The sequence below is a fragment of the Osmerus eperlanus genome, chromosome 22 (genome assembly GCF_963692335.1).
Source record: "Osmerus eperlanus chromosome 22, fOsmEpe2.1, whole genome shotgun sequence".
In the NCBI taxonomy this organism is placed as follows: Eukaryota; Metazoa; Chordata; class Actinopteri; order Osmeriformes; family Osmeridae; genus Osmerus; species Osmerus eperlanus.
The window spans coordinates 866,034-1,154,391 of record NC_085039.1 but is presented as its reverse complement, the minus strand read 5'-3'; the positions used below and the strand labels follow the sequence as shown (position 1 = coordinate 1,154,391).

General features: G+C 41.3%; 15 protein-coding genes across 16 annotated transcripts; 7 read left to right on the top strand and 8 right to left on the bottom strand.

Annotated features, from left to right (window-relative positions):
* Nucleotides 1–24,955: 24,955 nt before the first annotated feature.
* On the bottom strand, nt 24,956–38,705 carry aars2 (alanyl-tRNA synthetase 2, mitochondrial (putative)). Its single transcript, XM_062447899.1, has 22 exons — nt 38,438–38,705; nt 37,886–38,074; nt 37,498–37,643; nt 36,870–37,061; nt 36,478–36,622; nt 36,169–36,314; nt 35,476–35,584; nt 35,260–35,298; nt 34,798–34,912; nt 33,508–33,635; nt 33,152–33,290; nt 32,757–32,926; nt 32,556–32,669; nt 31,019–31,159; nt 30,621–30,758; nt 29,305–29,408; nt 28,331–28,439; nt 27,586–27,711; nt 27,350–27,460; nt 27,079–27,162; nt 25,406–25,519; nt 24,956–25,232 (listed from the first exon to the last, which is right to left on the bottom strand). Exons 1-22 carry the CDS (start codon nt 38,690–38,692, stop codon nt 25,059–25,061), a joined length of 2,988 nt encoding a protein of 995 aa, XP_062303883.1. The 5' UTR covers nt 38,693–38,705; the 3' UTR covers nt 24,956–25,058.
* Nucleotides 38,706–51,138: 12,433 nt separating this feature from the next.
* On the bottom strand, nt 51,139–70,398 carry rrbp1b (ribosome binding protein 1b). Of its 2 annotated transcripts, XM_062447895.1 has the most exons (30): nt 70,289–70,398; nt 67,035–67,727; nt 66,624–66,781; nt 65,912–66,034; nt 65,220–65,372; nt 64,468–64,586; nt 64,053–64,206; nt 63,376–63,514; nt 62,921–63,120; nt 62,714–62,751; nt 62,489–62,602; nt 62,294–62,336; nt 62,086–62,123; nt 61,666–61,753; nt 61,316–61,444; nt 61,014–61,054; nt 60,807–60,894; nt 60,235–60,327; nt 59,879–59,971; nt 56,381–56,479; nt 56,177–56,266; nt 55,798–55,890; nt 55,645–55,716; nt 55,280–55,372; nt 54,970–55,053; nt 54,310–54,381; nt 53,141–53,224; nt 52,156–52,236; nt 51,735–51,878; nt 51,139–51,632 (listed from the first exon to the last, which is right to left on the bottom strand). In XM_062447895.1, exons 2-30 carry the CDS (start codon nt 67,696–67,698, stop codon nt 51,594–51,596), a joined length of 3,426 nt encoding a protein of 1,141 aa, XP_062303879.1. In that variant the 5' UTR covers nt 67,699–67,727; nt 70,289–70,398; the 3' UTR covers nt 51,139–51,593. The 2 variants fall into 2 exon arrangements, with proteins under 2 accessions (XP_062303879.1, XP_062303880.1); XM_062447896.1 differs by lacking the exon at nt 54,310–54,381.
* A 4,541-nt stretch (nt 70,399–74,939) lies between these two features.
* On the top strand, nt 74,940–75,839 carry LOC134008521 (protein PET117 homolog, mitochondrial). Its single transcript, XM_062447937.1, has 2 exons — nt 74,940–75,171; nt 75,681–75,839. The coding sequence occupies exons 1-2, from the start codon at nt 75,076–75,078 to the stop codon at nt 75,837–75,839; spliced, it is 255 nt and encodes an 84-aa protein (XP_062303921.1). The 5' UTR covers nt 74,940–75,075.
* Nucleotides 75,840–76,389: 550 nt separating this feature from the next.
* kat14 (lysine acetyltransferase 14) lies at nt 76,390–81,892 on the top strand. Its single transcript, XM_062447904.1, has 10 exons — nt 76,390–76,648; nt 77,015–77,136; nt 77,360–77,481; nt 77,684–77,856; nt 78,265–78,696; nt 79,579–80,165; nt 80,376–80,509; nt 80,756–80,931; nt 81,321–81,511; nt 81,710–81,892. The coding sequence occupies exons 1-10, from the start codon at nt 76,390–76,392 to the stop codon at nt 81,881–81,883; spliced, it is 2,370 nt and encodes a 789-aa protein (XP_062303888.1). The 3' UTR covers nt 81,884–81,892.
* A 342-nt stretch (nt 81,893–82,234) lies between these two features.
* Nucleotides 82,235–93,577, bottom strand: dzank1 (double zinc ribbon and ankyrin repeat domains 1). The gene is made up of 22 exons (XM_062448854.1): nt 93,487–93,577; nt 92,967–93,086; nt 92,552–92,705; nt 92,080–92,206; nt 91,867–91,948; nt 91,425–91,534; nt 90,916–90,998; nt 90,631–90,748; nt 89,709–89,822; nt 88,847–88,939; nt 88,521–88,643; nt 87,968–88,132; nt 87,613–87,844; nt 87,172–87,275; nt 86,780–86,863; nt 85,752–85,857; nt 85,524–85,606; nt 85,139–85,222; nt 84,868–84,995; nt 84,674–84,748; nt 84,161–84,346; nt 82,235–82,368 (listed from the first exon to the last, which is right to left on the bottom strand). Exons 2-21 carry the CDS (start codon nt 93,073–93,075, stop codon nt 84,178–84,180), a joined length of 2,343 nt encoding a protein of 780 aa, XP_062304838.1. The 5' UTR covers nt 93,076–93,086; nt 93,487–93,577; the 3' UTR covers nt 82,235–82,368; nt 84,161–84,177.
* A 394-nt stretch (nt 93,578–93,971) lies between these two features.
* Nucleotides 93,972–101,907, top strand: polr3f (polymerase (RNA) III (DNA directed) polypeptide F). Its single transcript, XM_062447926.1, has 9 exons — nt 93,972–94,174; nt 94,340–94,457; nt 94,786–94,853; nt 94,939–95,006; nt 95,186–95,298; nt 95,973–96,116; nt 96,337–96,444; nt 96,557–96,748; nt 101,274–101,907. The coding sequence occupies exons 1-9, from the start codon at nt 94,107–94,109 to the stop codon at nt 101,349–101,351; spliced, it is 957 nt and encodes a 318-aa protein (XP_062303910.1). The 5' UTR covers nt 93,972–94,106; the 3' UTR covers nt 101,352–101,907.
* Nucleotides 101,908–102,655: 748 nt separating this feature from the next.
* On the bottom strand, nt 102,656–103,889 carry rbbp9 (retinoblastoma binding protein 9). Its single transcript, XM_062447932.1, has 5 exons — nt 103,648–103,889; nt 103,514–103,556; nt 103,326–103,431; nt 103,115–103,200; nt 102,656–102,977 (listed from the first exon to the last, which is right to left on the bottom strand). Exons 1-5 carry the CDS (start codon nt 103,741–103,743, stop codon nt 102,754–102,756), a joined length of 555 nt encoding a protein of 184 aa, XP_062303916.1. The 5' UTR covers nt 103,744–103,889; the 3' UTR covers nt 102,656–102,753.
* An 11,438-nt stretch (nt 103,890–115,327) lies between these two features.
* On the top strand, nt 115,328–118,552 carry zgc:194981 (uncharacterized protein LOC561073 homolog). Its single transcript, XM_062447936.1, has 4 exons — nt 115,328–115,532; nt 117,327–117,529; nt 117,817–117,936; nt 118,193–118,552. Exons 2-4 carry the CDS (start codon nt 117,344–117,346, stop codon nt 118,271–118,273), a joined length of 387 nt encoding a protein of 128 aa, XP_062303920.1. The 5' UTR covers nt 115,328–115,532; nt 117,327–117,343; the 3' UTR covers nt 118,274–118,552.
* Nucleotides 118,553–119,448: 896 nt separating this feature from the next.
* LOC134009131 (epoxide hydrolase 1-like) lies at nt 119,449–124,006 on the top strand. The gene is made up of 12 exons (XM_062448853.1): nt 119,449–119,537; nt 119,884–120,079; nt 120,236–120,416; nt 120,668–120,880; nt 121,047–121,176; nt 121,464–121,675; nt 121,913–122,021; nt 122,167–122,292; nt 122,517–122,721; nt 123,417–123,498; nt 123,690–123,786; nt 123,937–124,006. Exons 1-12 carry the CDS (start codon nt 119,515–119,517, stop codon nt 124,004–124,006), a joined length of 1,644 nt encoding a protein of 547 aa, XP_062304837.1. The 5' UTR covers nt 119,449–119,514.
* Nucleotides 124,007–126,869: 2,863 nt separating this feature from the next.
* On the top strand, nt 126,870–149,724 carry tp53bp2b (tumor protein p53 binding protein, 2b). Its single transcript, XM_062447898.1, has 18 exons — nt 126,870–127,422; nt 133,349–133,496; nt 134,194–134,307; nt 136,211–136,287; nt 136,888–136,986; nt 137,423–137,612; nt 138,476–138,657; nt 138,944–139,108; nt 139,434–139,647; nt 140,394–140,516; nt 140,713–140,807; nt 141,434–141,824; nt 141,967–142,739; nt 143,106–143,243; nt 145,317–145,450; nt 146,737–146,903; nt 148,154–148,353; nt 148,805–149,724. The coding sequence occupies exons 1-18, from the start codon at nt 127,414–127,416 to the stop codon at nt 148,844–148,846; spliced, it is 3,261 nt and encodes a 1,086-aa protein (XP_062303882.1). The 5' UTR covers nt 126,870–127,413; the 3' UTR covers nt 148,847–149,724.
* An 80-nt stretch (nt 149,725–149,804) lies between these two features.
* On the bottom strand, nt 149,805–170,852 carry gtpbp2b (GTP binding protein 2b). Its single transcript, XM_062447915.1, has 12 exons — nt 170,492–170,852; nt 169,891–169,917; nt 169,589–169,773; nt 169,185–169,296; nt 168,817–169,014; nt 168,444–168,618; nt 168,095–168,314; nt 166,497–166,632; nt 166,209–166,267; nt 164,061–164,232; nt 155,156–155,320; nt 149,805–152,766 (listed from the first exon to the last, which is right to left on the bottom strand). Exons 1-12 carry the CDS (start codon nt 170,684–170,686, stop codon nt 152,578–152,580), a joined length of 1,833 nt encoding a protein of 610 aa, XP_062303899.1. The 5' UTR covers nt 170,687–170,852; the 3' UTR covers nt 149,805–152,577.
* Nucleotides 170,853–176,488: 5,636 nt separating this feature from the next.
* On the bottom strand, nt 176,489–180,293 carry LOC134009130 (uncharacterized protein K02A2.6-like). The gene is given in 3 exon segments (XM_062448852.1): nt 176,489–179,207; nt 179,209–179,629; nt 179,762–180,293. Coding segments are annotated over 3 exon segments (3,672 nt in total).
* A 7,175-nt stretch (nt 180,294–187,468) lies between these two features.
* On the bottom strand, nt 187,469–191,275 carry LOC134009128 (uncharacterized protein K02A2.6-like). The gene is given in 3 exon segments (XM_062448851.1): nt 187,469–190,187; nt 190,189–190,609; nt 190,744–191,275. Coding segments are annotated over 3 exon segments (3,672 nt in total).
* Nucleotides 191,276–196,531: 5,256 nt separating this feature from the next.
* On the top strand, nt 196,532–263,651 carry LOC134008503 (zinc finger protein 260-like). The gene is given in 8 exon segments (XM_062447913.1): nt 196,532–196,663; nt 215,577–215,975; nt 216,585–216,643; nt 216,879–216,995; nt 223,276–223,339; nt 223,450–223,678; nt 262,207–263,471; nt 263,474–263,651. Coding segments are annotated over 7 exon segments (2,061 nt in total). The 5' UTR covers nt 196,532–196,663; nt 215,577–215,684; the 3' UTR covers nt 263,510–263,651.
* On the bottom strand, nt 198,687–202,462 carry LOC134009127 (uncharacterized protein K02A2.6-like). Its single transcript, XM_062448850.1, is given in 5 exon segments — nt 198,687–200,244; nt 200,246–200,932; nt 200,934–201,374; nt 201,376–201,796; nt 201,931–202,462. Coding segments are annotated over 5 exon segments (3,639 nt in total).
* Nucleotides 263,652–288,358: the final 24,707 nt, after the last annotated feature.

The following is a 288,358-nucleotide window of genomic DNA, read 5'->3' as shown; positions in this document are numbered from 1 at the left end:
AAATAGTACTAATGGTTGATAGACTTGTAAAGAAAATCCAGGCTGTGACTGTTGGTTAATGGCTAATGGGGAAAACGTGGAGGAAGTGCATTTTGTTTTGTCCTGAGACAAAGGAGAGTCCAGGAAGTTGAATTTGCAACTATGGCAACGACATTGGCTAACAAACTAACAGACCGACAGGCGGGTACAGGCTAGTAAAGGAATTGCAGCTTGACATTTGAGATCCAGGAGTAACCGCATGACGCATGCGCAGACGGAAGTTGAGAAATTTACAAAGACGAAAATTTAGAGAAATAGATAAATTTGGAGCGAATTTTACATATTAATTTGGTTATTTTTGAAATATGTTGGGTGATGAGTATTTTGAGACATTTGCTAACAAGGTTTTGTTTGTTTGAGGACATTTTAACTGAGTTTCAGAAATTCCGAGGAAAGGTGGGGGCTACAAAAAAAAAGTCCCTTTACGTTGAGTTTTACAAAGGTGATCCCAGAGGGTATAATTCTGCATAATTATGTGAGTATTAATGGTGAAAGATGTGTCCGTTTAGATGAATTCGAAGTTTGGTGGTTTACGAATGTATGATTTAACATTTGTTCTAAATTCCTAGCCAAACTGGGAGGTAGAAGCCTTTCAGACCAGAACTTGTATTTACGAGCGGAAAATCTGTGATGTGTGATGGTACTCAGTAAAATGCAGAAATGTGACCCTGGTTCATAAATTAGTTCTAATTGGATTGGAAAAGTTATACTTTAGCAAAAGTAAGTGAATAGATGGTAAACGCCAACCATCTGTGTTGTTTAAAAGAAAAAAATAGAAAAAAGGTTGAGAGTTTTTGCTTTGTTCCAGAGGGCGCTGTTTGTTTGATTTGAGTTTTGAAATGCGCGATGGTTTATTTGAGTTGATTCACTAACAAAGAGTAATTGAGATAGCTGGTAAATATAGGAATATTCAAAGGTGTATACATTACATGCTTTGATAAAACTTTTGAGGAGTTAAAGAATAAGGTTTTGTTTTACGGGTTTATGTTAAATTGTGAATTTAAAGGTTTAAAAGAAAAAGGGAGAGTTTATATTTTCTTTTGTCTTAAGGGCATGGTACAATGTTTTGGGATAAACAGTTAGGCTGTGATGAGGTTGTTTTATTATGCTAGTGGTTCATAAAGAGGGTTATGATAATTTGGTTTTGAAATAATTTGGGAAGACTCATTAAGTCTGATAAATTGTGGTTATGATGGTTTGTGCTAAGTAGCTTGTTCTGGACTGCAGCCAAAGCAAGTTATGAAGTTCTACCTATCTAACCTATATAGAAATATAGATGGGGTATAAGTTTGGCTAATGGTTACATTAAGAATATTTTATGGTCTATGTTTCATTTTGGAATCATACAGATTAAATGCTGGTTTAGGGTAGTGATGCTAGTTCTCTACATATCTTGGAAAAAGAGAGATTTTATTTAATGAATTTAAATACAAAAAAATTAAAAGGGAATCTGAAATTTTAAGGTATTCATTTGAACTGTTCCTAAAGGTGTTTATAAGAAAAGATAATATGAGACTAAAAGATGGGGTAATTTGGTTGTTTTCTAAAATAGTTTTATTTTATACAAATTGGTTCAAAAGTTGTTTGCTTCAGTGTAAGCTTGTTAATTCATAAAAGGGAAAAGAGTTAAAATATTTACTGATAGTTAAATACATCATTGGTGTTACATATGATTTTGGGAAAGGTATGGAAACAGGAAGTTTCTTAGTTTGATCTGGGACACAACTTGCTGTATGAAAATGTGGAATTCACTCTAACAATTATGATTATTCCACAGGGAAAATGCTAGTGCTGATACTAGCTGGAGCAGTTTCTAGATTGTCTGAATGCATTGATGAACTAACTAGAATATGTTTTTGATGTTGATACGTATGTTTACAGGAAGTGATGAGATGATGTTGCTATGTCCGGATGAGCCTAACTTGACAAATTTGGGCTTACAGGACTCTTTTGAGGAAAATTGTTGTGTGACCTTGATACAACATTTGTTACAGATTCTTTAAGGGAAGCGCAGGCTTCTTAGAGAGGAAGAGATGACGTTTAGGAATTTATGACTGACTGATGACTGACTGATCCAAACAGAGAGTGACTATGGGGGTTTTATGGTTTTATGAATTTAGCTTCAGTAGTTTGGATTTGTGATAGGATTGTGAGGGTTTGATATGTTATTGCTGAGTTGAAAATATTGGACTGTATTTAACCCAGAGTGAGAATTTTTTTTTTGTTTGAGTATATTTGATAAGAATTACAGAATACAGCGGACAGATGGAGAAAGGAATGGTGGAATGGAGATTCGAACTTGGACAAATCCACAAGAAAATGCGTTTTGGAAAAAGGAAGGATATGAGAATAAAAATGGAGGTTGTATGGTCTGCATAAAACATTTATCTTGAGATTTTGCTAAGTTAACACATGGAAAGATCATGCCTCTACAGTTTGTGTGATATCAAGAATGCATTATTTTAGCATACAAGAGGATTTGTAATGGATGCATAGTCATTTTGTTAATACTTCATATGTGGGACAAGTATTATGAGAAAAGGAATTTAAACACGATAAGCTTCACAGTTAAGGTTAGAGAAACTATTTGGGTATTGATAGATGGATTTTGTAGAGTTCAATTTTTGGAGAAGTGATACTGTTTAATGATTGTTGATGGGAAGAAGTTTTAGACTTCTCAGTGGTCAAGTTTTGTTAATTTAGATTATTCTTCGATGGGATTTTTCTTTGAGGTTATGTAATGATAATGGGTCACACTTGTTTAAGGAAGTTATTTTGGTGTTGATAGGATTCAACATCGTGTTAATCACTTCGGTTGAATGAGAGAACAGAACTTTGAAGACTAAGTCAGACGACAAGAAGTCAGTTACCTTTAACTGACCTCTGTGAGAATGTGCTTGTTTATCACTGTGCAACCTTTTTGGAGTCTATTTTGTGTGAGATTCACAGGCAGGTGAAGGAGGCTATTCCTATGACTGGACCGCTGCATGATTTGATACCAGATGACTGGATCGTGGTGAAGGACCTGAAACGCCTGGTAAAACCCAAGGTGGACGGGGCCATACCAGATTCTCCTGACGACTAATCCGGCGGTTAAGATCGGAGGGGAGAGCAACGTGGATACACGCTAACCATTGCAAGCGTGCACCTTGTCTGGAGACGGAAGCAGAGGATACGCGTTCTGCGTAGTACCAAGGAAATTTCCGAGCTGTACGCGAAGTGCAGTGTCGTTGAAAGTTGCCCTGAGCAATTTGATCGTCGTTTGAAATTGGTTGGACTCGACTACACTGACTGAAAGAAGTTTGTCTACAAGCCAACTGAAGATGGCATCCGTTCCGACAACCTGGACTTTGTGGTGTACGGGGTACAATGGGTTTTGTCTTGAGACTAGCATTTCTTATGTTAATGTTTGAATTATTTTTCTTAATTAACTGTTTGGGTTTATGGTATTGTAAAAAAATAAATAAAAATATTTTGGAATTGTCATGGAAATTTTGGAATACAGTTATAATATGTGTGTTTTATAATGTGTTTTAAGGGAAGTCTAAAAGTTTGTTAAGAAGCTTAATACAATGAATGTTGATTCAACTCCATTTGGTAGAGATGCCATTTGCAGTTTTATAACTAGGAGACGTGAAGTCTAAGAGACGGGAAGTCTGGGTGGCCTGAGAGAGTTCTTGTCACCTGGGGAGGATGAGACAGCTGGTCTGGAGACAATGTGGATTCAACTGTATTGTTATTGTGATCTGCTGCTCTGACCCTTCCTGTAGACTTGTTTAAAGTGGCCCACACAAAGGACAGTTGACCATTTGACTGGTGAACTCCTGTGGTTTTACTATCTACTGGTTTGGGGAGAGAGGCCACATTAAAGAACCGTGGGAACTTGATATGAAGTCAAACTGTCACCAGAGATGTATTGTTTCAAACTGTCACTGAGCAGTGCTGACCAATCAACAGAGTTCAGAGGAATCATTTGATCTAAAGTTTATATAAGGCAGGGTTTTAGGGTTGTTCTGTATCACTCTGGCGAACGACCTGTGGCTAGCACCTCCTTCGTTAGACTGATCACAAAGTACTTTGTTAAATCTTGATTTGTACAAGCAAAATAAATGTATTGTAACCGCCATCTCTTGACTATTCAAATTTACACAGTACCACTAGAATTTTGCCACCTCAGGCCTCCATGAATTGGGTCCACAAACCACCTGCTATGATTCACAGTGTAGTAAGTGTAGCCAAGTGTGGTCAAAGCCCTCCTGTAGGCTCTCCATTCGTCACTCAAAATGGTTGATCCCTGGCAAACATGTCTTGTTATAACTGGAATCAGGTGATCTCTTGAGCACCGTTCAATTAACCTCAAAATTGGTCGTCTTTTATCACCCTTAACAGCTAATATCACTTTTGCTAAAGCAAAACTCACTGATCAAAGACTTAAGAGTTTGTTTTTTTTGAGCAAAATGTTTATGTCAAAGCATATTGCTCCAATCATGATGCTCCTTGCTTTGTTTTACCTTCTCAACATGCAGTTATTTTTTTATTTGATTTGAACGTTAAGTTGCACAAGAGCCATGATATATTATAGCCTTAGAAATAAATGTAGATATTTTACCTTTCTTTTGTGACGAAAATTGCTTTCATCTATGACCACAAACTCTGTCCTTCCCCCAACAAGCTGTCCTGTCTTTCTTTTGTACTTTCTCAACGCTTTTCTACAGACCATTCTTAGCTTCTTTGTCATTTTGGTCAGTGTTGCTGAGCTTCCAGCTATCCGGTCCTGGATCATATCCACCTGTAGTAATCTCAGTCCTTGAAAATATCTGTTAACCAGAGTAAAAATAGATTGTGTGTAAAAGATTCACGTTGGTCATCTACAGTATCCCTATGATGTTTGCTTTATCTTTGCAAAAGCATATTTGCCCCAAATTAAATGATTCAATCTTCCACTATGACAGGGTTTTAGTCTATGATTATGAGAATAAAGTTGTAGCAATATGATGACTATTATTTGGAGGATAATGTCAAAATGATGTGAATAAGGTCATATTACAACAATAAAGTTGTAGCAATACATGAATTATGTCATAATATTTTGAGAAATAAGTAATATTTTGCGAATATTTAATCCCTTAACTGTTACCCCCCTTTTTGGAATACACGTGAAAATGCACAATCCAAACGGTTGCCATTTTTAAACTTAAAGTAGGCTACCATTTCTATGCTAACGCAACGTCCAATTTCAAAATGGTTTTCACAGGATAAATTTGGAGTTTGTAAGATTTCAAATAATACCTAATTTATGATGAATACTAAAATAAGTGATAAGTAAAAAGGTGAAATTAGGGTTAGGGTTAGCCGGTATGTAGGCCTACATACCGGTAAACAAAAGTCATCCAGTTTTGTAAACTGATCCTGCTGTTTTCGAATATCGATCCAGCTCTGCAGGACTTTGTGGATTTTCTAGTATGTGATCTTCTGCGACATACCCTAAAATCACCACATTCAACTTTAGTGTAGGAGTTTTTTAAATTATGTTAATAAATTGTGTTTATTTATTTTTTACCATTGATATCCATCGTGTGTATGTGTCTTTTGTAGTTTCATCGATTTCTTACAGATGCTACATCTCATTTTTGACTTCATTAGATTATGTTTTTGTAAAAAAATATCAAATTTCTTGTCCCTTTTCTATCCCTGCGACTACAGAGAGAGAGGATTTTCTTCGAAAGTCCCATAACTGCAGGAAACAGTAAGCCTACCATCTATTACCAACTCTAAACCGAAGGGTGTGATGATGTCGTTAGCAATGGGTATAGAAGTTATTTGGCGTTAAGGCCGAATTATACTTCTCCGACTCCGTTACAGACGGACGGACGGAGTCGGACGGATTGGTTGAATTTATAGTACTCCGAAGGCTGTGGGTGCTGAAAACAATTCACCGCCAGAAGAGTAGGTGGCGCAACGGTTTTTTGTAAGTCGTCGTCGAGTGTTTATTTACCTAGGTTATCGAGAAGTCGGAGCAAATGTACAAATTAGCTGTTTCATCAATAAAATACGCACATTTTCAGCAACTAGCCCATTTCTCGTCACATTTTAATTCAGATGCTGATTTACATGTACTGTTTAGATGAAATATGAATTGTAAAAACTTACAGCAATGGCGGTCAAAGGATTCCGTTCGTCCTGTTTATCACGGCAACCCCTGACGCAAGCGGTTCTGTACGGACCAATCACAGCCAAGGGGTATCCGTAAAATGACGGACGGATTGTCAGGAAAATCAGGAGGTGCACGTAGAGCTCTCCGAGGGGCTCGGAGAGGGCACGGAGAGGGAATTCCTCGTCAGAGAGGGCGTTCCCTGTGTCCGTCTCCGTAAAAACGGAGAAGTATAAATTGGCCTTTTGGGATAGCGTGTATGACTCCGGAAGAGTAACGTAGGCTACCATAGACATATACAATTAATAATTTATTTGTGAAAATGTATTAAATTGCACCAAAACACTTAAAAACCAAATATATCATAATTAAGTAATAATTTGTTTATTTGTAAAAATGTACATTCTTGCAACTATTTACAAGTCAGATCAAGAGGTCACAGACTGACAGGATGCCAATGATACAATTTAAAGGAGAAAATGTTAAAACTAAAAACATAATACATTTTTTGGGAGGCTTAAAATTGAGTGGATTGATGCCTACAGTCAACTACGTATCGTATTTTGACAGTACACTCGAAGAATCGTGTCCATCAGTCGAATTCACGTGCAGAGACGGTGGCCTATGCCATGTTGCATTGACGCATTGCCATTGGAATTAGTGAATCAGATAGTTCACAATCAGAACACAGCAGCATGGCGACGGAGCGAGTGCGCAGAAGTTTGCGCAAGAGAATTGTGCCTCATCCTCTAATTGAGGATGACATGGAACAAACCGGTAATGTATTGTGTAATTTATATTTATTTCATGTTGATATTGTGTAGTCCATGGGTTTTCGACTGTGGCCCTCGAGATCCACTTTCCTGCAGTTCAAACTCAGGTCAGTCTCACCATCTTTCTACTATCCTGAGGATCTTGATTAGCTTGTTCAGCTGTGTTTGATTATGGTTGAACGTGGATCTCGAGGGCCAGAGTTGAGAACCCTGCTGTAATCAAATCTTAAACTAATCTTAACATTTATGGTTAAAATTAAACAGCCGTTGACAATTTGCTAGCAAGCTAGCTAGGTTGTTTGGTAGCTAGCTTGCTAGAAAATTATCAACGGCTAAACTGCAGGATTGATTATGGTTGAACGTGGATCTCGAGGGCAGGTATGGGTAACGTAAGTTAAGTTCAAGACCAACAATTATTGTTATCATTAATGATATTACAAGCATAATTGAACATTCAGTTCCCCAAGAACACATTTATCAGAAATGTTTATTACATAAAAAACTGGATGCTACTTTCTCGCCTGGTGTCCTAACTAGATATCGGTGAGATAAAAAAAAAAAACTTATTTCTATAGCGATGCATCAAGGTCATCTTACACTTCGCATCATGGCAAGCATTAATGTTAATGACTAATTGTAATTATTTGTTTGTTTTATATTCCAGCACAAGCACCAACCCAACAGGTGACCATCAATAAATTAAGAGAAGAAAACTTGGTTTTGAAATCCAAAGTTATTTTCCTTGAAGAAAAATACAAAGATGTGGCAAATGAGAGGGATTTTCTGCGGAGCAGTTTGATCAATGGTGAGAACTGTTTGAGTGTTAGCAATTGTATTTGTCTATTATTATCATACGTTTTTGGCAAACATTTGCTTAAAACACGATATGTTAGTGTGAAAGAAAAAAAAGTGTACTCTGTAAACTGTAATTCCCTTATCATTTCCTTATTTCAATTTTTTTTTAACAAACTTTTGTGATTTCTGTCTGTGGAAAGCTGGTTTGAAATAATGCCTATTGTAAAAAGCACTAAACAGTGAGTCTTCACACTGTTATTGAAGCCTCCCCAGAAAGTTTAGGAGGTCTCCCTTATTTAACATAGCTAAATTAACTCATCTGCTGATTAGTACACTACTCCATGACCTGAGCTGGGTGTGTCCAATAAGGGTGAAATTCAAAATGTGCAGGAGGCTTCAGGAATGGTTTGCCTGCTCTGCAGGAATACAAATGACTCTAAACGACTCTTCTTCTTTTTTTTACAGTCCTTTCAACTAAAGAAACAAAAGAGTCAGAGAGGTCTACTGTGATCACAGATTCTTCTGATGAGGACCATGTGCAAGCAGGAAAGAAAAAGAACAGAAAGGGAAGCAAGAAGACCAAAAGAGACGACTCTACTTCGAGTTCCTCCCAGTCCTCATCTTCCTCCGACTCTTGTTCAGCACCTCACAAGAAGAAGTACAAGAAGGGAAAGAAAACACAGAAAAGTCCAAAAAGCAGAAAAGGTATGTTCAATGGCCTTTCAACATTCTTTTTAATTAATATACACCCTGCGCTTGCTTCACTTCCATTCCAAAAATTCAAGTTTGGTTATCTCTTGTACCGTAAATGTTGATAATGTCTAGGTTACGACTGTAACCTTTGTTCCCTTTCATGAAGATAGAACATTGGCTCAATACAAAACATTTTATACTGTAGCGCAAATGTAAATTAACAGTATTTTTAAATATTTTGTATAGTATTTTATTATACTGTTATGTATTATTTATTATACTCAGAAGCCCTCAAATATGCATGGGTGGCTGTGGCTTTACACTCAGTCACTTCAGAATTCAGGAGGTCTGCCTTTACTGACAAACACATTCCTATATTTACAAATATATTGATTAATGCCATATCTTCTGTAATGTATGAAGTGCTACTCCCATGTACAGTCTGCCTATACTGTATGCTTTGAGAATACCTACAAATTTATTATATTTGGAGGAAATTATTAAGATGAATGGATTTTTGTGTTATAACCAGGCATTGAGTGACATTGTTTTTATTAAGGATGTGCTATAATCTAATAATTTTGTTATTTGTCAGTATTTTTACCAGAGCAAGTCATAGGAAGATACAAAAAGGTCCTGAAGTACCTGTCAAAAGGAGCAACCAAAACGAAAACATACCAAAAGTGCGGTGTGGATAGGAAAACGATTGTCGATACGTCTGCCATTGCTGAGTTGGAAGCCTGTGACATCACAGCGTACAGTAAATTACGTGCTGAGTTTCAAAAAGGGCATAAGCTGTCCGACTTTGCACACCGTTTCCAGCAATAAATAGTATGATGCCAGTAGCTGTATGTACATTCGTATGTACATTCTGTTTATCCTCACAATCTTATTGTGTTTAATGTTTTTTTTGTTTCATTTAGCCATTATGTTTGACAGTTTGTTGAACGTGAACAATGTTTCAGTCCAAAATATAGAATTTTAGCATGCCAAGATGTGCATTTTTTAATTACATAGGATTTTATTTTACAATTTCATGAAAATCTTCCAGTAGGGCCTACATATAATGTTAGTCTCAATCACTGCAGTTGTTTGATGTTGTATATAATTATTGCGGGGTGAAATGTTAGTGAGGTGTTGACATGTTTTTCACTTTTAAATAATGGTCCACATCACAAGTAGTTCCTGCAGGGTGACAAGGTAACGCTTGAGTAATTAATGAGGAGTTAACATGTTTGTCACTTTAAAATAATGGTCCACATCACAAGTAATTCCTGCAGGATGACAAGGTAACGCTTGAGTAATTAATGAGGAGTTAACATGTTTGTCACTTTAAAATAATGGTCCACATCACAAGTAGTTCATGCAGGATGACAAGGTCACGCTTGAGTAATTAGTAAGGAGTTAACATGTTTGTCACTTTAAAATAATGGTCCACATCACAAGTAGTTCCTGCAGGATGACAATAACGGTTTGAATAAAATTCCAATTAATCGCTAATCTATGAAAATAGCATGAAATCCTTGCTAATCTCAATATCTTTTTCAAATTTGTGTAAAAAAATCTCAAATATACACCAGATTATTCTAATAATGTCTGTCCTACTTCCACACCCTTTACTTTTTCAATAAAACTTTTTAAAAAATGATAGAAAATCGCTAATCTCTGAAAATAGCATGAAATCTTTGCTAATCTCAATATCTTTTTCAAATTTGTGTCAAAAAATCTCAAATATACACCAGATTATTTTAATAATGTCTGTCGTATTTCCACACCCTTTACTTTTCCAATAACGTTTTGAATAAAATTCCAATTAATTGCTAATCTATGAAAATAGCATGAAATCCTCGCTAATCTCAATATATTTTTCAAATTTGTTAAAAAAAATCTCAAATATACACCGGATTATTCTAATAATGTCTGGCCTACTTCCACACCCTTTACTTTTCCAATAAAGTTTTGAATACAATTCCAATTAATCACTAATCTCTGAAAATAGCATGAAATCCTTGCTAATCTCAATATCTTTTACAAATTTGTGTAAAAAAATCTCAAATATACACCGGATTATTCTAATAATGTCTGGCCTACTTCCACACCCTTTACTTTTTCAATAAAACTTTTTTTTTAAATGATAGAAAATCGCTAATCTCTGAAAATAGTATGAAATCCTTGCTAATCTCAACATCTTTTTCAAATTTGTGTCATAAAATCTCAAATATACACCAGATTATTCTAATAATGCCTGGCCTACTTCCACACCCTTTACCTTTTCAATAATAAAATAATAAAATTCCAATTAATCGCTAATCTATGAAAATAGCATGAAATCCTCGCTACTTTTATAGAAGACGAGCAATCATTTCATACAAGAAGACAGGATCACATCCACCACAACGGTTCCATTGACAGTCTCAGCTGTCAAGTCTTAGGTAAGAGAGAGAGAGAGAGAGAGGTATGTGTAAGATTACTCTGATGTAACCCTTCGACACACCCCATCACATGGAGTGTCTGCCTGTCAGAAAAATTGAAGATGTAACTTTTTTATTCTGTATAAAATGATACTGTGTTCAGCATTCCTTGTGTGCAAAGAGAGGCCTACCCCCAAATCTGAACTCTGGGTACACACACAAGACCCTTATCTTGGGGCTGAGGACTAAGGGGGGGTTTGTTTGTTTTAAAGAGATACTGTTTGACAAGGGCTAGATAGAGACGCAAACTCTGGTGACCATTTGCTTGACACCTATATGGTTGAGTTTTTACGACACCTGAACCAGAGATTCAACTAGGGTTGATGACGCAAACACACACACGCGCGCGCCAGGTCTATGCAAGGGAGCCAATGAAAGAAGAGTGTGGAAGAAATTGTCAAGGGAGTCAAGTGGCTGAGCGGTTAGGGAATCGGGCTAGTAATCGGAATGTTGCTGGTTCGATTCCCGGCTGTGCAAAATGATGTTGTGTCCTTGGGCAAGGCACTTCACCCTACTTGCCTCGGGGGACTGTCCCTGTACTCACTGTAAGTCGCTCTGGATAAGAGTGTCTGCTAAATGACTAAATGTATGTCTCCACTGGAACTGCATGACTATCAGTTTAGTCTAGAAATGTGTAACTACAAAGCAACCAGATGATTGGAGTTTCTCTACATACTTTAAAAACAATAAAGACCGGGCTAAACATACAGTGATAATGGCAACATATCTCCCTCTGGCATGAAGGTCAGACTACAGTATTACAAATTGCATAGTCCCTTGCATAGCTTGTAATGACAAAGTATAAGTAGTCTTTTGAAATTGGATGATGTTAATCCCATAGTAATGAACAGTTTTGCTATATCTTAAACACAGTTTTTATTCAGTGAATAGTGTTTGGGATAATCCTTTGACGTCTGAATGAACAACAATTGCTATTCTCATTAATACTCTTCTACTTGACATTATATAGATTGCATGCTCTGAATGCATGAGGTGGTATCATGCAGAGTGCTTGGACATGAACCACAGAGAGTTCAACGCCGCAAGAAAGGAAACAGACTGGAAATGCCTTGCTTGCAACAGACGGAGTGTCTGAAATTGTCCTGCACTAAAAATAATGTATTTGTTTTAATAAATGACTAATAACACAGTAATAAAAACTTGAGTTATGATGTTTAGCCTGGATTTCATGCTATTTTCAGAGATTAGCGATTTTCTATCATTCTTTTAAAAACATAATTGAAAAAGTAAAGGGTGTGGAAGTAGGCCAGACATTATTAGAATAATCTGGTGTATATTTGATATTTGTAGACACAAATTTGAAAAAGATATTGAGATTAGCAAGGATTTCATGCTATTTTCAGAGATTAGCGATTTTCTATCATTCTTTTAAAAACATTATTGAAAATGTAAAGGGTGTGGAAGTAGGCCAGACATTATTAGAATAATCTGGTGTGTATTTGAGATTTTTAGACACAAATTTGAAAAAGATATTGAGATTAGCAAGGATTTCATGCTATTTTCAGAGATTATCGATTTTCTATCATTTTTTAAAAACATTATTGAACAAGTAAAGGGTGTGGAAGTAGGTCAGACATTATTAGAATAATCTGGTGTGTATTTGAGATTTTTTAAACAAGTTCGAAAAAGATATTGAGATTAGCGAGGATTTCATGCTATTTTCATAGATTAGCGATTAATTGGAATTTTATTCAAAACTTTATTGGAAAAGTAAAGGGGGTGGAAGTAGGCCAGACATGATTAGAATAATCTGGTGTGTATTTGAGATTTTTAGACACAAGTTTGAAAAAGATATTGAGATTAGCAAGGATTTCATGCTATTTTCAGAGATGAGCAATTTTCTATCATTTTTAAAAACATAATTGAAAAAGTAAAGGGTGTGGAAGTAGGCCAGACATTATTAGAATAATCTGGTGTATATTTGATATTTTTTGACACAAATTTGAAAAAGATATTGAGATTAGCAAGGATTTCATGCTATTTTCAGAGATTAGCGATTTTCTATCATTTAAAAAAAGTTTTATTGAAAAAGTAAAGGGTGTGGAAGTAGGCCAGACATTATTAGAATAATCTGGTGTATATTTGAGATTTATTGACACAAATTTGAAAAAGATATTGAGATTACTGAAGATTTCATGCTATTTTCAGAGATTAGCGATTTTCTATCATTCTTTTAAAAACATTATTGAAAAATTAAAGGCTGTGGAAGTATGCCAGACATTGTTGGAATACTCTGCTGTTTGTTTGATGTTTTATAGTCATAAAATCATTATAACAGTCATTTTTCAAAATTGTATGGGTAGTTTTCACCCGGTCCCTAACTCGACGCTGCAAAGTTGCGTCTTCTGAATGTGAGACGAATGTCGAATATGAAACTAACTTCACCTCGGTGGCTGGTCAGGGATTTTTTTCGAAAATTGTCGGTGCCTGTGTAAAAATATACACTTTTGTCTGCTTTAGACGGGAACATACGACAGACGACACAGTGCATCTTCGTTCCACAAAAAAAAGTTGCTCCCGTTTGAGCTCGTAGCCCTACTTTGCTGCCATCTTCACTTTATTGTCTTGCGCCAGTCTCGCGCCAGTTGTAAAAAATGTATCGAGATTAGAGAATTACAATTTGACAACCACTCGTCACTCACTACTCAACTCTTGATTTGCCAACTGTGCGCCCCACGAGCTGCAAAGTTATTTATGCATTTAGCAGATAGCAAAACATGAAGGGTGTTAACTTTTACAATGCAAATTTTTTTTCAATCAATAATTTGCAGTGGCCCGATCGGGCCAGTGAGTTGCTAGTTTAACTGTCCCGATGTTACTTTTTATTGGCCCCGGGCCATCGGGCCATCGTTATTGTTGAGCCCTTTTACACAATGTTCATTTTTTGTGCGACGTTTATTTCAGGGCGGCGATTATTTAAGGGCGGCGTTTAATCACGAACACTAACAGGCAAAAGCAGTGGTGCCCCAGATATGTTTTATAGTAGTGGCAAAACAGACAAGCACAAATGTACAACACTCTTCCACTACCATTATCTCTAATTCACTTTCCTGAGTTTCATCTGTGTGGTATGTAACTGCTATAGAATGGGCCTACATTAAGTTTCAAAGAAATTGTGTACTAGTGCAGAATAGAGGAACTGGGAAAATTGTGCTGGTGTGGAAAGTCCCCAAAAACTGTGCAGAATGGGCAACAAATATTGGATTATAGATTAGATTGTATCAAGGTCTAATTGCAGAAGAGGCCAAATGATGTTTACAATTGCAGTAGGCCATTGATATGTTTTAAAAGTTCAGGGATGTAATTTGTTGGATAAGAAGCCCCCACCCTAGCCTGGCTCTGCCCTCCTACGTACTTCCGCTCAATTAAATTTTTGCTTCTGTACATAGTAGGCCATAAGGTGAACCCTGTTATCGTTTCAACCCGCTCCACAGTCTGGCATCTACACAATCTTTAGCTCATAAAAAAGAACGAGTCCTGCTAAGCTACCAAAAAAAAGTTTGTCGCTGAAATTCCAGTCGATTGTCGATGCGTCTATGTTTTATGCAGAACTAGTTTCTTCAGAGCGTAATAGGATTTTGGTGGCACGGTTCGACACGTGATCCTTCTACACCAATAAGGTAGCTGCTTTTTGTCAAAATGGATGGATATGGTTGTCAAATAGAGGATGGGACCTTGCACGTTATTTCCTATGTTTATTTTGCCGTGGCGGCCCGCCACGACTACATTTCTGCCACCATGGTATCAGAAATAAGGCTGTACAAAATTTTAGGACGTCTATGTGATTGTTAGAGTGCATGTCAGAGAATAGCATGGATACGCGCTTCACACCGCAGTTGAGATTGTGCATCTTTGAGAAGTCGTATAGCTAACTTGTCAGTTAATTTAAGCCTGTTATTGTATTAGTCTATATTCTTGCTAATTTAAATTAAGTTAACTGGTGATCTGTATTATTCCCCTGCTAGCTAAATTGCACGTCTGTTGATTCGATAGCGATTGCTGCCTTTGCTTATGTTTGTATTTTCGGTGCATTACTTTGCAGAAGTAGTTTTAATTAATAAATAGTGGGTTTATTGTTATTATTTGCTACAGAATGCTTAGCCTATCAAGCTCAAATGAAGCAGACAGTGTACATGCTTTCGAGTACCTTAATCGATAGGCTACTGACCAACGTCAATTATCAATACGTCAATTAATAATTGGCAGCATTTATGCCATTTAGAACATACTTTATGAGTGGAAGGTCTCCAAGTAGCCTAACCTTATTGCTTTGGGGGAAATAGTACGAAAATATGTGCAATATTACATTAGTTATTAAACTAGGCTATTACATTAACCTGGGGGGGGGGGGAGACAGACTTATGTCGTTGTTGTAACATTCATTCATTCTTCCACAATTGAAAACACTGATCAACCATAAAAACAATTGTAATGAAAAATATGAAATATGATATATAAAACTGTACAAAACAGAATAAGGAATAACAGATTAAGGACACTCAGTCCTCACTGTCAGTGTCAGGACAGTTATCTCCCAGTTCCTCAGTTTCTTTTGTGTTGGCACAATTACAACAACGACATAAGTCTGTGCAACACAGTCCTGCAGAAAAACATGAACATCTGCCTGTCTCACACGCACTTTTGCAGCCGCAGTGTATCACATGCAAAACACTGTCAGAGGCCGAATTTTTGTTACGTTCAAGGTCCCATCCACTATTTGCCAAACATATCCATCCATGTTGACAAAAAGCAGCTACCTTATTGGTGTCGAACGATCACGTGTCGAACCGTGCCACCAAAATCCTATTACGCTCTGAAGAAACTAGTTCTGCATAAAACATAGACGCAACGATAATCGACTGGAATTTCAGCGACAAACTATTTTTTGGTAGCTCAGCATGAATCGTTCTTTTTTATGAGCTAAAGATTGTGTAGATGCCAGACTGTGGAACGGGAATCATTTTCTAAAAGACTTTTCGTGGTTCACCTTGCAGCCTATAGGTCTGGCCATGAGGTACATAAGTCAGATTTTTCAGGTTGATTTTCTACCAGCGAATCAGCGAACAGAGGGAGTGGCTGAGAACGATGACGTTGATGTCGTGCATTAGTTTGTGTTGTAGTTCCGTAATGGCGGCGGAGAAAGATGCGAGCAAAGCCATTCGGTCCGCTGTGGCAACGCTGCCGAATATCCAACAGCTAAAGCCGGAGCAAGAACAAGTTTTGCTGAGTTTTGTTGGTGGCCATGATGTTGTGGCCCTCCTCCCCACGGGGTTCGGGAACAGTTTGATTTTCCAACTACGGCAGCTAGCTCTGTTACAGTAGTGGTGAAGGAATTGGCTAAGGCGAACGCTAGCGATTGGTTATGGCAGATCAGAGTGGCTCTGGGCAGATCCAATAGTTTTAAACTTCAACAGAGTACCCGCCTACCAGGAAGTCAACGCTTGTCAATGGAGCGAGGCCAGACTCTCTGTACAAATGCAATGTACGAGAGTCTGGTTAGGACCAGGCTACCCCCACCCCCCACTCCAGAGACAATTGATGACAGAGAGGTGCTAGTGTCACACATATGTGATTCTGAACATTCCAACCGACTATTTTCCGATAGACAAAAACTATATGACAAACGCTATAGTATGGCTTCAAAATTTACAATTAGGAGGCTAACAAGTAACACTAGCAGGTAGTAGCATTGCTACGAGTATTATGCTAGGTTGCTAGGTAACGGAAGATAACTAAAACTAGCTAGCTTCCGTTTTGGAAAAATAACTCACTCCTTAAAAGGTTAAAGTCATGCGTAGTCATGCGTTAAGAGTACAGTAAAAAAAAAAAAAAAAAACTCTAGGTTTAATTCTCTCTTTTATACATTTAAAGTTGGATTTGACATTAAACATACGGGTGATTCTTGGAAAATGTGTACTTTTAGAGTCTCAGGTCATATTTTTAAAAATAATTGCAGTTTTGGACAAATACCTCTTTCTGTGTGAAAATGGTGATAAAAAACTCTTATAAAAAATTAAAAAATTATTATTATTATAAAAGTATTCTTGCCAACCCACCAGTTTTGGGGTTATTTACAGCATGTACTGTTACAGTTCTGTGAGAGTTTGAAGATTTTGCCAAAAAGCCAGAAATTAGATGTTGGCTTATAGCAACACCAAAGTGAGTGGATGGTTTTCACTGTTTTTTTTCTAATAAATATATCTATGTTTTCTCTAAGTGTTTAGCTTTTGTAATTTCCACAACACCTTGTCATTTCCACCACAGCTCGTCATTTCCATCACAGCACATATTTTTCACAAAATTTCCCAAAATTAGTCAGCTCATATTAAAATCATATTTACATTTATTGATGGCTTGCATTACTTTATGTAAAAAAAACAGATTATTAATTATTTACAAGGACCTACCCAAAGTAATATTGAATTTCACACTGTGAAAAGTGTACAGTTCAGCATTTGATCCTTAGGACAGTTAAAATAAGGTAATTAAAAAATGAATTATTGTTATAAATAGTAGTTACTGGTACAACTAGTTAAGCTAATGGTCCTAGAAAATTCTAGGATGTTTAAATTATTACACTGTTTATTTATAGGTGTTAAATGAAATGTGGTGGAAATGACATTTGTTTACTCGGGGTCAGATAAAATGTGAAAAATAACCATTAGTCTTGTAAATTTAGTTTGAAGTCTAATGGATATCCATACTACACTAGTTATTTAAACATATGGCGCTGTGTGAGTTGAATTTGTATAATGTTTTTTTCACTCCACTTCACAAGGCCAAAAGTACACATAATCTAAGAATCGCCCATACATTTAATCATTTAGCAAGTTGTTTGACTCAAAAACCATAACAGTACATGGTGTAAAAAAGCAGGATGATGAAATACACCATATTAGTTGATATATTTGAATAAAAAAACATGTTAAGATTTTACTCCATTAATTGTTGACTACGGTGAACATTTGTAAAGTTGTAGACTTTATAATTACACAATGTTGGTAACGAACGTCCTTTATATGTGGTTACCCTGATGAAAACGAATGAAAATAAACTGATTGATCCATTGAGCTAGCATGCCCGTAGTTGTTTTGTTTGTTTGAGAGAAAAGAGTTGTCACGCGTTGCACACAACACACACGCGTGCAGACATAGCCTACCGAGAGAGAACCCCCAAGTCTATTTCTAAAATCAGCATCAAATGAATTCTCGAAGTTGAAAAGCACAGGGAGTTGTTGTATGACCACCAGCAACAATTTTACAATGACAATGTAGATAAGGATCAATGCTGGGATATAGCCAATGCCATGTTTATGTACCATGTCAGCGTAAAGGAAAGCTCAGAGTAGCTGAAAGGCTTGGTGACCGGTGCGGAGAAATGCGCGTCTGGTGTGAACAGCTTTTGCTCAGTCGTAGCCGATCGTGGCGCTGCGCAGCGCGTCCAGGCGCTTCGCAGCCAGTGCGTCCCAGGCGTAACAGGGTCCTCACGTTTAATCAAAAGCTTGTAGTGAGATCACATGCATGACCCCCCCGAGACAAGCTTTCATGTTTGCATCGCTAGCATCTGGTCATATTACGCAGTCGGAAGACAGCTAGATAAATATTGTATCTAGCTATATTCTATCAGTGCACACCAAAAACCCAAATAGTTGTGGAAAATAGTTTGGTTACAACAGCTGTGCAGGGATTTCAGTTAGTTACAACAGCTGTGCATGGATTTCAGTTCAGAATCAGAATGGGATTTATTCGCCATGAAAGTTTGCACAGACAAGGAATTTGCTTTGGCAGGAAGGTGCATACAATAAACATATAGGGACCTAAAATTTAAATATGTGGACTATCTATACTAAGGGTACATAAACTAGCAGTACTAAGTGGAATTAGAATTAAATAAAATATACAATAAAATCAAATATAAATTGCCGTAATTTCCAATATAAAAATACAAATGTACAAGATACAATTTTGTAATGCAGTGCAAAAAGCAGTGTGTTTTAAGCCAAAAGTCATTAGAGTCAGTGTGGACCCATGGCCTTGTTGAAGAGGCCAACAGCGGAAGGGAAGAAACTGTTTTTGTGGCGTGAGGTATTGGTCCTGATGGACCGCAGCCTTCTGCCGGAGGGGAGTGACTGAAACAGGGAGTGTCCAGGGTTGGAGGAGTCGGCCACAATCTTCCTTGCTCGCCTCAGGGTCCTCGAGGTGTGCAGGTCCTCGAGGGTAGGCAGATTGCAGCCAATCACCTTCTCAGCAGTGCGGATGATACGCTGCAGCCTGCTCTTGTCCTTGGCAGTGGCAGCAGCGTACCAGACGGTGATGGAGGAGGTGAGGATGGACTCAATGATGGCTGAGTAGAAGTGCACCATCATTGGGCCTCATTCTCGAACGCAGTTGAGAAGAATTTAATAAGGAATTTCTTCTGAATTGGATTTAGGAAAACATTTGGCATTCATGAAAGTTTTCTCATCTGGGATTTGTTCTGAACTTCAGAAGACTTTCCGAACTCGAAATACGGTAGCAGTCGTAAATCGGCCAGAGTTGTCTCAAATGCGATTCCTTTAAAAACCACAAGGGGAATCGGATTTAACCATTGTGCTGCCTTCGGGTCACATGACCCAAAGGTTCATAACGAACCATCGTTGTGTTTACCCAATTTTACCCAATACAAAAACAAATAAAAATAATTTTCTTTTAACCATCGCAATGTGGGGGGCTGCGACAGCCCAACGGTTAAAAGAAAATGCTTCACTTTGTTTTTGTATGCGGTAAAGTTGTCGCAATACAACGGTGGGTCACAATGACTGATGGGTCAGAATGACCCGAAGATAACACAAGGGTTAAGAAAACTCTCTGTGTTAGAAGTGTTAATGAATTTGTGATAAATCGTTGGTGATTACGTTCACATCAACTCTACAGACATCCTCAGATTAAAATAATTATAATAATTTACCTTGCTTAGTGTGCACACTGTTAGATACAGTGTAGAACAATTCCACTGCTCATCTTACTGGTGTGATGTATGTGACAAATAAAACCTTTAAATTGCACTTTAACATCATATAAATTTAACCAGGCCATCCATTTATCACTGATCACGCGACCTATTTAAAGGGACGAGTGTGCACCCTAGGCATACAATGTGGCACAATTGCTTTTCGCTTGGACATAACGTGCGTTCCTGTTGCTTTCCTAATTGTGTCGATTCTGACTGCACACGTCACTGCTGTTGCGTGCCCTTATAAGGAGCTGTCGGGGCGTGTATGTATGCAAATTCAGGAGCACGAGGACGCGCTTTCAACTTAAGAAAACTCTTTCGGGGGAGCACAGCTCAGAAAACTTCTGCTGTGTAGGAACACATTTTCAAGCGTTCATGAATTTGGCGGATGTCTTTTTCTTACGTTGTTTTTCCGAAGCCCGTAAGAAACATTTCAGAAGAAACTTCAGAAAATGTTCGAGAATGAGGCCCATTGTCATCTTCATCATGATCCTGACATTGCTCGGGACTGTTTTGTTCTACCTCTGATACTTTTCTCCTAACTGTTTGTTATCCTCGTGGTTTGTGTGTCGTTTGCTTCTCTGTCACCACCAAAAAGCCACAAGGTAACAGTAGATCTCTGTGAAGTGTTCTTAACGGTCCATCTCTACCTTCGGGTTTTACTGTATACACCGGTAGTTCACCAGCACGGTTTACTACAATATATACAACACTATCCCACTTATCAGCTAATTTGTGCTTTCCTCTCAGACGCACCTTTCTGACAAGAACTCTATCACCTAGGTCAATGGGAGATTCAGTAACTGTTGTCATACCGTGTCTTGTTTCTTTCTGCAACCTTTGCTGCATTCTTCCTAGCAAGGTCATAACTCTCTTGAAGATTAGTTTTTAAAGTCTGCACATATTGTGAATGTGTCTTCTTGTTATTGTTATTTACAGGGAATTTGAACGCCAGGTCAATTGGCAATCTGGGCTGCCTACCAAACATTAACACGTAAGGCGTAAATCCGGTGGTCTCGTAAGCATGTACAATTGGCTTCACAAAGTCTTTCCAGTGAGTCTTGTCTTGATTATTAAGGTTTCATGCCCAATAATGTACGATTAAAACGCTCGACTGGGTTTCCCCTGGGATGATACGGTGTAGTTCTGACTTTTTGAATGCCTGCAATCTCACAAAGCTCTTTGATATTTTTAGTCTCAAAATCAGGTCCTTGAAAATTCTCCCAAAGGCATTTTGCAACTGTTCTGGCTTTTTGATTTGGAGTTGGAATTGCAATGGCATATTTCTTGAAATTAGCCGTTATTACCAAGATATCTTTTACATTGCTACGATCTGGCTCCAGGGACAGGTAATCCATACATACCAGTTCTAGTGGACGAGATACTTGAATATTCACTAAAGGTGCCGTCCGCTGGGGTGGAGTCTTTCGGCAAACACATTGGCTGCAAGTCTTGATTTTGACCTCAACATCTATAGCCATTTTGGGCCAATAAAATCGAGCCCTAAGCAGATCAATGGTTTGCTCTATACCTAAATGGCCCATGTTATCATGTAATTGTTCTAACACCATTTGTGTCAAGTCGATTGGAAGAAAAAGCTGGTAACTTGTATTATCACCAATAACTCTCTTCTGATAGAGAATTCCATCTCTCAACTCCAACTTTTTTAACTCTCGCAGGAGAAATGGAAGTTCTGGTATCTCTGTCCTCAATACTGGCAAAGAAGGTTGCCCTGTTTCTATCTGCAAAATGATTGCCTGTATTGCAGGATCAGCTCTTTGTTTATCTTTCAACTCTTGCTCCGTTATACAAGGAACGACTGAAAGTCCATCATCACACTCATAACTAGCAGGAACTGCCTCTGCACTCACAGCAAGAGATTCAATAAGTGGAATACACTAATCCTCAGCTAAGCGCACTAGATGTTTGTCACTGATGGCTTGGACTACGTCAGTAGGGACCAAGATGGACTCAGCATTCTCAGGTAAGTGATGCAAAGTAAACTGATTTATGCGTTCCTGTTCCTTCTGTGACACTAAATCATTAGTAAGTGCTCCATGAGGACGTCTTGATAAACCATCTGCATCTAAGTTGCTTTTTCCTGGACAATACTGCAACGTAAAAGAAAAAGTAGACAAATCAGATAGCCATCTGTAACTTCTTACGTCCAATTTTGCAGAGGTTAGCACATAAGTTAATGGATTGCTATCGGTAACTACTTTAAAGTTACTTCCGTAGAGATAATCAGAAAACTTTTCTGTGACTGCCCATTTTAAAGCTAAAAACTCGAGCTTATGATCAGGGCACCGAGCCTCACTCTTTGAAAGGCCACGGCTAGCAAAAGCAATTGCATGTAGTTCTCCTCCCTGCTCTTGGTAAAGTGCAGCACCTAGCCTGGTGGTACTGGCATCAGTGTGCAACACGTATGGCAGTTTAGGGTCAGCGAACCCTAACACAGGTGCTGATGTTAGTTTTTCTATTAGCATGTCAAAAGCCTGTTGACAACTCTCTGTCCATCTACCTCCAAAAGGCACTTTGGGACTTAGATATGACTCACTTTTAGTGTTCCCCTTACAGGACTTACGAAGAGGTGGATACCCTACAGTCAAATCGTTAAGTGGCCTTGCGATCTTGGCGTAATTTTTTATAAATCGGCGGTAGTAGTCTGAAAACCCTAAGAAAGAATGTAGTTCCTTGAGAGACTTAGGACTTGGCCAGATTTTGATAGTTTCTATTTTCTGTGGATAAGTTTCTACGCCATTCTGAGACACAATATGTCCCAAATATCTAACGGATGTCTGAAAAAATGTACATTTCTCTACTGAAAGCTTTAGTCCATACTCACGCAGGCGGTTTAGAACATGCATAAGACGAGTTTCATGCTCTTCCAGTGTGTCAGAAAAAACTATCAGATCGTCCAAAAAGACCAAAACTTCAGTAAGATTAATGTCGCCCATACACTTCTCCATTAAACGCTGGAATGTACTAGGAGCGTTCGTTATCCCCTGGGGCATCCGATTAAACTCCCAAAATCCCATAGGACATACAAATTCAGTTTTGGGCTTATCTCTTTCCTCAACTTCTATCTGGTAATATCCAGATTTTAGATCAAGCACCGAGAACCACTTAGAGCCACGGAGTGCTGAAAATGTTTCTTCTAGATTTGGTAGTGCATATGCATCTTCTATGGTTTGTGTGTTTAATTTACGGTAATCAATACACAACCTCACGTTGCCGTTTTTCTTTTTAACAACCACAATGGGTGATGAAAAAGTAGATTCAGACTCTCGGATAATACCGGCCTCAAGCAATTCTTCTAGGTGTCGTCGGACCGCTTCAAAATCATCAGGGTGAATGGGTCTAGCCCTGTGCTTGAAAGGTGTTTCGTCATGTTGTTAGATGTTATGCTTTACCTTGTCGGTTCGTCCTACATCAAAGTCATGGAAAGCAAAAACCTCTGGCATGTCACGTAGTTTGTTAGAAATTCTCTCCCTCCACTCTTCAGGTAATGGAGAATCACCAAACTCAAAGGAGAGTTCTTTGGTAGGATTCTCTTTTGTATTTGATAACCTTTGACTTTCAACTTCCTTCTGAGCACTTCTACATGAAAGTACCTTCCCTATAGCATGAAGGTTTGCAATCACACTTTTACCAGGAATAGTGATATCGTGCTCTGTCTCATTTTTAAGCACAATTGGTACTTTTTGGAAAGGATGCTTAGGTAAGTTTAGTAAGCAGCTGGATACCAGCAGTCCCCCAGGGACAGAAGAATGCAAAGGAGCTTCCATTACTGCCCACTTGTCTGTCACTTGGCCATTAAAACTCACAATCCCTTCAAGTACAAGATTATGCCCTGCAGGTACAACAGTAGCTGAAGCACTGGGAAGCATGACAACCCCTATGTTACTGTTTACTCTCTGTTTCCGTCTGTACTCAATTGTTCTTATGAATGCTTTATAACCGAAGGGAACGGATTTGCAGCTAGTCATTGTCTTCTAGATGTTTTTCATATGCCAAGTCTAAAGTATTTGTTCCTATGAGCACTTTTGGTTGGATACTGCCCCTGGCATCTGGAATAAACAAAGTAAGGGTTGACAACTCCACAGCAGACCCTAAGAACTCTTTAGGAAACATGACCGTTGCTTCTACATAGCCCAAATATGGTACAGCCTGACCATTTGCTGCTTCTATTTTCAGTAGATTCTCCAAGGGGATTATCTTTATCTGAGGCAGATTTTGCTCATGATATGATTGGGAGATTGTTGTCACTTGCGACCCCGTGTCTAGCAGGCAGGAACAACGCTTGCCTTCTATGTACACCAGAGCTGTACAGTTGGCCCCTATCAACCCTTTTGGAAAACTGTCGAAGCTACCTCTGCTATGGGTTAACTCTGAGCCATCACTTTTTCCCGTTTGCTTTTTGAGAATATTTCTACATATCCTAGCCCTTGTATGCGTCACTACAGGGGCCAGTTCTAGTTTAAAGACTCTGAAGACCCTTCAATCTGTAAATTGAGCATAACTTGCTAAATTTTGACCATAACTTGCTCAATTTTTCCGATTTTTAAACGGTTTGTTATCGACGTCAGAGATGTTGTTATGCCACTGACGTTGATAACAAACCAAACCGTTTAAAAATCGGAAAATTGAGCAAGTTATGGTCAAAATTGAGCAAGTTATGGTCATTTAAAAAGTACATGTAGCACCAACACAATGTTATGGGTGAGCGAGTTGACTGTAGCAAGATGGCTGCCATGTGCGGACATTCAACCCCGTTGTCCGGCAACGCGGACGAGAGATCTACCCTCAAATGCATATATCTATGCATTTGACTGCCAAAACGCCATGGGACTTCACTTGGTGAAATATCACAAAGGAGAAAACTCTTTTCAAACAATGGCTTATCAATGGCTTGAAGAAGACCTTGATGAACTCCAGGAGGGGTCATTTGTAGTGCTGTTTTCGTTTGGACAAAAGATATAATAAATATTATTCAAAAATATTCTTCTAATACCATTGGTACATTGTCCATGTTTCTTGTTACAACAGAAAACAAACACCAGGTATAGTACTCTTAAATAAATGAATAATGTGCGTTCCCAAGCCAATAGAAGTCTCTCAAGTTCAGGGTCCATTGCAGCCTTTGCCCCGTGCGTACTGCTCTGCCCACCGGCAAGCCTCTGTGATGTCCCTGGTACTCCCGGTGCCTTTAGCCACTGTGACAGAGCCACCAGCGTTCCCTCCTAGATGAGCACACACAGCCAGGGCCCAGTCATCCGCAGACAGTGCACTATAGCCCTGTGGGAAGTGATCGCAACAACCAATGGAGAGTTATACAGTTAAATGTCTGTGTGGTAGATCTTAACAGAATACAATAGAAAAGGTAGAGGGGTTTGACGGACCATTTGGATTGATTAAACTGTCTCCATATAGGCGACATGCTTTACATGTGTATAATTCTAAAAGTTTACCTTTGGCACTTGGCAGGCACACAGCACTTTCCCAGATGGTGTTTGGTGAGAAAGTAGCATGACCAGACTATCAGGGGCTTTGTCACTGTACTGGTTGACTGTTTTCATCACCACCTACACAGAGAGCAGTGTGTCAAATGCAATAACCAAGTGAAAGATATCCATGAAGGACACCATTTAAATCAATATTAAAAAGAAAAAGTTAGCTCTCGATACAGTTTAAAAGCCTTTTCCAATTATAAGAACATAAAAGCATTGCAAACGTTGTATTGACAGCCTGGCAGCTCATCTGAAATACGGTAAAACTAGCTTGGAATTTCAGTTATACTCCCAGTACATGCCAAAGTGTCGGATACAGAAAAGTCAGTCAGGGAGATGACTGACTAGGGGGGTCAGTGCCAAATGACGTGTCCTTGGGCAAGGCACTTCACCCTACTTGCCTTGGGGGAATGTCCCTGTACTTACTGTAAGTCGCTCTGGATAAGAGCATCTGCTAAATGCAAATGTCAGATCTCAGAACTGAATTGAGTACGGAGGACTAAATGTGCCATAATTAAATACATAAATAAATACATAAGTCTTTCATAAAAGACTTACGTATGTATATTTGTCATATTAAGTGATTTAAATGTAACTGAAGACAAAGATCTTCCCAAAAAATGACTTTTTAAATAGAAAAGAAACATTTCCCAGAACCCCGCCAATATTTATTTATGCTAATATGCCCCACATTTGCGTCAATATTTGAGGAGTTGGGATGAGACTGGGTTGGTTTTATTCGAAGAACGTGACCGAGAACAGGCCAAATGTTAACAATAGATAAATTGGCCCATTTGTGTTTCAATAAGACTGAATATGTCTACTACTTGATTGACAGCTCAGTTCTGAAAGGTTGGTCTCAAGTGTCCAATCACAGTGCTCCAAGAGTAAAAAAATTGCAGTCCAATAAGACAGCTCTGTGCAACTGGTTATATTCATTTTAAATGCAAAAGGGCGGGACTTTGATAAAACTGGTTATGTCCATAAAAGCATAAAACACTGCAGTTCCATGAGGACAGCTCTATCAAATGGCTTATGTCCCGCCCCTTTGGAAAGGAAAAGAAATGTGCATTTCATTTATGCTTTATAAAACATTGTATTTTCCTGAACATTTTTAAATGGCCATGAAACGTAACCTGTAAAGATTTATGCCTGGTATTGAGCTGTAGAACGGTGCTGGCAGCCTGGCACAACCAAGACACACACACTTCTCTGACCCTCTACCTGATCATGCGCTTGCTTCAATGAACGTGACTGAGAACAGGCCACATGTTAACAATAACATATCTGGTTAAATAGTTTTCAAAGTGGCCCAATTGTGTTTCAATAAGACTGAAACTTGTATGTCTGCTTCTTGATTGACAGCTGAGGTCTGACAGTTTGCTCTCAAGTGTCCAATCACAATGCTCCAAGCACATGAGGACAGCTCCATGTAATGGGTTATGTCCCGCCCCTTTGCATTTAAATTGAAATGTGTCTGTCATCATTTAAATGAAATGTGTATTCCTTTTGAAACACATGCAACTTCACATCACTTAAGAGATGTCTATTTATTTATATATGTATTTATATATTTATTTACTTATGGCACATTTAGTCCTCCATATCAGAGTAGATCCTGAAGTAGGCCTTACCGATATGCAGTCCGTGTCTATGATATCCACAACCAGGCGCTTGGTGCTGTTCCTCTGGAGTAGAATCTGTGCTTTAACTGCAGCCTGCAGCTCAGGCAAACACATGGCAAGTATTAGGGACAAAACAGTGCATTGTCTTTACTTATGCAATGATGCATTCTAACTGAAAAAAGTCTCAGCAAAAATACAAACTAGATTTTGATATAAGATACATTGTTGAAAACCTGTTCAAAGTTTGAATATTATTTAAATATTTAGTTTGTTAAGTTACCTCTTTGGTCTCTAGTTTCCTTATGGTTGTCTTAGTGGACCTTTGTAAACTTTTAAGTTGACTTTGGAGCTCTCTCCTCTGCCACTGGGGAATAGGAGTGGAATCCACTGCCTGGATCAAAGAACAGAAGGCAATTCAAATGTAACGCTGGACCTATGATAGGCATAGTTAAATATTGTTGGCCTGAATATATATTCAAGAGACATTGAACTCAGTAAAGAAAACAAAACACGTACATCTGTCAGCAAGCCCACTTCCTTAGAGAGACGGTGGGCTTCTGGGAGTGAGGGGGCAGTGGCTGCAGCCAGCCGTGCGGCCAGAGAGCCCACCTCCTGGGCTAGGGCCTGGCCAGCTTCTCTAGCCTGTAGAAGGGAAAACACTGTCAAGACCAGCAGGCCAGTACAGTCATGTCATTTAATCTATATGTCACAATGGATATTTAAACAAAGAATCCTGCCTCAAATATCCTGGACTCTGCCTCTAGTTGTCTGGTTCAGGCTAAGCCTTTTGTTGTTCCATCTCCTGTTGTTCTTTGTGTAGAATGTAAAATGCACTTAATCCACTATAAAATATCCAAAATTAAGTCCAACAGTCAATCAGATCCCAGATATTTTGCTTTTTACTGTCCCTGTTCCAGGCTTTCAACACTCTCCTTGTTTTATATTTGGTTGTATGTCTACAGTCTGTTTTGAGAAATACTATTTCAATAAGGGAGTGTTTAGAATGCGTTAAAGCTTCCCTCCCTGACATTTTTATTATATCATACCATTATAATTACTTATGAGTTTTGTAAAATACTTTTGTTAGATAGTATATCAGACAGTTAGTATACTATATGTCAGACACGTGTGGGTCAAACACAAAATGCTAAAACTAAAATATCAAGTCAAGATTACTTCATTTAGTTTTGCCATTTAAAAGAACATGTTTGTATTCTTGATTCTATAAATTCCAGTCAGGTTTATGCTTGTACACTGCTACCTGTTTGGCTTCATCTCCGGTCAAGGCCACAATGCGGCTGATCCCCTTCACCGTCTGCTTCTCAGACACGATGACCAAGTCACGGATTTCCCCTGTGCTCAGCAGGTGCCTGGAGGAACAGTGGAGACCACTGGCTCAAATACTGTCAAACTCTGGCCTTCAAAGTTTACATCCCATTGCTTTACCACATGAAAATGACTAAAAAATTACTTGCATCTAAAAAAGTATGTTTAAAGAATTATATTTTTCGTATCTCATGACCGGGACAAAATAAGGATAATTTAGTATCAGTCTGATCACATTTTCATTTAACTATTTTTTGAACAATGGAAATAGAACCACTTAGCCTAAGTCAGGGAGGAGGGAGACTCCCTGCTTTGGAGCAGCTAGTTTTGCATATGTATACAGAAACAAGGCAGGTAGCACACAGATGTCAAAGTACCAGTATGACTCCCTCTGCTGTACGGAGGAGCTGGGTATGGTGGAGGGACGCAGCACATACAGATTTATCCAACATACCATTGTGTGAGTGAGCGTATGTGTTTTATTGCCACCATAAGGCCCTATGACTTGAAATATGGTCACATAGCAGAACCATATATCGTTTGTGTCTCAAACTATGTTCTGACAGGACTGACATTTAAGCCTTCTGTTCCTGGACTATTACACTGCTCATGACATCACACAGTGGAACCACTTCATCCTATCATCGTTTGATCATCTGACAGACAAGTCTCCAAATCAAATCGTATTTATATAAACCTTTTTACAAGCAACATCACAGAGGGAAAGACTCCCAAGAAAACAGAGAGGTAAAAAGGAAGACTCTTTGGGAGGAGCGATTTGGTGAGATCCCCCTCCTCCAGAGACGGTTGGTGACAGAGTGGTACACACCACAGGCTAAACATAGTCATACATCAAGAGTAGAGATAAAAATACAAATGTGTAAATGGATGTTGAACCACAAGGCTTACGTTCCACAGCACAGCTCCACTGAGGTTGGCGTGTGTGTCTGGGAGTTGAGCAGGCTGGACACAGGCATGGCCACGGACACCACTCTCACCGGGTCAGGATACACCTAGGAACAGGTGTTGCATATGTTTCAACACCACACAGGGTGATACAACACTAGAGCCCGACCGATAAAGGATTTTTAAGGCCGACACCGATACAAATATTTGGTGATTTAAAAATCCGATATTCCGATATCGGACAATATAAAAAAATATTTTCAAAATCCATAAACGCGTAACAAAACAAACTGATTGCCCTAACAGTAGGGTTAAGTGCCTTCCCAAGGACACAACGTCATTTGACATGGCCAGGAATCGAACCAGCAACCTTCTGATTAATAGCCTGATTCCCTAACTGCTCAGCCATCTGACTCATATTATTATATCACTAAAATAATATGTTAATGCAGTTTCTGATAAATAAAATGTATAAAAATACAAACTTAAGATATGAAACCTAATGTCATAAAAAAAAAAAAAACATTCATATTCATCTATCGGCCATTATAAATGCCGATACCGATAGTTTGGAAAATGCCCAATATTGGACGATAATATCGGCCCGCCAATATATCGGTCTTGCTCTATACAACACCTATTTACTCCTTCTGAAATTCAACTGAAACCCTTATTTCAGTGGGGGGATGCTGTTAAGGTGAAGTTATTTGTGGGTGAAAATCCCAATAAAAGGCATTGTGACTGTGTTTTGTGTTTGACGCCAGTCATGTTATACGAAGATGTCATTTGAGGTTACATATCAGGGTTTTTCCTGCATAGAGAAAATGTTGGCACGCGCCAAAGCCTTTTTCCAGAGCGCCAATGACAAAGCGCCAAAGGCAAAAAAAGTCTGCGATGAAGAAAAAAAAAAAAAAAAAAAACCTGTGTTCATCACACGTGCAATGCATGTCAGCGAATATGTTCTCAATAGTATGTTTCATGTAGGCTACAGCTGAACCCTCGTTCTGTTTTGATCAATAGTAATCGAGTTGATAAGCGTGTCTTCTTGTCTGATCAATACGCAACTGTGAGGTGCAGGAATGGACAGAGCGGCCGGTAAACTGTCGTTTCGCTGCGAGGGCCAGCCCGACGTGCACGAATACACCTGTACAAATGCAAATTAAATTTCCACTCAAAATTCTGACATAAGTTTGATTTACGATTTCCAACGCAGCCTCCATTGGTATTCTTAACCTGGAATGATAATATATAGTGCAGTGTTTCCTCTATGGCTAAATTTCTGCCGCCACGGTATCAGAAATGTTCCTTGATCCAGTTACCTCATCAACTTTCCTCAGTCCTGGGATCTGGTTGGCCTTGGCCAGGGGGATCTCCTCCATGTACACACACTCATTCTCAGTGATGACGTCTTTGATGCTTCTTTCAATTTCCTGAAGCTGGGGAATACTCAAGGAACCCTAGAGAGACGTCACAATCAAACATTAAACGATGCAACACGACACCAGTGTCATTCATAAAAAATAAAATGACATTATATTGCCCCCAAAAATATCTTATATTTTAGGAAATTGATGCACATTTTACAAATCCAGTCAAGCCAGATGTTCATTTTAGAGGATCAAATAATAAAAAAGACCATGAAGACCCTAGTCTTGACACTGAGTGAGCTGATCACTTAGTGTACCTTGACACTGAGTGAGCTGATCACATGGTGTACCTTGACACTGAAGTCGAAGCGCAGCCGCTCAGCTGACACGTGAGAGCCCCTCTGCTCCACCGCTGGGCCCATAAGCTGCCGCAGGGCAAAGTTCAGCACGTGGGTGGCTGTGTGCTTGACCATACAGGCCAGTCTCTGGGCCTGGACCACAACACACATCCAACATGGCTGCTTACTATATGCTTCCAAATGTATACAGTTTACATCCATCCATATACAGTCATAGACAAACGTATTAGCAGTGACAAACTTTGAGTTTTGTAAAAGCTTGCTGGTTCAGTATTTGTAGATAATTCCTTCACACGTTTCTATGGTATACTGGAAAACAATACTTTTATTGGCAAAAACATTAAATATAAACAAAGACTCCCTCTTTTATACCAATTGTGATAGAATTTTAGGACATAGTTATAATGTATGTGTTTTATAAGTGGTAATCTGTAAGCTCCTTTGTTCATCGATAAAGGACAGACAGTGAAGGTAAGAAACTGAGGCTCTGTAGGATACTTTCCTCTGGAGAATGGGTGTAGAATCTTGTATGACTTTCTATCTCGTAAATCAGATTATCTTAAAGGTCCCATGACATGAAATGTTCACTTTAGGAGGTTATTTAACATTAATGAGTTCCCCTAGCCTGCCTTTGGTCCCCCAGTGGCTAGAAATTTTGATAGGTGTAAACCAAGCCCTGGGTGTTCTTCTCCACCTTTGAGAAAATGAGAGCTGAAACACTCGGTTTTTGAAAATCCTCTCCTTATGTCGTCATAAGGAGGAAGGTTACCTCCCCTTTCTCTGCTTTGCCCGCACAGAGAATTTGGCCCACCAATGAGAAAATTAGCTACGACCGTGCGAGCGCGATATTGGTTTTTCCTCGAGACATCATGGCTTGCAAACGACTGAAGCATGGCAGTTAGCCCCGCCTCTTTCTTCCTCATAGCATTTAAAGCAGGGGAGGGTTTGAAGTTATCTTTACTATCTCCTCATTTAGAAAGGGAGCTGCAACCTCAAAGAACTTTGGGACTCTTGGCCTGGAGTTATATGTCTCAAACTGTCACTAAATAGAGTTAGCCAATCACAGAGACCGCTACATTGACTGATTGACCATACAGAATGACAATTTGTTACAAGTTTATATAAGGCAGTGTGTATGGATGTTCTTTACCACTCTTCCGAACGACCTGTAGCTTATAGCCTACTTGTCGTTCGTTATGACGGGTCACAGAGTACTCTGTTTTGTACAGAGTACTTATGTTTTGTACAAACTAAATAAATTGTATTTGAACCACCATCTGACTATTCAAACTATACAGCACCGTCAGAATTTTCCTTCACACAATCAATCTGCTCTTATAATTCAATCAGAATGATAATGATCATATATATATATATATATATATATATATATATATATATATATATATTTGTTTGTTTCTATACCTTTTTTTCGTAACATATATACACAAATTTGAACAACGTGATTAAAACACATATGAAGCATATCTAGTTATAACAACATGTATTTACAATATATACACTGTACCTCATCAACATACAGCTGAACTTGGTCTCCTTTCCTGAGGACTTCTGCAGTGGTGACTTGATGGACTACATACCCCCCAGCGAGCTGCACCGACTCCACAGGGTACAAGACGTCCTGGACAGGGAAGGAACACAGACTGTTAGTTCTACCCACTAGCTTAAGCATTCACAATTCTGCCACAGTTTGTTGTGTAGAACTGACCTGCAGTCCTTCCCTGATGAAGTAGCCATGGTCATGTGACTGGCCTCCCTGCTCAGAATAGAAACAGGTGCGGTCCAGCACCACACCGCAGCGCTGCCCCCCCCACACCTGAGACACCAGAGCCTGCCCACAGTACAGTGCCTGCACGGTGGCTGAGCATGGATGAAAGACTGTGGGACAGGGAAAAGAGGACCCTTAGCACTGCAGTGCAGGTAATCATTTATTACTTATATAAAGTATTTTTGCGGGTGTTGGAAAAATATACTTGTAAAATGCAGCAATAATATAAGCTATACATTTTTTTAACAGATACATAAGACTATGTTGCATGTTAATTATAGGGAGAACCTAATGACGGGTAATTAAACCCTGGCAGGACATGCCCAGTTTCCTACCATATTTGCCGTGGTGGCCAAGGCTGTAGTTGTATTTGGGTGAGTCGTCTGTGTGAGGGACTGCTTGGCTCTGCAGTTCAGCCAGACTGTGGACGTCCAGGGGGGCCTGCCCATCAGAGGCCTGGGTCTGACATGTCAGCTGCACAGGGAAGATAATAAACAGTTACTAATAATAATAATGTTATTTCTAATGTGTCTTTCTTGTACTCATAACGCTAAAAAGGATGATCAGAGGGTTGGAACACACATTCCTATTTTGTGGTCAGCGTTCTCAATAGAAAGCCGGACTAGAGAGAAAGATGGGTAAAATGTTAAGGATCCTAATTCTTTATCTTTAAAGCAGTATCCATGTATACCTTTTTGTTGTCGGTCGCCAACTCGTCCAGCTGTTTCTCGTCAACAGTCACACCCCTCTCCTCCAGCATTAGCTTGATGAGATCGATGGGAAAGCCAAGGTTACGGTGTAGTGACCAGGCCACATGCGCTGGGGAATATAAATCATATTTTACATGCAATGTATTGTTACTGTTTCTAGTGATGGGGAAACCAAAACCTTCTGACGCACTGAAGAAGGTACTATTTTTGCTGATTTTATCAACACAGTGTCCCACTGGTGGCACCTGCAGGTCAAAATCATTTAGAGCAGCCAAAGGATGACATCCACATGTCATAATGCAACAGCACTGTAGTAGTCGGAGTATGAAATCATTTGTCGGTGGGGGAGGGGGGGTATTTATACTAGTACTGTACTAGTGACTTTATATTCCACTGGCACACCCTGAAATGAGGGAGGCTTGCGCACCCCCTTACTTTCAATTCACACCAACGAAACAAAGCTTTGGAAGTGAAAGTCAAGACCTTCTGACAAAGCAAGATAAGCATCGGTCCCCCATGTTCACTCAAAAGCTCCCGAATCTTTTAAGTCTTTCAGAATACCTTCAACGTTGTGTCATCAGCCCCCCTCAGTGTCTCTGGCTGGACCCCAGTTTCCATTACTGGTGAAATATCACCACTAAAGGTCAACCCTAACACTGGCATGGGGGTTGGGTTGATGTGTGTCCTACTTATTCAATGGCATTAAAGTTGAATCAAATCTAGATACAAAATAGGATGTAGGCTCTACAGGATGGTTTTTTTCCTTGGAAACTATCATGTTTCCCCCCAAATTAACTACAAATTTTAAGAAGTTCGATAATCAATTTAGCCTTTTTTATTCTCCAAACCTATTTTTGGTTCTTCTGATTTGCGTGTCCTTTCTAAACTGTGTGCAGCTCACTCCGGTTATGTTCAGTGGTTGTCACACTCACAGCATACATTCGTAAGGATTTGTAAAGCAAGAACATTTATTTTTTTCTAAATACAACTGCATCATGGAAGATTCAATGGCCTAGCTTCCCCTCAGGACATGTATTAAGAGTAGTGTTTAATCTATCTGGCTAACATCTTATTGCCCACAACAATATTGTTGATGATCTAGATGACCGAGCAGAACTAGTATGGAATCTTGGTTAAGCTTTGACTCTTTTAGTCTGCCACGGTCAGTATATGACTTCTACTGTCATCGTTTTTTTGTTAGACACCCTTATTGGTAAAGCTATTGTTACAGTACATATGGTGAGGATGAGAGGACTTGAAGACAAACTGACCTGGAAACAGGTTGTCGCTTGAATCTTTCCTCTGAAGGGTCCTGTCAATCACCCTGCGCCCTTGCTTCAGAGATGACAGGAACTGGGCCTCATTCTCGTTAATTATATCCATAATCTGTTCAAACGGATCAATGAATAACCTCATGCAGGTGACTTCTAAATTATGAGCAAAAATTTTTTTTTATAAAAACAATTAATTTACTTTATTTTTATATCCCACTTATAGTGCATTCTTATATATGCACTGTGTGTGTGTGTGTATATATATAATGTATATACATTCGGTATATACAAAAACACATTAACACTGAAACTTACATGTTAGTGTACAAACATTTTCGTTGGTGTCTTATTGTTATTAACAAACTGTATTTAAACCAGTAAACAATGAAAGCTATGGCTTTGGTGTCTTAAAAATCCCTCTGGTCCAAATGCTACTGGTCTGCCATGACATCAACTTACTCGGCTAGTCTCTTTATGAAGCTCAGGATAAGCATCACCCTGTGAAGGAGAGGAAGATAATCCACTATAATGGAACCAGGTGGGGCAAGAGGTAAAGACTAATTATCGACTAAAACGTAAATTTGAAGGTTGTCAAGAAAAAAATCAAAGTATTTTCAAATGTTCAAATCTTTGATGGTTAGTTTGATGTGATGGTGAGCAGGTTTGTGTTCTCACCAGGACGAGGGCCACAGTGGGGACCAGGCCTGCCAGCGACCCCTCCGGAGCCTGCAGGATCTCTGCACTGTACCTCACAGCTCGCCTGAGGATGCGGCGCAGCACCAACCTGCAGTCAACACGCACACACCACTCAAATCAGCAAGATGAGATTTTCAGTGGATTATATTGTACAGTGTATGCGTATTGTGTGTATCCAGTTGAAAAAAAACAGCAATTTAATCCATGTAGAATTTAGGGTCTAAGTCAACAACAACAAAATCTGTAAGTATACTTTTTATTGACGCTGTTAATTATAACGCTTTAAATAGCCACCATCGGAGGTTGCAGCATTTTCTACTAGAGCCATGGAGATGGGTTTAAATACAAGCTCTCAGTAGGCTACAACCTACAAACTTGAGTTTCTTGCCCGAACTACCATGTTGTGCTACAATGTGAGACCAGAATGTGCTAGAACGTGAGGCCAAAACGTGCTAGAGCATGTGACCAGAATGTGCTAGAACGTGAGACCAGAATGTGCTAGAATGTGAGACCAGAATGTGCTAGAACGTGAGACCAGAATGTGCTGGAACATGAGACCAGAATGTGCTAGAACGTGAGACCAGAATGTGCTAGAACGTGAGACCAGAATGTGCTAGAACGTGAGGCCAGAATGTGCTAGAACGTGAGGCCAGAATCAGCAGTGACACTCACTCCGCCCCAGACATGCCTGGGTAGACGCCATCGGCAATGCAGACTGAAAGGGTTCGAATGTGATCTGCGACCACACGGTAAGCCATGTCCACTTTCCCCTCATCTGCCACGCCAACTCTTCCCCTGTACTCAGGGCATTTAGAGCACTGAGCAGATCACACACAGAAACGGCAGTCAGAAACACAGCACTAAGAGATGGTAGACCACACTGACCTTATATACAACAATATTTCATATTTCAAGTGAAGGAAATTATGAATGACAATAAAATGTCCAAGAGGAGAAAGGTTTGAAAACCATTGACACAACCTGGTGGATGGCAGAGAGCAGGGGGCTGAAGAGATCAGTGTCATAGTTGGAGCGCTTCCCCTGGAGAACAGCCAGCAGTCTCTCGAGTCCCATCCCCGTGTCCACACTGAACTGAGGGAGCGGCCGCAGGCTGTGGTCTGCCTCTCTGGAACATGTCAGGGCCCAGAGTTACATTTAGGCTGGTATAGCCCACGCAATACACACATACCATGTCCATATACAACATTGGAATTAAATGGTTCATAAGTTTTTTTTATTAATGGGTTCAGTCTGGGAACTGCTTATTAACTGTGTTAATTTTATTCATCCATTTATATCAGGCTAATACTAATACACGTTGGCAGTGGCCTAACTTTGTTAGCATCGAGGAGTTTATGGGTATCTGGCATCACCTGTTGTACTGCATGAAGACCAAGTTCCAGATTTCCACCACGTCAGGACTGTCAGTGTTGACCAGTGAGGCAGCATTACGGCCACCAACATGGTCATAGTGAATTTCGGTGCAGGGACCACAGGGGCCCGTCTCTCCCATTTCCCAAAAGTTGTCCTTCATCCCAAAAGGCAAGAGGTGATCCTGAGGCACCCTGTTACACAAAAACAACAGGGTTTGGAACCACAAAGTATAACCTGTGTATTTTAGACAACTGAAAACACAACAAAAGCCTGAGGTTACATCTGTTTCCCAGCAGAGACAGGGTTTTACCCTGTATGTTATAAGTGGGTTTAAGCAGTGTCAGTTCCATTTACTTAACCCTACAACAACGCTACCTTGTCGTGTCTGTTCATACAAGACACTTTCAGCACACAACTAGCCTGTGTGGTTTCAAAGTATGCTCAGAAGCCATGCAGTGTCTAACATGGGTTAAATCCACTTCCGTAAATCAAATCAACAGTTCACCCCGATTTACCTCTACCATTCCATGAGTATAAAGTGTTACTAGAGAAACAAATACTTATTTCCAAATTGTTGTGGAGCTGGGCCATAGAAACCAGTTGTGGGACAAGATCTACGACACATACCCGATGCTCAGCCAGATCTGCCGTGTTTCCTCATCTGCAGGTAACCCCGAGGTGGCATCGCCAGCAAAGTACGAGATGTAGAGAAGCTCCGGAGGTATCCCATACTCCTCTGTGAGCAGACGCCAGGCCATGGCACAAGTTTCCTCCTTCATGGTGACAGGAATGTTTATTACCTGAGCTGAAGTTTGTTACTCTGAATTATAAATTTTTACAAAAATGCTAACTCGCTCACTACTATGGGTATTTAGGGTTATGGGTAAGTATTTAGACTGCATGTTACACACTGAAACCTATTGTGTGAAACCCTGAAGCTTCTTTCAGTTTGCAGATAAGTATCCAACTGTCCAAGGAAAGCTAAAAACAGGTTAAGGTAACCACACTTTCACACCTTGAAGTAATCCCCAAAGGACCAGTTTCCAAGCATTTCAAAAAATGTGTGATGGTAGACATCTCGGCCGACATCCTCCAGGTCATTGTGTTTCCCCCCAGCGCGGACACACTTCTGACTGTTTACCACACGACGGTAGGTAGCCATTTCACTACGAGGGTCCACTGCTCCCAAGAATATGGGTTTAAACTAAGTGAGGGTGGGAAACAATACAAACGTAGTCATCTTCCAAGAAAGTGTCTATAATTAAATAATTAAAGGGCTTGCCCCTGACCAAGGTTATCAACATACATATGTCATGTCATTACATTGGGTGTTTTGCAGAATCAATTAAAATCACATTTCGATTGGCAAAATGACTGGGCAGAGAAAGGAAAGAGAAACAATGACTTGACTGATCTTTACTGATCTCTCCACAAGTCAGATGCTACTAGGCTTCAAAATGTATTTCAACTTTGGCATGTATGTCCTATGGTTGCAAAATATATATATATATGTATACTATTTCTGGCTGAATCAAAATTATTGTTTCAATAGTTAGTTAAAGAGTACCTGGTTCATGCCTGCGTTAACGAAAAGAAGACTTGGGTCGCCCCTTGGACGAACTGGTGAGGATGGCACACATTTGTGCTGGTGATGTACCTCGAAAAAATCTATAAATGTCCGGCGCACTCTTTTGGATGTGAAATATCTTGTATTCGGAGAGTATGACCTTGGTATGCATTCTCTTAAGCCTAATATATGGGTTAAACTGACGTTTATGAAAGTATTACTCCGGCACTTTAGAATTCTCATGTGCGCCGCCATCTTGGCAACTGGTTCAGGTCAAAGGGTAAAGTCTAGCGGTAACAAATCACTCCTTTTACCATTAACAAACTAAAAATGTATTTTAATATAATCCCTTTAATATACACACAGTACAATACATTGCAAAAAGGATAAGAAGAGGTAAAGATAATTTGCGTTCGCTGGTTTACTTTAAGGTCTACGGAAGCCCATTGGGGCCATACTGAGCCGTAGGTCGTCCAAATGCGATAATCTCGTCCGAACGACTTTAATTTGTTGATAATAACCAAAGTAACTTTCAAATACTGTGTGCTATAATTCGTGTATCTTAATTTACACCTTTAATTCTAATTTAAATCATTCATCTGATAAACAGACGTAGTTACTTGTCCCACTTCAATATTATTAGAACAAGATGGCCAGTGTAATATAAACTTTCACAGAAAACGAACTATTTCAGAAATAAAACTAAAGACCATGGCTACAAAAATACAACTGCCATTCTGGCCACTAGGCAGCGGTACATAGCCTACAATGCACTGCAATGTAGGCAGGGCTTGACGTTAACATGTTTGCTCACCAGCCACTGTGGCTAGTGATTTTCCAAAGTTACTAGCCACTCAGCAATTTCATTAGCCACAATTTTCGTTGAACAGTCTTTTCTTTTTCTTTGTCTCCTCTTCATTTTCGGTTTCATCACCAGTTTTTCTCTTTTGTGTTGGTGTCTGCCCTCCGGGTTTTCCTACATCTGCCGCCTCATCCTTGCCTTGCAATGAGTTTATTATTTTAGACAGGGTCCTCAAGTTTGATCAGAAGCGAGAGTGAGAGTGTCAGAGTGAGATTTAATGTAGGCCTATGTTTTGACAGGATCTGAAACATTACAGAAATAATATCCAGAGCACTCTGGATATTACTAACTAGAAAGACTATTAATACAGTATATAATTTGAAATAAAATGAAGAAATACATCTTCAGTCCTTCCCATACTCTCTAACATTTCCCTTAGTTTCAGATAATGTAGGCCTAAGCCAGCCAAACTAAGCCAAAGCTTCTGGTTGCAAGTTTTAGACTGCATCGATAATAATTGAGCCAAAAATGGGCTATATTACCAAATGTTCTAGTCTCTCTGGAGTAGATATAAAAAATGTTAGACAAGCTTTCTTCCAACTTACCTTCTCCATCATGTGTGTTCGTGCTTCTATAGGTGCGTTGAAGAAGCCAATGGCACTCTCAGCTTCAAGGCAGCTGGCTGCAGCTGGCTGTCAGCGCCGCCGGCGCTGCATGAAGTCGAACGCACCTTAAGTTGCTTACCTAGTAACGAACGTACGGTGACCAAGACTGTTCCGTGTGTTCGCGCATCGATGTTTCCTAGTAACGAATGCACGGTGGACGAGACTGTTTAACACAGGCAAAGAACTCTATACTCTTTGACACAGGGGAAAACGATAGGCTTCGTGCTGGTGGCAGGAAACTTCATTCTGTGTGCCTGCGCCTAGTCCATTAATGTATACAACGTTAGCAGGACAACTTGGTTGGCGTTGCCTTCTCAGCGTGAGAAATACAAGGTGTGGCGTGTGAACTGGTTGAAATGTGTGTGTCTCATGGTCAATGCGCGTGAGGCTTGAGAACCCTGTTTTAGATGTGTTTTGAGAAGACTTAAATAAAAAAAATATAGAAAGAGATATATAGAATCCCACCCGCCAAAGTGGCTAGTAAGAGTGACTGCTTTACCCGCCACAGCCAAATTCTACCCGCATTTGGCGGGTGGGCGGGTGCTAATGTCATGTCCTGAATGTAGGCTACATCACTTTAGACTTTTTAAAAGGCTAAACAAATAGGCAGCACAGTAATTTCATTTGATCGACCTCGTAATCAGTTTCCATAAAGTAGAAATGCCTTTGACTTCCGTGGCATCTGTACCGTGAAATCGTGGTACGAATACATATACACCATGATGGTGGTCACACCAGCCCCATCTGTCAGGCTTCAATGAGTGGTGCGAGCCGTACGATGCAATTTCAGTCCGAAGCTCTGGTTGATCCCACTCCAGAGCTCTGACATGAACTGCGAGCCTCAGTCTGTCAGAAGCAAAACGGGCAACCCAGGTGTCAATGAAGGCCCGAGACACGTCTGCAGTCGTTGTGGCCACCAGAGGACCACCTGGCCGTACCATCCAGTCTGGTAAGGGAGGGTGACCAGATTTGAGTTTGTGAAAAAGAAGAGAATGCAGGTACGTTGGTTTGCGTCTTGTGCTGTTGATGGGGGCGTGGCCCAACATGTTGCGAATATGGGGCTGGTAGCGACAAATAAAAAAAATACGAATGCATTTTTTCAGCTTTATACCATTTCTGTTCAGGAGTGTTTGAAAAAAAAGGTGAAGTGGGGGGGGGCCTGCAGGGTGGCCATTCTCTGACCAATGGTGGCCGTGGCTCCCCCCTGGCCACCACGTGGCTACGCCCCTGCGTCTGGTCACCCTAGGTAAGGAGGTGTGTGAAACCATGGGACAGGGAAGGTGTCCTACCAGGTCAACGATGACGTGAACAAAGTGCCTCTCCGGCACCTCGAATTGCGCCAATAGTGCTTTGATTTGGCAGTGAACTTTGGCCTGCTGACACTCGATGCAGAATTGAATTATGTCATATCCCATACATATATAATTATGTGTGGCTGGTCACCACACCAGTCTATTTTATAATTCTTGACGTTTGTTCTTGTTTTGATTAATGAGTTTGTTGAACAGAGACAGTTAAACCAGAGACAGATATTGATTTGCTCGAATAGTGGCTGCCCTCTCTCTCTCCTCTTCCCTCACTGCCTGCTCTCTCATGGAGCTCAGAAGATTGTCCCTGGGCCTCTTCCTCTGCGGCTGGCCAGCCCTGGCTTCTTCAGCTGAAGGGGCAGATGCCGGTGTGCTGATGTCACCTTTAGTGGCAGTTAGGTTCGCTGCAACAACCAGGGGCAGACTGAGTGCTGTCCTTGGAGTGCAGCATCCATAATACTGTCTGCATCCGCGGAATTAGAAAATTTGGGATGTGCATGGACAGGCGATATCCCGCCGCACGTACCCTCGCGAAAGAGAGTGTCTGCTGTTGTGACCTCACTTTTGCCACGCGGACCCTCACAACTATCACGGATGCATTAAAGGCCATATGGCAGGTTTATTTTTCCAACGAATTTGAGCTATTTGCTTGTTGCAAATAAACATTTAAACTGTTATCCATTGTATTTGATGTTGTTGGGTGTCACAAAACGGAATATAATACGAAAAAGTAGCTACTTTTTGCAATGATTCTTCTTTCCCCCACAATGCATTGCATGACGTCACGTTGGGGAGACGACCGACCAAAGCCCACTTAGAGACCATTGAAATCGATTAGAAATAAACACTAGGCTAGTACCAGAGAATGTCTAATATGGTCTCTGCTATACCATCAAAGCATGGGACATCTAATCGGAAATGTGTTTACAAGGTCGGGGAAAATATTTAATTAGGGATGACCTTGGGGGGATTTCTAGGTGGGACTGGCAAGTTAGCCCATAGCTAGCCCATAGCTAGCATGATGTCTCTTTCTAGATCTAGATAAGTTTACCGGTAGTACTAGTCTACTTATCTGAACTACAGCTAACGACATGATTGTCCGTGACAAGTGGATTTTTTTGTAGGGCAGAGAAATGTACCTGCCCCACTGGACAAGTTTAAACTCAAACTAAATCAAATGCATGTTACTGTACTTGCACTGGCCAGCTTGCAAATACTGAGGATAGCTGACCGAAGTTGAGTTAGCCAATGTCGTTAGCGATGCTAGCTAACGTTAGTTTGCTAGCTGTACAGGGCCGGTCCTTCCTACAGGCGACATAGGCAACCGCCTAGGGCGGCATGAAGAGGGGGGCGGCATTTTCCCAAGTGCATCCATTAATTAACCCTCCCACACAAACAGCAGAGGGCGCCAACCGCGCCACGTCATATCTCCGTGTTGCGTTTGGGTGGGCGGCCCGGGGGGGGGGGGGGCAGCACTACGATTTGCGCTCCCGGGGGGGGGGGGGGGGGGGGGGGGTATTGGGACGAAGCTGCAATACAGTACATAACAGAAAGTGTTTCATTCTGCAGAAATTGTGTTTAATTAATTAATGTTTAATGTAACAAACTGAAAAATTTTATAACACCTCAATTGTTATCATTTGTATAATATTACAGCTCATCTTCGTTGGTCAAAGGCACAATCTTTACCCCGACGTGACTTTTGTGCATGAAAAAGTGAAACGTAAATGTAGGGCTACTTGTCCAAAGGACAAATGCCTCAAACATTTAATGTCAGGCCCTGAATGATCACTGTCACTAGATATAAAGAAAATGTTGACTTTCACTCTGTGCTTTTCACTGACAGTAAAACATTTTTTTATATCAGAATCAGCATCAGAATGGGATTTATTCGCCATGAAAGTTTGCACAGACAAGGAATTTGCTTTGGCAGGAAGGTGCATACAAGGAACATATAGGGACCTAAAATTTAAATATGTGGACTATCTATACTAAGGGTACATAAACTAGCAGTACTAAGTGGAATTAGAATTAAATAAAATATACAATAAAATAAAATATAAGTTGTGCACTGCTGTTTGTAGACTAGCTCCAGAGATCGTGCTGTTCGTAGACTAGCTCCAGAGATCGTTGCTGCGTTGCTAAATGATAGCAACTCACCAGGACACTTCACCAACTCCCCACTCATTCTCCTCGGACCATCCATTTAATTGGCTTTGACGGCCATCAGGTCTCGGCAATTCCTCATTTGCCTTCTCATGTCTACTTGGTTCGAAATTATACGGCTGCGGGCCATCATACACATGATGGCTCTTCTTCATCCCAGTCAGTCACCATAGTTCTAGTACTAGGCTGAGGCTTCTCTCCTCCAAGACTCCCCAACGTGACGTCATTGCCAATTTGCGCTAATATGCTAATGCTAACACCAAAAACAGGTCTTTAACACCATTTGGAGACACCATTTGGAGATATTTTAAATGATAATACATATCTTGAGTGCTTCATGTACCCATTAATGAACAGTAGTGTTTAACCTGCCATATGGCCTTTAAGCATAAACCAGGCTTTAGTGTAAGTCAGAACGAGTTGGCCAAGGCTGGGTTCACAGAAACGCAATAACAAATAATAACCAAAGTTAAATAGATGCCTACTGTTGATGATGCATCTTTGTATTACAAAGGTTCTGCTCAAAATGGTAGAATCGTGGGCTGGTTCGCTAGATAGCAGCAAGGTTTCAAGAATCCTGAATGGAACTGGTTCAAGAACCAGAGCTAATTTGGTGGAAAAGAAGAGTGAACAGGGACTTCTTGGAGCACATCAAGAACAAAGTCAAAGTACCATAAACAAAAGTACAATTAAATAAGTATTATCCTAAATACTGTATAACAAGTATACCATACATACAAATATACTGTACAATACAATAAATATGCAGTACATATGGTTCTGACAATTCCAAAGCACCCACATCTCAGCTTCCAGGCACGGCAGAAAAGTACAAATAATAATACACAAGGCATCTCTGATTGTACTTTGAGTAAACACATTTTTACGATCTTGTTTGCATGTTCCTGTTAACCCTTGTGCTGTCTTCGGGTCACATGACCCAAAGGTTCATAACGAACCATCGTTGTGTTTACCCAATTTTACCCAATACAAAAACAAATAAAAATAATTTTATTTTAACCTTCGCAATGTGGGGGGTCTGAGACAGCCCACCGGTTAAAAGAAAATGCTTCACTTTGTTTTTGTATGCGGTAAAGTTGTCGCAATACAACGGTGGGTCACAATGACTGATGGGTCAGAATGACCCGAAGATAACACAAGGGTTAAAAGAGGAGCAGCAGCATTCTGAATCAACTGCGAGAGAGAGAGCTATGGCTAACATCAACGTAAAGGGCATTGCAGTACTCAAGTCTGGTTAAGAAAAAACATTTATGACCCTTTCAAATATTAGAAAATGTTAAACATTAGATAAAGGCATCAGTTGAAAAAGTCTCGATTTGATCACGGAGTTGATCTGTTTACCCAGTTTAAAATCACTGTCCATTATCACACCCAATTTATTTACTAATGACTTTACATATGGTTCCAGGGAACACATGTCCATATGAGGGGCAGCACAGGCACCACTGGTCTGGTCATTAAAATGTTGAAAATGTAAGGCCATCCATGTTATGATGTCCTTGAGACAGTCCAACAATGGTTTTAATGAGTTTGTATCTGTGGGTTTCAATGGCAGTTAAATGTGTGTCATCCACATGGCCGTGGAATGAAATACCATATTTTCTAAAAATGGATGCTCTGCAGGACATGGGAAAAAAAACAGGGAAAGTGGTTCGCAAGGAGCACCACTTCGAAGCTGAGTTAGTGTGGGAACCAAGTAAGAACCGCTTGGAGCGGGGTTACCGTGACCAACAAGACAAACAGAATCCTTTGACCGCCATTGCTCTAAGTTTTTACAATTCATATTTCAGCTAAATGGTACTTGTAAATTAGCATCTGAATTAAAATGTGACAAGAAATGGGCAGTGTAGTTGCTGAAAATGTGCTTATTTTATTGAAACGGCTAATTTGTAAATTTTCTCAGACTTCTCGATAACCTAGCTAGCATCTCAGTGCAGCGCCACCTACTCTTCTGGCGGTGAATTGTTTTCAGCACCCACAGCCTTCGGAGTACTATAAATTCAACAAATCCGTCTGACTCCGTCTGTCCGTCCGTAACGGAGTCGGAGTAGTATAATTCGGCCTTTAGACAGGCTCTGCTTTGTGTTTGGCGCTTCCGCGCTAGCGTTGCTGGGACAGATGCGGCGTATACAGTGACGTAATGACGTGGCTCTGTGGTGGCTCTCTAGCCCGTGGAAAAGCAAACCGGTTCTTAGAAGGCTCGCAAATTGAACCAGCTCCGAACCGGCTCTAGCACCAGCTCCGAACTAGCTCCCGGTTCACTTTGGTGGAAAGGGGGTAAAGGCCATCCCATAGACCAGGGATTCCCAAAGTGTGGTGCTGCCTCTAGGGGGTGCGCGAGAGGAAAAATTTAATGGTGGTTTAATGGTGTAATAATTAATAGAAATTATTATATGGCAACGACAGTACGAGCGTTCTGATTGGCTAATGGGTAGTCATGCCAGCCGCGTATTGCCCTCCTCGCTGGTCTGATGCCCACAATTCTTGTCTGATCTTCCTCGAACTTCCTAGTTTCACAAAATAAATCAAGGAGAAAAGCCCGCCTCCCCAAATGTGATTGGCTGGAACAGGATTGCTTGAACAAAATGAAATTGGCTGGAAAGTAGTGGACCACTCCATCCATCTATCCATTTTGTAGACTGCTTGTTCTTACTAGTAACCATCATGGGGGTCTTTAAGTGGATCTATATTTGTCTGAATCCTTGCCTCAGACCTCTTTGCCAAGATAAATATTTCCAGAAGACCTAGCCTCCAGGCAACATAGGTCCAAGGTTCACAGGATCACGCAAGCCCTTCGACCACAACAAGGTTACGATCCTCAGAAGGGCTCGATCCTCAGACTGCTCAAAGATTATAAGTTGACATTCCACTGGCACTGTTCAGCGATGCTAAACAACTTTCAGAGGGCCGCATTAGCTTACACAACATGTTTTTAGGGGACATAACATTAATTGTTTTACTGATCCCTGCACTCCTGTCTGTTCCAATCACTCATGTCTACTGTGATCACCTTGCCCTTTGACTGTCGTCAATGTAATAATTTTATCAGAGCTGCCAACTCTCACGGTTTCGCCGTGTGACACACGCATTTCAGCCATTTCTCACCCTGTCACGCCACACATTGTATATCTCACGCTGAAAAGGCAACGCCAAACAAGTAGCCAAGCTAACGTTGTACAGTAACGGACGAGGCGCAGGTTAACGGAGTGAAGCATCATTGACGTGCAAACAGCCGTGTAAACTCGCCTTAAACTCGCCTAAGGGGGGGACTACCAAATCTCACGCCAAGGTTTTTGGAAAAGTTGGCAGCCCTGATTTTATATTGTCGTGTTTTGGTCATTCCTATATGTGTGAGTCGTTCCCTGTGTTCCTGGGTTGATATTAAATACTATGTTCGCCTCAGTCTCCGTGCATTTGTGTCAACCCGCTTACCTCTCAGTGAGACAGTAGTGACTCAGCTATGGAACTCAGCGAACCATGACCACAATCAGGGGCCCGTTCTCCGTACGTCGCTTATTACATCCGAGATCAAATGACACATCCAAGATGACATCATCTTGCTAATCATGATCTGGCTAATTTGGTTCTTCGAACACACTTGTTGTTTATGATTAGTATAGCTGGATTGAGTTATGCGTTGGTCTAAAAGGGGGTATGTATCGATAGTAGAAACCTTGATCATCGACGTACCGAGAACGGCCCCCAGGGCTGAAGTTACATTTCCCTGCAATGCAATCGGTTACAGTCAGTCGCTATAGTTACAAAAACAAACACAAAGGAAATAATGGTATGCCATTGTTACATCTTTCTATTGAGATGTATTCTCAGTATCCATTATCTTAGATTACTGACAATATTTGTACCTTCCAATCCATACAGCTCTGTGGCATACAACTCAGTTAGCTGGATTTGATTGTTGACGATTTGTCATTATCTTGGATTGTTCGGTTCTTCGAAGCTCATTCTGGACTTGCTGTCATAGCAACAAGTCCTTTAGCTTAAACCTGCTCTGGAGCAAGATTTGATTGCGACTATATAAGCAGAGGTGATACAGGAAGTCTGTCACAGACATGTCTTGTCCGTTTTAACGACAACAATCTGTTGCGGACGGTGCAAGAATAATTAGCAGAATTTAACATGAAACAGAATTAATTGCTCATTGCGTGATAGATAGATCCAAGCACAGCGCGATATGCTAATAGCCTATACTTTTTGAGAGATATAGCCTATCGTTTTTTTTGTGAGGGTGTCATTTACATCATAAATTTGTTGAAACCACATTATGACATTAAAGATGATAAACAAGAACAAAAAAACATAGGCCTAGCTTACTGTAATAAGCGATGACACATCTAACGTGGTCACTACTATACATTTAATTTGGTCTGCTACTTTTTGCCAGCCCTCTTTCTTGAATTTTGCAGACTGAGGTGTTCCCTGGCGTTCTGAATAAATCTTCAAATTCTGAGCATTTGCATATTACAATTCATTTTCAAAGAAACTTGTAATACAAAAAATGTTACTTTACATGGGTAGTTTAATTGTGTAAAGTTCCATTTTGATAGGAGTAAAGGAAAAAAATAGCTCCATTGGGGTGTAATGTTGCCTGGCCTTATTGGCACACATCTCGGATTGATGAGAATTAAACATATTTCCACAAATAGGAATTCTTAGGACTTTTAGTATGTTGTTCTGGAGACCTCATAGAATTATTTTTTTTTACAATTAGTCTGTCGTAAAACGCTACTTTGCCTGGACTACTTTGAACACACTAACCTCCTTGACAACATTTAGAAAGCAGGCAGGCAAATAATAATGGGAAAAGCATGGTGGATGGAAAAAGAAACAATTGACTGACAAACAAATCTAATGATTGGGTTCATAGTCAATCTTTGGTCTAATTAGGGGCGTGTCCAGGGAGTGGCCAGGGGTGGCACTGGCCACCACTGAAAAGTGATTGGCCACCACCCCTACCATGCGATCGGCTATTTGCTGACCGTCTTGTCCATATGCATGAATACTGACCAATGAAAAAAATCTACAATATGAGGGGCGGGAGTTCAGGCTGAGCGGCATGTTCAACAACTACACTGGAGAAGCATGAGAGAAGACGCTGATGATAGTAACGTCGATTTTTCCATGTGTGCTGGGAGATATTCGTAAGGAAACATTCAGAAACTAAACATGAGCTAGAAATTTGTATGACGTTATTCAACACCATGCAGCCCCTTTACCTTCGGTGTATGGAATACAGTTCGTATTACAAAAATAGCCTGATGTAAGTCTCTACAGACTGTAGCTTGCTTTGCTAAATAGCATGCTAGTTAGCAAGCATTCACGATATGTGAGACATTTTATTTATAAGATGTTAAATACCCATGCCATTTGTCTGTAAGTGTTTCACATGATGATTGGTTTGTAGAGTAGTTAACATAAGTAACGCAATGCATTACTTGAACTTACTATATTAAGTGGAAATCATGATCTTGGCTTACTTCAGTCGTAAGATGACCGAGGTGAAGTTAGTTTCATATTTGACATTCGTCTCACATTCGGAAGACGCTACTTTGCTCCGTCGCGTTAGGGACCGGGTAAAAACTACCCATACAATTTTGAAAAATGATTTTGAATAATGAATTCAATGAAATAACTTCACTGCATGTTTAGTGTGCCTCGTCGTTAAGTCGAAAAGTATGGTTAAGCCAAGAAGGTACAAAGAACCATTTGAAGTGTATAGCAGTGATATTTAGGTAAGTTACATAAACCAAGATGCTGACTGACAACTTCTTAATCCTAAAGAAGGCTTGTGTTCTTTCTTTAAAATCTCACAGAGCTTGATAAAACCAGTTACTCATACTAATATAAATAACTTGTCGTCGTCATCTGCCGCTTGTCCGGGGGTCGGGTCGCGGGGGCAGCAACCTAAGCAGGGAAGCCCAGACTTCCCTCTCCCCAGCCACTTCCACCAGCTCTTCCTGGGGGACCCCGAGGCGTTCCCAGGCCAGCCGAGAGACATAGTCCCTCCAGCGTGTCCTGGGTCTTCCCCGGGGCCTCTTCCCAGTGGGACGTGCCCAGAACACCTCACCAGGGAGGCGTCCAGGAGGCATCCTGATCAAATGCCCGAGCCACCTCAACTGGCTCCTCTCGACATGGAGGAGCAGCGGTTCTACTCTGAGCCCCTCCTGGATGACCGAGCTTCTCACCCTATCTCTAAGGGAGAGCCCGGACACCCTGCGGAGAAAACTCATTTCGGCCGCTTGTATTCGCGATCTCGTTCTTTTGGTCACTACCCACAGTTTGTGACCATAGGTGAGGGTAAGAACATAGATCGACTGGTACATAGAGAGCTTCGCCTTTTGACTCAGCTCCTTCACCATGACACCATAGATGCAACAGATGCAGAGCCCGCATCACTACGGACACGGCACCGATCCGCCTGTCGATCTCGCGCTCCAATCTTCCCTCACTCGTGAACAAGACCCCGAGATACTTGAACTCCTCCGCTTGGGTCAAGATCTCCTCCCTGACCCGGAGATTGCACTCCACCCTTTTCCGGTCGATAACCATGGCCTCAGATTTGGAGGTGCTGATTCCCATCCCAGCCGCTTCGCATTCGGTTGCGAACCGCTCCAGTGAGAGCTGAAGGTCACGGCCCAATGAAGCCATCAGGACCACATCAGCCGCAAAACGCAGTGACCCGATCCTGAGGTCACCAAACCGGACCCCCTCAACGCCCTGGCTGCGCCTAGAAATTCTGTCCATATAAGTTGTGAACAGAATCGTTGACAAAGGGCAGCCCTGGCGGAGTCCAATCCTCACCGGGAACAAGTTCGACTTACTGCCGGCAATGTGGACCAAACTCTGGCACCGGTCGTACAGGGACCGGACAGCCCCGATCAGGGAATCCGGTACCCCGTACTCCCGGAGCAACCCCCACATGAGCCCCCGAGGGACACGGTCGAACATCTTTTCCAAATCCACAAAACATGTGTAGACTGGTTGGGCGAACTCCCATGCACCCTCCAGGACCCTGCCGAGGGTGTAGAGCTGGTCCACAGTTCCACGGCCAGGACGAAAACCACACTCCTCCTGAACCCGAGGTTCGACAATCTGACGGACCCTCCTCTCCAGAACCCCTGAATAGACTTTCCCAGGGAGGCTGAGGAGTGTGATCCCCCTAAAGTTGGAGCACACCCTCCGGTCCCCCTTTTTAAAGAGGGGAACTCCCACCTCTGGGAGAACTTCGATCATGTCTCGGGGGGGCCGGGGACATTGAGTCCGAATGGGCCATGTTCCGGGCCTCCATTGTTGAGGCGGCTGACCGGAGCTGCGGCCGCAAGGTGGTCGGTGCATGTCGCGGCGGCAACCCTCGAACCCGGTGGTGGACGCTGGAGGTGAGGGATGCCATCAAGCTGAAGGAGGCCTATTGGACTTTATTGGCTGGTAGGACTCCAGAGGCAGCTGATGTGTACCGGCAGGCCAAGCGGAATGCGGCTTTAGCGTTCGGAGGCAAAAACCCGGGCGATCCTTTACAGACTAGATACTTGATGCAGTCTTTGAAGGAAAATGAAAGTAACATACTCAGTGTTTAGGTAGCCATCTGAGGACACACCCAGTCAACTTGTTTTCGAAAATAAACGGTTGCATTCCTTTCCAAAGTATGTAAACAGGACATTTTGACAGGACCGAAACATGTTTCTCTTGGGCTACCAGAACATTATATTGAATGAACACAACCAATACTTGTCTACATATTTTATTTAGTTACAAATTCTCACATTTGGTAGCAATCCACTACAAAGAGTAAAATGCACGAATGTTGAATTGCCTCTGTACCATGAATAACCTTACTTTTCATACAAAAGGTCAGACAAGAGAACAAAGTGATTGCACCAGTCGCTGCACGTGTAACATGCAAGCATTTTCCCTTTTGAATAACACTGGACAATTTAAGTGTTCTTAGGAATGTAAAGGTAAAAACACAGGAGCTTTCTGACATAGCCAGACAGATCCTCAATTGATTGTTGGTTTCAACATAATAAAAATGCATACACAAAACTGCTATACTCCCTGTACCTTAACACAATTGATACTGTTCAACTAAATAAACTACGATACAGAGTAGAAGACAATAAAACAATGAGTATAAAGTTTTAAGGCATGTTGGCAAGTTGTGTCATGTCTGTTCTGTCTTCTCAGACGGACGTCCCTTCCTTTGGCTCTTCAGATTCATTCTGGAAACAAACAGCAGGAAATAAACCAACAGATACTTCTGAACACGTTTACAGTCAGTAACCAATTGTAACTTTGCTATTGACTGAATGAACTCAGGCTACCTGTCCCAGAAGCTGGTCCTGAAGGGTTTTGACGGTGTCCTTCTCTTTGGCGAGCTGCTCCTGGGTGGCCTTGAGAAGCTGCTGCAGCTTGGTGGCTGCTTGGCCCAAGTCTTTGGTCAACCGTTTCTCCTTCTCTAATCTCTCCTGTACAAGTAGAACACAGCGGAAAGGAACAATAAGGTTGAAGAAAATGTTTCTGTTTAGAGTCCCATTAAAATTGGTGTTCATTTGATGTTAATCTTTGACTCTTCCCCTGATGTGAAGTTTGGCAATAACTGGTTGAAAATATTATTTAACATACACTATTTTGACATAATAGTTGACAGAGAAATAAGTGCTGAGGAAATTACTGAAGTTACTGCTAACTGATGCATAAACAGACAGTGTAAAGGATTTTGTGAAACTGAACAGAGACAATGACCTTTAGTTCTGCAGAGGAACACTCCTCTGCTGCCTTCATTTGGTCCATCTGGGTCTGCAGCGCAGCAACACACTTCTGAGTCTGTAGGAAAGAGTAAAACTTGGTTTCATATCATTCTAGCAAACCTATATGTCATTGCTTAATGTTAGAATTATTCCTCAAGAAATGCAGAGCCGCTGGAGTCAAAGTAGATCGACGGTTTATTCTTGCAGCAAGGAGACAAGTCTATGGCTGTCACGCCCTCCACTTCCTGATTCCAGGCTCCGGTATTCAAGACCATCTTATCAAGCTTACCTGTCAAACCTACACACCTGCCATCCCTCACTTCATCAACCCAACAGTACTTCAATCCTGGTGTTCCTTCCACTCACCACCAGATCGTCTGCTCTGTTTACGCAGTCAGTCCTGTTGGTTACTGACAGTCTAATTCAGCTGTTGACTAGATCCTTACTTGCCTTTTTTGTTTGCAGATCCACCAGCTCCATCTACCATACCTTGCCTGCCCTGCCCCGTCTGCCCTTCATTGTTCCTCCGGTCTGTCTCTTGTTTCAATAACCCCCCCAATAACCCCCCCCCCCTGAACCTCTACGCCTTGTGTCGTGCGCTTGGGTCCACAAGCAAGCCCTAACAATGGCGGTACAGAGTTGTATAAAGTCTAGTCTTCATGCATGATTATTTATACAACATAAACATGTTTCATATCTATTTTGCACGCCAGATCAGTTTTCATAACACATTATTAGGTAGGAAATATTTCCACACTGTTATTTTCATGCAGTATAAAGGTTACATCCTTAATTTCTCTAACACTTAAACACAATGAAACGATTAAGTTGACAGTGACATGTCTTAAAAAGGTGCAGTCTGTAATTTGTGTCAATAAGCTAAGCATACCAGGTCAAGCAATTTTACTTACAAACCACACTTCATTAGTAAAACACTGGGATTGACTAGATCGGGCCTGTCTGACTGTTCGTTGTGTTACCTCTTCATAGTCACTGGCCAGCTGCTGTCTCATCTCCTCCTCGGTTTGCAGCTTATTTGTGGACTGTTCAAGTTGGGTTTGGATCTGTGGGACGCAAACAGACAATGACACATACTGTTAGACTAGTGACAACACCAGAGCTGGGCCCAGTTCTAAAACATCCCCCTCCTACAAACCAGCTCCCTGCTGCATTACCTATACATCTCATATAGCTTCTCGAGGGCAAAAACATAAAAAAAAAAACATCAATAAATTCAATAGTTTATAAATGCACTTTCTAATTATTAGATTATGTTTTTTTCTCCTCCTTTTCAGGAAAAGGGCCTGGAAATAGCATGATAGCTTTGCTCTTTCAAAGCTGACATTTCAAGTTTCACAGCTTTTCAAAGGAAATACTAGATCATTGATCTAGTAGCCCAAAGGAGCTGAAAAGAAGTTGGAGATACTCATGATTGGTCATATCATTGTTTGGGGAAAGCTAGGTAAGTAAGTAAGACTTTATTTATATAGCACATTTCATACAAGAATTGTAGCTCAAGGTGCTTTTGGTGATTAGTGGTGCTCTTAAAAAAGCTTTTGGACAACGTAGAGACCACCTTGCTCCCTTACCACTGAGCTCTGGGTCCTACAAAGTATGCAGTGTTAAACTGTGTTATTTGGTAATGGCATGTCTGCATTTCTCCACACAAATATGTTCAATACAGAAGTCTTTATGGTGATAGTTTTAGTTGTTTAGTTGCCTTGCTCGCCTCATGCAGAATATAAGCAATGGTTAGCTCCTCATATTACAAGCTGCAGCCTTTGAGAACTATCAGACTGGATAATAGAACCTTCCAAACACTGTTCCTTTTTCAACCCAACTGTTCCATCTGGGGTGAAATGGGACATATCTTCAGTATGTGACAATGTTCAAGCCCGAAAAAATTCACAAAGAAGACTAACGACCACAATTCAATTCCATGGACGTTTCTAGATCAGTCATCAATACATAGTGTTAGTGGTAAAAGATAAAGTACCAAACTTAGAGCTTGGTTTACGGTAGTTTAACTGGTACAAAGAGCAACGTTTTTAGTAGTGTGGCGATGCTGTTAGCTTGGTTGGAAAGCTCCATGGTCTGATAGTTCTCTGAGGCCAGTACAGGGTGAACCCAGCTGGCCTGGCACCCTGACCTGAGAGGGGGTCTCGGAGGGCGTCTCCTCGCTTTGCGCGCACTCCACCGCCTCGCTCAGCTGCCCCCTGACCTGGAACAGGAAGCGGGGACTCAAACATACAGTCGACCATTGAAAGAGGCCCCTATGAAGTGGATCTATGAAGTGTACAGTACATGTTGCCCTGAACCGCTGATAATGGCTCAGATGTTTTCAACATCCCTCAGTGGTTCAGGTTAGTACTGGGGATGGAGTCATCTAATGAGAGATCTGCAGTTGACAGGACACTTTGAGTGGGAAGCAAAAGCAGATAGGATCCTAATGATTGGCATAGCTGATGCTGTCATTAAGTTGACAGCATCTCATGGCAATGTCATTAAGACAGTTGGTGCATTTGTTACAGATGCAGTTAAATGTCGTGGAAGTGGGTCTGTGAAACAATTGCAGTCTGTTTGTCTTTTTGATGGGAATGTCTCAGATAATGAAAACTGCCCTTCTGGACTTTGGACCTCTCTTCTTTAAAAAGATTCACAGTTATAGAGCTCTAGTTCCATCAGACAAGCACCCCGAATGAGAGATAGCATTATCAGGGTATTCAAACATGGCTATTGTAAACCAGTAGACCACACAGCCCAGAGAGCTTGATAAAAACACGTCCACGAGAACAGAGGTTAAACATACCAGAGACAGTTCCATTGCCTGGTTCTGTGCTTCTGACTTAGCCACCTCCAGCTGGCTCTGTGTCTCTGATAACAAACCCTTCAGCTGCGAGAACAAAGAACATTCATAGTCAATGTACAGCAATACTATGCTAGACAGCGGCAGAAGCAGTCTCGCATGTAGCTTTCAGAAATACATATACTATATTTTATATATAAGGAGGAGGTTAAAATCGTATTGGCTGAAACGCAATATTTTTTGTCTTCTGTAAAGTAGTTGATAGTTTATCAAAATGAAAACAGATTCCTCCTCACAATCCAGACTGTCTTACCTGGGCCACCTCCTCAGCGTAGGTCTGGCTGAAGCTAATAGATTCCAACTGTTTCTCCAGCTGGGCTTCTAGAAGCATCACCTGTTCTTTCAGCTGCAGAGAATAGGGTACAAATATTTTTCAACAATGTTTTCCACATCTATACAAGGAAATATTATTTTTGAACTGGTAAAACTAATGGGTGACGCAAAACTAGTTGGCACTATAGAACTATAACTTCATTCAACCAACTTCATTCAATATTGTCATGGAAAAAAAAAAATATATATATATATAATAATAATTGCAACACCCCCTTGTATTCTAAGGCATGGACTAAAGTTTAGGCACTGTGTGTCTATGGACAAAATAGGTGAGTCCTCTACCTGGTCTGTGTTTTCACCCTCTGTTGTCATGGCCTCGTGGGCTTCTTCCAACACCTTCACCTGATCTAGAGCCTGGAGGACAAAAGGCACAATGGATCTTGTTAAAATATATTGAGGTAAGACACAGAACAAACTTCAGAAAAAAACACATACTGCTTGCCGTTGCTCCTCAGCCTCCGCTATCTTGGCCTTCCAGACTAGTTCCTCTTCCTCCACACTCTTCTGAAGGTCCTTCAGCATGCCCTCCTGGAAGGAGATGGAAAAAAGGAGAGAAAGCGAGAGAATGCAGTCAGACTGTGTTTCATGCTGCAGTGTGACATTCCCTATTTGACAATTATTCATGACTTTCCTCAGCAAAGCCATCTCTAGTCTCGTCCTTCCTGCATTCTCATACATGTGCCCCACCTCAATATATCCTGTCCTGTGTGAAATTACTGATTACTGAAAACACAGAAATCCCCTCACAAATCAAATTAAATGAGGTTGGGAGTAAAGCTAGAGTAAATACTCTAGAAGTAGTATGTTTCCTTACAGTTTCAGCTAGGACTGTTCTGTACTGCTCACATTCCACCTGTAGTGTTTTCTGTGATTCCTCTGCCTCTTGAAGTTTTGACAAGAGTTCCTGAAGTGATGACAGAAGCCATGTTGGTGACTTTGTTCAATGTTTTTAGATACAAGCTCAAACGTTCATCACAGTCATAAAGTAAACAGACCATAAAGGACCTGCAGTCCTTACCCCAGAGTCTGTTGTTTGAATGTTCTCCTGCTGAGCTTCCTGATGCTGTAGATGTTTACTCTCCTGTGCTTGCTGGATAAATAAGTCCAGCCAGTTGTTCTGGTGAGCAGAAACATACATTTATTAGGTCAAACTCCATCATGCCATATAATGAATGAGTTAAAACTCTCATAACCCTTATTGGGTGTGCTTTGCCTTCGGCAAGGGCACAACCTTTGTTCTCTCACATACAGTTAGGTCCATAAATATTTGGACATTGACACAATTTATCATTTTGGCTCTGTATACCACCACAATGGATTTGAAATGAAACAATCAAGATGTGCTTTAAGTGCAGACTTTCAGCTTTAATTTCAGGGTATTTACATCCAAATCAGGTGAACGGTGTAGCAATTACAATACATTTTATATGTGGCCCCCCCCTTTTTAAGGGACCAAAAGTAATTGGACAATTGGCTGCTCAGCTGTTCCATGGCCAGGTGTATGTTATTCCCTCATGGGAGTTTGTTATTTCATTGACAAGGAGCAGATAAAAGGTCTAGAGTTCATTTCAAGTATGGTATTTGTGTTTGGAATCTGTTGCTGTCAACTCTCAATATGAAGTCCAAAGAGCTGTCACCATCAGTGAAGCAAGCCATCGTTAGGTTTGTTTTGATTTTTCAGCCTATCAGAGAGATAGCAAAAACATTAGGTGTGGCTCAATCAACTGTTTGGTACATTCTTAAAAAGAAAGAACGCACTGGTGAGCTCAGCAACACCAAAAGACCCGGAAGACCACGGAAAACAACTGTGGTGGATGACAGAAGAATTATTTCCCTGGTGAAGAAAAACCCCTTCACAACAGTTGGCCAGATCAAGAACACTCTCCAGGAGGTTGGCGTATCTGTGTTAAAGTCAAAAATTAAGAGAAGACTTCACCAGAGTAAATACAGAGGGTTCACCACAAGATGTAAACCATTGGTGAGTCTCAAAAACAGGAAGACCAGATTAGAGTTTGCCAAAAAACATCTAAAAGACCCTGTACAGTTCTGGAACAACATCCTATGGACAGATGAGACCAAGATCAACTTGTACCTGAATGATGGGAAGAGAAGAGTATGGAGAAGGGAAGGAACTGCTCATGATCCAAAGCATACCACCTCATCAGTGAAGCATGGTGGAGGTAGTGTTATGGCGTGGGCATGTATGGCTGCCAATGGAACTGGTTCCCTTGTATTTATTGATGATGTGACTGCTGACAAAAGCAGTAGGATGAATTCGGAAGTGTTTCTGGCAATATTATTTGCTCAGATTCAGCCAAATGCTTCAGAACTCATAGGACGGCGCTTCACAGTGCAGATGGACAATGACCCGAAGCATACTGCGAAAGCAACCAAAGAGTTTTTTAAGGCAAAGAAGTGGAATGTTCTGCAATGGCCAAGTCAATCACCTGACCTAAATCCAATTGAGCATGCATTTCACTTGCTAAAGACAAAACTGAAGGGAAAATGCCCCAAGAACAAGCAGGAACTGAAGACAGTTGCAGTAGAGGCCTGGCAGAGCATCACCAGGGACGAAACCCAGCGTCTGGTGATGTCTATGGGTTCCAGACTTCAGGCTGTCATTGACTGCAAAGGATTTGCAACCAAGTATTAAAAGTGACAATTAGATTTATTATTATGTTAGTTTGTCCAATTATTTTTGGTCCCTTAAAAAGGCACATATAAAATGTGTTGTAATTCCTACACCGTTCACCTGATTTGGATGTAAATACCCTGAAATTAAAGCTGAAAGTCTGCACTTAAAGCACATCTTGATTGTTTCATTTCAAATCCATTGTGGTGGTATACAGAGCCAAAATGATGAAAATTGTGTCAATGTCCAAATATTTATGGACCTAACTGTATATTATTATTTTTATTTCTTTTTGCCCCCCTAAATCTTCGTCAATATTTGTCCTACATAGACAACCTAGGTGTCAAACGTTTCGTCTTGGTAGCGATTGAGTTGCTTGTATTTTTATTTACGTTCCGTTGCATGGTTTAGGCTCAAGTTAAGTTTTTGTGGCTAAAAGTGAAGCTAACGGTGGCTAATTTGCTAGCCACAGTCACTGACTTTACTAACGTCACTAACGTCACGAAAACACGCGTGCAGACATTCGTTTCGCATCTGTTAACTTGGGGGATAGCTAGGCTAACTATAGCTTTACTGCAAGGCAGCTGCAGAAACGCCACAAGCAAAGAGGCCAGGGTGATAACTATTTACTCATTTTACTTTGTGATGTGAAACACAATTGTGAAATGTAATGTACAATATTAGCTGATATTATTAAGGAAGTAGGCCCACATCTACTTTCGGAAACGGCAGTCTACTATTTCACTGAAGCATTAGCATGACATTAGCCTCTGTTGCCCGGGCAACACATACTAGTGGTCTATGATGCATCTGTTTTCAATCGTTAAAATAAACATTCCTCACAAATACATTTTCGTTGTAGGATTTATTATGACATTACATTACAAGTAAACGATTTGTTGGTGAAATTATCATTACCTATGGTTTCAAACCAGTGTTGCTCACTGCAACGCTGTAGCTTACGCGAGACACACTACAAAAACATCTACAGTACACAGCTGTTTAGGAAGTCAAACGGCGACAGAACATGTTCGGCACTCCCCTTACTTAAATCAAAAGTCTTTCAATAGGTGAAACTATCTGACTACTAACCTGAACTTCATTGCCACAGCCTAAACTTTGTCAATCTGTTCATGAAAATAATTAATTTCAGCCTAAACCGTACAACGGAACGTTAAATAGAATTCAACCAACGCAATCGCTACCAAGACGAACACAGCAGTAGTCTAGTACTGTACTGTAGTAGAATTTACCGGGGCTTCTCCACACAGGGCTATATCGCATTTTGCGTTGTTACTGACAATGACCGCTACCAGTGAGCTTTTTATGAATGAGCGATTTTCCACTAAATAAATGTCAAGCTTATTTACGTTTTTGGGGGCATTTTTCAGTTAGCAGATGGTAATGTTTGAATCGCGATTCCATCTTCTACTGCCGGTAACGTCGTAGAATAATCTTCAAAGGTGGTTCTTTATTAATGAATGAATGCAATATGAGTAGGCTAAATGCCTGAAAATATCACGAGAAGGGAAAACTTAAAAGGACGTTTAAATCACAGAGATTAGGTCAATTTTTACACCGGTCTGCCAAATTTATTCGTTGATTCAGCTATGAGGCTGCCTCTTGCAGGGGAAATTAGAAGACATCATATTTCATTCTACACTTAACTCGTATTTTGAGTTGTAAATGAGCAGCAAAAAAAAGATGCTTTTAAATCTATGTAATCTTTATAAATAATAAGTAGGCCCTATGCATTTTTATATAAAATATACAGAAATATCAGTTGTAAAAATGCAACCGAAGCAAGCAAGCACACCCTACAATTTCCCCAGAAATTGTACCCTCTCTAGTGTTTACATATGAAATAGTTAAAAATGAACACACCTGCTCAGTTTCTAAGGGGATGTCGGGGAAGAGGATCTGAAGAGTCTTAATGGATTCTGTCTGGAAGGATGTCAGTGCATCTTCAGCTTGGCTCTACAAACAAAAATATCAGCACACGTTATTCATTTTTCTAGATGAACAAGACTAATATTTGAAATTATTGTATATAGTATACAATATTTGAATATTGTATCTACCACTAGGGCTATAAAAGACAGTCAGATGCAAAAACTACCACCACTACTGTACTCTTCAAAATAAGCACTTAAAGAAGTATATTAACAATTGAAATGGTTTAGCTGTGAGTAAATTGTGGCTTTCTATGAGGTCAATCAGGATGGTGTGCTGCTACTGACCAGTGCCCCCTTAGCCTCGGCCAGTCTCTCCACATTCATCTTCTCAGCTGCAGACAAGGCCTCCATGGCTGCCCAGTTCTTCTCACGGAGGTCCTACAAGCAGAAGATTAGTTTGAATTAGTTGGACCCTGAGGATATAATGTTGAACGCCGGCAACTTTCCCCGCCTGGGTTTTAATAAAGTGTTATCTTGTCTCAACTTTTAAATTAAATATTAAAATCACGCCTTATATGAAGACATAAACATATTACTAGTAATATACATTTCAACTCGCGACTAAAATTCGAAGAACTGCCTGAGGCTTTTGTTCAGTTTACCGTTATCTCTGTATCCTTCAATACAGGATCATATCTACGAAAGAGGGACTCCAAATGATACCTCTGTTTTTCAGACTTTATTCAATAACCAACACAAGTCATGCAGGCTGCGCATGAGCATAAACCTTTTTGACTATCAAGATATGAACCCTTTGTTAAGTCCCAAGGGGGAACTGGCCTAAACTTCCCTTATCATCCCAGATTGACTTGAAAACGACACAAAAGAGCGAGTCCGCCCACATGGCATCAACTTACGTTACTTTTGTTCTTGACTTGCTCCATTTCCTCTTTCAGCTGCTGGAGCTCCTCCTCCATAGACAACATCTGTGAATCCTTCTCTAGACTAAAGGCACAACATACCCATCAGTCAATCACCTTCTTTGCACTCAAAAGGACATTTTGGAGTTGAACCAAATGGGAACGGCTATGGGCCCGTCTATAGCACTGGGGACAGACACATACCTTTCAAATGGTTGTTCTGCTTCAGTTTCACTCCCAGACCCCTGGATTGAAGAGACATTAAAGACAGTTTATCACCACACTTACAAACAGAGCCTTTTCCTATAGCAGGCAGCAACAACATCTTACTGAAATTGCAAGCCTCTTGCTCGAGCCTAAAGACTTAATTAGATAATTGTTTTTAGTCCTAAATTTGATTCATGGACGTCTACTCTACATAGAGAACTTTAGGAGTCTTTTAAGAGACTATTTCATGCATGGGCTGCATTTGAAGCCATTACATTTACAAGTGCATTTGTACTTACAGCCTGGGTGCTCTTTCCCAGTTCTATGTCGTCCCTCAGTTGTTTGAGTTCGTCCTCCAATGCTGCCACCTGGCTCTCTCTGTCTTTCAGACTGATCTGGAGCTGGTCTGTGTCCACATCCCTCTCCGGCTGATAAATAAATGAAAGCCGTCATTAGGAACTATCTAGGAGCAGGGTTAGGGTTAGTACAGTATTTTACATTTTTGGCACTGTTCCAGTGGTTTGTTTGTGATGGTACTAGTTAAACAGCTTATTTGTTAAGTTTATGACCCTGGTCTGATTAGTAACAATGTGCCCAGGTAACCATCTAAGATCAGGACATGGATAAATAAAGTTAACAGACAACTTACAGTTTTGGTGCTCTTTGCCTCCAGCTCTGCTCTCACTGTCTGTAGTTGTTCCTCGAGGGATGTTATCGTGCTTTCTTTTTCTTGCAAACTATTAAAAAAAAGAAAATCTGCTGGTTTTCGATTGCACCACTTACAATGTCCTATTTTTGTCAAATGATGTAGACAAATGTCATCCTGAACCTAATTACATGACATTTGAATGTGTTCTTATTAAAGCTATTAATGTTAATTTTATCTGAATTCTATTAACAACTAGATATCTACAACATTTGAATGAAAGGAAGGACTGAATCCAAACTTAAGATACACATGTGCAATACAGCTCTCCAACTGGGGCAAAATCTGAGTGTACATGTGCTTCCCATATACAAAACGAAATCAAATTCAAACTTGTTTGTTTATCAAGCATCCTGGGCATACCTGTTCTGTAAAAGTTCAATTTCAACCATGTTTGCAGCCTAAAAAAAAGAAACAAATATGAAAAACAGATAAGGGCATGCCTTGAAAGGTAGGTAGTAGTGACAGCAGACACTGAATGGTTCAAGATTAAAACAATATGAACCAACCCAGACCACTAGAGGACATACACTGAGTAACCGAGTATAGCCATAATTTATCCGAAACTTACAGAACTATCTATCTGCACAATCTGGTCTTCCTCTTCTTTCACCCTGAAGAGCCGGAAAACAAACACATATATTTAAGGTTTGCAAGGTCTTTATGGAAAGACTAAAAGCACAAATACATTATGCAGAATGTATTTACAGTATAGTATAGACTCAAAGCAGGCTGTACTGTAGCGTGCCCCAGTCTGCCAACATACCCATTCTGTTGTGGTTCTTGGATGGTCTGTGCTGTTTTTACAAGCTCCAGTTCGTCTCTTAACTGCTTCAGCTCTTCTTCCAAAGTGGTTACCTGGCTTTCCTTTTCCTTCAGACTAAAAATAGAAGAAAAAATCATTTGTTAAGGAGGAAGGCTGGTTCAAAGATTGAAGAAATCGATAAACTGATTAAATTTGACTTATTTTGAATATAACCTGTTCTAGTACCTGTTCTTTAGCATCTCTATCTCATCTGGAACATCATCCTGAGAAGAAATAACAATATGCTGAGATTCAATGGCAAAGATACAGCAGTTGTATGTTAATCGGACGCAATAACATGGATTTTAGCGGAACTGAGTTCAACCTATGAAAAAATTAGAAAAGGGTTGTAGGCTTGAATACCTGCTACAGTATCTAAGGAATTGAGCTTACCTGTGGTTCTGAGGGGGTGGCAGCTTCTGTAACAGTCTCAATCACCTGCTCCTCAGCTTGGCTCTCTACTGGCTCATCCTTTAGGAGGACCTCCTCCTCCTTCTCCTTCTCTGCCTGCTCCTTCTGGGCCCTAAGGGCCTCCAGCTCCTCACAGCGCTCCTTCAGCTCTGCCTCGGTGGCTGTGACACGCTCCTGCAGCTCTGTGGAGGATCATCATCCTCATCATCTTCATCACCCCATAATCGTCATCATTATCAATAGACCCCAATGAAAATATCTGCAAGCACATTCTTCCCTTTTGTATATAACTTAACAATATCCTTGGTCTTGTGCATAGCCAACAAATCAAGAATCTGTAAATTGCCCATGAAGGCAGAACGCCCTTCCGGAAGGATGCAAGTGAAGCAGTCTTAGAATGGGGGGTGTTGTGTGTGAGAAGTGTCGTGCCCACTGACCAGCCATAGTGACGGCTTCTTGATGGGCCTGTTCCAGCTGGGTCTGCATGGTGCTGCTGGTCTCCTGGGCCACTCTCAGCTCCTGGCTCACCCCCTCCAGCTTCTCAAGCAGCGCCTGCTCCCCCTCCGCATGGATGGCCTGCAGCAGCCAATGAGATGTGTTATAAGGCATCGCATGGTATGATTATAATCGATTATAGGCAGGGCAAGTCTCCTCAATGAGGATGACCTGCGTTAAAGAGTTTAAAGAAAGAAATGTAAGAAGAGTGGAAAGATGACAGGCCCTTAGCATACTTCAGGTTCATTACGCAAATTAAGATACAGGCAGGTGGAAAGAACACACCTTGCTCTCTAATCAGCTTTAAAGAAACGTCCATATGGATAATACTTATATAATCTACTATACAACTATATCAGTGCACAAGGTTGGAAGTCTAGGATATGGAATTGGGCAAAGGGCTGCTACAGGGAAGGTCCTGATTAGGTCTATGGCTCTGAGTTGTGGTTGGAGGATCAATAGAGAGGTCAGGAGCCACAAATGGTTGGCTCATCTCCACTATCCAATCCTGTAGGATTTTGCTTAGCGAGGACATTGTCTGTATTAATGTGGTACTGTCCCTTACAAATGCATGTACTACAGCGTGCGTAGTGGAATCTCTGGGTAGGAATGCGCTCACCTGGATCTGGGAAAGTTGCTCGTCTGCGGCCGCCACCTTCGCCTCCAGGGCTTTCCTGCGCTCCTCGTCCACTTGCAGCGCCTCGGTCCTCTCTCCCAGCTCCCTGCCCAGACGCACACAGTCCTGCCTCAACTTGGCCAGCTCCGCGTTCTGCCTGGGAGCCAGAAAGACAAAAAATAGATGGAGGGAGAAATAAAGAGAAAGATAGAGGGAGAGAGAGATAAAGTGAGACAATGTGTCGCATTACAAACGTGTTAAACTTGATTTTTTTCCAAGAAGAAGACAATCCCACTCTGCACACCCTAAACCACCTAGGAGCATGTAGTGGGACCGGTTCCATCTTGATTTTCTGTCACCGGGGGCCAAGTAGGAGAGTCTGCACACAAAATGCTGACTGCTGGTGGAAACGCCCTACCTGCTCTCAGCCTGGCTGGTGGCTTTGTTGAGGGCGTCCCTCAGGATTGAGTTCTCCTGCTGCAGACGAGCCAGCTGTGCGTTGGGACCATTGTCAAGCTGCTCCTGCAGGCTCTGGATCTGTGTGGAGAAAAAGGGCCAAGCAAAACATCTGTACTGGCTGTGCTTTGTACCAGCAGGCAGCAGTATGTCTCATGCCCATGGGGTCGAATGTTTAGAAAATAATCTAATTTAAAGGCAGGGTAGGTAATGTTGTTGAGACACACTTTTCGTCATATTTGCTGAAATAAACTTCACATCCTGATAGCAACCAATAAATCTAAAGGTTTGACAGCCAAATTTAAATAAATCAGATATCTGTGGGCGTCGCAGGAGTGTAATAAACACGTACAATTATTTAGTTCGGACCAAACTTAATGATTGGATGGCATTCGGACTGAATGCAATGATTGTACAGGATACTTGTCTGTCTACCTACCTACATCGGAGCAGTAGTCAGGCAGCACCTTCATGTGTTTTGGGGGAGTGGCTATTTTGGTGGTGGGATATTTTGGTTTGAATCCTTTCAAATTCAAGCCAAAATTGCTAGGATCGCAAAACTTACCGATCCAGCCTTTAATAATATTTGAATATTTATATAAAATATTGAATATCAACTAATATTATTGCTTATGTAAAAGAGACAATACACATAAAAAAATATCTTAGGCATCTTGTCAATTTCCAGATCCATCATCCGTCATGACCTCTGACCTTGAGGTTGAGTTGCTGAGTCTCGGCCACGTGATCCTGGTAGGAGGCCTGCATGCGGGTCTGCAGGGCCTTCACCTCCTGGGAGCTGGCTTTCAGCTCGGAGCTCAGACGGGTCTCCAACGACGCCATCTTGGACTTCTCTGCGTTGAGCTCCTGTGTTAACAAGAATGTCCTGACATTACATACCTGATGATTCTAACTAACTTTTGTTTTAACAAATACTTTGCTCGGATGAGGAAATGCAAAACACTCCACTGCAGGGCGGAAACCTTGTATCTTCATAATTGTATTTTCATTAATCAATGCTATTGGTCACCCTTTATGTCTGTTTGATGGCATTGGCAAAACATTTAGCCAATTTAAAATATTAAAAAGAGAGTTTGTGACAAAATCTTGTAACTCAGTTGGATACTTCAACTGTCAACAAAACATCGCAGCTCCCCCCGCATCCATCTTGCAAGTATCTGACCATATGTAAAGACACAATACCAACTTTGATGATGCGGTGTTCAATTATTTAAATATATATATGTATAAATAAATAGAGAGAGATTTAGAAAATATATATATTTTACCTCCTTAAAAGTAACGGTTTTGGACAAACAAGCTTTCAACCCGTCAGCGACATATTAGCTCTCAGTAAAAAGGCTCTGCTGTCTCGTCACTTTGCAGAGGGTCGGTCTGATGTTTACCTTGGTCAGCTCCTTCACAAGGTTCTTGGCAGTTGTGGTATCATGCTGCTCAGCTGTCAGCTGCTTCTCCTTCTCTTCCAGATGCTTCTTCAGGACAGCCAGGGGATCACCCTTTTGAGAAGCCTATGACAAGATCAAAACATTACATACATTGGATATATATATATATTAGAATATCTTTATGGAACAGCGAGAAAACACATTTATGTCATGACACATCTTCATACTCAAAAATGCTTTATGTCAAAAATATTAATCATGACCAAGACATAATTGTGCCAACAACAACGCAGTCTAGGTCTCAATATTCGTAAAATGTTCCTCAAACGTTTGAAAGTCCTCTGAGTGTTCTATCATTAAGGTGTTGCTAGGCTTCATTAATTTGCAACCTTTGGCTGTTTGGAAGTGAGCTGGCGGGAAATGTTGACACATAGTGAGTGTTCAACCCAGACAAAGATATTTATCATGCACCATCATGTCTAGGTCAGATTAACCGTAACCACGGTTTCCACAGGACAGTTTTTGTTTCCAGAAAGTTTGTCCCCTCCTCTCTGTTGTTAACTCTGAATCATCTGTGACACCTAAATATGTGTAAGCTCAGCTATTGTGTTGTAGTGTCTTGTACTTGATTGTATTGTTGGTCTGACTTTTGAAACTAGGTCTATTAACTGCACATACAATGAAGGTATGTGTGGTAAGAAGAATAGCATACCAGTTGCCAGGTATCCTGAGCCAGACCGGGCTTGTCACTGAGGATCTCAATGAGCTTCTGGGTTTCTCCTTCGCTGAACGTCATGCTGCTGACTGTGGACAGCAGGGTCTTGAAGGGTAGAAGCAGGGGAGCATCAACAGGGTCCACCACAGCAGACACTACGAAGAGAGAAGAGAATAACATGATCTCATCCACGTCATTCGTTTGACTTCCTGGTGCACTGTGACAACAGTCGGTATATCAAATAGATATCCTTCAAGTGAGCTGAGCCATCAAGCTACTTTACTGATTAAACGTTTTCCAAACATACTCTAAATTAAAAAGGGCTAGGTAGGAAAGGCTTTTTCTAGACCAGGCCAGTCTTACTTTATGGCATTAAAAAAATAAAACCTTTTCAGCAACAGTACCAACCTGGCTCTGCCTTCGCCTTGGACTTCTTCTTCTTAGAGGGGGCTGCTGTCTTGGTCTCTTCAGCCTTGGTAACAGCTGGTGACTCACTGGTGACCGGAACAGGAGCAGCGGCAATCACCGGGGCAACCTCTGCTACAGGCGGCACAGCCATGACAGGCACTTCCTTGACAGTCTCCAGTACAGGGGCAGGCTCCACTTTGGCAACCTTCTTCTTCTTCTTCTCCTTCGGGGATGGGGCAGGAGGGGCCTCCACGTCTACAGGGGCGGGAGCGGGAGCGGCAGCAACAACAGCAGGCTCGGGGGCCGTAGGTTCGGGCTCGGGGGCTGCGGTGGGCTCTGGTGCAGGTTCGGGTTCAAGCTCAGGCTCAGGTTCACTAATCAGCTCCACGGGCTCAGCAACTGATTCCGAGTCAGGAAGTTTACCGTTGGGCCGATCGTCCTTCTTCCTGGCCTTGCCTTTCTTCTCGGACGCCTTCTCTTTTTTCTTTTTTTCGGAGCGCTGGGGTTGGGTCTTGCTAAGCTCACGCCGTTGCTTGGCCAGGGCCTCCTCATAAGAGGTCTCCTTCATGGAGAGGGTGGAGACCAGGGCAATCCCGATGGCCGACACCACCATGAATCCACCAAAGACCATGAAGCCGAGAGTCTGGGGGTCGTAGACGTCCATGTCTGTTTAATCGTGTCCCTCCGCTAAGCCTGGGCCAGACAGAAACACACACAGACAGGCCAGAAAAATTACGGGTCACCGTTACTCATCAAACAGAGAATGCCATGAAACATGACTCCACTTTCTGAAATGAACAAAACGATTCTGTTGCCCATTATTCTTTTCATTATTAGGACATGAAATAGTGACACTGTGACCAGATATTAAAGAAATTGCAAATGGGACCCTGGTGAGTTCATTGCAACTGCTTCAGACCACAACACAGTAATACAGTCACCTATATTTGACTTGTTGGCATTAAGGTGTTTTATTCCTTAGTCAGTTACTAGTGTTGTACAATTACCATTTTAGAATTTGAAGATATTTGCAACTATTAAATACAAACTGTTCCTTGATTCTGAACATCAACATACTGTAGAACTGTCTACTTCTGATCCGTGATCTACTGTACTTTCTATATGCACGATTTGTATGTTGCTTTGGATAAAAGGTCAGCTAAATAAATACAAATGCAAATGTAGACATTTGAAGAAACTACTTAAATACATTTTTTACTGATCTGTTTCCATTACAAATAGTAACACAAAAAATGTGTGTCAAACCCTAAACTTCCCTACCAATGCCTATTTAGAAGGCATGAGCCTTAGCACATATTTTGTATATTAACTCCAAGCTATAAGCACACAACAGAAAATGTTAACACTAAATATACACATATTTTTATATAGACACATTTTAAAGATGGTCAAATGTAGGGCTCACTTCTGACAGCCTGAAATGTCACTGGACTGTGATAAATGTTTGTTATTTTGATACCTTGTTTTGCTTTGGCTGATTGTACAGCACTGTGGCTAAAACTGCTTGTTTTAATATGTGCTACGTAGAAATTTGTGGACTTGGACAAAACAACGATGAGTTCTGTCTCAACCTCTAGACCACAGGAGAATGCATGTGATGCAACACCTTTGATTGACACACACACTTGGCTTCCCTCAGCCACACGTTCAAAGACAACATTCTGTCATCAGTTTACAAAAGGTAAATTATTAAAAAGGGGCTGCCCACATTGATTCCTTAAGATAATTTTAAAAAAATACCCAGTCCATAGGTTATAGTGATGACACAAGCTGTGCTATGCGTCTTTTACATAGTGATCCCTAATTAACATAAACTGTGCAGATTGGTTTGACTGCTTAATCATATGGATGTGTTCAACACTTTTCCATAACAATCGAATAACTGACTATCTAAGTTGATTGTGCAGTAAAGGTAAGTGTTTTGCCCAAACACTCAAGGCTTAATGTGACAAAAGTGCTGATGAGTGCCCACTGCATCAAACAAGGACACACCCCCTCTCTTTATATTATAATGGTACACTTATGTTGTAAGCAGTGTTATTAAAATAGGAATTCATATCAGTTCTGGAAGAAGACTTAATGACATAATTAATTGTAAAACCTAAGAGTAATAAATAATTATTGCATAAATTATTAAATATATATATATATAAATATATATATATCAAATGAACCCTAATCGGAATTGTATGACTGACACTGTAAAATGTAGCCCACCTACCAACATTGACTATGCTGACATAGGAGTCTCTAAAGAGTCATGGAGTTGAAGGGGGCTACGTGTCTTTACAGACAATTAACCCCTTGTGCTGGACCTTATGTAACAAAGTACAGCACTTGCCTTACGTTTCAGTTGGCTTTACGACTTATTTGCTACAAAATAACTTAACAAACTAAATAATAACATAATAATTAAATAATCGTCAACAACTGAACAATTTACCACCTAGTCGAACAGTATTTGGTTATCTAAATGTTAACGTCACACTCAAACATCCTATTCTCGCTGGTAACAGTTCAGGAACATAAATGTGTAATTTCACTGTAAATATTTTACTGGGTTCTCGAGTCAGACAAGTCTAAAAGGATTCCTAATGTCGAGATGCAATTTTCCATATGTTCCACCACCTCCTCCTCTTCCAGTCGAAGATTCATTGCAGTCGCTTATTTTATTAGAGGATGTTGATTGATCAGTCCTGACTGCCTTCTGCACGTCTGCATCTTTCGTTTCTTTTATAATCAGTAATACACGAGGGCTGAAAGTACACCCATGGTTAATGCACAATCAATTATAAAACTAAACTTTTAACTTTATAAAAATCTTTCATTCGACAAACAATTATAAAACACACTTTGATATGATTGAAGATCAACAATCGCCGGTCGTAAGTTGCCCAAAACGTCTGAGTTATTGTTTACACAGAAACCCGTTGCAAAGTAAAGAAAAACTTTTGGTTACAGGTTAGTGAATCGAATTTCAAGCTCACACTGAATTGTCAAATAAAAAATATCCAGCAACACTGTAACTGTGAAAAAATGTCCCACTTCGAGGGGGCATTTTTTCCTGATGTGAGAAAATTAATTCATTTTCAAACTACACTCATTCGTCCTTTTGCACCTCCTACAAAATTGGCATTGGGACGTAAAAGCAGTTCCTAACACCGAATTGAATTGAAAAATACTTTAAAATATTTTGCCACGTTACAAATGATGTAGAAATGTAACTTTCTTACCCCAACGACTTGAGTTCTCTCTTTCAGAATAGCCGATGAGTGTGGAGTCGTGGCACTTTCTCTGAGCTGGTAATATGCCTGCCTACTGCCCAAAAACTTATTTCAAAAAGACATTTCATTGGGTGCAGAAATGGTCAATCACAGGAATTTAAACCAATCACGTCATTCTAAGGCTGCACATGAACGAAGAGGCGAGACCAACGAACGTCTTACTCCTTCTGGGATTTGTAGTTTTACATTTCTGCTTCAATAGCTCTGTGATCCACGTGTTACTTTCACACATTTAAATGCACGTAGGCACACCCACATTGCACACATACTCCTCAATTTGTTTCATAGTACTCACACACACTGAAATAAGCATGCACTACCACATGCATGCAGAAAGGCTTGCAAACACCTCATAACATATATCTCAGTATCAGTTCGGCAAACTAACTAAATCAATCAACTAAAGTTGATATTGCCTGTGGTCACCGATAATACTGTCATTTCAGTACAGTTTCTAAAATATTAAGGAGTCATATTGAAATAACTAAATTACTGAAATAAAACAACACTAAAATAGGATTTAAACACAAGAGCCTCTCTTTTATCACCAGGATGCCCAGACTGAGCTGATCTAAGAAACATGAAGACAACTCTGCCCAGAAGTTCTTAACTTCCTGTCTCTATCTTAACTTCCTGTCTCTAGAAGCTCACTGAATACAAACAGCTGTTTGGAGACTCTGGGCTTGCTTGTCTACTCTGTTTCATCTCACAGTGGACCAACTGAATTTTCCTAAGGGCCCTGCATTTTTCTGTGGAAGGTGAGGGGATACAGTTCAGTGTTTATGGGAGTAGTCTTGTTTTAATCCAAAGGACACATATATTTTTGAGGGTATATTGTATGGGTCTTTTTTTTAAGAATGAAAGAAGTTAATGGTCAAAGAAAGGTTAGTGGATGACTAAGAGATGGTTTGGGTTTGCAGCTTTGTGTCAGCTGTGAACCTACAATTGAGCACCTGCACTTGTTAACACATTTGTGAGAGCCAGTTTCATTAACGCTTCATGTGTTATACTTTGAGACTAAAGGACACTTTTCATTTAATGTATTCACATTATGAACTCTCAACAAGACTTGATGTCTCACCTTCAATTAAAAGCACATAGAGAAACCTTAGGACTTCTAAATAATTGTGCATTGGAGAATCTCACAATACAGGACAGTCTTTGGAACCCTAATCAGATACTTAGTCCCCCCCAAAAATTATATTGGAAAACGTTGGCCTACTTTGATTGGGTGCTACCTTACCTTGCAAGTCCAAATTGGACAGAAATAAATGATAGAGATGGCTTATATTTCCAGCAAAAAGTATCACATATCACAACACCTATAGTTTCATGGGAATGTACCAACACACAAAGCTTCCATGAGTATCCAGGAAGTAGCTAGTGGAAGAATTATAGTGTTGCAAAGGTTCAAGTTACAGTTACCTGGATTACATAACCTACGGGTCACAATCTCACCACTGAAAGGGGGTTACATCATCCTTTTTATTTTCAAGTTCCCCTAAAGATTACATTATTGATAATAGCTGTGATTAGTCAATCTAGGCTTCCATTCAATGGTAGTTGGCTTTTCATCAGTAGATTTGATTTGAGTCAACCAATCAAGTGTTTAGTAACATGAATACAAGAAGCTCAACTTGCTGTAAAGTGTCAAACATTTGTATCACCACATCATATCATGTTGCCATATCAAGTGTTGTTATACTGTATACAAGATATAGTATAGGTTTCCCTCTGTGATAGTGGGATGTTGAAAGAGGGACACAGGTAACATAGCATGGGAGAAACTAGATAAATAGTGGCATGTCTGACTTTGTTAGCTTTTCTGTACCCTCTCAGAGGCAGGGAAATGTAACCAAACATAGTCATGTGTACATGTGTTATATCATAGAGTTAAATATTACACCTAAAGGCTTGTTGTGACAGTACTCCTACTGTAAAAGTCACTTGAATTTCACATCGGCAAAACTGATGTAGTGGTCTTCCTAGGCACGTGAAGTACCAAGTCTATCAGCAAAAATACCTCAGAGTACATGAGCTCTATTTGTTAAACAATGAGTATAGCAGACTACTGTACTAAATGAACTGATGTTCCCACCCACTCAGGAAAAAGTTCTCTTGAGATCATTTGTGGACTGCAACCCAATCAAACCCACAAAGACTCAACATAGTTATGGTTCATCCGATCATCTAATGCTTCAACTGGAAGTTCTATATAGAAAAATATATTCCAAATACAATGTAGTGTTAAGTAGCTAGATGCTTGAAGTGTGCTTGCTTACTATTGCATCCAGCCACACAGACATACCTTTGTGCTTAGTGCGTTGACACAGCTTACTTTGCTCCCTGGCCTTACACCCAGTATGTTGACGTGCCAGTCCCCTACTGGAGGAGATGGGTCGTTCAGAGAGGTGAAAAAACAAACGAAGTTGTGGAAACTCCCCCTTCCCGGCTATCCTCTTTCTCTTTTCTAGCTCCCCCCCCACACCAGTTGACCAGTGTTTGTCAACTTATGCATTTGAAATGCCAAGTCTTGTTGGGAAATAAGCGTATTTGAGGTAAATGGTCAACGGAATCCGAATTTGAGAGAAAAGGAATGCCAGAGAAAAATGTTTATCATTTTTGGTAGTGTGTAAAAATGTATGCATGCAGGATGTGTGCTGAAATGCTTGAATGCGTATTGGAATGGAAAACCGTATTTGAAGTAACATTTAGGCTGCACCCTAGGAAGTGTTTGCTCAGCACATTTGCAGAAAGAAAAAAATTGCAGAAATCTTTTTAGTTGTATAAAGAAACTGTGTGTCAAATATTCTTCTAATCCACTTAACCTGAGAATTTGAACAAAACACAGATTTGCCAAGCACAATGTGGGACAATAAACACACAACTTCTGCTAAATGAATGGAAACTTCTGCCAAAAACAAAGTGAAGCATTTTCTTTTAACTGTCGGGCTGTCTCAGACCCCCCACATTGGAATGGTTAAAAGAAAATTATTTGTATTTGTTTTTGTATTGGGTAAAATTGGGTAAACACAATGATGGTTCGTTATGAACCTTTGGGTCATGTGACCCGAAGGCAGCACGAGGGTTAAAAATGTAATACAAAGTCTTGTGGTTCATGGGAAATGTGACATCGGTCTAATTGTGGTCTTAGTTCAACAGATGGAAGTCTTGGGTGTATGGAGGCACAGTTAGGGTTGGTATGAAATATTTCTGAAGTCTCACTGTTTGCCTTAGCTTTCACAGATGTGTATCCAAAAAAAGACGCCCACACTCCACACATACACACACATGTGTGCGTACTCACAAGTCACACTCTGATACACAATCCATATGCCATCAGCCAGAAACTGAACTAATGAAGGCAAAGGTGAGCAAGCCTCTAATTATTATGTGACCCCAACATGCCAAAGGCTTGTCAAGACAAGTCAAATTTCAAAGTCCGAAGTTGAAAGGGTCCAATTTTGTCATAAACGATAAGAGAAGCTAGTTTTTTTTGTCTCTGTTTAAAATGGTCAATGTTGCACTTAGTGAAAGCATGGCTATTGCACTAAAGTTCAAAATGTACTCACAATGGCAAAAATATTAGGTGCTATGGATGTTAGCTAAAAAACACACTAAAAAACCTTCTTAACAAATGTCAATGTTTGCCAGAAGAAAAGTGTAGTCAGTCAGGAAAATTAGGAGTTCTTGTTGCTGTAGTGTGATTTGGAACATTGTGTACTGTGCTGAAAAGTCCACTTTGGTTTTAGTTCAAGACGGTGAGGGGAGGGTTTAGACTGGGGGATACATTACAGTCATGTTCACATGGAGGCACACTTTTATTTGAGGAGAACGATTGCAAACTAAACTGTCCCTGCAACTTCTATTTTCTGGATTCAACTAGAATAGCAGTTACAAAGGTTATCCTACTTATTTTTCACTTTTCAGATAAGGAGGCCATTATACCCTCGGTGTGCGTTTATATTCATTATTATGCAATGGAATGTTACATAAATGTGCAGAAAGGGGCAGCTTTTGAGATTACCTTGTATTAACCCAGACACTCGTGATGATTTTTCAGCACTTTTTTCGTACCAGTTTTACACAAATACATTTGGGGAACTTTGTGTGCGCTATATGCAGACTTGCAATTCACCTGGTTGATATTGACTTGACACAACGATATCGACAAAGACCGTATGGTGCAAGCTTTGCTATCCAGGCTAAACATCATCGTGTCACCTAAATGTATTCAATGCCTCATCTAGCCTACTGTAGAGATATGAAGGGAAATTGCCAAACACAGGTCAACATGAATGGCACAGTTGCACCCACGTATTGCTTGCCTATTTTGTTCATCATTAGGCTGTCAAACTTAGAAATGGAGCAGGGTGGGTATCAAAAGCGCTATTTCAATCATGGGACCATAAACTGAGATTTAGAGAAAAAGTGCAATGTGTACCGAACCAAACATCACGTTTGACATCGATTATGAATAGTTAGTTAATCTAAATAGCAGAATGATATTTTGATTCATTAATTAGTAGTAATGATGACGATGATTGATAATGACGTCCTAGTGCTCGATGCACTCTACCATCAATTGTACGAACTGAATCATTCATGATCTACTGCACAGCCTGTGGAGGACAGCGGGGCACACACTGTCTAGCTAGCTAAAGCTACCGTTGAAAACGTCGACCTGAGTGGGAATATTATGGTAGAATCGACCATATTCCCCATAGCTTCCAGCTATGTCTAAAACCTCAAAACTTGTACTTGGCGTGTCTGTTGTGCTTACACTGAGTACCGTAGCGGGAGTACATTTAAAGCAAACCTGGGATCGAGAGGTAAACAATTAGCATAGTCAGCTGCCCTTGATGTTAGCTAACACTGGCTAACCTCCTACTTTTTAAAATGTAGCACAAACGATAGCTAGAGCTAGCTATATTAAAGATATTCCCCAAATGTATCTGTTTAGCTTTCTACCTCGTCGTTTTAGCTCTGCACCACCTAGTGAAATTGCTAGTAACTAACATGCCTTGCAGTATTATATTTCTTCGTGAACAGGTTAAGAGAGAATTAGCTCTATTAAAACAGATAAACTACCTACAATAGCTGCTCAGTCTCCTTCTACAACGGTACAGCCTGCCAGAAGAAATGTGATTCTCACAAGGTTTAGTAACAAGTTAATGGTTATCATGCGAGTATAACTTATATCTATGGCATTTATATTCACAGCTTGACTTATGTATCATAAAGCAGACATTCCTGTATTGGTATACAATCTTATACACATGATCACATAACGCACACTAAAATCAACTAGCTAGCACTGCTTCTGTATTGTTTTCCACAGAGACTTCATGAGGGTGTACTCCGAGATCTTGAACGTATGGAAAGAAAAAAAGAGAATCTGAGAGTACTTGAAGAACAAAGAACTTTAACCAAGGAGCTTGAGGCGGAGCGTGACAGAAGGGCGGCAGCTCTTCAGAGCCCCGATCAGCCACACGCCTAACAAGAAGTAGACAAGTACCGCTTCCTCTACTGTAAGTGCCGAACTCCAGCGCTAGTTTCTCTACCTCCCGCAGTTAATTGAAAAGACAAACAGATCTGTCATTTGACTAAAATAAGTCTTGAGCAATCAGACCAAAAACATGATAGTAACCACTAACTCTGAGTTGCAGTTTAAATAGATGTAACCATAAATGTGACCCTCTGTCCCTAAGACTTTTAAATAAGGGCAGATAAGAAAAGGATGTGGCCAGGACACACTCTGGAGGATCTCTGCTCGTATTAAAGGGTGCTGATTTTTTGCCAATTACTGATGTTTGCTTTTCATGTCTGTGTACACTGTGTGCTTGCAGAAACCTCGCTGTATGTTTCACTCACATTTGTATTTTTAATGTTTGTCGTGTCTGGCTGCAGCATGGGTGTAAGTACATTTTCTACTTTGTGGGACGACAAAGATCTTAATCTTACTGATCTGAATGCATTGGTCGTTGATGCCACATTGGCCTCTCCCAGGTTCTGATCGATCCAGCTGCGTCCACTCTCCTTCGGTGACCATGGACTGTGGCGAAGAACAGAGGGGAAAGGTGGACAACGAGGCGGTGTGCACCTCGGCGTCGGAGGGTCTGGAGGAGGGCGAGGTGGAGGGCGAGACGCTGCTGATCGTGGAGTCTGAGGACCAGGCCTCGGTGGATTTATCGCACGACCACAGCGGCGACTCGCTCAACAGCGACGTCGGAGAGGAAGGGGAGAGCGGCTGGGCGTGCGATGACATGGCTTTTTACTGCGACAAGTGCCACAAGTGGATCCCCACCGGTGAGAGGGTTAGCTGCACAAGCTGGAGAGGAAGAGGCCTTCCCCTTTGGGGCACCCACCATATTTAACCAGATAGAATTCAGCACTTTAAAAGATGTTTCTTGTGAATATAGGTGTTTGCTTTGAACCACGTATGCTTTATAATTGTTGTACAGGATTGCAGCTGGTTTAGCCTTATTAGTCTTCAGAAGTTAGAAAAAATCAAAAAACAAAGGAAGTGGGTTGTGGGATCACAGTATGCTTGATACTGCAGCGTTTACTGAAATGCTGTCTTCTGTTTCACCTCGCTGCTCTAATAAAGAACGACAATGATTGCGCTCGGTCTCTGAGCAGTTTTTGGTATTTTTCTCCAATCCCGGAATCTAGCCCAGCTACACGACGAGCAGCCTAGCTACCTTAAAGGAGACAACTTTTTCAAGTTCACCTGCTACGCTTGTTCGGAGGACGGCAAGGAGACGTTTGAGAGAATGAGACTCACCTGGCAACAGGTACGGAGGCTAAACATTCCACAGGCAAGGGGGTTCTGTGGGCGTTTGACAAATGATGCATATTGCTTATATTGGCAGGGCACAAAGTTCTTCATATAGGCTTGGAATCCAAAATATTTGGAAACATTTTAACACATAAAAAAGAAATCCTCTTATGTTACTTGCCCTTTCCATTTAAACATCAGGAGTTGGACTGAGTTATACTATCTTTTTTCACTTCTAGGTGGTGATGCTGGCCATGTATAACCTGTCACTAGAGGGCACTGGCCGGCAAGGCTACTTCAGATGGAAGGAGGACATCTGTGCGTTTATTGGAAGACACTGGACATTCCTACTGGGAACTAGGTGAAAGACTGTCCATTGATGAGCTGTACAGTGAATTGGTTGAACGTACCGTTTTCAGAACAAATTTGACCTGAAATGTGAAACATCCTGCAGAGGAAGGCTTGTATTTTAGACGTGAACTCGTGTGTCGGTTCTATCTTTTTGAGTACCTCTGGAAAGCTACACACAACACCCTAAAGCTGACCTGATGCTCCTTTAACAGGAAGAAGACCTCCACCTGGTGGAGCACCGTGGCAGGCTGTCTGTCGGTGGGGAGCCCCACGTTCTTCCGCTCAGGGGCCCAAGAGTTTGGAGAGCCCGGCTGGTGGAAGCTGGTACAGAACCGCCCTCCCACTCTCCGCCCCGATGGAGACAAGTCCTCTGTGAAGGCCAGAGGTTGGTAACTGTGTTTGGTGCTTCCCCTTACCAGGGTCCGGAATTCATGAAACCATCTTCAAAAATGATTCAGTTAAATAGAACAATTCATTAAAAAAAAGGATGAATTCATGTTGGATTAGCCTTGCAACCCAGATATATGGGCCTGGAGACCCATTTTATTTAGCAGCACCCTGTTCCTAGAACAGCAATCCTGGAAGTGGCGTTATACTAATTAAATAATGCAGCACTTGAATACAAAGGGTTTTGCTTTACAGTTACACTTGTTTTTATTTAGTTGCACAATTGTTACAATGTCACCTGTGTCTTTATGTTGCTGTGTCTCCCTGTCTCTCCATGTGTCTCTCCATGTCTCTCCATGTGTCTCTCCGTGTCTCCATGTGTCTGTGTGCTTGCTGTGCTCTGCAGCCTGTAAGCCGTCGGTGGAGCCCATCATCACGGTGGAGGGCCTCAGGAAGCGTGGTGTGAGGAACCCGGTAGAGAACGCCATGCAGCTGAAGGAGAAGCGCTGCCGCACCCAGGAGGCCAAGGACATCCGCAGGGCCCAGAAGGAGGCGGCGGGGGGCGGCTACACGGAGCGCAGCGCCTCCTCCACGCCCGTCAAGATGGGGGGGGGGCGAGGGGGTGGGCGCAGGCCCGACCAGGTGCTAGAGAAGGGCGAGGTCATCGACTTCTCCTCGCTCAGCTCCTCCGACCGCACGCCCCTCACCAGCCCCTCGCCCTCGCCCTCCCCGGACTTCTCCGCCCCTGGCACGCCGGCATCCCACTCTGCCACGCCCAGCCTGCTGTCAGAGGCTGACCTCATCCCGGACGTCATGCCGCCACAGGCGCTGTTTCATGGTGAGCCAGTCACACCGCAGTCTCATTATGGTGTAACAGGGGGAGTCGCGTTGCTCGTCAGAGTCCCTTCTTCCCCGATCTGCAGTTAGAACTCGAGTCCTCCACAACTCGACCGCCACCTTTACAAACACCGCTTTAACCCACGCCACCTAAAAGCTCGCTCTTCGATGGCGCTGGTGGGCGGTATTGATACTGAGGAGTGAGTTTAACCAGTTTAACTTGGTTACAGTGGCACTCCTATGAGAACAAAGAATCCAGAAAGAAGTGATGCTCAGTTCTTGTCAGTCAAGGGAAGTTCCAGAGACGTTATTCTGTAGTCCAATGGTTTCAGTGTCTGCAGGCATTAGATGACAACAAACATAAATTGAATATTTAATTAATTGAAAAGTAGGGACCTGGAGGGACAAATTCAATATGTGAGTTGGAACATTGCGTTATAATTCTTCATCAAGCCATTAATGTTCATTCTTTGTCCTCATGTGTCTTTATTTTTCATTATTCTTTATTGTAAATGCGCCCATACTTCAAATATAATCAGGCCTTATACATAGAGTATAAGGCAAGCCTACGGCTAGACATAATGAAAAACCTGTAAGTATTATGATACTTAATATCATAACGGATATTGCAATATAAACCTGGAGCAGGTACAACGATCTAATCTTTCTTTGTATAAAAACATAAGGTTACCTTGACCAGAAACACGATAATTAAATCAATCTCAGTCCCACAATTTTTATCCTACAAAGGACATTCTTGTTTATGTGCAACACTACCAAAAGCAGATACTACACAAGGATTGTATTTCTAAGAATCTTCATGTGATGTAAACAAGAGAACTGTTTTGGAAGCGTGTCAACCCCCTGTGTCTCTGGGCCACAGATGATGAGGAGCTGGACGGAGAGGGGGTCATTGACCCCGGCATGGAGTACCTCCCCCCTCCCAGCGCCGCCCTGGCGGTGCGCAAGAAGCTCCGCCCCTCCGCCGCTCACATCAAGCAAGAGGCGGAGAGTGAGGACGAGGAGATCCGCGGCGTCCGAGACGACATCGATGACGACTGCGAGCCCCCGGGCGGCCGGGACGACGGCAGAGGGCGGCCAGGAGGGGCCGGAGACAGGAGGAGGGGCCTGCAGGAGAAAGGGGAGGGGCCCTGTGCGGAGGCTAGCGCCGGCCCCCGCTACGTTCCCCTCAGCCTGTACGAGGAGCGGATCCTTCTGCGGCGCCTGGAGGCGTGTCCTCTGGCCCTCGCCGTCACCCCTCAGGCCAAGAGGCTCCACAGGAAGCTGCTGGTGCGCCAGGCCAAGCGCCAGAGAGGGCTCCCCCTGCTGGATGTGGACCAGGCGCTCAGCGCCACGCTCAGCCTGGTGGGGGGGCTGTACGGAGCCCAGGGGGGCGGACGACACTCTGCCTCTGGAGGGGGGAGGTTCCGGACAACCAGCCACGACCTCCGAGTCCTCGACCGCTTCCAGGTGCTGCTCTCTGCTGGAGGCCAGTTTGGATGGCATTTAGGATCAGTGAATGCATGACTTTACAAGCTTTTTATGAACAGCACATCGTTTTCGAAATATGTTAACTATGGATACTTTATCTTTAAATGTTTGATAAATTTCAAACATTTGCAATGGTCATAAAGAAAAAAAACATTTCTATATTTTGACCTGTGTGTTTGATCTCTTTAGACGACCATGTCCAGTAGGAGGGGCTATCACCTGCCCTCTGTGTCGTTCTGGCACAGGCTCATGGGGTCTGACGCTGGCGTGGACCAGGGCATTAAAAGCCCTTACACCTCCCGAATCCTCAAACCCTACATAAGGTACAATAATACTGTGCAGATAATACTGCCCAATGGAAAAGCAAGCAAAACTAAAAAGATGAGTCACATGAGTGATGGACGGACCGACAGATTTATTTTCAGTGTTACTTCTCAAGCTTACGTTCACAGACACATCTGTTCACTCTGTCATGAGTCATGGCTGCTAACCCACTTCAACATCATTATTCAACACACAAACACAGCTAGACCATAAGAACAAACTTGCTTGTGTTCTGCCTTCTCCAGGAGAGACTACGAGAACAAGCCCCTGAAGCTGCGGCTCCTGGCTGAGATCCGGGCCCACCCCCACAGGACGGAGCCTGGCTGGGCCCCGGAGCCCGAGGCCCCCATCGACTACTGCTACGTCCGGCCCAACCACATCCCCTCCGTCAACTCCATGTGCCACGACAGCTTCTGGCCAGGTAGAGCATCAGTAGAGCATCAGTAGAGCAGGCTGAGGTCCCGATACTAGCCACACCCTCACCGGTGTCACTCCTTCTGGGCCTGTGGACTCCTCTGATAGTCACACCTCAACTGGGATGGTTAAGTGACTCTTTTAACCACTTAAAGACAACAGTTTAGAACTTTGCTAAGGAGATGTGTGCCTCTTTCTAATGTATCACCACTACCATTGGGTTTGTATACCTCTAAGACAATACCACTTATGTTCTTTGACGCATGTCACCTCATCCACAGTTGAGCCAGTTTACGTTTTTGTGGCTAGGTATGACTGTTTTGTGACAAGGGTAAACACAACGGAAACAGGGTGTGGGCTCTATGAATGACTTCTATCCTCCTGTGGTTCTGTCAGGAGTGGATCTCTCCGAGTGTCTCCAGTACCCAGACTTCAGTGTGGTGGTGCTGTACAAGAAGGTGGTGATCGGTTTTGGCTTCATGGTGCCGGACGTGAAGTATAACGAGGCGTACATTTCCTTCCTGCTGGTGCACCCCGAGTGGAGGAGGGCTGGGATTGCCACCTTCATGATCTACCATCTCATCCAGGTTTGGAGCTCCACTCTCTATCAACAATACCGTTACACATACACACTGTATATCAATAAAATATCTTGTTGTGAACATGAATAAATAGAATATTTAACATTTTACAGTCTGTGGGAGGTATTTGATGATGTTTTTGGGGGGATATTGTGGGATTGAGATGTTGTTCTGTATCTTGTGTACTTGGTGTATGTTGTGCAGACCTGCATGGGAAAGGATGTCACGCTGCACGTGTCAGCCAGTAACCCGGCCATGCTGCTCTACCAGAAGTTTGGCTTCAAGACGGAGGAATACATCTTGGACTTCTATGACAAGTACTACCCGGTGGACAGTAAGGAGTGCCGCCACGCCTTCTTCCTGCGTTTACGTCGTTGACCCAGGAAACGAGAGGTCGCCAGCATCTGGGCGTGACTTGAAGGGATTCCGAGGTCTTTCACGGAAGAAGGCATAAGTAGTTGGGACGTTTAATACGAGAGCCAACTGATGTTCTCTTCAACCATATCAGTGTCCGGAATGTATGTTTGTATTTGGTTGTGTGTCTTCGTTGTATATTGTCATGGTAAAGTTGTTGCCATTGTTGTGTTCAGTGAAATACATGTATATTGGTCTGTTGTTTACACACATGTAAGCCCTCTGGCTCTAGGTTGCTAAACTAAGAATTAGATTTTGTATCTAAAGGACATGCTTTATTATGGTTTTGTAATACAACTCACACTTATGCACACTTCTACAGCTCACTTTTTGCATAAAGATGAAGTCACATTCACACCAACTCCTCTCATCGTCTCATCTTTGGCCCTCAGCTGAGAGTTCGGAAACAACTCTCCCTTGTAATTTATGAAATACCTTCATTCACATTGCTGAAAATACAAATTAACTAGAAAACAGTGATGTTGTCTAACAAAGTAAACTAGAGAGGGTACAATTTCTGGGGAAATTGTAGGGTGTGCTTGCTTGCGTCGGTTGCACAGGGGTCCGTTTTTGAATGACATTTTTACAACTGACATTTCTGTATATTTTATATAAAAATGCATACAATTATTTATAAAGATTACATAGATTTGAAAGCATTTTTTTTTTGCTGCTCATTTACAACTGAAAATACGAGTGAAGTGTAGAATGAAATAGATGTCTTCTCATTTCCCCTGCAAGAGGAAGCCTCATCGTTGAATCAAAACGAATAAATTTGGCAGACCGGTGTAAAAATTGACCTAATCTCTATGACTTAAACGTCCTTATAAGTTTTTCCCTTCTCGTGATATTTTAAGGAATTTAGCCTACTCATATTGCATTCATTCATGAATAAAGAACCCCCTTTGAAGATTATTCTACGACGTTACCCGGCAGTAGAAGATGGAATCGCGATTCAAACAGTACCAACGGAAATAAGCTTGACATTTATTTAGTGGAAAATCGCTTTCATAAAAAGCTCACTGGTAGCGATCATTGTCAGTAACAACGCCAAGTGCGATATAGCCCTGTGTGGAGAAGCTGCCCCGGTAAATTGTACTACTACGGTACAGTACTAGACTACTGCTGTGTTCGTCTTGGTAGCGATTGCGTTGGTTGAATTTGATTTAACGTTCCGTTGTACGGTTTAGGCTGAAATTAATTATTTTCATGAACAGATTGACAAAGTTTAGGCTGTGGCAATGAAGTTAAGGTTAGTAGTTAGATAGATTTTTGATTTAAGTAAGGGGAGTGCCAAACATGTTCTGTCGCCGTTTGACTTCCTACAGCTGTGTAGATGTTTTTGTAGTGTCTCGCGTAGGCTACAGCGTTTCAGTGAGCAACACTGGTTTGAAACCACAGGTAATGATAATTTCACCCACAAATTGTTTACTTGTAATGTAATGTCATAATAAATCCTACAACGAAAATGTATTTGTGAGGAATGTTTATTTTAACGATTGAAAACAGATGCATCATAGACCACTGTAGTATGTGTTGCCCGGGCAACAGAGGCTAATGTCATGAGGCTAATACTTCAGTGACATAGTAGACTACTGTTTCCGAAAGTAGATGTACTTCCTTCATAAAATCAGCTTATATTGTACATTACATGTCACAATTGTGTGTCATATCACAAAGTAAAATTAGTAAATAGTTATCACCCTGGCTTCTTTGCTTGTGGCGTTTCTGCAGCTGCCTTGCAGTAAAGCAGTTAGCTTAGCTATCTCCCAGAAGTTAACGAGCTGCTAAACTAATGTTCTGCTAGAGGTAGTCACGCGAGTTTTCGTGACGTTAGTGACGTAAGTAGCGTCATTGACTGTGGCTAGCAAGTTAGCCACCGTTAGCTTCACATTTCGCCACAAAAACTTAATTTCCACTTAAACCATGCAACGGAACGTAAATCCCAATAGAAGCAACTCAATCGCTACCAAGACGAAGCTTTTGACACCTAGGTTGTCTATGTAGGCCAAATATTGACTGAGTTTTAGGGGGGCAAAAAGAATAATAAAAACAATAATATATATGTGAGAGAACAAAGGTTGTGCCCTTGCCGAAGGCAAAGCACACCCAATAATTTCAAGAAAATTGCTGGAAAGATTTCTGGAAACTGGATTTAACAACAAGGTCACCAACAAATGCCCCTATTTGCATCATGGCACATGGGTCGGACTTTAACACAACATGACAACGACAAGCAACCATGAGCAGTGATCTCATCAGAACACGTCTAGTCCCGGGTTACTTCTAGGTCTGACCATCCTGTCCAGCATCCCCTGGCCCATCCTAGCGGCTAGGAGAGACACTAACGGGCTGCACTTGGTGATGACGGCCAGGTCGTATGCAGTCAGACCTCTGTCGTTCTTCCTCCTGATGCTGGCGTTGCACCTAAACCCCAGATGAAGAGACGGCTGTTCTCAGTGTACATGTAGACATTAGAGCAATAATACGATAGAGACATAGGAGGAAGTGATGGATGACTCCTTCATGATAGTCAAGTTGTTACCGTTTATGCAAAAGTCTAAAAACACCATGGCCTGTCTTTATCTGAGGTAGAAACAGCATAAAATGACCTATTCCAGCCTTTGTCTTTTAGAAGGAATACATGTTACAATAGGCACACATGGTTTCACTATACATTTCTCAAAATAAATTTACTTCAATTGAAGGGTGCCAATAATTCTGTAGTTGACTGTATGGTCACGTATCTCTTACCCCAGTAGTGTCTCAGCACACAGCAACCCTTTGATCCCCATGGAAGCCGCTTCATGGAGGGCTGTGTTGTTCGACCTATGAGAGAGAAGGAGATTTTTCTTTATCCTGGTTGTTTTTTGTAGAGCCCTCTCGTTTGAGCTGAAAGCACTCTAGAACGACGGTAAGAAGGAAGGTCTCCGGACCGAAGCCCTTACGGTCCAGACTGCTGGTTGATGTCAGCACCCCTTTGCACCAGGACTGGGATGACGTCTGCGTGCCCGTTGACCACGGCAACAACCAGGGCAGGATGCCCATCGGCCCCCTGGCACACTGGATCCGCCCCCTGGCATGACATTACCGTGTTAACAAGGCACCTGGCCACTTCCAAATTTAGCAAATGTGATGTTGAGGAAATGGTTTGTTTGCGGAATAAAAATGGCATCTTGAAAAGGTATCAAGATGGATGTTGAATCAGTGATACTGTACCTCGTCAAGCAGTTGTTGGACTACAGAGATCTGCCCTTTCCCTTCATGGCCCACTTCCTTTAGAAGCTGGCTGTCTTTGGTTTGCTGAGAAAAATAAATATCAATCATTTGCACAGGAATCACCAGAATTGGTAATGGAACCCCAGTTAGGGACATGACATAAGAATTTGCAAGCCACCAAATATAACCATACTGCGTTTGTACACAAATCCAGTAGAAATAAGGAATTATGACTATATTTGTCTGTAATTTATTAGTTTCAATTATTAAACATGGTTAATGACTGGTGGACTAGCTCCAAGAGAGAAACACTTGAATACGCATTCACTCAGAAACAAGTCAGACGTTTGTTTTGGAAGAGCCCTTGACAGACAGGGTCACATACCGGTGCCTGCTTTATGACATCTGAGGACAAGCTTTTATTTGTTTTTTTTGATGTCCTTCCATTGGCTCCAGACCTCTCATTACCTACCATAAAGATAACAATAAACACATGCATTTGGTTAAAAATGTAAATACCACGGTTGAGAAATGTATTGTCAAATGTGTGCCAAAATCAATTTGATTGTGTGTAAGATCACAGAGTGGCGTGTGAGAGAGTCACTGTGCTTACCCAGGCTGGTCTGGCTGAACAACACACTCCTGCCCTCTGTCACACTGCTGAGGTTCTGGCTTTCTGATAGGGCGATGCTCCTCTCAGGCCCGCCCCCCTGGCATAACTGACCACATGCATTGTGAGAAGAGGATGGAAAGTGTGGACTCAAATGTGTGACAAGAACACAATTACATGTTCCATTCTAATCCTATCCCTACATTAGCTGTTAAATAATATATTTTGAATTTACCTTATTATTGCACTGTAGTATTTTCTTTCATTCACCATACATTCATTAGCTAGCTGCTGTAATTGAGATGTTATTGTTGCACTGTACAGCCATTGCCAAAGTATTGGCAGTGACCAATTTAGTCTTTTGCAAAGTTTGCTGGTTCAGTATTTGTAGATTATTTTTGTAAATTGCCATGTTACACTGGAGAAAAATCTAACACATTTCATGTTTTAATAGGCTGTTTATAGCAATCAATCTGCTCTTATAATCCAGTTATAATGATAGAGTGATTTTACCTGACTCTTCGTATGTGCTGATCATGTGATTTAGTGAAATTATGTTAGCTGGTCATTTTATGCAAGGGCCCAAAAACTGTGAAATTAGTTTTTAGTCCGATGTAGCTTTATTTAAAATGCATGTGATCACTCTGCACAATAATTGAGTAACAAAGAGAATCAACGCCACAACAACTGAAGCAGAACATTTTGCAAACACAAAATGTATGTCACCTGCCAATACTTTTGGCCATGACTGTAATCAAGTCATTGAGATGTTATTGATGAATTGTAATATTTTTGGTTGAACCGTGCCTGATGGCCGAGATGTGGTTACTTTACTATGCGGCCAGTAACTTGACTCTGATCACTGTAGAATGATGCACTTCTGATCCTTGATCTTCTACTGTACTTATCTTATCTGACTTATCTATATGCACAATTTGTACTATACTTTGGATAAAATCGTATGCTAAACGAATGAAATATAAAATGTAAGGATATCTAGTGTAAAAGAGTGGAGAAACATAACAACCAACCTTGTTTTGTTCATGTTCAGCTGAGACAAAGTTTATTCTCAGACTGACTTCATAATTGTCTTCCTCAATCACAGCTGAAACCATCTATAGGAAAGTAAACAAACTATTCAATTTCTTATACTGACAGTTCCTTCCCAAATGTTCTTTGTTCTACAACCAGGTGAGGTAATAATATTATCGCTTTACAACCTACTTTGGTAAGCTGACTGCAGACAAGAATTCAGTTTAACAAGACTGTGGTTATACACTAGTGTAATAGGTCAACATTTCCATCTGTATAATCAGTATACATAGTCTATACATAACCCTGCAGTCCCATTATTTGAGTATATACACTGACATCTGAAGATGACTCATTCAGTAGTGGAGGCCTCATGGTGCCCTGATCTTACCCGGCCCATTCGAGGTTCCCCAACTATAGCTCTGAACTCTGTGTTGTTCTGGGTGTAGCTTCGTAGGTGTGCACACACATGGTCCAACTGTTTCCTCCAGTAGCCTGCGACCGAGAGAGACCAAGAGAGAAAGGGAAAAAGAGGTTCAGAGATTAGACTGGTAATCCTCAGACACAGCGAAGCACATCTACTCAGATTCATCCAAATCCCACTGAACCCATGATGGGACTCTATCCCAAATAAAAAAATGTAACTCAAATTTATGATACCAATATTTAAAAAGCTTATCACATCTGCCACTCATTGACTTCACATACAAGTAAAGACCAGAAGAGGCGTTAAGTTTTCTCTCTTCATCTCACTCATTGTTCTCCTCTGATACTGCGAGAAGAGTAGAGAGCAGAGGAACCAGGGAACTCGTTTGTGCCCACGGCTCTGTACCTCTCCCTGGACTTATAGCAGTGAGCAGCGGCCTTCGGTCCCTCATCTGATCCTGTCTGCTGAACTCTAGCGCCGCCTGCTGGCCCTTCCTGTGGAGCTCCGTGCTGGACGGGTAGAAGAGGCCTGTCGTCTGGGTGTGCTGCTCCACGTGGCCTGGTGCCGGGGCCATGACGGGAGATCCAGAGGGAGGCACGGGCTGCCATGTGGTAGCGTCTGAGCGCTGGGTGGACGGCTGTAGATGTTGCATGACAGTGATGGAGAAGAGGGAGTCGGAAGAGGGAGCGGAAGAGACCGTCCTTACAGTTGGAGACAAACACGTTCAGCATGGATTTCCTCCGGCTCTACAGCCTCATACCTGTTCCTGCTCGACAGCGGCCCCGGTGGAACAGGCCATGCTGGCGCGGGATTCACCCCTGGAAGGTCCCTCCATAAACACCCCGCAAGAGCCACAGAAGCTGGCATAGGGGTGGCTGCTGGCCCCGCATCGGGAGCAAATCAGACAGCTGGCTGCATGGCCGGGCTGGGAAGAGATGGGTTCGAACAAAGAGTAGATATGGATGAAACGTAAGGAGCGACGGAAACAAGTTACAGTATAGATAGTAATTGCCAGAGATGGATGTAGGTAGGTTGCGTTGTCTGATGGGGTGATGGATGGATAAAAAGGTTGGTGGGTTTGGAATTATGATAGATTTCAATAGATTTCAAATGATTTTTGACTGAGCATGCTTTGGGAATTATTTGAGTGTACGTAAGGTATGTCAAAAATAGAAGGAATGTTAGTGTGTGAGGTTATCTGTTTATTTTTGTAGCCACTAAATAAACTTTCGTTGCAATTCCATCTTTTTAAAACTCCAGATTGCTATTCATCAGTGGTGCAGTGTACATGATCGAAGCAAGGCCTCTCTTACCTTGGCGCCGCACCAATCGCAGAAACGTGCGTCAGAGTGGTTGACCCGACTGCACTTAGAACAAGACACCATCTTGTTTTCTCCTGAAGGAAGAGGTGGAGCACTCTGACCACTCAGAACAGCCTAGTAAGGAAATACAAAGCTTTCAAGCTAATTGTGATATACGTTCTTGTGTGTTTATTGGCTAAATGTATAAGAAACAAATACTGTAAGTGTACTGAAAGTTTTACATAAAAGTAGTCAAATGAAAAAACTAAAACTACATTTTCAGCATACAGAATGAGGCCAACAGAGATGGAGTCTCTCTCCATCTTCTATAATCTTACAGTAGCGGGCTGTGGTAGCCTGGTCTCACAGGTGACACAGAAGGAGATATGTGCTGGGTTTCCAGTTCCACAAGACTGACAAATCAGCTTGTCCTTAACCAAACAACAGGACATTATCATGTGCATTATCACATATTGTAAAACTCATATATCAATCTAGATAAGTGTGTTGTGAAATGTGCTCAAGTGGCTGTTGTTCACTTTTTATACAGTTCTACACCTAAATTTAACATGGATAGAATAAAATGTGTAACTTTTTCAATAATATAGGACAAATGGTCCTATGCCTATTTATATACTCCACAAGACAATCCACACCATAATATTACAGTGATGGACAGATTCATTTAGTTCAATATTGAAAAAGGAAAAAACCCTGATGGCTCTCTCACATGTAAAAAGGCGCTGAAGTCAAGTGTGAACACGGCCTAACGGTGCAACATTTGTTTAGGGTTAGGGTTAAGTCGCTCTGGATAAGAGCGTCTGCTAAAATGATTAAATGTTTACATCGTGAGTCAAAAACGTTTTCAGAAAGGTTCACAAAATTCTGAGTATGTTGTGTGGCATGTTGCTGTGTATGTGTGGCATTTTGCTGTGTATGTGTGGTAGGTTGTGGCAGTGGGGGTCAGATGGCTGAGCGGTTAGGGAATTGGGCTATTAATCAGAAGGTTGCCGGTTCGATTCCTGGCTGTGAAAAATGACGTTGTGTCCTTGGGAAAGGCACTTCACCCTACTTACCTCAGGGGGAATGTCCCTGTACTTACTGTAAGTCGCTCTGGATAAGAGCGTCTGCTAAATGTAAATGTAATGTTGCTGTGTGTGTGTGTAAGAGTGTGTTTTCGCCAGCTTCCTTTGTGCTTACCTGCAGTCGTAGGCTGGCTTGAGGCTGCAGCTGTGGGCCAATAGGGGCTTCACATACCACACATGCCACAGTGTTCATGGGCACTATGGTTTTACAGTGAATGCACAAACCCAACTAAAAAAAAATATGAATCAGAATCAGCTTTATTTGCCAAATAAGTTTGCACAAACAAGGAATTTACTAAGGCAGGAAGGTGCATACGGTAAACATATAAGAATTGTAAATATAAAATGTAGAAAATGTACAACAGTATCTAAATAATTCTAACCAATACTATATAATGTATTTTTTTTAATATAAAATAAGATATAAAGAAGAAGAGTGCAATGTGATTGGTGCATTGTGCAATAAAGTGACAGATGGACTTTATGACAGTGTTAGTGACAGTTGGGAGTTCTGGACCTTGTTGATTAGGCCAGCTGCAGATGGAAAGAAACTGTTCTTGTGGCGTGAGGTTTTGGAACAGTGTGTGTCCAGGGTGAACAAAACATTAGTAGTTCAGTCAAGACACTAGTATAGAGCATGGAAATAGGTTTGACTTTGGCGGAGTGGATGTATGTAGGGAAAGCACTCCCTGCCTCTAAGCATTAGCGAGCAACATACATGGAATATGACTCAGGGAGCAAATAGAGGAATAATCCCCCCTGATGACAGTACATACAGACAACACAGGGAGATGTAGAGGGTTCTACTACCGCCTTATCGACATGGACCTATGGGCTTGAAGTAACACAGGTGTAGTTGATAACATGACGTGATTTGACCATTTGACAATGACCAGCCTGGGCTCCTTAGCTGCAGTAAGGTAACCCATTCGAACTAAACTAATAGTTTGGAGCCAAACTATGGAAATTGATCAAATGTGTGGAAACGTGTATTCATACAGTGTAAATGATAATAGTACATGAGGTGAGCAGCGTACCTGTCCCCCCTCTGTGGGCGGCAGCCTCTGCCCCGGCACCAGTGGTACAGCAGTACCACACTGCAAACAGAAGCGGGCAAACGGGTCTGACGGACGAAGGCTCAAGCACTTGGTGCACCTGCACAGACAGGAGACCGGAGAGACCAATGATGGTCCGTCTTCAAGACATTTCACTCCTCTCTCCAAAATTATCTCTATATTTCAAGTCCTAACTAAAGAAATTGACCATATGACACAGGTTAACCTGACCATGATTCAAATCAATCTCTTTTTTAGAATGCGTACCTCAAGAAATCTGTCTCTCTTTGAATCCTGGATATTTGCGTGTTGGTCAGGTTATTGAAGGTGCTTTCTTCCAGGCTTGCATTCTATAAAGAATGATCAATGATTATTCTAAATAAACTGGCCATCCATTTAAAATTACATAAATAGTGGGATTGTTTTTAAAATCATTCTGGTCTCTACAAAAACTGGATATTTTGTGGTTCCCAAAATCAAGAAGATAACGGCAGGGGCAAGGCTATCTCATGTAGACCTCCTCTCCTCTGGATCTATCAGGGTGGGGTCTCGGTGTTCAAAGACAGTGAAAAACGTTAACTGTTTGTCAGTCTTATTGCTGAATCACTGCACTAGCTCTCATTTAACCAGTGAGGACTTCTACTAACGCTGGCACCAGCACCGCTGTTTGCTCCTCTGCTGTCGCTAACCTCATTTTCCTCTCCAATCTTTACCTCTATTACCCTTTGATCTAACAGTTGCCAGACTGGCGGATAACAGGGTAAAATAAGGCCTACCAATGTGTGAGGTGACGTAGGCTCAGGCACAGATGTGAGGCCCAGATGATTGCTGAGGAAGCGAGGAGCTTTAGGGGCTCTTTTACCGTTACCTTCCTTCATCTTCGGTCCTAAAAACAAAATACAAAAACACTGTTAATATAGATTTAGACAGTAACAGTCAAAGGACATTTCGAAAATGTCTAGAGGACATTTCGGGTTTTGTGACTTTTGTGGTTTAAGTGGCCAATTTGTCCAAATACAAATTCAAAGTCCAATTTGTAGTCTGAGTTACTTCATACAGTGCTTTTTTTGTACATCCTGTATGGCTCTTCATTTATTTAGGTCCTATTGTACACACTTTATAGTAACATAGTACTTTTATATTTTCAGTGCATCAGATTCTGTTTCTGAGTTAGTTGTATTACAGTTATGATATGAAGCAATAATGTTATCCACACACCCTGTGGCCTCAGTGAAGACTCTCCTGAAGCATGTTCCGCCCTCGTAGTACAAGCGATGCTGCCATTAGTTTCCTTAGAGAACTAGTAACAAAAGCATAGACTCCACTTTCTTGGTTTGAATGTTTCATCTCAAACGATATCTACAAGAGGTATAATTATGATTATGATAGATTAAAAGGAGAACTTTCAACAGAAGTGTTAGGCAAAAATACCTGTTTGATCCCTAGTTCATGGTCCTTCAAGACATTTTCCTCTTTGTCGTCTGTGGATAATGCCTCGCTTGGAGGCACATATTCCACCAGGAAGAGCTTGGTAACAACAGCGCTCTCCCTGCCATCTCTAGAGACAATTGACCATCAGATAATTTCAGTTCTGAAAATTGTCCCTTGTGTACAGTATGCTTCGGACTGAGAGTCAAACCCATTTACAGAAACTGGGGTTACTGGTTAGCTGGTGGGGAAGTGAGTGAGTGAATGAAGACAGGGGTGGAGAGAGAGAAACAGCCCAAGAAAGACAGACACCGATAGAAAGACGGATAGGAAAATAGAAAAAGAGCAGGGGACACTAAGTAGGCTTACATAATCTGCCATGTTTTGTTATTAATTTTAGACAACTTTTAGACAACTTCAGTTATTACTTATACATTATGGAATATTTGCAATAATCATTCTGAAGCATTCCCACCTGGTGACAGCCACTGCTTTGACAGACACTTTGCCGTCAGGTAAGCATATTGGTTTACTGTACTTTAGAGTGCTGCTCTCCCCAAATCCAGGTCTCTTGACAACCTCAGGTTTACTTCCATCCAGAGTGTAGTAGATGGTGACATCCAGTGTGTCTGGACCAAAATGAATGTCTTTTTTATTTTAAAGGACACACTGATGGGGCACCTGATCAACATTGCTGTTAATGTAGCTTACTTTAATTATACATGGCAAGTTAACCCTATACAAAATATTTAACGCTATAGACAATATGGCTTGTTTCAATACTTGAGATTCTATAACTCGGTTAAACATACACTTAAAAACTACAAGTGTGTTTTATTTATATATTTTTAAGAAGAAGAAAAAGAAAAAAAGCATGAGCAATTTCAAACCTGATTTGATCTCAACAACAGTTGTGGTATCGATCTCGTGCTTCCCTTTCCCAGGTTGAGGAATGCGAATGGGTATGATGTGAGGCACCACGATAGAACCAGCAGTCATGTTTCTGGATGCTGGACAAGAAATATAAACGTCTAAAATTATGACATTTAAGTGATTGGTTTAGTAACCTATGCCCAGAATAGGCCTACACAATGCTCACCTGGACAATCTTTATGGTTTGTTTGATATCTGCAATGTTTTTCTGTTTAAAAAAAAACGGTACCAATTTGAACTGTTAGCTAATTCATTAGATTACGGATTACTTTTCCCCTATTAACATTTATAAAAAGAAAACTTTCAAGCAGTAACATAAAAAAACAATTAGACCCAGGTTAATGTTGTCTATACATCTGGTAAGCATTTGGAGAGGGCAAGTCTTTAATTGAACAATTCGAATTCGTAGGAATACATTCAGCATAATTTAGGTACTAAACATTATTATTATGAAATAGTTTCGATGTAAGCTCTCACCTTGTTGCCACGTCTATGAAAAGAGAATGTTTAGGGTCATTATGTTTTATGTAGCCTACTGATGTTGGCAATGTATCTAGCGACGCTGCACTGTGCATTCACCAACACCATTGGTCTACATCATACGCCTTAGCAACGCTAACAACCAATAGCAATATTCTCAACAAAATAAAATAATTGTCTCGTTTCAAATGCCTATTTCTTGTTTATTTATTATTATTTTAATTAAACTTAAATAATTGAGTGAATATCTAGTTGTATTTTACTCACTGGAATGGATTAATCAGAGACATAGGCTACATGTATATTTTTCTAATTTGCCTCGACTATCAACTTTACATCCGTGAATGACTATTCTATATGTATTTAGTTTAATAAAAGACTAGGGAGATATTCCAGTTTTAAATAATTATAAAGCGTACATTTGTCAAGAATTCTATAGTATTTTTTTATCAGGCAATGTCGGGACTGCCAAACACTCAAATGAGACCACGCTACGAGACAAAGGACCTAGTATTGCACATTCGAATGTTGACGGTTATACATGTATAGCTCAACTTGAGCATGCTAACGACTTTTGTGTATACATGATATTTGAGGGTTGTAGAAGGTGGATTTAAATGTACTCAACAATGACGGATGTCAAAGTAAAACAAGAATCTACAGATGTTGCGGACATCGAAAACAGGTTGGCTTGGCGTTTCATCACCCTGCTATGGCTTGGTTGGTTAATTAGCCAGTTAGCTAAAATCGACTCCTACAGACCGATTATTGTAGCTGTGTAACGTTAGATATGTAGAATACGCTTTGTACTGATTGATTGTCGTCTTCATACATGCTTCTTGTTACACAGGATAAAAGAACTCTGCCAACAGTTCCCTCACGGGATAACTGACCAGGTCATCCAGAATGACATGCCGAACTTGGAAGCACAGCTCAGGGCCATGGCAATCAACAGACTTTTGTCACTGGTACGTAACAGTTGCAGTAGTCATCAATCCGGTTAACTGATTCACTGACACGAGGTTAAATTAAAGTGTATATTTGACGACGAGTTGGTAAGAGTTGCAATTAAGGCATTTGGACACAAAAAAACGTGCCATATAGATTTAATGATACCTGACCAGTTCAACAGGACAAAATCTCAGTGTCCAACATGGAACGAAAGACAAGCATTCTGTCGGTCAGGTTATTTGAGGGGCTGGAATTGAGGACACCAGCAGGGTTAGATTCATGTTTTGGTCGGATACTTATTCATTGAACCATGAGGCTGAATGAACCAAATATGAATCTATTCAGGGTCAGCTGGACTTACTACGAAACAGCTCTGGACTTCTGTACCGGATGAAGAATACCCAAACAGCCAGGTGTGTCTGCTTTGTCATTATGCTTTCATTACACATGTTATGATAACTGACAGGCTTGATACTCACTTCCTATTTACCATTCAAGCAAAATGAAAGGCTCTGACAATCAAGAGAAGCTGGTGTATCAGGTCATAGAGGATGCGGGGAACAAAGGTATTCTTACTATTTCCAACAAAATCAATGTGATTTTGAAATGTCTGCCCCCCCTCCACACACACACACACACACACAACCACACACACTAATAATGATGCCATTCATTGGTTTTAATTGTCGTCTATTTAATGAGTGGCCCTTTTCTTCATTGTCATTCATGCATTGTCTTCACACAGGGATATGGAGCAGAGATATTAGATACAAAAGCAACCTTCCTCTAACAGAGATAAACAAAATCCTCAAGAATCTAGAGAGCAAGAAGCTCATCAAGGCTGTCAAGTCTGTGGCTGTGAGTGAGAACTCCTAATGTCTTTGCAATTTTCTTGGAATTTCCTTTGGGATCAATAAAGGGATTTTAAAAAATGTTGTATTAGTACTTAGGGAGTCAGGTGGCTGAGCGGTGAGGGAATCGGGCTAGTAATCCGAAGGTTGCCAGTTCAATTCCCGGTCATGCCAACTGATGTTGTGTCTTTGGGCAAGGCACTTCACCCTACTTGCCTCGGGGGGAATGTCCCTGTACTTACTGTAAGTCGCTCTGGATAAGAGCGTCTGCTAAATGACTAAGTGTAAATGTAAATGTACTTCAAAGTATTTGAAGTTGATGTAAGTTGTGTCAAAACCATTCATGCCAAACATCTGACATGGGTCAATACTTTGCTCTCGCCTAACAGTAAAGTCATCCACTCGTGATAGTAAACACTGTTACTCAGTCAAACCAGCCTCCAAAATACAAAGTAATTTTTCAAAGTACTTTTTATGTTCATGATGTAAGGTTAATAAAGGAGAAGATGTATCAGCTAAATAAACAGCATATTATATAGGGTAATGGGTAACAATCTCAGCTCAAGTTTTTTTGGCACAACAGACCTGTTACTAAATCTAAATCTCTCACCTAAATGTTGATTTCATTGATCAGATCCCAGTGTGCACTTTTTCACTGTCCAAATTGTTTTTGTCATTCAGGCCTCAAAGAAGAAGGTTTACATGCTGTACAACCTGCAGCCTGACCGCTCCGTGACTGGGGGAGCCTGGTACAGTGACCAAGACTTTGAGTCTGAATTTGTTGAGGTTCTCAATCAGCAGTGTTTCAAGTTCCTCCAGAGCAAGGTATGCTGACTGGAACACAGCTCTGGAATGGCTAACACTTGGAATTGTAATGATTATAATAAGCATACAAGTATTCTGTATGAAAACATTACAGGTACAACATGTGCAAGGATACCATTTACTAATGCACCTGTGATTACAACTGGATAGTTGAATTGGATTTTAGCCACTCTTGTTTTGTATACTCTGTACTCCAGTCATGTTGGCCTTTCTTACCTAGGCTGACGCAGCAAGGGATAGCAAACAGAGCCCCATGGTGCAAAGGAACAGCTCTTTTGCTACCTCTCATGAAGTTTGGAAGTATATTTGTGAACTGGGAATTAGCAAGGTGAGACCACAAGCTTCCAGTTCCAACGTACATGAAGACCTGCTACCACATGAAATGCTTGAAATGAACAGAGTTCTATACTCGTGCGTCAACAATGTACTGCTCACCACAGGTTGACCTGTCGATGGAAGACATCGAAACCATCTTGAACACGCTGATCTACGACGGGAAGGTTGAGATGACCATCATAGCGGCCAAGGAGGGCACGGTGGGCAGCGTAGACGGCCAGGTGAAGCTGTACCGAGGAGTCAACCCCATCATCCAGCCCACGGGCCTGGTCAAGGCTCCCTGTGGCCTCTGTCCGGTGAGCCCACTCCCCTTCCTGCCTCTGGACTTCACCAGACAGCTGGCTCATTTGAATAGTACAGTCTAGGGGTGGGCGATATGGCCAAAATCTTCTATCACCGTATGAGTAATTTTATATCCCGGTTACGGTATACAGTTAGGTCCATAAATATTTGGACATTGACACAATTTTCATCATTTTGGCACTGTATACCACCACAATGGATTTGAAATGAAACAATCAAGATGTGCTTTAAGTGCAGACTTTCAGCCTTAATTTCAGGGTATTTACATCCAAATCAGGTGAACGGTGTAGGAATTACAATACATTTTATATGTGCCCCCCCCCCCCCCCCCTTTTTAAGGGACCAAAAGTAATTGGACAATTGGCTGCTCAGCTGTTCCATGGCCAGGTGTATGTTATTCCCTCATGGGAGTTCGTTATTTCATTGACAAGGAGCAGAAAAACCCCTTCACAACAGTTGGCCAGATCAAGAACACTCCAGGAGGTAGGCGTATCTGTGTCAAAGTCAAAAATTAAGAGAAGACTTCACCAGAGTAAATACAGAGGGTTCACCACAAGATGTAAACCATTGGTGAGTCTCAAAAACAGAAAGACCAGATTAGAGTTTGCCAAAAAACATCTAAAAGACCCTGTACAGTTCTGGAACAACATCCTATGGACAGATGAGACCAAGATCAACTTGTACCAGAATGATGGGAAGAGAAGAGTATGGAGAAGGGAAGGAACTGCTCATGATCCAAAGCATACCACCTCATCAGTGAAGCATGGTGGAGGTAGTGTTATGGCGTGGGCATGTATGGCTGCCAATGGAACTGGTTCCTTTGTATTTATCGATGATGTGACTGCTGACAAAAGCAGTAGGATGAATTCTGAAGTGTTTCTGGCAATATTATCTGCTCAGATTCAGCCAAATGCTTCAGAACTCATAGGACGGCGCTTCACAATGCAGATGGACAATGACCCGAAGCATACTGCGAAAGCAACCAAAGAGTTTTTTAAGGCAAAGAAGTGGAATGTTCTGCAATGGCCAAGTCAATCACCTGACCTAAATCCAATTGAGCATGCATTTCACTTGCTAAAGACAAAACTGAAGGGAAAATGCCCCAAGAACAAGCAGGAACTGAAGACAGTTGCAGTAGAGGCCTGGCAGAGCATCACCAGGGACGAAACCCAGCGTCTGGTGATGTCTATGGGTTCCAGACTTCAGGCTGTCATTGACTGCAAAGGATTTGCAACCAAGTATTAAAAGTAACAATTAGATTTATGATTATGTTAGTTTGTCCAATTATTTTTTTGTCCCTTAAAAAGGGGGGGGCCACATATAAAATGTGTTGTAATTCCTACACCGTTCACCTGATTTGGATGTAAATAAAGCTGAAAGTCTGCACTTAAAGCACATCTTGATTGTTTCATTTCAAATCCATTGTGGTGGTATACAGAGCCAAAATGATGAAAATTGTGTCAATGTCCAAATATTTATGGACCTAACTGTATATCACGGTATGTAGTACGAGCGTTCCGATTGGCTGATGCGCAGTCATGCCATCCGCCAACCTACTCACAGCTCAATACGGATCCGTAATGCCCTCCGACGAAAATTTCAAAATGAGCGAAAGCGATCAGTCTTGAGTTTTACTATCCATATCTAACTTCGGTTTCGGCGTATCAACCTCGTTAAAGCTCGGTCGATACGTTAAAGCTTCTGTTTGATATTTCCCGGCATGACCTCACTCTCAGTTAGTAAGTAGTTAGCCTTCACTAGTCATCCTAGATCAAGAATGCTAGCAATTTAGCAGTGTAATTTTACAACAATAATTTTACAGCACGACATAAAACTTGAACAACAAATCAAATTGGTTACCTGCAGAATGGGTCATCAAATTTATAATTAATTAGCATGGGCATGAATGTGGTCCGCTTAGACAAAATACATTCCACATCGAAAATTCCGTCAGACCAGGGCAAATGTACTTCAAGGTCAAACGAAAATAGCGAATCAAATAAAAGTTAAACTACAATTCTAAATATCGCAAGAATGCGATTTATATGATGGATTATATACAACACAACAACCAGACATTTAATTGACACGTGTAATACAAAAATATCACAAATTTGTAAAGACTTTGGATGCGAGCCCTTTTTGCCCAACCTACCTGCTGCAGTTATCGTCTTCTCTGCTGCAGGGCAACAACAACATGCAACTACTGTGTGAATTTGTTTTCAAAATAAGACTATACATCTACGATAAGCTAAAATATAATAAACCTCCTAAATATATAAAATAGTATACAATATAATACATTACATTTACATTTAGTCATTTAGCAGACGCTCTTATCCAGAGCGACTTACAGTAAGTACAGGGACATTCCCCTGAAGCAAGTAGGGCCTTGTGCCTTGCCCAGGGACACAACATCATTTTTCACTGCCGGGAATCGAACTGGCAACCTTCAGATTACTAGCCCGATTCCCTAACCGCTCAGCCACCTGACTCCCTATAGCCTAATATAGATTAGACTGTGATTAACCTGTTTTCCTGTTTAAGACAATGTTTCCCAACCGGGGTGCCGTCTGATGAGAGCAGGGGTGCCGTGTAAAAGTCCATCAACCAGTAGCGGACTGGCCATCGGGAGCACCGGGAGAATTCCCGGTAGGCCGAGACACGTCTGGGCCGGAGGGCCTCTTGCCTTATAATTTTTTTAACTACTAATAAAATGTCGGCAGGAGATTGAGCGAAACGGTTGGCCTTTCCCCAAGGCCGGTTGGTCTATTCCAAATGAATGTCTGGGCAGCCATTACCCCGCCCCCTTTGTCTTGCTTACTCTCGACAGTGACACTGAGATCAAAAACTAGCTAGTAGAGACTATATAACGATCGAAAACCAGGCTAAGAAACGTAAGGGGAAAAATAAGAGACAAAAATACAATCTTCACTAGACAACGTTTTACCAATTGAAAAATTGCTATGTTTATTTTACCTAAAGCTCAAAACTATTTTGCGCTCAAATAAAGGCCAAATTCTTAGCTCCCCATTAACTGTGAAACTCCCTAACTTACATTTACATTTATTCATTTAGCAGACGCTTTTATCCAAAGCGACTTCCAAGAGAGAGCTTTACGAAGTGCATAGGTCACTGATAACGACAAGATAGCCCCAAAAAACATTGCGGGTAGCCAAAACATGAAGCACATTTTGTGAACAACCAAAATAAGTGCCAAAGGGAAGAACCACAAGAGCATGTAGTTAAACAAGTTACAATTAAACAACATGAATCGCTATAAGTGCAAGTGTACCTGTAGAAAAGCAAGCAACAGTAAAAAATATTTCAACAATTTAAATCAGTTACCACTAACCAACAAGAGCAGCAAGGCTCTAAGCAAGAGTCATTGTGATCCTTTAAGAAACTAACATGGGGTCCAACTTGCATTACATCAAACAAGCATTGGCAGGGCAGCTGTGGTGGCGTATACGGGGGTCGGTTCTGGTGGCCCAGTCTGGATAAAAGTCCAGGGACTTTTAACCCTTTACTCCCAGTCCGTCCCTGCCTTCAACGAATTTTCCTTGTAGCTGGATGAGTCGACTGACATTAGTGGGCACGCACGCTCAGCTCCTGGCAAATGTTCGATTCGTAGATGGCGACAGCAGTAGAGAAACTTTTTTATTTTGTAAATCAATGCCTGACAAAACAACGGGAGAAGAAATATATTGTGTGACAGCAGAGTATCTTGAACAGGGTGGGTTGAATTGGAAGGACTGTCACAGTTTTATGTACTGATGGGGCCACTGCCATGACTGGGAGTATGAAGGGCTTCATTAGCAGAGTCAGAGCGCAAAACCCACATGTGAAAGCGACTGACTGCTTTTAACATAGGGAGGCACTGGTGGCAAAGATGCTCCCGAAGGAACTCTACTGGACAGAGTTGTAGATATAGGCCTAGTTAATTTCATCAAGGCACGCCCACTGAAGAGCCGTCTATTTTCGATTTTATGCGAGGAAATGGGAGCGCAACATCAGAGCTTGTTATACGGCCGTTTGATGTCACGCGGCAAGGTTTTGGCATGACTCTACGAACTGAGGGAAGAGTTAAAAACGTTCCTCAATCAGGAGAATTCGGGATATGTAGAGTGAAGTCCTTTTCATTTTTTTTTACTGTTTTAAGGGTGCCATGACTGAAAAAAGGTTGGGAAACACTGTGTTAAGATATGGTATATCTAAATAATTACGGGGTCCTTGCTTCGGAAATGCACACAAGCATAATCCCTGAGAATACCAAAGTACATGTTTAATCCCCTGTAGCCCTTAACTAAGGCAGTAGTTCTCAAACTAGTTATGTCTGGGCAGAAAAAAAAGAATTAAGAAAAATGTAAGTCCAAGACCGTCTGCTTGGTTTTGGTAAAAGTATACATTTTCAATGGAAACATTGATGAAAAGGTATTATTTTATGATATTATTATTAATATTTCATGTTTGTTCAAAGTCAATTCTCATTGTAATGTCTTTCTCAATCTTCCACAGGTGTTTGATGACTGTCACGAAGGAGGAGAGATCTCACCCTCCAATTGTATCTACATGACAGAATGGCTCAACTTTTGAGAAGCGACGTGTCATTTCTTTTGTATTGTTTTTCTCTGTGGAGAAAGTAAATCTGCATATTGTTTCAGCTACGAACATTATTAAATGTTTAAAGGATGCTTGGTTACACATCCAAAAAACAGATGATTGCAGCAGTATTTCCACTTATCTTCCTGTAAAAATCCCTCAAAGTCCAAATATATCCTTATTTATCTGGCATATTAAATAATACGTTTAAATGTTCTGTTCAGATCTTTGGATATGTGATGGGCACAAACTGAAACATATCATGGAATTTGGTCAAACTAGAAGTTAACTGCCAATTCAATGGATTCTATAATGTAGGAAAGTAGCCTGGTGACCTTTCTGAGTTTTGCTGTCATTCTTTTTCACTTGTATAATAATAAAGGGTGTGCACAGCAGTCAGTCTGGAAAACCTTTCTTATGGCAAATCTGGTCATGGTTAAAGCTGTGATGGAGAGAGGGACTGTCCTTCACTGTTGCAGCCTCCAGAGTTCTCCAGCTTTGACATTCTGTTTGGAATTGTCGCCACCTATTTGCAGTTGCTACTGTACACACACAATAGTGATGGGTCGTTCGCGAACGATCCGGCTCTAAGAGCCGGCTCTTGAAGGTGAACGCCGGGAGCTGGCTCTCATATCTGAAGAACCGACTATTTTTAATAGATTAATACAGCCTATAAAAACTAAATGATTATGAAATAATGAATTTTAATTGTATTTAAAATAATTGACTAATTCAAAGAACAACAAAAAAATACTTGTAGGCTTAAAGGCGCACACGACCATCCTCACATTCTGTTCCTGTCAATCCTGCATGAGGGAGGGCCGAGCCAACTCACACAGTCAGAGAGTAGTCAAAACTCGGAGGAGAGCCATGACAAATCAATGCATTTTTAAGATATGTGGTTACGGTCGGGTATGATTTCACTTCATAATTTAATTCAAATTGTTTTCACACCTATCATAGTCAAATTCATAGTTAAAACATGTATTTTTTAAAGAGCCGGCTCTTTTTAGTGAGCTGAGCCATATGAGCCGGCTCACGAAAAAGAGCCAGAATGCCCATCACTAACACACAACTACCACTAGCACTGATTGTGATATTGCTTATTATAAGCAAAATGCTGGTCATGTACCAAGGTTTGTATGACTGCACTTCACATTGACTAGCCTTGGTTTGCTCAGCTACCAAACGTGTTCTTAAAAAAATTAATAAATGAATGTCAATATTGTATGTCTTCACAAATGTATCACTATTAAAAAAGAATGTCAAACTAAAAGTGACTTCCACACCAAAGAATGCAGTGTATAAAGGGTGGTGTGTTTAATGTCATTGTTGACTTTCAGCAGTTTCACAAGATCAGTCATCCTTTATTGCAGGTGATATCTCCAGCTGTCTTCTATGTACCGGCTCTCAGTTTGTGTACTACGTTCATCAGCTCTGGAAACTGTGTGTTCTGGAAGTGGCCTTTGTCTGTGTATTTGCGCAGGTCAGCCTTCAAGCCTTTTGCAACAGCCTCCTGCTCGTCCCAAGGCAAGAAGGGGTCATCTGTTGAGCCAAACTGAACTATATGGCCAGCATTCCCCTTTATTTTTTCCCATTCCCATGGTCGGTTGAAATATCCTGTGCAGAAAATATTGTATGAGTGATGAGGAACAATTCTGACCTGAAAGTTAACTACTTCGGATGGAGGTGAATCATATCATTTTGACTGGTACATTGAGAAGGGTTTAGTTCATGATTAACATCAGCATACTTACCACTTTCTCTCTCATTCTCATCTTCCAGATCAGAGGTGTATGCTCCCACCAGGATAATGCCAAACACTTTGTGAGTTTCAGCATACCTGTACAGCACAGTTACAGAGATGTTCCATACATAATGCTATTTGCTAGGTCCTAGCTAATGTCTGGAATGCAACTGACTGTAATGGTCCTGTAATACAGTAGCAATATGATGATTATCACTTACCTCATGGCTGCGGCTGCTCCTGAGCTGTGACCAATGATTACTGTCTCAACATCACATTGCAGCTCGTCCTCCATGTATGGCAACCATATGCTCTCTCGAGCTGTAACTATGAAGAACACAATTCGGTTGGCTCTTCTAGCGACCGCCACGTTGACAGTCACAGATAGCCTTTAAAAACCTATACAAACCTGGATCAGGCATGTTTTCCAGCAGGCAGGTCATCTCTGGAATCTAAACATCAAATAAATTATTAGTTGCAGGCTAGTAAGAAACAAAACCCTCACAAAATGCAGGTCAACTCGTCATATGGTGTATAGCATACCTTATTGATTTGTTTTTTGGCCCAGCCATACCAATTGCACCGTTCCACATCTCCAGCCCCATTCCCTGGAACAATTACAGCTTTGGTCAAAGGCATCGTTTTAACTTCACGTTTGAAATAACTGGAAACCACTTCCTGCCGAAATCATGACCACGTGATTGGCGTATCAAAATACGTGCGCCACCGGCTCTGCGAGAAGTCGAACCATAGAGTTAATATAACTAGAGGAAGCAACTTTTGTCTTCCAAGATGGCGCCAGATTCATTTCTATGAAAAGTGCTCAGTGGCGCAGTGAGGCAAGCGAGAGTACGAAACTGGACCGCGCCATCTTTCCACTTCCGACTCTTCCGGTCTAGCTTTAAACAGTGGCTCTTTTTTTCCCTAGCTCCGAGACCTCGTGCACGCTTGCAACTAGCTGTACACGTCATACTTTGCGACAACCAGTCGCGAGCATAGATTTATATGGTTGCGAGCGTGTGAGCTAAGGCATTACAGTGGCAGAATGGGGTACAAGTCCGATAAGAATCAGAGATATGATGCAAACTTTACGGAAATGTATGCTGTCACTGTATTCCTTTCACTTGTTTTTTAGAAATAGGCTATAGAGCTAAATATAGGGCTATTCTAGATGGAACTAATCACATATGTTGTTTTTTTCTTCGTGATTTGAGTATGATTTCCAACGCATTGTATCGGATTAAATAAACTGTTAACATGAACACTTAGCTCTGTCGTTGTTCTCGCCAGGCAAAGAAAGCTTAATAGTTATTTTTGTAACAGAAATCTTCCATAATGCAGACTTACCATAGCTTACTGTCAACTTTATATTCAAACGAAATGCCACAAAAATCACACTGCCTTCAATTTAACATCAGTGTAGAAATGTGGCCTGTGTTTTATATGTTCAACCTTTGTAGGGTTAACCCTAACCCAAACGCCTATTAATGGATATAACGTGATCTAACAAGACTTGGTAATAATGTAATAAATTGAGAAGTGTGTCTAAAATATAATCTACTTTATTGAACGTGCCTTTGAAAGGGGCATATTAACAGAACTATATACAAGACGTTTCCATCAGATATAAGTGGGGGTGAAACATAGAGTCACTGAGGACCTTCATTGTCCCACAAAAGCAGTTTGGCTTTGACACGATCAAAAAAAGAATAATGAGTGTGTTTAACAAAAGCTTCTGAAGGCAAGACTAATATTATTTAAATATATATATCATTTCCTATTGTGGTTCTCAGTTAAAGTACTATTAAACTTCGTCTTTGCTCCAGATAGACATGTCAACAATCTATGCTCACGCTTAACATAATATTTGCCATCATGTCATGAACGTTTTTACGAAAAATCAAATATATTTTAAAATAACGGGAATTAACAACATTTCATGTATGTGTGACAACCATTTGCCAAACTTGCTACAACAGGGCAGGGAACTCAAGCCATTTCTTTCAGCTCCAGGTAAATCGGCTATCGGCCAATGTGAACTTTTGTGCTCGTGCCCTGTTAGTATCCGCGAGCACATTTGCAGGCAACTTTTATTGACGTAAGCAAATAAATGGGGCGCTAGTTTACCCATTTCGGATTGGTTTCAAACTTAGCAAAAAACAGGAAAAATTATTCTATGAAAAAGCTAGTAGTATGAGCCAGGTTCGTGAATCGAACACAAATTATTGGGGGAGATAGTTTTGTAAATGTTGACTGGAGTTAATAGAATAAAAACGACCGGAAGAGTCGGAAGTCAAACACGAAATGCAATACCACCTACATCCACCGGGGCCGTTGCTTCAAGCCGAGGGGCGAGGGGTGGGGGCTTGAGTCGAACACACCGAACGTCCACAAACACGACATTTAGTTAGCTCTTTAATTAATGTTATGGTAATTTCTTGTCCTGTTTGTTTGACTTTTGTCACTTTCCCTCCCCCCCTTCTCTTTCAAGACCTTTGTAAGGTGTTACCTTTTACAACATGTCTTGTGATGTTTTACCTTTTGTTTTGAGTCAATTTTTTTTCTGCATTGCATTAAATAAAGTGACACATCAAAAGTGGTGTCCACACACAAATGCTATGAATAGCGAAAACAGATAGCAATGTCAGCTGACGCCAGTCAAATTATGGTCAATATTATTTTGGGTCCGTTTTGAATTTAGAAAACCAAAATCGGAAAACGAGCTGAGCTGTTTCCCGACTACCATTTAGAAATAGGAAAACAAAAAACGGAAAACGACCCATTTTCCGTTTCGATAATAGAAAACGGAAAACGAAAAAACGGCCCGTTATCTGATTTTCTTTGATGTGCTTAAACATGGAAATCGGGAATTAAAATAGTGTGTGGAATCCGTGTATCATTCGTTCTTTCATTTTTCAATTGAGAAACGAAAAACGAGAAACGAAAAACGATTGTTTTTCTTGTTATTCAATTGAGAAACCAAAATCCAAAAACCAAATCCAAAAACGGGGCACTGACCGAAAATGATTTAGAATGTTGTTTTGGGTGACCCGGAACTTGTGACCCAAATGACTTCTTCGTGTATTCCACTAATGTCTCTTAATCTAGATAGCCTACTCAAACAATCATGGAGAGTTTTATATTGTTTAGAGGAACAAAACGTGCGGCCATGGTGTCGACACCACTGTTACTCAAAGTGGCTCTTAGCGCAGCGCTGGGTTTATAGGCAAAATAGATAGGCTAACCTGGAAGGTCCTGACGATTTTTTCGGTTGTCATCAGGATTGTAAATTAACTTTTTTGATCACCAGCCAATGTGGCTATGGTAACAATCAGAATTTCCACTAACCACATTTTCGGTGAAAATAAGAGAAATTATGAGTGCCACTGAATGCATTTGATCATTTTATTAACATTGTTGGCATGAAAAACACAAGTACAATACATACAACAAAATATACACTGAAAGTGCAAACATTCCATTTCAAGTTTGGGATCTATCTACATTCTTCCTTGTGTTTTCTGGTGGACGCTCGTTTCCATGGTTTCTCGCTCTGGTTACACTGCAAACTGCGCGCAGCCAACGGGCGTATGAGTAACAACTTCCGGGTCACCAAAAACACAATTTCTAAATCATTTTCGGTCAGTGCCCCGTTTTTGGATTTGGTTTTTGGATTTTGGTTTCTCAATTGAATAACAAGAAAAACAATCGTTTTTCGTTTCTCGTTTTTCGTTTCTCAATTGAATAACGGAAAAACGAATAATTTGGGGGTTTTGGTTTTTGGTTTATCAATTGAAAAATGAAAGAACGAATGATACACGGATTGTGTGGAAATCTTCTTTCTCAATTTTGCATAGATTTTTGTTTTGTGACCGGAAGTTGCTCCCACGAGCTTAACAGTCACATATTCAGGATGTCAGCAGAGGGCGCATAGCAGAGCAGATGAACAATAAAATTGCTCGCAGAGCAATCGAGCCTCAATGCAAAATTTGATTACATCGGACTGAAGCATGGTTCCCAGTGACGTGCGGTCAGGGGAGGCAAGGGAGGCAGTGCCTCCCCTTAGGCCGTAAGGTGAACCCTGTTATCGTTTCAACCCGCTCCACAGCCTGGCATCTACACAATATTTAGCTCATAAAAAAGAACGAATATATATTCATATGTGAATTCGGTGTTGTTTAAATTTCAGTATTAAGTATTCAATGCCTTTTAAAATTCAAAACATTTTGAATTTAAACAACACCGAATTCACGTATGAATATATATTTCAATAAAAAAAAAAATCTGACCCCAAAATAAAATTTAGGCCTTTAGGCTACCCCTAGCCCTTGCGCGTTCCCGTTAGAGGTGTCCCAATACCCTTTTTGATCGAGGGCTAGGGCTAAAGGCCGATTTATACTACTTCGTTTTCACGGACACAGGGAACGCCCTCTCCGACGTGAAACGCCCTCTCCGAGCCCTCTCCGAGCCCCTCGGAGAGCTCTACGTGCACCTGACTATAGGCCGATATATGCTTCTCCGTTTTCCAAAAAACTGACACATGGGAACGCCCTCCTCTACGGGGAACGCCCTCTCCGAGCTCTCCGAGAACCCTCGGAGAGCCCCGGAGAGCTCGACGTGCACCTCCTGAATTTTCTAAAGGCCGATATATGCTTCTGCGTTTTTCGAAAAACTGACACATGGGAACGCCCTCGTCTCCGTGGAACGCCCTCTACGAGCTCTCCGTCAGCCCTCGGACAGCCTCGGACACCTTGACGTGCACCTCCTGAATTTTCTAACTATCCGTCTTAATTTCGGATAGTTACGGATACCCCCTTGGCTGTGATTGGTCAGTATTAAGAACCGCTTGCGTCAGGGGCGGGGGCGGGGTTGCCGTGATAAACAGGATGAACAGAATCCTTTGACCGCCAAATTAGACTAACATTTGATTTTCTAAAGAAGGGAACAAAGAAACATATTCTCATTTCTAGGCATGACTAATGGGAGTTCAATATCAAATGATGATGTATTGTCTTATTAGATGCTGTTACATGTGTTTGCTCAACAATAAGAAAACTGAAGGGTCAATACTGCCTGGTAATTATAGATATGTTTACAGTGGATTGAAATCTTTCCCAGTCCTATACCAGATCCATAACAACATTTGAATTGAATTATGCAAGATCATAATTCCACAACTTAAACCTAAGGCTCACGAGAAAAGAGATGTCTTCTGCTAAATTCTTTTCCAGTTGAAGCAGTAAACCAAAGACTGCAGGAGTCAAACGAGGAGATTGGCTATTGATTAAAGTTATCAACGAAAGGAGGGATCTTATGAGATTTGTGTTTGTTGTCACACCCTAAAAGGGTGTGAAAGGAGGGATTTATTTGAACTTTAAAAATATCCACTTTAAATCCTCAAATGGGTTCTTTATTTCAATATCTGTGTTTAATCATTGGTGTTCGACTGTTCGCATCTCATTTGACTCAGTTACTGCTTGATCATGGGAGATAAGGTGATGCTGGGACTGTAACTCTTTTCTGCTTCAGGACGAGTCAGACCGGCGGGTCTGACTACCTAACCCCTGTTCTAAGGCCCCATTCCCCTGGAGACCATGTCCCCCCCCTTTCTCACTGGATGATCTACCCCTTCCCCTTGGAGACCCTGCCCCATCTGCCCCTATGCCTCATCAGACCTAGGAGTGGTCTGCCCCCCCTTCCCCTTGAAGACCCTGCCCCAATACATCATCAGATGTTCGGGGAAGCCTGTTGTACATTTATGGACAGGACCATTCAAGGTCATCCAGAGAACCTCGCACGCCCTAAGGGTGCTGGGGAAAGGAAGTACGTGGTACCACTGGAGCATGTGTTGTGCTGCTCAAGAATCCAGTCATACGTTGCAGGAGTTGGTGGAGAAGGGCCAGTGAACCGTTTGCTATTGCTACGAATGTGAGAGTCCGGAAAAGAGGGTTACGACTAGGTCAAGAGTGATACTGCTTGACCACACTAGAATTGTACTGGACTAAGAAGGTTTCCGCTATTTTACTTAAGAGTGTGCTATATCAATATCAACATGATTGTTGCTCTATCCCGTGTATCAGGTCCCTGTGCAACCAGATCATTGTCTCGGCTGTGGAGAACCCAAAGACGGGGTTCCAAATGCCGTTGCTGGGACTGGCTGACCAGGACGAGGAGGCGGTGGTTGGTCCGGGCTATGTTGATTGATCTCTGGTGTTTTCAGAGATCAAGAGAGGGATTAAAGAATATATTGTGCTTATTAAAGTTATGTCTTATGAAACTTAGAAGTGTGCTCAGGCTTAAACATAGAGTCTCACACTGAGTGTGGGAAGCAGGCTGTTCTTTGTGTCTCTATCTCTTCATTTTCAGAAACAACCTTGAAACTGGGTGGAGATGGCACCCGAGCAGGTGGGACGCGTAGGCACATGAGAGAACAAGCTGAACCATTTTTTGATACTTGTGTTTCAATTGCATTGTATATAATATGCTGGGGCAGGGAAAGATAGCCAGTTGGACTTCGTGAACCAGCCCAAACTCTGTTGTGGGTAGGGAAACGTAGACAACCCCAGAGCTCTGTACTTGTTGATTTCCAACTGCTGCATTAAAGCTGATATTATCGGACCTCTGCGACTCCAGACCACTCTTTCTAGAACACAGATTTGTGTCATTGAATACCATCATTACATATTGGAATAGACACATAGATTTATGAATCCTTCATTGGAGAGGGTCGCCAATTGCTTGTTGCCTAATTCGTTCATCGGGCTATGGTGCGTAAGTACCCGCCGCCAGTAACATGCGCGAAGATTAGGGGGAGCCAGTTAGCTAGATTAATGGGTAGTTAGTTAGGTGGGTAAGGGTGGTTGGTTGTGTGTGTGACTGTTGAGGTGACGCGGGCAGTATGACCGGCGTGGACGAGTTTGTGCGGGCTCCTTCCGAGGAGTTGCTGGAGGGCTGCACTAAGGATCAGCTGTTGGGGATTGCGCAGCACTATGAGATCGTTGTTAGTAGTAGTCGGTTGAAGAACCAGGTCAGGTCTGTTGTGGTGGCCGGACTGGTTGAGCTGGGAGTCCTCACCGACACCAGTTTTCCTGACAAGGAGGGTGTGGTACCATGGAAATCCCCAGGTTCTGCTCAGCTGGCGTCTGGGTTGACTTTCGAGCAACAGAAGGAGTTGTTGGAGTTGCAGTTGGAACGAGACAAGTGGGGAATGAAGCTCGAGCAGGAGCGGACGAGGGTCGAGTGTTATCGCCTAGATTTGATTAAGGAGGCTTGGTAGTGATGCCATGGGGTCCTCTTTTTTTTCTGGTGAGACTTTCGATGTGGGCCGCGGCCTACGGTTGGTTCCGAAATTCAACGAGGAAGATCCAGATACTTTTTTTTGTTGTTCGAACGTGTAGCCGTTGCTCGTAGGTGGACCGATTCAGATCGCACTTTATTGTTGCAGTGCGTTTTGACGGGCAGAGCTCAGGAGGCTCTGTCGCCATTGACGGTCGCTCAGAGTGGCGTCTACCGGTCTGTAAGGGATGCAGTACTGAAGGCGTATGAGTTGGTCCCGGAGGCGTATCGTCAACGTTTTCTAACTCTAAAAAAGTGGAAGTGATCTTGGGGAACATGTTGTGGAAAAAACATCACACTGCTGTAATTATGAAGATGGAGAAATGATTATGGATTATATGATTGAAAATGAACCTCTTAATCACCTTTATTACTTTTATTTGCTATATTACTGAAAAACAGATGCAAAGCTGTTGACTGATTAGTATTACCACTAAAACGTAGAAGATATAAAGGCCAAAATGTGGATGTCCAGATAGATAGAGTTTGAGTGCAAGAGAGAGAAGTATGTGTGTAGGCCTTTCCCATTGTAGTGGCAAAATTTCATGTCCAAATTCTTGTCGTTAATCCTCACCACTTACTCATGTGTGTAGGTTGAAAGTTTTGTTCTGACGCATATCTGTGGCTAGCTTTCAATTTCTTTCGTTAGTTGTGCACAGTTGAACTACTCACAAGACTCAGATGCCTGACCTTTGATGTCTTTTTTTTTTTTGTTCTTTAACAGAATCTCCACGCTTGCAGCAGTTATAACACAATTTCAAAATAAAATAATCATTGCAAACTTCAATATTCGATTACGGATAATGGTCAAAAAGCTGTATACTTCCCAACTGCACACATGTCTCACAGATCTAGTCACACATTCTCATCACATGTGCAGCACAGGATCCACACCATCCAATAGCAATTCACCATCATCATTCACCATTACTTACAGACTGTACATCACTAACTGTCAGATATTAACTCAGAATAAATTCTTAACCAAATTAAACATTGTAAATTAAATATTCAAATGCAAAATATTAACAAAGCATTTTCCTATAATTTGGCTCCTACACCCATGAAGGACTACAAAACCCAGATATTGAGAACTACAAGCGCCAGACATCAGGGGACAGATTTATGTCCTCAAACTCAGTGTCCCTGTGCAGCTGGGTGGCAAGGCCTCACGAGGGCCCTGGAAGGGGAAGGTAGAGGAAAAGTACTGGCAATGTAAATTTTGTGACAATTGACCAACCGGGTGTGAAATACATAAATGCATCTGTGACCAGAGATAATGTACCAATAATAAAATATCATACAATAATGGAGAGTAAATATATAAGCAAATGTCCGGAGAAAAATTCCAGTCTGATCTCGAGACCACACTCACGTTTTGTTGGAATCAATCCTTTGTGTTAGATTCGAATAAACACTTTGCATCATACTTTGCTGCCGTTTCCGTGCTGTTTTAAAACTTGGATATTGGGTAAAAACTTAGATTATTAATCCACGACAAACACCCTGTCTGGAAACCAGGTCTGGCCTGCTCTACCATCTTCCCTCGGGGTTACTTCTGCGCCAGAAGGGGGGGAGCCCATCGTGTGTGGGGACCCAGCAGTGTTTCCGGTCTGCGCGGTGACACGGGCCATGGGCCGTGCTAATGCTGGAGACGGTGAGGTTGTTGTCGATACATCAGAGTCAGTTTCTTTCCCTGTGCCTGCTTTCCCTTTATCTGTTTCTCGCAGTGAGCTGGGGAGAGTCACACACACGATCTTACACTGAAGGAGCTGTTTGACCAGGTTTTTCCTGTGGAGGACATGGAGAGTTCTGGCCAGGGGTACTTTATTCGGGAGGGGTTGTTGGTGAGAAAATGGCTGCCTAAAAGTGATCATTTTGTGGGAGAGGCTGTATTTCAGATTGTGATGCCGGTAAAGTTCAGGGAGATTGTGTTGCAGGTTGCACATGATGACATAGCGGAACATTTAGGGGTTAGGAAAACCTACGATCGAGTACTGAGGTACTTTTTCTGGCCCCAGTTGAAGACCACGATTTCGGCCTATATAAAGACCTGCCATGTCCGCCAACTGACTGGTAAGCCTAACCAAACAATTAAACCTGCCCCGCTGTATCCAATCCCTGCAGTCGGTCAACCTTTTGAACGATTGATCATCGACTGTGTTGGTCCCCTGCCCCGTTCCAAAACTGGTAGTACCTATTTGCTGACGGTGATGTGTCAGTCCACCAGGTACCCTGCTGCTTACCCTCTACGTAACATCACCACTAGGTCGGTGGTGAAGGCGTTGACCTCTGGCATGTTTTCTGCCATCCTAAAGCTGCTCAGAGTTAAACACTCGTTGTCTAGCGCCTACCATCCACAGTCAGGGGGCCCTGGAGCGTTTCCATTATACACTGAAGTCGTTACTGCGAGCGTACTGCTTGGAAATTCATCGCGACTGGGAAGAAAGTTTGCCATGGTTGTTGTTGGCAGCTAGGGAAGTGACGCAGGAGAGAACGGGTTTTAGTCCAAACGATTTGGTATTCGGCCATGCCGTTCGTGGTCCCCTGGCTGTGTTACGGGATGATTGGAAGGCCTCTGCGCCTCCAGTGAACCTGCTGGATTTTGTAAATGGTTTTCGGCGGAGGTTGTATGAAGCTGGGAAGATGGCCAAGGTGAATCTTGAAGCCTGTCAAACTAAGATGAAGCGTCTGTTCGACCGCCGTGCTGAATGCCAGGAGTTTAGCCCCGGTGATCAGGTACTTGCATTGTTACCGGTTGTAGGATCTCCTTTCCAAGCCAGGTTTACTGGTCTGTACTCGGTGGTTCGCAAGGGTTCGGATCAGAACTACCTGATCGCTACAACCTCTCGGAAAAGGTCAATCCAGTTGTGTCATGTCAACCTGTTAAAACCTTATTACGTCCGTTCCTCTCCTTTAGACTCCATACCAGAGGTGAAACCCGTGGCTTTGGCTGTGGGGGTGGCCGACTCTCCTCCTTTCCTGGCAGGGGGGGTTGAGGAGGAGTTGTCCTCACCGGATGACTGTGTGCTCAGAGGGAGACTAAGGAACTCTGAGTCCCTGGTTACCCTGGAGACCGCTTTGGGCCATTTGTCGGCAGTCCAGTGTAGGGAGTTGGCTGGGATGATACAGGGTTTCCCACAGCTGTTTGCGGATGCTCCATCTCGTACACACTTGATTCAACATGACATCGAGGTGGGGGATGCTGCGCCAATCCGTTTTATCACGTGTCCCCGGAGAAACGGGTGCAGTTGGATGCCGAGGTTCAATACATGCTTGACCACAACATAGCGGAGCCCTCTAGTTCCAGCTGGGCCTCTCCCTGTTTGTTGGTTACAAGCCCGATCACACCTTTCGCCCATGTACAGACTACCATAAGGTTAACGCCATTACTAAGGCTGACTCCTACCCTCTGCCTCGCATGGAGGACTGTGTTGACCAGGTGGGCTCTGCAAGGTTTGTTAGTAAATTTGACCTCCTCAAAGGGTACTGGCAGGTCCCTTTGACGGCTCGGGCACAGGAAGTGGCTGCTTTTATCACTCCTTCAGGGTTGTACTCGTACACCGTTATGCCGTTTGGTCTGCGTAATGCCCCTGCAACCTTCCAGCGTCTGATGAACAGGGTCGTTTCCGGGCTGGTCGGTTGTGCGGTGTACTTGGACGATGTGGTGATTTACAGTAACACCTGGAATGAACATTTGCAGCGGATTCAGGCTCTGTTCCTACGCTTAGCCTGGGCGAGGCTTACAGTAAACCTGGCCAAGTGTGAGTTTACCCAGGCCACCGTGACTTAGCCGATGGCCGGCCGATGGGCAGCCGATGGCCGGCCGATCAATCAGGAGAGACCTGGGATGAGTGAAAGATGTTTATTACAGAATAATAAATGTACTATGGTGTTTGGAGCTTGAACCCCACAGGAAATTATATAGATCAACGGGCGCCTGCCCAACGCCCGAAGAAGAATCCCCCACGGAGTCCAGACACTGGTGGCGGCAGCCGACGACCAATCGAGCCGAAGACTGAGACAGGAACCGGGTGGCGACGGGGTGGTGGAGGGTCGCGCACTTGATAGCATGGACAAACTACACAGGGAGAGAATCATATTTAAAGGCACGGATCATGTGACGCCATTAATTGATAGCGGGAGCGCTAATCGACCTGAACCCCAGTGACCGCCCGACCAGGGAACGGGGGAAGGTAGGGCGTTCTTAGCGGGGGGAGTGAGTAGTGTACACTACGATTAAGCCCGAGTGCAGGGATCGGTCTTGCCTGACTGAACTTGCGCAAGCTTCATATGGCCAGCCGATGGCCGGCCGATGGATAGCTATGTCGCCGAGCCTACCTGACCCCAATGACCATTAAAACTGTCTATATGTACGTAAATTTATATATAAAATATATATAATATGTATATGTGTGTGTGAACATTTCGGCGCGGTCTTTAAAACATTAGCAAACCAAAACTCTTTCTAGCACGTGTATTGACAGGGAGAGCCGAACCTGTGTTGTCGATGCTGAGAAAAGGAAGAGACCAGAGCCCGTCTACAGATATTAGACATTCTCTGAAGACTCAGAGCTTGCCGTAAAGTAGTATCTCTGGCCGTACAATGTGTAAGACGTCATTGACATTGTAAAAGGCTTTTTAGAACAAAAAAGCGACAAAAAAAAAATCTCACACCCAGCAGTGTGTATTTGTTTTACCTCCCCTTTCGAATTCAAAATTCAAATTACTAGAAAAAAATATGTATCGTGAGAAAAGTGGATTTTGAGGGGTATAGCTGCATAGACCTCCCTTCATTCTGCACTCGACCATTAGCGCCCTCATATGGAGCTAGAGTGGAACTGCAACCAGTTCAGAACCCGGAAGTTTCCCGAGAGTGAGAGTTCTCCCCATATTAGACATTCTCTGATAGCACATAAACAAGCCAGAAGATTTGCTGTAACCATAGCCACGATCCACCTCAAAATTGCATGGTAGTCAGCAGAATTCAATAACACTCTGCATTTTGGCTTGAGCACAGATGATATTATGACTTGCTCACCATACTGGAGACAGTAAAGGCATCAAGGCTAGTGCTGATTAGAGGCAGTAAGGTAAGCATTTTATGTTCACTGTTCGTCTTCTATAATCTATAGGCTATACGGTATTGCTTACACATTGTGTATTGTCTGTAAATTGTATATTGTCTGTATTGTTTGAGGGTCACCAACGACCAGAATTAAATTCTTTGTGCGTGTTAACATACTTGGCCAATAAATATGATTCTGATGATTAATTATATAGCCTACATTTTTACTGCATCCCATATAAACTTAGAGCTACATTCCTACTGTTGTACTCGCCATTGTTCTCTCTCATATATATTTATTATTATTTATTATTTTCCCACCCCTTGAATATTTGCACTACATAACGTTAACGTCGGTGTCAAAATGTTCGTCTTGGTCCCGATTGAGTTGCTTGTAACTCAATTGACCTAGCTAACTACACTTCTGCTGTGTGGGAATCGAATCGCAGGAGTTAACCAGTCGAAAGGCGTACAAAAATACAAGAGCACACCCCACAATCTCCCCAGAAATTCTACCCTCTCTGTCTTTGCAATATTAACGCATGACTCTAATATACTCTAATAGGGACAGACATTGACATTCACAGGGCTCTCAAGTTTTGAAGATAGGCAACATTCTCTATATATTCTCTATCTCTATATTCTCTCATAAAAATTAATTGCTTTTTAACTGACATCTTTGAAAGACAGCAATGATTAATGCATCCATGGCCAGGATATAATTATATGATTTTAAAAGTGACCTATAACATCTACTATGCAATAAACTTACATTTATTTAGTGCTAATAAAATTCTTAAGCCTATTTGGAGAGAGATGTTTATAATGTGACAATATGTCAGTCACCATGTGATAACGAAAATATGACCTAGTCCATATGGCCTAGACTACTTGTTCTGAGCATTATCTGGGAAACATTGTCTAACAGCAGTCAAGTTGTCGTTGTTTGTGTCAAACAGGTTGTGAATTAGTTGTAACATTAAAACAGGAGATGATAGTCTGTGCTTAAAGGGATGCTCGAGCTCAGGTGGTTTGCTCTGTGGGTGAACGAAACTTTCCAGGATATGCTTTTTTTTCATTGGTTGTTGCATTAAATATTACCCAGATACAATAGTGCTATTTTCTGATTGGCTATTGTGTAGCCCCTTTTTTTGATTGGCTGATAAGTGGAAGGCTCGACTAAGAACTCCAGGGGAGACGCGCTTGATTCCTGCCGGTTCCAAAGTGAGAGCGGCGCGGTCAGAGAAGTTTCGGTTGGGCGCTGCAGCATATTAAATATATTATAAATATTTTTTCTGCGTGAGAAATACAATGTGTGGCGGGAGTGCGTGACAAAAGACCGAAATGAGTGACTGTCACGCTCAATGCGTGACACTTGAGAGCCCTGCATTCATAGGTGTAGTTTGTACAGTATTAGGATACAAAACTTTATTTAGATAGAGTAGTTTCCCCCAGATATCCATGATGGATATCTGGGGGAAACTACTCTATCTAAATAATTAAATGTATTTAATTAAATTTTGTATTTAAATTATTAAATACAAAATTAAGTATAGTAGGCCTATACTTAATTTTGTATTTAATGGCTTTGTGAATGTAGAAAACATATAGTGACATCTCTTTGCCTAGCACAATAGTCAGTGATTGGAGGATTAGAGTTAAAACTCATTGTAATCGCCACACTTTTCAGCAAAGTCACAAAAGCCTTCTGCTTATCAGATAGCTTTAATGCAATTTGTTCTGCAACATCATAATGTCTTTGTCACAGCCAGCTTACAGTCAAATAAATATTGAATTGTGTTGCCTTTCACAATTTCAGATTTCACTCCTGTTCAGATGGAAGCTTTCAGCACAATTCTCAGGGCCCTTGTTTTAGTCATTGCTGTGTTGGCGGCCAGTTCTGAGCAACAATACGGATCAGATGTTAAAGAGGCAGCAAACTTTGCTGTTGGGTTCCATAACCGCATGAGTAACTGCACATATGCCTACAAGGTCATCGCCATCCTGTTAAACACATCTCAGGTCTGTAGACAAACTGGCCCTGCGCCCTGATAAACATTTCTGCTTTTGGTATGAAAACGAGGACATGATATACGTAAACTTCTCCATTGGGAGTGTGAGTGTTTGGTAGTGTCTGAAGGGGCACATTGGCACACATTAGCTTTTTAGGAATTAACAAAAAGTTGTGTCGAAGAATTCACAGGGGCAAGTTCTATCTCACTATAAACATGATGATTTACAACAGTATGATTAATGAACAAAATATGCATAGAAGACAATGTAATCAGTCAGGTTATTTTTACCCCTAGATTTACCCTCCGGCTCGTGTAAAGTACACCATGACTGTACAAGTAGGACAGACCGTTTGCAAGAACGAGCCCACTGTAAATCTGGCTGACTGTAGCTTACAGAATGCTGAGGATTCCAAGGTAATGGAGGATGTGAATTTATCATTAACGAATATATAGAGGTAAATTTGTGAAATATTACAAGAAATTGATATAGTAAAAAATAGTACAAAAATGTATTCATAAAATAACGAAATAGAGCATTGTGTGATAAATTGTGTGAAACGGATTTGAAAAGGGATAATGTGTCGGCTATAGAATGTGTTAGTTGAATACATACAATATGTGTTGTTTTAGGGTATCTAATGTATATATTATTATCCTTCTTTCTTCCCAGACTATGACCTGCCACTTTGTTGTGATGGCTGTCCCACATTCTGATGTTCCGAGCTATCTACTGGAGGATCAATGTCACTGATACTGTACAAGATTTCAAAATAATGTAATTTCACTGAACCTGTTGCAGACTGATTTATTGAACACATCTCAATAGTGAGATAAAAATATTAATTAATCATATATTAATTATGTCAGCCTTGTTGTGAACTGTGGACTAGCATACTGGAAGAGGAATTAACAAAAATTGAGTTAATTAAGTGATTGAATAATTCTTTGAGCAACTCATCCTTTCTTGGAAGTTATAATGTTCCTGCCACACTGTTCTAGTCATGTCCCTTAATAAATGATTCCGATTGAATTTGTATAAATGGCAATGTTGACTGATAGTGGGAGTCCTAACTTTATTTTTACTTTATTTTTTAAGTTTTCAAATTCCTTTTTACTTCAAATATACTGAATGTCTTGAAAACAGGTTTACAGCATATATTTATTGTCAGCCTAATGAAAAGTCTCAATCAAGAATCAAACTTTTCTCAGATTACTTTTACATGAGGATTACAGGAGTGAGACTGAATCGGATTAAACAATATGTTCAATCATAACATGATTCTTATAAAGGGGGTATGTAAATCTTCCCAATGGCAAACTTATATAGGACTTGCAACATCTTTAGTAGCAACTTACTAGCAGTTGACTCACATAAACCTTGTCAGAAGGCCTTGTTGTCATGACATCCTGGCAAAATAGGTGCCAGCCTCTTCAGCATTCTTTGTTTAACATAATCAACATTTGATTAACTCAACATTTAATACATCGGCAATATAATCAATACAAATTTTGGATACAGGATTTCGAGACTGTATTTGATTAACAACTTTATCAATCTGATACAATTTAATAGCAGAATTAATAAACATAAGAATTATTTGTGACTGTTTGGTATACCTAGATTCCAAGGATTCCTGAAATAAAGCTCAATGTTTGTATCTTAGAACCTAAACATGTATCAATACTAAATATACCTTTAGTGCCGATTTAAGAAACTTTTCACACTAATTTACACCACAACAATTAACATAGTACCATTAAAACTAATATGTTAAGCAAGTAATGCTAACCTTAACCCTATGTTCTTCATCTACTCATACATACTAACTGTGACTCTTGCTTAAACTAGCCAAAAAGAGATTAAACAGCTTTAATTGAAATGGTCTCACATGGCTAGATTTAGATTAAGCTCTTTCCTAGTACCTACTTAGTGACTGCAGGCTGTCTGGATGTAAGGTAAAGGTCTCATTGAAACCTCGTCACTGATCAGACATGCATGCAGCTGTGTCTTCAAGGTGAGTTGTGTGTGTTGTATTTTCACATGTCGTGACGGTGTCACATTTTTTTCTTTCTGAATGCAATGTTTTTAGAGAGATTATAGTGAGTTAAGAATATGAAGAATGTGGTGGTTCGATTTAGGAATACTAATTAGGTTTTATAGACTGTTAAGCTGGGCAGACCAACAGCAAGTTCACAGAAGTGAAATGAAATACAAACCTATAACACTGTGCATACACTGTATGTCTGTAGACACCAGTACCTCACATCTTTGACTGGTAATATAGAACAATTGTTGAAAGAGTTGTATATCAAATTAAAATACAATGATAGGTGATTCTGAGTAGTTTCCATTTGTCACAGACTCCACAACTGTAGACTCAACATATCTCTAGCTGGTCTCAGGTGCAGGGGTCCTGTCTTGCCCCGGCTGGTTGGTGCCAGAACAGTCACCACCATTCCAATTGGGGATGGCTGGTGGGGGTCAGAAAGACAACAGAGGTCTAATGACACCGAAATCTATCAATTTACGGTGGAAACCTCCGATGAGGAAATAAAGGTAACGTGAATGAGAGTAAGAGCCAGTAAGACGTGTAGAGGTCCCAGTAAACTGACATGTGGATTCATTCTTTAGAATAGTGCCAAGTAGGACATAAACATACATAGAAATGATTATGTTTCCAAGAAAGGTGAACATTCCCCTCTTTGTCCTCAGGATCTTCACCAACGTCTTGACAGAGCCAGATACACCGATGCTTTGGTGGATTCCCAATTCAACTACGGCTTCAACTCAGCATACCTCCAACGAATTGCCTCGTATTGGAGGAATCAGTTTGATTGGAATGGACAGGTCGACGTCCTCAACAAATACCCACATTTCAAAACCCGAATTGAAGGTAACTTATTTTTACACCACAAAAGTGAAAATATCGTTATTAGATTACCTCTGTACATGTTAAAAGACAACATAAAACAAAAACATTAAATGTTTTGAATCAAGTAAACGTCACTACAGTGCAAAATGTAACAATGATAAAATATCTAAAATAGATATTCATGTTATGTACCACTGAGCAGCTCAATCAGGCTGGATAGGACAAGTAGAAGTATGGGTTGGTTGCTCCATCTTGTTCATTTGGGGATCCAGGTCTGGATGTGCACTTCCTTCACATGAGTTCTCCTCATGTGCCTGACGGACAGGCAGTTCAGCCTGTGATGCTTGTCCATGGTTGGCCCGGGTCCTTTTTTGAGTTCTACAAGATGCTACCCTTCCTGCTTCAGCGTGAGGATGGCCTGGCCTTTGAAGTAATCTGCCCCTCCATCCCAGGCTTTGGCTACTCAGACGCCCCACAACAGCAAGGTACGCATGCAGCCTAACATTTCTGCAAGGAAACCTTTAAGTTTACTTTTGACACTAAACTGTAGTATGAAAAGATGATTTTACCCGTTGCTGTGCAATGTCCACACATTGTGCATCTCAAACTGGCTTCTGTGCTGCAAGGTGAATCTAATGTTTGTTCCTGTAGGGTTTGATACTTTAGCAGCAGCTCGAGTGTTCCTCAAGTTGATGGAACGTCTAGGTCACAGCCAGTTCTACCTACAAGGAGGGGACTGGGGCTCCATCATCACCAACAACATGGCCCAGATGAGACCAGAGTAAATAAAACCCATGGTAGTATTTCGCAGCCTTGTCTTTCAGTAAAAGAGACACTGGCACTCGCAGTATGAAACTTCTGATGACTGGATAGTTTGTGTAGACCCACGCTAAAGTTTATAGGAGAATGCAAACTTGTTATTCAGTAATGGGAAGCATGTCTCACCCGCTGTGATATCCCACGATCTTGGTCTGATACAAGATCATAATTTTTATAATAGTCCAAAAATCCAAGTGCATTCTGACAATGTTACTGCATGAATTCTTCATTATATTGCATTGCTGCAAGGTGTGTGAAAGGTCTTCACCTCAACATGTTCAACGTGCCTTTCGGGGGTCCGGCCATGTTCCTGTCCTTGCTGCTGGGATCTTACCTCCCCTCCCTCGTTGGATTTTCAAAGGAAGATGTCAAACGCCTCTACCCTGTGGAGAAGAATTTCCATGCTCTACTGAGGGAGACCGGCTACCTACACATGCAGGCCACCAAGCCAGACACAGCAGGTCAGCTACAAGCACAAGGCCTCCATGTCTCATTTTGTCCATCCAATTGAACATCACCCTTATGAAACTGTGAGTCGTGTTGAATTATAATGTTGCAGCAATCAGTAATGTATAAAAAAAAACAGTTTTTGTGTCAACTGGGCCGGTCTTACTGCAGGTGCTTTAAAACTAAGAATCAGCAATCTGGACATTAGCATTAGCGATCACAGCTTTCTCCTCCCTCGGTTCCCTCTCCAGGGTGTGGACTTAATGACTCTCCTGTGGGCTTAGCGGCCTATATCTTGGAGAAGTTCTCTGCCTGGACTGATTCTGAAAATAGCAATCTTGAGGACGGAGGACTGGAGAGGTACAGTAACAAGCACATTTTCTTTGATGAAACTGACAGAATCTAAATAAAATACAATAATAAACACTTTCGTGCTGTATCACTGAACATTTAAATGAGAGTTATATATTGCTTGAGTAATAATAAGGGCAGCATTTTGTTTTAGGAAGTACCAACTTGATGATCTCCTTACCAATGTCATGATTTATTGGACAACTGGCTCCATAATTCCTTCGATGCGCTTCTATCGTGAGAATTTAAAGGAAAATATTCTAAAGAGAGTTGATGCGAGGTAAGGTTTATACTGATGTCTTTACTTGTTCCGATTGTCTCTGGCAAACCTAGCACACTGTAGCTACAGTAACACACTGATGTAGCAATTCCACATCCTATCAATATCCACCAACCTAGAAAAGCTGCAATTTTTGCTCAATGACACTGACAAAATGTTGCGACATGATGGGTTTAAACAACGTTTGACTGACATGGACCTTTTGTTGCCTTTTGTGATAACAGGACAGGGGTGTATGTTCCCACCGGACTAGCAGCCTTCCCTGAAGAGCTGTTCCACTGCCCCCCTCCTTGGGCTCGTCGCAAGTATCAGAACATTTTGTCCTACTCTTTCATGCCCCGGGGGGGTCACTTTGCTGCCTTCGAGGAGCCTCAACTGCTAGCTGATGACTTTAGGAAGTTTGTGATGGCAGTGGAGTCAAAGGCCAAGGTCAGCTAGATTAAAGCTAAATTCATGTCAAGGAGGTACACAGAACCTTTTCACAAGACTTGACTGATTGGTGTCCAAAGGTGGTAATTAATCAACTTTAAACGCTACATTATAAAATTGTTATGGTAGGCTTGTAATGTCATTAAGATTAATAACAACTTCAACATCAAATATATAATTGCACTTTTTTGATATACTAACATACTGTATTCAGTTATTTAATTAATAAACAACCAAAGCAAATAAAAGTTGTAGTTATATTTATTTCACTTTACCAATCCCTTTGTCTCAGAACACTGTTTGGCCTTGGTAGAGGTTTCCTTTCAGCCTCCTGTTCCTTTTGTGAAGTAATGAAGTAATCCCAGCTCTCCTTCTCCTTCTGTCAGCCCCTCAGCTGGTTACCTGTGGCTGCTAGTCCATATGTCTCACTTCTCTCTCTGGCTTCCAAGTCAAGTGGCTTTTATTATCATTCAATCATAAACAGCAATATATGTGGAGTGTAATGTCTGCGGTTGTGATATCAGGTGTGTGTGCAGGAGTAAATATTATTTTCTTATTTTCTTTCAATAAAAAGTGCAGGGGGAAAGATTTGCTGTTTTTGAAAAGTGGTCGGGACATGTCATAATATATAATGAAACCTACGCCCCTGTGTAATAATGTACTACACCACACCTGAATGCTATATTCATTGTCAGGTTCTGGACCTCTGTGAAGCAGCACATTTCCTGTCCTCTATATCAGTGTTTACAGCCAGAGCTGGGACCTCCACCGTTCAGGGTTTGCTCAGCCAGGGGATCTGCTGTCAGGAGCTCCTCATCTCTCCAGCAGCCTTGCTTCAGATGTCATCCTCATCACACACACACAGACACATACACGTGGGATGGGAATCTCAGTTGAGCAAGAGGAATGTGCATATGCCCTGTTGTTTATGGTCATTTGCCTCTTTCTCTGTGTCTGTGTGTTGTCAGCATGTGTTCCTCTGCTGTGTCATGGCAACACCGGCAGACCTTCCTTCCGTCCTGCAGGGAAGGACACCAGGCGGAATGCAAGACTTTCTTTTTCCAGGTCAGAGTAAAACTGTGTCTCTCTATGCTGTCTATGATTCTATTATCAAATCCCCTTATGGTATTAACACTAGACACTCATTTGATTCTTAAAAGTTGCAAGGTACAATGATCATCCTACTACTCTCTCCATAACCTCCTCTGTGTGAAGGCTGCTGGTATTCCAGTTCACCCCTGAGAGGGATGTGGAAAAAGTTGAGGACCCTGTCCTGGAGCTGTAGAGGACACTGAATCTGCCCAGCAACCACAACCAGGAGTAGGAACTAGGCCAAAGTCAGCGGCCAGTTTCCTGACAAGGACCAGACCCACACTCACGGTCAGGACCAAACAGTGGCCCAACTGACTCTTTCTCTTTTGCCTCAGGTACAGTACAGTGGTTCTGTTGAGTCGTGGTGCATCAGACCAGCTAGCTGTATCTGTGACAGATTGGACCATCCTCAGGACTTGCTGAAGAATGGCTCTGGAGCACAGAGCTTGTCAAGCTACTGAGTTCAACCATTGGGTGATGCAGCTCCATGTCAGCACAGAGGAGAGAGAAGCAGAAGAAGAGGCAGAGGTGGATGGCTGAGGACTCATGGTGAGGTCAGATAGCAGAGAGAAGAGATATCAGACTGATATCTAATGAAAACAAACAGATTTAAAGTCAAATACATAATGTGGAGGATCATTACAAACGTGTTGACTGTAATCGCTGGACAGTGACTGTGTACATGTGTGGAATGTCTTGGGTGAGTGTTACTTGGATGTGTACTGTTCATGGTGAGAATGTTGGAAGTACTCATATACCCTCATAGCTCATATACATATTTTAATTGCACATGTTTTTCTAGTCTTACTCACATACTGTATTTAATCTTGCTTTCTTTAAAGGTCCCATGACATGAAAACTTCACATTAGGAGGTTATTTAACATTAATATGAGTTCCCCTAGACTGCCTTTGGTCCCCCAGTGGCTAGAAATTTTGATAGGTGTAAACCAAGCCCTGGGTATTCTTCTCCGCCTTTGAGAAAATGAAAGCTCAAACGCTCGGTTTAGAAAATCCCCCTATTGTGACATCACAATAGGAAAGGTTACCTCCCCTCTCTCTGCTTTGCCCGCACAGAGAATTTGGCGCACCAATGAAAAAATGAGCTACAACTGTGCGAGCGCGACATTGGTTTTTCCTCAAGACATCATGGCTTGCAAACGACCGAAGCATGGCAGTTAGCTCCGCCTCTTTCTTCCTCATAGCATTTAAAGCTACAGACACAGAAACGGCACGTCCTGAGGAAAGCTCATTGTGGGACTGCTCGTAGTGGCTGTAATTCTGCACCAAGGCTGAATTTCGGGAAAGAGACTTCAGATACAGTATTAGGGGACCACTAAGGCCTATATAAAAGCATCCAAAAACAGCATGTCATGGGATCTTTAAACACAATTTACTACAATTCTCACTCCAACAGTCATTTCCAATAGTTGATAATTTCCAATACTTGTGGATCCAAGCAGATGCATAGTTGGTGAAGATCTTGCTCCACTTGCTGATGTTGGATGGTTCTGCTCCCTGGCTAGTTGAGCAAACTCAACTCTCACAGTGTGACCTCTCAGATCTCCCTGACATATAGCCTGGGGAGCTAGGGCAGTTTAATCAGGGACTATATACAATACACAGCACATTAGTCAGGGTGAATTTAACCAGGAACATTCATTTGACTTGTAGAGTGTTTATACTTTACCAGGTCAACTCTCATGAGATGGAGGCATAGTCCTGATGTACGTGCAGTTCTATGGGCATTTGTGAAGCACTCTGTGACATTGCTTGTAAATAAAGACAAGGAAAACCTCAGAGGACAACTGAGAGAAAACATGTCAGAAACCTTGTGAGGAGCAGGTCAGTGAGGGATCCCCTCCTGTTGTGGAAAAAACATCACACTGCTGTAATTATGAAGATGGAGAAATGATTATGGATTATATGATTGAAAATGAACCTCTTAATCACCTTTATTACTTTTATTTGCTATATTACTGAAAAACAGATGCAAAGCTGACTGATTAGTATTACCACTAAAACGTAGAAAATATAAAGGCCAAAATGTGGAAGTCCAGATAGATAGATTTTGAGTGCAAGAGAGAGAAGTATGTGTGTAGGTCTTTCCCATGAAGGACTACAAAGCCCAGATATTGAGAACTACAAGCGCCAGACATCAGGGGACAGATTTATGTTGTTAAACTCAGTGTCCCTGTGCAGCTGGGCGGCAAGGCCTCACGAGGGCCCTGGAAGGGGAAGGTAGAGGAAAAGTACTGGCAATGTAAATTTTGTGACAATTGACCAACCGGGTGTGAAATACATAAATGCATCTGTGACCATATATAATGTACCAATGATAAAATATCATAAAATAATGGAGAGTAAATATATAAGCAAATGTCCGGAGAAAAATTCCAGTCTGATCTCGAGACCACACTCACGTTTGTTGGAATCAATCCTTTGTGTTAGATTCGAATAAACACTTTGCATCATACTTTGCTGCCGTTTCCGTGCTGTTTTAAAACTCGGATATTGGGTAAAAACTTAGATTATTAATCCACGACACTCCTCCAGAGATGGTTGGTGACACACAGAGGTGTAGATCAGAGGCATAATTATGCAGCATGAGCAGTAAAAAAGAAAAGAACATGTGCAATTGGATGGTGAAACACAGAACATCCAGAGTTCCAGATCAGTAGAGCATCAGCAGAGGCCCGCACTGGCGTCTATCAGTTTAGGCAGAGGACGGTGGGCTTGTGTTCCAGGCCAGCAGCCAGAAGATGGACCAGGATCCCATCATAACTACAGCTCTGACTTGTTGTACCTGGTATGAGACTACTATGTAGTTACTTGCTGCATCTGAAGGGAAGTTTCTGAGCTTTTGTGTGACTCCACAAGCCACGTATTTCTCATAGGATACCCCTTTGGAAATTGAACACTTTTCACTCAAAGCCAGAAGGGGGCGATAAACATACAGCCTCTGTGGTCTATAATAATTGGACGTGGATTGTTCAACCAGCACCGCACGGTAAAAGGGAGGAGTTTAACGTTGCTAAGGGATTAGCCATAGAAGCCTTCAGCGTCACTCAGGGTTAGGTTGTCGTCTGTCGACTCCGTGTTGAATACATTGAGAGGACAGGAGCCAAGCATAGGACACGCGAGGACGGAGAGGCACAGCATCCTAAATGAATTGCATCACAGTTGGGACATCGAGGATTTACTGGACATAAAAGCGTTTGCGCGTACCAGAAGAATCAGTTGTTATATCAATAATTGGGCTGCTGCAATTTGAACTTGATCAAATTCGGTATCAGAACATGTCAATCTGGTGGCCTCCGGACCTTGCAATGAGATAACAATTTATTTGGCAACAGATCAATATCTTAAAGAAAAGAGGCACATTGCAACAGGTCTACATATTATTTAGGAGAGGAGGACAATAAAGAGCATGCATATTATAATTGAGCAGTAAAGGCAGACAGTATCAAGACTGATTGGATCTGACTACACGGCTGGATTATCAATAGCCCCCCCCCCCCCCCCCCCCCGTTCATTTGAGATTTATTTCTTCGGAGCCTAAGTGGAGGCGACGCTGAACAAACCCCTGTCAAGCGATCAAAATGATGCCGGTGAGTTAAAACGGGTGTGCCTTTTTTGTTGTTGTTTTGTGCGTTGCTTTTGATAATCAACTGTCCAAATATTCAACACCGGTTGGTTATTGTGAACATAGTTGCATGTGGCACTGTGCATTCTTGAAATATATTACCATAGTTTCAACAGCCACACCTTTTTATTAAAGTGTTTATGTTGAATAACAAGTTTTATAATAATGCATTGTATCCAGTGTCAATCAATCATGCACACAATTTCTCAATGGTTAAATATGATTTATGATGATTTTTTACAGACGCAGGTAGGCTACTGTCCATCCTTCCCTATTTTACACTGTATGTGGCCCATTTTAAACTTTTATAATCCTGTACAGCTTCCAGGTTTTTTTTTTACTTGTTTAACTTGTTTAAATGAATTTTCACATAGTTCATTGAATCAATCATTTGTCACAAAACCAAAGCCATATATAAAACGCCACATTTAGAAAAAGGGTAGCTCAAAGCTTTACGTTCTGTAGGTCATTCTCCGTTTCTACTGAATGACTGAAATGCATGCGTCAAGTACAACCTGGTGTGTGGTGGATATTAAACACTGAGGATAGACCTTGCTAAAGAATACGCTCAGAGACTGCTAATGAAATGCCTCATTTGACCTTCACTGATTTTAGAATCAGTCACAGTGAAGCCTGCAGAAGGGTCTAGTTTTATTCAGTAGCTTTTCTGGCTCGTCTACTGGCTGTTTTTTGAAGTTAAGAAGTAGCCTAAAGCTTACATAGCTGCAGTGAATCAGCCTAACATTATTCAATAAACCCCCAAAAAGAGTCAGTCATACTTGTCACAGGAAAACTGCTGTGGAAATGTGAAAAAGCTCTGAAGTTAGTGTAAACTTGTCCCCTGTCAATAGGAACCTGCATATTTTTCAGTTTCCATGTGCACTCCATCCTTCACTCTCAATAGGGAAACTGGTATTCTAAGAATAGCTAGCGTACAGTGCACAGAATGGTAAATCAAGATAGCTATCATATTCTGAGCGTGCAATTTGTTGAGAACCGGTCTTATGTTTCGTCAGAGGGTTTATCGCACTGGCATGCCAGTTGGAAGTAAAATATTCAGAAACTGCTCCATTTAATATATTTTTAAGTGCATAGCAGTTTAACGTCCTTGATTATGAGTGAGCTCTGTATAGGCTCTTGTATTGATTCTGTGCTCTTGCTTTCAATTAGCCAAGATCATCAGTACAAGTCAGTAAAACACATGATGCTCCTCTTATTTAGAGTGCCGCTTTAAGGATTTCCTTTATTACATGGCTGACGGCAGATAGTAGATGCGACCAAATCAACAAAGCAGAAATTGTTTACTGAAGTTCACTGCATTGTGTTAATACAATGGCTCTGATGGAAACATTTAAGTTTAAGTCATTGTGTGCCACATTTCCTCATGTTGGGAGGTAACCACAACATGGGTTTACACATAGTGCCTAGCCAAGTAATGCACCAATAATGTTGGTCAAATCTTTTTTGACCAACAATTGTGACACCATGTCTGCATCCAGTTCCATCCCAATCTTGTGAGAAGCTCTTTTACGTTCAACATGCTTAAAAAGAGAGGTTCATTTGGAGGCAAGTGTTCATTTTGCAGCTATGCTGTGGATGTTCTTACTAGGTCAGTGGTGACAGACAAAGGGAATGACTAGTAGACTAGTTATAAATTGTGGCCTATTTAAACTACCAAGGTCACATTTCCATTGATTTCCATTGTGAAGCCCTAACCTGAGCTCACGGTGTATCTTGGCAACCGTTGCCACAGTGACAAAAACCCATACACACACAGTCACACTCCTCACATATCTGCCTTTTAGATTCACATTATAAAATATGTGACTGTGCTACTGATCAAAGCCCTCACCAAAAGGGCTAGTGCACAAGTACTATCACAGAAAGGTTAGCAATCTTCTTTTTGTTATTCTTGCACAGTGTCCTGCTGTCTGAATAATGTGCGCTGTCGAAGGGGGAGGGGTGCGTCGCTGATCCAACTGTAACGTCACGTGACCCTTGCCATATGGCCTAGACGAGGGACACAGCTTCAAAACATTTGGGAGTAGACCGGCGGTGGCACGCAAGCCTGTCACCAAGAGTCCAGACCCAAATTCACATGCACAGTAGCAGCACATTATAAACGATCCCTCCAGAAAGGGACATTTCTAGGGATCTCAAGTGTTCCACTCTGTTGTGTTAGCCAGGTAATTCATGCATCAACAGATGCTCATTTGTTTGCTGTTTTGTCAGCAACCATGAATAATTAATTAATCCCCCAGATTGGATTACCCCAGTGCTTGTCACTGGTCTGCTGTCACATCTCAAATTGGCTCTCAAATTTGTGTGTGTTATGGTATATTAAACATATCAGTTCAACGTGTTTATCAATGTTGAATATATGTATGTGTATCATTTCAAGTCCTATTCCAAAACCTATATTTGAGCACCCAAGTGCTGTCAAAGCAAGGAACAAATATGTGGAAAAGAATCGTCAGTGCGACTCCAACAAGGTTGTTTTTGTTGAGCTGGTGAGACACAAGCAGCTTTGCTGCTAATTACGATTGGGATTAAGACCTCCAGCACCCAGGATTAATTGACCTCAAGCTACAGTATCAACATCCTCCAAGCCAACAGCCAAAGTAATGGGGTACAGAAGCACTACTGCAGCTTTTTCTACAACTTTATTTTTGTATTCTTTATCAGTGATTTCACTGTTTTGGCTTTAGGTGCCACCTCACCAGATTACACTGACAGTTAACAATGAAGTAATTGATTACTGTAGTCCACAGAGTTTTAACTGTTAGCCCTGGACTTCAGACAACTGGCTCTAAGCGACCGTCCAATTCTTTCAGCCTTGCGACACCACAAGTTGAACTACCTCTTAGTCAGTCTTGCTTTGTCAGAATAACAGAGCATTTCTGTAAGACATGCCCTGCCTTTCTCCCTAGATTTATTCAGGGAGTCCAACTAACCTCTCCTTTAGGGTTGCATTTCAACTGCCTCAGGAGTGGTCTCATTTGGACTCAAACGGATTATGTTGCTGCATGGAGGGATGCTTTTCCTTGAGTATTTCTAAACAAGAATAAAATAAAATCTTGAACAGAAAAATAAATGTGTTTTAGAGAGCCTTTGGCTGGATGATATGATTTACACCCTCACATCAAAATGTTGATCATGTATGTATTTGAAGGAGGAAGCAAGTTGTTCCCCTTTTACTATTTACACATTACTTTAACACTATATTGTAAATCACCATTTAAACCACACATTTAAAAGCATGAGCTCAGCTGTGGCGAATGGTTGGGAAATATTGTACAAAGGTAGAAGGGAAATAGTTTAATTTCCATATTATCTCATATAGGGAGGGAGGAAACACTTTCCTTGTCATCCAGAATCAGGTACACATTTCTTTATTGAAAGTCCAACCCTTACAGCGATAAACAATAAGTAGAGCACTTTGCATGGCCTTTGATGTTCTGTGCTGATATATAGGGAAGAGGAAAGGAGAGTCTAAACACTGTCCTGTATGCTCCCAGGGGACACAGAGGGTTGTATATCTGCTGTCTCTTCCAATTTTCCAAAATAGATGACATGTGAAATGTGACATTGTGAAAGTAGAAGTGACATACTTCTGTTCAACTTTCAACCTCTGACACTTGAGACCTACTTTTTAGACATAAATGGGATTAAGGGGGAGCTGGTTTTAGCAGACTATTTCCTTTTTCAACTGCTTGACAGTTAGCATTGTGAAGGGGTTTAGCCTTGCTTCTGTACATGTCCAGCAACCACTTTTGTTACAGTGGCAGATGTTTGTGGCAGATGTGAAAGACGGGATTCTTTCATACTGTTGCCTCAACATAATTATGTTTCTGTCCTTATCCCTGTTGCTGACAGCTTGTGCGGATCATAGATGGTTTTAGACTAAATTTGTTGGCGCACATGTAAAATCTTGGTTAAATTTGAAATATATCCTAGCCACTTTGATAAAGGAGATCATATGATATTCCAGTTAAATTTACATTTATGCATTTAGCAGACACTTTTATCCAAAGCAACTTCCAAGAGGGAGCTTTACAAAAGTGCATAGGTCACTGAACATAACGAGATAGCCCCAAACATTGTGGGTAACCAAACATGAAGCACACATTGTGAAAACCAAATAAGTCCCAAAGGTAAGAACCATAAGAACATGTAGTTACACAAGTTACAATTAAACAGCATTGAACCTCAATGTGTACCTGTGGAAAAAGCAAGTAACAATAATATATTTCACAGCGAGTACAATCATTTTAAATCAGTTACAACTAACCAACAAGAGCAACAAGTCTCTCAATAAGTCATTGTGATCCTGGAGGAAACTAACATCAGGTCCAGCCAAACATTCCTAAGTACCGTTGTACTCCTGGAACAAGTGCGTCTTGAGCCTTTTCTTGAAGGTGGGGAGACAGTCAGTGTGTCTCCACCCTAACAGACAGTTGGTATTCTCTGGCTAGCAATTCCAGAGCAAAGCATTTTTCATTTAGTTGAATACCCTCAACCTGAATTAACAAATATTTAGGCCTGCTATTTCTTGGTTCAAGAAATCTAATGTAAAAAATGGTGGCCCCTAACACAGTTGAGGGACTGTTCTAAATGGTAAGTACCTGTGATATTAAAGGGGCTGAAATGCTGCAGTTGTGGCCATCTCTAATAAAATACCCTGTGTCATCATTCATCTGTTCCCTCAGTGGTGTAGCAGTACTTCACCTGCCTGAGGTCATCAGACCTTTATCAGGCAAAAAGTATCTACTGCACCCCCTGTTAAACGTTAGTATAAGTCATTGTCTGTTGAGTAGAAATGGCTTGGCTTGTTGTTTATGGTGTGAGAAAATAGCTGACACACTTCATAACTCTTTTTATTGTCCCCACAAACAGTTGTTGCACAAACACTTTGGTGTTTGTGCATTGTAGGTGGAACTGTTGACCTTTCTAGCAGAGCGGAAAGGACAGGATGCATCTCCAGAGGGCAGCTTCCTGCCAAGGGTGTCTTTGTATCACCTCCTCCTCATCATAGTTTTTACTAAGAGAAGCAGCTCAGATATTTTTATGGAAAGTGTCCTCCACTGCATTCACCCCTCATATATTGAGGGACATTTCTGGGGTAGGCCCTCTGCTTGTCCTCATTCTGTCTCCAGGCTGGGTGGCCAGATGCTTAAGCTCACTGTGTATACTTGCTGAATTCCCTGTTGTCATAATCAAGTGATACATTCATAGGATCCATAAAAGCAGCATGTTATCAAACTATAACAAGGAGTTTAAACAGAAAGTGACCATCTGCTTCAGTCCCTGTAGGGAGGCAGAAAAATGTTGTGCGCTAATTATTATTGTTTCTGTTTTTCCAAGTCCTTAGTAGTTTTGAGTAAACTAAGGCACACTAAAAAGGAGTATCTCAGTCCACATAATTGTGTTCCAAACATCAACACTAATACATGAAGCGTAGCAGTCATCTGAGTTCACAGTGTCACCCCATCGTGAAGCTCAGTTACATGCAGCATGCTTGGAAAAACACCAATTGTGTTTTTAATGGAGGTTATGTCAACCTTGGTATGATTATTTTGTGGATTCCTGTTTAGATGTCTGTCTAACTACCAACAAACAGACAACTAACTATCCACAAACCATGTTGTACAGTAGTTCCATAAAATGGCAGTTTATGAATTGATTTGATCTTCAAAAGAAGGGTTCTTAAAGTGTCTTTAGAAGGTTATCCACGTAAACAACCAAAGTACCTTTAGCGACACAATTTCTTCAAAATAATAACGTTTGAAATTTAACACTTAATGTTTTTTAACTTTTAAAATCTGATTTAGATTTAGATTATACATATTGCTGACAGGTCCACCACTGATTTGTGTATTTTCCTGCTATAGATGTTCCTCACCGTGTTCCTTAGCAACAATGACCAGCATTTCACAGAAGTGCCGGTGACACCAGAAACATTGTGCCGAGATGTGGTGGAGCTGTGTAAAGAGCCAGGGGAGGGCGACTGCTATTTGGCTGAAATGTGGCGAGGAACAGGTGACTGTCAACACATCCACACACATCCGTCCATTACAATTTGATTGTTTACTTTTTTGAAAGCATATTTTCAAAACCATACTGATGTCCAGCCTACTTTGTTGTGTCTTAAAATGTTTGCCCAACATGTATTGGAACAAAATCATGGCCAAACCTGTATGCAACATGGAGAAGGAAGAGAATAGCCAGCAAGCAACGTTTTTGTCTGGACTATTTCCAATTTCAGACACTTACTTGCTACTTTGGTCAACTTTTTACTTGAGTTGAGGAAAGCAGTCACTAAACACCACTGAGCATCTCCAAGGTCAGTGCAGGGTGCCTGTGTGAAGCCCAGGATTTGGACTCAAACTGATCATGTTGCTGCTAGGTGTAATGCTTCACCATTAGGATTTATAAACAAGAAAAATATTGCGTATTGAACAGCAAAATAAATAACTGATGTGTCTGTTGCTTTAGAGAGCCTGTGGCTTATTTAATCATGTATGTATTTGAAAAAGGAAGCAAGTTGTTCCCCCTTTACAATTTAATATTTATTAGTGCTGCATTACCTGCCAACTGACTCTGGTTCATATGTTCTATTCTATGATTAGTTGAGCAAGTTAGTGGTTAGTTCAACACTATATAGTAAATCCCTATTTAAACGACTAATTTAAAAGCCATGTGATGACTCCTTGTCTGGTGTACTCCATGCTCTCAGAGCGTGCCATAGATGATGGTGAGCGGATGCTGGATGTGCTGCAGCGTTGGGGTCAGCAGAGAGGGGAGGTTCGTTTTCTCCTGCGCCACGAACGAGCGCCTTGTCGGGAGACAGGTGAGGACACACACAAACACACCATACCCATTTCCATTGTTTACTCTGGAGATTCTGTCTATATGTCTCGCTGGAATACAAGTGAGCTGTTTTAAATGAGCTGAATTTGTGGTTTTGACTATCTGCCGAGGATGCTACTGATGATACAAACTCCCTGTCAACCCTTTGTCACCTGACAATAGTAAATCATTTCTGTATTTGTATACTGTATATGATACTAAATCATTTCTCTTAGTGACATAGTAGTGTATACCACAGACAAGTTTAAAACTTGTGGTGCTCATTAATAATACATGTATTATACTTATACATACAGTCGCCCCTGGTAAAGATGAGTGTAAAGGGTTATAAAAAAATTCCTTTTGGTAATTTGGCTTTATGTCACTTTGAAAGAAATGAGAACAATCCAACCTTTTCAAGGTACATTTATTCAGAGGAAAAAAATACTGTATTAGAGTTTAGGCACACTCTGTGTCTGTGGAACAAGTATGTAGTATATGGAATGGGTTTTTGAATATGGCTCAATGCCAAGCACTTCTAACAGCATAGAGATAATTCCAACCCCAGTGCTGTTGTTGCAGAAGGACACAGCTATTGCAGAGAACACTGAGTGATTTGTCTGTGTACTCCCACATCCTAGCACTGCAATGGGTGAATTGTGTCCTCTCAAGCCCCACAGTTCAGCCAGGGTTGCTGAAACTGCAAAAGGCCAACGACAGGTCACTGTCATAGTCGTGTCAGAGAAGTCCCTGCCAGGTCATGTGGCACACAGAGGATTATGTAAACCTTCCTCCTAGGTTCCTGGCTGAAATGAGCCCCTAGTGGATGGTATGAACTTTGCTTGAGTGTTTAGATATTCAGTCTGCTGTTGTTTTTAGGTGGGTGGTTTAACATTAGTGAATTGTGTTTATGTTCTACAAGTATAAGAGCACCATGATGGACCTAAGAAATGAAAACTGTAATTTCTCTTGGTGAACTAGTCTTACGGCTTTTCATTTGACAAGATTGTCTTTCTGTTCTTAGATTCCATGTAACAAATCACTTTATACAATATATGTTAAGAATAACACAATATACTGGCTGTATAGATGCATTGAACTGGTTGATGGTTGATTGATGCAACCCTTGTTTGTTTCAGTTGCATTATTAGACAAAACCCCTACTCAGGACAAAGCCATGGTATGCAACAGTGGAAGTGATGTGGCCGAACAAAGAGCTTATTATTAGTCTTGGGAGCATGATTGTAGTCAATTACAACCAGCTTGGCTCCCTGCCCTGCTTGTGTGTGTGTGCACGTGGGTGGGTGTCAGTGTGTACCCCACGGAATACTGGGATTTTGGATTGTGTAACTGGAAAGCTTATGTTGTGACCCATCAACTAGCCATTGATATTTACAGATATGTATAGTCTTATTTTTTCCCATGACTTAATGATAGGGCCATGTTTATCAGCCGTTTACAAAACCTTTGCCAAAATACGTAATGACATAACTGGATCGTGTTTGGTGTGACAAGACAGTCTTGTGGAGGAGGCCTGGTTTACTGCTGGTCCTTACATAAGACTGTGTCCTTAAACTTACAGTGCAAACTTGGTTGTACTTGTAACTAGGCTGTACCTATTAATCCCAAATTTAATAGACATGACTCAAAGCAGTGAGATCCTTATAACTAAGGTTTTTTGGTATAGATGGCTTTGGATTGGTTTTGATATTTAAACTAATTAAAATATTTGTTTGGTTCCATGAAATGTATTGGTTCCTTGCAGCTACAATGAATTGTTAATAGTGTTGCATTATAAGAAAATAGAAAATAGTCAAATCCTTGATCAACATTGCTCTCAGAAAACGGTGTACAGACACATGAAGAACACACACACTTCACACTAATGTGATGTGGTTCAACAGGTGGATCGAGAGCTCCGGAGCACCTAGCCAAGAGAAACATGTTGAAGGGAACAGTGGACAGACGCATGGACAATGGAGTGAGTGAAAATATGCAAACATTTAAGAAAAGCAAGATATTTTTGTCAAAGAGTGACTGTTATCATTGGTATCAGATCAAAATCTAATTTGTAAAATGTATTAGAACTTCTTGAAAATACATACACTTCATTGGTAGTTAGTAGTGGTGAATTGAAATGTGTAGTGAATTACAGACAGTAAATGCAGAAGCAAACTTTGCTTTGAGACTGTGCTGTGAGACTGTTCTGGATGACTGTGTTGTGTTAACTATGTTGTTAGACTGTGCTGTAGGCTATAGGCAGTGCTCCGTCAAAAATATATCTATAATATATATTATAATATATATTATATTATAAGTTACCGAACTTCCGATGGTGCGCTTTTATTTTGAAAGGTGCTCAAGTCTCACCGTGAGACACCGAGTTGATAGCCATCTCGAGTTATACAGAGTTACATTCCACCTACCTGCCAATCATAAACACCACCAGCACCCCCCCCCCCCCCCCCTCTGACTGTGCTGTACAGAATGTGCTCTATAGACTAGACTGCGCTGTACAGACTGTGCTGTACAGGCCGTGTTGTACAAGACTTCCATGTGAGATGTTCTCTATTGTCCCCAGGTTCCTCCTCGCATGGACATTACCCTGTCAGAGTTACAGGAAATGGCGTCACGTCAACAGCAACAGATCAATGCTCAGCAGCAACTTCTGGCCTCAAAGGTGTGTTAATTCCCCAAGCCAAAGCCTGTAAATCTATAAAGAAAATTGCCAATAACTTTATTGTTAAGGTGCACTTGACAAAAAAAGTTGAAACTTGAAAGTATAGATATTATATTATTAATGCAAATTCATAGTATGAATTATGTTAATTACCAATTTAATACTACTGACACTATGACAACATCCCAGCACTACAAAAATAAAAATAGAGTATATTTTAAAACATATGTCCAAAAGATAAAGCAACCACTGATTGATACTATATTAAGAATATAAAATATTACGAATTAGCAAGGATAAACAGCAGGCATATTTTAAATTGAGTCGAGCATAGAATGAAATACAATAGAGTAGTTCTTTATTGGTCGATCTGCGATAGGTAAATTGAATGGGAATGCTTGATTGGGACTGATGTGGTGGTGTGATGGTGGACCAGGAGCAGCGCCTGCGCTACCTGAAGCTGCAGGACCAGCAGCAGCAGCAGCAACAGCAGCAGCAGCAGGCGTCCGAGCAGGAGAGGCTGCACCAGCTCCGCCAGAACGCCCAGAACCAGGAGGCCAAGCTCAGGAGGGTGCGGGCCCTGAAGGGCCAAGTGGAGCAGAAACGCCTCAGCAATGGCAAACTAGGTTAGCGGCTCACTGGATTAGCCACAGGGCGACTGGGCCACAACGCGGAGAGGGAGGTTGTGGGAGTTGGGGGAGGGTGTGCAGCGGAGGGTGACCGGAGGAGGGAGGGCCGAGGGGGAGGGCTGAGCAGTGGGCAGCTGGGAGGAGGGTGAAGAGGCGGGGATGTTGCTGGTGGGGAGGGGGTGCATGTTGTTTCTGGCTGACATCCCTTTGACCTTCAAACCAGAAAGAATTTCAATGGCTGTGAATACTGATAGAGATTTATTCATTTATGCTTTGGTGTAAAAGGTTTCATAGATACAGACTTCACACACGTTATAATAATTTCTTAATCCAGAGTTATGTCACGCACCACTAAAATAGTCAAAAATGCCTTCTTATAAGCATTTTACTATACTCTTTTTATGTATGCAACTTGGCAGTTGAAGGATTACTGAGTGTCTGTGTGCTTTTATATGTAGAAGACAGAGACACTTATACCTTTGTATAGATAAATAGCTATGTGTGCTGTATAAAGTATAGTGCCTTGAGAAGGCTTCATTGCCTTTAAAATAACACAAAATCATCAAATCGTATTTTTATTATATTGGGACCTACATGTTCCAAATAAGAAGTTGAATGACAAGTCTATGCTATCACTGTACAGTAGATGAATGCAATAACTATTGGATAACAAAATAAAGATACATATTTTGGCTTTAAGGTTGAAGAAAAAAAATACAATGAGGATGGACTGTTGATGTTCTATAGCCACCGTAAATGTGTACAGGTGTGGTTGTGCATACATGTATGTACAGTTTATGCCTCTGTGTGTTGTGTGTGTGGCTTCACATCGGTGTATGTGCGTGCTTTCGGCCTTGCAGTGGAGGAGATCGAGCAGATGAATGGCTTGTTCCAGCAGAAGCAGAGGGAGCTGCTGTCGGCCGTAACCAGGGTGGAGGAACTGAGTCGCCAGCTGGAGACCCTGAAGAGTGTGAAGATGGAGCCCCCTCACGACGGGCCCAGCTCCACCAGCGATCTGGAGCGCCTCTACAAGGAACTGCAGGTGAGGAACACAGGCCTGAGGTACCACTTAAAACAACAAGACCCACAAGTTGATTTTGTACTTTATTGACATCTCATATGACATTTTAGAGAACATTGGTATTTTGTTGAAAGTCTATGTCTATGCTTGGAAAAATAACACAAACTCAGTTCTGCTTCCATAAAAAAATGAAAAGGAATTACATTTAAGTTTAATTTTGGGTTCTAAGAAGCCCAGGGCCAAAACATGAGGGCAAACCCCTTACTGTCCTATATGGTTCCTTAACTGACTCTGTTTGCCCCACCAGGTGAGGAACAAGCTGAACCAAGACCAGAATGTGAAGCTGCAGCAGCAGCGCGAGAGCCTCAACAAGCGTAACTTGGAGGTCGCTGCCATGGACCGCCGGGTGGCTGAACTGCGTGAGCGTCTGTGGAAGAAGAAGGCAGCTCTGCAGCAGAAGGATAACCTACCCGTACGTTCGGTTTAGCCTAATAAACGACAACAATTCAATTCACTTAATCGATGGAACATTCCAGTGCTACAAGAACGAGCTGCCAATCTTTTGGCGCTCACCTCTCACATGTATTGTTTAGACAGAAAGTAATTTGAAAGTGAAGCATAGAGATTATATACATTTTGTTTATATGTAAATCACCACCTCTGTCTACTAAGTCACACTGTAGAGTGTTGTTTTAGTCATATATCCTAGAACTGATGTATGGGCCCAATAAGTCAAAATAAGGAGAGCATTTTGGATAATAAAGAATGTATAGCTACAGAGTGTGTTTTCTCTCCAGCTTCCTACAGACAGCCAGAGTCCTCAGCAGAGTGGTACTTCCAGAGTGGCAGCAGTGGGCCCCTACATTCAGTCATCCAGTACGGCCTGCGGGCCCCCAGTACCCAGCCGGCAGGAGGTGCTGGTCAAGCCTGCCTACCCAGACGGCACCGCCACTTTACCAATGCCCGACTCCTCCATGAAGGCGCCTCCCAGACCGCTCAAACCTGCCTCAGGTGAAATATTAATGAAACAAAATGTTTATGGTTAAAACACTGGATCAAAATACATGTGTGTCGAGGTGCCCCGGTGGCTGAGTGAGTAGAGCGTGTACCATATGGGCAGCCACACAGGTTTTTATTCTAACTTGGGCCATTTTGAATGTCTTCCCCTGGCTCTCCCGTACATTTCCTGTCTCTCTGTAGCTGTCTCTGTCCAATAAAGCCATAAATAGGTCAAAACATTTCTTAAAATTAATGTAGATTAATGTCTAAAACCAGCAATATTTACATTTTCTGATAAAAAACAAGTTTGGAGCTGGCTTGACCAGATGGCAGCTATTTGGTATTTAGGGCACAACAACATAACTTAATTAATATCGACTGTGCTTGTTTCTCAGCCTTACCATTATTGTTAACAATGGTCATTCTTTTATTAAATAGCGATGACCATTTAGATAGGAGTACTAATACGAGCATCTTTATGATTCAACATCTATGCAAGTGTCCTTATGCTCCATCTTGAATAGTATTTTTATATTTCACATAAGGACAGACTACAGCTATGCATCCTGTTCTAGGTTTGATGGTTGCATGGAACCCAATTTCTAAATGACAGTTCACACTGGTTCTTGGTATGAGTCATTGTCACTGAGCTCCACGATAAGTTAATTTACAACATGCAAATGTGTCCCACAGGAGATCATGTGTCACAGTTCCAGGGTTCACTCAGTGTTTAAACCCTTATCCTCTTAATTGGTCAGGTTTCCATCCATCCAAGACATCCAAGGTCTCCGATTGGACCATCTCAAATGGAGAAGCGAGCGGAGGTCACGCCTACTCAGCCACCCTCCCTCGCAGGTCAAGCCTTCACTCCCAAGAATCAAGTAAACCTATTTTTTTGCATCCAAAAATGTATTTAAGCATGTACTTGCAATGCATTTTAGACTAAAGAGAAGCCCTTAACATCCTGTATATGAAAAGGCTATAAGTCCCCGTCTGCCCAATCCCATCCTATACCAGTCTGTTAACTAACTCCAGCATTTTCACTATTCTGATCATGTGGTGTTGCTTCTGTGGTAGATGTGGAGATGAAAGGACACACCATGCTGGAAGCTCCACCCCCCATCCCCTCACGGAACAATCAGAGCAGCGAGGACCTCTACAGGGACACCCAGGTACCACACTGAGCCAGCCCCTCAAGCTTGCAGTATTCCTACACTTTTCAGCTACCCATGATGACCTTCTCCTTGTATGAAAAGACCACCTACCACACAAGATGTGGCCTGATACAATGACCACAATCATATTGCCTTGCAAAGTTTGATGGTGTCAGATCAGTAATTATTATACAGTTATACAACAGGTATAAAATAACCACATCTTCCAGTAAAGTGCATCTATTGTCATCAAAGTTCCTTCTTTTCGCAAAATGTTCCTTAGGCCTGTTTTACTCGTTTTTTTCAGCTTCCATGTGCCTTTGCATTGTAATGTAGTTTATATACAAGTATATATTTGATCTTAGATGCCTTTGGTTAGGTTAATACACACATTCATTTACATTTACATCTAGTCATTTAGTCATTTAGCAGACGCTCTTATCCAGAGCGACTTACAGTAAGTACAGGGACATTCTCCCCAAGGCAAGTAGGGTGAAGTGCCTCGCCCAAGTACACACGTCATTTGTCACGGCCAGAGAATCGAACCAACAACCTCATGAATTCATGAATGTTGTTGACTGTGTGAGTATCCCATGGATTTCATAAACTATATTAAATGGCTATTACCATGTTTGTACCCATAGGCTGCTGGAAAGAGTCTCTCAAAAATGCCACCACCGGTACCTAGCAAGCCTAAATCAATGTCCCAGCCTGGCCCTCCCATTTTTAGTAAACCCCCCTACAGCACTGGCACCTTCCCTGGCAAGGCCAAACCTGCTGCCCCCCACCCCCGTCCACCGCCATCTGTTCCCAGCCACAGCCACACGCTACCCCTGCCTCCCAAGCAGGAAACCCCGCCGGCGGCCACGGTGCGACCTTTCACCCCTGACCCTCCAGAGCCCCCACCTCCACTGCTGCAGAAGCCCCAAACTGTGGCGGCCTCCTCCATCTACTCCATGTACACACAGCAACCGACCCCAGGGAAGGGCTACCCACAGTCAGGAACAGGCACCCTGACACGCACACAGCCCAGAGGTGAGGAAGTTCAGCTGGTTATACAGGAAGTGACAGAATATACACAACATATTTAGAACAAATATTTTTACATAATTGTCTCCGATATACAGTATGCTTTCACATTTCCACTCTCTCTCACTCTGTTCTCTCTGTCCCCCAGTGTATGGAAAACCAGTCATCCCAGCCAGTGGGGGACAGCAGTCTTTCACCACAGACAATATTTACTCTGAAAAGGTCTCTGAGACTGAGTTGGACCAGGGGGCCCTGGCCACAGCCGTAGCCCCTGCCAGCGAGGGCCCGGGTTCAGAGTCGGAGCGTGCCCCTCGGCCCCTCAGCCCCACAAAGCTGCTGCCCTTCATCTCCCACCCCCACCGCCACCCCAGCGATGCTGACCTGGAGGCCCTGCGCAGGAGGCTGCACCACGCCCCGCGGCCCCTCAAGAAGCGCAGCTCCATCACAGAGCCTGAGGGTCCCGCCGGCCCCAACATTCAAAAGCTTCTCTACCAGAAGACGACTCTGGCTGCTATGGAGACCGTGGCCGCAGCGGGGGTTCCCACAACGGCCTCGTTCTACCAGTCTGACGAGGTGGAGGTGGGGGCGGGTAAGGCCGGAGGCTCCCCGGGACACGTGTGGGCGCACCGCGGCACCTTGGAGCCGCCGCCCGTCGAGAGCGAGGAGAACGTTCAGAAGCCTCCTCCACTTCCTCCTCGTCTGCCCATCCCTTCACCCTCGCCCTGCCATTCCCTGCCCCCGCCCCTGGAGGAGGAGGAACAGGAGCCCTGCCCTCTGGCCCCTGTCCATCCTGAGACTTACCTAGAGGAGTACCCCCCCTACCCTCCTCCACCCTATCCCAGCTCCGTGGAGCCCGACGTAGGAGAAGACACCCTGGACATGCAGCCTCCTGAGGTGACGGGACAGATCACTCTGCCACCGGTACGGGTCCACACCCACAGGCTTCGTGCACGTTAGGGGCAAAATGTTTCTCTTCTTATGTCCTTCTTCTGCTGGTTCCATCTCTCTATATCAGCCTCTTTGTAAATGTAAAACCTTTTCATGCCTTTTCATGCACTTCTCCTAAGCTGTGGAACTCATTACCTGTTTCCATTAGGAATGCTTCCCCGTTTGATTGCTTTAAGAAACTGCTTAAACTGCTTTTTTAATCAGCTTATTAATAGCTAATTTCTTTGTGATGGTTGTTACTGTTGTTATATATTATGTTGTAAGTTTGTGATTGTAATGTGCTGTAGTACTTTGAGTACAAGAAAGCTCAGCTGTCCCCCTCCTGGTGTGTGTCCTCAGGGCAAGAGGACCAACCTGCGGAAGGTGGGTTCTGAGCGTATCCACCACGGCATGAGAGTGAAGTTCAACCCCCTGGCCTTGCTGCTGGACTCCTCTTTAGAGGGAGAGTACGACCTGGTGCAGAGGGTCATCTATGACGTACGTATTCAGAATAGTACATTTCACTTATCTACAGAACTACTTTATGCTAAATTAGTAAGCGAATGTCAGAGTTGTCATAATGTGATACACCCTGATTCATAAAACTAAATATTTGATTCAGTGCTCAAACCAATCAAATAACATCCCAAACCGTTTTTTTAAAGGCAGATCTAGTTCAAACAGAGCTGCAAGTTCTTGCCAGGTAATTGCACATGCTCATATGTTACCAGGTGGACCTAGGAAAGTAGTTTTAAGCAGTCACCTTCTGTAAAGCTGTTAATGTTGCTGTCTATGTTGTTGTCTATTTTAAAGAGCTGGGTACGCAGTGACGAAAGTTCATAGCACATAGAAAGATCAGTGCCCATGTATATTTATTCAGAACCATTTCATTTACTCAGATAACTGCAGGGGCAAATTACATTAAAGGTTTAAGTCAGCTTCAAGCTTGTTTTGATGTAACACGTTTGGCATTTTCTAAAGTTATTTGAAATTGCCCATTTCCATATGAGGGTGAGTACTGCATCATCCAACCCTAATACTTCCAGTTTTTAAAACGTTCAACGTGAATTTAGATGATATAGACCTTGCATACAAATTATGCGTTGGAATTAATCCTGTATTAAGAATGGGACACTTTCTGATAATGCTTTATGTCCTACCAGTGGGCACGGATTAACCTGAACCTTAGGGGAGAAATAGTAACAGATGTACAGTGACTGAAAGTACTTAGACCCTGCATTATATTTTTCCCACCTATTTTATTATACACTTAATTTAAAAGGGAAATGTGTAGAAAAAAAATACTTTCAATCTACACACAATACCCTATCATGTTTTAAAGCCCCAGGAAACCCACATCCACAAAACTATGTAATTTAGAGTGTTATGTACATAATAGTAAGCATCTAAAAGTGTTAGACATTAGTTTCAATCAAACATCAAAATATTGTCATTTAAGTTTGTGTAGCGTTCCTGACAGTGGGTTTGAATTGGGAGGGCTTATGCTAGGGTATTTATGACTAAATAAATTCTGCGAACCAATCATGAAAAAATCCCCGTCAGTTGTCCCAACCCCCCCCCCGTCAGTTGTCCCAACCCCAACAGGCCCAACTGCAACAAATCCTCAACTCAAACTCAAAGACATTTATAAATAACAATATGGCACTAGCCATATTGCAACCCTACAGAGCCATCATTTAGCATTGTTACATAGTTCTAGCTTTGAGAGTGGCATCTAACATTGCATGTGTAACATTGTGCTAACTATCAATAAGCATTTTGTAGCTCACCGTTTTTCACTGCTTTGTCTTCTGATTATGAATAAGACGGCTGAAACATAATATTGTAGGGCTGGACTAAGCAGATTTTTTGCGCCATTGAGCGTGACTGTTGCTATGAAAGATTGTTTGACATAGGCGAAGCTGTCGAGATGTCAATCATAACGTGATCAGCCACGCCTACATAGTCTTGAGAAATGGTCTAAACAGAAAAATATACTGGTTTTAAACTAGGTTTTCTAATACTTCTGAATGTTTATTTTCACTCTGATTATTTTGGATGCTAAATGAGACATTGAACTTTGATATCAAATATCACCAAGTTTCTTGTGACTTTAATGGCAAATTGAAAACATGTTTCTGTACCTTAACAAAAGAAATGCATCAAAAATAATGTTTCTAATGTAAAGATATTACATGTATTCAATACTTTTTTATACAGCATGGGTGTCTGGCAGCTTACATTCTTCTTGAGTTTGCCTCCTGGATTTTGGAAGTTTTTCTGAAGTCTAGTTAATCTTCTCAAGCTCTGTCAGATGAATGGAGAACATTAGTGAACTGCATTCTTTCTCCTGCTTTATCTTTTAATACATCCCTGATGCAGATAACATGAGCTGCCCTTGCTTTTCGGAACTGCTGTAACTAATATGGTAATATCAGATAACGTATCTGGTGATTTGTCGACTGAAAGTAAGGACGCATTTTAAATGCTATAAACTCTGTCTTGTTATCTAAATGCCTCCCATGTTAATAAACAAAAATCTTAGGTATCCTAAGATGTTGTCTTCTACAGGTAGAGGACCCCAGCTTGCCCAATGATGAGGGCATCACAGCTCTGCATAATGCTGTTTGTGCTGGCCACACCGAGATTGTCAAATTCCTGGTGCAATTTGGTGTCAATGTGAATGCAGCTGATAGCGATGGATGGTGAGTATATAAAACATCTTTGCGATGATATGTATTTATTATTGTATATCAATTTCTAATTATTGGTATACTGTATGTATATCAAGAAATCTGTATTTAAGACTAGATGAGTCTCAGATTAGGCCCAGATTGTATTCTTAGTATAGGGTTAGGGTTAGGGATGGTTACATATTTGGTAGGGATGGTTACATCTTCATTTGATGAAACTATCTCTTTTCAGGTGTGTGATAAAGTTACTAATATATTTATATTACCTTATAATATCTTCATATTATCTTCAGTTGTCTTCATAGTTCTATGAATGGATGTATTGTGGTCTTGTTGGATTGTAACCTTGTCACCGTATGTTCCCCATCACCTGTGTTTAGACCTGGGACCAGTCGTATCAAACTCTGTAAAACTGAAAATCATCTGTAAAAGGATGTGTACGGAGGAAACTGTACTGCATACATCAAGCTTTTCTGAGATTTATAAACACCTCGTATGTGACCTGTAGGCACGTTTTTACAACAGCGTGGTTGAAGTTAGTCTGATAGACAGATGTGACATCCAATCACCTGCCAAGTATTTTTGCCTGCCCTTTTCCAAACAGACAACTTCCCAGATGGATATGTGTAACAAACCGTCTGCCGAGTCATTTTATCCACCCCTAGCTCCTTGGCTTGAAGCAAAGGCCTTTTTGCATTGCCGTTTTGGCACCGGTTCATCTACTCCAGTCTAAATATTCCAAACTATTCCCATGTATTTTTTCTATCCTCGAACCTGGCTCAAAATAAAAGGCAACGTCTTTAAACAGCTTTTGAAAAAATGGGTTCTGTGCTCTGAAAGATAAATAAGCTCTTAATATTTGATCAATAATTTTGTAGACCAAGTAAAATGTTGCCTTGGATCCAAAGTCACCATATCACATAGACTCAAAGCATTGCTTACACATTGTGTCTAAACTGCAGAGAAGTCCGTTTTTATACATGTGACCATACATGCCTACACTTTCTGCCACCTAGTTTTTCTTGCTAAGCAGGTTGCACAAAGGCTATGTTGCAGATGTTAACAAGTTCTCCTGAGTTTCTGAGTTTCTCATCAAATTGTGTGAAAGAAAGTTTGGGCTTATGTTACGTGCTTTATTCGAATAAAGAATTTGTATCAATTTGGCAGTCATCATATCAATCTAGAAATACAGTGCCGTCGGAAAACTTCCTTTACAACTGACCCTAGCTCTCCACGTCCCATCCTTCGCATCTCTCTTCACACACTCCTCTCATCCTTCTGTCCTGCCCCTCTGTCAGGACCCCCCTGCATTGTGCAGCGTCCTGCAACAACGTGCAGGTTTGCAAGTTCCTGGTTGAGTCCGGGGCTGCTGTGTTCGCCACCACTTACAGTGACCTGCAGACGGCCGCGGACAAGTGTGAGGAGATGGAGGAGGGTTATGCCCAGTGCTCCCAGTTCCTCTACGGTGAGTCTCTTGTTCCCGTCGGCACAGCAGACATAAGTTGACCATTAGAGAGCCACACTCAGACTCCCCTGGGGCAATCAGATGTAGGAGGACAAGGGCCAGTTATGAGTGGCTTTTTATTATCAACTGTCTAATGCAGGGCTGAGAGGAAATGTCTTTTCCTATTGAAGTTTAAGTTTTGGAGGGCAATCCTTATACAAAGCCTATAGCACTAGGAATAAATTAAGTTAGCAGGAGGTGAGTTATCATCTTAAACACTGAGGCCACCAAGAAAGGCTCTAGAAGGTTGTGGATTAGGAGATGACAATCTTGGGTTTTGCTGAAATCCTGCTAAGTTTACCACGCAAGATGGGTTATGGGGTGTAAAGAGAAGAGCGCAACAGATGTATTTGAAAGTAATTCAAGTCATTAACTCATGACTACATTTACAATGTATATGACTTTGTTAGCCCACAAAGGTTAAACATACATGTTAATTTTTTTGGTCAGCTACATGACTGAATGAGTCTGTAAGTTTCTGGGCTTCACATTTCTCGCCTTTGTTTCCCTCAAGGGGAAACATAATATTTTGACATCTTGATTAAAATCAACTGTAATCAGCTTACTGTTACAACTGTCTCATGTATATTATGGATGCGGCAGAAGCCTATCAGGTCTGAAAATTGTAAAGAAATATACAAACTTAAAAGCTGTATATTTCTATAGAATAAAAAGTTGTAACTAAGACTATAATAAGGAATGGCAAGTGCACCATTGGGAATACATATATTTTCCAATAATTGCACCCTCTGAGTTTCTTTATTGGCACAAGAAATTCATTTTTGTAGATGAGGTTGGTGTAGAATACTGACTAAAGTGTCAGCATAAACTTAGCATAAACGACCCATGCAACCCATTTTCCTTAGATTTGCCCTAGGGATTGTTGTCTACCAGATGAACCAACGTTTAATTAGTAAATGTTGAATATGGTGAATGCAAGCATCAGTCACCACTGATGTGGGGATTGATTTATTCACATGACACCTTTTTAACACAAATATGACTACAATTATCATGGCCTATATATTTTAATATAGCCAGATTAGTAATGATTGTTACCTTGGAACGTAGTTCTTTCCTTTTAAAGTTCCCTAATACAGAGACAGCCCAACTCCTTTGCAAGAGGACTTTGTTGTATTATGACTTGCTAGTGAGTGAGTGTCAATGTGTGAGTGTGTATTCATGGAGCACACACACCTTTGTGTTTGTAGGGGTTCAGGAGAAGATGGGCGTCATGAACCGAGGGGTGGTGTACGCGCTGTGGGACTATGACAGTGAGAGCGACGACGAGCTGGCCTTCAGGGAGACGGACTGCATGACCGTGCTGAGGCGTGATGACAAGGAGGAGACGGACTGGTGGTGGGCTCGTTGTGGAGACAGAGAAGGCTACATTCCAAGGAACCTGCTTGGGGTGAGCAGAAGGAGATCCTCCGCTCGTTCAGGAGAACGTTCAACTTCCTCAGCCCGTTAGGGATCATATTCATAAATGTTTATGGTCATAATAACACACTGGTGGAATTTACAAGGCATACAGTTACATAATAGAATCTAGAGGATACATTTTAAGTTCAGCAGCATTATATTTTCAAAAACTTTTTTTTGGTATGTCATGGTGTAGTTATGTTATTGAATTTTAAATAATATTTGACATTTTACCTATTTTGATAGTGAATATTTTTTGCATGACTCCAGAGTTGACTAGATGACTGTTTTTCCTATTATAAATGACATCCAACCCAGCCAGCTCTCCTCCGCTTAGCTTTTCATCAAATTTGTAAAAGTAATCCTGTTACTTATATAATACGTTTTTTCCCCAGCTCCAAGTTAAACCATACTAACACTGTATTCTGCTCCTTACCCAGCTTTATCTGAGGATCAAGCCACGGCAGAGAAGCCTGGCCTGAATGCTGTTGGCTGTGCTAAGAGATGGATGGGAGCCCAGCATGACTTAACATGTCAAAGACATGAAAATAAGTTCTTGTTGAAAGGGCACACTAGCACTGAATCTCAGCATTTCGTTTTTGACCTTGATCAAAGGGTCACAGCAACAAGGCCATACATTGCTTTGAATACATTTCACGTGCGTGCAGGTTGAAATGCCAGTATGACCAGAAGGAATGTCCTTGTTGTATTACATTTGTAATGAAGAGGATTTTTTTCTAAACAGTGTTTTTTGTAAATCTGAGCGCTGTTTCTGAGCACATTTGTTTTGTAAAAGTTAGTAAATATTATGATGAAGCTTTTTGTATCTCATGGCAAGAGGCCAACATCTACTCTCAAGCCTTGGTTGACAATGTGCCGTGATATATTATCACAGGAAGCGAGCAGTCAAAGCGTTATTACGCTTGGACTCAATGCTGTGTAATTTTGTCCTGTTATTTTTTTGAATTTCATATGAATGTTATTTTTTCATGTGTTAATGTGTTATGCGTGTGTGAGCAGTGTATGTGTGCCGTGTATGTGTGTAGTCTAGCATGCAGTTTTATCAAGTGCAACTACATAAACAATGAATGTCGATTTGCACAAGCTTAATAGGTTCCTTGGATGGAATATTTTCGAAACCCTTCCATCAAACTGACTTCATACAGAAAGACAAGCATTTGTTGACAAAATGTGTGAGGAAATGTTTAAGCCTGTTCTTACTTCAACGATAAAAAAGAATAGTAACTGTCATGTAAAATATCTGTTGATCAAGCCAAATAAGTAAATTGCTAATAAAGAAATCCCATTTAAAACTCATCTTTAAAACACGTATTATTGCTGCAGTAAAATGTGATCCAAGAGGGATATAATTATAATAGTTTTAACATGGTACATGGACAATACACAAACAACAAAAAGAGCATGAATCAAACTCGAACCTTTAAGATTGTTTTCTGATTTATTCAAGGTGCATTATCTTATTAATAAACTACAGCTTGTATCATTCAGTCTTTAAACTGATATCCCAATGTATCATAGCTTCAAACTAAAGTCTACATAACTTGAAATGTCCCAAGACCAGATTTTACAATAAGTACTACATGCAGAAGAGATTCCAAAATGTGCAAAATCAACATGTTTAATTAACATTTGTAGTGCCATAATATGATAACACTGAGGTCTAGTATGTACAGTACATTCAATGCTTTGTTTATAATTGCACAAAACCTCATAAAATACAAGGGAACAGACAATTCTCAAACATTTGACTAGTTATTCTGAGGATTAAAGTCACGGTTGGGCATGCAGTTCTAACATGGTTAGATGTGCAAAGCTGCCACTGACACATAGAAGGTTCTGTTCACTAAATAGTCCAGTCATTTTAAGCCAAAATGGGGGTCAAACGAGGACAAATTGATTTTGTATCTTCAATATGTCCTGAGTAAGGAAAAAAAAGTTTAGAAAAAGACCCAAATATTGCTTATTCATACGCCTATTCATTCTTTTTCTCATGTGAAAAGGCTAAACATTTTAACCTTTAGATATCACCATGAAAATTACTGAGTTCATTACTTACATTAAGACAAACAAAATTTTTTTTTTGAAATTGTTTGGTAACATGAACAAACGGTGCATAATAATGTATGCACTAATTTGCAGCATATCTAAACATTGGATATAGCCAGGTGAAAATGTCTTGTAGAATCTTGTTGACATCTTACAGTAAAAGACTATAGAGGCAAACAAATGTCACCATAAGGGGCAGAGATTCAGTCATTCATTCAAGGTCCACTCAACTGTCAATCAACTGTCACTTTTGTTTCTCATACATGGATTATTCAACCTACATTAATAAAACATACCTGGCGATCAATTACAATTTTTTGGGAACATCTAGATGTGTGTTGAGCTGTGGTACGACTATTATTGGTGAAACGACCTAGCCCAAACCCCATCTCTGCGATATTAATTAATTAAGGCTGGTTTAAAGTACTTCTTCCTGCCTCTATGTATTTATGCTCATGGGTAGCTTAAATGGGTTCCATTCAGACCTTAACGTTAAGTATTTTACTGTTATATGTCAACAAGATTCAACAAGACATTTTCACCTGGCTATACCCAATGTTTAGATCTGTTGTGGTATTTATGCAAATTAGCACATACCTAATTAGATTATGCACTGTTTGCCCATGTTAACAAAAAAATTCAAAAAACGTGTAATAAATGTTTTGTTTGTCTTCATGTAAGTAATCAACTCAGTAATTTTCATGGTGATATCTAAAGGTTAAGACATTTACCCTATTCACGTGAGAAAAAGAATGAATAGGCGTATGAATAGGCTATATTTGGGTCTTTTTCAAAACTTTCCCCTAATGGGATTCTTCTGGGCTTTTTTTCCTTACTCAGGACATATTGAGGATACAAAATCAGTTGAGTTTGCTTCTGTTGCAATTTGTCTTATCTTTTTTCATAAAATGACTAGACTAAAAGTCTTTAAGCCCTCATTGTCTTCTGAAATGTACCTTTAAGATAACAGTACATCACATCCACAGCAACATTATGAAAATGTAAAAAAAAAAAAGCATTACTTCAAATACACACCACTTATTTGGGAATGTATTTTAAAAGCAACATACAGCATTGTAATTACACAATGGTATATACCTAGTTGATGCAGGTGCGGTGCGTTTCTCTCATTAAAATGGGTTCATTGGTCTCTTAACCTCACAATTGACTAAAGTTAAAGTGCTGAAGATACACCAGAGGACATACTAATACATACATACATAATATTTGTCTTCAGTTGTGGACTTTCACTACTGTACTTTAGCCATTAATCTGGGATGAGTGAAACAAAGAAAGCGTCCATTTTAATGGTTGATTCACCACCTATCTTACATTCTTTCATTCTAGCAAGGGCAGTCACTGCACCTTCCTATTCCTTGTTCCCTCTGGGAATTATATAACAGCTACACACACTTTTAAGATGGCATTAGGCTGATGCTCAAATCAAATGTCAAAGTTTGGTTTGGCCCTTGCTTCCATGCAACGTTTAAACACTGGCGACCATGTTGAAAGGACTTTCATGGGACATCCTGGTATTTAGTCTATGTAATCCCTAAATACTCGAAATAAAAATTAAGCAAGCAACTACTGCATTGGATCCGCCTATCCAAAAACAGATTTGCAGTCAAATATATCCCTATTTTATCTCAAAACAATGCCTCTTTTCTGTCTGTCTCACATGAATTTTGAGAGAAGCAGAATAAACCAGGGATAGGAACCAGACTGATGCTGAGAATTGCCTTTTTTAAGCAATCTGCTTCAGGATTTCAGCAAGTTAGTTTTTTTCTTTAGCACTTAAACGGGTCACCCAGCATTACTATCAGATGCTGGAGGGCAGAGGGCAGGAGAGGGATACTTATTCCAGCTTTGCTCCAGAATCCCAAAGGGATCAACATTGTCTGATCAAATACATGTCCCGACGTGGAACAACAGTGTGGGTAAATAAGGACGTAAATATGTGGCAAAACAGTGGCACTGATTTAAATGCTCATGGGTGATGTGTGGAATCCAATCCACTCTGATGACGTCCACGTATCGGGATGGGTTGGGCAATCACGGACCAGTGCTGGGCATCTGTCTCCGTCTGGAGTGCGTGTGTGAGAGGGTGGTGTTCCTCCTCTCCTTCTCCACCCGTGCCACTCCCTAATCAGTGGTCCTTCAGGTTCTGGTCGTGGTTCTGGTCATGGTGCTGGGAAGCAGGCAGCAGGCGTGTGACATGGCCGATGCCCTTGGTGACGCCCTCCCTGAAGAGCAGCTTGGCTCCCAGGCGGAGGTACTCCGGATGCTTGAGGAAGCGGAAGCAGACCACCGCCTGCTCGCCCGTACGCAGCTCCTCCTGGTGGTCAGGAGAGGGACATCATGTCAGGGCAGGGTGGGCCACAAGACAGCTTAGGTTCAGACACTGGAGTTACTCTCTACTGCCACATAATACATGCCATTGACAAATATTTTTGTCTAAATTGGGCCCCATACTGAAATATAGGTCAAATATATTTTTTATTGTAAGGACCTACAGTTAGGTCCATAAATATTTGGACATTGACACAATTCATCATTTTGGCTCTGTATACCACCACAATGGATTTGAAATGAAACAATCAAGATGTGCTTTAAGTGCAGACTTTCAGCTTTAATTTCAGGGTATTTACATCAAATCAGGTGAACGGTGTAGGAATTACAATACATTTTATATGTGGCCCCCCCCCTTTTTAAGGGACCAAAAGTAATTGGACAATTGGCTGCTCAGCTGTTCCATGGCCAGGTGTATGTTATTCCCTCATGGGAGTTCGTTATTTCATTGACAAGGAGCAGATAAAAGGTCTAGAGTTCATTTCAAGTATGGTATTTGTGTTTGGAATCTGTTGCTGTCAACTCTCAATATGAAGTCCAAAGAGCTGTCACCATCAGTGAAGCAAGCCATCGTTAGGCTGAAAAATCAAAACAAACCTATCAGAGAGATAGCAAAAACATTAGGTGTGGCCAAATCTACTGTTTGGTACATTCTTAAAAAGAAAGAACGCACTGGTGAGCTCAGCAACACCAAAAGACCCGGAAGACCACGGAAAACAACTGTGGTGGATGACAGAAGAATTCTTTCCCTGGTGAAGAAAAACCCCTTCACAACAGTTGGCCAGATCAAGAACACTCTCCAGGAGGTAGGCGTATCTGTGTCAAAGTCAAAAATTAAGAGAAGACTTCACCAGAGTAAATACAGAGGGTTCACCACAAGATGTAAACCATTGGTGAGTCTCAAAAACAGGAAGACCAGATTAGAGTTTGCCAAAAAACATCTAAAAGACCCTGTACAGTTCTGAAACAACATCCTATGGACAGATGAGACCAAGATCAACTTGTACCAGAATGATGGGAAGAGAAGAGTATGGAGAAGGGAAGGAACTGCTCATGATCCAAAGCATACCACCTCATCAGTGAAGCATGGTGGAGGTAGTGTTATGGCGTGGGCATGTATGGCTGCCAATGGAACTGGTTCCCTTGTATTTATCGATGATGTGACTGCTGACAAAAGCAGTAGGATGAATTCTGAAGTGTTTCTGGCAATATTATCTGCTCAGATTCAGCCAAATGCTTCAGAACTCATAGGACGGCGCTTCACAGTGCAGATGGACAATGACCCGAAGCATACTGCGAAAGCAACCAAAGAGTTTTTTAAGGCAAAGAAGTGGAATGTTCTGCAATGGCCAAGTCAATCACCTGACCTAAATCCAATTGATCATGCATTTCACTTGCTAAAGACAAAACTGAAGGGAAAATGCCCCAAGAACAAGCAGGAACTGAAGACAGTTGCAGTAGAGGCCTGGCAGAGCATCACCAGGGACGAAACCCAGCGTCTGGTGATGTCTATGGGTTCCAGACTTCAGGCTGTCATTGACTGCAAAGGATTTGCAACCAAGTATTAAAAGTGACAATTAGATTTATGATTATGTTAGTTTGTCCAATTATTTTTGGTCCCTTAAAAAGGGGGGGGGGCACATATAAAATGTGTTGTAATTCCTACACCGTTCACCTGATTTGGATGTAAATACCCTGAAATTAAAGCTGAAAGTCTGCACTTAAAGCACATCTTGATTGTTTCATTTCAAATCCATTGTGGTGGTATACAGAGCCAAAATGATGAAAATTGTGTCAATGTCCAAATATTTATGGACCTAACTGTATATTTGTGAAAATATATAGCTTAATATTCATTCCAAAATCATTGTTGGCAAAAAAAAAATCTTGCCTTTTTGATATGAACATACCATTTTCAGGCAGACAAATCTGTGGACCAATTTCACCCCAATGAATATGTTTGGAATGAAACTTCAGACATAGATTAAGGACCCTTTATAAGTAGAAGATCCAGAACAGAAACATACTTGACTGAGTGAGATTTATATTTACATTTAGTCATTTAGCAGACGCTCTTATCCAGAGCGACTTACATTAAGTACAGGGACATTCCCCCCGAGGCAAGTAGGGTGAAGTGCCTTGCCCAAGGACACAATGTCATTTGGCACAGCCGGGGAATCGAACTGGCAACCTTCAGATTACTAGCCCGCTTCCCTACCCGCTCAGCCACCTGACTCCCTAGATGGCAAACTTTAACTCCACCTTCTCTTCACAAGTTTGCCGTCTCACTCAGTCAAGTATTTTTCTATTGTCTGCTGTATTCCCCATGTCAAGCCAAAAGGCCGCGTGTGAACAGAACAAGAGAGGCTGAGCACCTTCCCATGCAGGCTCTCAGCAGTGGCTGTCTGTCTCACGTTCCCAACGTGCACCGTGACCTGGGAGCCTCTGCGGAACGTCTTGGCGTGGAACAGGAGAACGATGGCCGCCTCAAACCGACAGCAGATAGTGGGGTTCATCTTAGGGCTGACCATCACCATGCCCTAGCCAAAACAAGTGAACAGGGAGACATTTACATTTTAGTCATTTAGCAGACGCTCTTATCCAGAGCGACTTACAGTAAGTACAGGGACATTCCCCCCGAGGCAAGTAGGGTGAAGTGCCTTGCCCAAGGACACAACGTCATTTTGCACAGCCGGGAATCAAACCGGCAACCTTCTGATTACTAACCCGATTCCCTAACCGCTCAGCCACCTGACTCCCTGAGACATAACTATACGTTTAATGGGACCAGGTTAACCAACATTGCATTTTTGCATTGTCGCGGTTAGGTTTCTGCTTGGAATTTTTCTAACTTGAACTTTGAAACAGTGACTTTGATTAACATTGTGACTAGGGCTGGGCTGTATGGCCTAAATGTATATCGTAGTATAATTCTGAAGCACTGACGGTAACGATCTATATCACAATATATTTGTTTTTCTTAAAATTTCATGACAATGCAATCCGCACCGCAGCGGCAAATCTAACGCAATCGGACGAGTTGGGATTGGGTAATTATGTAGCTTTCATCAGTAGCCTACGTTTATGGGATAAATCAATATTTGTAGTGAGCTAGCTATAACAAATTATTACATGGCTGAATACTCAATTCTGAAATCGTGCATCTGTGCAACATGCCAACTTTTGAACAGGATGCGGAAGATTGATTGCGATATTTGCGTTAAAGTTCTGTACGGTAATTTTATGCCGTGCCTGGTGTGAATGGGGCTGTGACCAATCTTATTCTGGAAGGCTCTACCGCGGTTGCACGGTGGAGTCAAAATCCATATCATAGGCCAAATTCATACCGGTATATTTCTATACTGTTCATACTGCCCACCCTTAATTGAGACAAATAGAGAATAAAGATCAACTTTGGTCAACATGGAATACCCAATAAATGGGATAGATTTTTTAAAGGTTATTAGATTCCAATCTTAATGACAGACACACTGATTGCACATAGCAATTCATTTTAGGCTGCTTGTGTTCAAAAATAAATAATAGTGAAAAATGTCCACAACAATATCGCTTTAGCAAATAACAGTTTCATTTATTTATCTATTATGTACTCATTCATTTTGTTATATTAAAAACAATATATTATATATGCATTATGTAACTGTACAGTTTGTGGGCAACACTTTACATTAAGGTTACAGTACCTACAGTCTGCACTTTCAACGTGTTTTGCGAGGATCTCTATTCGGTACGAGAGCTGAACTGCTAAATATAAATTATGTCATTTGTACACAGGTGTCTGTCCGTCGACCCCAGAGAGATATTTAGGCAAGACTTTACATCAAGGTAAAATTAACTACCATGTAACTACCTAACAATACCAATAGTAAACTAGAGAGGGTACAATTTCTGGGGAAATTGTAGGGTGTGCTTGCTTGCGTCGGTTGGACAGGGGTCTGTTTTTGAATGACATTTTTACAACTGATATTTCTGTATATTTGATATAAAAATGCATACTTATTATTTATAAAGATTACATAGATTTAAAAACATTTTTTTGCTGCTCATTTACAACTGAAAATACGAGAGAAGTGTAGAATGAAATAGATGTCTTCTCATTTCCCCTGCAAGAGGCAGCCTCATCGTTGAATCAAAACGAATACATTTGGCAGACCGGTGTAAAAATTGACCTGATCTCTATGACTTAAACGTCCTTTTAAGCTTTTCCCTTCTCGTGATATTTTAAGGCATTTAGCCTACTCATATTGCATTCATTCATGAATAAAGAACCCCCTTTGAAGATTATTCTACGACGTTACCGGCAGTAGAAGATGGAATCGCGATTCAAACAGTACCATCTGCTAACTGAAAATATGCCCCCAAAAACGTAAATAAGCTTGACATTTATTTAGTGGAAAATCGCTTTCATAAAAAGCTCCCTGTGTGGAGAAGCTGCCCCGGTAAATTGTACTACTACAGTACAGTACTAGACTACTGCTGTGTTCGTCTAGGTAGCGATTGCGTTGGTTGAATTGGATATAACGTTCCGTTGTACGGTTTAGGCTGAAATTAATTATTTTCATGAACAGATTGACAACGTTTAGGCTGTGGCAATGAAGTTCAGATTAGTAGTTAGATAGACTTTTGATCTAAGTAAGGGGAGTGCCGAACATGTTCTGTTGCCGTTTGACTTCCTAAACAGCTGTGTACTGTAGATGTTTTTGTAGTGTGTCTCGCGTAAGCTACAGCGTTGCAGTGAGCTACACTGGTTTGAAACCACAGGTAATGGTAATTTCACCAACAAATCGTTTACTAATGTCAGAATAAATCCTACAACGAAAATGTATATGTGAGGAATGTTTATTTTAACGATTGAAAACAGATACATCATAGACCACTGTAGTATGTGTTGCCCGGGCAACACGGGCTAATGTCATGATGCTAATACTTCAGTGAAATAGTAGACTACTGTTTCCGAAAGTAGATGTACTTCCTTAATAATATCAGCTTATATTGTACATTACACATCACAATTGTGTGTCATATCACAAAGTAAAATTAGTAAATAGTTATCACCCTGGCCTCTTTGCTTGTGGCGTTTCTGCAGCTGCCTTGCAGTAAAGCTATAGTTAGCCTAGCTATCCCTGAACAGATGCGAAACGAATGTTCTGCCGAAGGTAGTCACGCGTGTTTTCGTGACGTTAGTGACGTAGTGACGTTAGTAACGTCAGTGACTGTGGCTAGCAAATTAGCTGCCTTGCAGTAAAGCTATAGTTAGCCTAGCTATCCCCCAAGTTCACAGATACGAAACGAATGTTCTGCCAAAGGTAGTCACGCGTGTTTTCGTGACGTAGTGACGTTAGTAAAGTCAGTGACTGTGGCTAGCAAATTAGCCACCGTTAGCTTCACTTTTCGCCATAAAAACTTAACTTCAGCCTAAACCATGCAACGGAACGTAAATCCCAATAGAAGCAACTCAATCGCTACCAAGACGAAACTTTTGACACCTAGGTTGTCTAGGTAGGCCAAATATTGACTGAGTTTTAGGGGGGCAAAAAGAAATTAAAAAAATAATAACTAGAGAGGGTACAATTTCTGGGGAAATTGTAGGGTGTGCTGGCTTGTGTCGGTTGCACAGGGGTCCGTTTTTGAATGACATTTTTACAACTGATATTTCTGTATATTTTATATAAAAATGCATACTTAATATTTATAAAGATTACATAGATTTAAAAGCATTTTTTTTTGCTGCTCATTTACAACTGAAAATACGAGTGAAGTGTAGAATGAAATAGATGTCTTCTAATTTCCCCTGCAAGAGGCAGCCTCAACGTTGAATCAAAACGAATAAATTTGGCAGACCGGTGTAAAAATTGACCTAATCTCTATGACTTAAACGTCATTTTAAGTTTTTCCCTTCTCATGATATTTTCAGGCATTTAGCCTACTCATTGCATTCATTCATTAATAAAGAACCCCCTTTGAAGATTATTCTACGACGTTACCCGCCAGTAGAAGATGGAATCGCGATTCAAACAGTACCATCTGCTAACTGAAAATATGCCCCCCAAAACGTAAATAAGCTTGACATTTATTTAGTGGAAAATCGCTCATTCATAAAAAGCTCACTGGTAGCGATCATTGTCAGTAACAACGCAAAATGCGATATAGCCCTGTGTGGAGAAGCTGCCCCGGTAAATTGTACTACTACGGTACAGTACTAGACTACTGTTCGTCTTGGTAGCGATTGCGTTGGTTGAATTGGATTTAACGTTCCGTTGTACGGTTTAAGCTGAAATTAATTATTTTCATGAACAGATTGACAACGTTTAGGCTGTGGCAATGAAGTTCAGGTTAGTAGTTAGATAGACTTTTGATTTAAGTAAGGGGAGTGCCGAACATGTTCTGTCGCCGTTTGACTTCCTAAACAGCTGTGTAGTGTAGATGTTTTTGTAGTGTGTCTCGCGTAAGCTACAGCGTTGCAGTGAGCTACACTGGTTTGAAACCACAGGTAATGGTAATTTCACCAACAAATCGTTTACTAATGTCAAAATAAATCCTACAACGAAAATGTATATGGTAGGAATGTTTATTTTAACGATTGAAAACAGATAACGCTACATCATAGACCACTGTAGTATGTGTTGCCCGGGCAACACAGGCTAATGTCATGATGCTAATACTTCAGTGAAATAGTAGACTACTGTTTCCGAAAGTAGATGTACTTCCTTAATAATATTAGCTTATATTGTACATTACACATCACAATTGTGTCATATCACAAAGTAAAATGAGTAAATAGTTATCACCCTGGCCTCTTTGCTTGTAGCGTTTCTGCAGCTGCCTTGCAGTAAAGCTATAGTTAGCCTAGCTATCCCCCAAGTTAACAGATGCGAAATGAATGTTCTGCCAAAGGTAGTCACGCGTGTTTTCGTGATGTTAGTGATGTAGTGACGTTAGTAACGTCAGTGACTGTGGCTAGCAAATTATCCACCGTTAGCTTCACTTTTCGCCACAAAAACTTAACTTCAGCCTAAACCATGCAACGGAACGTAAATAAAAATACAAGCAACTCAATTGCTACCAAGACGAAACTTTTGACACCTAGGTTGTCTATGTAGGCCAAATATTGACAAAGATTTAGGGGGGCAAAAATAAATAATAATAAATATATATGTGAGAGAACAGAGGTTGTGCTCTCGCCGAAGGCTTGAGCACACCCAACTAGAGAGGGTACAATTTCTGGGGAAATTGTAGGGTGTGCTTGCTTGCGTCGGTTGCACAGGGGTCCGTTTTTTAATGACATTTTTACAACTGATATTTCTGTATATTTTATATAAAAATGCATAGGGCCTACTTATTATTTATAAAGATTACATAGATTTAAAAGCATCTTTTTTTTGCTGCTCATTTACAACTCAAAATACGAGTTAAGTGTAGAATGAAATATGTCTTCTCATTTCCCCTGCAAGAGGCAGCCTCATAGCTGAATCAACGAATACATTTGGCAGACCGGTGTAAAAATTGACCTAATCTCTATGACTTAAACGTCCTTTTAAGTTTTCCCTTCTCGTGATATTTTCAGGCATTTAGCCTACTCATATTGCATTCATAAATAATAATAATTATGAATATTATTTATTATTTATATTATTAATTTATTACTTAATAATAATTAATAAAGAACCCCCTTTGAAGATTATTCTATGACATTACCGGCAGTAGAAGATGGAATCGCGATTCAAACAGTACCATCTGCTAACTGAAAATATGGCCCCAAAAACGTAAATAAGCTTGACATTTATTTAGTGGAAAATCGCTCATTCATAACAAACTCACTGGTAGCGATCATTGTCAGTAACAACGCAAAATGCGATATAGCCCTGTGTGGAGAAGCTGCCCCGGTAAATTCTACTACTACAGTACAGTAGCCTACTAGACTACTGCTGTGTTCGTCTTGGTAGCGATTGCGTTGGTTGAATTCGATGTAACGTTCCGTTGTACGGTTTAGGCTGAAATTAATTATTTTCATGAACAGATTGACAAAGTTTAGGCTGTGGCAATGAAGTTCAGGTTAGTAGTCAGATAGTTTCACCTATTGAAATACTTTTGATTTAAGTAAGGGGAGTGCCGAACATGTTCTGTCGCCGTTTGACTTCCTAAACAGCTGTGTAGATGTTTTTGTAGTGTGTCGCGTAGGCTACAGCGTTGCAGTGAGCAACACTGGTTTGAAACCACAGGGAATTATAATTTCACCAACAAATCGTTTACTTGTAATGTAATGTCATAATAAATCCTACAACGAAAATGTATTTGTGAGGAATGTTTATTTTAACGATTGAAAACAGATGCATCCATAGACCACTGTAGTATGTGTTGCCCGGGCAACAGAGGCTAATGTCATGCTAATGCTTCAGTGAAATAGTAGACTACCGTTTCCGAAAGTAGATGTGGGCCTACTTCCTTAATAATATCAGCTAATATTGTACATTACATTTCACAATTGTGTTTCACATCACAAAGTAAAATGAGTAAATAGTCACCCTGGCCTCTTTGCTTGTGGCGTTTCTGCAGCTGCCTTGCAGTAAAGCTATAGTTAGCCTAGCTATCCCCCAAGTTAACAGATGCGAAACGAATGTTCTTCTACAGGTAGTCACGCGTGTTTTCGTGACGTTAGTGACGTAAGTAACGTCAGTGACGGTGGCTAGCAAATTAGCCCCGTTAGCTTCACTTTTCGCCACAAAAACGTAACTTGAGCCTAAACCATGCAACGGAACGTAAATCCCAATAGAAGCAACTCAATCGCTACCAAGACAAAACTTTTGACACCTAGGTTGTCTATGTAGGCCAAATATTGACTGAGTTTTAGGGGGGCAAAAAGAATAATAATAATAATAACTAGAGAGGGTACAATTTCTGGGGAAATTGTAGGGTGTGCTGGCTTGTGTCGGTTGCACAGGGGTCCGTTTTTTAATGACATTTTTACAACTGATATTTCTGTATTTTATATAAAAATGCATACTTATTATTTATAAAGATTACATAGATTTAAAAGCACTTTTTTTTGCTGCTCATTTACAACTGAAAATACGAGTGAAGTGTAGAATGAAATAGATGTCTTCTCATTTCCCCTGCAAGAGGCAGCCTCATCGTTGAATCAAAACGAATACATTTGGCAGACCAATGTAAAAATTGACCGAATCTCTATGATTTAAACGTCCTTTTAAGTTTTTCCCTTCTCGTGATATTTTAAGGAATTTAGCCTACTCATATTGCATTCATTTACGAATAAAGAACCCCCTTTGAAGAGTATTCTACGACGTTACCGGCAGTAGAAGATGGAATCGCGATTCAAACAGTACCATCTGCTAACTGAAAATATGCCCCAAAAACGTAAATAAGCTTGACATTTATTTAGTGGAAAATCGCTTTCATAAAAAGCTCAGTGGTAGCGATAATTGTCAGTAACAACGCAAAATGCGATATAGCCCTGTGTGGAGAAGCTGCCCCGGTAAATTGTACTACTACAGTACAGTACTAGTAGACTACTGCTGTGTTCGTTCGTCTTGGTAGCGATTGCGTTGGTTGAATTGGATTTAACGTTCCGTTGTACGGTTTAGGCTGAAATTAATTATTTTCATCAACAGATTGACAAAGTTTAGGCTGTGGCAATGAAGTTAAGGTTAGTAGTTAGATAGACTTTTGGTTTAAGTAAGGGGAGTGCCGAACATGTTCTGTCGCCGTTTGACTTCCTACAGCTGTGTAGATGTTTTTGTAGTGTCTCGCGTAGGCTAGCGTTGCAGTAAGCAACACTGGTTTGAAACCACAGGTAATGATAATTTCACCCACAAATCGTTTACTTGTAATGTAATGTCATAATAAATCCTACAACGAAAATTTATTTGTGAGGAATGTTTATTTTAACGATTGAAAACAGATGCATCATAGACCACTGTAGTATGTGTTGCCCGGGCAACAGAGGCTAATGTCATGATGCTAATACTTCAGTGACATAGTAGACTACTGTTTCCGAAAGTAGATGTACTTCCTTAATAAAATCAGCTTATATTGTACATTACACGTCACAATTGTGTGTCATATCACAAAGTAAAATTAGTAAATAGTTATCACCCTGGCCTCTTTGCTTGTGGCGTTTCTGCAGCTTCCTTGCAGTAAAGCAGTTAGCTTAGCTATCCCCCAAGTTAACGAGCTGCTAAACTAATGTTCTGCTAGAGGTAGTCACGCGAGTTTTCGTGACGTAAGTAGCGTCATTGACTGTGGCTAGCAAGTTAGCCACCGTTAGCTTCACTTTTCACCACAAAAATTTAATTTACACTTAAACCATGCAACGGAACGTAAATCCCAATAGAAGCAACTCAATCGCTACCAAGACGAAACTTTTGACACCTAGGTTGTCTATGTAGGCCAAATATTGACTGAGTTTTAGGGAGGCAAAAAGAATAAAAATAATAATAATAATATATATGTGAGAGAACAAAGGTTGTGCCCTTGCCGAAGGCAAAGCACACCCAATAATATATATGTGAGAGAACAAAGGTTGTGCCCTTGCCGAAGGCAAAGCACACCCAATAATAATATATATGTGAGAGAACAAAGGTTGTTCCCTTGCCGAAGGCAAAGCACACCCAATAATATATATGTGAGAGAACAAAGGTTGTGCCCTTGCCGAAGGCAAAGCACACCCAATAAGTGGTATGTAGAAAATGCTTCATAATGTACTGATATTACATGGTTTAGGTCATTACAAAAGAGTAAGAAGGCACAGTACGAGGGAGGGGTGTATGCTGAGGTGAGTGGAGCTGCGAAGGGGCAGTTGATGCTGCGAAAGGGCACACAACCCGGCACACAACCCTGTGGTAACACAGGGTTGTGTTACCAAAACAATCAATGTGTTATCAAACAAATCAATCTTAACATCCACGTTCCCCTGGAAAGCCCAACCTCCCCCATACCAAACTTCACTTGTGTAATAATTCAGTAATAATGTGTTATTACATAGCAGTTCCTATGTAACTACACTGTTGTAACTTTAGTTACATAGTAGTCAACATAACCTTACTGTAAAGTGTTTCCTTTTCCGTTTAACCTGCAAGGGGAGGTGACGCAAATTATACTGTCAATACAGAACCAATATCGCAGTTGACATAGGCCTGAAGTCTATGTCAACTGTAGACATTGACTTCCAAATGAAGCACAAACAAGAAATCCTGAAGCCTCCCTCAACATCATGTGGTAAGGCAGCTCTGTCTGACAACTGACCTTCCGGAGCAGAGAACGATCAAAGTTCCCCAGAGCCAGCGTGGCGGCCTGGCCGGCCCTGAGCACCCTGCAGGCTGAGCGGTTCCTCTGGATGCTGCCCACCCTGAGGCGCAGGAAGCGGCCCTCGTCCGTGGGACCCACCACCAGCCTCTCGCCCTCCTTACACACCCCGCTGGCCACAGGGAGACACCACACAGGGGACACCAAAGCTAAACACCAAAGTGCAGAAGGCCTAGTTTTTTACTGATCTGCAGTGTGTGAAGTGCAGTGCCGGTAATTTAAGATGTCGGTTAGTTGATTAAGTGTTAACTTAATTGGAAATGTGCACACGGGTAAAACCACAGTTCAATTTGAGATATTACTGCACATCTACATGGATAATCAGTAAACAAGTTAGTTAATTGACATAAAATTCATAATCTATACTGAAAATATAGTATTACTATCCACTTTACATTGTCTTGCTTTTAGTTAGCTAGCCAGTATTTCACCCATAAAGAAAACCCTCTGAAATAAGCTGTTTCAAGCTTCTGATTCTGTTGTGCCAGCGTTACCAGCACAGCTCATCAGGCCAAATCTACGCTATAGTTAATAGTAATTAGAAAATGTACTTCTAAGTGACAGTATGCCCAAAAACCGTTTTTGTGAATTGCCAGTTTAAATGGTGTCCAGCAAGTAAGTCACTGATGATTCCATTCTAGCCACAAGTGCGTTCACGTTAAAGGGCCGGCATTTGCTCTTATGACCAATCGCAAACCTGGAAGTCTACCAGAGCCACATATCTTACAAGATGAGCAAACAATAATATTAAACAAATATGAAAAACATAATATAATCCAGGCTAAAAGCAACACTGTTGCCGCTGCAAAAGGCAGGAAGGACAGATAGTAAAATATTGCAGATCGTGTGGATGCAGTTTAAAGTTAATAGGCTTAGCTAACAATTAGTAGGCTTACCAACATCACTTCCCTATCATTAACCCTTGTGTTATCTTCGGGTCGTTCTGACCCATCAGTCATTGTGACCCACCGTCGTATTGCGACAACTTTACCGCATACAAAAACAAAGTGAAGCATTTTCTTTTAACCGTTGGGCTGTCTCAGACCCCCCACATTGCGAAGGTTAAAAGAAAATTATTTTTATTTGTTTTTGTATTGGGTAAAATTGGGTAAACACAACGATGGTTCGTTATGAACCTTTGGGTCATGTGACCCGAAGGCAGCACGAGGGTTAAGGCACAAGTAGGCCTAGCTCTGACCATAATTGCAATTATGTAATCCATTAAATGAATGTGTTACTTAGGTGTATTCTTATGGCGTGAGACAATTTTAGCCTTATTCCTTCAGCTGCATGATGCTGTTAAACGGTATTTTGATCAAATGAAAATCAAATACAAAACATAATTCAACCTGTAACTATGCTTACTTATAAGCAAAAGTAATTAATAAGGTTTCAGTGCTTTAATCCGTCTCTGTTTTAGAATAATATTGGCATATAGGCTAGGCAACAAAGATGGGCCACTCGTCAGGGAAACTCAAACTATTGATGCACCAAGGTCACAGGATCGTGACCGATGATGCTATATTCCAAGAGAATTGATTGGTCAGTCGGCGGTGCTTACATACCTATTGATCTATTATCTCAAACATAACTTGCTCCGGATCAGGTTAGGTGTGCAGCACAAGTTCCCATGGTGATCTACCCTGGTAGAAGTGAACCACCGTTGTAACACTGAAAACCCAGGGTTAAATCTGAAGTTCAGTGTTTCCCCTACCATTATATTAGGGGCACCCCCCACCCCCCCCTGGAAGGTCCAGTACATTTAATTAATTTTTGTACATTTTTAATATAGCGCCAGATCACAAAATAAGTAATTTAAGGTGACCTTTCCTATAAAACAGGTCTATAGCTTGCTCTTTTATTAAACAATCTAAATGGCCTTATGTTATTTATCTTATTTACACAACGGCATTTCATTTCTGTCTCTACATGGTCGGGCGACCATGTCTCTACACCCCCCCCCCCACCCCACCCCAAAAGATGTAAACCTAGGGGAAACACTGTAAATTACCTCGCTAACCCCAAATCCTGCTTGGTAGTATCGGCCCCTGCTGTGCTACAGGTGGTGAGTGTGTTCCAGTGACTGACCTGTAGAGCGTTCCACCCACCACAGTGCCTACATCTGGTACTGTGTAAATCTCATCCACCTGTAAAGACACACACAGACCATGGCTAAAGTTAGAGAAAGTGTTGAATTTAAAGCCAGGATTACATACCAAGGTATCTTATGCATGGATTACAGGCCATACCTTCCCTTAATTATTACTACCTGATATAACACATATTCTCTATGTGTATTTATATTTAATGGTTGCTTTGACAAAATAGTATTTTAATGCTAATATAATAATAATTGAGAAAGAGAATGAGCTGTACCTGGAACTCTGTCAGCTGCTGCATGAGCTCCTCCTGCTCTTTGCTGTTGCTCAGGGGTGGGAGAATGTTCAAGAACACCTTGAGCAGGTCCAAACTCTCCCCGGACACACTGGACAGTGTGAATATTGGTGTGATGCTGCACAGCACAAGCACAGTAGAGACACGCTATAAAGGCACTGGCATTCAATGTTACTCTACAGTGCGTTCACACTGCAGCGGGGGCGCTGTTTGAATCTGTTTGGCGCTGTTTAATCTGTTTGAAACGCTCGGGGGCGTTTCAAACAGATTAACCCTCGTGCTGCCTTCGGGTCACATGACCCAAAGGTTCATAACGAACCATCGTTGTGTTTACCCAATTTTACCCAATACAAAAACAAATAAAAATAATTTTCTTTTAACCTTCGCAATGTGGGGGGTCTGAGACAGCCCAACGGTTAAAAGAAAATGCTTCACTTTGTTTTTGTATGCGGTAAAGTTGTCGCAATACGACGGTGGGTCACAATGACTGATGGGTCAGAACGACCCGAAGATAACACAAGGGTTAATTTAGAATGTAGTTCCCTAAAGTCACTGTTGTAGTTGTCATGGCCAAGTGTGCAGACTTGGGTTTACGTACTCGCAACATCGATCAAAATACAACTTGTATACAAAATACAAAACTGTTTAATAGACATACACGTTGACATGTGTAAAAAACGTTTTATTATATTACTCGAAGTCTCTGCTAATCTGTCGATACGATACAGTAGGGAGTTCCAGCCGGGCTAGCTAGCTAGTTACCACAGAACGAAGTTACGTAATGTGACTAGACTGAATTTGAAAGTACAAGCACCAACAACTTCGGCAACCTTGCGCCATGAATCGTTTAATTTTTTTTTTTACATCTGTACGAATACAGCTATGTATCGTACAGGACTGGGTAAGCAGCCACACAAACGATTAGTTTCTCCTTCACCTTGAAACCTAGAAAGCTAGAAATGTTTACCATGGTTGCTATGTTACGAGAAACAAGAAAACACTCCTATTGGCCATCGCTAGCGAAAATCGCTCCTCATTTACATAAAGTTGAGAAAATCTCAACTCGGTCGCGTCGCTACCCACAATGCACCACGCAAGCGATTCACCTGGCTCCATAGAAAATGAATGGAAAACATGTTGTCGCTCGCATCGCGTCGCTGCAGTGTGAACGCACTGTTAGAATTAAAACTTTGCTTATTGACATAAATGGCCTCCTGACAACATTCTTAGCATGAAATGTGAAAATCATTGATAATAAATAATATTCATTATTATTCATATCCATCATGGGTCTTTCATGGGTCTTTCATGGGTAGTTATGCCCAATATTGGTGAGATTCAAGGCCAACTTTCTGAAGCTTGGTAGACTTTCCTGCTTGCTTGAGTGTGCTTCGCAGTGTGTATATAATACTTAATGCTTTAATGTTTAATAAAAATGTAAGTAAGATAACTGAACTATTATCTCAAATCTTTGTTTAATGTACCATCTGTTATTCAAGCTTTCAGGGGCTGGCCAGTAGCAACCAGAAGGATTGAGTAAATCTGTTATTCCAGCTTTATGGGGTCTGGTCAGTAGCTACCTGGAGGACTGAGCGAACTGTTGGGCAGCAGTGACAGCATCGTCTGGGCTGGCCACCACCATGGGGACCTTGTTACATCCGGGCTGCTTGAGCACTCGCTCCAGCTGGCGCACGGTCCGCTCCACCGTACCCTTGGCGCATAAGTCCACCTTGCTAACGGCGATGAAGATCGGCACCTTGAGGGCCATGGCCAGGCCTAAGTGCTCTCGAGTGGTACCGACTGGGGGTCAGAGGTCAGAGGTGCATGGCAGTCACATACATTCATACATTTGTGTGTTCTTGTACAGTCCCAAAGAGGTGGGAAAGAAATATGCAATACCAGAGGCAAAACATGACTGGGCACACCCACCTATGCCTGTGTTAGCGCTGACTACTAGCATGGCAAAGTCCGGGCAGTAGCTAGTGAGGCCGAAGATAGTGGTCTTCAGGTACTTGTGGTGGCCTGCCAGGTCAATAAAAGTGATCATCTTGGAGGAGCTTTCGCAAATCTCTTCAGCTGTACGGGAGTCACTGTAGTTCACCACCTTAACATGATGAAACGCATTAGCAACTTTTCAAAATGGATTTTTTTTGTAAATAAATGCCGATCAGTAACTAATATTACAAAACGTAAATAGTAACCTTTATCATGCATTGAATGCTGACATGACAGAGTTATCAAAGGGCCGCACATTCAATCATATCCTCTCTGTGTCTTCGCCAGCAGTTGTGTTTGAACCCACCTCTCCTTTGCTATTGAACCCCAGAATTTCAAAGCTGATGCTGGAGGTCCTCCCAGTCTGGATCTCATGAAGGTGCCGGAACAGGTTGAGGCGTGCTCGACCTCTGCCATTATCTAGCTCTCCTTGTGTCAGGACACCTAATAGAGTCGATTTCCCAGAATCCACATTTCCCAGAACAGCAACACGAAGGTCTAGAAACTATACTCACACACGAGACATCAAATGTGAGGACAATAGAAGAAAAAATCCATTACAAAAATACAAAAAAAAGACTACTATGTCAAACCAAGTGTTGCAAAGTTTGTTGTCCACAATACTTTCTAGGTGTCCAAATCAAAAAATTAATATTGTCAGTTGCTTTGTCTCACCTGCTGGTCATCTGGAACTTTTCGAACAAGAACCTCTGCGATTTTACGAGAGTTTCTTTCCAAGTCATAGTCCACCTCTCTCTCCCTGAGTAGTGTGATATCAGCACCAACCCTGGCATCATAGAGATCAAGTAGTCAAGTTCCTAAGCATAGTCAGGCTTGAGTGTGTACTGAAACCATCATAAATAATAAACTGCTTATCAATACTTGCTTGATATAGCCTTTCCCAGGATATCCCAAGTAAATAAGATGGTCTCACACTTGTCTTTCTACTGTACTGAGTCGCTTAATTCTGACAAAGTTGGCAGGCATGGCACTGCTTAAGTTGTTGTTGTTTGTTGTTTTTTTTTTTGGGGGGGGGGTGCAGGACTTATGTTAAGGTAAAAGTTAAGGAAGTACGGTACTTTTCTGCCATCCTGCGCAGGGTCTTCAGTGAAGCTCTCATGTCTGCTTCTGACAGACCAACTAGCAAGCCATTGTCCTCTACCCCGATTTGGTACACTGCCTCTCCTCGTCCTTCCTGCAGACGCCACTTCATTTGTGTGGCCAGGTGCTCAAATCTATATTGAGTAGGGTTCACCAGTTTGAGCTAGGATGAAGAATAAAAGTGGCATCAAGATTCAAGTCAAGAGTGTAGGCTATTTAAGAATAGTGTGCCACCCTACAGTAATATGAAATAATGCTGATAGAAAGAGGAGCATCATACCTTATATTCAATATTTCCCTCTTCTGCCTGTGAAAAGGGGTGAAAACGGTCAATGAAAATAGTCATTTAGCAGACGCTCTTATCCAGAGCAACTTACAGTAAGTACAGGGACATCCCCCCGAGGCAAGTAGGGTGAAGTGCCTTGCCCAAGGACACAACATCGTTTTTCACGACCGGGAATCGAACCAGCAACCTTATGATTAATAGCCCAATTCTCTAACCGCTCAGCCATCTGACCCCCAATGAGTTCATACCACCACGCCCCCTTGCAAACTGTATAGGTTGGATTTTATCAGAAACTATCAACACGGTAGTTATTACTAGTCTAGTTAGCTAGTAAATTAGACTCGACTAAATAATGAACACAACATTATCTATAGCCACAAATATAACCATACCAGGTGCACACCGAAGATCAAGGGTGCTTTGCTAGCTACCTCGTAGAAGCTTTCCTGGCTAAGCTAGATAACGAGGGTAGCAAGCTGTGTGGGTTTTGACAGGCTACACTGTTTGGTATACCACGTAGCTAGCTAGCTAGACTAGCTACGAGGGGTATACAGATCGTTGGCAAGCTATCGGATTCAATAATAGCAGTAGCTACCTCTGGTGGTAAATATGGTGGTGCTTTGTTATTCCTTGTCTTTTTAGTTCGTCGCCTCTTTCCTCTTTTGCCTCTTTTTGAACGCGATTTTTTAGACATTATTCTTTTCCCATTAGCATTATTGCACGAGCTGGGTCCATGAAAATGAGTCCTCAGACTAGCAACTCCACTTTCTGACATTCGGGCATCCATCATGACCAGAGCTAGAGCCTTATTTTTATCTCGATGACTGCACGCTTACGTTGCCATTTCTCATAGACTACTAAAGTGAAGTCCTCAAAAACCGGGGCACAGACAAGTTGGTCCAGCGGAGGCTGTAGCCTCTCCTCCATCATCCACACAAGACAACGCTATCAGCTGCTAGTGACGTCAAAGGATGCGTTATGGTGCAAATGTGTCTACACAGATAACATGCTTGTATCTAAAATAATAATGTTGTATCTTCTTCCAGCGGTGCATGAACAAAACTACTCATTCCAAATGCCTGTGAAATCGTGTCACGTTTATTTTAATATACATTCAAGCAGTATATTCGTGTGTCTTCAATCTTTAATTAAAACTGCCTTGAAGCGCACGGGCTGCATAACAACAACCTGTCAAGTGGTCACATGACGCATTAAAAATAAACCACTAATGCATACTTGACATTATCTGCCCGACATTGGCCCCATCACAGCCAGATTAACTGGGGCAAATCACAGTGCCTTTTTCTAAAACTGTAATGTTTGTTTTCAAAAATCCAATTAGATATTAGGCCTACATTAAGTAGCCTACAAAAGTCCAAGTCAAACATGTACGCTATATAATGGCAACTTTTGTGGATTTCTTACTCTTTATTTCTTTAAAATCAAGCAAACCCTTTGCACTCTTATTTTGAGTGGTTGCCCCTTGGGCAGCGTTTAAGGACAATCAGGTGGACAATCACAAACCGTTACAACTTTTGAGCCTGAGGCAATTTGTTTACGTAACAAATACAATAGTCCCCCCCCCCTGACCACATATCCTCTTTAATGTAGGCTGAAAACTAAAATCTGTACTAATCTATATTAATATACTCCCAAATCATTGTAAATACAGACTGTGGCTTTCAACACTATCAGAGTAATCTCAGAAACGTACTGTAGGCCTACTGTTAGTTTACAGAAGTATCACTTAAAATAAGTATTTAAAAACCTTCTACCTTCATGAAATATCATCCATGTAGGGAAGAACAGTGGAACAGTTAGCTCCTCCCATGTTCAATCTAGAATGGTGTCCAACCTTCACCTCCCCCCTGTGCATCCCTGAACTGAAGCCCTTAGAACCCAGAGCATTCCAATACTTCCAGAACCTCTCTGGGTTTTCAGGGAGCGGCTGCCATGTGTTGTGACGTGTCACTCTGGTCACGTCATCAGACAGAGAGAGAGACAAGGATGTGCAGTGTTGGGGTCCAAAACCACAGGAGCTGCAAAACAAAGCCAGAAGAATACTACCCATTAGATACTCCACACCAATAATACAATATCTATCCATCTGCCACTGGCCTACTCAACAAGGCCAAGGGCTCGCACAGACTTTAACACTACCTGCACAATGACACCTTGACAGCTTGTTTTTCTGTTTATTGTATATCACTGCTACTTTGTACTTTATTTTGTATTTTACATACCTTCCCCTTAGTATTAGTTAGTATTAATTAGTTAGACTTTGTACCGTTAGTATAGTTTAAACTTGAACCACTTATTTAAGATTTACTCCTATATGTTGTATGTATGCACCTTCCTGCCAAAGTAAATTCCTTGTCTGTGCAAACTCATGGCGATTAAACCCCTTTCTGATTCGGATTCTGATATGAATTTGATTTTGTTTTTTTGAATTTGTTGATTTTGATATGAATTGGTCAACTTGCTCACTAACTGCACACCTTGTGGTGAAGAGTGGTATTGCTCTGTGCAACAGGAATGTGTTAAAAATCTGCAGAGCTACACACGTTGTTCCATGAACCAGTGTGAGCAAATGCTGAGTGTGCCTTGAGTGGCCCCCACAGTCGTACTGACTTTGCAAGGTGAGTTAGCAGGTGTACATGACATGTCATGGATGCTTCCCCAGACAGTAACTGAAATCTTGTCACAAACTGGAACAGCATGTTATTTGCTTTGTTAATTTCCTGCAAGGGGACGTTCTCTTTCAGAAGTAGAAATACTGCTGACACCAGAAGGCCTGGGTGCTTCACATAGCTGGGTTCAGGACTGGCAAGCTGTAGAAATGGAGCCATGCTCGCCACTGTGAGGCTTTCCAGGACTTGAACTCTGCAGGGGGTCTGGGTAGTCGTGTTATTAGGTGTGGTGGCTTTATATCCTTGATCCTGTTGTTTCAGCACCCTCATGTAGCAGGGTTGATCACTTCTGTTCAGAAGAACCTCTGCGAGCTGTATAATGACACTAAGTAAGACATCATTCATCTAGTCTGGATCAAAGCCCACCCTATATCAGCATGGCATGTGCTACTGCTTGCTATGTATCTTCCAGCATGTTCTTTGCCTCTCTGTCAGGATGTTCTGTAGCAGCACAGTGTACGTCACCTGTTTCTCTACTACCAGGAGTACCAGGATGTAAACAGAAGCCAAAACCAAAGTACTCATTCAACTGTGTAGTGTTTTGCATGGCTGCTCTGCCTTTACATCTACACAACCACATAGTCCAACAATTTTGCTGTTCACACATATTCCAGGTTTTCTCCAAGACCTTTGGATGCCAGTGTTTTGGCCTGATCAACAAAGGGTCATAGAAAAATGGACAGAGTTTCTCTTGAGCACCAAACCAAAGACGCGCAAGCACTCCCTTCTGAATCTCATTCTGGGAGGGAGCTTGTTCAGACGCAGCTGTATTGGCCATATTGAACATGTGGAAGATGTACACAGGTGAGCCATCAGAATTGAAATGAAAAGACAAATTGTTTGGATCTGACAGAATTCCACCTGGTTTTGATAAGTTTTGATATGATATGTTTTGATACATCTTTCACTATCATATATGTCAGAGGTGACATGTTCATTCTGTGGCCTTTGGTGTCTGTAGCTCATGCTGTTTTGAATCTGAGGATTCTAAAGCAGTGCCTGAATTTGAGGTGCAGTTGATATGTTGATAAAAAGCTAAGTATAAAAATGTCCAGCTCCCTGTTCCAGCTGAGAAGCAGGCCTCTTTAAAAGCTGTGACTTCCCTCACTAACTCCTAGAACCTCTCTACTCTCTATTGAGATACTGGAATCAGACACCTACCATATGCACATTATATGGCTGCCCTCAGGGCTTCTTAAAACCTAGACCAAATCACACAGGCTGCCCTCAGGTATCTCCATGTGAACCACTTATTAGTGCTTCCACACACAATAATGGAAAACACTCTCTCTCCCTCCCTCTCCTTCTCACACCCCCCCCCTCTCTCTCTCTCCCACCCTCTCCCTTTCTCACTTCCCCTCTATTTCTTTCACTCTTTATTAAAACACTTTAAGTGCTTTATTGGCAGCTTAAGAGATATTTCAAATATTGCCAAAAAAAAGCATTGTATATTATATAAACCTCCATACACATACATACACACACACACCACACAGTGTGGTACTACATTCACTGTACATTCTTCCACTCACACTCCACCCACACACACAGATATTTACATATATAGTACACTGATACAAACACATTCAAACATATACAGTGTACATTCTCTATCTTTTTCTCTATCTCGCTCTCCTTCCCGTCAAGATTCAGGTTGAGAAGAAGGTGCAAATGCAAGTGCGAGTCAACACACCTTAACCAGGATCAAATCCTCCCACTCTCTCCTCCTCACCCCCTGTCTCCTTTACCTCCTCTTTCCTCCTCTACACCTCCCCCTTTCTCCTTCACACCTCCCCCTTTCTCCTTCACACCTATGCCTTTCTCCCATCCTGTTTTGGCATGCATGCACCCTTACAGAAGTCAGTTCCAGTAATGAGACTCCAAACCGGATCAACTGGTCCAAACAGAAGTGTGTATGAGTGTGTGTATGTGGGTGTGACACATTCAAATATGTACAGAATGTTCCATGAACAGTAACAATAACAACAGCAGTAAGAGGAATCTTCATGGTTGAGATCATATTAGTACAAGGAAGCACTACAGGTGATCAGACTGTCAGCAGTACTGTCAGACACACACAGAACCAGATGGAGCACAGAGAGGAGGCTGATGGTGAAACCAGAGTTTTGTAAAGGTCAGTACAATGTTGTTTATTCACATGTTGGAGAGTGAAGGATTTACTGTCAGTTCATAATAGGTTATGATTAAGTAAACTAGAGAGGGTACAATTTCTGGGGAAATTGTAGGGTGTGTTTGCTTGTGTCGGTTGCACAGGGGTCCGTTTTTGAATGACATTTTTACAACTGATATTTCTGTATATTTTATATAAAATGCATACTTATTATTTATAAAGATTAGATATATTTAAAAGCATCTTTTTTTTTGCTACTCATTTACAACTCAAAATACGACCGGTGTAAAAATTGACCTAATCTCTATGACTTAAACGTCCTTTTAAGTTTTTCCCTTCTCGTGATATTTTCAGGCATTTAGCCTACTTATATTGCATTCATTCATTAATAAAGAACCCCCTTTGAAGATTATTCTACGACGTTACCGGCAGTAGAAGATGGAATCGCGATTCAAACAGTTACCATCTGCTAACTGAAAATATGCCCCCCCGTAAATAAGCTTGACATTTATTTAGTGGAAAATCGCTCATTCATAAAAAGCTCACTGGTAGCGATCATTGTCAGTAACAACGCAAAATGCGATATAGCCCTGCGTGGAGAAGCTGCCCCGGTAAATTACAGTACAGTACTAGACTACTGCTGTGTTTGTCTTCGTAGCGATTGCGTTGGTTGAATTCGATTTAATGTTCCGTTGTACGTTTTAGGCTGAAATTAATTATTTTCATGAACAGATTGACAAAGTTTAGGCTGTGGCAATGAAGTTCAGGTTAGTAGTCAGATAGTTTCACCTATTGAAAGACTTTTGATTTAAGTAAGGGGAGTGCCGAACATGTTGTCGCCGTTTGACTTCCTAAACAGCTGTGTAGATGTTTTTGTAGTGTGTCTCGCGTAGGCTACAGCGTTGCAGTGAGCAACACTGGTTTGAAACCACAGGTAATGATAATTTCACCAACAAATCGTTTACTTGTAATGTAATGTCATAAATCCTACAACGAACGTTGTACACCATCATAACTTTTTTTGAGCAATTAAATATATCTCTTGTTCTGCCTGTTTTGTGATATACATGCCTAAAAGGTGCCTAATATTTATATACTGATATAATATCGGCATTATAATTATTAGTACTATGATGATTTTTGAGGTGGCAATTTGTTGGTGCCCCCTCAGGACTTGGTGCCCTACGCACAGCGCGTAGTGCGCGTTATGGGAGCGGCTGTACGGCCTACTTCCTTAATAATATCAGCTAATATTGTACATTACATTTCACAATTGTGTTTCACATCACAAAGTTTTCCAGCCTTTTGTCCGGACCGCTGTTGCGTGTCCGTCTTTTCGCCCTTTTGTCCTCCTTTTTGACCCTTCCTGCCCACCGTCGCAATTTAGCACTCGTGCGGGCTTCAGACAGTGCCAATTATTCAGTAGGCTTTCAGATGCCGAAGAGAAAGACCTCCTTCAACCATACGTGGAGTTCAGAACTCCCCTTTGTCAGTAAGAGCAGCAAAGACCAATTCCATGCCTTCTGTAAACTCTGTCATATTGACATAGACGTGAGTAGTAAGGGGAAAGGGGCTGTAGAGCGGCATGCTGCTACAGAAAGGCACAAAGATAACACTAGTTCTGCCGGGCACTCTTCGTTGACATCGTTTTTTGCTCCGAAAACAACAGCGGATGATAAAACGACCGCTGCTGAGCTGACAAAATTATTTCATACTGTAAAACATCACCACTCTTATAGGAGTTTAGACTGCAGCGCAAAAGTTGAGAAACTTATTTATGAAGACTCGTTGTGATAATGTCAGGCATGGATGTCTCTGTCATCGACGCGTGACGTTTACGGATATGGTCCACGTGACGTCTCATGACGCGTCCATCTCCTGTCTGCACTGTGTAGGAGACAGGCCCTGTGTTCATCTCAATGACGGCTGGGACCCACCTTGGTCCGTGACCATAGTTTCGGATGTACACGTCGTCACCAGGAGAGAAGCTTCTCCATTTGCCGTGTAAGTCATGTTGTGCTTTCTGTTTGAGTTGTTTCTTTTGAATCTTTGACTTCACATCGGGCAGCAGAAGATCCAGTGTGGACCGCAGTCTCCTAGACATCAGCATTTCAGCTGGAGACAAGCCAGTCGTACTTTGGGGTGTTATTCTGTAATTGAACAGAAATCTTGCTATTTTGGTTTCCAAAGTATCTCCTTTTGTTTTCTTAATTCCTTGTTTGAACGTTTGCACGGCTCTTTCGGCTAGGCCATTTGATGCCGGGTGAAAGGGTGCAGATGTTATGTGCTGTATACCATTCTGTTTCAGGAATGATTCAAACTCTTGGCTTGTGAAGCATGTGCCATTGTCCGATACTATTGTCTGAGGCAGGCCATGTGTGCTAAAGCACTGTCTGAGTTTTTCAATGGTGACTTGGCTTGTTGCATTACTTGTTGGATACACATCAAGCCATTTTGAGTGCGCATCGATCACGATAAGAAACATCCTGCCTAAGTGAGGGCCGGCATAATCAACATGCAATCTACTCCAGGGTGTCTCTGGCCACTCCCAGGGATGGAGAGGAGCTGCAGCTGGAGCCTTTCTGTTTTCCTGGCATGTGTGGCAGGACTGTACTTCTCTTTCTATGTCAGCATCCATACCTGGCCACCACACGTATGAACGTGCCAAGCCCTTCATCCTGGAGATGCCTGGGTGTGTGTAGTGTAGATGTTTTAAAAGGGTGGCCCTCCCCTTCTTTGGAACAACCACTCTCGCTCCCCAGAGCACACATCCATCTCTGACAATGAGTTCAAGCCTTCTCTGGCTGTAGGCCTTGAACATTGAAGCCACCTCCTTTGGCCAGCCATGCAAACACCACAACAGCACTTGTGATAATATTTCATCTTTCGCAGTCCACTGCTTCACTTGGGCTGTTGTGATTGGTGGGTCTTCCACCACATCCAGCATGAGGACCTGTCCTGTGTCATCCTCCTCTTCAATGTGTGGCAGTGGTAGCCTGCTCAATGCGTCTGCGTTTGCGTGGTCTTTGCCTGGCTTGTACACCATATTGTACTCGTACGCTCTCAGAAGTATTGCCCACCGTTGCACTCTTGGTGACCCCATCTGTGGCACCGGCTTCTTTTCATGGAAAAGCGATATCAATGGCTTGTGATCAGTGCTGATCGTGAATCTTCGTCCATAGATATACTTGTGAAATCGCTTGATTCCGAATATGATGGCTAACCCCTCCTTGTCGAGCTGTGAGTAACGCTGTTCAGCTGGTGTCAGTGTGCGTGACATGAAGCCTATGGGTTTTTCACTTCCGTCTTCCATGATGTGTGACAGCACGGCGCCGACTCCGTACGGTGAGGCGTCGCATGCCAGCACAAGTTCTTTGTCTGCTGAATAGTGAGCCAGGACTTGTGCTGATTTCAGCAGCTGTTTAGACAAACAAAACGCATCTTCTTGTTCTTTCTTCCAAGTCCACTGAATGTCTTTTCTTAACAATCTGTGTAATGGTGCTAGACGTGTGGCGAGATTAGGAAGGAACTTATTATAGTAGTTTAAAAGGCCAAGATATGCTTTCAGCTCAGTCACTGTGGTTGGAGGTGGAGCTTCCTCGATGGCTGTTACCTTGCTCAGCACTGGGTGCAGGCCTTCAGCATCAATCTTGTGACCCAAGTACTCAACCTGGTCTTGCAAGAATGCACACTTGCTTCTGCGCAGTCGCAGTCCTGCCTCTTCCAGTCGCCTGAGTACCTCCTCCAGCGTGCTCAAATGCTCTACAGTGTCTCTTCCAGTCAGTAAAATGTCGTCAAGGTAAACAGCTACTCCGGGCAGGCCTTGCAACAAACTCTCCATTGTTCTCTGAAATATGGCTGGAGCAGATGAAACTCCGAATGGGAGCCTATTGTAGGTGAAAAGGCCTCTGTGTGTGTTTATCGTTAGGTATTTCTTGGAGTCATCATCCATCACGATCTGCTGATAGGCGTGGCTTAAATCAAGTTTGGAGAACCGTGTCCCTCTTGCCAGTGTATTGAACAGGTCTTCTACACGAGGAATAGGGTATTGCTCTAGTGAGGAGGCGCTGTTTACTGTTAGTTTGTAATCGCCACATATTCTAATGGAGCCCTCCGGCTTCAACACCGGAACAATTGGCGCTGCCCACTCAGTGTATTTGACAGGTGTTATGATGTCCTCTTTCAGGAGCCTATCTATCTCCTCTTCTACTTTCGCCCTCATGGCATACGGAACTGAGCGGGGCCTATAGAACTTTGGACGGGCATTCGCAGACACACGGATTGTTGCCTTCTTGCCTTTTAACATGCCTAGTTCTTTTTTGAAAACATCCTCATGCTTTGACAGTACTTCCTGTAGCTCATGTGCATCTGTTTTTACATGTTTAATTTCATCCCACTTGAGCTTTAAAGCCTCCAGCCAGCCTCTACCTAACAAGCTAGGTCCAGTGCCCTTCACCACCACTAGGGGTAATGTCTTAATTTGCTGAGCAGTTTACTTTTACTTCAGAAACTCCCACTACTTTGATTTTTTCTCCCGTGTATGACTTCAGAGACATTTTGCTTTCATTTAATTTGGGGCGTTTCTTTTCTTTCCACATCTCATTGAATTTATTGTCATTCATAATGCTCACACTGCATCCTGTGTCTATTTCGAAGTGTACTTTCTTTTTATTCACTTCCACGTTGACTTCGAATGGTTTAATTCTCTGCATGGAAGTTTCTGTATTCAGGCATGCCAGTATGAATGCTTCTTCGTCATCAGAGCTATCATCATCATTTTGTCTCTCACACACGTTGTGTGACCTGTGTGGACGGGGTTGAAAGCGTGCGCGCCGCTCTGCTCTGTGTGCTTTGGTTTCACTGGGACGGGCATCATCCTTACTTTTATTCCTACAAGCCTTAGCGATGTGCCCTACTCTCCCGCAGAAATGACATCTTTAAATCTACATTCGGCTGCACTGTGCCTTCCGTGACAACGATAACAATCTCTCTCTTTGTTTCTCCATTCTCCTCGTCTCATTTCCCTCCGTTTTCATGCTGTTACATGCTACGGCCGCCTTTTGTAGGTCTTGGGCATTTTTACTTGCAGTTTCTGCAGCTACTGCTATCTTAAATGCTTTTTCAAACGTCAGGTCTATTTCGGAGAGCAGACGTCTTTGAATCCGGTCGTCATTCATACCGCACACAAGACGATCTCTTAACCTTTGCTCCAGTGTAGTGCCAAAGTTACAGTCATGAGCTAGTCGTCTGAGCTCCGCTACATATGCACTCACAGATTCCGTAGGCTGACGTGAACGCGAGTCAAACACATATCTCTGCACCATCTCGCTTGGTTTAGGATTGAAGTGCTCTTTCATTACTTGTTTTAACTGATCGACTGTTTTCGCAGATGGCTTATCAGGACTCACCAGGTTTCTCATGAGCTTGTACGTTGATGGACCGACCACGCTGATTAGGATAGCCCTCTGTTTCTCTCCATCATCGATCCCATTAGCTTCAAAAAACTGATCAAGAACCTCGCAGTACTCTTCCCAAGTCTGCTCTTTTGCATCAAAAGTTGACAGGGTGCCTATCATCATCGTAGTCATCTTTCCGTTTTGCTCGTTACCTCCAGTCCAATAGCACTTTGCACGTTCCTACCGTCTGCCACCTGCGGTCATCCCGACGCATCCGACTTCAATCAGGCCCTTTTTTTCTCCATCCAGTATCCTCGTCGCCAATATGTGATAACGTAGTGTCCATTAAATGAGGATTCAATCCAGATGATCATGTTCAGTATTTAATATAAGAACTCACAGAGGTTGTAGATGACAACACTCAGGTTGGGACTGCTTAATCTACTGTCAAGGTCTTGACCTTCAGGGTTAACTGTACCTCCTGCTGGAGTGGGGTGGTATTGCAATAGTATCTATATGAACCAGATGATCACGATACCACACTCGTGGTAGCTAAAGGTGTGACCCTAGGCAGAACCAAAGCACAAGCATTGTGTGAAAATGTATTAGCCCCATACCACACGTGGATTCACACGTGTGTGAATCCACACGTGGATTACATAAAAGAAAACAATCTGCATTTTTCGATAGCGAGTGATGCATCGAACAAGGGTGCAACTAAGTGCTTTCCAATACTCCTGAGATATTTTAATTTTGAGAAGGGAGTGCAAAATCTGTTGCTCGACTTCTACAAGGATAGCGATGAGACGTCTGAAGCAATAGCCAGCCAGTTACTCGCAAAGCTAGACGCAGCTGGTCTAGATTTGAAAAAAGTGCCTGCTTACACAGCAGACAATGCGAGTGTGAACTATGTGAAACACAAGAGTGTCTATCAGAAACTTAAACTGGCTCAAAATGACAAATTCTGCTAATTGTCTTGCTCACGTATTGCACAATGCATCCAAATTTGCAGCAGTAAAAATGGATATTGAAGTTGAAAATATTGTGCTCAAGGTCTATAGCCATTTCAGCATCTCAGCCAGAAGGACAGCACAGCTAAAATAATTTTGTGAATTTTTGGAAATGCATAACTGCAATCTTTTGCGACATGTTGTGACAAGGTGGTTGTCATTACTTCCAGCAGTTGACAGAATAGCAAAATACTGGGAACCTCTCACCAGTTACTTCAGGAGTTTAGGAGAGGATGAATGTCCCAAAGTGCTATGGGCATGTTTTGGCGAGGAACATGCCTGTGATGTGCATGAGATTCACTTTTTCTTCCTCAGTCATGTTTTGAAGCTATTCACTGACTGTATAGAGACACTGGAAGCAAAAGCTTTTTGCATCATCTCAGATTACCAGCTCATGTGTGATCTGAAAGGCCATCTTGAGAGAAGACAGAGGGACACGTTTTTTGGCTTCACTGTCAACAACAAGCTCAAAGAGCTTACTCCAGATGTAGCCAAGAAATGTAAGGCTGACTTTACTGTTGTCTATGAAAGGGCCATGAAGTACCTCAGTGACAGATATGACTTCTCTGAACATAGCTTTCACAGCCAAATGGGTCAATTGAGTCTAAAAGGTACAGTCCCCTTTGAGAAATTCTCTGAAGCAGTACATGCCTGTAAGTTGTCAGATATTGACATGGATGGACTATATGAAGAATATGGCTTTGTTGAAAAGATTCTCAGTGGCTCTGCAGAGTTCGAGAATCTGAGCAGTGTGGAGAGGTACTTAAAACTCTTTACTCAGTCTGATGTCCCTCTAAAGAATCTGAGGATCATTAGTGCCTACATATTCTCAATCGCATGCAGTAATGTGCACACAGAGAGTTTTCTCAATGATGACCACAGCATGGAGAAATGAAAGGAATCGTCTAGAGATAGACTCAGTCAAGGCAGAACTCCAGGTCTGCATCAACCTTTCAGAGGGATGCACAGAGATGTACCACAGGTTCCTGTCTAATAGGAAACTCATGGAAGCAGCTAGGAGGAGTGTGAAATATAAGAACTAGAACATCTTTGGTGAGTAGTTATGGATTTCATTCATCAGTTAGTAAAATGTGGGTTGATATAAATATATCTAAATGTCTAGTTTTTGTTTGTTGGCATCTTGTTTGGTGTGGTCCTTGCAGGAAAGGATAGATGCTAGAGGAATCACTGTTAAGAGGATCAGCAGGGAGGCAGCCCAGGCTTAAGTGCCCCCTTACCCCTTCCCAGCAGAGGCACAGACACTGGGCCTGAGTGCCCCCTCACATTAATGAGTAATGTTATCGTTCTGTTTTCAGTTTTGAACTAAAAATCTGTTGGAAGACCATGCATACCAGAATTTGTACTACAATTGAAATAGTTTGGGCAATGGTACTGCCTTATTTTCTTCTTTGTATTTTGACTATACATATCACCATCATATCACCAAAGACAACAGCAAATTGCACTTGTATTGAGTTTGTATTAAAATACAAATGTTGACTGCGAAACGAATGTTCTGCTACAGGTAGTCACGCGTGTTTTCGTGACGTTAGTAACGTCAGTGACTGTGGCTAGCAAATTAGCCACCGTTAGCTTCACTTTTCGCCACAAAAACTTAACTTGAGCCTAAACCGTGCAACGGAGGGTAAATACAAATACAAGCAACTCAATCGCTACCAATACGAAACTTTTGACACCTAGGTTGTCTATGTAGTCCAAATATTGACTGAGACTTAGGGGGGCAAAAATAAATAATAATAATAAATATATATGTGAGAGAACAAAGGTTGTGCCCTTGCCGAAGGCAAAGCACACATTATTGTATTCTCAATAATACAATATCTATCCATCTGCCACTGGCCTACTCAACAAGGCCAAGGGCTCGCACAGACTTTAACACTACCTGCACAATGACACCTTGACAGCTTGTTTTTCTGTTTATTGTATATCACTGCTACTTTGTACTTTATTTTGTATTTTACATACCTTCCCCTTAGTATTAGTTAGTATTAATTAGTTAGACTTTGTACCGTTAGTATAGTTTAAACTTGAACCACTTATTTAAGATTTACTCCTATATGTTGTATGTATGCACCTTCCTGCCAAAGTAAATTCCTTGTCTGTGCAAACTCATGGCGATTAAACCCCTTTCTGATTCGGATTCTGATATGAATTTGATTTTGTTTTTTTGAATTTGTTGATTTTGATATGAATTGGTCAACTTGCTCACTAACTGCACACCTTGTGGTGAAGAGTGGTATTGCTCTGTGCAACAGGAATGTGTTAAAAATCTGCAGAGCTACACACGTTGTTCCATGAACCAGTGTGAGCAAATGCTGAGTGTGCCTTGAGTGGCCCCCACAGTCGTACTGACTTTGCAAGGTGAGTTAGCAGGTGTACATGACATGTCATGGATGCTTCCCCAGACAGTAACTGAAATCTTGTCACAAACTGGAACAGCATGTTATTTGCTTTGTTAATTTCCTGCAAGGGGACGTTCTCTTTCAGAAGTAGAAATACTGCTGACACCAGAAGGCCTGGGTGCTTCACATAGCTGGGTTCAGGACTGGCAAGCTGTAGAAATGGAGCCATGCTCGCCACTGTGAGGCTTTCCAGGACTTGAACTCTGCAGGGGGTCTGGGTAGTCGTGTTATTAGGTGTGGTGGCTTTATATCCTTGATCCTGTTGTTTCAGCACCCTCATGTAGCAGGGTTGATCACTTCTGTTCAGAAGAACCTCTGCGAGCTGTATAATGACACTAAGTAAGACATCATTCATCTAGTCTGGATCAAAGCCCACCCTATATCAGCATGGCATGTGCTACTGCTTGCTATGTATCTTCCAGCATGTTCTTTGCCTCTCTGTCAGGATGTTCTGTAGCAGCACAGTGTACGTCACCTGTTTCTCTACTACCAGGAGTACCAGGATGTAAACAGAAGCCAAAACCAAAGTACTCATTCAACTGTGTAGTGTTTTGCATGGCTGCTCTGCCTTTACATCTACACAACCACATAGTCCAACAATTTTGCTGTTCACACATATTCCAGGTTTTCTCCAAGACCTTTGGATGCCAGTGTTTTGGCCTGATCAACAAAGGGTCATAGAAAAATGGACAGAGTTTCTCTTGAGCACCAAACCAAAGACGCGCAAGCACTCCCTTCTGAATCTCATTCTGGGAGGGAGCTTGTTCAGACGCAGCTGTATTGGCCATATTGAACATGTGGAAGATGTACACAGGTGAGCCATCAGAATTGAAATGAAAAGACAAATTGTTTGGATCTGACAGAATTCCACCTGGTTTTGATAAGTTTTGATATGATATAAGTTTTGATACATCTTTCACTATCATATATGTCAGAGGTGACATGTTCATTCTGTGGCCTTTGGTGTCTGTAGCTCATGCTGTTTTGAATCTGAGGATTCTAAAGCAGTGCCTGAATTTGAGGTGCAGTTGATATGTTGATAAAAAGCTAAGTATAAAAATGTCCAGCTCCCTGTTCCAGCTGAGAAGCAGGCCTCTTTAAAAGCTGTGACTTCCCTCACTAACTCCTAGAACCTCTCTACTCTCTATTGAGATACTGGAATCAGACACCTACCATATGCACATTATATGGCTGCCCTCAGGGCTTCTTAAAACCTAGACCAAATCACACAGGCTGCCCTCAGGTATCTCCATGTGAACCACTTATTAGTGCTTCCACACACAATAATGGAAAACACTCTCTCTCCCTCCCTCTCCTTCTCACACCCCCCCCCCCTCTCTCTCTCTCTCTCTCCCACCCTCTCCCTTTCTCACTTCCCCTCTATTTCTTTCACTCTTTATTAAAACACTTTAAGTGCTTTATTGGCAGCTTAAGAGATATTTCAAATATTGCCAAAAAAAAGCATTGTATATTATATAAACCTCCATACACATACATACACACACACACCACACAGTGTGGTACTACATTCACTGTACATTCTTCCACTCACACTCCACCCACACACACAGATATTTACATATATAGTACACTGATACAAACACATTCAAACATATACAGTGTACATTCTCTATCTTTTTCTCTATCTCGCTCTCCTTCCCGTCAAGATTCAGGTTGAGAAGAAGGTGCAAATGCAAGTGCGAGTCAACACACCTTAACCAGGATCAAATCCTCCCACTCTCTCCTCCTCACCCCCTGTCTCCTTTACCTCCTCTTTCCTCCTCTACACCTCCCCCTTTCTCCTTCACACCTCCCCCTTTCTCCTTCACACCTATGCCTTTCTCCCATCCTGTTTTGGCATGCATGCACCCTTACAGAAGTCAGTTCCAGTAATGAGACTCCAAACCGGATCAACTGGTCCAAACAGAAGTGTGTATGAGTGTGTGTATGTGGGTGTGACACATTCAAATATGTACAGAATGTTCCATGAACAGTAACAATAACAACAGCAGTAAGAGGAATCTTCATGGTTGAGATCATATTAGTACAAGGAAGCACTACAGGTGATCAGACTGTCAGCAGTACTGTCAGACACACACAGAACCAGATGGAGCACAGAGAGGAGGCTGATGGTGAAACCAGAGTTTTGTAAAGGTCAGTACAATGTTGTTTATTCACATGTTGGAGAGTGAAGGATTTACTGTCAGTTCATAATAGGTTATGATTAAGTAAACTAGAGAGGGTACAATTTCTGGGGAAATTGTAGGGTGTGTTTGCTTGTGTCGGTTGCACAGGGGTCCGTTTTTGAATGACATTTTTACAACTGATATTTCTGTATATTTTATATAAAATGCATACTTATTATTTATAAAGATTAGATATATTTAAAAGCATCTTTTTTTTTGCTACTCATTTACAACTCAAAATACGACCGGTGTAAAAATTGACCTAATCTCTATGACTTAAACGTCCTTTTAAGTTTTTCCCTTCTCGTGATATTTTCAGGCATTTAGCCTACTTATATTGCATTCATTCATTAATAAAGAACCCCCTTTGAAGATTATTCTACGACGTTACCGGCAGTAGAAGATGGAATCGCGATTCAAACAGTTACCATCTGCTAACTGAAAATATGCCCCCCCGTAAATAAGCTTGACATTTATTTAGTGGAAAATCGCTCATTCATAAAAAGCTCACTGGTAGCGATCATTGTCAGTAACAACGCAAAATGCGATATAGCCCTGCGTGGAGAAGCTGCCCCGGTAAATTACAGTACAGTACTAGACTACTGCTGTGTTTGTCTTCGTAGCGATTGCGTTGGTTGAATTCGATTTAATGTTCCGTTGTACGTTTTAGGCTGAAATTAATTATTTTCATGAACAGATTGACAAAGTTTAGGCTGTGGCAATGAAGTTCAGGTTAGTAGTCAGATAGTTTCACCTATTGAAAGACTTTTGATTTAAGTAAGGGGAGTGCCGAACATGTTGTCGCCGTTTGACTTCCTAAACAGCTGTGTAGATGTTTTTGTAGTGTGTCTCGCGTAGGCTACAGCGTTGCAGTGAGCAACACTGGTTTGAAACCACAGGTAATGATAATTTCACCAACAAATCGTTTACTTGTAATGTAATGTCATAAATCCTACAACGAACGTTGTACACCATCATAACTTTTTTTGAGCAATTAAATATATCTCTTGTTCTGCCTGTTTTGTGATATACATGCCTAAAAGGTGCCTAATATTTATATACTGATATAATATCGGCATTATAATTATTAGTACTATGATGATTTTTGAGGTGGCAATTTGTTGGTGCCCCCTCAGGACTTGGTGCCCTACGCACAGCGCGTAGTGCGCGTTATGGGAGCGGCTGTACGGCCTACTTCCTTAATAATATCAGCTAATATTGTACATTACATTTCACAATTGTGTTTCACATCACAAAGTTTTCCAGCCTTTTGTCCGGACCGCTGTTGCGTGTCCGTCTTTTCGCCCTTTTGTCCTCCTTTTTGACCTTTCCTGCCCACCGTCGCAATTTAGCACTCGTGCGGGCTTCAGACAGTGCCAATTATTCAGTAGGCTTTCAGATGCCGAAGAGAAAGACCTCCTTCAACCATACGTGGAGTTCAGAACTCCCCTTTGTCAGTAAGAGCAGCAAAGACCAATTCCATGCCTTCTGTAAACTCTGTCATATTGACATAGACGTGAGTAGTAAGGGGAAAGGGGCTGTAGAGCGGCATGCTGCTACAGAAAGGCACAAAGATAACACTAGTTCTGCCGGGCACTCTTCGTTGACATCGTTTTTTGCTCCGAAAACAACAGCGGATGATAAAACGACCGCTGCTGAGCTGACAAAATTATTTCATACTGTAAAACATCACCACTCTTATAGGAGTTTAGACTGCAGCGCAAAAGTTGAGAAACTTATTTATGAAGACTCGTTGTGATAATGTCAGGCATGGATGTCTCTGTCATCGACGCGTGACGTTTACGGATATGGTCCACGTGACGTCTCATGACGCGTCCATCTCCTGTCTGCACTGTGTAGGAGACAGGCCCTGTGTTCATCTCAATGACGGCTGGGACCCACCTTGGTCCGTGACCATAGTTTCGGATGTACACGTCGTCACCAGGAGAGAAGCTTCTCCATTTGCCGTGTAAGTCATGTTGTGCTTTCTGTTTGAGTTGTTTCTTTTGAATCTTTGACTTCACATCGGGCAGCAGAAGATCCAGTGTGGACCGCAGTCTCCTAGACATCAGCATTTCAGCTGGAGACAAGCCAGTCGTACTTTGGGGTGTTATTCTGTAATTGAACAGAAATCTTGCTATTTTGGTTTCCAAAGTATCTCCTTTTGTTTTCTTAATTCCTTGTTTGAACGTTTGCACGGCTCTTTCGGCTAGGCCATTTGATGCCGGGTGAAAGGGTGCAGATGTTATGTGCTGTATACCATTCTGTTTCAGGAATGATTCAAACTCTTGGCTTGTGAAGCATGTGCCATTGTCCGATACTATTGTCTGAGGCAGGCCATGTGTGCTAAAGCACTGTCTGAGTTTTTCAATGGTGACTTGGCTTGTTGCATTACTTGTTGGATACACATCAAGCCATTTTGAGTGCGCATCGATCACGATAAGAAACATCCTGCCTAAGTGAGGGCCGGCATAATCAACATGCAATCTACTCCAGGGTGTCTCTGGCCACTCCCAGGGATGGAGAGGAGCTGCAGCTGGAGCCTTTCTGTTTTCCTGGCATGTGTGGCAGGACTGTACTTCTCTTTCTATGTCAGCATCCATACCTGGCCACCACACGTATGAACGTGCCAAGCCCTTCATCCTGGAGATGCCTGGGTGTGTGTAGTGTAGATGTTTTAAAAGGGTGGCCCTCCCCTTCTTTGGAACAACCACTCTCGCTCCCCAGAGCACACATCCATCTCTGACACTGAGTTCAAGCCTTCTCTGGCTGTAGGCCTTGAACATTGAAGCCACCTCCTTTGGCCAGCCATGCAAACACCACAACAGCACTTGTGATAATATTTCATCTTTCGCAGTCCACTGCTTCACTTGGGCTGTTGTGATTGGTGGGTCTTCCACCACATCCAGCATGAGGACCTGTCCTGTGTCATCCTCCTCTTCAATGTGTGGCAGTGGTAGCCTGCTCAATGCGTCTGCGTTTGCGTGGTCTTTGCCTGGCTTGTACACCATATTGTACTCGTACGCTCTCAGAAGTATTGCCCACCGTTGCACTCTTGGTGACCCCATCTGTGGCACCGGCTTCTTTTCATGGAAAAGCGAGATCAATGGCTTGTGATCAGTGCTGATCGTGAATCTTCGTCCATAGATATACTTGTGAAATCGCTTGATTCCGAATATGATGGCTAACCCCTCCTTGTCGAGCTGTGAGTAACGCTGTTCAGCTGGTGTCAGTGTGCGTGACATGAAGCCTATGGGTTTTTCACTTCCGTCTTCCATGATGTGTGACAGCACGGCGCCGACTCCGTACGGTGAGGCGTCGCATGCCAGCACAAGTTCTTTGTCTGCTGAATAGTGAGCCAGGACTTGTGCTGATTTCAGCAGCTGTTTAGACAAACAAAACGCATCTTCTTGTTCTTTCTTCCAAGTCCACTGAATGTCTTTTCTTAACAATCTGTGTAATGGTGCTAGACGTGTGGCGAGATTAGGAAGGAACTTATTATAGTAGTTTAAAAGGCCAAGATATGCTTTCAGCTCAGTCACTGTGGTTGGAGGTGGAGCTTCCTCGATGGCTGTTACCTTGCTCAGCACTGGGTGCAGGCCTTCAGCATCAATCTTGTGACCCAAGTACTCAACCTGGTCTTGCAAGAATGCACACTTGCTTCTGCGCAGTCGCAGTCCTGCCTCTTCCAGTCGCCTGAGTACCTCCTCCAGCGTGCTCAAATGCTCTACAGTGTCTCTTCCAGTCAGTAAAATGTCGTCAAGGTAAACAGCTACTCCGGGCAGGCCTTGCAACAAACTCTCCATTGTTCTCTGAAATATGGCTGGAGCAGATGAAACTCCGAATGGGAGCCTATTGTAGGTGAAAAGGCCTCTGTGTGTGTTTATCGTTAGGTATTTCTTGGAGTCATCATCCATCACGATCTGCTGATAGGCGTGGCTTAAATCAAGTTTGGAGAACCGTGTCCCTCTTGCCAGTGTATTGAACAGGTCTTCTACACGAGGAATAGGGTATTGCTCTAGTGAGGAGGCGCTGTTTACTGTTAGTTTGTAATCGCCACATATTCTAATGGAGCCCTCCGGCTTCAACACCGGAACAATTGGCGCTGCCCACTCAGTGTATTTGACAGGTGTTATGATGTCCTCTTTCAGGAGCCTATCTATCTCCTCTTCTACTTTCGCCCTCATGGCATACGGAACTGAGCGGGGCCTATAGAACTTTGGACGGGCATTCGCAGACACACGGATTGTTGCCTTCTTGCCTTTTAACATGCCTAGTTCTTTTTTGAAAACATCCTCATGCTTTGACAGTACTTCCTGTAGCTCATGTGCATCTGTTTTTACATGTTTAATTTCATCCCACTTGAGCTTTAAAGCCTCCAGCCAGCCTCTACCTAACAAGCTAGGTCCAGTGCCCTTCACCACCACTAGGGGTAATGTCTTAATTTGCTGAGCAGTTTACTTTTACTTCAGAAACTCCCACTACTTTGATTTTTTCTCCCGTGTATGACTTCAGAGACATTTTGCTTTCATTTAATTTGGGGCGTTTCTTTTCTTTCCACATCTCATTGAATTTATTGTCATTCATAATGCTCACACTGCATCCTGTGTCTATTTTGAAGTGTACTTTCTTTTTATTCACTTCCACGTTGACTTCGAATGGTTTAATTCTCTGCATGGAAGTTTCTGTATTCAGGCATGCCAGTATGAATGCTTCTTCGTCATCAGAGCTATCATCATCATTTTGTCTCTCACACACGTTGTGTGACCTGTGTGGACGGGGTTGAAAGCGTGCGCGCCGCTCTGCTCTGTGTGCTTTGGTTTCACTGGGACGGGCATCATCCTTACTTTTATTCCTACAAGCCTTAGCGATGTGCCCTACTCTCCCGCAGAAATGACATCTTTAAATCTACATTCGGCTGCACTGTGCCTTCCGTGACAACGATAACAATCTCTCTCTTTGTTTCTCCATTCTCCTCTTGTCTCATTTCCCTCCGTTTTCATGCTGTTACATGCTACGGCCGCCGTTTGTAGGTCTTGGGCATTTTTACTTGCAGTTTCTGCAGCTACTGCTATCTTAAATGCTTTTTCAAACGTCAGGTCTATTTCGGAGAGCAGACGTCTTTGAATCCGGTCGTCATTCATACCGCACACAAGACGATCTCTTAACCTTTGCTCCAGTGTAGTGCCAAAGTTACAGTCATGAGCTAGTCGTCTGAGCTCCGCTACATATGCACTCACAGATTCCGTAGGCTGACGTGAACGCGAGTCAAACACATATCTCTGCACCATCTCGCTTGGTTTAGGATTGAAGTGCTCTTTGATTACTTGTTTTAACTGATCGACTGTTTTCGCAGATGGCTTATCAGGACTCACCAGGTTTCTCATGAGCTTGTACGTTGATGGACCGACCACGCTGATTAGGATAGCCCTCTGTTTCTCTCCATCATCGATCCCATTAGCTTCAAAAAACTGATCAAGAACCTCGCAGTACTCTTCCCAAGTCTGCTCTTTTGCATCAAAAGTTGACAGGGTGCCTATCATCATCGTAGTCATCTTTCCGTTTTGCTCGTTACCTCCAGTCCAATAGCACTTTGCACGTTCCTACCGTCTGCCACCTGCGGTCATCCCGACGCATCCGACTTCAATCAGGCCCTTTTTTTCTCTATCCAGTATCCTCGTCGCCAATATGTGATAACGTAGTGTCCATTAAATGAGGATTCAATCCAGATGATCATGTTCAGTATTTAATATAAGAACTCACAGAGGTTGTAGATGACAGACATCACTCAGGTTGGGACTGCTTAATCTACTGTCAAGGTCTTGACCTTCAGGGTTAACTGTACCTCCTGCTGGAGTGGGGTGGTATTGCAATAGTATCTATATGAACCAGATGATCACGATACCACACTCGTGGTAGCTAAAGGTGTGACCCTAGGCAGAACCAAAGCACAAGCATTGTGTGAAAATGTATTAGCCCCATACTCCGTACACACACACACGTGGATTACATAAAAGAAAACAATCTGCATTTTTCGATAGCGAGTGATGCATCGAACAAGGGTGCAACTAAGTGCTTTCCAATACTCCTGAGATATTTTAATTTTGAGAAGGGAGTGCAAAATCTGTTGCTCGACTTCTACAAGGATAGCGATGAGACGTCTGAAGCAATAGCCAGCCAGTTACTCGCAAAGCTAGACGCAGCTGGTCTAGATTTGAAAAAAGTGCCTGCTTACACAGCAGACAATGCGAGTGTGAACTATGTGAAACACAAGAGTGTCTATCAGAAACTTAAACTGGCTCAAAATGACAAATTCTGCTAATTGTCTTGCTCACGTATTGCACAATGCATCCAAATTTGCAGCAGTAAAAATGGATATTGAAGTTGAAAATATTGTGCTCAAGGTCTATAGCCATTTCAGCATCTCAGCCAGAAGGACAGCACAGCTAAAATAATTTTGTGAATTTTTGGAAATGCATAACTGCAATCTTTTGCGACATGTTGTGACAAGGTGGTTGTCATTACTTCCAGCAGTTGACAGAATAGCAAAATACTGGGAACCTCTCACCAGTTACTTCAGGAGTTTAGGAGAGGATGAATGTCCCAAAGTGCTATGGGCATGTTTTGGCGAGGAACATGCCTGTGATGTGCATGAGATTCACTTTTTCTTCCTCAGTCATGTTTTGAAGCTATTCACTGACTGTATAGAGACACTGGAAACAAAAGCTTGTTGCATCATCTCAGATTACCAGCTCATGTGTGATCTGAAAGGCCATCTTGAGAGAAGACAGAGGGACACGTTTTTTGGCTTCACTGTCAACAACAAGCTCAAAGAGCTTACTCCAGATGTAGCCAAGAAATGTAAGGCTGACTTTACTGTTGTCTATGAAAGGGCCATGAAGTACCTCAGTGACAGATATGACTTCTCTGAACATAGCTTTCACAGCCAAATGGGTCAATTGAGTCTAAAAGGTACAGTCCCCTTTGAGAAATTCTCTGAAGCAGTACATGCCTGTAAGTTGTCAGATATTGACATGGATGGACTATATGAAGAATATGGCTTTGTTGAAAAGATTCTCAGTGGCTCTGCAGAGTTCGAGAATCTGAGCAGTGTGGAGAGGTACTTAAAACTCTTTACTCAGTCTGATGTCCCTCTAAAGAATCTGAGGATCATTAGTGCCTACATATTCTCAATCGCATGCAGTAATGTGCACACAGAGAGTTTTCTCAATGATGACCACAGTATGGAGAAATGAAAGGAATCGTCTAGAGATAGACTCAGTCAAGGCAGAACTCCAGGTCTGCATCAACCTTTCAGAGGGATGCACAGAGATGTACCACAGGTTCCTGTCTAATAGGAAACTCATGGAAGCAGCTAGGAGGAGTGTGAAATATAAGAACTAGAACATCTTTGGTGAGTAGTTATGGATTTCATTCATCAGTTAGTAAAATGTGGGTTGATATAAATATATCTAAATGTCTAGTTTTTGTTTGTTGGCATCTTGTTTGGTGTGGTCCTTGCAGGAAAGGATAGATGCTAGAGGAATCACTGTTAAGAGGATCAGCAGGGAGGCAGCCCAGGCTTAAGTGCCCCCTTACCCCTTCCCAGCAGAGGCACAGACACTGGGCCTGAGTGCCCCCTCACATTAATGAGTAATGTTATCGTTCTGTTTTCAGTTTTGAACTAAAAATCTGTTGGAAGACCATGCATACCAGAATTTGTACTACAATTGAAATAGTTTGGGCAATGGTACTGCCTTATTTTCTTCTTTGTATTTTGACTATACATATCACCATCATATCACCAAAGACAACAGCAAATTGCACTTGTATTGAGTTTGTATTAAAATACAAATGTTGACTGCGAAACGAATGTTCTGCTACAGGTAGTCACGCGTGTTTTCGTGACGTTAGTAACGTCAGTGACTGTGGCTAGCAAATTAGCCACCGTTAGCTTCACTTTTCGCCACAAAAACTTAACTTGAGCCTAAACCGTGCAACGGAGGGTAAATACAAATACAAGCAACTCAATCGCTACCAATACGAAACCTTTGACACCTAGGTTGTCTATGTAGTCCAAATATTGACTGAGACTTAGGGGGGCAAAAATAAATAATAATAATAAATATATATGTGAGAGAACAAAGGTTGTGCCCTTGCCGAAGGCAAAGCACACATTATTGTATTCTCAATAATACAATATCTATCCATCTGCCACTGGCCTACTCAACAAGGCCAAGGGCTCGCACAGACTTTAACACTACCTGCACAATGACACCTTGACAGCTTGTTTTTATGTTTATTGTATATCACTGCTACTTTGTACTTTATTTTGTATTTTACATACCTTCCCCTTAGTATTAGTTAGTATTAATTAGTTAGACTTTGTACCGTTAGTATAGTTTAAACTTGAACCACTTATTTAAGATTTACTCCTATATGTTGTATGTATGCACCTTCCTGCCAAAGTAAATTCCTTGTCTGTGCAAACTCATGGCGATTAAACCCCTTTCTGATTCGGATTCTGATATGAATTTGATTTTGTTTTTTTGAATTTGTTGATTTTGATATGAATTGGTCAACTTGCTCACTAACTGCACACCTTGTGGTGAAGAGTGGTATTGCTCTGTGCAACAGGAATGTGTTAAAAATCTGCAGAGCTACACACGTTGTTCCATGAACCAGTGTGAGCAAATGCTGAGTGTGCCTTGAGTGGCCCCCACAGTCGTACTGACTTTGCAAGGTGAGTTAGCAGGTGTACATGACATGTCATGGATGCTTCCCCAGACAGTAACTGAAATCTTGTCACAAACTGGAACAGCATGTTATTTGCTTTGTTAATTTCCTGCAAGGGGACGTTCTCTTTCAGAAGTAGAAATACTGCTGACACCAGAAGGCCTGGGTGCTTCACATAGCTGGGTTCAGGACTGGCAAGCTGTAGAAATGGAGCCATGCTCGCCACTGTGAGGCTTTCCAGGACTTGAACTCTGCAGGGGGTCTGGGTAGTCGTGTTATTAGGTGTGGTGGCTTTATATCCTTGATCCTGTTGTTTCAGCACCCTCATGTAGCAGGGTTGATCACTTCTGTTCAGAAGAACCTCTGCGAGCTGTATAATGACACTAAGTAAGACATCATTCATCTAGTCTGGATCAAAGCCCACCCTATATCAGCATGGCATGTGCTACTGCTTGCTATGTATCTTCCAGCATGTTCTTTGCCTCTCTGTCAGGATGTTCTGTAGCAGCACAGTGTACGTCACCTGTTTCTCTACTACCAGGAGTACCAGGATGTAAACAGAAGCCAAAACCAAAGTACTCATTCAACTGTGTAGTGTTTTGCATGGCTGCTCTGCCTTTACATCTACACAACCACATAGTCCAACAATTTTGCTGTTCACACATATTCCAGGTTTTCTCCAAGACCTTTGGATGCCAGTGTTTTGGCCTGATCAACAAAGGGTCATAGAAAAATGGACAGAGTTTCTCTTGAGCACCAAACCAAAGACGCGCAAGCACTCCCTTCTGAATCTCATTCTGGGAGGGAGCTTGTTCAGACGCAGCTGTATTGGCCATATTGAACATGTGGAAGATGTACACAGGTGAGCCATCAGAATTGAAATGAAAAGACAAATTGTTTGGATCTGACAGAATTCCACCTGGTTTTGATAAGTTTTGATATGATATAAGTTTTGATACATCTTTCACTATCATATATGTCAGAGGTGACATGTTCATTCTGTGGCCTTTGGTGTCTGTAGCTCATGCTGTTTTGAATCTGAGGATTCTAAAGCAGTGCCTGAATTTGAGGTGCAGTTGATATGTTGATAAAAAGCTAAGTATAAAAATGTCCAGCTCCCTGTTCCAGCTGAGAAGCAGGCCTCTTTAAAAGCTGTGACTTCCCTCACTAACTCCTAGAACCTCTCTACTCTCTATTGAGATACTGGAATCAGACACCTACCATATGCACATTATATGGCTGCCCTCAGGGCTTCTTAAAACCTAGACCAAATCACACAGGCTGCCCTCAGGTATCTCCATGTGAACCACTTATTAGTGCTTCCACACACAATAATGGAAAACACTCTCTCTCCCTCCCTCTCCTTCTCACACCCCCCCCTCTCTCTCTCTCTCTCCCACCCTCTCCCTTTCTCACTTCCCCTCTATTTCTTTCACTCTTTATTAAAACACTTTAAGTGCTTTATTGGCAGCTTAAGAGATATTTCAAATATTGCCAAAAAAAAGCATTGTATATTATATAAACCTCCATACACATACATACACACACACACCACACAGTGTGGTACTACATTCACTGTACATTCTTCCACTCACACTCCACCCACACACACAGATATTTACATATATAGTACACTGATACAAACACATTCAAACATATACAGTGTACATTCTCTATCTTTTTCTCTATCTCGCTCTCCTTCCCGTCAAGATTCAGGTTGAGAAGAAGGTGCAAATGCAAGTGCGAGTCAACACACCTTAACCAGGATCAAATCCTCCCACTCTCTCCTCCTCACCCCCTGTCTCCTTTACCTCCTCTTTCCTCCTCTACACCTCCCCCTTTCTCCTTCACACCTCCCCCTTTCTCCTTCACACCTATGCCTTTCTCCCATCCTGTTTTGGCATGCATGCACCCTTACAGAAGTCAGTTCCAGTAATGAGACTCCAAACCGGATCAACTGGTCCAAACAGAAGTGTGTATGAGTGTGTGTATGTGGGTGTGACACATTCAAATATGTACAGAATGTTCCATGAACAGTAACAATAACAACAGCAGTAAGAGGAATCTTCATGGTTGAGATCATATTAGTACAAGGAAGCACTACAGGTGATCAGACTGTCAGCAGTACTGTCAGACACACAGAACCAGATGGAGCACAGAGAGGAGGCTGATGGTGAAACCAGAGTTTTGTAAAGGTCAGTACAATGTTGTTTATTCACATGTTGGAGAGTGAAGGATTTACTGTCAGTTCATAATAGGTTATGATTAAGTAAACTAGAGAGGGTACAATTTCTGGGGAAATTGTAGGGTGTGTTTGCTTGTGTCGGTTGCACAGGGGTCCGTTTTTGAATGACATTTTTACAACTGATATTTCTGTATATTTTATATAAAATGCATACTTATTATTTATAAAGATTAGATATATTTAAAAGCATCTTTTTTTTTGCTACTCATTTACAACTCAAAATACGACCGGTGTAAAAATTGACCTAATCTCTATGACTTAAACGTCCTTTTAAGTTTTTCCCTTCTCGTGATATTTTCAGGCATTTAGCCTACTTATATTGCATTCATTCATTAATAAAGAACCCCCTTTGAAGATTATTCTACGACGTTACCGGCAGTAGAAGATGGAATCGCGATTCAAACAGTTACCATCTGCTAACTGAAAATATGCCCCCCCGTAAATAAGCTTGACATTTATTTAGTGGAAAATCGCTCATTCATAAAAAGCTCACTGGTAGCGATCATTGTCAGTAACAACGCAAAATGCGATATAGCCCTGCGTGGAGAAGCTGCCCCGGTAAATTACAGTACAGTACTAGACTACTGCTGTGTTTGTCTTCGTAGCGATTGCGTTGGTTGAATTCGATTTAATGTTCCGTTGTACGTTTTAGGCTGAAATTAATTATTTTCATGAACAGATTGACAAAGTTTAGGCTGTGGCAATGAAGTTCAGGTTAGTAGTCAGATAGTTTCACCTATTGAAAGACTTTTGATTTAACCCTCGTGCTGCCTTCGGGTCACATGACCCAAAGGTTCATAACGAACCATCGTTGTGTTTACCCAATTTTACCCAATACAAAAACAAATACAAATAATTTTCTTTTAACCATTCCAATGTGGGGGGTCTGAGACAGCCCGACAGTTAAAAGAAAATGCTTCACTTTGTTTTTGTATGAGGTAAATTTGTCGCAATACGACGGTGGGTCACAATGACTGATGGGTCAGAATGACCCGAAGATAACACAAGGGTTAAGTAAGGGGAGTGCCGAACATGTTGTCGCCGTTTGACTTCCTAAACAGCTGTGTAGATGTTTTTGTAGTGTGTCTCGCGTAGGCTACAGCGTTGCAGTGAGCAACACTGGTTTGAAACCACAGGTAATGATAATTTCACCAACAAATCGTTTACTTGTAATGTAATGTCATAAATCCTACAACGAACGTTGTACACCATCATAACTTTTTTTGAGCAATTAAATATATCTCTTGTTCTGCCTGTTTTGTGATATACATGCCTAAAAGGTGACTAATATTTATATACTGATATAATATCGGCATTATAATTATTAGTACTATGATGATTTTTGAGGTGGCAATTTGTTGGTGCCCCCTCAGGACTTGGTGCCCTACGCACAGCGCGTAGTGCGCGTTATGGGAGAGGCTGTACGGCCTACTTCCTTAATAATATCAGCTAATATGGTACATTACATTTCACAATTGTGTTTCACATCACAAAGTTTTCCAGCCTTTTGTCCGGACCGCTGTTGCGTGTCCGTCTTTTCGCCCTTTTGTCCTCCTTTTTGACCCTTCCTGCCCACCGTCGCAATTTAGCACTCGTGCGGGCTTCAGACAGTGCCAATTATTCAGTAGGCTTTCAGATGCCGAAGAGAAAGACCTCCTTCAACCATACGTGGAGTTCAGAACTCCCCTTTGTCAGTAAGAGCAGCAAAGACCAATTCCATGCCTTCTGTAAACTCTGTCATATTGACATAGACGTGAGTAGTAAGGGGAAAGGGGCTGTAGAGCGGCATGCTGCTACAGAAAGGCACAAAGATAACACTAGTTCTGCCGGGCACTCTTCGTTGACATTGTTTTTTGCTCCGAAAACAACAGCGGATGATAAAACGACCGCTGCTGAGCTGACAAAATTATTTCATACTGTAAAACATCACCACTCTTATAGGAGTTTAGACTGCAGCGCAAAAGTTGAGAAACTTATTTATGAAGACTCGTTGTGATAATGTCAGGCATGGATGTCTCTGTCATCGACGCGTGACGTTTACGGATATGGTCCACGTGACGTCTCATGACGCGTCCATCTCCTGTCTGCACTGTGTAGGAGACAGGCCCTGTGTTCATCTCAATGACGGCTGGGACCCACCTTGGTCCGTGACCATAGTTTCGGATGTACACGTCGTCACCAGGAGAGAAGCTTCTCCATTTGCCGTGTAAGTCATGTTGTGCTTTCTGTTTGAGTTGTTTCTTTTGAATCTTTGACTTCACATCGGGCAGCAGAAGATCCAGTGTGGACCGCAGTCTCCTAGACATCAGCATTTCAGCTGGAGACAAGCCAGTCGTACTTTGGGGTGTTATTCTGTAATTGAACAGAAATCTTGCTATTTTGGTTTCCAAAGTATCTCCTTTTGTTTTCTTAATTCCTTGTTTGAACGTTTGCACGGCTCTTTCGGCTAGGCCATTTGATGCCGGGTGAAAGGGTGCAGATGTTATGTGCTGTATACCATTCTGTTTCAGGAATGATTCAAACTCTTGGCTTGTGAAGCATGTGCCATTGTCCGATACTATTGTCTGAGGCAGGCCATGTGTGCTAAAGCACTGTCTGAGTTTTTCAATGGTGACTTTGCTTGTTGCATTACTTGTTGGATACACATCAAGCCATTTTGAGTGCGCATCGATCACGATAAGAAACATCCTGCCTAAGTGAGGGCCGGCATAATCAACATGCAATCTATTCCAGGGTGTCTCTGGCCACTCCCAGGGATGGAGAGGAGCTGCAGCTGGAGCCTTTCTGTTTTCCTGGCATGTGTGGCAGGACTGTACTTCTCTTTCTATGTCAGCATCCATACCTGGCCACCACACGTATGAACGTGCCAAGCCCTTCATCCTGGAGATGCCTGGGTGTGTGTAGTGTAGATGTTTTAAAAGGGTGGCCCTCCCCTTCTTTGGAACAACCACTCTCGCTCCCCAGAGCACACATCCATCTCTGACACTGAGTTCAAGCCTTCTCTGGCTGTAGGCCTTGAACATTGAAGCCACCTCCTTTGGCCAGCCATGCAAACACCACAACAGCACTTGTGATAATATTTCATCTTTCGCAGTCCACTGCTTCACTTGGGCTGTTGTGATTGGTGGGTCTTCCACCACATCCAGCATGAGGACCTGTCCTGTGTCATCCTCCTCTTCAATGTGTGGCAGTGGTAGCCTGCTCAATGCGTCTGCGTTTGCGTGGTCTTTGCCTGGCTTGTACACCATATTGTACTCGTACGCTCTCAGAAGTATTGCCCACCGTTGCACTCTTGGTGACCCCATCTGTGGCACCGGCTTCTTTTCATGGAAAAGCGAGATCAATGGCTTGTGATCAGTGCTGATCGTGAATCTTCGTCCATAGATATACTTGTGAAATCGCTTGATTCCGAATATGATGGCTAACCCCTCCTTGTCGAGCTGTGAGTAACGCTGTTCAGCTGGTGTCAGTGTGCGTGACATGAAGCCTATGGGTTTTTCACTTCCGTCTTCCATGATGTGTGACAGCACGGGCGTCGCATGCCAGCACAAGTTCTTTGTCTGCTGAATAGTGAGCCAGGACTTGTGCTGATTTCAGCAGCTGTTTAGACAAACAAAACGCATCTTCTTGTTCTTTCTTCCAAGTCCACTGAATGTCTTTTCTTAACAATCTGTGTAATGGTGCTAGACGTGTGGCGAGATTAGGAAGGAACTTATTATAGTAGTTTAAAAGGCCAAGATATGCTTTCAGCTCAGTCACTGTGGTTGGAGGTGGAGCTTCCTCGATGGCTGTTACCTTGCTCAGCACTGGGTGCAGGCCTTCAGCATCAATCTTGTGACCCAAGTACTCAACCTGGTCTTGCAAGAATGCACACTTGCTTCTGCGCAGTCGCAGTCCTGCCTCTTCCAGTCGCCTGAGTACCTCCTCCAGCGTGCTCAAATGCTCTACAGTGTCTCTTCCAGTCAGTAAAATGTCGTCAAGGTAAACAGCTACTCCGGGCAGGCCTTGCAACAAACTCTCCATTGTTCTCTGAAATATGGCTGGAGCAGATGAAACTCCGAATGGGAGCCTATTGTAGGTGAAAAGGCCTCTGTGTGTGTTTATCGTTAGGTATTTCTTGGAGTCATCATCCATCACGATCTGCTGATAGGCGTGGCTTAAATCAAGTTTGGAGAACCGTGTCCCTCTTGCCAGTGTATTGAACAGGTCTTCTACACTATTGCTCTAGTGAGGAGGCGCTGTTTACTGTTAGTTTGTAATCGCCACATATTCTAATGGAGCCCTCCGGCTTCAACACCGGAACAATTGGCGCTGCCCACTCAGTGTATTTGACAGGTGTTATGATGTCCTCTTTCAGGAGCCTATCTATCTCCTCTTCTACTTTCGCCCTCATGGCATACGGAACTGAGCGGGGCCTATAGAACTTTGGACGGGCATTCGCAGACACACGGATTGTTGCCTTCTTGCCTTTTAACATGCCAAGTTCTTTTTTGAAAACATCCTCATGCTTTGACAGTACTTCCTGTAGCTCATGTGCATCTGTTTTTACATGTTTAATTTCATCCCACTTGAGCTTTAAAGCCTCCAGCCAGCCTCTACCTAACAAGCTAGGTCCAGTGCCCTTCACCACCACTAGGGGTAATGTCTTAATTTGCTGAGCAGTTTACTTTTACTTCAGAAACTCCCACTACTTTGATTTTTTCTCCCGTGTATGACTTCAGAGACATTTTGCTTTCATTTAATTTGGGGCGTTTCTTTTCTTTCCACATCTCATTGAATTTATTTTCATTCATAATGCTCACACTGCATCCTGTGTCTATTTCGAAGTGTACTTTCTTTTTATTCACTTCCACGTTGACTTCGAATGGTTTAATTCTCTGCATGGAAGTTTCTGTATTCAGGCATGCCAGTATGAATGCTTCTTCGTCATCAGAGCTATCATCATCATTTTGTCTCTCACACACGTTGTGTGACCTGTGTGGACGGGGTTGAAAGCGTGCGCGCCGCTCTGCTCTGTGTGCTTTGGTTTCACTGGGACGGGCATCATCCTTACTTTTATTCCTACAAGCCTTAGCGATGTGCCCTACTCTCCCGCAGAAATGACATCTTTAAATCTACATTCGGCTGCACTGTGCCTTCCGTGACAACGATAACAATCTCTCTCTTTGTTTCTCCATTCTCCTCTTGTCTCATTTCCCTCCGTTTTCATGCTGTTACATGCTACGGCCGCCTTTTGTAGGTCTTGGGCATTTTTACTTGCAGTTTCTGCAGCTACTGCTATCTTAAATGCTTTTTCAAACGTCAGGTCTATTTCGGAGAGCAGACGTCTTTGAATCCGGTCGTCATTCATACCGCACACAAGACGATCTCTTAACCTTTGCTCCAGTGTAGTGCCAAAGTTACAGTCATGAGCTAGTCGTCTGAGCTCCGCTACATATGCACTCACAGATTCCGTAGGCTGACGTGAACGCGAGTCAAACACATATCTCTGCACCATCTCGCTTGGTTTAGGATTGAAGTGCTCTTTCATTACTTGTTTTAACTGATCGACTGTTTTCGCAGATGGCTTATCTGGACTCACCAGGTTTCTCATGAGCTTGTACGTTGCTGGACCGACCACGCTGATTAGGATAGCCCTCTGTTTCTCTCCATCATCGATCCCATTAGCTTCAAAAAACTGATCAAGAACCTCGCAGTACTCTTCCCAAGTCTGCTCTTTTGCATCAAAAGTTGACAGGGTGCCTATCATCATCGTAGTCATCTTTCCGTTTTGCTCGTTACCTCCAGTCCAATAGCACTTTGCACGTTCCTACCGTCTGCCACCTGCGGTCATCCCGACGCATCCGACTTCAATCAGGCCCTTTTTTTCTCCATCCAGTATCCTCGTCGCCAATATGTGATAACGTAGTGTCCATTAAATGAGGATTCAATCCAGATGATCATGTTCAGTATTTAATATAAGAACTCACAGAGGTTGTAGATGACAGACATCACTCAGGTTGGGACTGCTTAATCTACTGTCAAGGTCTTGACCTTCAGGGTTAACTGTACCTCCTGCTGGAGTGGGGTGGTATTGCAATAGTATCTATATGAACCAGATGATCACGATACCACACTCGTGGTAGCTAAAGGTGTGACCCTAGGCAGAACCAAAGCACAAGCATTGTGTGAAAATGTATTAGCCCCATACTCCGTACACACACACACGTGGATTACATAAAAGAAAACAATCTGCATTTTTCGATAGCGAGTGATGCATCGAACAAGGGTGCAACTAAGTGCTTTCCAATACTCCTGAGATATTTTAATTTTGAGAAGGGAGTGCAAAATCTGTTGCTCGACTTCTACAAGGATAGCGATGAGACGTCTGAAGCAATAGCCAGCCAGTTACTCGCAAAGCTAGACGCAGCTGGTCTAGATTTGAAAAAAGTGCCTGCTTACACAGCAGACAATGCGAGTGTGAACTATGTGAAACACAAGAGTGTCTATCAGAAACTTAAACTGGCTCAAAATGACAAATTCTGCTAATTGTCTTGCTCACGTATTGCACAATGCATCCAAATTTGCAGCAGTAAAAATGGATATTGAAGTTGAAAATATTGTGCTCAAGGTCTATAGCCATTTCAGCATCTCAGCCAGAAGGACAGCACAGCTAAAATAATTTTGTGAATTTTTGGAAATGCATAACTGCAATCTTTTGCGACATGTTGTGACAAGGTGGTTGTCATTACTTCCAGCAGTTGACAGAATAGCAAAATACTGGGAACCTCTCACCAGTTACTTCAGGAGTTTAGGAGAGGATGAATGTCCCAAAGTGCTATGGGCATGTTTTGGCGAGGAACATGCCTGTGATGTGCATGAGATTCACTTTTTCTTCCTCAGTCATGTTTTGAAGCTATTCACTGACTGTATAGAGACACTGGAAGCAAAAGCTTTTTGCATCATCTCAGATTACCAGCTCATGTGTGATCTGAAAGGCCATCTTGAGAGAAGACAGAGGGACACGTTTTTTGGCTTCACTGTCAACAACAAGCTCAAAGAGCTTACTCCAGATGTAGCCAAGAAATGTAAGGCTGACTTTACTGTTGTCTATGAAAGGGCCATGAAGTACCTCAGTGACAGATATGACTTCTCTGAACATAGCTTTCACAGCCAAATGGGTCAATTGAGTCTAAAAGGTACAGTCCCCTTTGAGAAATTCTCTGAAGCAGTACATGCCTGTAAGTTGTCAGATATTGACATGGATGGACTATATGAAGAATATGGCTTTGTTGAAAAGATTCTCAGTGGCTCTGCAGAGTTCGAGAATCTGAGCAGTGTGGAGAGGTACTTAAAACTCTTTACTCAGTCTGATGTCCCTCTAAAGAATCTGAGGATCATTAGTGCCTACATATTCTCAATCGCATGCAGTAATGTGCACACAGAGAGTTTTCTCAATGATGACCACAGCATGGAGAAATGAAAGGAATCGTCTAGAGATAGACTCAGTCAAGGCAGAACTCCAGGTCTGCATCAACCTTTCAGAGGGATGCACAGAGATGTACCACAGGTTCCTGTCTAATAGGAAACTCATGGAAGCAGCTAGGAGGAGTGTGAAATATAAGAACTAGAACATCTTTGGTGAGTAGTTATGGATTTCATTCATCAGTTAGTAAAATGTGGGTTGATATAAATATATCTAAATGTCTAGTTTTTGTTTGTTGGCATCTTGTTTGGTGTGGTCCTTGCAGGAAAGGATAGATGCTAGAGGAATCACTGTTAAGAGGATCAGCAGGGAGGCAGCCCAGGCTTAAGTGCCCCCTTACCCCTTCCCAGCAGAGGCACAGACACTGGGCCTGAGTGCCCCCTCACATTAATGAGTAATGTTATCGTTCTGTTTTCAGTTTTGAACTAAAAATCTGTTGGAAGACCATGCATACCAGAATTTGTACTACAATTGAAATAGTTTGGGCAATGGTACTGCCTTATTTTCTTCTTTGTATTTTGACTATACATATCACCATCATATCACCAAAGACAACAGCAAATTGCACTTGTATTGAGTTTGTATTAAAATACAAATGTTGACTGCGAAACTAATGTTCTGCTACAGGTAGTCACGCGTGTTTTCGTGACGTTAGTAACGTCAGTGACTGTGGCTAGCAAATTAGCCACCGTTAGCTTCACTTTTCGCCACAAAAACTTAACTTGAGCCTAAACCGTGCAACGGAGGGTAAATACAAATACAAGCAACTCAATCGCTACCAATACGAAACTTTTGACACCTAGGTTGTCTATGTAGTCCAAATATTGACTGAGACTTAGGGGGGCAAAAATAAATAATAATAATAAATATATATGTGAGAGAACAAAGGTTGTGCCCTTGCCGAAGGCAAAGCACACCCAATTAGCATCCATAACTCTGGTATGTTGTATTATCCTTTCAAATACTGGACATGTGTTTGTTTAACAGCATAGATCCTAGGCTGTACAGTATACCATTATTTCATGTCTAGTGTGTTTGTAAATGTGATCAGAGGCTAACGTGTGTTAAGGACTACAGTGGTTAAGGACCTCCCACCTGTGTACATCAACAGGAAGAGTACTGTGTTATCAGTTGACAGTGGTAAGGGAAGGAGACAGGCTGTGACCTTTGACAACAACACTGTACATGTGTAATCATGGGTTAAAAATGAACATATCAAATGTATATATCCTATTAAAGATCCTGTAAAGTGGAATTGAAAACGAGTTTTCAGTTCACCACACCACAGAAGAATATGTTATTAACTACCCATCCAAATTCGAATGCAAAAAAACACCGACAAGTATGTTAACCCTTGTGTTATCTTCGGGTCATTCTGACCCATCAGTCATTGTGACCCACCGTCGTATTGCGACAACTTTACCGCCTACAAAAACAAAGTGAAGCATTTTCTTTTAACCGTTGGGCTGTCTCAGACCCCCCACATTGCGAAGGTTAAAATAAAATTATTTTTATTTGTTTTTGTATTGGGTAAAATTGGGTAAACACAACGATGGTTCGTTATGAACCTTTGGGTCATGTGACCCGAAAGCAGCACAAGGGTTAAATTAGGCTTTGAAATCGTGAGAAAATCACCACTCTTCTCTGCTTGAGACTGAAGCTCCGCCCCTCGCTGCCTACCTACGACCCAGATAATGGACGCTACGTCAAGCCGAACAAAACAGTATAGAATTATAATTTATTTGTTCAATGAGTGAAACATACAGATGCATATAAATGAAATGTTCCCCTGAGCTGTAACACAGGAGTAAAAATGGACACCAGAGACAGCAGACAGTGAGCTCTCCAACTACTAGCACATACTACCACATACTAGCTACCATTTCACCAAAATACCATCATTCTACACCGAGTAGCCTAATATCAAGTTAGCGGTTTGCACGAACTCATAGCAGAGATACCTTTGGAAAAGTTATCTAGCATAATTATAACAAGGACACAGAACTGAGTGATGAACTGCTGGCGGCGGTGGATGGTCCAGGTGCGACCGGAGGCGGAACGGCCGGGAGGGCGATGCTCGGTACGGCTCCGCGCTGCAAGAGAAGCCGTGTGTCCCAGAACCCCGTCTGTCTCTGGTCCATGTTAAAACTATCCGCCGTGAAATGGTCACTGCAGAGGCGGCTGTTGGAGTTTATCCGAAGCTCTCCATCAGCGTGGCTCTTCACAAAATAAATCTGTCTATTTTTCTTTTCCTCATCAATAGGGAAACTAAATAGCGTTGCAGCGCAGCTGAAGTTCTTGCATCCAGGGAAGATGCAGTTGAGGGTAGTGATGGGTCGTTCGCGAACGATCCGGCTCTAAGAGCCGGCTCTTGAAGGTGAACGTCGGGAGCTGGCTCGCATATCTGAAGAGCCGACTCTATTTTTAATAGATTAATACAGCCTATAAAAACTAAATGATTATGAAATAATGAATTTTAATTGTATTTAAAATAATTGACTAATTCAAAGAACAACAAAAAAATACTTGTAGGCTTAAAGGCGCACACGATCATCCTCACATTCTGTTCCTGTCAATCCTGCATGAGGGAGGTGTAGCAGCCCCGGTTGAATAAGATGGTCTCTTTCACTGATGGTTCACAATCCTTTATTAAAACCTTGTGTTGCGAACACACCGTAAGAGCTGAAGATACAAATACATTGAAATTAGTGACTCTTACGTGATGTGCTTCCATTACCTTTCAATATAGCTAGCAACAAAACGCCACGTTTTATCAATAGCATTAGCAATAAACATATGCGCATAGCAAATGATTATAAACATGAAATATTAACAACTTAAACACATTAATCAAACAAAACTTGTTCCCTCATCAACCAGTTGCTAAATATTAATGATCTTCTCCGTATTTATTACACTTACTACTAATTATTCTACTCTATGAATGCGCTATCTTTCACAAAACTCTTCGTCGACTTCTTCTTCTTCTGCAGGTAATTCACAGCACCTAGAAGCAGCTTGTTACGCCATCATTTCAAAATAAAAGCAAATACCATATAAAACGGGAAAACAAGAAACAAAGCATATAAAACATTTGCAACCGTAAGAAATGGTTGTGAAGTCATTTACACTCCCATCAAATCATTAGAGCTTAATGGAGAATCGGTAATGTAGAACGATAATGATTTCTTAATGAAGTAATGACCATAAACTCTTAAAGTCAATGAACACTTTAGTCCATATGCAAAACAATGTACTTCAAACTTTAAAGGATATCTGTAGAATGGGTTAAACAGTCTCTAGGAGCAGAACTAGTTTCTGCACTGGGCGGTCAACAATAGACCGTTTTCCAGAAGAATGTCCCTTTTCTATCTTCCTTTCTCCAAAACAAAACTTCACTTTTCTAACTAGTCCATCATTGTCTATTACTGTACCTGTTACTCGTGCTAATCTCCAATCATTGCGAGGTAAATCGTCCACCTTCTCCATGACAACATCTCCAACCTTTAAGTTTCTCTTTGGGGTATGCCATTTCTGTCGTGTAGCAATATTGGAGAGGTATTCTCTTTTCCAACGGGACCGAAACTGTTCTGATAAGTACTGAACTTGTCGCCACCTTTTACGTGCATACATGTCTTCTCTGATGAATTGACCTGGAGGAGGCAGTGCTACTTTAGACTTCATTGTTAGCAGGTGATTAGGGGTCAATGGCTCTGGGCTATTAGGGTCACTTAGATTGTCCACTGTAAGAGGCCTACTGTTGACGATAGCCATTGCTTCGTAGAAGAAAGTCCTTAGTGATGCATCATCTATTCTACCAGATGAAAGTGAGACGGTGGAGCGAAGAACATTTCGTACCGTTCTGATTTGCCTTTCCCATACGCCTCTTGTATGGCTTGAATGAGGAGTATGCATTATGAAATCACACTGTTTTTCAGCTAAGAATGTGGTGAGGCGCTCAGAGTCCACTTCCTTTAAAGCCTCATGTAGCTCATTTTTAGCTCCCACAAAGTTACTTCCTTGATCACACCTTATTTCACTCACGGCTCCTCTTATGGCTATGAAGCAGCGGAGCGCATTGATAAAGGCGTCCGTGGTCATATCGTCCAACATTTCAATGTGAACTGCTCTGCAGCAAAGGCATGTAAAAAGTAGTCCATAACGCTTATGAACTTTGCGTGCTTGTTTAGTCAGAAAGGGACCAAAACAGTCCATTCCACAATATAAGAACGGTGGAGATGGATCTAAACGCTCTGATGGGAGATCTGACATTCTTTGCTCTTCTGTAGGTCGTCTTAATCTGCGACACTTTACACATTGATGCACATAGTTAGCTACAGCTTTGTTTATGCCTGGGATCCAAAATCCATTCGACCTGATCTCATTAATAGTCTGTCCTTTGCCTTGATGTTGCACTTTACTGTGGAAATGGGCTATTATTAGTTTGGTTACATAATGATTCTTTGGAATGATAACTGGGTGTTTCAGTATAGTTGAGAATGATGCATTTTTCAGCCTTCCTCCCACCTTGAGGAGTCCATCGTTATCAAGAAAAGCATCTGTTTGAAACAGTTGGTTTTGGTGAGGAAGTGACTTTCCCTTGGTAAGCATCCTTATCTCTTCTGCATAGACATTAGCTTGTAAGTCCTTTAGTATAACACATTGTGCATTTTGTCTTTCTTGTACTGTACTATGGCCTGTAGCTTTATCTTTCTTTGCACGACGGATGAGACGAGCTATAGCTTGAGTGGCCTTGTACCATGAAGAAAACTTAACCAACTTGTCTGATAGACTTGAGTGTTCCGTTTTGAGTGTGTTCAATGAATGTACCTTTTTGACCTCTGGATCTCCCAGTGGTATGTCTGTGACGATTTCTGCAGCTGGAGGTATTTCTTTGGCCCGGAGAAACTGTGGCCCTTTAAACCAGTCCGATGTGATGAGCTCACTTGCACTTGAACCTCGGGAAGCCATATCCGCGGGGTTTTGATCTGAGGGGACATATCTCCACTGCTGAGGGGAACTGTTAAGCCTTATCTTTTGAACTCTATTGGACACAAAGGTGTGGAAACGACGTGCTTCATTATTGATGTAGCCTAAAACGACCTTAGAGTCCGTCCAGAAGTATTCATCCACTTGTGTCAATCCAAGCTCATCCTTTAACATGTTACTGACAGTGATTGAGACAACAGCAGCTGTCAGTTCGAGTCTTGGTATTGTTGTGATCTTTATAGGAGCGACTCTGGTCTTTGCTGTAATTAAAGCACAATGTACATTATTCTCTTTGTTTACATGACGTAAGTATGAACATTGACCATAACCATATGAGCATGCGTCAGAAAAGTGATGCAACTCTGTTTCCACTACTTGGCCCAAGTCTTTAGGCACGTAACAGCGTGGTATTGTGATTTTCTCTAAGTTCTCTAGGTCACTTTTCCAGTTATCCCATACTGGCCTTAGTTCAGTGGGAAGGGGATCATCCCAGTCCGTGCCTTGTTTGCATGTCTCTTGGAGCACTCTTTTACCTATGAGTACAAAGGGGGAAACAAATCCCAGTGGGTCGTAAAGAGATGCTACTGTTGATAGGATGCCACGCCTTGTGGCATGTTGGTCGTTGGGGCGAAAGCGAAATCTGAGTGTATCAGACTCAATGTGCCAGTGGATGCCTAGCCGAAAAGGTGCACTTTCATTCTAAACTCTTGAGGCTCAGTATTCAGATTGCCATTTTTCCACCATAAAAATCTTAAATAGTCTCTGTCAGCTTCGTACACGTGAAACTGATGGAACATTTTTTCAATGTCACAAAGTAATGCAACTTGGTGCCTTCTGAATCTGATGAGAACACCGTTTAGACTGTTCAGCAGATCTGGGCTTGATAACAAGTGCTCATTCAGACTGGTTCCTTTGTATTTGGCTGAGCCGTCAAAGACTACTCAGAGTTTGTCTGGTTTCTGAGGATGATATATCCCATGGTGGGGAATATACCATTTTTCTCCTTCCTTGGCTTCACTGTGCGCTTCCTCTGCGTCACCCTTTTCTATTACTTCACTCATGAACCGTATATATTGTTCTTTGTACCTTTGGTCCTTTGACAGTTTTCTTTTTAGATGTTCTAGTCTGACAGTGGCTGTTCGTTTATTGTCAGGTAAGTGTGGTCTGTCTTTAAAGGGGAGCGGCATTTCGTAATGTCCTTCTTTATTTTTATATATGCTTTCTTTTAGTGTGTTCAAAAAGAGAATGTCGTCTTGGGAGACTGACCTGTCATCTTTGTTGTCATCCTTGAAGTCAGACTCGAGAACCTTGAGTGCATCAGCAGGAGTCACTGGGGGGAAATCCTTCACTATAACTCTGTGACACATAGTATTCATGTTTAACGAGTCATCGTGATATGATGATGGGCCTACTATACTCCATTCTAATGCTGTGCGAACTGCATAGGGCTCTTCCTCTCCTCCTAGTATTACCTGCCTTGGAGCCAGGGCCTTAGAGCAATTGTAGCCTATTAACAAGCCGACTTCACATCCTAACTGTGGGGGAATCTCATTTACTATTACCGTGAGGTGATTCCATGGCCTTGCCGTTTCACAGGTAGGGATGTGTGAGCGGTTCACTGGTATACAGTCCTTAGTGTAAGCAGGAGGGAGTTTGATCATTTCTGGGGAGTTGTAGCCTCTCACTCTAAGACCGGAGACACGTTTGCTTGACATTATAGCATCCTTTCCAAGCATTGTAGTGAGTTTTAACCTGACAGGTGTAGACTTAGCCTTGAGACTGTTAGAAACATCTTGGTCAATGAATACTGTGTCACTTTGCGAGTCTAAAAGTGCATAGACAAGTTTTTCCATACCTGGGTGGTGCTCTGAAGAAAGCCATACTGGTACGATCATTGAAGTGCTGGCACAGTGTTCGTTAGTGTCTGCGTTGAGTGACAGAGTAGTTGCAGCCTGCTCTATGTTGCCTTGATTTGTGGTTGTGGCTGATTTGTCATTGTCATAGCTAAAGTTATGGAGACATGTGGGGTGTTTTTTCTTACACACTTCACATACAAGTCTGTAGCGAGAGTCCTTTGCACTGTGTCCAAGTTTGAGGCAGCCATAACAGTTTTTTTTCCTTTATGTATTTCCTTCGTTCATCCAGTGATTTACTTTTAAACTGTGTGCAACTGTGAAGTCTGTGTCCGTTGTCTTGACATAGCATGCATGGTGGTTTTGCGTTTGGTTTGCTGTGGTTTGAACTTTCAGTCTCTGTTGTTGTCTGTGTGTGGATAACATTAGATGCAGGCCTTCTTTCCCTTTGGTGACCTTTACTAGTGGTGGTGATGTCAGATGAGCGGAGTGCATGGAATGATGTAATTGGGTTGCACACAATCTCTGCTTCTGATGACATGAACTCAGCAAAGTCCTTGAAACTTGGGAATTCACCACTTCAGATGTTAGTAAAGAGACTCAGCAACCCCTTATAATTTCAGCTCTTGGTCAAATGCCCAACAGTCACATAATGTCTACTGCAGAACCAAAGGCAGATGTAGTTTACCTAGCTCAAGCAGTACAAGATAGCATTACAATGAACAGACTGCCAATACCAGAACCCTCATTGTTCACAGGAGACCACTTGTTCACCACTTCTTTTCATAGACTGAGTAGCCTGTCGATTCCACCTTGCTGCTGCCCAGTCTGGCAGCTTTTGAACCAGTTTTTGGTTCTCCTCACAATCGTTGAGGATGGTTAATCCTTTAATGTGTGGCATAGCTTCTTGACATGTTTGAATATAATCTGCAAATGTTCTGAATCCTGCAGAGTCCTTTGGCTGAATCTTCGGCCAGTTTGTCAGCTTTTCTCTGAATGCCTTTTGAATGACAAATGAATGTCCGTACCTCTGGTTGAGACGTTCCCATGCATCCTTGTAGGCGTCATTGTCATTTCTGTAGAAGATACCATCAAGTGTCTTACGAGCTGGACCTCCTACGTACTTCTTTAAGTAATGCAGTTTGTCAGCGGATGATATGTTCTTTTTATCAATGAGCGCAGTAAATGAAGCTTTCCACTCAATGAACTGTATTGGGTCTCCTGTGAACAATGAGGGTTCTGGTATTGGCAGTCTGTTCATTGTAATGCTATCTTGTACTGCTTGAGCTAGGTAAACTACATCTGCCTTTGGTTCTGCAGTAGACATTATGTGACTGTTGGGCATTTGACCAAGAGCTGAAATTATAAGGGGTTGCTGAGTCTCTTTACTAACATCTGTGTGAATACTACTCTCATTCCTTATCTCTTGATCATAGGTTATTAATCTGGCTCGTGCAGCCTTAACATCCCCTTCTGCCTTTATCCTCTCTAGCTCACGTTTTTGAGATTCAAGTTCCTTTCTTTGCCTTTCTTCTAAAAGTTGAATCCTTTCTTTTTGTTTCTCTTCTATTAACGCCTCATATTCTGCTTCCTTAGCTGCTAACTCTGCGGCAGCCTCCGTTCTCTTTGCAGCTACCACTGATCTTGATGAATGTGATTGGCTAGAAGTGGAGTATTTACCTGAAGGCGTGACTGAAGAACCGTATATGGACTGAGCATAGTCTGGGTCACGTAGCTCACGGAGACGTGCCTTTACTTCTTCACTATCATAGTCATCTATGTTTGAGAGTCTTTCATGTGCAACTTTAATAATGTCCTTTGTGACAGCCTCACATGCATCTATCAGTCTCCTTGTGTCACTAGAGGGAGTAATGTGTTCCCTGATTTCTGTATACCACGTAATGACACTGTCTCTTTCCTTCTCTATATTGTCCATAAGTAAGGAGATTTGACTGTTTGATATGTCTTCCTTTAATTGCTGACGTGCTGTACGTACCTGGGTTTTCCATTGATCATACAGATGCGATAGCCGTTTTTCCTTTCTGTATGCTTCTTCCTCCAGATACATTTGCATCTTTTCTGTAGGTTTCCTTGGGCGAGCAGAACGTAGAAGTTCCTCTTCCTTCTTGATCTGGCCGGCCTCCGTGTTCTCTGCGCCTTCATTAGATACTTCCATGTTGAGGATAGGCGATGCCGTAGACCATCGAATCCCAGTGGACCTTGATTAGAGCTGTGGTACCTTGCTGGAGTGGCTCTTACTGGGACCTCGTGCGTGAAGCTCTGAGCTGAGCTTCAGGTCAAGCTCTTACTGTAGCATCCCCGGTTGAATAAGATGGTCTCTTTCACTGATGGTTCACAATCCTTCATTAAAACCTTGTGTTGCGAACACACCGTAAGAGCTGAAGATACAAATACATTGAAATTAGTAACTCTTACGTGATGTGCTTCCATTACCTTTCAATATAGCTAGCAACAAAACGCCACGTTTTATCAATAGCATTAGCAATAAACATATACGCATAGCAAATTATTATAAACATGAAATATTAACAACTTAAACACATTAATCAAACAAACCTTGTTCCCTCATCAACCAGTTGCTAAATATTAATGATCTTCTCCGTATTTATTACACTTACTACTAATTATTCTACTCTATGAATGCGCTATCTTTCACAAAACTCTTCTTCGACTTCTTCTTCTTCTGCAGGTAAGTCCGATCACAGCACCTAGAAGCAGCTTGTTACGCCATCATTTCAAAATAAAAGCAAATACCATATAAAACGGGAAAACAAGAAACAAAGCATATAAAACATTTGCAACCGTAAGAAATGATTGTGAAGTCATTTACAGGAGGGCCGAGCCAACTCACACAGTCAGAGAGTAGTCAAAACTCGGAGGAGAGCCATGACAAATCAATGCATTTTTAAAGATATGTGGTTACGGTGGAGTATGATTTCATTTCATAATTTAATTCAAATTGTTTTCACACCCATCATAGTCAAATTCATAGTTAAAACATGTATCTTCTAAAGAGCCGTTCGTGAGCCAAAAGAGCCGGCTCTTTTTGGTGAGCTGAGCCATACGAGCCGGCTCACGAAAAAGAGCCGGAATGCCCATCACTAGTTGCGGGTGGTGGCCACTGGTGGGAGACATCCTGAAGCTAGCTAGCTGATGTAGGCTACAATAACAGTACAGCAGGAGGAACCATTCAGTGATCTGACGTAGATGGGTCAAAATGACATATATAGGATAGGTAATGTTTTGGCTCCGCCCATTAAAACCTGATCTGAAAACGGAAGAGAAACTGTTCTACAGTCTAACTCCACATTTCAGTGCGACAAAGCTTTCGCGCTTTGCACATGCTTTTAGGAACTCATTTCACACGTATATAATGTACTGAGAAGCAATACATGGAATTTGCTTTACAGGATCTTTAAGACTACTTTGGTTCTCTATGGACTGGGGAGCTAGTGCTAACAGCTTTTGATTGTGGGTCAAAGAGATGGCTATCTAGCCCATGACAAAATGATGACATAAACCTTCATTCAATACACTATCTAGTTTAAACCTGTTCCATGTGTTCCTCTGTGCATTGGTGAATGTTTCATTTGCACTGTGTAAGAGTATCCTGAGCATGAGAAAGACCCTGATCAGAGACAGGGCAGAGAGAGGAGGGTTCTGGCAGGGCAGGTGATCAGAGACAGGGCAGAGAGAGGAGGGTTCTGGCAGGGCAGGTGATCAGAGACAGGGCAGAGAGAGGAGGGTTCTGGCAGGGAAGGTGATCAGAGACAGGGCAGAGAGAGGAGGGTTCTGGCAGGGCAGGTGATCAGAGACAGGGCAGAGAGAGGAGGGTTCTGGCAGGGCAGGTGATCAGAGACAGGGCAGAGAGAGGAGGGTTCTGGCAGGGCAGGTGATCAGAGACAGGGCAGAGAGAGGAGGGTTCTGGCAGGGCAGGGGATGTAGGCTGCAGGTGAGGGAGGACAAACATCCAGAGTTACAGTATAGAACACAGTACAGTGATAATCATGTGAGAGGATGAGAAGTCATGTTTCTGGAATGATTATGGTTGATTGTACATCAGACTGGCTTTTTTTACTTCTTAAAATAATTAGTTTCGATCATGTCGTATTTACCCATCATTCTTATAAGTCATCATGCGGCCCTCAACTCCACCTAACCTAAAGTGTCATAGTCTATACAGGAAGTGTCAGTGAAACATTTTCTCATACATTAAATGGTTTCAACAAGACCCTAACCCAGTATCCCAAAAAATATTGTGAAAAAACTTTGTTCATGGAGTTCATGGAATAGAATGACCATGGAGTTCATGGAATGTTCAAGTTCATGGAATAGAATGACCAGAACAATCCCAGTACAACCAAGATCAATCAGGGCCTTTCCTTCAAGCTGAGGAGCTGCTAGGGCTTGCATTAGATGAAAGCTGCAGCAACTTTTTGCCCTTCTTTCACGGTCCCTGTGATAGTGTCTAAATGCCTGTGTGTTAGTGTGTCTTCATATTTACAGTTAAGCAATGTTTTCTTTTCCCTCCCTAGGAAGACTGCTCTTGAGTCTGACCACGCCCCTCACCCTTCCCAGCCTGCTCCTGTAGGTCAACCCCCCTCCCTTGGAGTGGGCGTGGCCACAGGGTTGTAGTTGTAGCAATGAGCTTTCAGAGGCGCAGCAAAGGTGTGGTTCTGGTGGAGGTGGAGTACCTGTGCACAGACAGAACTGGCAGCAGCATCTCCATCAAACCCAATGAACATTACCTCCTCCTGGAGAAGACCAGCGACAGCTGGTGGCTCGTCTGCAAGGATGAGAGGACTAAGCCCTTCTACGTCCCTGCCAAGTATGTCAGGGAACTTCCCAGCAGGTTCCCACCAGACCATGCTGACCCCCCCAGACCAGACACCACCAGAGTCCCTGAGCCAAGACGACAACACAAGACACCACAGGTGTGTTTCAGTGTGGTGAACAGGGTCGTACTGAATGTAGAACAACATGGGGGGACGGTGAACACTCATTCACATAGATTTAGAAGCATCATTAGTTTATAAATGTGGTGTGCAGAATGATGTGTTACAGCCGTGGACATTGAACAGTTTTAAAGGATGAGACACTGTCCTGAAACTTGCTGTACAGATCCTCCCTGAAACAACACAGGGAGCATGTGTACAAGGACAGTGGGTAACACTTGACACAGTGTCAACATGTGAAACAACACAGGGAACATGTGTACAAGGACAGTGGGTAACACCTTACACAGTGTCAACATGTGACTCTGAATGAGGTTTAATCCAAGTCACTTAATATGCACTTGTGTTTGCTTTTAAAATGCATTGTTAGGTAATCCTAAAATATTTAAAATTGTGTTTGAGTGTTTTCATGACTCTAGACTGCTGCATCTAATGTAGATAGCCTCTGATCACAAAGATAAATAATTCTCTGAACTTTTGGTACCAAACCTCAGTTTGACAGCAGTATTACAACTTGATCCTGTGACAACTTGCCCCTGTCTCCCTATTATTATTATTATTTATTTATGAATCGTTACTGTGTTTCAGAGGGCTGTCTCTAAAATGAGTCTCTCTGGGAAACATGACATGGACACCAAAGCTAAGAGGTAAGATGAGAATCCATAACTGTTCATGACTGTTCTCCATCTCAGAGCTCAGCAGTGATATTATGACATCATCATTAGTCAGAACTGTTATGCTTCTAATAAGGAAGGGTGTGTGCTGGTATTTTTACGGTGACAAATATCTGAAGTAGTCATTAAAATCAGGATCATCATGTGACATTTTTAAAATCTTCTAAATGAAGGTTAGAACTCATAGCCTGGCTGTGCTTGTTGACAGGATCAGACTGCAGAGACCAGCCTCATCTGTACCCAGCTGTGTGTCCATGAAGAGTGACAGGTATATAGATCGACCCATCAACTTCAGTGCTGGAGGAGGGCCTTCTAATGAGAAAGGGTATGTACTGACCTCTGCTGGTTAACCTAAAACAGGGTTAGAGCTGCTGACTGTCTCTACTAAAACACAGGGTTAGAGCTGCTGACTGTAGATACTAAAGTATTCCTCATCACATCTCTACTAAAACACAGGGTTAGAGCTGCTGACTGTAGATACTAAAGTATCCCTCATCGCATCCCTACTAAAACTCAAGGTTAGAGCTGCTGACTGCCAGACCATGTGGTTGAGCAACACAGTGACCTGCAACCGGAAACATGGATGAATACAGGGCAGCCTCCTATACCATCCGTAGTGCGGTTAAAGAGGCAAGAAACTGGAGTTACAGATGCAAGGAAGCAATTCCAGGGGACTGTGGCAGGGACTACGCACCATCACAGACTACAAAGCGACACACACACCCGCAGTGAGGGCCGACGCTTCTCTGGCGGATGAATTAAACAACTTATTTGCACTAGGGATGGGCGGATCGATCCTAAAGTATCGATATTTTCGATACTGGCATTGTATCAAAAGGATCGATTCTCAATTTGAAATATCAATCCTACCTGGGATTTCTTTTAACCCTTGTGTTATCTTCGGGTCATTCTGACCCATCAGTCATTGTGACCCACCGTCGTTTGCGACAGATTTACCGCATACAAAGACAAAGTGAAGCATTTTCTTTTAACAGCTAGGCTGTCTCAGACCCCCCACATTGCAAAGGTTAAAATACAATTATTTTAATTTGTTTTTGTATTGGGTAAAATTGGGTAAACACAACGATGGTTCGTTATGAACCTTTGGGTCATGTGACCCGAAGGCAGCACGAGGGTTAAACAAGTGATTTTATAATATTTTTATAATAGTTGCAGGCCGCATAGTATAGAAATATACTTAAATAAGAAAGTCAATGGGAACTATTTTTTCTTCCGCTGTGTCTGTACTTATCATGAGTTCATCAGCGGCAGCGCACCACGCTCTCTCACTCTCACTCAGTGAAAGCACACTCAGCGCAGATTCGAGTGCATTGCTGCGGTCATGAAAGAAAAAGAAGCATAAAAAAAAGAAGCACTGAAAGAAAAAGAAGCATAATCTGGAGTTATTTCACTCCAGTTAACAACGATGAAGCTTTAAGTGACATTTGTCAAACAACAATACGCCATTGTGGCAATACCACAAACATGACAAGCATCTAAAAGTTACCCTAAAGAGCACAACGAAGTACAGCTGACGCGAGCAGAGGAGGCAACACAGACACGTAATGCCTGTTGCGGTTTATTTAATATTAATAATGATGGCTTTCAGAATGCATTATAAAATTACTCAAATCAAAGATTTTCATAGAAGTATCGGTTTTGATATCGACGATACTGGTCTTGAAAGTACTTGGTATCAGATCGAAAAGAAAATGATTGGTATCGCCCATCCCTACTTTGCACGCTTCGAATCGGATAGCCGACAAGAAAACTGTACTCCCGGCCGGAGATGAGGAGACGCTCAATGTGGCAGAACAGGATGTGAGAAAGATGTTTACCGTATTTTACGGAAAATAAGCTGCGGCTTGTACTCCGATTTTACAGTTTTCTTGTGCGGCTTATATTTCGAAGCGGTTTATAGTCTGGTTTTAGAACAAAAAAGTGGCTTCTCTCAAGATCTCTACTGACCATGCAGCTAATTTTATGCTCAACACTTGAACGGGGGCTTATTACTTGAAAGAGGAATTATTTACTGTTTTCTCAGTTACACTATCAGGGCTTCGAAATACAGTGACTTGCTAAAGTAGGCAAATGGCAAGTAGAACATAACATTTCATAATAATTTCAGTTAATCAAACAGCTGCAAACCCAGTGAAATGTTATAGGCTAGCAAGCAAAATAACGCTAGCATCGCTAACAACATTACTAATTCAACTTTGGTAGTCTAACCAAGCTCTTTGTAAGTTCGTTTTAGATATAAATGTATATGATAGTGTGGACAATAAGACACGGACGCGGTCTCTTTTCATAACTTGTATTTTACCACTACTCTTCTTGACATTGCCATTCGACCAGCCCTCACTGATTTCACGTAATGCTTTCAGCATCAAGCCTACGGCAACTCCCGAGGGACAAAACACCCTTGTCCGTTGTCACATAGAAAGGTCTGCTACAGTAGGCTATCCTCAGGATTTGCAAGCTAGCTAAACTTATAATATATCTAAATAATTTTGTAGACATAACAATGGATTCTGCCACTAAATGAGTGACTTGGATTTATTTCTGGACATACTATCCACAACCAAAGTGTGTTACACAATGCTGTAAGATCGCCTATACTCGTGCATTGCTCTTGGTACCCAGAATGCCCTGCGGCAAGCTGAAAAGCTACTAAGTTAAGGGCATTAGCTTAGTTAAATAAGCATTGTTTGGAGTTCTATTGTTGTGTTCGTTCTGTTTTGATATGTGTAATGCTATGGTCTATAGTTTAGATAACACGATGCAGTTTATTTACCGTAAAATACGGTAGAAGTGTAAACACTAGGAAGGCAGCAGGGACTGATGGCATTAGTGGGCACGCGCTGCACAGTTAGCTCCTGTGTTTACATTAATATTCAACCTCTAAATAACTTTGATCAGAGCGAGTATTATTAATAGTGGGGTCGAAACTGACATCAGTAGATTCTGCAACATAACCATGAGCACATTTACCTGTATCACACTTAGTGTACTTTCCAAAATTGTCAGCGAATCTAACTCCACAACCTCAGATATTGATCCTATACCCACAACATTCTTTAAGCGAGTGTTTGATAGTGTCTCAGGTCCGGTGCTAGAGATTATAAACACATCCCTTAGAACTGGCGTCTTCCCAGATGCCTTCAAAACAGCTGTTGTAAAGCCCCTATTAAAGAAACCCAAATTGGATAACAGTCTACTTGCAAATTACAGACCAATATCAAACCTTCCATTAGTAGTAGTGTATTGAACTGGCTGAAATCATATATCACAGGAAGGAAGTTTTATGTTAGTTTAGGTGACCATAGGTCCAAGAAACATGAGAACTGCTACGGGGTTGCTCAAGGAAGCTGCTTAGGTCCATTACTTTTTTCTCTTTATATGTTACCACTCGGCGACATAATCAGAGAACATAACATAGATTTCCATAGCTATGCGGATGACACACAACTATATATATCCACTGAACCCAACGATGCAACGGCCATCAATTCCATTACCAACTGCCTGTTGGCAATAAACAAATGGATGAATGATAACTTTCTTAAATTAAATGAAGACAAAACCGAAGTCCTACTATGTGGCCCCAAATCCAAAAGAGAGATGCTTATTAAGAATCTTGGAGGCTTAACCCCCTGTCTTAAACCAGAGGTGACGAGTCTCGGTGTAATCCTGGACTCAGATTTGAATTTCAACTCTCACATTAATAAAGTGACCAAAACAGCTTTCTTTCACCTGAGGAATATAGCAAAGGTACGACCATTCATAAACCAAAATGATGCAGAGAAGTTAATTCATGCTTTTATATCCAGCCGGCTGGACTACTGTAACGCACTTTTCACTGGTCTTCCCAAGAAAACCACTGAAAGACTACAGCTCATTCAAAATTCTGCAGCTAGATTATTAACCAAAACTAAAAGGAGAGAACACATTAGTCCTGTCCTAGCTACTTTACACTGGCTCCCTGTTACCTTCAGAATTGACTTTAAGGTCCTTTTCCTCACATACAAATCTCTACACGGACAAGGACCTAGCTACATTGCTAACTCCTTTATAAACTACACACCAGCTAGAACACTGCGATCATCAAATGCAGGCCTATTAGAGGTCACCAGAAGCAGTCATAAGAAGATTGGTGATTTGGCCTTTGTCAATTACGCCCCAAAACTATGGAACAAATTACCCATAAATATTAGGGAAGCAAACACTCTAGACATTTTTAAAAGACAGCTTAAAACCTACCTTTTTACCGAAGCATTTAAGTAATTTTATCTCAAAAGGGTTTTCCTAAGTTGTTTTCTCTCTTGAACAGAGATCTTATTGGGATTTTTATTTTTGTTTGAATTGTTTATCACTTGTATTATTGTTTTTATTGATTTTATGTAAAGCACCTTGAGCTACAATTCTTGTATGAAATGTGCTATATAAATAAAGTCTTACTTACTTACTTACTTACTCTCCCTCTCTCAATGTGTGATTCCCACCTGCTTTAAAAAGTCTGTTGTGGTCCCTGTCCCAAAAAAAGCTTGACCCAGTAACCTGAATGACTACCGCCCCATTGACCTCACATCTGTGGTGATGAAATGTTTTGAGAAACAGGTCAAAACTTTCATCACGTCCTCCCTACCTGTCACCCTGGATCCGCTGCAATTTGCATACCGCCCAGACAGATCTACAGACGATGCAATAGACTTCATTCTCCACAAACCACTCTCCCATGAGGACATTGGGAAAGGGAAGCTGTGCGACCTTGGTTTGAACTCCCACCTGTGTAGGTGGGTTCACAGCTTCCTAACCGGCAGACAAGAAGTTGTCCGCATGGGCACCCACACATCATCCCCTCTCACCCTCAACACCGGATCCCCTCAAGGCTGTGTGCCGAGCCCTCTGCTGTACTCGCTGTACACCCATGACTGTGTGTCAACATCTGTAAACAACACCATCATCAAGTTTGCCAACGACACAGCAGTTGTGGGGTTGATCTCCAACAGGAACGAAGAAGCCTACAGGATAGAGATCCTTCACCTGGAGAGCTGGTGTCGGGAGAATAACCTCCTGCTGAACGTCGCAAAAACCAAAGAACTGATTGTGGACTTCAGGAGGAAACAGCAGGGTGATATCCACCCACTATGGATCAACGGGTCTGAGGTGGGGAGAGTGGACAGTTTTAAATACCTCGGTGTGACCATCACACAGAACCTGTCCTGGTCACTTCATATCCAGAGAATTGTGAAGAAGGCCAGACAGCGTCTCTTCCACCTCAGACGCTTGAGAGACTTTAAGCTCTCACTCAAGGTGCTCAGGAACTTTTACACCTGCACCATCAAGAGCATCTTGAGTGGGAGTATCACTACCTGGATGGGCAGCTGCACCAAGCAGGACTTCTCAGCCCTGAAAAGGGTGGTCCGTTCAGCCGAGCGGGCCATCAGAACCACCCTCTCCGACCTGCAGGACATCTACCAGAAAAGATGCAGGTTGAGGGCTGAGAAGATCCTAAAACATCCCAACCACCCTGGATACTCACTCTTCTCCCTGCTGCCGTCAGCCTGGAGGTTCCGCTGCCTGAGAGCCAATATGGAGAGGATGAGGAGGAGTTTCTTCCTTCAGGCCATCCGTCTGCTCAACTTAAAGCGTTGACATACTGCTGTGTGCTATTTTATTTATTGTAATTTATTTATTTATATTTTAATATCCATTTATGTCTCTCTTAGAATGGTATGTCTCTCTTAGTATCCTTTTTATTTATTTAAGTGGTTGCAGGTACACAAACACAGTTCACTGCATATTGTACCATGTATAATCATGTATGTGACAAATAATAAAATCTTGAATCTTGAGTGGGAGCTGTTATTTAATATTATTTCATTAACATGTGGTGTTGGTCTTCTCTTTATGTATCTATGGTTAGCCACTAGACCACCATCAGGCACATCAAACCCTTTGACCTCCTGTTGTGTTTGATCAATGAGAGACAGGACCACAACCTACCAGTCCAGTTGTCCCCTTTAATGTTGAGGTCTTAACCTCCTGGGTGGAGGAGTGCTGCAGTGTCTAAAGCAGGCTGCTAGCAAACATGCACCCCTTTGTGAGGTGGACTCTGATGTCATTCTTCAGTATCTGGTTGAAAAACAACACACTTGTTTACCTGGGAAGGACAGTGTTTCTATCTTTGATAAATGTATTAAAGGAATAGTGCCTTGTAGTGGTATAGAAGATGGTTTACTTGGTAGTGATGGTATCACTCTGATACAGTGTGTCTGTGTGTATGCAGTTAAGTTTACCACTCATGTTTATGTATGAGATACTAAAATATATTGTAACTTGTTTAACTACATGCTCTTATGTTTCTTCCCATTGGCACTTATCTGCTTTTAACAATGTATGCTTCATGTTTTGGCTACGCAATGTTTTTCAGGCGATCTCGTTGTTTATGATCTCTGACCTATGCACTTTTGTAATGCTCTCTCTTGGAAGTCACTTTGGATAAAAGCGTCTGCTAAATGAATAAATGTAAATACTCTTTAGTCGATTATCAGCCCTTGTACATATGGTTCATGTGGTTAAGTCATGTAATCTCTTGTCCTCAGAGATCAACAGGAGAAGTCTGAGTCAGACCAGAGTCACCATGAGGACTTGTCCTCCATATTTACAGTGAGTTTTGTGTTAATCTAAAGTACAATCAAGACATAATCATTTTTATCATGTTGTTCTACTGTGTAGATAGTTCCTGTTTCATCTGATATCTCCCCTCCCTGTTTCAGGTGCTTGAGGAGACTGTAATCAGGTTTGTGAAGAAAGAGCTGAAGAGGATGAAGAGGATTCTGAGTTCAGATTACCCAGGATGCTTAGAGAGTCAGAGGGAGGACCAGGAAGTGGTGGACCCTGAATATCAGAAGCAGGAGAGCAGTGCCAGAGAGGGAGCTCTGAAGATCACACTGCACGTCCTTAGGAACATGAACCAGAAGGAGCTGGCTGACACTCTGGAGAAAAGTAAGAGACTCCATATTTAGTCTGATTTGACAGATTGATGGTATATGATGAAGGTTAGATATCCCTCACACTGTCCTCGTTGTTTGTATAGGCAGCCCATGTCATCCAGGTGGCACTGTCTGACTTCAGCAAATCCCTCTCCGATATACTCAGTTGTTGTCTTCTGTACACCCCCGTGTCGTCGAGGTCAACGATGCATGGGAATGGGTTTTGGTGTAAAAATTGTGTGTCAATAATATTGAATGCATTGTAGTAGTTCACATTACATGTCAGTGCTTAGATTTCAGCCTAAAACAGGTCATACTGACTCAAATAAACTGTACTTCATACTACTGACAAGATTTTGACCTTAGAATAATTAAAGTTACATTACAAAGTAAAGGATACCTTTACTTTGTAATGTAACCGCCGTCCTAATTGCCTGTACACGCCATGTGGTAGCACTGTCTGACTTCAGCAAACCCCTCCCCTTCCCTTTACTCAGTTGTTGTCTTCTGTACACACCCCTGTGTCGTCCAGGGTCAACGTGACTGCCCTTGGTGGAAGCCCCGCTCGGTGGGGCATGTGAGACAGTATCCATGCGAACAGGCTTTGCAGACATGCCTCACACCCGCGACAAATGGTGAACGTTTTACAGTCCTTCTTCACCGGGCAGACATCTCTTCCTCTTACTGGCTGAGACCGGTGAGGCCGGTCCTACCGATGCGGCAGCCTTTTCGGGTTGCCGTCGAGGTGGATCGCGACCGCTGGCCATCTGGAGACCTTTCACAACCGCCGCTGCCGCTTCCATGCAGGGGAGATGTTGTCTTCTTTCGATCAGTCACGAGTCACGAGTGCCCTTCCAAGCTCCTTGATGAAAACTCTCCTCTTGCGCTTACGAGGCATCTATTTGGGGTTAACCTCTCTCCATATCACAAAGGCGTTGTAGGAAGAAACGTCAATGATGTTGTGGAAGATGACCAGGGGCCAGCGGGCAGTCTTTATTTTACAGCTGTAGCAAGCGATGACCATATCTAGATTGTCGACACCTCCTTTGTTGCAGTTGTAGTCCTGGACGATGGTCGGTTTCCCGTCGTCTCTATCACTGGTTTCCGTGTCTGTGTGCCGTGTGCACTCATAAGTAAAACATTCTTATTTTTCTTTGGGAGGTAGGAAACTAGGAGTTCACTGGGAGTGAAGGCGAACTGTGACGACAGCACCCGTCGCGTTATTAGCAGCTCAGACGGAAGCTCGGACCTGTTCTTTCGGACCGTGCCCACCATGGTAATGCTCCTCATCATTAGGTTGCATCTGAGTTCGTAAGAGGTAAATAAATTGTCACATGTGACTTTGAGATCCTTCAGGGCCTCTGTCATATCGAGTACGATGCGCATCCCCTGGTTCTTCTCCGGGGCTCCGTCAATCTACTTCCCGGTGTAGACTTGCATCTTCCAAGCGTAGCTTGATTTTTCATCGCACGTGACCCATGACTTGATCCCGTATTTCGCTGGGTTGCTTGGCATATACTGCTTGAAAGGACACCATCCTCTGAATGCGACCAGTTGTTCATCCAAGGTCACTTTATGCCCTGGGCCATAGAGGCGTGGTAATCTCTCTACCCACATATCCCAGACCTCTCTTATCGCCGCCAACTTGTCCTTTGCGCGTCTCCCACTCAAATATTTTATTTTTCTTAATTTCCATTTATTATGGCGTGAGTGGCTGTAATGTAGTGCTCACTACATTTGTTCAGAATATAAAATTATGAAATTAATTGATTTCAAAAGATATAGCGAAGAAACACTCAGCCATACACAAAATCGCATAGGAAACGAATAGACCCATGTTGTGTTTCAAAGGGTTACGCGTAGGCTATTTTGATCGTATTTTCTGGGTTAGCAACGACGTTCTTAGTATGAATTTTTAATATGTGGTGTCAGAAGGAGCTGTGATGTCGTAGAAAATACGGCTCCAGCCTCGAAACAACCCCAAATACGTGATTAGTAGCCTACATTCGGGTAGTGTCTATGGGAACCAGTTGTTTTAGAAGAAGCCAAAACAAGATGTTACCTGAATAAATAGTTAATAAATACGTAACGATTTACCAGATCTTTTATGAACTAGAATAGCTCGCAGTGTAAAGCAATGGGCTTTGGTGTAATACGTGTTTTTGCTCTAGTGCGATCGAATCCCACTTCATGCGAGCCTGCAAATGTATTATTTTGTTTCCATTTATTTTGTCCTGAATGGATGTAATGTAGTGCGCACGTACCCTATACTTTCATACTTTCCTATTCGCCGCAGCAAATATGCGATCCGACTTGAAAATCGCCAGTAATATGTTTTGTGAATTTGTGACGAATCAGGTGATAGAGGAAGACTGATATGTGAAAGCACAGCTGGGGAACCAGTTAGCGTGGAAACCAGTTGGGCGACAACACCGGCGAATCCAGCGATATACATTTAATGCCCAGTTGGGCGACAACACCAGCCCTGATTATGGTATTGCAGCTCAAAGTGTTCAAACAAACAGAATGGCTCTCAATGGGACTTGATGTACTTCTCTGCTGCATGCTCATTTGGTTGATATATAAATTACTTCAAGCTTACCATCTGTTTATAGCTGTACACCCCCCATCTTTTAATATTTTAAACTTTCATGCTACAAAATCAATTGAAGTCAGTGGAAGATATTCTTTTCATCATATTTGCTCATTTTACTCAATAAGAAATGATAAAACATTGCAAAACAATACTTCGCTAATGCATGGTGAATTTGATTAAATATTAAACCTTCACTATTCAAGGTATCAAAAGAAAATTAATTCAACTGCTGTCAGCAAACACACATTTTCTTCAGAAAATTTACCTCCAGAGCTCTGACGTTTTATCAAATGTTTGGAGTAAGGTTAGGGGAGATGCCACTAAAATATTTGCAGCAGCGGCCCCTCCCAATTCTCTTTTTTTTTTTTGCTAGCCGTTCGATTTGACCTATTGTTAATTGACCAGGCACAAATAGCAATTATAACCATTGACAAATCTGATAAGACAAATTCATCCAAATATAATAAATTGTTTTATGTCTTCCAAAAATATAAATGTATCAGAAATATGAATACATTTTGCCCCAAACGAGCGAACTGAACAGCAGTGCTCAATGTAGGCTACTTGCATAGCCGTTGTAGATCGGTTTACTCACTCCTCAAGTACACTCCCGGTGAATGCATGAGACCTGAGAACTACGGTGGCCGACATGTGCAAACGCGCTGCAAATTAAGAAAACACATGCAAATAGACAAAACACAAGCAAATTAAGAAAACATCTTCATGAATTTGACAACACATGCGCAGCATTCAGCAAACGTGCTGCAAATACACACAACACAACCAAATACATAAACGCGTTGCAAAATGAAAGCACGCAAACCAAAAACGCTGCAAATACATAAACGCGTTGCAAAAACGAAAGCACGCAAACCAAAAACGCTGCAAATACATAAACGCGTTGCAAAAACGAAAGCACGCAAACCAAAAACGCTGCAAATACATAAACGCGTTGCAAAAACGAAAGCACTCAAACCAAAAACGCTGCAAATACATAAACGCGTTGCAAAAACGAAAGCACGCAAACCAAAAACGCTGCAAATACATAAACGCGTTGCAAAAACGAAAGCACGCAAACAAAAAACGCTGCATCCAGTTTTCACAACTGAAGTTGACCAGGCCTCTAGGGGGAGCGCTAAGTGGAACAGCTTGATTTTCGGCCCCACGGAGCGAAAGAGAGAGAGCATATGAGAAGTTTGGACCAACATCGAAGTAAAGAGGCGACATAAAAATGTTATTTTCATTTTTACATGCGGCCCTCCTCTTTTACAGTTTTTCAAAAGAGCAACTTCGATTTTGGTCCCATTTCCAAAACAAACTTCTCATATGTTGTCTCTCTCTCGCTCCGTGGGGCCGAAAATCAAGCTGTTCCACTTAGCGCTCCCCCTAGAGGCCTGGACAACTTCCGTTGTGAAAACTGGATGCAGCGTTTTTTGTTTGCCTGCTTTCGTTTTTGCAACGCGTTTATGTATTTGCAGCATTTTTGGTTTGCGTGCTTTCGTTTTTGCAACGCGTTTATGTATTTGCAGCATTTTTGGTTTGCGTGCTTTCGTTTTTGCAACGCGTTTATGTATTTGCAGCGTTTTTGGTTTGCGTGCTTTCGTTTTTGCAACGCGTTTATGTATTTGGTTGTGTTGTGTGTATTTGCAGCGCGTTTTCTGAATGCTGCGCATGTGTTGTCAAATTCATGAAGATGTTTTCTTAATTTGCTTGTGTTTTGTCTATTTGCATGTGTTTTCTTAATTTGCAGCGCGTTTGCACGTCGGCCACCGTAGAGAACACCTGTACCTCAGTGTGCGAATTACGGGGGGGTTTGGGGGAGTCTGACCCCCCCGATTAAGGCTCGGACCCCCCCAAAAGAGGTAAAAACCACAGGTCGGGGGGGTCGATACATTTCGTTCTTAACTGTAATCGTAAATATTACAATATATTTACCATATTCATTCAGTAACAGGTTGGCGATACACAGAAATGTTGACTTTATGGCAGGGAATATCACACACAGTATTACACTGACTGCCATCTAGTCAAAATTCACTCAATAAACACAGCGCGAGTGACAAGTGCCCAATACAACTCAAGAAACAGCGCGAGTGACCAGGCAGTGTACACTGCTGGTTCAATCACCTCAGTGTAGCTACGTAGCGTTACGTTCCGCGTCGTGAGAAAGTTCAAGAAAGGCAAGTTATCTAATACTGAAGGACTGAAATATTTTGTGTGTATTCCAATATGTAATGATGGTATTCAATGACACAAATCTGTGTTATAGAAAGAGTGGTCTGGAGTCGCAGAGGTCCGATAATATCAGCTTTAATGCAGCAGTTGGAAATCAACAAGTACAGAGCTCTGGGGTTGTCTACGTTTTCCTACCCGCAACAGAGTTTGGGCTGGTTCACGAAGTCCAACTCGCTATCTGTCCCTCCCCAGCATATATTTATACAGTGCAATTAAAACAGAAAGATGAAAAGAGGGTTGAGCTTGTTCTCTCGTGCATCAGGGAGTTGTTCTTGCCTACGCGTCCCACCTGCTCGGGTGCCGTCTCCACCCGGTTTCAAGGTTGTTTCTGAAAATGAAGAGATAGAGACACAAAGAACAGCCTGCTTCCCACACCCTGTGTGAGACACCATGTTTAAGCCTGAGCACACTTCTCAGATCATAAGACAGAACTTTAATAAGCACAATATATTCTTTAATACCCCCAAAAAATCTATCACGAATGTATTTGTAATGGCAATTAGCTGTATAATATTCACAAGAATGTTAATGATAGAAACATGGTTTCTATCCTTCTGAGCTCTGCTGAGAACCAGGGCTTCAACAACGACAAGCCCTGGTTCTCAGCAGAGCTCAGAAGGTTGAGGTCAGAGGAGGAGGAAGCATTTCGGAGTGGTGATAGAGACAGATACAAGGAGTCGAAGAACAGGTTTAGCAAGGCAGTGAGAGAGGCTAAACGACTGTACTCAGAGAGACTGAAGCGTCAGTTCTCTGCTAACGACTCTGCTTCTGTCTAGAGAGGGCTCAGGCAGATTACCAACTAAAAGCCCAGAGCCCCCCACTCCACTAATGACTCCCGCCTGGCCAACGACCTGAATGAGTTCTACTGTAGATTTGAAAGACAATTGGACTGTCCTGAACCTAACCCTAACCCTTCCCACCCACGAGGCCTCCTCCCTCACCCCCTCTACAGTGACAACTCTCTCCATTCAGGAGGGTGAAGTTAACAGACTTTTCAAGAGGCAGAACCCCCGCAAAGCAGCTGGGCCGGACTCTGTCTCTCCTGCCAGCCTCAAGCACTGCGCTGACCAGCTGTAGGTGTTCACCTACATCTTTAACACCTCCCTGGAGACATGCCATGTGCCAGCCTGTCTAAAGTCCTCCACCATCATCCCTGTGCCCAAAAAGCCAAGGCCAACAGGACTCAATGACTACAGACCCGTCGCCCTGACCTCTGTGGTAATGAAGTCTTTTGAGCGCCTTGTGCTGGCACACCTCAAAGCCATCACAGACCCTTTCCTGGACCCACTGCAGTTTGCCTACAGAGCCAACAGATCTGTGGATGACGCCGTTAACATGGCCCTCCACTTCACCCTACAGCACCTGGACTCCCCAGCATCCTTTGCCAGGATCCTGTTTGTGGACTTCAGCTCTGCCTTCAACACCATCATCCCTGCCCTGCTTCAGGACAAGCTCTCCCAGCTGAACGTGCCTGACTCCACCTGCAGATGGATCACAGACTTCCTGTCTGACAGGAAGCAGTGCGTTAAGCTGGGAACACAAGTCTCTGACTCCCGGTCCATCAGCACCGGATCTCCTCAGGGCTGTGTCCTTTCCCCTCTGCTCTTCTCCCTGTACACCAACAGCTGCACCTCCAGTCATCCGTCTGTCAAACTTCTGAAGTTTGCGGACGACACCACCCTCATTGGGCTCATCTTTGACGGGGATGAGTCTGACTATAGGTGGGAAGCTGACAACCTGGTGACCTGGTGTAGCCAGAACAACTCAGAGCTCAATGCTCTTAAGACAGTGGAGATGGTTGTGGACTTCAGGAAGAATACAGCCCCACTCACCCCCATCACCCTGTGCGACTCCCCAGTCAACACTGTGGAGTCCTTCCGCTTCCTGGGCACCATCCTCCCCCAGGACCTCAAGTGGGAACTGAACATCAGCTCCCTCACCAAAAAAGCACAACAAAGGATGTACTTCCTACGGCAGCTGAAGAAATTCAACCTGCCAAAGACAATGATGGGGCACTTCTACACAGCCATCATTGAGTCCATCCTCACCTCTTCCATCACCATCTGGTACGCTGCTGCCACTGCCAAGGACAAGAGCAGACTGCAGCGTATCATCCGCACTGCTGAGAAGGTGATCGGCTGCAATCTGCCTACCCTCGAGGACCTGCACACCTCGAGGACCCTGAGGCGTGCGAAGAAGATCGTGGCCGACCCCTCCCACCCTGGTCACTTCCTGTTCCAGCTACTCCCCTCTGGCAGAAGGCTGCGGTCCATCAGGACCAAAACCTCACGCCATAAGAACAGTTTCTTTCCATCTGCTACTGGCCTCTTCAACAAGGCCAAGGACTCCCATTGACATTCATTCACTTATTTAACTATTATAAGTCCATCTAATGGCAATTCAGTATGCATAAGCCACTTCATCTCAGTTTCCGATTGCACTATGTTGACCATTCACGCTGCTCATTCTATTCTTATTCTTATATATATTTTATTTCCTATTTAAATTGTTGTATTCTTAGATTGTTTAGTTCTTAGAAATAGTTAAACTTTTGTACTTTTACTTAATTTAAGATCTGTATATGTTTAGTGTTTTGCACCTCCCTGCCACAGTAAATTCCGTGTTTGTATAACATACATGGCGAATAAACCTGATTCTGATTCTGATGGTTAACCACCCAGCTAACAAGGGACGTCCTGGGGACGTCATTTTGTTAGCTGGGCACCCACCAACTTAAAAGATAGCTATCGCTAGCTCTGTATCAAGCAAGATAGCTTAATTTATCTGTCTCATTGGTTGTCAGAATCTGGAGAGATTTCACTACCGTATTTTGTGATGAACAGTCAGATATGTTCCTCTGGTAGTTTTGTAAAGATCAACTTTTTTTTATTTCAGAAAGAAATGATTACAATAGTGTTTGTAGTTTTAGTAGTGCGTGTGTGCCATTGCCGTTTACTTGGTTGGGGCGGCGGCAGGGGTGAACGTCGTTCCGGAGGCGGGGGGTGGGGGGAGGGTCACTGAGTTGACCCCCCCGATTGTCATTGTATAATTCGCACACTGCTGTACCTCGTCTAGTCAATTACGTGCTTTACCACTAAACTCTTTCCATAGAAACCAACGGGACCACAGCTCTAAACAGCTTTGATGCTGGGTCTATATCATACAGTCTATGCCATATCCATGACTCTGGTCTAGTAGCCTATATGCAGTCAAGCCACCACAGCAGAAGGCGCGAAGGTTGGAAGAAGCCAGGGAACTGATCACCGGAACACGGTGACTTGTTTACATCCGGCTAGAAAGAAGCGCTTGAGGGAGAATTTCGTAAACTATCCGAGTTTTTCAACACCAAAATGTCCAAACTAGATGTGTTCAAGGATTTTCTCAGTGAGCGCTTAACAACAGCAGTTTTGGAGATATTTAGGGCAGCTGAAAAATCGTTTGCCGAGTTCGAAGAGGAGATTTCTCTTTCAAAGGAGGAGAGTGCGCGACTGCAAGGGTTGTTGGACATTGTTACTCAACCTAAAATCAAGATTCGCCGAGCAGGTGATTATAATCTGCTATGTTTATATTCATTCATCTTATTTGATGTAGCACAGTCAGACCGAAATGTCGTGTCAAAATTTGGGTAGTAAATAAAGTCAGAATGAAGTAAGTCACGTTTCTTTTGTGAATGGACGATGGAGTTAGGGTGGACAGACCAAAAATGTCCTATCAGTTTTCTCTCCGTTTTACTTTTCAATCCGTATGTAACCTAACGTAATTTAAACTAATCCGAAGTCACAAATCCAGTTTTTGTGCGTGATTTTAGGTAATTTTTTTTAAACGTTCCACCGCTTTAAGCCTTGAGTTTTGTGGCACCGAGAGCATAGACATACATGTATATCAGTGGCGGCTGCTGGTCTTTCAAAGAGGGGAAGCTCATTTTCGGCATACATCCTAAAAATGTTTTATTTATTTGGCTAGTTCACTGGCTAGTTCACCCCTACGACACTAGCCTACTGAATGAATGAACGAACGAACGATCTAACAAAACAATATTAATAAAGGAGGAAATGTGGAAATAAGGTTAAACTGAAACAAGGAACGTGGTGTATAATTGTGTGAAATGTATGATGAAAATTGGTTAGCAATTTTGCCAAGCAAATACCTAGAAATAGGTTGCTGCAGTTTGTCTTTCAACTACAGTTGCAAAATCCGCGATGGGACTGAGTTTGAATAGCTTTGGTGACTTTTTGTAGTACAAAATTACTGTCAATCAAAAGGAGATGCAGTCTTTCGCAGAGCCATAGAAAAAGAGAGTTGCGACACTTCCATAGACTCCCATTGTTATCGAGGAATGCGGAAGTAAAGCGTGTCACATGCGACCTGTAGTTCCAAACATTGCATTTTCCACCGTTCAACCCCATTCATTTTCAGTCTCCGAAGCAAGTTAGCTGGTAAATTGATGAAAATCCTTCATTTTTTCATATTTTTACCACCACATATCAATTGTTATTAGTAGTGTTTCATATAGCTAGCTTTAGATAAAGTTTATCGTAAGATTATAGCTTGTTTGATTCGAAACGCAGTTAGAGCTTGACTGTAGGTCTAGCTAGTATCTAACATAAGCAACACTTTTACTGAAGCTAGCTAGAGAGCACGTGTATCATAACCAGAAGTCAGTTGGCTTATAGTTTGTCAAATTAGTTCTAATTATTGGTGTTCGTTGGCATACAAAGTAAGTCTTCTATATATAGCTCTTATTAGCCTAGTTAGAAGAGCTAGCAACAATGAATTGCAAATTAAGTGGTCCGAAGCAAGTTAGCTGGTAAATTCACGAAAATCCTGCGTTTTTTCATATTTCGACCACCACATATCAATTGTTATTAGTAGTATTTTATATAGCCAGCTTTATTTAAAGTTTATCGTAAGCTTGTTAGATTCTAAATGCAGTTGGAGCTAGACTGTAGGTCTACGTAAGCAACACTTTTACTCTAGCTAGCTGTACATGTATCATAGCCAGAAGATCACCGGATCACTACAAACAAAAGGAGTGGAAGAACACAGGACATATTGTACAATAAAATGTTTTATTGAATGCAGTTGGTTGCCTTGTTTATTCTGTTCTATTTACCAAACTCCTTTCTTGTCTTAAATTGAGCAGTTGCTGGTGATAATGGTTAGATTCAACTTGCATCAAGTACTACAAATATAAGTGTTGTTAATGTTGTAGGCTAAATTGTAAGTGGGCTGATGAATAAAAAAACGTTTAACAAGACCCATTTACTTAAACCGTCCAAGGTTAAACGTTAAGTGGAACAATATAGTCCTCATTAGGCTACTGTTTGGTAAGTACAGTATGGTACAGTACAGTACAGTTTGTACAGTATGGTAGCTAGCATAGCCATTTCTAGCTCTGCTTCACAATATTGCGTTATGTATAAGTTCATGTAATACATACATGTTAATAAAGTATCAGACATACATGATACAACACACAAGTAACCAATTGACATTGTGTTAATATACCGAAAATGTCCGTGAATCGAGATGGTGCTGCTGTCTGTCCCGCCGAAAACCATTCAAACAGGTTGACAGCAGTGGGGGTTTTGTTTAACTACAGGGAGCTACCGGAACCACGTGACGAAAAAGCTCTAGCTTTTTTCCTGTGTTTCACTGGCAGTGAGTGTTCACAATGTTGTATTTCACTCCATTCTACACCAAACAAGTCAGGGAGGACTGCCTTTTGTAGATACAAGTCTGCTGAAGATAGCCAGAATATCGGATTTCTTTAACCGAGCCTGTTTCATTCATCATTTGCCTGAGAAAGCGACTTCCGTTGGCCAGCTGCATTGAAAACCATTCAAACCGGTTGACAGCAGTGGGGTTTTTTGGAACTACAGCGAGCTACATGAACCACGTGATCACGTGTCGGCGAGATCAAAGCGTGTCGCAACTCTCTTTTTCTATGGCTCTGGTCTTTCGACAGACCCTCCAATCATCACGCGGAAGCCCAGCGTCCAGGCCAGCCCACTCCTCCATTCACCCCCAGAGACGCTGAGCGTCCGAGGCGGGACATAATCTCAGCATTCATCCAATGACCGTATAGTTTCGAAGCACTGAAAAAAACTGTTAAAAGCAGCCCCATTGAAGTCCATGGAAGCTGAGCTTCAACAGGGAAATGCACTGTGACGCTACGGGAATGTATGAGAAGGAAATCAGTCAGTCGACCTGCTAATATATGTAGCTGATTCTGAAAGAACTCGTCTTCGATATGAACGTGTTCTAACGCATTTAAAATGTTAACACAATAGTAAATATTTGACCATTAATTTTTTGAAATTTTAGGGGACGCTGAGCTTCCCTTGCAGTCTTAAAGAAATCGCAACTGATGTATATGTCTATGACCGAGAGGCTGTCAAGCTCCCTTTAACCCTCGTGCTGCCTTCGGGTCACATGACCCAAAGGTTCATAACGAACCATCGTTGTGTTTACCCAATTTTACCCAATACAAAAACAAATTAAAATAATTTTCTTTTAACCTTTGCATGTGGGGGGTCTGAGACAGCCCAACGGTTAAAAGAAAATGCTTCACTTTGTCTTTGTATGCGGTAAATCTGTCGCAATACGACGGTGGGTCACAATGACTGATGGGTCAGAATGACCCGAAGATAACACAAGGGTTAAGAACGCCATTGTTCTACGTCACAGAGCTCTGCTTCTAGCCAGGGCGGGAAATATGACTTACGTCATAGATATATATAAGGGGTGTGTCTATTACGAACACTTTACAAAGTACACTGCAATACAGTGCACTTACATCTGTAGTGCACTCCGTCGCTGATTAGTGCTGTTTCAAATGAAACACTTACGTTAACCACTTGGTTAACGTAAGTGTCTGCTAACGTGACGTCTGCTAAATGACTAAATGTAAGTGCTTGGTACTAGACACAGCCAAAGGCTACGCACTGCAAACGGTCAAAAAATGCAGTGTACAACGATGGACACTACTCGCCCTAAACGGGCGCCATCTTGGCTACGTAGCGGAAGAGGAGGAGCCCTTTCGGCAGCATTTCATTTCTAAAATAATGGCGGACAAAATGACTTGCGAGCAGATTTGAGTCCGTCACTTCTGCCTTAGATTCGCGGGTGCCGCGAGCAGATTTGCGTCCGTCACTTCTGCCAAGTGGTTAACGTAAGTGTTCCATTTGAGACAGCACTAATCAGCGACGGAGTGCACTACAGATGTAAGTGCACTGTAACTTCCGGGTTCTGCAGTTCCACTCTAGTTCCATATGAGGGCGCTAACGGTCGAGTGCAGAATGAATGGAGGTCTATGGAGCTATACCCCTCAAAATCCACTTTTCTCAGGATATAATTCTTTGTCTAGTAATTTGAATGTTGAATTCGAAAGGGGAGGTAAAAAAAATACACACTGCTGGGTTTTAGATTTTTTTTAAGTCGCCTTTTGTTCTACAAAGCCTTTTAAAATGGCAATGATGTCATACACATTGTACGGCCAGAGATACCGCATTACGGCAAGCTCTGGTCACTTCCTTTTTTCTCTCGAGGCATCGACAACACAGCTGACAGGTTAGGCTTTCCCTGTCAATACACATGCTAGAAAGAGTTTTGGCTTGCTAATGTTGTTGCTAATGTTGCTAATGCTCTGACATTCTGGGGTCCGTTCTCCGTACGTCGCTTATTACATCCGAGATCAAATGACACATCCAAGATGACATCATCTTGCTTATCATGATCTGGCTAATTCGGTTCTTCGAACACACTTGTTGTTTATGATTAGTATAGCTGGATTGAGTTATACGTTGGTCAAAAAGGGGGTATGTATCGATAGTAGAAACCTTGATCATCAACGCTGCTATTGGCTGCTCACATAAGTCTATGGCTGCTCACCATGGCCAAAAAGAGCGCCCCGTTTTTTCCGCAACAGAGCCAACAGAGCAATAGCTTGCTCGAAGTTTACTCCGAAGCTAGGCCTATGTTTTTTTATTTTCATACTTTGTTTATCATCTTTAATGTCATAATGTGGTTTCAACAAATTTATGATGTAAATGACACCCTCACAAAAAAAACGATGGGCTATATCTCTCAAAAAGTATAGGCTATTAGCATATCGCGCTGTGCTTGGATCTATCTATCACGCAATGAGCAATTAATTCGGTTTCATGTTAAATTCTGCTAATTATTCTTGCACCTTCCGCAACAGATTGTTGCCTTAAAAACGGACAAGACATGTCTGTGACAGACTTCCTGTATCACCTCTGCTTATATAGTCGCAATCAAATCTTGTTTACATAAAATAAACCTGCTCCCGAGCAGGTTTAAGCTAAAGGACTTGTTGCTATGACAGCAAGTCCAGAATGAGCTTCGAAGAACCGAACAATCCAAGATAATGACAAATCGTCAACAATCAAATCCAGCTATGAATAATTGTTATTTAAAAAAAAAAATAGAATAATTATTCAGAAGTATGCAGTGGCATAACGACATCTCTGACGTTGATAACAAACCAAACCGTTAAAAAACCGGTTGAAAATTGAGCAAGTTATGGTCATTTAAAAAGTACATGTAGCACAACACAATGTTATGGGTGAGGGAGTTGACTGTAGCAAGATGGCCGCCATGTGCGGACGTTCGACTCCGTTGTCCGGCAACGCGGACGAGACATCTAGCCTTTATATATATCTATGACTTACATTCTTTGTACATTGCGAGCTAACGTTGTGCGGTCCTTCACTATAAATAATGATGTTAAAAGACCCAGGGGCGCCGCCAGCAATTTCGGGCCCCATGGCAAAAAAATAAATAAAAATAATTCTAAGATTTGCGCCCCCCCACGGCGCAAATTGCAAATCGGACATATGAGGTGTTGTGGTTGGCGCCCTCTGTTGGTAGTGCGGGAGGGTTAATTAATGGATTGCTTCTTGGAGTTCAATAGTAATGGGAAGACTGGGGTGCTGCTGTCTCATCTGTTGTTAAGTCTGTTAAAAGGGGCAGGGAGTCGGGACAATGATTTAATCTGAATATCTTGCAAAATGTTTCCCTGCACTGATTAAATGTTGATTAAATTTTTTTGGGGGTTACTGATTGAATCCCTCTCTTTTGTCTATCCTCTCTTTCTTTTTTCTCTGATCTTTTCCGAAACCCTGATTTGTGTTTACCATTCATTGATCATTCATTGTATTATTATATTTTAAATGTATTATATACTCGATGATGGTTTATATAATATAATTTTATATTACTTTTTGCCTATTTTTTGGGGCCCCTGTCAGTCAGGGGCCCTTAGAATCGTCCTAACCTTTCCCCCCTATACGGCGCCCCTGTCGAGACCACAAATATGCAAATGTTTGTCACGTTTGGCGCTACTGTTGTTATGTAGTGATGGTGGAAAAAAAGCTTTCCGAAGCAACAAGCTATTTGACACAATTGTGTCGAAAAAGTATCGCTTTTTAGAAGCGTTAGATACATCTTCTCCATAGGGACAACTGCTGGTCAGTTCATGGTATGGCGACTGTATCGAGCGATGGAAGGAATCAAGTGACGTCAAGTCCTCGAGATGTCAGTCTCACAATCGTCATTGACAACTTGATAAATAAAGGTTATGTGACAAATGTGTCGATGTGTAAGTGTCAAAAATATGTTATCATATATCTTGTTGTATTATAAACAACGTAACGTCTTTGCTACTTTAAGTTCCTAAAATTTATTTTTAGGTTCTTATAGCATGAACATGAACATGAACAGCTAAGAGAAGTATGGCCTCGTGGTAAGAGCGCTGCTCGGATCCTCAGTCCGACATAGTGAGATCGCATCCTCGTACCCCGTTTTAGTGGAAGTATATGCTAAATGAATACATTATTATATGATAATGTAGGCTAGCGGTTAAGGTTTTTGAACATGATTTTGCAACCGGGAAAGGGATGGCCACATTTGAAGGCTGGTAAAACTAGAGAAAGATGTATGTGCTTGTGTACACAGGCTACACTCTCACATCTCACATCTGTATCTATCTCTGTCTGTCTAGCTCTGGCAATCTATCTGCATCTCTGGCTCTGTCAATGAATTTATTCTATAGCGTCCGTAAATAGGCCTATGTCTCCTCTCTATAACCTACGAATATTAGTGATTTCTGATGTCTTTTTAAATGTTTGCATAAAAGCCGTTTGTCTCAGCTACTCGTGTGACGTCCGAAGCTTCGGACGTCACTTCGACAGGTGATCACGTGGTTTCTGCCCATTTGAAGCCACGCTCGACACGTTTGTGTCGGTACCAATTGTTTCGAAAGGTCGATACCTCTTTGTGAGCACGGTATCGAGCGTAACATCACTACTGTTATGTTCATTTTTGGCCACTTGGGGGGGTATTTAACCTTGAACAGGGCTTGGGTGTTGGGTGCTTGTTGTGATATTGGCATTGCCCATTCTTTTCAAATACCTTGATTAGATTTTTTAGCAAGTTTTACAGAAATCTGCAAAAATCGAGGCTTACAACGCTACGACTGTCATAGCTGCCATATGGCGAAACAAGGTCACATAGCTAGCTACGTTTTCCTGAAGCAAACAAATGCTTCGTAACAGAAGAGTATTTACTTTTTATTGGAGATATTGACAACAGAGGTTAAGTAACTTGTCTTTCATCAAAAGATCGTCTCCGTTTTCAATTTGAAGCAGTAGATCTAGCTTACTGTAGGAAATCTCCCATTGAATCCTCTCTCTAGCTTTGCTTCGGCTAAAGATGGACGACGATGACGATGCATGCATTATTCACGCCTACGGTGTTAATACAGTCTGTAAAAATACCACTTTGACACACTTGCAAGAAATGATCCGCTGGTTAGATGTAGCATGATCTTATTTACTATCCACAATAGTTCAGCTTTTTGCAGCAGCAGCAGCATTTATGCACCGAACCGTACCGTTCCACCCCTAGTACACACAGTGCATTGCTCCGTCTTGGTAACTTAACCATTGCCGCCGCCGTCAGTATTGCCAGTATTGCCATGGAAATACTACTTTTGAAACAAGTATTGCCTCATTTGCTTGGCAAAAGGCCAACTTTTTCGCAGACCTTATGAGGTTTATTTAATTTAGAAGACTTAAGTAAACTAATGACAACCACATTTTATGTAGTGAGGAATCTGAAGCGATACGAAAACATTACACTTTTCAACTATGACCATACCTATGACCACTGGTATTCTTCGACCCACTGGTGTCGAAATTCAAATGTCCGTATCATTCTCACTCACATGCTCTGATGACATGGCGAATTGTCTGCTTCATTTTAACACGTCAGATTTGAGTAGCCTATGCGATTGCTGCGTGCATCTTGACGAGAGGTTGATTTTTTTTTTTATCGTTCCGGGAGGGGGGCGGGGGGTCGCGGGGCTGAAGCCAACCTGATGTGTTGAATGCTCAGAGCACGTTTTAAAACGTATTCTTAAAATACACATTACTGTTTTAATAAATGCTCATAATAAATCATAGCATATTGCCTAAAACCTAAGGTAAGCACAAAAATAATCAGTGATACATTTGCGACCCATTAAAAATGGCAATGGCATTTCAAAAGGTCGCAAATGCGACCATTTCGGTCGCAGTGTATTGTCCTGCATTTAAATTTACTGTCTCTCCCCTTTATGTAACCACATTCATTTTTCAAAAATCATATGGCATTTCAAAAATAAATAAATACTGAAAGTGTCAAAATATCATGTGGTGCGACCGGTCAGGCATGACTGCTATTTTAGAAACTTCTGGAAATTTGCTCATAATGTATTAAAATATATTTTCTGCCCTGTTTGGCATCATTTCCAAAGTGTTTTGTAGTCTTATATGAAATTACAGTGTTCTTGTATTGATATTTCTGTCATAATATACAAACAAACTTTGTCCGAGTATGCCCATTTTATGAAATATGCGGTGCGACCATCAAGAATTACAATTTTGGCGCTTTTATTTTGAATTCCACTGAAAGCAGGGCTCAACGTTAACATTTTTTGGCACTGGCCCCACCGGGCTAGTGGGTTTGAAACTTACTGGCCCCAGGACAATTTTTGCTGGCCCCCCCCTCCAAAAGTTGTAATTTATCATTGTTACAACAAAACCAAAGACTTCTAAGTTGTGTTATTCTGTTAACATGTTTAACCATTTATTAAACACATCCTGGATATAAAAAGAACAAAAATGAAATCACATTTCTAGTGATAAAAAATAAAAAGGTAATAGTCAGCCAAACAATTGACTTTTAACCTAAAACATGACGTGCTCTCTTCCCTGCTGACAACCATCTCTGCACAGCTCTGTCAGGCTGAAACTGAAAACTCTGGTCCCTCAATGCTAATATATAAAAGCTTCCATAGCATTTCATCAGTATGTGATACTAAGTACCCAAGTCGACACCATTCTTTTGCTGCAGTTCAATAGCCTGGGGGAACGAGGTGAACGGCTGGCCCGTCTTAACCCTTGTGTTATCTTCGGGTCATTCTGACCCATCAGTCATTGTGACCCACCGTCGTATTGCGACAAATTTACCTCATACAAAAACAAAGTGAAGCATTTTCTTTTAACCGTTGGGCTGTCTCAGACCCCCCACATTGCGAAGGTTAAAAGAAAATTATTTTAATTTGTTTTTGTATTGGGTAAAATTGGGTAAACACAACGATGGTTCGTTATGAACCTTTGGGTCATGTGACCCGAAGGCAGCACGAGGGTTAATTACGTGATATTACGTTGTTATAAGTCGTGCAATAACACGATGGGCATCTACATGTAAATTCCTAACCAGCATGGTCAACGGCCTGGAAGATGGATTGTCAACCATCCGCTTAGCTGTCACGCAAACCAGGTGCTGTCTGCTAGCATGGCTGGTCAGGGATTGTTTTCGAAAATTGTCGGTGCCTGTGTAAAAAGATCCACTTTTGTCTGCTTTAGACGGGAACATACGACAGACGACACAGTGCACCTTCGTTCCATAAAAAAAATTGCTTCCGTTTGAGCTCGTAGCTCTACTTTGCTGCCATCTTCACTTTATTGTCTCGTGCCAGTTGTTAAAAAATGTATCGAGATTAGAGAATTACAATTTGACAACCACTCGTCACTCACTACTCAACTCTTGATTTGCCAACTGTGCGCCCCACAAGCTGAAGTTATTTATGCATTTAGGAAAACATATGAAGGATGTTAACTTTTACAATGCAAATTTTGTTTTCAATCAATAATTTGCAGTGGCCCGATCGGGCCAGTGAGTTGCTAGTTTAACTGTCCCGACGTTACCTTTTACTGGCCCCGGGACATCGGCCATCGTTATTGTCGAGCCCTGGAAAGACAGGAAGTTGCATCATGCAAAGGACCCTTGAAAGCAACAAGCAGACTTATAACCCTCTCTCATATTTTGAAGAAAATAACTTTTTGAATGGCTGGTATGTAGTTTCCACTTTTGGATGTCATGTGGTATGACCTCAAAAAGACAATAAATGTTAATGTATATTTACTAATTGATATTTTGATAGAAAATGTTTCTTCTGCAAGAAACTAGCTAGTTGTATTTAGGTGGCCAATGCTGTGTCTGTAAATTTTGACAGAATTTTAAAAAATCATGTGGTGCGACCATTGAATCATGCCTTCCAAGACTGATATATATCCGATATCAACAGGTTTTATGCTCTTCTTTTCTTTTGATGGTTTATATACAAATAGTCATTCATTTTAATATCCTATTAACAAGATTTTATGGCTTTTCACAATTGTTTCATGTATTTCAGAGACAATGGTTTATGATTAGTATTTGTACAATATAATGATAAAAATACAGAAAAATAACATTTTATTAATAATAATAATAATATTAACAATAATAATAATAAATATAGCTGCAAGCAGCAATGGCGGATTCCTCCAAAACATTGCGAACCATTTAAAAATAGACATCCTCAGAAGATGTTTCCAAGTGCACGCAGCAAGTTTGGTGTGAATATTAACTGTCTGGCCCCTCAATGGTGGAATCAAAGTGGCACTGTGTAGATCTGAATAGTCAAGATGGCGGTTTCAATACAATTTATTTAGTTTGTACAAATTAAGAATTAACAGAGTACTCTGGACCGGTCATAGCGAAAGACATGCAGATGTAGCCCACAGCTCGTTCGAGAGAGTGGTGAAGAACAACCCTAAAACCCTGCCTTATATAAACTTAGAACAAATGGTTCTTCTGATGGTCAATCCATCAATATAGCGGTCTCTGTGATTGGCCAGCACTACTCAGTGACAGTTTGACTCCACATCAAGTGTCCCACAGTTCTTTGATGTCACAGCTCCCTCTCTAAATGAGGAGATGGTTAATGATACACAAACAGGACACAGGACACAATCTCCTTGGCCAAAAGGTTAGGTCAGCTCGCTCAACTGAGATAACAATCTCCCCCAACCCCCAGACCTAACTAAGACCCTCTGGCTCTTAGTTAGGTATCATAAATACCTTAAGACAATCTGAGTGTCCATTCTACAGAGTAAACCACACCACAGAGCCTCAGTTTCTTGTCTATAACAAACGAACTTACTTTTTACAGCTTAAAGAAACATAGATATTGTAACTATGTAAAAAAATGCCATCACACCACCTCCATCAGAGACACTGACTGTCTCTCCCCCTTCAAGAAAAGGCTAAAGACGCACTTGTTCCGGGAGTACAACGGTACTTAGGAATGATTTGCTGGACCTGATGTTTGTTTCCTCCAGGAAAACAATGCCTCTTATTGAGGGACTTTACTTTGGTTAGTTGTAACTGAATTAACTTATTGTACTCGCTTTGAATTATATTATTGTTGCTTTCTTTTGTGAAAGAAATGTTGGTCATATGTACAATGAATGTGTTTTAAAAGAAGTTTACAGTTGGCTAAAAAGCTTGATACAATGAATGTTGATTCAACTCCATTTGGTAGAGATGCCATTTGCAGTTTTATGACACCTAACTAGGAGTCTAGAGACGGGAAATCTGGGTGACCTGGAAGAGTTCATGTCACCTGGGGGGAAGAAGCAGTTGGTCTGAAGAAAATGTGGATTCAACTGTATTGTTCTTAGGAGTTAACCAATAACAGAAGAGATTTGGTATAGCTGCATGTCTGTAGGATGGACCAATGACTTTTGAGAACTGTTGTATCTATAAAATGGTCTGTTGAAGAATGTTATTGGGGGTTCAGGGCCATCAGCTGGGTAGTATCAGCTGGGTAGTGTCATGTTTTAGCTACCCACAATGTTTTTGGGGCTATCTCGTTGTTCATGATCATTGACCTATGCACTTTTGTAAAGCTCTCTCTTGGAAGTCGCTTTGGATAAAAGTGTCTGCTAAATGAATAAATGTAAATGAATACATCAAAGATTTGCTGAGATATGACCCAACTTCCTGTTTGGCGGTTTGCTGCACATTTCGATTGGATGTACCGGGCAAACGGTTTAGAAATTCTGAACCATGTGCTTACTTTTGTGAGGCTTGGTCTGAAGATAATCTCTGCCAAATTTGGTTATTGAAAATTGACAATTGGGGTGTGGCCATAGCGCCACCTATGGGTAATGGTGGGCCATTTGTGGTGTGGTAGTTACTCATGGCCTATACTATCAATGTTTCAGGATTTGGAGAACTTTTTACCATTGCGTACAAAATCGGAAATGCAATGACACCAAGGTCCTCAAGGGCCTATGCTAAAAATCAAGGATTGAGTGGGGGCTTCGTCAGCCCACAATGTCCTGAAATGTGTGTGCGTCTCGCCAAGCTCGCACGTGTGTCAGGGGAAAAACTGAGTGTGTGAGAATGTCGAGCGCGCGCGGGCTGAGGAGCAAAGGGAGAATTTTCATTAGACAAAGCCCTAGCAATTAGCCAAGCATGCATATTTCAAATATTCACAATAAATCTACTTTTCATCCTACAGTCAAATTTTTTCTCAGATTTGTGTACTAAACATTCTCTTCATATGAACTTGTGATTGAATCAGAGTATCAGTTTTGGACCGGCGGATGTGTAAAGCATTATTTTAGCGTTAGCGATAAATTTGATTTCATTTATTTCAATCATTTCAATCAAGATATTAAGTTGCCTTTGCATATGGGAACATGTTGTAGTGTCTTCCACGTGACATACCAAGTTTGGTGTTGATATCTCAAAGATTTGCTGAGATTTAACCCAACTTCCTGTTTGGTTGCTTTGTTGCCAATTTTGATTGGCTGTACCGGACAAACGGTTTTGAAAATCAAAAATCTGTTTATCTTCAGTGAGGGTTGCTCTGACAATGATGTGGGCCAATTCTGGGGGAGATTAGAAAATTTAAGGAGGAGTAGCGAAAAAACGTGTTTTATTAAAATTCCAAATGGCGGAAAATCTATAGAACCGGAAATTGACGCTATAGGGTGTGTTGAACTCGTCTTGATCCAGGGAATCCAATGGTACCTCATTTTTCAAACTCGGTCATACGGTTCAAAAGTTGCGTGTGTAAACACAAGTCCAACTTTGACCCATTGGTGGCGCTAGAGTGGTCTAATGGGAAACATGAAACTTAATGTAAATAAAGAAAAGCCTTAATTAGTGTGCCAAATTTCACAACTTTTTACCGTACGGTTCTAGGGGCTGCCATTGACTCCCATGGTACTAGAATAATAATAATAAAACTAATAATAACAATAGGTTTCCTCCTGACGACCAGACTCACACAGGACAACTTTGACACGTGTTTTGTAATTATTCTGACACCTTCAGTTTCGCCAATGCTCAAATCAGGACCAAACTGTTAAGTTGAATAAAAAATTCGTTGAAGAAAGGGTTTTAGTCCGCCTCTTCACTAACGGAAAGACTAAGTTTAATTATAAATAAAGTAAAGTAAGCAAACAGCGCTTGATGGGCCATGACTGACGTCAACGCAGCAAACCACGAGAAGCTGGAATGTCCGACTTCACAGAGCCGTTTTTAACTCCTCCCTGACTGCAAGCGGCTACTCTCGCCGGTCGTTTCATGCAGCCGCAGTCCATGTCGAACGCACCTAATGTGATATCTTTCGACTTGGTATGCCACATAGATTCAGAAGAGACCAATCTTGTGATTTATGACAAATCTGTTCAGAAGATATACCGTATTTCTTTGAATAAACGCCGCCCTCGAATAAACGCCGCACCAGAAATGAACGTTGTGTAATAAACACTGCCCTCGAATAAACGCCGCACCAAAAAAATCTGAAAACGGTTATTTAATTGGTTAAATACAACCCCAGTATTTATTAAACATGTACATAACTTTCTGCACAGCTTTCTGTTTGAAAGCTAGTAGAACGCTATGTAGAACGCAAATGTTTACACCTCGACAGGTCTGCAAACGCCTTTGTAAACCGAGATTTGTTAAAACGTTTGTTAACCGAGACCGTACAAATCATTTTAACAAATCGAGGCGACAAAGCGTTTGCTGACCTGTCGAGGAGTAAACATTTGGTTTCTTATATACTACAACAATACGTGGGAAGATTCCAAATCAAACACGTCGAATCTGCAGCAGACGCCTTGTTGTCAGAGCAATCAGCTGCACTTGCACTGGTGATGTCACTACATCTCCAAGGCAACATATCAACAACTCTGTGGAGTCTGGGATTGCCTCTTCATTTGGCAAGTCTTTCTCAAAAAGAAATTCATAGAATATCCGCAGAATGTTTTTAGCTATGCTATGCTATGTTTCTATTTGAGCTATTTCTTTCAACCAGAATTCTTCTTCTGTCTGCTTCAGATACTTCTACGGTCTCGGTTAACAAACAAATCGTTTTAACAAATCGAGGCGACAAAGCGTTTGCTGACCTGTCGAGGAGTAAACATTTGGTTTCTTATATACTACAACAATACGTGGGAAGATCACAAATCAAACAGGTCGAATCTGGAGCATGTTGTCAGAGCAATCAGCTGCACTTGCACTGGTGACGTCACTACATCTCCAAGGCAACATATCAACAACATCAATTCGTCTTCTGTCTGCTTCAGATACTTCTTTAAAACGGGAAGCGATTGCAGGGCGTTTGCGGACCTGTGCAAAAAACATATTTGGTTGTTTTAGGGTTTTTTAGGCAATTTAGGCTACTTTGTTGCCGACCAGATGCCACGTTGTTACGGTCAATTGCTACATCTCCAAGGCAACCGCTTGTTGCAAGGTCCGTAAAAACGTTTATTTACCTCTGCGAACTTTCAGGGGGTATACAAACCATAGACATATATACACAAAAAGATTTATTCACTTGAAAATGTCTTCTGGACCAATAGGAACAGCGTATTGGTCCAATTATTACACTAGTATATAAGAAACTTGTATTTGAGACAGTTGTATTACCAACGCACACCTAATTGATAGCCAATGAGAAAGGGAGTTGCCGCACTCATAGACAAACAAAGAATAGACAAGGAGGTCAGCGGTAGTAGCCTAAATGAAACCTGCGTTTTTAGCTGCATGATTCATTTGTCACAATGCCAGCAACGAAGTTGTCTATGGCTGCACTGCAGCTACAATTCACGAAATCTCTCTTACTCATTAAAAATGAACGTTGTGTAATAAACGCCGCCCTCGAATAAACGCCGCACCAAAAATGAACGTTATTTAATAAACGCTGCAGCGTTTATTCGAAGAAATACGGTAAGCAAAACAAATATTTTGTTGTATTTCCTGACCAGTAGGTGGCGCTGTGCCTAAACTAACTACCCTCAAATCATGCTTGTGATGACATTTCCAAAGTTTCGTCTTCATACAGTAAACCGTTGCAGAGTCATGGCCTCACGTCCGCTGTGGCGTACTCTTTGTCAAAATCATTTGCGCGTTATTCTTGAATGGTTTGACTTACTACAATTTTGATAACTTTTTGTCGGCATAGTCTGAAGATGATCTAATACGATTTTCATGAACATCGGAGCAACGGCCTAGGAGGAGTTCGAAAAATAGGCTTTACAGAAAATTCAAAATGATGTAAAAACCTTCATGAAGAAAATGACGTCATAGGGTCCAATCGAATCGTCTACATCTAGGGAATCCAATGATACCAAAATTGGTCTTACGGTTTAAAAGTTATGGGCGTAAACACACCTCCAACTTTGACCCCTTGGTGGCGCTATAGTGCTTCAGTGGTCGTGGATTTTCTTTTTACCATACAGTTCTATGGGCTGTCATAGACTCCTATGCCTAAGTATCGTTCGTTCGTTATCTGCCGCTTGTCCGGGGGTCGGGTCGCGGGGGCAGCAACCTAAGCAGGGAGGCCAGACTTCCCTCTTCCCAGCCACTTCCACCAGCTCTTCCTGGGGGACCCCGAGGCGTTCCCAGGCCAGCTGAGAGACATAGTCCCTCCAGCGTGTCCTGGGTCTTCCCCGGGGCCTCTTCCCAGTGGGACGTGCCCAGAACACCTCACCAGGGAGGCGTCCAGGAGGCATCCTTATCAGATGCCCGAGCCACCTCAGCTGGCTCCTCTCGACGCGGAGGAGCAGCGGTTCTACTCTGAGCCCCTCCCGGATGACCGAGCTTCTCACACTATCTCTAAGGGAGAGCCCGGACACCCTGCGGAAAAAGCTCATTTTGTCCGCTTGTATTCGCGATCTCGTTCTTTCGGTCACTAAACACAGTTCGTGACCATAGGTGAGGGTAGGAACGTAGATGGACTGGTAAATAGAGAGCTTCGCCTTTTGACTCAGCTCCTTCTTCACCACGACGGACCGATGCAGAGCCCGCATCACTGCGGACGCCGCACCGATCCGCCTGTCGATTTCGCGCTCCATTTTTCCCTCACTCGTGAACAAGACCCCGAGATACTTGAACTCCTCCGCTTGGGTCAAGATCTCCTCCCCGACCCGGAGATTGCACTCCACCCTTTTCCGGTCGACAACCATGGCCTCAGATTTGGAGGTGCTGATTCGCATCCCAGCCGCTTCGCATTCGGTTGCGAACCGCTCCAGTGAGAGCTGAAGGTCGCGGCCCGATGAAGCCAACAGGACCACATCATCTGCAAAAAGCAGCGACCCAATCCTGAGGTCACCAAACCGGACCCCCTCAACGCCCTGGCTGCGCCTAGAAATTCTGTCCATATACAGTTAGGTCCATAAATATTTGGACATTGACACAATTTTCATCATTTTGGCTCTGTATACCACCACAATGGATTTGAAATGAAACAATCAAGATGTGCTTTAAGTGCAGACTTTCAGCTTTAATTTCAGGGTATTTACATCCAAATCAGGTGAACGGTGTAGGAATTACAATACATTTTATATGTGGCCCCCCCCCTTTTTAAGGGACCAAAAGTAATTGGACAATTGGCTGCTCAGCTGTTCCATGGCCAGGTGTATGTTATTCCCTCATGGGAGTTCGTTATGTCATTGACAAGGAGCAGATAAAAGGTCTAGAGTTCATTTCAAGTATGGTATTTGTGTTTGGAATCTGTTGCTGTCAACTCTCAATATGAAGTCCAAAGAGCTGTCACCATCAGTGAAGCAAGCCATCGTTAGGCTGAAAAATCAAAACAAACCTATCAGAGAGATAGCAAAAACATTAGGTGTGGCCAAATCAACTGTTTGGTACATTCTTAAAAAGAAAGAACGCACTGGTGAGCTCAGCAACACCAAAAGACCCGGAAGACCACGGAAAACAACTGTGGTGGATGACAGAAGAATTCTTTCCCTGGTGAAGAAAAACCCCTTCACAACAGTTGGCCAGATCAAGAACACTCTCCAGGAGGTAGGCGTATCTGTGTCAAAGTCAAAAATTAAGAGAAGACTTCACCAGAGTAAATACAGAGGGTTCACCATAAGATGTAAACCATTGGTGAGTCTCAAAAACAGGAAGACCAGATTAGAGTTTGCCAAAAAACATCTAAAAGAGCCTGTACAGTTCTGGAACACCATCCTATGGACAGATGAGACCAAGATCAACTTGTACCAGAATGATGGGAAGAGAAGAGTATGGAGAAGGGAAGGAACTGCTCATGATCCAAAGCATACCACCTCATCAGTGAAGCATGGTGGAGGTAGTGTTATTTGCGTGGGCATGTATGGCTGCCAATGGAACTGGTTCCCCTGTATTTATCGATGATGTGACTGCTGACAAAAGCAGTAGGATGAATTCTGAAGTGTTTCTGGCAATATTATCTGCTCAGATTCAGCCAAATGCTTCAGAACTCATAGGACGGCGCTTCACAGTGCAGATGGACAATGACCCGAAGCATACTGCGAAAGCAACCAAAGAGTTTTTTAAGGCAAAGAAGTGGAATGTTCTGCAATGGCCAAGTCAATCACCTGACCTAAATCCAATTGAGCATGCATTTCACTTGCTAAAGACAAAACTGAAGGGAAAATGCCCCAAGAACAAGCAGGAACTGAAGAGAGTTGCAGTAGAGGCCTGGCAGAGCATCACCAGGGACGAAACCCAGCGTCTGGTTATGTCTATGGGTTCCAGACTTCAGGCTGTCATTGACTGCAAAGGATTTGCAACCAAGTATTAAAAGTGACAATTAGATTTATGATTATGTTAGTTTGTCCAATTATTTTTGGTCCCTTAAAAAGGGGGGGGGCCACATATAAAATGTGTTGTAATTCCTACACCGTTCACCTGATTTGGATGTAAATACCCTGAAATTAAAGCTGAAAGTCTGCACTTAAAGCACATCTTGATTGTTTCATTTCAAATCCATTGTGGTGGTATACAGAGCCAAAATGATGAAAATGGTGTCAATGTCCAAATATTTATGGACCTAACTGTAAGTTATGAACAGAATCAGTGACAAAGGGCCTATGCCTAAGTATAACTAGAGAGGGTACAATTTCTGGGGAAATTGTAGGGTGTGCTTGCTTGCGTCGGTTGCACAGGGGTCCGTTTTTGAATGACATTTTTACAACTGATATTTCTGTATATTTTATATAAAAATGCATACTTATTATTTATAAAGATTACATAGATTTAAAAGCATTTTTTTGCAGCTCATTTACAACTGAAAATACGAGTGAAGTGTAGAATGTCTTCTCATTTCCCCTGCAAGAGGCAGCCTCATCGTTGAATCAAAACGAATACATTTGGCAGACCGGTGTAAAAATTGACCTAATCTCTATGACTTAAACGTCCTTTTAAGTTTTTCCCTTCTCGTGATATTTTAAGGAATTTAGCCTTCTCATATTGCATTCATTCATGAATAAAGAACCCCCTTTGAAGATTATTCTACAACGTTATCGGCAGTAGAAGATGGAATCGCGATTCAAACAGTACCATCTGCTAACTGAAAATATGCCCTCAAAAACGTAAATAAGCTTGACATTTATTTAGTGGAAAATCGCTTTCATAAAAAGCTCACTGGTAGCGATCATTGTCAGTAACAACGCCAAGTGCGATATAGCCCTGTGTGGAGAAGCTGCCCCGGTAAATTGTACTACTACGGTACAGTACTAGACTACTGCTGTGTTCGTTTGTCTTGGTAGCGATTGCGTTGGTTGAATTGGATTCAACGTTCCGTTGTACGGTTTAGGCTGAAATAAATTATTTTCATGAACAGATTGACAAAGTTTAGGCTGTGGCAATGAAGTTAAGGTTAGTAAGTTACATAGACTTTTAATTTAACCCTATCCTGCCTAAGCCAACATTCCAAACATTACATATGCTGTTGAAATATGATATTTATATTAATATTCAAATTTTATGAATTTTCATATTAAATCATACACCTTAACTGTTGATACCATATTGAAGAAGAGAACTAGGGGATTGTTATGATGTGAATAAATATATGATTACTTAAGGCAAATCATATTTTATCAAGGTGATTTCAGGCAGCCATTTTTTACAAAAACTTCTCCATCCACCATACCTCATCAGACAACTTCATTTTTAACCACTTTAATTACAAGATGGAGGAAAACTTTGAGCAGGTGGAATATCCACAAATCTGTGGGCAATGTAGAACAGAAGACAGATTAGAAATATCATATTTTGAAGTTATGACCATTCTAGTGACTACATGGAAACACGTGGAAACATGGGGGAAACCGAAATTTCTCTGCCCCAAAAGTAGCTAGCGCTATGGCTGGATACTCCTCTCGATAACTAAAAACGTTGGAGTTTCTTCCACAATCGACCGAATTGGCCAAACAAGGCATGTACATTTAGCTTGCAGTGTATATAATCTAGCTAGTTAATGTTGTTTTTTAAGTTTTTTAGAAATCTGCTCAAATTGAGGCTAAACAGTGCTACTAACGTCAATACTGCCTGTCCTGCCGGACACGGCAGGACGCGAGTTTTTTCCTGAATAAACTCGCGTCACTCCCACAAACAAATTCTTCGTAAGTAAAAAGTTTAGACTTTTAATTGACAATATTGACAACACATTAAGAAACTTGTCTTTACTCAGAATATCGTCTCAGATTTCAATTCGAAGCTGTAAATCTAACACTGTAGGCAATCTCCCATGGTCTCCGCTCTGGCTCCGCCTCGAAAAACAATGGCTGCCGTTGCAGACGATACATTTATTTTCCCCTCCCAGTAACCCCTTAACCAATGATATGTACTTTGAGCTTACCTTGTCATGAGTATCTGGCAGTTTTCAGAAATAAAATCGGTGATTGGACGGCAAAGATATTAAGGCGGGTCTTATGGGTCTTTTTAGACCCATATTTGAATGGGCCGGCTTAGAAGGGTTAAGTAAGGGGAGTGCCGAACATGTTCTGTAGCCGTTTGACTTCCTACAGCTGTGTCGATGTTTTTGTAGTGTCTCGCGTAGGCTACAGCGTTGCAGTGAGCAACACTGGTTTGAAACCACAGGTAATGATAATTTCACCCACAAATCGTTTACTTGTAATGTAATGTCATAATAAATCCTACAACGAAAATGTAATTGTGAGGAATGTTTATTTTAACGATTGAAAACAGATGCATCATAGACCACTGTAGTATGTGTTGCCCGGGCAACAGAGGCTAATGTCATGATGCTAATACTTCCGAAAGTAGAGGTACTTCCTTAATAAAATCAGCTTATATTGTACATTACACGTCACAATTGTGTGTCATATCACAAAGTAAAATGAGTAAATAGTTATCACCCTGGCCTCTTTGCTTGTGGCGTTTCTGCAGCTGCCTTGCAGTAAAGCAGTTAGCTTAGCTATCTCCCAGAAGTTAACGAGCTGCTAAACTAATTTTCTGCTAGAGGTAGTCACGCGAGTTTTCGTGACGTTAGTGACGTAAGTAGCGTCATTGACTGTGGCTAGCAAGTTAGCCACCGTTAGCTTCACTTTTCGCCACAAAAACATAATTTCCACTTAAACCATACAACGGAACGTAAATCCCAATACAAGCAACTCAATCGCTACCAAGACGAAACTTTTGACACATAGGTTGTCTATGTAGGCCAAATATTGACTGAGTTTTAGGGGGGCAAAAAGAATAAAAAGAATAATAATAATATATGTGAGAGAACAAAGGTTGTGCCCTTGCCGAAGGCAAAGCACACCCAATAATAATAAAACTAACAAAAACAATAGGTGCCACAGCAGCTTCGCTGCTTCGCCCCTAATAAGATAAGGTAGAAACACTTAAGTGGCTACGCTGCTTGGCCACCAATTACAATTCATGTATCCTATACACACACACCATCAAAACCTACCTCAGTTTACGCTTTGCACAGAGTGTAAACCTTTAGGAAAAGCGTGAATGGCTTCTGTCATGTTCTGTCCAGGCAGATCGCTATAAAGGATCTTAAATTATTTCTTATTGAGATTGACATAATTCAGAGCCAAAATAGGGGGGGCACCTGGGGAACAAATCAGATTCCAGGAGGGGCACGTGCCATTCTGTGCCCCTCCGTTGGCTCCGCCCTGCACTAGCTATGTCCCTAGTTAGCTATCTGTCTTCCCTGTCAGTATAAACAGAGAATGTCTAATAAGGTGAGAACGTCCACTCTGGGGAAACTTCTGACTTCTGAACTGGTTGCAGTTTCACTCTGGTTCCATATGAGGGCGCTCACCGGTAAGTGCAGAATGAATGGAGGTCTATGGAGCTATACCCCTCAAAATCCACTTTTCTCATGTTATCATTTTTTGTTTTCAGTTCCACATTTCTTGTTTTCAGATTCAAAACTAATTTTTTTTTACGGCTTCAAATCTTTTTTTTTCAGTTTCAGATCAGTTTTTCAGTTTCAGATAAAAACAATTCTGTTTCAGATACATTTTTTTCAGTTTCAGACTTTTGGTGTAGGGGGCGTAAGGGGGTGTGGCTTCAACTCAGAGGGGTGTGGAATTATGAATGACAGCCTAACAAAGAAGGCAGAAGACTCTCCTCAGTCATGTTGCCTTCAGGAAATGGTGTTACTGAGAGAACTATGAATGAATGCTTTCTATCCACCATATACATGTGATTTTGACTAAACTGATGCCAATGACAAAGTTCCCTTTAAAAAAGTTTTGGACAACACGTGGTACCAATTACACTTTAAGAGAAATAAACTGTGCCAGATTGTGCAGTTCAGCAGGAACAATGACTTCTCCCCACTTCCACGTACGACTTTGAATGTATGCACCACAGTATTCACTCGGCAGTCAGTATGGCGTCCGCTCTGCCAAGGCAACACATTTTCAATTTCAATCTTTAGTTTTTCAACTAGATCTTTTTTTTCTCTCAAATTAACAAAACATTTGGCCCTGATTTAGCTCCATACGACACTAGCTTCAAGTTCAAGTCTTTTATTGTCAGATGCACAGAACAACACAAGGTCAGACTGGGCACTGAAATTCTTAGGACAAGACAACGCAAAGCAACCTGGCATAACATAACATATAAGTACTCAGAACATAGATTACATCTATGATAAGCTAAAATATAGTAAACCTCCTAAACAGTGGCGGCTGGGACTTTGCAGAGGCCCCCCGCAAAGTCGGAGCTCGAGGCCCCTCCCCTAAATCCACTCAAAATGTATCTCCATCTATTATCTTATACCACTGCCACTGGCAATATATTGATTGCTGTCTACCTTTAACTATAGCCTATATTCAGCAATGTGAGAAATAAAAAAAAATGAAAAAAGCACAATTGCGTCAGCACAACTGCATATTTGCCATCTGATAGTTCAGCACCAAGGATATTATCACCGCGAAGTAACACACAATCAATGGTGGGAAAGGAAAACATGTATTCTTGACAATAAGTAAGCAAGTATATTTATTGTAGACAAAAAGAATAATGCTAGCAACTTATTGGTCCTTCACTCAGTGAACGTTGTAAAGGTTTAACGTGTCTGCTTAAAAGTAAGGGCGAAACGTGCCAAATTATAATAATGATATTAAATAAATAATAAATAACAAAATTGGGTCATCTTGCTTAACAAAGCCCCAGTAATTACATTTGATTTGTTCATATTTGAAATTAGGCTAACACAAACTAAAACTACTGCATCATTCCGGGAGTGTTATTTTAAAATGTTAAGCGATCGCCGTGCATTTTCTTGTGCAAACTGTTTAACCACACCTTTTAGATCGAGGTTGCGGGCCCGTCTGTTTTCGATGCTGAGTACTGCCAACCCTGACAGTCTTTCTTGAGACATATTGCTTCTTAGATAGTTCTTTATTATTTTCAGCTTAGAAAATGACCTCTCGGCAGAAGCCACCGTCACAGGTACGGTCAAAAAGATCTTTAGTGCTGTAGCAACTTCGGGGAAACTAGAGAGAAGAGTTTCACATAAAGCAACTGAGTGATATCTTTAATTGAGCTGCTCTCCTCAATTGCTGGCCTCAGCACGTTACGGAAAGAGAGTAACTGTAAAGGAAAGTCTGAGGACAGGTCATCTGAATATTGCACTGCCAATAAATTGGCCGATGAGTATAGATCATCATCTTTCACTAACAACAGTTCTTTAGGGCTCAGAAATTGAAAGCGGTTTGCAATTTCTTCCATTCCTCTAAACCGGCGTCCAAGTTGTGTGGTGGCAATGTCAACAGTAGCGTAGAACACAGACACCTTGAAGTATTCCTCTGCATTCTGAAGCCGTTGGTCTTCACTGAGTTCATCAAAGTGCCTTTTTGTACGCCGTGCACGCTTTTTATTAAAAGAAGTGCTGGTGCCCCATGATGCTGCTAGGGTTTGCGCTGTTGCCTTGATGTCTTCATACTCCCCCCTGAGCTTGGTCAGTGTGTCCATTGCGTTTCTTAACAGGCTTGCTGCATGAAGCAGGTCCATGTCTTGCTTCTGGAGAGCTTGCGAAGCAGCATTAACTGTCTCCAGTAATTTCGACTGTACTACTGTCATAAGCACAAATTCAAACGTCTCCATTGCCTTTTGTATGCCCGATGCCTCAGTGCGTTCTTCTGGTTTCTTAGACAGCATTATAATTTTACTCAGCGCCTGCATTACCTCTTTGTATCGGAAGCATAATGATTTAATGGCATCGTATCTGGATGCCCAACGCGTAGGGCACAGTCTTTTAAGAGTAGGTTTGGAAAGATGGTTCTCCAATAGCTTCCACCGGTTGATGCTTTCACTAAAAAACACATAGATCCTCTGTACAGTGTCATAATAGGCCCTTATCTCTGGTATATTTTGACAAGCATCGTTTAAAACCAAGTTTAGGTTATGAGCAGCGCAGTGGACATATACGGCATTTGGCGCTCGGTCTGAAATGCGCTTTTGGACACCGGAGTAAGCGCCACTCATTGTACTTGCGCCATCGTAGCCCTGGCCACGGCATTTGTTCACTGATATTCCAAGACTTTCTATCAGTCCAGTTATTTGTTTTTCAATACCTGAGGCAACTTTGATCTTTCACGCTTTGAAATCCCAGAAAACTCTCGTTTATTTTAACCTCAGTCGGTTGTTCCTTTTCATCAGTCTCCACTATAACATATCTAAACACTTGACTTAGTTGGTCAACCTTTGTGATATCTTGAGTCGTGTCCATGATAACTGAATAGAATTCAGCATGCTTGATTTCAGTGACAATTTCTTCCTTTACTTTTTGGGACAGTAGTGCAATCAGTTCATTTTGAATTGTGTGGCTCAGATAATTCAATGTACTTTTCCTCTCGAGTAGATCTTTCAGTACAGGGTCATATCGCGCAAGAAGCTCAATAACAGACAAGAAATTACCATTATTTATTTCACCTATTTTCTCCCGATGCCCCCTGAATGCCAAATTACAAGATGCCAGAGTCAATGTTACGTCTGTTATTCTCGTCAGTACCTCTGACCAAAAGTTTTCTTGTTTTTTTAGATTGGAGTCTAACTCTTTATCAATGGTGTGGTCCGTTTTCCATGTATCATAAGCGACACATGCAGCCAAATGAGAACGACTGTATTCGTGGTCTTTGATTTTCCTTGAGAGACCCTGCCAGTCATTAATTCCCACAGCCCATGCCACCTGGTGTTATCTGCACTGTCTGTTGCCGAAAAGCCAACAAGGCTCGCAGTAAACACGGTCTATCTTTGGTGAATAACATATCCATATACGCGGAATCTTGTTTCCATGTTTAGTTTTTTTGACGTAGTCAAAGCACCTGCCCTTACTGTCTCTAGGATATGGTTCCTTTGGCTGACACGACCCTTTATTTATTACATATCTCTTGATGCTGTCATCATCAATGTCTACAGGGAAAAGAGCCCTGTCAGTAGGGAACTCTGCACTGGAGCTATCACTTGGAATAGAGGGGTAATCTCGGCTGCTCTGGTTGTCATCTTCTGTATGGGCTGGACAGGGTGGAAGAGAACTGGTGCTAACTGAACTATGTACGTCTCTGTACTCGGGAGAAGAAAGATTAGAAGAAAGGCTATGACTGCTGTTCTCAGGCAGTGCCAGTGATGACGTTGCGTTGGAAAGGCTGGTTACTGGTGAAGACGTGCTGGTGCTGCTGCTAGCTACCTGCTGCTGCTGAAGTGTTTCGTCTGTGGAGATTCCAATAGCTTCCTCTTTGGCTGGTCTAAATAATTGTGTGATTTTTGGGTGTTTAGCTCGAGCTTTTTCTGACAACAATTTACTGCTGCGCTTTTGAGCACCGCTTGCATGTTTTCTTTTACTCATTCTTTTCTTATTTGATATCTCGACTCGACCGATATCTAGCAAAATGTAATAATAAGCATTTTTGAAATTCGCGCGTTCAAGACAAGAGGCGTAATGGCGTAGTAGTGCATGTAAGATACGCAAAAGCCGTTTTTGCCATGAAAATCTGTTACGTTGCCTACATTACCGTATTCCTTTACCTGGAAGTTGAAACTTGGGGCTCTCAATGATCGCCCTCAAAGTTTTTTCAATTTTTATAAATATATATATTTTTATACAGGCCTACTTTGTTTGTTTTTTGCTATGCAGGGCGGGGCCCCTGGGGCGTGGGGGCCCCCCCGCCTCGCGGGGGCTGCGGGGGCTTCCCAGCCGCCACTGCTCCTAAATATACAGATAATATACAATATTCAATACAGTATACTAAACCTCTAATAAACATAATAACCTATACTAACCTTATAAACCTATACTAACCTTAGACAAGTGAAGTACAATAGTGCAATATTGCTTGATAGTGCAACCAATAGCTGAAAGTGACAGTGTGTAGCTAGCTGTGTCCCTAGCTAGCTATGTCCTCCCTGTTAGTATACTAGTACGATACTAGCTGTGTCCCTAGCTAGCTATCTGACTGATATCCACCAGATTAGCAGACCGCATAACCCGTTGAGACAAGCGGGGGGGTCAGATGGCTGAGCGGTTAGGGAGTCGGGCTATTAATCAGAAGGTTGTTGGTTCGATTCCCGGCTGTGCAAAATGACGTTGTGTCCTTGGGCAAGGCACTTCACCCTACTTGCCTCGGGGAGAATGTCACTGTACTCAGTGTGCGAATTTTGGGGGAGTCTGACCCCCCCGATTAAGGCTCGGACCCCCCCGATTAAGGCTCGGACCCCCCCAAAAGAGGTAAAAATCACAGGTCGGGGGGGTCGATACATTTCGTTCTTACCTGTAATCGTAAATATTACAATATATTTACCATATTCATTCAGGAACAGGTTGGCGATACACAGAAATGTTGACTTTATGGCAGGGAATATCACACACAGTATTATACTGACTGCCATCTAGTCAAAATTCACTCAATAAACACAGCACGAGTGACAAGTGCCCAATACAACTCAAGAAACAGCACGAGTGACCAGGCAGTGTACACTGCTGGTTCAATCACCTCAGTGTAGCTACGTAGCGGTACGTTCCGCGTCGTGAGAAAGTTCAAGAAAGGCAAGTTATCTAATACCCCCCAAAAATCTGTCACAAATGTATTTGTAATGGCAATTAGCTGTATAATATTCACAAGAATGTTAATGATAGAAACATGGTTAACCACCCACCAACTTAAAAGATAGCTATCGCTAGCTCTGTATCAAGCAAGATAGCTTAACTTATCTGTCTCATTGGTTGTCAGAATCTGGAGAGATTTCCAACTACCGTATTTTGTGATGAACAGTCAGATATGTTCCTCTGGTAGTTTTGTAAAGATCAACTTTTTTTATTTCAGAAAGAAATGGCTACAATAGTGTTTGTAGTTTTAGTAGTGTGTGTGTGTGCCATTGCCGTTTACTTGGTTGGGGCGGCGGCAGGGGTGAACGTCGTTCCGGAGGCGGGGGGGGGGGCACTGAGTTGACCCCCCCGATTGTCATTGTATAATTCGCACACTGCCTGTACTTACTGTAAGTCGCTCTGGATAAGAGCGTCTGCTAAATGACTAAATGTAAATGTAAGCGAACGAACGTCCAGTACAGTAGAGCTAAAAGCAAAATTAAAAAGAAAAGATCTACAATGTTCAATCCCAAATTTAGGCAAGAAATTAATGGTGAATTTGTTACGATATAATTACATGAGTGACATATTAAAAAGTGTTAATCTATCAGTCTTTAAGGTTATAATTAAACTTCTAACTAGTAGACCTCCTTCGCATATGCTGCAGTAAATTGTCTATGAACCAAAAGTTTAATAAACCAAAATACATTCATTTATCCAAAGTAAAGTGTGCATACAGAAAGTAGCGATCATAAGTGTACAAACAGTATTTCAGTTGTCTGAGTCAAGGAATTGTCTGTATTTACTAGTCACATCCACATCTTAGCACCCAGGCTAATTTCAATAATAATAGTACAGTGGCATTCAAAAGTTTGGGAACCCTTCATCAAAATGCCTGTTACTGTGAATAGGTAAGAGAGTAAAAGATGACCTGATTTCCAAAAGGTATATTTTAAGCCATGTAACTTTTTTTTTTTCCTATCTTTTACAGTAAACATTTTTTTAAAGAATAAGGGAAAAGGTCATGAAGCTAAAGTTTGTGCACCCTGCATGTTCAGTACTTAGTAACACCCCTATATTCAGTCAAAAGGGTAAACAAGAGACTTCTCCACAGCAAACACAGGTTCCAATCACAGTTCAGATGAGTGTACATGATGCTTGTGGCCTGCAGACACTAATTGAAAGCAGTGGTTTCACTGTTAATATAATAGTGAAACCATAGAAGATCTGGCATCAGTCCTGGCTAGGGAAATTGATAAAAAATGGAATGAACCAACTTAGTTGAATCTATGAATAATGACAAACGTCACTCATGAGCTTCTCAGAAGGCAGATAAATGTTAAGACGTGTTAACCCTAACCTTAAACAAGTCATGAGATCAGAACTACTAGTTGTACAATGTGCTGTAAACAATAGTGGTGGTGAAATTGATTGTGAAGTCTTACCATCTTTGGTTCAGGGTTGGGTGAAGTGTTCCCTATTTGGACAACCATCCCATAGACCCTATGCTGAGATCTCTATCTACATACTTTAGTTGGGTGTGCTCAAGCCTTCGGCGAGCACAACCATTGTTCTCTCTCACATATATTTATTATTATTATTTATTATTATCCCACCCCTAAGGATCCCTCAATATTTGGACTACATAGACAACGTCGGTGTCAAAATGGTGTTCGTCTTGGTCCCGATTGCGTTGCTTGTATCGTTGTTATGATCAGTGACCTATGCACTTTTGTAAAGCTCTCTCTTGGAAGTCGCTTTGGATAAAAGCCTCTGCTAAATGCATAAATGTAAATGTAAGCACTGACGGTAACGGTAGACCTATATATCACGATATATTAGCAGTAGCGCCCGGGACTTTGCAGAGGCCCCCCCCTAAATCCACTCAAAATGTATCTTCATCCTATCTATATTATATTCACCAATGTGAGAGAGAAATAAAAAAGTTTAAAAATAACAAAAGCACAACAGCAGCCTATTTGTGTGGCATCCTGCGGAAACCCGTTGGATGTCGCGGCCGCTCATTGTTGGCTATAAGCCAAAAGATCGAAAATCGTTTTCTGTCAAAATGGATGTTTTGATATATATATATACGCCTAGTCTGTTTTTTGATATGCAGGGCGGGGCCCTTAGGGCGTGGGGGCCCCCCCACCTCGCGGGGGCTGCGGGGTTTCCCAGCCGCCACTGTATATTAGTTATTCTTAAAATGTCATGACAACGCAATCCGCACCGCAGCGGCTAATTTACCGCACTCGGACAGATTTGGATCGGGTAACTCCGGTGTGTCGCATGAGTTGAATTTTCCAAATGTTGCAATTTTTAATTGCCACGGAAGAGCGACTTCTCAGTAGTTTACGCGTTCAACAGTAGCCTACGTTTATAGTATCGCAAGAAAACTGTTAAATATTTGTAGCGAGTTAGCTCGAGCTATAAACAATTATTACATGGCTGAATACTCGATTCTGTTGGCCTACAATAAACATTTCACAATTCTAACCAACCTGGCATTGGATTTGTCAAACGCATTCTGGTAGATTGTTCATATTCGCGCACATGCATGGCTTTCAGGTGGTGAAAAAGATTGCTAGTGTTTCCACCTTTGGCTAGCACAATTCGACGACACAACTTAGAGTAGGCTACTGTTTGTTGGTCGATGTCGGATAAGTTGAAACTAAACCATTTCCAAACGACAGAAAAAGGCCCCCCCTTTTTTTACCAATTATTCTTTGTCCGGCAAATCAACCCCACTGGCGTTATTTTCAGACGTCATTAACGCTTGCTTACACTTGCCAACAGAAGCAGTTTACTCCAATGAATGTTTGCTTCCTCTGGAGTTGCGCTAGTTTGTTTGTTGACTTTCATTGTCTGGCACAATGCGTTCAGTGTCCATGCTGCATGTGTTTTTTTTTTAAGTTACCAAATTTGAACTATCACATCACTTATATTTTATACCAAATAGAAACACTTTACTTAATACATTTATTAATATATTGTGATATCCATGCTATGGCAAAATCCATATCATGGCACAACGCAATATCGGTATTTGCGTTCATACCGGTATACCGCCCACCCCTACTTGAATGTACAGTACGTAATGTCACATTAAATAATGTATTTGAATTCAAGCTTGTGTGATGCGTCGCTGTATCGTTGCACGGTTTAGGATTATATTATAGTAAGTAAAATAGTCTGGTTCAGTACATACGTGACACCATTTTCCTACCTGCATATACCTACAGCTGGCTACTGTGCTCCGTTTTGCTCCTAGATTCAGACCTAGCCCTGGTAACCAGTCAAAGGGCGTACAAAAAAATACACCCCACAATTTCCCCAGAAATTGTACCCTCTCTAGTTTTAATTGGTCTCTTTAGCTGTCAATCTAGGTTGCAGAATAATGAAGCAGGCCACATCTAACTGTTGTCTTGCCTCTTCTTCCCCCCAGATGTGCAGCAGCTCTCTCTCCCGGAGACCCCACAGATTAAAGAGGAACAGGAGCCGTGGACCAGTCAGGAGGAAGAGCAGCTCCAAGGACTGCAGTCTGAAACTACAGACTCCATGTTCACTTCTACCAGCGTGAAACAGGACTCTGATCAAGAAGGCTTTTCTGAATGTTCACATCTTGACCAGACTGTTGAAGTGGAGAACAGAGAAGGAGACTCTTTACCTAGCAACACAACTGAGGAACATATCAAAGCAGAGTCTGATGGACAAGACTATGCAGCACCAGAACCAGGCAGTGACTCTCAGCCCCTCTCTGTTGTAGCTCCAGACTGTCCTACAGCTCAGAGTTTGGAGGAGGAGGAACATGGAGGAGAGCTGCTTTTTCGGAACACAACACGAAACAATGAGGCTCTGCCAAGGGAAAACATGCCACAGAGACGTCACACAGGAAAAACAATACATCAGTGTCAACAATGTAACAAAATTTTTAGTCAGAAAAGTAATTTGGTTTCTCATATGAGGACACACACCGGAGAGAAATCTTATCAATGTCAGGAATGTAACAAATGGTTTTCTCAGAAGAGTAATCTGGTTATTCATATGAGGACACACACAGGAGAGAAACCGTATGAATGTCAAAGATGTAACAAACGGTTTGCTCAGAAGGGTAATCTGGTTGAACACATGAGGATACACACAGGAGATAAACCATATAAATGTCAGGAATGTAGCAAACTCTTTTCTAAAAGTGGTTCTTTGGAAAAACACATGAGGATACACATAGGAGAGAAACCCTTTCAATGTCAGGAATGTAGCAAAAGATTTAGCATGAAGTCTCATTTGGTTGGACACATGAGGATACACACAGGAGATAAACCATATAAATGTCAGGAATGTAGCAAACTCTTTTCTCAAAGTGGTTCTCTGGAAAAACACATGAGGATACACACAGGAGAGAAACCCTTTCAATGTCAGGAATGTAGCAAAAGATTTAGCATGAAGTCTCATTTGGTTGGACACATGAGGATACACACAGGAGAGAAACCATATAAATGTCAGGAATGTAGCAAACTCTTTCCTCAAAGTGGTTCTCTGAGACAACACATGAGGATACACACTGGAGAGAAACCATATCAATGTCAGGAATGTAGCAAACGATTTGCTCATAGTAGTTCTCTGGAAAAACACATAAGGATACACACAGGAGAGAAACCTTTTCAATGTCAGGAATGTAGCAAAAGATTTAGCGTGAAGTCTCATTTGGTTGGACACATGAGGACACATACAGGAGAGAAACCATATAAATGTCAGGAATGTAGCAAACTCTTTTCTCAAAGTGGTTCTCTGAGACAACACATGAGGACTCACACTGGAGAGAAGCCCTATAGGTGTGACCTCTGTGATCGATCCTTTAGCCAGGCTGGCAATTTCAGAGCTCACTGCAAGACCCACACAGGAGTGAAACCCTATAGCTGCCCACACTGTGACTATTTATGTGAAACAAATAGCCAATTAAACATTCACCTGTGTATCCACAATAGAGAAACTTCAAAGCAGTGATGTCTGGGGCCAAGCTGTCCCAGCAATCACCACTTGAGAGAACTTCTGTATGACCCACAGCTGGAAGAACTACTGGCCTACACCTATAGGGACACCACATGTAGTAACACCAGATCTACAGTCCAACATGACAGGACACAGGAAAGATACTTTACCCTTGTAGTGATGGAGGGAAGCTGTTTCATACTGCGTATAATGTTGGTAAATCTATGACTGACACTTTCACATTTTAACCTACATGGATTTGTTTTGTTAAAATTGGCTGGTAATGTTATTATAGGAGCTCTTGAGGGACATGTGTGTTGTATGTATTAAAGATCCTGTAAAGCAAATTCCATGATTTGCTTCTCAGTACATTATATACGTGTGAAATGAGTTCCTGAAAGCATGTGCAAAGCGCGTAAACTTTGTCGCACTGAAATGTGGAGTTAGACCGTAGAACAGTTTCTCTTCCGTTTTCAGATCAGGTTTTAATGGGCGGAGCCAAAAAAATACCTATCTACAACATTTTGACCCATCTACGTCAGATCACTGAGTGTCTCCTCCTGCTGTACTGTTATTGTAGCCTACATCAGCTAGCTAGCTAGCTTCAGGATGTCTCCCTCCACCCGCAATTGCATCTTCCCTGGAAGCAAGAACTTCAGCTGCGCTGCAACGCTATTTAGGTTGCCAGTTCGATTCCTGGCCGTGCCAAATGAAGTTGTGTCCTTGGGCAAGGCACTTCACCCTACTTGCCTCGGGGGAGAATGTCCCTGTACTTACTGTAAGTCGCTCTGGATAAGAGCGTCTGCTAAATGACTAAATGTAAATGTATTTAGTTTCCCTATTGATGAGGAAAGGAAAAATAGGTGGATTGATTTTGTGAAGAGCCACGCTGATGGAGAGCTTCAGATAAACTCCAACAGCCGCCTCTGCAGTGACCATTTCACGGCGGATAATTTTAACATAGACCACCAGAGACAGACGGGGTTCAGGGACACACGGCTTCTCTTGCAGCGCGGAGCCGTACCGAGTATCGCCCTCCCGGCCGTTCCTCCTCCGGTCGCACCTGGACCATCCATCGCCGCCAGCAGTTCATCACTCAGTTCTGTGTGCTTGTTATAATTATACTAGATAACTTTTCCAGAGGCATCTCTGCTATGAGTTAGTGCAAACCTCTAACTTGATATTAGGCTACTCGGTGTAGAATGATGGTATTTTGGTGAAATGGTAGCTAATGTGCTAGAAGTAGTTGGAGAGCTCACTGTCTGCTGTCTCTGGTGTCCATTTTTACTCCTGTGTTACAGCTCAGGGGAACATTTAATTTATATGCATCTGTATGTTTCACTCATTGAACAAATAAATTCTAATTCTATACTGTTTTGTTCGGCTTGACGTAGCGTCCATTATCTGGGTCGTAGGTAGGCAGCGAGGGGCGGAGCTTCAGCTCCTTCAGGCGACACGCCCCCCCAGTCTCAAGCAGAGAAAATTGCTGATTTTGTCATGATTTCAAAGCCTAATTTAACATACTTGTCTGTGTTTTTTTTTCATTCGAATTTGGATGGGTAGTTAATAACACATTCTTCTGTGGTGTGGTGAACTTAAAACTTGTTTTCAATTCCACTTTACAGGATCTTTACCATTTCCAGGGACACCAGACCTGGTGGTTCTGATGCAGAGGGTTACTTTGTCTCTCACTAAGTGATCACTTGTTTTTGGTTTTCAGACTGTACTGAATATATTTCAGATGACACTGACCCCTGAATATGTTGAATCTGTCTATTGACTTGGATCACCGAAATACTGTTAGACTTAGAACTATGAACTTTATTCATACAGAATTGATTCATGTTGATACTGTTGTCTTCATAATCACCTGAGGCCTGTTCCATAAAGCGAGTTTACCGAATAAGCCAGACTTATGTCAGTTAGTCGGACTCATTTCTAGTTCATTCGGTTCCATAAAGCTAGCTCAACGTAGTTCAAACTCGGTTACTAGGGCAACTTAGGCTGCGAAACTAGTCTGGTCCGGGGCAGGTTAACTGTCAGGCTTAGCGTGACTTGGTGCTTAACCAGACCTTCCTGTAACACTGACCCAACGGGAAAACGATGATTTACCATGGGAAAATGATGATTTACCACGGATAGTCTCATTTTCTTATTCTCATCAGTTCAATATGTTCAACATTGATAGAAAATCAACTTAAATAGCCTACATAGGCTACAACATTTAGCCTAATGTATTAAACGATGATGAACAATGATTTGATACACGCCACGTTAAACATAGCATATGGCTAGCCTAGTTTGTGATTTCAAATGTTTAGGCATCAGGGATAGGCCTATCTCAATCTAAATTATCCGAGTATAATTATCATAGCTATATAGTTGTTAACAGTAGTCTACAATTGCAAAACAAACCTAAATCCATAGGCTACATCTATATCCTCCATTTTCCCGACACAACCATGTTAAAAAGTTAGGCTACTGGGTAATGTATTGATTAATAGTAGGCTATTTATTTAAAACAATGTCAAAAAATTAAATTTACATGTGTTTAGAGGGTGTCTGTTTTTTAATCAACGAAGTAAAGGTCTAAAAAAGGACCTCGACCTACGTAGCCTATTGTTCACGTCAATCATGGCGTGTCGTTTCATTTTGATGAAGCGGTGGATGAGGGAGCTGTCATAGTACAAGGCTTAAAGGGAACATTCTTTCTGGAAGAAGTCACATGGCCGTGTGCATTGCTTTTGCCGTGGTGTATTGTATGATCCATGTTTTACCTCTCGGGCTGCTTAACCCTTGTGTTATCTTCGGGTCATTCTGACCCATCAATCATTGTGACCCACCGTCGTATTGCGACAACTTTACCGCATACAAAAACAAAGTGAAGCATTTTCTTTTAACCGTTGGGCTGTCTCAGACACCCCACATTGCGAAGGTTAAAAGAAAATTATTTTTATTTCTTTTTGTATTGGGTAAACACTAGTGATGGGAAGTTCGGATCATTTTACTGATTCGGTTCTTTGAATCTCGTTCAGTAAAATGAACGAATCTTTTTTCGAGTCATTCGTTCATTTCAGGGGGGGGGGGGGGGCGGGGGCTATCCGTCCACTGCAAACACGTATCATATTCTCATGCAGGTTAGTGCATGACATGTGCACCAGCAGATACTATTTTAAAAGAAATTCCTGCATTACATTAAAATAATGTATCATGACAGTTTGTATGATTTGGTCATTTATTATCACACTAGCATTTAATTATCACGGCAAACAATTACACTGCACTAAACTGTAAGTGTAAATGTAAAGTGAAAATAACAAAACCAGTCAGTATGATGTCTTGAGCGAATATCATTCACGTCTTACTAAAACAGCGGCCACGCGAAAGGGAATGAGGAAACTGTTTCCTCTACTAAAAAATACAATGCAGGTCAAGTGAAAAAAGGATCCAAAGACTCGTAGAAAGACCGAGTCGGGAAATGAACGAATCGTTTGTTTCCTCCAGTACAGAGCCTATGCAGGTCACGTGAAAAATGATCCAAAGACTCGTAGAAAGACAGAGTCGGGAAATGAACGAATCGTTCGTTTCCTCCAGCTACCAGTACAGAGCCTATGCAGGTCACGTGAAAAATGATCCAAAGACTCGTAGAAAGACCGAGTCGGGAAATGAACGAATCGTTAGTTTCCTCTAGCTACCACTACAGAGCCTATGCAGGTCACGTGAAAAATGATCCAAAGACTCGTAGAAAAGACCGAGTTGGGAAATGAACGAATCGTTCCCTCTAGAGTTTCCTCTCGCTACCAGTACAGAGCCTATGCAGGTCACGTGAAAAATGATCCAAAGACTCGTACCCGAAGACCGAGTCGGGAAATGAACGAATCATTTCTGTTTACTTGGAAGAGCCTATGCAACAGTCCCGATGCGCGGCCACAAGAAAATGAACGAATCACTTTTTGAGAGGACTCGTTACTCCCGAGTCCTTGAACGAATCGTTCACGAACGACACATCACTAGTAAACACAACGATGGTTCGTTATGAACCTTTGGGTCATGTGACCCGAAGGCAGCACAAGGGTTAAGAATAGGGTGCACGCGCAATTAGCTTGACTACTTAAATCTGACTTGGAATTAGTAGGACTGCGTGAGCTGAAATTGGCCTTTATGGAACCGCTTTAGCCCCGCTTGACTTGTTAAGCTAATTCAAGTCTGGTTTTCTCAACTGGCTCCTCTCGACACGGAGGAGCAGCGGTTCTACTCTGAGGCCCTCCCGGATGACCGAGCTTCTCACCCTATCTCTAAGGGAGAGCCCGGACACCCTGCGGAGAAAACTCATTTCGGTTGCTTGTATTCCGATCTCGTTCTTTCGGTCACTACCCACAGTTCGTGACCATAGGTGAGGGTAGGAACGTAGATGGACTTGTAAATAGAGAGCTTCGCCTTTTGACTCAGCTCCTTCTTCACCACGACGGACCGATGCAGAGCTCGCATCCCTGCGGACGCCGAACCGATCTGCCTGTCGACCTCGCGCTCCATTCTTCCCTCACTCGTGAACAAGACCCCGAGATACTTGAACTCCTCCGCTTGGGTCAAGATCTCCTCCCCGACCCGGAGATTGCACTCCACCCTTTTCCGGTCGATAACCATGGCCTCAGATTTGGAGGTGCTGATTCCCATCCCAGCAGCTTCGCATTCAGTTGTGAACCGCTCCAGTGAGAGCTGAAGGACACGGCCCGATGAAGCCATCAGGACCACATCATCAGAACCTTTTCAAAGCCGTTCGGAAGTCGTTCTCCATGGCCTCGCCGAACTCCTCCCACTTTTGCCTCCGCGACCTCCAAAGCCGCATTCCGCGTGGCCTGCCGGTACACATCAGCTGCCTCTGGAGTCCTACCAGCAAATAAAGTCCGATAGGCCTCCTTCTTCAGCTAGACGGCATCCCTCACCTCCGGCGTCCACCACCGGGTTCAAGGGTTACCACCGTGACATGCACCGACCACCTTGCGGCCGCAGCTCCGGTCAGCCGCCTCAACAATAGAGGCCCGGAACATGGCCCATTCGGACTCAATGTCCCCCCCCCCCCCCGAGACATGATCGAAGCTCTCCCGGAGGTGGGAGTTGAAGATCCTTCTGACAGGGGATTCTGCCAGCTGTTCCCAGCAGACCCTCACATTACGCTTGGGCCTGCCAGGCCTGACCAGCGTCCTCCCCCACCATCGTAGCCAACTCACCACCAGGTGGTGATCAGTTGACAGCTCCGCCCCTCTCCTCACCCGAGTGTCCAAGACATTCGGCCTCAGGTCCGACGACACGACTACAAAGTCGATCATCGAACTGAGACCTTGGATGTCCTGGTGCCAAGTGCACATATGGACACCCTTATGCTTGAACATGGTGTTCGTTATGGACAAGCCGTGTCTAGCACAGAAGTTCAACAACAAAACACCGCTCGGGTTCAGATCGGGGGGGCCGTTCCTCCCAATCACACCCCTCCAGGTCTCACTGTCGTTGCCAACATGAGCATTGAAATCCCCCAGGAGGACGAGGGCATTTCCGGGAGGAGCGCTTTCCAGCACCCCCCCCAGAGACTCCAAAAAGGGTGGGTACTCTGAGCTGCCTTTGGTGCGTAAGCACAAACAACAGTGAGGACCCGTCCCCCCACCCGAAGGCGGAGGGAGGCTACCCTCTCGTCCACCGGGGTGAATCCCAACGTACAGGCGCCGAACCGAGGGGTAACAAGTATTCCCACCCCAGCTCGACGCCTCTCACCAAGGGCAACTCCAGAGTGGAAGAGAGTCCAGCCCCTCTCAAGGAGACTGGTTCCGGAGCCGATGCTATGCGTCGAGGCGAGGCCGACTACATCTAGCGGGAACCTCTCTACCTCGCGCACCAGCTCAGGCTCCTTTCCCGCCTTTCCCTGTTGGCTTTGTTGAATAAGATAAATGCAAAGCCCTTTTGTAAGAATGATTCGAAAGGGAAATACAAATAAAGTCTCTCTCTGTCTTATTTTTTGTGACAATTCACCTACATTGGGAAGAGTTTATTTCCAAACTACTTGTCAGCCTGGAAAGGAAGTTTGTACATTTAAGTTAAAATTGTGGGTATGATCCTGACCTTGGAATGACTGAAAACAAATAGCTATTTTGGTGAAAATCGAATAAACAACCAGACCCTCCAGGAATTCGCGATGTTGCGATCGCACCAATTCACGCGAATTTAACGATTCCCCGCAAATTCAGCGCGGGGAATCGTATGAATACGTGAATGCGTTTATTCTGGTGTCTCTGAACTCTTTCACTCTTTTTAATTTCGTTCAATAAGGTGCCAGATTTCTAGAGACTTCCAGGCGAAAAACACACTGTTAACAGTCCTGTATCCAGGGTTGCAGTCAATTGCTGCTTGTGCTTTCTTCTACTGTCTATGCCTGGCAAGCGTGAGAGCGCCGAGTTGCGTAGAGGCCGAGAGCGGTATTGCAGACAGATAGAGATTTCAATCTTTTTTGTTAAAAAAAGGGAGATTCCTGGTTGGATAAGGATAAAAAATGGGATATGATGAAAATTGGCATGTTGGTAAGGTTATTTAGGGGACAATTTCTCAATGGTTTTATTCTTTGATGAATGTTTGTTAATTACTTAATTTTCAATCAATAACTCAATTAAAATTACAAAGAGGGAAATTCGCAACTTTTTATCGCAACTTTCACTTTCTCCCGCAATTTCATCGCAACAAACACCTAAAAAACACTGCAACTTTCATCGCAATATTTTGGAAAAGCTCCCGCGAAATCAGGAATTTTAGCCTGCAACTATCACAAAAAAGGCCCGCGAAATCCTGGGGGGACTGAACAACATATTCAGGCAGCACATTCACAAGATGACAAGCTAGCTCTTTCTCTGTATTGACGTCTGTAACTATTTATTCATAAATTAACAAATGCAATTGTGTTTAACTGCCAATTTAGCAAATTTTTGCTAAAAAACATGAGTATTTTATCAATTTTACTTCCATGACATTTTCATGATCATTTGGATGTGTATTGTCACTCCTCAAAGGACCATTCTGAGCCAGGGAAAAAGGCTTAGTGAAGCCAAGTAACTACATTTACATTTATGTATTTAGCAGACGCTTTTATCCAAAGCGACTTCCAAGAGAGAGCTTTACAAAAGTGCATAGGTCACTGATCATAACAACGAGATAGCCCCGAACATTGCGAGCAGCCAAAACATGAAGCATACATTGTGAAAACCAAATAAGTGCCAAAGGGAACAACCATAAGAGCATGCAGTTAAACAGTACAATAATTTAAGTCCGTTACAACCAACCAACAAGAGCAACAAGTCTCTCAATAAGAGTCATCGTGAAATGACTCTTATTGAACTAAAAGATATCCCAGGTATGTTCTGTAAAGGACCTCAAGAGAGGTTGATTATCATTGTGACTTTTATTTGTTTGCTTTTATTGCTGTGTTTTGATAGTGACCAGAGCCTGTTTAACCCTTGTGTTATCTTCGGGTCATTCTGACCCATCAGTCGTTGTGACCCACCGTCGTATTGCGACAACTTTACCGCATACAAAAACAAAGTAAAGCAATTTTGTATTTTTGTAAGCATGCGTCAGACCCCCCACATTGCGAAGGTTAAAAGAAAATTATTTTTATTTGTTTTTGTATTGGGTAAAATTGGGTAAACACAACGATGGTTCGTTATGAACCTTTGGGTCATGTGACCCGAAGGCAGCACAAGGGTTAAGGAGAACCTTGCCACTCACTATTAAGCCCCATTATACCGAATTTGGCTGCACTTCCACCAAGTTCCACTGGGGGTGATCGCGAGTGCATGTTGAATGGGAGTCTATGGAGCTAAACGGCTAAATTTGTCTCTTTCGCCTGATTGTCGTTGAGAAATCTCCGATTTGATTGTAGTTTTTGCATGTTCAACATGGATTAGGTCGAAAGTTGAATGAACGAGTACTTATGTCCTTTTGATTTCTTACAGGTTGAGTCGTTGTTGCCCATAACACGCTAGCATTCTGCTAATGAATGCTGATTGGTTAGTGAAGGACTGATACGACCAGAGCTCCCGATTGATGGCATCCGAAGCGGAATCAGAATGTCAGAGCATTAGCAACATTAGCAACAACATTAGCAAGCCAAAACTCTTTCTAGCATGTGTATTGACAGGGAGAGGCTAACCTGTCAGCTGTGTTGTCGATGCCTTGACAGAAAAAAGAAAGTGACCAGAGCTTGCCGTAAAGCAGTAGCTCTGGTCGTACGATGTGTATGACGTCAATGACATTTTCAAAGGCTTTTTAGAACAGAAAGGCGACTTTAAAAAAATCTAACAGCCAGCAGTGTGTATTTTTTTTGCCTCCCCTTTCGAATTCAGAATTCAAATTACTAGACAAAAAATTATATCCTGAGAAAAGTGGATTTTGAGGGGTATAGCTCCATAGACCTCCATTCATTCTGCACTCGCTCGTTAGCGCCCTCACATGGAAACCGAGGTGAAATCAGTTTCATATTCGAGATTCAACAGACATTCATATTCGTACCTCCGTTCAGGCTCCGCGTCATATTTAGGGACCGGGGTAAAAGAGTAGACAGTCAGAATGTTTCTTCAATATCTTTGTCAAAATCGACCGTACAAACTTCAAACTTGTTGCACATTCTTCTACTACTGACTGACCAATTTGTACAACCTTTGGTTTGGTGATAAAGTTGATTATTGATTAACACATAGCCGATAAATCAACAAAAACACCAATATTTCAGTATTTCCTCAATAACTTTGTCAAAAATGAACATAGAAACTTCAGACCAGTTTCACATTCTTCTACTCCTAGCTGACCAAGTTGTCCAAGATTTGGTTTGGTGATAGAGTTGATTATTGATTAATCCATAGCCAAGAAATCAATAAAAACACCAATATTTCAGTATTTCCTCAATAACTTTGTCAAAAATGAACATAGAAACTTCAGACCAGTTTCACATTATTCTACTCCTAGCTGACCAAGTTGTCCAAGCTTTGGTTTGGTGATAAAGTTGATTATTGATTAACCCATAGCCAATAAATCAACAAAAACACTAATATTTCAGTATTTCCTCAATATCTTTGTCAAAAATGAACATAGAAACTTCAGACCTGTTTCACATTCTTCTACTCCTAGCTGACCAAGTTGTCCAAGACTTGGTTTGGTGATAGAGTTGATTATTGATTAATCCATAGCCAATAAATCAATAAAAACACCAATATTTCAGTATTTCCTCAATATCTTTGTCAAAAATGAACATAGAAGCTTCAGACCTGTTTCACATTCTTCTACTCCTAGCTGACCAAGTTGTCCAAGATTTGGTTTGCTGATAGAATTGATTATTGATTAATCCATAGCCAATAAATCAATAAAAACACCAATGTTTCAGTATTTCCTCAATATCTTTGTCAAAAATGAACATAGAAACTTCAGACCTGTTTCACATTCTTCTACTCCTAGCTGACCAAGTTGTCCAAGATTTGGTTTGGTGATAGAATTGATTATTGATTAATCCATAGCCAATAAATCAATAAAAACACAAATATTTCAGTATTTCCTCAATATCTTTGTCAAAAATGAACATAGAAACTTCAGACCTGTTTCACATTCTTCTACTCCTAGCTGACCAAGTTGTCCAAGATTTGGTTTGGTGATAGTTGATTATTGATTAATCCATAGCCAATAAATCAACAAAAACACCAATATTTCAGTATTTCCTCAATAACTTTGTCGAAATTGAACATAGAAACTTCAGACCAGTTTCACATTATTCTACTCCTAGCTGACCAAGTTGTCCAAGCTTTGGTTTGGTGATAAAGTTGACTATTGATTAACACATAGCCGATAAATCAACAAAAACACCAATATTTCAGTATTTCCTCAATATCTTTGTCAAAAATGAACATAGAAACTTCAGACCTGTTTCACATTCTTCTACTCCTAGCTGACCAAGTTGTTCAAGCTTTGGTGATAAAGTTGATTATTGATTAATCCATAGCCAATAAATCAATAAATACACCAATATTTCAGTATTTCCTCAATATCTTTGTCAAAAATGAACATAGAAACTTCAGACCTGTTTCACATTCTTCTACTCCTAGCTGACCAAGTCTTCCAAGCTTTGGTTTGGTGATAAAGTTGATTATTGATTAACACATAGCCGATAAATCAACAAAAACACCAATATTTCAGTATTTCCTCAATAACTTTGTCAAAAATGAACATAGAAACTTCAGACCTGTTTCACATTCTTCTACTCCTAGCTGACCAAGTTGTCCAAGCTTTGGTTTGGTGATAAAGTTGATTATTGATTAACCCATAGCCAATAAATCAACAAAAACACTAATATTTCAGTATTTCCTCAATAACTTTGTCAAAAATGAACATAGAAACTTCAGACCTGTTTCACATTCTTCTACTCCTAGCTGACCATGTTGTCCAAGATTTGGTTTGGTGATAGAGTTGATTATTGATTAATCCATAGCCAAGAAATCAATAAAAACACCAATATTTCAGTATTTCCTCAATGTGAAACAGGTCTGAAGTTTCTATGTTCATTTTTGACAAAGATATTGAGGAAATACTGAAATATTGGTGTTTTTATTTATTTCTTGGCTATGGATTAATCAATAATCAACTCTATCAACAAACCAAATCTTGGACAACTTGGTCAGCTAGGAGTAGAAGAATGTGAAACCGGTCTGAAGTTTCTATGTTCATTTTTGACAAAGATATTGAGGAAATACTGAAATATTGGTGTTTTTATTGATTTATTGGCTATGGATTAATCAATAATCAACTATCACCAAACCAAATCTTGGACAACTGGGTCAGCTAGGAGTAGAAGAATGTGAAACCGGTCTGAAGTTTCTATGTTCATTTTCGACAAAGTTATTGAGGAAATACTGAAATATTGGTGTTTTTGTTGATTTATTGGCTATGGATTAATCAATAATCAACTATCACCAAACCAAATCTTGGACAACTTGGTCAGCTAGGAGTAGAAGAATGTGAAACAGGTCTGAAGTTTCTATGTTCATTTTTGACAAAGTTATTGAGTAAATACTGAAATATTGGTGTTTTTGTTGATTTATTGGCTATGGGTTAATCAATAATCAACTTTATCACCAAACCAAAGCTTGGACAACTTGGTCAGCTAGGAGTAGAAGAATGTGAAACAGGTCTGAAGTTTCTATGTTCATTTTTGACAAAGTTATTGAGGAAATACTGAAATATTGGTGTTTTTGTTGATTTATCGGCTATGTGTTAATCAATAATCAACTTTATCACCAAACCAAAGCTTGGACAACTTGGTCAGCTAGGAGTAGAAGAATGTGAAACAGGTCTGAAGTTTCTATGTTCATTTTTGACAAAGATGTTGAGGAAATACTGAAATATTGGTGTTTTTATTGATTTCTTGGCTATGGTTTAATCAATAATCAACTTTATCACCAAACCAAAGCTTGGACAACTTGGTCAGCTAGGAGTAGAAGAATGTGAAACAGGTCTGAAGTTTCTATGTTCATTTTTGACAAAGTTATTGAGGAAATACTGAAATATTGGTGTTTTTGTTGATTTATCGGCTATGTGTTAATCAATAATCAACTTTATCACCAAACCAAAGCTTGGACAACTTGGTCAGCTAGGAGTAGAATAATGTGAAACTGGTCTGAAGTTTCTATGTTCATTTTTGACAAAGATATTGAGGAAATACTGAAATATTGGTGTTTTTATTGATTTCTTGGCTATGGATTAATCAATAATCAACTCTATCACCAAACCAAATCTTGGACAACATGGTCAGCTAGGAGTAGAAGAATGTGAAACAGGTCTGAAGTTTCTATGTTCATTTTTGACAAAGTTATTGAGGAAATACTGAAATATTAGTGTTTTTGTTGATTTATTGGCTATGGGTTAATCAATAATCAACTTTATCACCAAACCAAAGCTTGGACAACTTGGTCAGCTAGGAGTAGAAGAATGTGAAACAGGTCTGAAGTTTCTATGTTCATTTTTGACAAAGATATTGAGGAAATACTGAAATATTTGTGTTTTTATTGATTTATTGGCTATGGATTAACCAATAATCAACTTGGTCACCAAACCAAAGCTTGGACAACTAGATCTGCTAGTATTAGAAGAATGTGCAACAAGTTTGAAGTTTCTATGTTTATTTTTGACAAAGATATTGAGGAAACACTGAAATGTGTTTTTATTGATTTATTGGCTATGGGTTAATCAATAATCAACTTTATCACCAAACCAAAGCTTGGACAACTTGATCAGCTAGGAGTAGAAGAATGTGAAACAGGTCTGAAGTTTATATGTTCATTTTTGACAAAGTTATTGAGGAAATACTGAAATATTGGTGTTTTTGTTGATTTATTGGCTATGGATTAATCAATAATCAACTATCACCAAACCAAATCTTGGACAACTTGGTCAGCTAGGAGTAGAAGAATGTGAAACAGGTCTGAAGTTTCTATGTTCATTTTTGACAAAGATATTGAGGAAATACTGAAATATTTGTGTTTTTATTGATTTATTGGCTATGGATTAATCAATAATCAACTATCACCAAACCAAATCTTGGACAACTTGGTCAGCTAGGAGTAGAAGAATGTGAAACCGGTCTGAAGTTTCTATGTTCATTTTTTACAAAGTTATTGAGGAAATACTGAAATATTGGTGTTTTTGTTGATTTATCGGCTATGTGTTAATCAATAATCAACTTTATCACCAAACCAAAGCTTGGACAACTTGGTCCGCTAGGAGTAGAATAATGTGAAACTGGTCTGAAGTTTCTATGTTCAATTTCGACAAAGTTATTGAGGAAATACTGAAATATTGGTGTTTTTGTTGATTTATTGGCTATGGATTAATCAATAATCAACTTTATCACCAAACCAAATCTTGGACAACTTGGTCAGCTAGGAGTAGAAGAATGTGAAACAGGTCTGAAGTTTCTATGTTCATTTTTGACAAAGATATTGAGGAAATACTGAAATATTTGTGTTTTTATTGATTTATTGGCTATGGATTAATCAATAATCAACTATCACCAAACCAAATCTTGGACAACTTGGTCAGCTAGGAGTAGAAGAATGTGAAACAGGTCTGAAGTTTCTATGTTCATTTTTGACAAAGTTATTGAGGAAATACTGAAATATTGGTGTTTTTGTTGATTTATCGGCTATGTGTTAATCAATAATCAACTTTATCACCAAACCAAAGCTTGGACAACTTGGTCAGCTAGGAGTAGAAGAATGTGAAACAGGTCTGAAGTTTCTATGTTCATTTTTGACAAAGTTATTGAGGAAATACTGAAATATTGGTGTTTTTGTTGATTTATCGGCTATGTGTTAATCAATAATCAACTTTATCACCAAACCAAAGCTTGGACAACTTGGTCAGCTAGGAGTAGAATAATGTGAAACTGGTCTGAAGTTTCTATGTTCAATTTCGACAAAGTTATTGAGGAAATACTGAAATATTGGTGTTTTTGTTGATTTATTGGCTATGGATTAATCAATAATCAACTATCACCAAACCAAATCTTGGACAACTTGGTCAGCTACGAGTAGAAGAATGTGAAACAGGTCTGAAGTTTCTATGTTCATTTTTGACAAAGATATTGAGGAAATACTGAAATATTTGTGTTTTTATTGATTTATTGGCTATGGATTAATCAATAATCAACTATCACCAAACCAAATCTTGGACAACTTGGTCAGCTAGGAGTAGAAGAATGTAAAACAGGTCTGAAGTTTCTATGTTCATTTTTGACAAAGTTATTGAGGAAATACTGAAATATTGGTGTTTTTGTTGATTTATCGGCTATGTGTTAATCAATAATCAACTTTATCACCAAACCAAAGCTTGGACAACTTGGTCAGCTAGGAGTAGAAGAATGTGAAACAGGTCTGAAGTTTCTATGTTCATTTTTGACAAAGTTATTGAGGAAATACTGAAATATTGGTGTTTTTGTTGATTTATTGGCTATGGATTAATCAATAATCAACTATCACCAAACAAAATCTTGGACAACTTGGTCAGCTAGGAGTAGAAGAATGTGAAACAGGTCTGAAGTTTCTATGTTCATTTTTGACAAAGTTATTGAGGAAATACTGAAATATTAGTGTTTTTGTTGATTTATTGGCTATGGGTTAATCAATAATCAACTTTATCACCAAACCAAAGCTTGGACAACTTGGTCAGCTAGGAGTAGAAGAATGTGAAACAGGTCTGAAGTTTCTATGTTCATTTTTGACAAAGATATTGAGGAAATACTGAAATATTTGTGTTTTTATTGATTTATTGGCTATGGATTAATCAATAATCAACTATCACCAAACCAAATCTTGGACAACTTGGTCAGCTAGGAGTAGAAGAATGTGAAACCGGTCTGAAGTTTCTATGTTCATTTTTGACAAAGTTATTGAGGAAATACTGAAATATTGGTGTTTTTGTTGATTTATCGGCTATGTGTTAATCAATAATCAACTTTATCACCAAACCAAAGCTTGGACAACTTGGTCAGCTAGGAGTAGAAGAATGTGAAACAGGTCTGAAGTTTCTATGTTCATTTTTGACAAAGTTATTGAGGAAATACTGAAATATTGGTGTTTTTGTTGATTTATTGGCTATGGATTAATCAATAATCAACTATCACCAAACCAAATCTTGGACAACTTGGTCAGCTAGGAGTAGAAGAATGTGAAACAGGTCTGAAGTTTCTATGTTCATTTTTGACAAAGATATTGAGGAAATACTGAAATATTTGTGTTTTTATTGATTTATTGGCTATGGATTAATCAATAATCAACTATCACCAAACCAAATCTTGGACAACTTGGTCAGCTAGGAGTAGAAGAATGTGAAACCGGTCTGAAGTTTCTATGTTCATTTTTTACAAAGTTATTGAGGAAATACTGAAATATTGGTGTTTTTGTTGATTTATCGGCTATGTGTTAATCAATAATCAACTTTATCACCAAACCAAAGCTTGGACAACTTGGTCCGCTAGGAGTAGAATAATGTGAAACTGGTCTGAAGTTTCTATGTTCAATTTCGACAAAGTTATTGAGGAAATACTGAAATATTGGTGTTTTTGTTGATTTATTGGCTATGGATTAATCAATAATCAACTATCACCAAACCAAATCTTGGACAACTTGGTCAGCTACGAGTAGAAGAATGTGAAACAGGTCTGAAGTTTCTATGTTCATTTTTGACAAAGATATTGAGGAAATACTGAAATATTTGTGTTTTTATTGATTTATTGGCTATGGATTAATCAATAATCAACTATCACCAAACCAAATCTTGGACAACTTGGTCAGCTAGGAGTAGAAGAATGTAAAACAGGTATGAAGTTTCTATGTTCATTTTTGACAAAGTTATTGAGGAAATACTGAAATATTGGTGTTTTTGTTGATTTATCGGCTATGTGTTAATCAATAATCAACTTTATCACCAAACCAAAGCTTGGACAACTTGGTCAGCTAGGAGTAGAAGAATGTGAAACAGGTCTGAAGTTTCTATGTTCATTTTTGACAAAGTTATTGAGGAAATACTGAAATATTGGTGTTTTTGTTGATTTATTGGCTATGGATTAATCAATAATCAACTATCACCAAACCAAATCTTGGACAACTTGGTCAGCTAGGAGTAGAAGAATGTGAAACAGGTCTGAAGTTTCTATGTTCATTTTTGACAAAGTTATTGAGTAAATACTGAAATATTGGTGTTTTTGTTGATTTATCGGCTATGTGTTAATCAATAATCAACTTTATCACCAAACCAAAGCTTGGACAACTTGGTCAGCTAGGAGTAGAATAATGTGAAACTGGTCTGAAGTTTCTATGTTCAATTTCGACAAAGTTATTGAGGAAATACTGAAATATTGGTGTTTTTGTTGATTTATTGGCTATGGATTAATCAATAATCAACTTTATCACCAAACCAAAGATTGGACAACTTGGTCAGCTAGGAGTAGAAGAATGTGAAACAGGTCTGAAGTTTCTATGTTCATTTTTGACAAAGTTATTGAGGAAATACTGAAATATTGGTGTTTTTGTTGATTTATCGGCTATGTGTTAATCAATAATCAACTTTATCACCAAACCAAAGCTTGGACAACTTGGTCAGCTAGGAGTAGAAGAATGTGAAACAGGTCTGAAGTTTCTATGTTCATTTTTGACAAAGTTATTGAGGAAATACTGAAATATTGGTGTTTTTGTTGATTTATCGGCTATGTGTTAATCAATAATCAACTTTATCACCAAACCAAAGCTTGGACAACTTGGTCAGCTAGGAGTAGAATAATGTGAAACTGGTCTGAAGTTTCTATGTTCAATTTCGACAAAGTTATTGAGGAAATACTGAAATATTGGTGTTTTTGTTGATTTATTGGCTATGGATTAATCAATAATCAACTATCACCAAACCAAATCTTGGACAACTTGGTCAGCTACGAGTAGAAGAATGTGAAACAGGTCTGAAGTTTCTATGTTCATTTTTGACAAAGATATTGAGGAAATACTGAAATATTTGTGTTTTTATTGATTTATTGGCTATGGATTAATCAATAATCAACTATCACCAAACCAAATCTTGGACAACTTGGTCAGCTAGGAGTAGAAGAATGTAAAACAGGTCTGAAGTTTCTATGTTCATTTTTGACAAAGTTATTGAGGAAATACTGAAATATTGGTGTTTTTGTTGATTTATCGGCTATGTGTTAATCAATAATAAACTTTATCACCAAACCAAAGCTTGGACAACTTGGTCAGCTAGGAGTAGAAGAATGTGAAACAGGTCTGAAGTTTCTATGTTCATTTTTGACAAAGTTATTGAGGAAATACTGAAATATTGGTGTTTTTGTTGATTTATTGGCTATGGATTAATCAATAATCAACTATCACCAAACCAAATCTTGGAAAACTTGGTCAGCTAGGAGTAGAAGAATGTGAAACAGGTCTGAAGTTTCTATGTTCATTTTTGACAAAGTTATTGAGTAAATACTGAAATATTGGTGTTTTTGTTGATTTATCGGCTATGTGTTAATCAATAATCAACTTTATCACCAAACCAAAGCTTGGACAACTTGGTCAGCTAGGAGTAGAATAATGTGAAACTGGTCTGAAGTTTCTATGTTCAATTTCGACAAAGTTATTGAGGAAATACTGAAATATTGGTGTTTTTGTTGATTTATTGGCTATGGATTAATCAATAATCAACTTTATCACCAAACCAAAGATTGGACAACTTGGTCAGCTAGGAGTAGAAGAATGTGAAACAGGTCTGAAGTTTCTATGTTCATTTTTGACAAAGTTATTGAGGAAATACTGAAATATTGGTGTTTTTGTTGATTTATTGGCTATGGATTAATCAATAATCAACTATCACCAAACAAAATCTTGGACAACTTGGTCAGCTAGGAGTAGAAGAATGTGAAACAGGTCTGAAGTTTCTATGTTCATTTTTGACAAAGTTATTGAGGAAATACTGAAATATTAGTGTTTTTGTTGATTTATTGGCTATGGGTTAATCAATAATCAACTTTATCACCAAACCAAAGCTTGGACAACTTGGTCAGCTAGGAGTAGAAGAATGTGAAACAGGTCTGAAGTTTCTATGTTCATTTTTGACAAAGATATTGAGGAAATACTGAAATATTTGTGTTTTTATTGATTTATTGGCTATGGATTAATCAATAATCAACTATCACCAAACCAAATCTTGGACAACTTGGTCAGCTAGGAGTAGAAGAATGTGAAACCGGTCTGAAGTTTCTATGTTCATTTTTGACAAAGTTATTGAGGAAATACTGAAATATTGGTGTTTTTGTTGATTTATCGGCTATGTGTTAATCAATAATCAACTTTATCACCAAACCAAAGCTTGGACAACTTGGTCAGCTAGGAGTAGAAGAATGTGAAACAGGTCTGAAGTTTCTATGTTCATTTTTGACAAAGTTATTGAGGAAATACTGAAATATTGGTGTTTTTGTTGATTTATTGGCTATGGATTAATCAATAATCAACTATCACCAAACCAAATCTTGGACAACTTGGTCAGCTAGGAGTAGAAGAATGTGAAACAGGTCTGAAGTTTCTATGTTCATTTTTGACAAAGATATTGAGGAAATACTGAAATATTTGTGTTTTTATTGATTTATTGGCTATGGATTAATCAATAATCAACTATCACCAAACCAAATCTTGGACAACTTGGTCAGCTAGGAGTAGAAGAATGTGAAACCGGTCTGAAGTTTCTATGTTCATTTTTTACAAAGTTATTGAGGAAATACTGAAATATTGGTGTTTTTGTTGATTTATCGGCTATGTGTTAATCAATAATCAACTTTATCACCAAACCAAAGCTTGGACAACTTGGTCCGCTAGGAGTAGAATAATGTGAAACTGGTCTGAAGTTTCTATGTTCAATTTCGACAAAGTTATTGAGGAAATACTGAAATATTGGTGTTTTTGTTGATTTATTGGCTATGGATTATTCAATAATCAACTTTATCACCAAACCAAATCTTGGACAACTTGATCAGCTAGGAGTAGAAGAATGTGAAACAGGTCTGAAGTTTCTATGTTCATTTTTGACAAAGATATTGAGGAAATACTGAAATATTTGTGTTTTTATTGATTTATTGGCTATGGATTAATCAATAATCAACTATCACCAAACCAAATCTTGGACAACTTGGTCAGCTAGGAGTAGAAGAATGTGAAACAGGTCTGAAGTTTCTATGTTCATTTTTGACAAAGTTATTGAGGAAATATTGAAATATTGGTGTTTTTGTTGATTTATCGGCTATGTGTTAATCAATAATCAACTTTATCACCAAACCAAAGCTTGGACAACTTGGTCAGCTAGGAGTAGAAGAATGTGAAACAGGTCTGAAGTTTCTATGTTCATTTTTGACAAAGTTATTGAGGAAATACTGAAATATTGGTGTTTTTGTTGATTTATCGGCTATGTATTAATCAATAATCAACTTTATCACCAAACCAAAGCTTGGACAACTTGGTCAGCTAGGAGTAGAATAATGTGAAACTGGTCTGAAGTTTCTATGTTCAATTTCGACAAAGTAATTGAGGAAATACTGAAATATTGGTGTTTTTGTTGATTTATTGGCTATGGATTAATCAATAATCAACTATCACCAAACCAAATCTTGGACAACTTGGTCAGCTACGAGTAGAAGAATGTGAAACAGGTCTGAAGTTTCTATGTTCATTTTTGACAAAGATATTGAGGAAATACTGAAATATTTGTGTTTTTATTGATTTATTGGCTATGGATTAATCAATAATCAACTATCACCAAACCAAATCTTGGACAACTTGGTCAGCTAGGAGTAGAAGAATGTAAAACAGGTATGAAGTTTCTATGTTCATTTTTGACAAAGTTATTGAGGAAATACTGAAATATTGGTGTTTTTGTTGATTTATCGGCTATGTGTTAATCAATAATCAACTTTATCACCAAACCAAAGCTTGGACAACTTGGTCAGCTAGGAGTAGAAGAATGTGAAACAGGTCTGAAGTTTCTATGTTCATTTTTGACAAAGTTATTGAGGAAATACTGAAATATTGGTGTTTTTGTTGATTTATTGGCTATGGATTAATCAATAATCAACTATCACCAAACCAAATCTTGGACAACTTGGTCAGCTAGGAGTAGAAGAATGTGAAACAGGTCTGAAGTTTCTATGTTCATTTTTGACAAAGTTATTGAGTAAATACTGAAATATTGGTGTTTTTGTTGATTTATCGGCTATGTGTTAATCAATAATCAACTTTATCACCAAACCAAAGCTTGGAAAACTTGGTCAGCTAGGAGTAGAATAATGTGAAACTGGTCTGAAGTTTCTATGTTCAATTTCGACAAAGTTATTGAGGAAATACTGAAATATTGGTGTTTTTGTTGATTTATTGGCTATGGATTAATCAATAATCAACTTTATCACCAAACCAAAGATTGGACAACTTGGTCAGCTAGGAGTAGAAGAATGTGAAACAGGTCTGAAGTTTCTATGTTCATTTTTGACAAAGTTATTGAGGAAATACTGAAATATTGGTGTTTTTGTTGATTTATCGGCTATGTGTTAATCAATAATCAACTTTATCACCAAACCAAAGCTTGGACAACTTGGTCAGCTAGGAGTAGAAGAATGTGAAACAGGTCTGAAGTTTCTATGTTCATTTTTGACAAAGTTATTGAGGAAATACTGAAATATTGGTGTTTTTGTTGATTTATCGGCTATGTGTTAATCAATAATCAACTTTATCACCAAACCAAAGCTTGGACAACTTGGTCAGCTAGGAGTAGAATAATGTGAAACTGGTCTGAAGTTTCTATGTTCAATTTCGACAAAGTTATTGAGGAAATACTGAAATATTGGTGTTTTTGTTGATTTATTGGCTATGGATTAATCAATAATCAACTATCACCAAACCAAATCTTGGACAACTTGGTCAGCTACGAGTAGAAGAATGTGAAACAGGTCTGAAGTTTCTATGTTCATTTTTGACAAAGATATTGAGGAAATACTGAAATATTTGTGTTTTTATTGATTTATTGGCTATGGATTAATCAATAATCAACTATCACCAAACCAAATCTTGGACAACTTGGTCAGCTAGGAGTAGAAGAATGTAAAACAGGTCTGAAGTTTCTATGTTCATTTTTGACAAAGTTATTGAGGAAATACTGAAATATTGGTGTTTTTGTTGATTTATCGGCTATGTGTTAATCAATAATCAACTTTATCACCAAACCAAAGCTTGGACAACTTGGTCAGCTAGGAGTAGAAGAATGTGAAACAGGTCTGAAGTTTCTATGTTCATTTTTGACAAAGTTATTGAGGAAATACTGAAATATTGGTGTTTTTGTTGATTTATTGGCTATGGATTAATCAATAATCAACTATCACCAAACCAAATCTTGGACAACTTGGTCAGCTAGGAGTAGAAGAATGTGAAACAGGTCTGAAGTTTCTATGTTCATTTTTGACAAAGTTATTGAGTAAATACTGAAATATTGGTGTTTTTGTTGATTTATCGGCTATGTGTTAATCAATAATCAACTTTATCACCAAACCAAAGCTTGGACAACTTGGTCAGCTAGGAGTAGAATAATGTGAAACTGGTCTGAAGTTTCTATGTTCAATTTCGACAAAGTTATTGAGGAAATACTGAAATATTGGTGTTTTTGTTGATTTATTGGCTATGGATTAATCAATAATCAACTTTATCACCAAACCAAAGATTGGACAACTTGGTCAGCTAGGAGTAGAAGAATGTGAAACAGGTCTGAAGTTTCTATGTTCATTTTTGACAAAGTTATTGAGGAAATACTGAAATATTGGTGTTTTTGTTGATTTATCGGCTATGTGTTAATCAATAATCAACTTTATCACCAAACCAAAGCTTGGACAACTTGGTCAGCTAGGAGTAGAATAATGTGAAACTGGTCTGAAGTTTCTATGTTCAATTTCGACAAAGTTATTGAGGAAATACTGAAATATTGGTGTTTTTGTTGATTTATTGGCTATGGGTTAATCAATAATCAACTATCACCAAACCAAATCTTGGACAACTTGGTCAGCTAGGAGTAGAAGAATGTGAAACAGGTCTGAAGTTTCTATGTTCATTTTTGACAAAGATATTGAGGAAATACTGAAATATTTGTGTTTTTATTGATTTATTGGCTATGGATTAATCAATAATCAACTATCACCAAACCAAATCTTGGACAACTTGGTCAGCTAGGAGTAGAAGAATGTGAAACAGGTCTGAAGTTTCTATGTTCATTTTTGACAAAGTTATTGAGGAAATACTGAAATATTGGTGTTTTTGTTGATTTATTGGCTATGGATTAATCAATAATCAACTATCACCAAACCAAATCTTGGACAACTTGGTCAGCTAGGAGTAGAAGAATGTGAAACAGGTCTGAAGTTTCTATGTTCATTTTTGACAAAGTTATTGAGTAAATACTGAAATATTGGTGTTTTTGTTGATTTATCGGCTATGTGTTAATCAATAATCAACTTTATCACCAAACCAAAGCTTGGACAACTTGGTCAGCTAGGAGTAGAATAATGTGAAACTGGTCTGAAGTTTCTATGTTCAATTTCGACAAAGTTATTGAGGAAATACTGAAATATTGGTGTTTTTGTTGATTTATTGGCTATGGATTAATCAATAATCAACTTTATCACCAAACCAAAGATTGGACAACTTGGTCAGCTAGGAGTAGAAGAATGTGAAACAGGTCTGAAGTTTCTATGTTCATTTTTGACAAAGTTATTGAGGAAATACTGAAATATTGGTGTTTTTGTTGATTTATCGGCTATGTGTTAATCAATAATCAACTTTATCACCAAACCAAAGCTTGGACAACTTGGTCAGCTAGGAGTAGAAGAATGTGAAACAGGTCTGAAGTTTCTATGTTCATTTTTGACAAAGATATTGAGGAAATACTGAAATATTTGTGTTTTTATTGATTTATTGGCTATGGATTAATCAATAATCAACTATCACCAAACCAAATCTTGGACAACTTGGTCAGCTAGGAGTAGAAGAATGTGAAACAGGTCTGAAGTTTCTATGTTCATTTTTGACAAAGTTATTGAGGAAATACTGAAATATTGGTGTTTTTGTTGATTTATCGGCTATGTGTTAATCAATAATCAACTTTATCACCAAACCAAAGCTTGGACAACTTGGTCAGCTAGGAGTAGAAGAATGTGAAACAGGTCTGAAGTTTCTATGTTCATTTTTGACAAAGTTATTGAGGAAATACTGAAATATTGGTGTTTTTGTTGATTTATCGGCTATGTGTTAATCAATAATCAACTTTATCACCAAACCAAAGCTTGGACAACTTGGTCAGCTAGGAGTAGAATAATGTGAAACTGGTCTGAAGTTTCTATGTTCAATTTCGACAAAGTTATTGAGGAAATACTGAAATATTGGTGTTTTTGTTGATTTATTGGCTATGGATTAATCAATAATCAACTATCACCAAACCAAATCTTGGACAACTTGGTCAGCTACGAGTAGAAGAATGTGAAACAGGTCTGAAGTTTCTATGTTCATTTTTGACAAAGATATTGAGGAAATACTGAAATATTTGTGTTTTTATTGATTTATTGGCTATGGATTAATCAATAATCAACTATCACCAAACCAAATCTTGGACAACTTGGTCAGCTAGGAGTAGAAGAATGTAAAACAGGTCTGAAGTTTCTATGTTCATTTTTGACAAAGTTATTGAGGAAATACTGAAATATTGGTGTTTTTGTTGATTTATCGGCTATGTGTTAATCAATAATCAACTTTATCACCAAACCAAAGCTTGGACAACTTGGTCAGCTAGGAGTAGAAGAATGTGAAACAGGTCTGAAGTTTCTATGTTCATTTTTGACAAAGTTATTGAGGAAATACTGAAATATTGGTGTTTTTGTTGATTTATTGGCTATGGATTAATCAATAATCAACTATCACCAAACCAAATCTTGGACAACTTGGTCAGCTAGGAGTAGAAGAATGTGAAACCGGTCTGAAGTTTCTATGTTCATTTTTGACAAAGTTATTGAGTAAATACTGAAATATTGGTGTTTTTGTTGATTTATCGGCTATGTGTTAATCAATAATCAACTTTATCACCAAACCAAAGCTTGGACAACTTGGTCAGCTAGGAGTAGAATAATGTGAAACTGGTCTGAAGTTTCTATGTTCAATTTCGACAAAGTTATTGAGGAAATACTGAAATATTGGTGTTTTTGTTGATTTATTGGCTATGGATTAATCAATAATCAACTTTATCACCAAACCAAAGATTGGACAACTTGGTCAGCTAGGAGTAGAAGAATGTGAAACAGGTCTGAAGTTTCTATGTTCATTTTTGACAAAGTTATTGAGGAAATACTGAAATATTGGTGTTTTTGTTGATTTATCGGCTATGGATTAATCAATAATCAACTATCACCAAACCAAATCTTGGACAACTTGGTCAGCTAGGAGTAGAAGAATGTGAAACAGGTCTGAAGTTTCTATGTTCATTTTTGACAAAGTTATTGAGTAAATACTGAAATATTGGTGTTTTTGTTGATTTATCGGCTATGTGTTAATCAATAATCAACTTTATCACCAAACCAAAGCTTGGACAACTTGGTCAGCTAGGAGTAGAATAATGTGAAACTGGTCTGAAGTTTCTATGTTCAATTTCGACAAAGTTATTGAGGAAATACTGAAATATTGGTGTTTTTGTTGATTTATTGGCTATGGATTAATCAATAATCAACTTTATCACCAAACCAAAGATTGGACAACTTGGTCAGCTAGGAGTAGAAGAATGTGAAACAGGTCTGAAGTTTCTATGTTCATTTTTGACAAAGTTATTGAGGAAATACTGAAATATTGGTGTTTTTGTTGATTTATCGGCTATGTGTTAATCAATAATCAACTTTATCACCAAACCAAAGCTTGGACAACTTGGTCAGCTAGGAGTAGAATAATGTGAAACTGGTCTGAAGTTTCTATGTTCAATTTCGA

Excerpts from the sequence above, each read along its gene's own strand:
- kat14 (XM_062447904.1), top strand. The coding sequence starts at position 76,390 with ATGGACTGTGGCGAAGAACAGAGGGGAAAGGTGGACAACGAGGCGGTG. Across the intron at positions 77,482-77,683 it reads ACATTCCTACTGGGAACTAG|GAAGAAGACCTCCACCTGGT; the intron begins GTGAAAGACTGT and ends CTCCTTTAACAG. Across the intron at positions 80,932-81,320 it reads CCACGACAGCTTCTGGCCAG|GAGTGGATCTCTCCGAGTGT; the intron begins GTAGAGCATCAG and ends TGGTTCTGTCAG.
- dzank1 (XM_062448854.1), bottom strand. The coding sequence starts at position 93,075 with ATGACTGCTGGTTCTATCGTGGTGCCTCACATCATACCCATTCGCATT. Across the intron at positions 90,999-91,424 it reads CTACGTCACCTCACACATTG|AATGCAAGCCTGGAAGAAAG; the intron begins GTAGGCCTTATT and ends CATTCTTTATAG. Across the intron at positions 84,347-84,673 it reads TGTGCTGAGACACTACTGGG|GTGCAACGCCAGCATCAGGA; the intron begins GTAAGAGATACG and ends TCTGGGGTTTAG.
- LOC134009131 (XM_062448853.1), top strand. The coding sequence starts at position 119,515 with ATGCATGCAGCTGTGTCTTCAAG. Across the intron at positions 120,417-120,667 it reads TTTCAAAACCCGAATTGAAG|GTCTGGATGTGCACTTCCTT; the intron begins GTAACTTATTTT and ends TTGGGGATCCAG. Across the intron at positions 121,177-121,463 it reads ATGGCCCAGATGAGACCAGA|GTGTGTGAAAGGTCTTCACC; the intron begins GTAAATAAAACC and ends CATTGCTGCAAG.
- zgc:194981 (XM_062447936.1), top strand. The coding sequence starts at position 117,344 with ATGGAAGCTTTCAGCACAATTCTCAGGGCCCTTGTTTTAGTCATTGCT. Across the intron at positions 117,530-117,816 it reads TCCTGTTAAACACATCTCAG|ATTTACCCTCCGGCTCGTGT; the intron begins GTCTGTAGACAA and ends TTTTACCCCTAG. Across the intron at positions 117,937-118,192 it reads AGAATGCTGAGGATTCCAAG|ACTATGACCTGCCACTTTGT; the intron begins GTAATGGAGGAT and ends CTTTCTTCCCAG.
- rrbp1b (XM_062447895.1), bottom strand. The coding sequence starts at position 67,698 with ATGGACGTCTACGACCCCCAGACTCTCGGCTTCATGGTCTTTGGTGGA. Across the intron at positions 63,515-64,052 it reads AGCAACTTTCCCAGATCCAG|GCCATCCATGCGGAGGGGGA; the intron begins GTGAGCGCATTC and ends TGGCTGCTGCAG. Across the intron at positions 61,445-61,665 it reads AGGCAAAGAGCACCAAAACT|CCGGAGAGGGATGTGGACAC; the intron begins GTAAGTTGTCTG and ends TTTATTTATCAG.
- aars2 (XM_062447899.1), bottom strand. The coding sequence starts at position 38,692 with ATGGCGGCGCACATGAGAATTCTAAAGTGCCGGAGTAATACTTTCATA. Across the intron at positions 36,623-36,869 it reads GTCTTCATGCAGTACAACAG|AGAGGCAGACCACAGCCTGC; the intron begins GTGATGCCAGAT and ends GACATGTTCCAG. Across the intron at positions 32,670-32,756 it reads TCATCAGGGAAGGACTGCAG|GACGTCTTGTACCCTGTGGA; the intron begins GTCAGTTCTACA and ends TTCCCTGTCCAG.
- LOC134008521 (XM_062447937.1), top strand. The coding sequence starts at position 75,076 with ATGTCTAAAACCTCAAAACTTGTACTTGGCGTGTCTGTTGTGCTTACA. Across the intron at positions 75,172-75,680 it reads AGCAAACCTGGGATCGAGAG|AGACTTCATGAGGGTGTACT; the intron begins GTAAACAATTAG and ends TGTTTTCCACAG.
- rbbp9 (XM_062447932.1), bottom strand. The coding sequence starts at position 103,743 with ATGCCTTTGACCAAAGCTGTAATTGTTCCAGGGAATGGGGCTGGAGAT. Across the intron at positions 103,557-103,647 it reads CCAAAAAACAAATCAATAAG|ATTCCAGAGATGACCTGCCT; the intron begins GTATGCTATACA and ends TTTGATGTTTAG. Across the intron at positions 102,978-103,114 it reads TGAGAATGAGAGAGAAAGTG|GATATTTCAACCGACCATGG; the intron begins GTAAGTATGCTG and ends TTTTCTGCACAG.
- polr3f (XM_062447926.1), top strand. The coding sequence starts at position 94,107 with ATGTACTCAACAATGACGGATGTCAAAGTAAAACAAGAATCTACAGAT. Across the intron at positions 94,175-94,339 it reads GTTGCGGACATCGAAAACAG|GATAAAAGAACTCTGCCAAC; the intron begins GTTGGCTTGGCG and ends CTTGTTACACAG. Across the intron at positions 95,007-95,185 it reads AGAGGATGCGGGGAACAAAG|GGATATGGAGCAGAGATATT; the intron begins GTATTCTTACTA and ends GTCTTCACACAG.
- gtpbp2b (XM_062447915.1), bottom strand. The coding sequence starts at position 170,686 with ATGATGGATGCCCGAATGTCAGAAAGTGGAGTTGCTAGTCTGAGGACT. Across the intron at positions 169,774-169,890 it reads AGGGAAATATTGAATATAAG|CTCAAACTGGTGAACCCTAC; the intron begins GTATGATGCTCC and ends TCTTCATCCTAG. Across the intron at positions 168,315-168,443 it reads CAGCGCTAACACAGGCATAG|TCGGTACCACTCGAGAGCAC; the intron begins GTGGGTGTGCCC and ends TCTGACCCCCAG.
- tp53bp2b (XM_062447898.1), top strand. Across the intron at positions 138,658-138,943 it reads GCCTCTACAAGGAACTGCAG|GTGAGGAACAAGCTGAACCA; the intron begins GTGAGGAACACA and ends TTGCCCCACCAG. Across the intron at positions 139,648-140,393 it reads ACCGCTCAAACCTGCCTCAG|GTTTCCATCCATCCAAGACA; the intron begins GTGAAATATTAA and ends TTAATTGGTCAG.